Source organism: Scleropages formosus, chromosome 20, assembly GCF_900964775.1.
Source record: "Scleropages formosus chromosome 20, fSclFor1.1, whole genome shotgun sequence".
Taxonomy (NCBI): domain Eukaryota; kingdom Metazoa; phylum Chordata; class Actinopteri; order Osteoglossiformes; family Osteoglossidae; genus Scleropages; species Scleropages formosus.
In genome coordinates, this window is record NC_041825.1 from 19,559,486 (window position 1) to 19,828,451 (window position 268,966).

At 45.6% G+C, this 268,966-nt stretch overlaps 9 protein-coding genes across 17 annotated transcripts; all 9 read left to right on the top strand.

Moving 5' to 3' along the window:
• Positions 1-51,335: 51,335 nt before the first annotated feature.
• LOC108940058 (myeloid-associated differentiation marker-like) lies at positions 51,336-52,726 on the top strand. Its single transcript, XM_018761881.2, has one exon. It carries the CDS (start codon positions 51,826-51,828, stop codon positions 52,690-52,692), a length of 867 nt encoding a protein of 288 aa, XP_018617397.2. The 5' UTR covers positions 51,336-51,825; the 3' UTR covers positions 52,693-52,726.
• Positions 52,727-56,488: 3,762 nt separating this feature from the next.
• LOC108940057 (testis-expressed protein 2-like) lies at positions 56,489-100,581 on the top strand. 3 transcript variants are annotated; one of them, XM_018761878.2, is made up of 13 exons: positions 56,489-57,331; positions 58,511-58,596; positions 78,013-79,612; positions 84,845-85,045; positions 85,756-86,089; positions 87,760-87,974; positions 88,361-88,504; positions 89,047-89,146; positions 93,929-94,055; positions 95,653-95,775; positions 96,470-96,679; positions 97,373-97,493; positions 99,549-100,581. In XM_018761878.2, the coding sequence occupies exons 3-13, from the start codon at positions 78,038-78,040 to the stop codon at positions 99,711-99,713; spliced, it is 3,315 nt and encodes a 1,104-aa protein (XP_018617394.1). In that variant the 5' UTR covers positions 56,489-57,331; positions 58,511-58,596; positions 78,013-78,037; the 3' UTR covers positions 99,714-100,581. The 3 variants fall into 3 exon arrangements, with proteins under 3 accessions (XP_018617394.1, XP_018617395.1, XP_018617396.1); XM_018761879.2 differs by having other exon boundaries at positions 56,489-57,105; XM_018761880.2 differs by lacking the exons at positions 56,489-57,331; positions 58,511-58,596 and adding an exon at positions 76,625-76,776.
• A 7,255-nt stretch (positions 100,582-107,836) lies between these two features.
• ern1 (endoplasmic reticulum to nucleus signaling 1) lies at positions 107,837-130,076 on the top strand. Its single transcript, XM_018762156.2, has 22 exons — positions 107,837-108,082; positions 114,308-114,428; positions 117,789-117,822; positions 118,009-118,081; positions 118,432-118,504; positions 119,165-119,287; positions 119,694-119,795; positions 120,066-120,327; positions 120,664-120,742; positions 121,184-121,349; positions 121,551-121,666; positions 123,168-123,353; positions 123,764-124,025; positions 124,480-124,570; positions 124,898-125,087; positions 125,381-125,480; positions 125,781-125,980; positions 127,481-127,628; positions 127,915-128,042; positions 128,155-128,278; positions 128,524-128,591; positions 129,474-130,076. The coding sequence occupies exons 1-22, from the start codon at positions 108,014-108,016 to the stop codon at positions 129,720-129,722; spliced, it is 2,964 nt and encodes a 987-aa protein (XP_018617672.2). The 5' UTR covers positions 107,837-108,013; the 3' UTR covers positions 129,723-130,076.
• A 1,759-nt stretch (positions 130,077-131,835) lies between these two features.
• On the top strand, positions 131,836-140,725 carry LOC108940183 (sterile alpha motif domain-containing protein 9-like). Its single transcript, XM_018762163.1, has 3 exons — positions 131,836-132,265; positions 135,316-135,398; positions 135,516-140,725. The coding sequence occupies exons 2-3, from the start codon at positions 135,395-135,397 to the stop codon at positions 140,048-140,050; spliced, it is 4,539 nt and encodes a 1,512-aa protein (XP_018617679.1). The 5' UTR covers positions 131,836-132,265; positions 135,316-135,394; the 3' UTR covers positions 140,051-140,725.
• Positions 140,726-144,552: 3,827 nt separating this feature from the next.
• ccdc40 (coiled-coil domain 40 molecular ruler complex subunit) lies at positions 144,553-158,122 on the top strand. 4 transcript variants are annotated; one of them, XM_018761435.2, is made up of 19 exons: positions 144,553-144,829; positions 147,501-147,628; positions 147,959-148,079; positions 150,084-150,223; positions 150,341-150,424; positions 150,720-150,939; positions 151,192-151,349; positions 151,527-151,649; positions 151,788-151,909; positions 151,995-152,238; positions 152,492-152,674; positions 152,764-153,009; positions 153,758-153,971; positions 154,341-154,510; positions 154,588-154,679; positions 155,313-155,433; positions 156,056-156,244; positions 156,735-156,893; positions 157,250-158,122. In XM_018761435.2, the coding sequence occupies exons 2-19, from the start codon at positions 147,515-147,517 to the stop codon at positions 157,517-157,519; spliced, it is 2,970 nt and encodes a 989-aa protein (XP_018616951.1). In that variant the 5' UTR covers positions 144,553-144,829; positions 147,501-147,514; the 3' UTR covers positions 157,520-158,122. The 4 variants fall into 4 exon arrangements, with proteins under 4 accessions (XP_018616951.1, XP_018616952.1, XP_018616950.2 ...); XM_018761436.2 differs by lacking the exon at positions 144,553-144,829 and adding an exon at positions 144,840-144,972; XM_018761434.2 differs by lacking the exon at positions 144,553-144,829 and having other exon boundaries at positions 147,344-147,628.
• Positions 158,123-160,469: 2,347 nt separating this feature from the next.
• Positions 160,470-178,168, top strand: card14 (caspase recruitment domain family, member 14). Of its 3 annotated transcripts, none has more exons than XM_018761406.2 (21): positions 160,470-160,513; positions 162,699-162,999; positions 165,163-165,300; positions 165,404-165,729; positions 166,072-166,230; positions 166,435-166,554; positions 166,899-167,024; positions 167,684-167,833; positions 167,930-168,052; positions 168,298-168,392; positions 169,807-169,880; positions 170,051-170,114; positions 170,203-170,416; positions 170,591-170,717; positions 170,933-171,170; positions 172,363-172,423; positions 172,684-172,804; positions 173,803-173,967; positions 175,219-175,337; positions 175,887-176,002; positions 176,914-178,168. In XM_018761406.2, exons 2-21 carry the CDS (start codon positions 162,789-162,791, stop codon positions 177,119-177,121), a joined length of 2,955 nt encoding a protein of 984 aa, XP_018616922.2. In that variant the 5' UTR covers positions 160,470-160,513; positions 162,699-162,788; the 3' UTR covers positions 177,122-178,168. The 3 variants fall into 3 exon arrangements, with proteins under 3 accessions (XP_018616922.2, XP_018616921.2, XP_018616923.2); XM_018761405.2 differs by lacking the exon at positions 160,470-160,513 and adding an exon at positions 160,522-160,616; XM_018761407.2 differs by lacking the exon at positions 160,470-160,513 and adding an exon at positions 164,749-164,814 and having other exon boundaries at positions 162,976-162,999.
• Positions 178,169-180,252: 2,084 nt separating this feature from the next.
• Positions 180,253-204,661, top strand: tbc1d16 (TBC1 domain family, member 16). 2 transcript variants are annotated; one of them, XM_029247078.1, is made up of 12 exons: positions 180,253-180,409; positions 184,335-184,538; positions 186,004-186,433; positions 193,587-193,778; positions 196,049-196,196; positions 197,427-197,591; positions 197,746-197,894; positions 200,636-200,770; positions 201,180-201,366; positions 201,599-201,778; positions 202,209-202,355; positions 203,565-204,661. In XM_029247078.1, exons 2-12 carry the CDS (start codon positions 184,364-184,366, stop codon positions 203,835-203,837), a joined length of 2,181 nt encoding a protein of 726 aa, XP_029102911.1. In that variant the 5' UTR covers positions 180,253-180,409; positions 184,335-184,363; the 3' UTR covers positions 203,838-204,661. The 2 variants fall into 2 exon arrangements, with proteins under 2 accessions (XP_029102911.1, XP_029102912.1); XM_029247079.1 differs by lacking the exon at positions 200,636-200,770.
• Positions 204,662-238,651: 33,990 nt separating this feature from the next.
• Positions 238,652-245,783, top strand: cbx4 (chromobox homolog 4 (Pc class homolog, Drosophila)). The gene is made up of 5 exons (XM_018761481.2): positions 238,652-238,913; positions 239,134-239,177; positions 239,909-239,974; positions 242,199-242,265; positions 243,466-245,783. The coding sequence occupies exons 1-5, from the start codon at positions 238,845-238,847 to the stop codon at positions 244,837-244,839; spliced, it is 1,620 nt and encodes a 539-aa protein (XP_018616997.1). The 5' UTR covers positions 238,652-238,844; the 3' UTR covers positions 244,840-245,783.
• A 9,547-nt stretch (positions 245,784-255,330) lies between these two features.
• Positions 255,331-259,589, top strand: cbx8b (chromobox homolog 8b). The gene is made up of 5 exons (XM_018761585.1): positions 255,331-255,460; positions 255,603-255,646; positions 255,922-255,987; positions 256,167-256,233; positions 257,761-259,589. The coding sequence occupies exons 1-5, from the start codon at positions 255,392-255,394 to the stop codon at positions 258,610-258,612; spliced, it is 1,098 nt and encodes a 365-aa protein (XP_018617101.1). The 5' UTR covers positions 255,331-255,391; the 3' UTR covers positions 258,613-259,589.
• Positions 259,590-268,966: the final 9,377 nt, after the last annotated feature.

The following is a 268,966-nucleotide window of genomic DNA, read 5'->3' on the forward strand; positions in this document are numbered from 1 at the left end:
AGAACCTGTGCCTACATGGATCCAATTCCATGTGTTGCCCTGACTCAGGGTTTAATATTCCCTCGGTTTTCACAAGGGTTTATGTTGAAAAGATATTTTTTATGCTTTTAATATCCTGTAATCATGTGTTTCTTTTGCCATGGCATTTTTTTCTTCTATCTAAACTGTAAATTATGCATTATATTAAGAGTTTCATTTAAAGATTACTTGGTACTATAATTATTGTAATTATTGAGAGATGTAGCCTTTATTAAAATTTTATATTTTTCAAATGAAATCTTTGTTTCTGTGCATCTCTGTGGTGAGCACCTGGTGTGGCATGACTGGTGGGGCCGAGAAGTGCACTGTGGGGTGAGGGCACTATCTGGTGTAATAGTGGGGTGATAGTGGTGTTCTCCACTGCCTTTGAGAGATCACTGTGACACAGTGTGAAAGTTGGACTCAAATGAATTGCAATCCGTTCGTTTAAAACCTCGATCTCGAGATCCACTAAGATGATTGATCTGCCAGAAAACCACAAGGTCGTCATGCTGCAACAAGGGCATGGACACCTACCTCAGTTTACTGGGGAAAAGGATTGGCTCATCTTGGCTGCCCTGCTGCTGTCTGGATGTTTACCTCCAGTGGTTATGCGTATCGCCGCTCTTGAGGTTGTGCAATGCTCTGCATCTGTCTTGTTTTCCTCCTTTTAAAAGCAGCTGTTTTCTAAAAGCCGCTGTCTCTGCTACCCTGCTCTGAAACCACCCCCTTTGCGCACAGGCGTGGCACACACATCCTCATACCTGTCCTGGAGAAGGAGCAGAGGAAGTCATTAGTGCAGTGCGTACCTCAGTTAATTTTTCATCATAGACTTTTCCAGCCTGTCTTTAAGTACAGCTGCTCTGGTTGTTTTTCAACCACTAAGACTGCCTTGGCCATCTTTCACATGGTTCGCATGATCTTCAAACAATGGGGTTCAGTCTACAAAAATGTGCTTTTGGCAGCAGCTGAAACTTCCTTGCCACTCGCACTCGAGTTCTTCGGTTCACTTCTCCTTTGGTTCTTTGTTTCTAGATTTTCAGACTACTTGCTTCTTCCTTTCAAATTCCCATTCTCTTGCGTTCCTTGGGATTGTCATCCTTCCCTGCAGAGGTGCAAGCAACCATATAACAAAAAGTGCCATTTTTCTCTGCTTATTAAACATTTGCGATGCTTTTTGAACAGTATTGCTTCAGTGAAAATGCAGGATGTTGGATTAGGGCATGTGACGTGATCTCTTATAAGGACAACATCTTGGTGCACAGGAAAGACATCAATGTGTGAACTGCGTTTAGGGGAAAATTGAAACAAACCGTTCAGTCTCCCTGTATCATGTTCACTTCCTGCTCATCAAATTCAAGGATTATAAAATATTCCAAAGTATTTGCCTTCATCTCACCATTTCCGTTATTCTCCACACTGGGTGGGAATAGTTTGATGACCACCATGGAGAAATTCAAAACCCTGATGCTTGTGTGTTGTCTTCTTGGCGATTGGAATATGAGTTTATCGGGAGCTGGTCTTGTGTCAGACGGTGCTGTTTTGCTCTGTGGTTCTCCAATGACTTCCATACACAGATGTACCGCTGCCCGCATGCCTCAGTTAAGAGGAATTAGGGTGGAAACTGGGCCTCTGGGGCTCGCGCCTGCTTCATTCGGCTAATTGGTGGATTAGAACACGCTGGAAACTTGCCTTCCTCAGACAATACCCAGCAAGTAATGAAGCACCCCCAGACCCCGATGAGAAATCTCAGGCATATTTGTTTCAATTATCTGGCTTTAATTTGCCTTTCGCTGAAAATTAATAAATGCAGCATTAATTTAGTCACCAGAGCCCTGCTGCGTTCAAGAGCGAGCGCGGAAGTTGGTTGGCATAATGGGCGCCCGCCGTCGACTTCAGCTGCAGGTCTCCGCTGAACTTGAGTAATTGCTTACGTTGTGTCGGCCTGAGACGAGAAGCAGTGACTGAACACGGGCTCTGCTAAAAGAAAGCTGGCTCTTGATCGTGTGCCCATCACTCCTGTTCCCCCATCATCTGCTAATGTTTTTGTAGCAGCTTCATCTTTTCAAGGGAGTTTCTACTGGAATAAAAGCTAAGTTCTCCTTTATCTGCTTGTTGGGGGTAGTAGGTGACTTAGTTGTTAGAGTTGTATCCTTGTCCTTGTAGAGCCCTGGTAGGAACCTCCAGTCGCGCTGTAGTCCCTTAATCATCGCACTTACCCTGAATTGCTCCACTAAAATATACCCAGCTGTTTAAATAGGTAAGTCTTTGGAAGTTGCTTAGAAAACAAACATTACATTGGAAGCTGCTTTGGAGAGAAGTGTCAGCTGTCATGGCTGGTTCCGGAAGGAAGTGGCCGACCCAAGTCCGGAGTGGAATTCGTGGTTTTTCAGGGAAATTCGAGAGACGTGGTCACAGAACAGGCAATGGGTCTTCGAGGCGCAAACGTTGTAATAAGGACGATCCAAAAGGCAAGGTCGGTAAACAGGCAAGAGGTCGTGGATCGTAAGGAGGTACAAGGACAAAGGATCAGGGTTATGGGACAGGGAAAGGACTCAGAGATCAGGGAGGAGTAGAGCGCTAGTCAGGAGGTCGCACGCAACAAGGCTGAACAAGATTCCGCGTCAGCTCTTGGACTGACACTGCCTTTTATGCCTCAGTCTGCGTGTTCCGCGTTGGCTCGGCGGCATGGGTGACATGAACCAATGAGCGTGTATATATTATTCTGTAAATGTGTTTATATATAATCTTCTTCGGTCATTTGCCTCCGCAATATGGACATAGGCCTTGCTTCCACCCCCACAGTCCCTCTTCATCTCTTCACTAGATCAGTGATACGTTGATTGTCCAACAATGGTATCTCACCATGCAAGGCAACCAGGGGGTGATGGCATCGTACACAACAGTATAAAATAGCCCCATATAGTCAAGGTCTTTTTTTAAAAGAAAACAAAACCCTCCTTGAGGAGAAGAATCAAGTGGGAACCATAGCGTAATATTGATTTCTTTGATGGCTCTTGCATGGCTCCTTCTCTAAACGGAAGGCTAACCGTTCCATTCATGGCTCTGTGTGTTGTAGTAATTGGCGTTTAGCATGGCCCCGGCCCTTGTAAACACGCCTGCGAGACTCTGAAAGCTGGTGCACGTCCTTTTCCCGGGCTGCTTTAGCTCACAGGCTAGGCGCAGGCCATTGTGCCGGCTGCCTTTGTAGGGCTGCTGCTGGGGGATTTAAAGTGCCCTTTCATACCCAGGTTCCCCCGTAATGTATTTAATTGCCAGGTAAAAATCATTTCTCGACAATGGCCCTAATTATTTGATTGCACAGTGCCCAGAGAGCAAAGGAAGCAGGAGGGGGGATGGAGGGAAGGCAGGGAGAGCGAGAAGAGAAAGGGAGGCAAAAGAGGAGGGCCGTTGCCAGAATACACATCAAAGCTATGCCTTGATGTTGATGTTGAATGGGCATTAATGGTTTCTGAAGGCAAGAGATTGCATGAAAAAAGAAAGAAAGAAAGAAAAAAATTAAACCCTCTCTTAGAATCCCGCCAGCAATCTCAGCAAATGCATAAACACTGGAATCCTCTGCCAGAGAGGGGGGTTAGGAGGGAGTGGGGGGGCAGCCGTGGATGGGGGGGTCGAATGAGAATTAGTTCAAAGAGATCTTACAGTTTATATGTAAAGTTTAGAGTTTAACACAGGACCGAGCGCTGGCTGCGCGCCTCTCATCGTTTGAACTTTTGTTTACGAAGAAACAGTTGCCACTAGGGACGTCCGCACAGACGGAACCCGGACGCAAAAAAAAAAGGACGTTTGCTCCGGCCCCATCCTAGGAGGTTCCTGGATCAAACTCTCACTTTCACAAAAGGAGAAAGGCGCTTAGGACAACGTAATTAGTGAAAAATGCACGGCGTCTACAGGTTCTACTGTAAACCTGACTAATTAGGAGTGCGATTATGTCCTCTGGTCCTTCTCGCTGTGTGTTTACGAAAAAGGTATCATCAAGAGGCTAAGCTGACGATAAACACTATGTGGATGTTTAAATCTCCAGCCGGATCTGTGTCATGTTGAATTACGGCACAGTTTTTGATGTATTTTTTTTGTCTCCTTTCCACACCCCCCAGCCCAGCTGCACATCTCTACTTTTTTAGTTCAGTGTTTAAAAAAAAAAATCACGGATTGGTTCCTTTTAATAGCTGTAGCTAATGAAACAGACAAATAATTTTTCTTCTGAAGGGTGGTGTTCCTGAGTCTGTGATTTTCAGTTTTACACTTTTGGAAAAGCGAGAGGTAATGATAGGCAATGGAATTATTTTAAGTGATTTCTTACAAAGGAGCAAATAAATGATGAAAGCAGTGCACTGTGCACTGTGGCCCCCACCGCTGAAGATGCCCCAGTGTTTTGGAAATGTATTAAACATTTGCAAAGGGTCTGAAAACTCACAACTTCCAGACTCACTTCGCCCATGATCCCTTAAGCTCATGTAAGGTGTAAATGTTCATGCGCCATAACTTTAAGATCATGCCTGGATCAACCCTTTGTTCAGCTACTCCTTTAATGTAACGTAAATGTTTGTGTATCCCAAATAAAAGAATTAGTAGGAAAGTGATCAGGAATCGTCGATATTCTGATAAAGTTTTATGCAGCTATTCGTGTGATGAACATCGGTGCATGTGGTGGAAAGAAAGTCACTGCACTTAAGCGTCACACGTCTGCAACTATGTCTCTTTCTCCTAATGTAATGCACACAGTGTGTTTTCTATGAGATGTACGTCACTTTGGAGAAAAGCATCTGGTAGATGAATAAATGTAAATTAAACAGGCATGACATGAAGATGTTGCAATACAATTAACTATGTAGAAACAAATAAAAGCAATTCTAGATCCTCTGTCGCTGGGGTGCGGAAGCAGAATTGGTCATTAATCAATAGTTTTCCTCTTTTGTTAATTTATGGAGATGTTCCTCTGAAGTTATTTGTATGAGTAAGTGGAGAGAAAGTTAAAAGGGCAGTAATCAGGACTTTTGCTTGCAGAGACCACTCTGGAGCTTGTCATGTCTTCACTTGCAATCGTGCCTCCGGTTTGAGCCTCAATTTAGTTTTAAGTTTCATTTTCTTTGCAGTGGGAGCTTAGAGTTTGCGTGTGACTCTGTCAAACCGTAGGTTTTATAGGAAAAATAGTTCTGAAAGTCTTCCAAACCCGCTTTAATCCACCGTGGACTTGCCGAGAGACTTTGCTTCCTCCGTTTTGCCTGCAACGTGCGGCTTTGGCGGCACATTGGAGAAGCTCAGCGTTGTGTCGTGTCACCCAAGGGGTGCGGTAGCTCCTCAGCCGCACCACAGAGCAGTGCCGCTTCCATGGGTACAAGAAAAGGGGGAAGGATGCTCTTCATTGCCATCACTAACCTCATGTTTGTATCCCAAGTTGCATTTACATTTTGTTTGTTTAGTAGCTGCTTTTCACCAACGATCACAGAGTGGTGTTTAGCTGACACCTTCGTCCAGTGTCATCTCAGGGGCAGCTGGTTACATAGTGCTTAGACCTACTAGCTTTGGATCCAAAAGTTGCGTGCTCAGATCCCAGCTGTAGTACCCTTGAGCAAGGTACTTACCCTAAATTGCTCTCGTAAAATTACCCATCTGTATAAATAGGTGCGCAGTTGTTATTAACTTTTGCTTTGGAGAAAAGTGTCTGCGAAATGAGTAGCTGTAATGTGCTTCCAGTAATAGATACATACATCTCCAAGACCAGTACAAAAAGTGCATTACATCGACAGAAGGAGAAATTTGGATGCAGACACGTGATTCTTGAATAAAGTCAAGTTGTCACATAGCGCTGTATAAACTAGTATAGATTACACGAGTAGCTGTATGTATGTTTTTTTACTTCTTAAACAGAAAACACAGTACGTGGTTTTGGAGCACATAGGAGATCAGGGGAGATGTGAGGCTGAAGTAAGTGAGTTTTGAGACCCTTCTTGAATGTTGAGTGAGATCCAGCAGTTTTGAGTGAGAGAAGGAGGTCATTAAACCACATCAGAGCCAGAACCAAAAGTCTTCATTCAGTTTATAGTCAAAATGCACTTGAAACATATGCCTTTGTACTGTGGGAAGAAACCCACATGAACACGGGGAGAACATGGAAACTCCACACTGAGTGAGGATGGAATCCACCGCTCAGGAGCTGCGAAACAAGAGTTCTACCTACTGGGCTACGGCACTATTGTAGTCCTGTTCACTCCACTTGTGCACATTTTTAGAAGCTGGTACTTTCAGGAACGTTTCTGATTAAGTGCCTTGTTGAAGACATCAATAGCGGCTTAAACCTGCAGCTTTCAGGATACAAGTGGAGTGAACAGGACCGCTGTTCTGGCAGTTACCTCTTTTGTGGGACAGAGGAACAATATAAAGAATGTATACAAAGGAACATCTAAATACTATACGGTGTTTTTAATTTTAAGAAAAGTATAGCACGGACATGCTATGGAGAAGGTTCTAACTGATTGACAGCAGAGACACAAACTCCTCATCCTGAGTGAAAAGTTGAAATCACCCAATTCACATCAGCTGAGAAGGACTGTACAGTTTGTGCAGTGTGCAGCTGTGAGGACTCATATCACTGGTGTTCACCAAGCGCACAAGAAGTGTCTATAAACTTGCATCCAGTAGTGTTTGGCTTAGACAGGACTTTGACTTGTTCTCAAAGTCAGGAACACACACAGCCTGAAATCGTGGCGAACCAGAGCCTAACCCAGCAACACAGGGTGCAAGGCTGGGGGTGAGGATACACCCAGGACGGGACACCAGTCCATCGCAAGGCACCCCAAGCGGGGATCGAACCCCAAACCCGTAAGAGAGTAGAACCCGGCCAAGCCCGAGGCACACTCCCTCCACAAGGCAGGAAGATATTCTGTAAAACTTGTATTTTGATGAAGCAGCACCCAAATTTGAACTGAGCTGCTCCTCCTTTTTCGGTTCCTAGAGACACTGTAAACTTTAAATCTGTCCAAAGCATCATCACCCTCATGTTTCATTTAGAGTAAACACTCATTACATCCACATCATGGTTCTGATAAGACTTGAATTTTAAGAATATTTATAAGTCCCTTTTCCATCCTGTGTGCCCTCTGTACCCTCCCTCCTGAAACCATCACCACAGTTGCTGTTCTCACATGTGATCATTTAGCAAACGACTCTTTTCACCAAACCAGCACTAACATTTCGGACAATTTCTCGAGTTCCGTTTCTATTTATGAGAGACAAGGCATATATGTATGCATACCCAGTGTTTCATGCAGTAAACACCATAGGATGGAGGCTTCAGGAAACCTCTGCAGATACACAGATAGTGTGTGCACTGCACAGTTATACTGGTTTTTGTCTTCCCACCCTTGCTGAGTGTTTATAAGACAAAGCCCTGTTTTCTAACCCATCCAAAAGTGCACTCTCTCACTCTCAGTGCTCTCTGCTTGGTGTCCTTTCATTGTTTTGCCCCAGGTGACAGATACATGAAGAGGAATTTGACCAGTTCTAACAATTTACTTACCTTACATGTGCCATCAAACACCACCCCTCCACTGTTTGTCACCAGATCTTTTTTTACAGGTCTTTCGATATCAGAAAAGGTCATAACATTGTTCAGAAAATATAATTTTAAAACATTTATAACGAAAGGTCACCAAATGCATGTTTGCCACAGGCCCATTTAAAAACTCCTGGAAGGTAAGAAGTCGTGCTCTCTCCAAATCGATCGGTTTAAGGTTTACCTAAACTGTCCTTATGCAGTGCTGTTTGTATAGATTTTTGTCCTTTAGGTTCTTTCATAAGCTGTGCTTTGTGCTACTCTTTATTCACAGAGAACACCAGGCAACCCTCTTTTCAAAAGCTGAGTTATGCAGAAAATATAACATCGAGTGAGGATTTGCTGATGGAATCAATGGACAAGATCAAAACGAAAGGCTCTGTTGTAGTGTATTCTTGCACATGCTCTATAATCTGTATTCGCCCTGTTAAAGATGCTGCTGTTTCAATGGCTAAAGTAAGAGGAGAATGGCCACCACTAACCACTGGTTATGACAATCTCCCAGATTTTTCATTCACATCTGCACGTCACAGCTCACCTTCTAGATGTGAGACGTGAACAGCAGGAATGAGAATCAGCAATGGGGTTAATGAGGTTATCGTGTCAAGCCATGACCGGACTCACCTTCAGCATCGAGTAGGGCAGAGGGGTGGGGTGGCAAGCCTCGGCCTCCCGCTGTGACTCGGGAGAGTGCGGGGGCCCACATTTTGACAAGCACCACCACAAGAGCTCTCCCGAAAAAGGCTGATATAGCATCCTGCATTCCTGCGTTCCACAAAGTCGATTCCACACAAGGCTCTAGGGCTGCAGTCTAGCCACTCCTGGTTTGGAGCGTTTCCAGGTGCTGCAAGATTAAAGGGAGCCGATGCCACATGACCAGTCACATGACTTGACTTTCTTGAGCTTCCCTTCTGAAGCTGGGGACTTTTCCTTCCCCTTCACATGAAAGGGCTGAATCTTCTGGTAAGAACTTATTCTCTTCATCCACAGATATGATATGACATTCATGCTTGTCCAACTTCACTCTGCTGTCCTGTCTCTAATGTGGCTGTTTTGGTAAATGTGTATGTCCAAGTCTAAATTATGGGATTTGGAATCAACATTTTTCATTAATAGCTCTTGTCTGGGATGGAACATGGCTGATTCAGATATTTGTATCTTTCACGCAATCCACAGTGACAATAACTTTCACATTAGCTGGTGGGGGGATGTGGAAGCGACTTAACACTGTCTCCAAATTAACCGCCCATTTACTGGGAAGTCGTACAGTCCTGCAACTGATTAGTTTAGGGCCTGAAAGGATTGCTCCATTGTCTTACCCTAAATGCAAACTGGTTGTATTTTTTGAATTTTCTTTAAAACACCGAATTGCTGCTAATATCTCGCGATAAGAACTGATCAAAATTTAAAAGAAGTGCACCTAAAACATCTGTCTCAGTGACAAAGATGAATGACTCTCCAACTCATCCACTCCTGAGTAGGCCCACACAGACCACCTGGACTCTGGGTTCCCTGAGTTCTCCGAGCTTCTACATTTGATGAATTCCCCTTGCAGACCTCTTGCGATGAGAGAATAAGCAAAAAAACAGTGTTTATACTAAGCATCTAACACCTGTGAGAGATTGAGCCCTGCACAGTCCAGCTGCAAACATTTCCACTTAACACCCAAGAAGATAAGTGCCCCTCTAGACAATGAGGGCTTGAGATAAGTCACATGACCATGGCACGGCCTCCCTTGGGACAAACGATGGTGGGGGGGGCTGGGGCTGGGGCTGGGGCTGGGGCTGAGGCTGCAGACTGCTAGCCCCGTGACATGACATGGGGTATACAGGGACATGGAGGTCGACCTTGGTGGAGATTTCAGTGCAGGAGAGCCCACCACAGGCACGCAGAAGTCATCCCCTACAGACTGAAGGCCATTGTTTCTATGTTTGTCTTACCCGTCCTACGCACTGCTGGGTCCTGCAGTACCCCCATGGTGCCACACAGTCAGCCGTTGTGAAGGAACCCTTGTGGAATTGTAGCCTGTGCTCGGTCCTGCCTCCGCGTCGCCAGCTTTCCCCTATTGTTTTCACACAGATGCAATTAAGTTTGTTGCCCAATACTGTGATTTCCCAGGTCAACATTTTCTTTTGTGCCGTGTTTATGCCCCCTTGTTTTGCCCCTGTAGGCCTCTTTGGTGAAGAAGTGAAGGGTTATGGGCCAATGGAGGCTAGGGGAGGGGTGTGGATGGGTAAAGAACATTTGCAGCTTTTTACTAGCTACATGTGTTTCTGGATCTTCGTATTTACACGTTTCCCATGGAAGGGAAGGCGGAGCTCCAAAGAGGACAAACATTTGGTTCTTGTTTAGGGGAGGGTTGACGGTAGAGCTATTGTGTTTGTTCGATTCAACATGTGGAGGCAGGCGCATCCTCGAAGCACTCTGGAGGAGCTGCCCCGCTGTTCTTTGGCTCCGGATTTTTTTTCGAAGGCTGATTAAACACATGAACAGTGCAGAGGGCTCTTATTTTAAATACAACAGTTTCACGCAAATATGAGCTTAGCAACAGTGTAACAGAAAGAGGAATTTTATTAGTTATTGGAATTAAAATGTTTATCGTTTGGTCTACTTAACACCCCCACACCCTTTGTCAGAGATCAGCCAGCTGCTTCCCACTGCAACCATGCATGGTGAGCGATACCCTGTGAACCGTGATGCGGAGTGAAGCGCAGAGCTCGCAATTTCCAAAGCATAGGAAAATGAGCACCAGGTGGAGAGACAGGTGAATAGGGGTGCCAACAGGACAGTCTTCCTCTGAGGAACATTGCACACCTACTGCCTACAAGAAGCACTCAGTAAAGAATGAGCTTGAGTCCTTCCTTTCCAATGAATATTTCTCTGGAAGCACTTCTGCTTGATTTTGGTGAAGCTTCTAACTAAAACATATTTTTTTCGAAAGGTTACATGTGTTCAGAAGGTCAAAAAATGTCTTAAATTGTCTACGATGTAATAAAGATTATGAAACATTTTTAAATCATAAACTGATTCTTTTTGTTTTTATTTTCTTCTGTAAGTTAACCTGAAGCGTTGGTGGAAAAAACCTGCTGAAAGTGAAAACCTGAAGATGTTTCCTGATGCCATATATACTATGATACCCATATCTTGGCTGCAGGAAAGGTGTTTCACCATCAGTAAGAGATTTATACATTTTATGGACAACATTAGAGTAATGTTTACACATACTTGGTATACATTTTCTTTCAGTGATAAATAGATTTTTTGACCAGAAACATGAGTTGAGAAGAACATCATAGGTGTTGATTAAGCACAGAGAACAATTTATGACACATTGTAAATGCAGAGAGATGAAAACACAAAGATGTTCAAAGGTATTTATTCCACAAAAAGCCGCCAGACATTGAATCCTTGGAAGACAGAACACTTTTTGATGATGTTCAAGTATCTTCTCCTATGCCGAGTGCAGAAGTCATGGGCTTAAAGAGCAAACAGGCATTGATAGAGGCCAGGTTGTCCGTGATGGAGGGAGTGTTTCTGTGGATGGATGTGGGGGGTTAAATCCGAAAAAAGAGCAAAGGGAAAAATGAGCAACCCGGCTTTAGCTTGGGTGTAGGCTGGTGTAAACAAACCAAGAGCTTATGCGAGCTTTTGATCTTGTGAACCATGAAATCTTCCCAGTGAAAACAGGAAAATTAGGCCTCGCCGAGGGAACAGGGAGGGAGGATGGTGGGATCGGAGGGACGCAGTGACAAAAGCTGGTGGGAAAGCAATATTTAGCCCAAGATTTGTGTGCTATAATTTAAATTCTCTCCCTCTAATGTCTGTCAGTTGTTACCCTGGACCTCTTCGTGATTCTTTTGAGCTCCCATATAGGTAGGGTTTACCGTCAAACGTAACCGTGCACGCCATCAGAGGCGCATGATTTAAATTGTAGATGTGGGTTGTTTTCACTCACTGAAACCTCTTTCACCAGAAAAATCTCCAAAGCTAAAGGAGGTCAACTAGTTATTTCCATGTCACTTTTGGTGGAGGCTTTTTAAAAACTGTACAGTCATGCGTTTTTATGGAGTACTGCTAATTCGCTGTGTTTGACTGCACTTACTGAACCTTGAAGTAATTGCCATGTAAGTGGCTTTGGGTCAGAGAACCAGCTATTGCAAATACATTGCAAATACATTTGAGCATATAATTACTTTATGCTCATTGTGCGTACAGATAGTTATGACATCCACAACTCCTGCATTTACGTTACATTTATTTATTTATTTAGTCGGCACTCTTCTCCAAATGACTTCTAGTTCTAAACTACCGACAATGATTTATCCATTCATACATTTCTTTTACTAGAGCAGTTCAGGGAAAGTACTCAAGGGTTCTCCACCAGGTCGTATTCAAACTTGGGTCTTTCAAATCCAAAGGTGCCGGCTCATAACAATACTCCACCTGCTGCTCCATCCTGTTTGCCTCCTGTGCTGCTCTCTGCACGGTAAAACTCTGCTGATCTTGCCAGTTGCCATCAGTGCAGTAAATTCACATTTTCACTTTTGCCAGGTTCACATAAGGAAAGATTGTCTGCGTGTATGTGTTCCACCCAAGAGCTGTGCTCTTGCCTCACACTTCCCTGGCAGGACGTGGAAGCAAAGCGCCGTAGAGGTGAGCGGCTCTCGTACTTCTCTCCCCCACCCACCCCCTCACACCCCCTGCCCCCCCGTGAGGCTTCTGCCCAAGAGCGATCCATTTGAACTTCAATGCTAGCCTGACGTCTTGTGAGGACTTGAAACGGGTGCCTTTGCCAGGCTGTTAGAAGTGCCGGAGCATGTCTTCTGTATCTGATATGATGTGAGGCTCACTTTTGTTTGATGGTTCGATTCAATGATACAAGCTGGTAGCAGGGGCAAGAACCAGAGGGGTGGGGGGGGGGAATAGAGAAAGAGAGACAGAGAAAGAGAGAAGGAGACTGCAAGAAACAGACAGAGAAAGGGAAAGAGGGTGGGAGGGGAAAGAGAGGATGAAAACGGGGAGGAGAGAGCAGGAGGAAGGGGGGCTGACAATTGCTCCTCCAGACCTGCTCTAGACGTGCCCTTGACAGATGGGTGGTGTTTCTCTAGTTTCAAGTCTCACCGAATGGTAAAGGGAGGGGGCAGAAAATGTTTGCAGTGTTGTCATGGAATCAATCCACACTGCAGGACTGACAGGCCGAGGGAGCTTTGGATGGAACGAGCGGATGCTTTCTTTACATTTTTTACAAAATGCGGTGTGTGTTTCTTCCTCTGGACAAAAGTACAAGGGTGTCTCTACCACCTGCCCTTCATGTAGCGGATGCGCTCATAAGTACAGCCAGAAAAAGTTAATGATTTTTATGCAGAAGGCTCATTAAAGACATTTACAGTTATCAGTCATGCTGCAAAAAATCCTGTAACAGGTCAAACTCTAATTTCTATTGTATTTTCCTTTCCCTGATGTTTTGTCCAATACAGCTTTGAATCATTACCCTTTTGTAAGTGGGATTTCTAACTGAATTAACTCATGCAGTGTCACTTTCTTAAGGATGCAACAGCGCACCTTGCGAAACTCAGATCTGCAGGTTGTAAGGGTATGTCTTTTACCACAGCCCTAACCCACTGCTGTAAGGGGTTTTTGATGAATGAATGAATGAATGAATGCCAGTGGGAAATTCTTTTCACTTGCAGTAACATACAACATACAATGTACATCATACATACATTGAAGAAACAGATAAAGCAGATATGTTGAATCTAAGCTAAATAAATAAATAAGGAAGCATATTAACCTAAGAGAAGGCAGAGTGAGGTATGGTGGTGCAAGGTGTATTGAGATGGCACAGAGCTGCATTAAGAGGTCACCCCCTGGCAGTGTAAGGACTCACTGTGGAGTCTGATGGATGCTGATAGAAATAACATCTGGTAGATACTTGGTGCACCACAACTGGACCGACCTGTAGCTGAAAGGGCTCCTGTGTTTGACCAAAGTGACATGCGCAGGACGGGAATCATTGTCCGTGATGGAATTAAGTACATTTAGCATCCATTTCTATGAGATGTCTGACAAGGAGTCCTGCATCTCCAGGACTGAGTCACCCTTCCTGATGAACTGTTTGATGCTGCTGGCATCCCGTGTGGTACTGATACGGCCCCAGCGTTGTACCGCAGAAAAGACTACACCAGCGACAACAAACTGGTAGATCATCTCCAACAGAACCTTGCATTCTGCAAAGGACGTGAGTCTCCTTAGAACGTAGAGCTGTATTTCGGATCATTGCCTTCAGCATGGACATCATGGTTCAATGTTTTACAGGGCAGTCCTCAGCATTGTTTTTGCAATATAATATGTGTGTAATTTTAACTATACTTTTTGTTTACCTTCAAAAATACACAGAAATATTGCTTAGCCTGATCTGCAAGAGCTATGGTTGGTGAGTTAGTTTATTTCAGAGCAGATTCTGAAGCGTGTCAGTGAATCCCAGTTATCCCCTGGAACAGTGTACACATGAAGTAAAGTAAAGGAAAAAATGTTGTACAGTGTTGATCAAATGCAGTGGAGTTATCCTGAAGGAAATCTGACATACTGCCTTGTATCTTCTAGTTGTTGGTCAGCTGTCACTGCCACGCCCACACACTCAAGCCAACGCAGAACACCTGGGACGCAGTGCAGGCTGGGGTATAAAAGGCTGCGTCAAACCAGCAGTTGATGCGGAACCTTGTTCAGAGTTGTTGTCAGCGATCTCCTAGTCTCCTCCTTTACTCCTTCCTGTTCCCTCGATCCTGTACCTTTCTATGATCATCGACCTCTTGCCTGTGTACCGACTTTGCCTTTTGGATTCTCCTTGTAACGACGTTCGCGCCTCGAAGACCGATTGCCTGTCCCTTGACCTCCGCTCCTCTTGGATTTCCTGAAACAAACCACGAATTCCGCTCTGCACTTGGGTCCGCCGCTGCCTTCCGGAGCCGGCCATGACGGTCTCTTTCTGTATACATCTTAAACGTGTTTACGTTTAACCGCGAGGGCCAACCAGGGCAAAAGACAAAAGAATGACAGCAGTGTTAAAATTAGCTTTCGAAAGGGGAAAAAACATAAAGCCGAAGACGTAACATTTAAAAAATGAAAGAAGCCTCAAATGTCGACAGTGCAGCGTTAAAAAAAGGCAGATGGGAAGTACGAAACATTGACTTTGGTGTCTCTTCAAGGCGCCCTAGAAAGCAGGCTAGTACTGTGAATATGAAGATTGGTGCATGTGTATGTCGTGCACACCAGTACCCCGTCAGACCCCCATCGACCCCTCTACCTGCAGAGCCAAAGCCCTGGTCAGTCAGAAAGCCAGAGCAGAGGTCTCACTGGGGGGGGTCAAGAACTGGGGGTTGGGGGGAAGGGAGCAGGCTTGATTTGTGACCCAGGGGTCACCCGTGTCCTCACCCTCTGTGATGATGTCTTTCTTCTCTTGTTATGCCTGAAAAGACGGCCTCCTTTGAACTCTACAGTAGCTATAGAAACCGCTGGAGTTCCTCCACTTAATATAAAGCTGTCAAGAGTCTGAAAATAGTAGCCAACCTAACATGTTAGCAGACAAATGCTGACAGCAGCTATACGCACCGAGCCCTGGAGCACTTCTTTATCCAGCTCTGGCCTATTACCGTTTGTTTAGTTAGCAGCAACTTTGGGTTAGTTTGCAGTGTCCGGATTCTTACAATACATGGGTGCTTTCGAAGGCATGCGGTAGCAATCATGTTCTATACCGTATGTAACGATTTATACTGTACTGTGCCTGTGGTCATTATACCTCATGTTGTATAGCTGCAATGCTGGAGAAAGGTATAGGAGTGAAACTCACATCAGCTTTGCCATTAAATAAAAGTCCTTTTCCTCTTAAGCTGCTGTCTTTTGTGGTTTTTTTATTAGAAAGGTCATCGGCAAACTGATACAAGGCATTTTCATTCATTTGCTGGGTGACTGACTGACTAACATTGAGCTGATGCTTTTCTGCAAAGCAACTTAGAGTTATTTAGCCGTTGATACAGCTGGATAATTTTAATTAAGCAATTTAGGAAAAGTACCGTCTCAAGGAGGATCAAGGGTACTACAGCTGGAGGTGGGATTCAAACCTGCGACCTTTGGGTCTAAAGGCGGTTTTGTGACTGCTAACTTGAGCCTTTCTTAAAGGGTGGTGACAATGGAGATGTGTTTTTGTTAGTTCACACCTCCTCGATGCTTGGTGCATAGCCCACCGCAGCACACATCCAGCACTGACCACTGCCCACTGCATTTTAGTGCCGACCTCATCATTTGGTGCTCCACATTGTTTGGAACATTTTTTTCCGTTCTTCACGGTACGAGCTTGTAGCGCTGTTTGTCATTCCGTTGTAAATGACCTCACTTTAAGTTGGTTCAAGACATGTTCCGATTAAAAATTCTTCGTGTTGCATCTTGCCAGTGTTATGATAGCAGACAACTGGTTTTGCTCTTACCCAAGCCGCCTCGATCCTTAAATTTCAGGGAAGTGAAATTGCTCATACGGTTCAAGTGACTGAGCTTTGCCTTTATGTCTAAGTATTTTGTTAAGAGTTTAATTTTCCAGTGCGAAGCACTTCAAAGAAAGACGAATCAGGAGTCTACGCTCCTCTAAGCACTCTCCGAGATCTTATTCTCTAATTTCAACAGCCTTAAATAAATATGTGCCAGCTCCTTTTTCCAAGCCGATTCATTTCCCGTTTATTTGTATTAAATGAATATTATTAGCTGCCCTCGCAAGAAAGGTTCTTATGCTAATCCAGGAGAATCACAGGCATTTTTCATTTAATGCTTACTTACGGGGCCACGCTTTAACGACTGTTTGCCTCACAGTCTTAGTAAATGAGCTCCATAGCCCTACTCCATCTCCGCTATAATTTCACTGGAACAAGAGGCGCTGCCTTTGATCCCTGACAGCATCCCGAATCGGCCGGTTGCGCGCGCATGAACATCAATGGTTACCAGTGTGGTTGCAAGCTTACTCTTTCATTATTTTACAGGGATAAAATGAACAAGGGGGTGCGTGTGGTGGGGCTGAGGGTGCAGTAGGGGACGTGGGTGGGTGAGGGGTAGGGGGTCCCAAGCTTCCGAAAAATGAGCCACTGCTTTTATATATGTAATATATTTGCAGCTTTTCCCTTATCTGCTTCCATCGCGCTTATTGAAAATGCCGCGGTGATCCCCCACCCACCTCTATCACCATTCTTTTCCCCCTTTCTCTATAGGCCTCTTTCTTCTCTCTTTTGGCGCTTGGTCCCCTTATCTTGCAGTGCTCACTGGCCATAAAGAGAGCGCTGTCTTCCTCCCGCTCTTTAATGTCAGGCAGGGGGGAAGCTGGAGACTGCGTGCGTGTTTTTTTTACGGCGCTTTAATTGTGCCGCGCGGCGCTCCCCAGCCGACTCTGTGCCGCAGCCGACCAACGCCTCGTTCCTTGGCCGCGACGGAACCTTAACCAAGCTGACATGAGGAGGACATGGAGCACGCACGAGTGCGAGTCCCTCTGCCACTCAAAAACATACACGCACACTTCGCTCTTTGGTCAAGATGACAGAGGGAATATAAAGAGAATATATAGAGAGAATGCGTTACATGTGTTGATGCGGATCTCTCTCACTGTCTCCCACACGTAGTATCGCTCTGTGTATTGTCCTTCACCTCTGTCATCTTCTCTGCGAATCATCCAAGATAAAATAAAAATAAAATAAAAAGGAACCTTACACTGGACTGGCGTCTGTGGTTCTGTTTGTCTTGGTGTGCGTTTCTGCGTCTAACACAAAGAGTTTGCGACACATCCTTACAAATATTGCGTGTTTCTCAAGCCCATTAGACCACATCTATATTGACAGCGGTTGTCAGCTATTTAAGACCCCTTTTGGAAAAAACACGACCCGCTTATTTTTGTAAAAGCAAGTGACTGGCTGTTTTGACGCAAGCTGCGGTATTTAAAAAATGTGAAAAACGTAAAAACCCTGAACTATTGTGGAAGTGATATTGACAATGTAAGTTTAAGCAAAAGCTACAATAGGAGCCACGCATGACAAATGCTTTTAGTGAGATGACTGTGTAGCAGACTGCGTACGGCTTACGCTCGTTGACATGAGGACTACATTTTTCTGGGAAAAAAACACTAAGCAGTCAAATTGAAGTGTGAATATGCGTGAAAAAGCATAGGGGTGTGGCGGCACAGCCGGTTTGATGGGGTCCTGCTGTCCAGCGGGTCTGGGGTTCGAGTCCTGCTTGGGGTGCCTTGTGATTGCCTGGTCTCCCATCCTGGGTGCATCCCCTCCCCCTCTAGCCTTGCGCCCTGTATTGCCGGGTTAGGCTCCGGTTCACCGCGACCCTGCTTGGGGCAAGTAGTTTCAGACAATATGTGTAGTTGTGCAAGTCACAATGTGTTAATGGTCTACTACTCTTCTTCAGGATGATCTACAGTGTTTGCATATGCAGAATATTCCTGAATTTTTGAGGTAAGGGTGTCACATCTTAAAATGCAAGAAGAACCACGGGAAACCATAAAAACGTCCATGCGAGGTAAAATTCCTTTCGGAAGATGTCAGGTGGTTTTAATACAATTACCCGTGTTACTATCAAAAAGCAAGTTTTTTTTTGTCTTTTTTTTTCATATGGCATAGAATCACTATTGATGTTTAGGCTTCAATTGAAGTCAATAAAACTTCCCTGCAATGACAGGCAATTAACCCTCTGTGAATGCGTGTGTGCGTTATCCTATGGGCTCTATAAAGGGAAAACAGCTTCATTATTCATCTTGCACACCTCAGTTTCCATGGCAGTGGAGACTTTTCTCTGCATTTTGGAATAAAGACAGAGAGTGAGGAAAGGAAGACAAGGGAATAGAACATTTGGAATGTGTGCTCCAGAAATGCTGAGTGGCATTTAAAGCTGTCATTTGGAAACAATAAAACGCCAAATGATCTAGCAGACTGTATAAGGGAGGAATTACCAGGACCACACCATGTGGCAGTGCAAATGCACTGTGTACCACTTGAGCCGTAGTGGAGACCCATCTTAATACTGTAACGTAGAGGCCATAGAGACGCACAGGTGTGAAGTGGCCCTTCCTGAAAATAAATGGGCAAAGTCACATTTTACTGTGTGTGAAACCCAAGTGTGCTGCATCAGGTAATGATAATAAACATCATATATGTAGCATGTGAAGACACAGCCGCACCGTACTTGCTTTTTCTACTTTTCTCAGCGCTACGTTTTTCATTTACACAGTCCCGCCTTTTACGCCTCATGGATATAGAAGGATTTTTGCAACCGTTTAGAAAATGGAGGCAAATCACACAAAGCTTTCGTGATGCATGTTAATGTATTAATGTTTATGCTCAATTACTTTGCAATCGGGGGGGGGGGTGCAGTGGGGCGGTGGCTTTGGCCGGGTCCTGCTCTGCGGTGGGTCTGGGGTTCGAGTCCCGCTTGGGGTGCCGTGCGATGGACCGGCGTCCCGTCCCGGGTGTGTTCCCGCCCCCTCCGGCCTCGCGCCTCGTGTTGCCGGGTTAGGCTCCGGTTTGCCGCGACCCCGCCTGGTACAAGCGGTTGTAGACATTGTGTGTGTACTTTGCGATCAGAACTGTTGAATAACGGATATACTTTTATGGAGCTGCTCGCGATGTATATGCTTGCTACAATTTTGAGATTAGAAATCCTCAGTTACTGTACAAACCTTCATGCAGCCACTCGTGTGATGTACCTGCTCATATGGTGGAAAGTAACAAACCGACCGTGCTTAGGATCACGCGTCTGCATCTATGCCGCTCTTTCTCCTAATGTAACGCACACATTGTATTGTCTATGAGATGTACATCGCTTTGGAGAAAAGCATCTGCTAAATGAATAAATGTGAAAGGTAAATGTACCGTGCCTTTACATTAAATCTCACTAAATTTGAAATATCTATCGCAGTCGCGGCTTCAACAAGTCACTTAGGATATGCTTTCCAGATGTTGCCTTTAGGTAGCGTTTCTGTTGTTGTTAAAGCTTTTAACTGTCAAGAGCCACGATCCACCGTCACTTTGCAAAACATGACCTGCTGTAGAACCAAAGCAGACGAAGGGAAGAAGTCGGTTGCCGCAGCGGAGAGAGGACTAATGAGCCGGGAAGTACCGGCTTTCATTCACCCTTACCTTTAAACATCACTTGTGTCTGTAGCGATCAGCTGAATATCCTCATTCCCTTTGCGTTTGCTTGTCAGCGCTTTGAAATGTCAGCATACAAGAGTTTTCAGGTTCTTCCTGGGCCGCGCCAGGGCGTGCGCGTTTCACGCCGAATTACCCGGCGAATGAACCGGATCACCGGCTAGCCCCCCCAGAACGGAGAACTTCTTTGGGGATCCTGGCAAACAGCGGCGCTGGCCTACTTAACGCAAACTGGGCGCTTGTGCGTTCTCGTGGAGCCTTGCCTTCTCCTACGCCGAAGGAAGCGTGCCGCTAATAATCCGTGACTTTGTGTCTCCGGATCAAGGCCTTCGTCGAAGAAACAAAGGCTGTTTGTTGGATGGCAGAGACTGCGAGCAGTTTTGAGGGGCAAGTGTGCGAGATTTTAAGACAAAAACAACAACAACAACAGAAAAACATCAATTCTTCCCCCCCCCCCACGCCCCCCCAGCCCCAACCATCGTATTCTAATCTTCCATTGTTTCAGGCCCAAAGAGAAGACAAAGGACTGACAGATCAAAACAAATGACTATCATGCTATCAAACAGCTGCCACCCTCTTCAGATTCTCCACACTGAGTGCGGAAGGGGAGTAGGGAGAGAGGGAGAGGAAGAGAGGGAGCGCGAGTCGAAGTCAGCCGGTTGCACATTGTTTCCAAGCCCTTTGATGGGAAACTTAAAACGCCGCATTATCAAATGACTCTTAAGGAAGAAGGCAGGGGAAGAAGAAGAGGTGGAAAAATAACATGCTAGCACACACGCACACGCGCACACGCACACACACACACACACACACACACACACACACACACACACACACACACACACACACACTCTCTCGCACAAATACACACGCCTTTTTTTTATCAGCGTGTAGCAGATAACCTTTATTAAACCTGATCTGAAATTACACCCATGGACTGCAGTGGCTTTGATGCGGCGGCTGTTCCTCTTCCTGTTTATGCTGTGAATGCAGGTTGCGGTGCAGAGATAAAGTACTTCTGAAGGATATTAAGACTTGAAAGTCCCTTGGCTATTCACTGGCACATATTTGATGTTGTTCTTGCTCCTTTGGTAAATTAGCATATCTCTTTCAAAGGCATCCTCTGATGAACGTAATCCTTCGCCATCATGCATTTGCTAAAAGTCATAAATGATAGAAGCACATTGTATACAGAAGTGACACATGAAAGTGAGATAAACAGATTAGTGATAATGAATGGAGTTTGTTTTCTTCCACTTCCATCTCGTTTCTTCTTCTTCTCCTTCTCCTTGTTCCTCTTCTTCTTCTTCTTCTCCTTCTTCTACTTCTTGTCCTTGTTCCTCTTCATCATCATCTTCTTCTTCTTCTACTTCTTGTCCTTGTTCCTCTTCTTCTTCCTCTTTTCCTTCTTCTCCTTCTACTTCTTGTCCTTGTTCCTCTTCTACTTCTTCTTCTTCTCCTTCTTCTCCTTCTTGTCCTTGTTCTTCTTCTTTTTTCTTCTTCTTCCTGTTCTTCTTCTCCTTCTTGTCCTTGTTCCTCTTCCTCTTATTATTATTATTCTCCTTCTTCTTGCTCTCCTTCTTGTCACTGTTCCTCTTTCATTTCTTCTCATTTTTCCCTTCCATCTTTCTTTTTTGCAGTCATTAATAAACTGCATCCTTTGGAGATAGGTGGGGCGGAGCCGTGTTTGCTGGGAGGGGAGGTCGGCGGGGTGGGGGCTGGGGTTGGTTGTGGGTTGGGGGGGTGCCGTTTGCATTAACATCTGCTTCATCTTTCCTTTGAACACAGTAAGTGTGACCGTTTCATGTTTCTATCAGATGTTTTTGCCTTTGCGCATCTCTGTCCTGCCCCAGCAGTTGTGGCGGTAGCCTCTGGGTGGGGGGGGTATGGGGGACGGGGGGTGGAGCACACGCTCACGTCGGTTTCCGCTCCAGACAAATAGCAGACGGTATTAGGCTGCAAGGCACATCCCCCTCATGCGCATCACATCAAAACAATGTCAGCAACAGCAAGATACTAATCTATTATTTAGCTTTCCATATTTGATCATTTTTTTGTGCCTTGCTGATGATGATGCTGATTAGAGAAGCACATGAGAATCTGACTGACGCTGCAGCCGTGTCTTCTTTTGTTTTCCCTCGGTTATTTTTATTGGTTGCTGCTCCTCAAACAAGATTTTGCCCCAGAGGGATTCCAAAGACAAATGAAGATCGTAGTAAATGCTCAGCTGATGTCTGATGTAGCTTTGTAACCATTTCTAAATATCACCTATAATTATCTAGCTGATAGATCACATTCTCGCTCTCCGACTTTGGCAGGCATCACACTCTTCTCCATGAGCTTGCACAGCCGAAATGGTCCTCTTGGAGCACGAGTGAGGTAAAATGGTTTAGCCAGAACACTTAAGATATAAAGGACAATCAGCAGACAGGAGCCTGATATCCACCAGTTTGTGACCAGATACTGTTTTCTTGGCCTAATTCTCCCAGATGGTTATTATTATTATTATTATTATTATAAGCAACCTATCTTCTTCAGTTTTCCACAGCAAGATGTTTTGCCTGAACACTTCAGATGAGGATGGCCAATATCACTCATCTGAGTTTCTGACCCTCCACTTCACACACGCAGCTCATCCCTCCCCTGTTGCTCTCTCTCAGTGAGCCATCCGGCCCCAGGATGGACGGTGTTGCCCCAGGGACATAGAAGCTCTACCAAAGCTGCCCATCAAAGAGCCAGCTGGTTTTTGAATACGAGGCTTATCCACACTAAGGTGCTGGGAGAGACACGTTCGGCTCAGTTCGTCATTCTGGGTGCATTTCCGTAGAGCTGCCGGTGAAAAAGAGCCTGGGTCAGGCCTCCTGCATGTGTTGGTGTCTGGGCTGCATTCACTTGAGCTTCAGGGTGTCTTCCAGGAATCTCCCTGCCTGTGAGATGAGCTTCGGTAATCTGTGAGACGAGCTGCCGTCACAAACGTGGCATTAGATGTGTTCAGAGAGACAAGCCGAGCTCTCGCGCCGCATGCAGAGTCCCCGAAGCCGCTGGATCGCAGCTCTCATGATGCCTTGCATGTCTTGCCTAACGTCATTTTCCTCCAAGGACTTCTGATTTCCAATGTTAAACGTAGTCCTTTGAAAAGAGAGCTTGCTCACGAGAAGTGCAGAAATGAATGTCTGGCAAACAGGCAACAAGCCTGTACGTTTCGAGGGTTTTCTGAAAGGTCATCTATAATACATTTTTTGTATTGATACTTCGAGAAAGTTACAAAAACAAGCGTTGAAAAAGCCGACCTGTATTTTTCTGCCAACCTGCTGTGCATCTGATGTCAATTTTTGGGGTTGGGGAGGCGAAAAGATCTGTCTTGTCTCACATTCAGAGAGAAATCTGTTCGCCGCAATGTTTTAAAGAGAAGAATGCTCTAAGATATGTGCCCTGAGTAGTGATGGGCCGTGAGAACCCGATGTCGCCGCTCCTCGCAAACTCACGCATGTGGCCCTCGTTCGTCCGCACCGGGGCCAACAGATGGCTACGGGGACGGCCCCTCGACGCCCGGGGCCCAACTTCCTGCCTCTCGGGGATGAAAGAGGGCTGTCGGTGGGCTGGACGCCGCCACTCGGTTGGGCCTCGGAGGCCCGCTCCCCATACACGCGCTCGCGGAACCCCTTCGATGGGCCACAGGGTCCCGTATCAAAGGTGAAATGCACACTCTTCTGGCCAAGCTGTTTACCAAGATTCAGCCATTTTCAGAAATTCCGCAGAAGTGCTCGGTGCCTCGGCACACCGGCTCTGTTTTTCAGCTGTAACCAAAAGGGAAAGGAAAAAAAAAACCGACTTCTACGTGTATTTTTTCCCTCCGTCTTTGTCTTTGTGCTGTAACACTCTGTACTGCGTTCCGGCGTTCTACATCTAGCTATGTACGCGTCGTTTTAATCTCTGCCAGCACATCACTGACTATTAGAAGCTGATGCTGGTGACGAGCCTTTTTCTTGTACGCTTCTCAGGTTCGCATCCCAGCGCCTTCGTGGAGCTCCGGTTGGGTTCGGTGAGCGAGAGAGAGAGCACGGCATCGCACACACTGCAGCAAAGAGGGTCAAGGGCGCATAAGGGGGTCGTGCCGCATAAGGGTCCCTTTGGAACGGTTCACCCTCCTCCGTTAAGCCAAGGAAGTCGAAATGTGCAGCAAGAGCGAGACCTTCATTTCCGAAAGGAGCCAACATGTACGCTTGCCCCGTTCCGCATTCCCCAGAAGCACAGCGCCCGTTCAACTGTCGCCCAGAGGGCTCCGCGTTTCCCACGTGGCCAGCCTGCCGGGACCAAAAGAGAGCTCAGTTTTGAGAACGACACATTCTACAGTAGCAAAGAAAGTTTGCAGCTGCAGCCATGTTTTAAAACCTTATTTTATATTTGCTAACGAGGTTAATTTATACCGCTGGGTCATTTTGCCAAAGGGGTATGTAGTGTTTTTTTGTATATTTTGAGCACTGTGAGCCAAGGGGGGGGTCATGCGTCTGTCAGGGCCGGGGGGGTCAGGGCGGGTTGGGGTGCGGGGTGCTGGGTGCGTGCAGATGAAAGTGATCAGGCACCCCTGCCCCCGCACATACCCTATTCACTGATTAAAGATGCTAATATGCCCCATTGTGCTTTGATGCCTGGCAAACAATAGTGGGGAAGGTTACCGCGAGACGATGTAATCCTTTATTTGCCGCCGCTCGGTGACACCCAGCCGAGCGCCGTGACAGTCCGAATCAATCATGTCGGGGAGCACCGTGGGTCCCCGCAGCCCCCCGCGGCCCCCTGCCGGGCCTCTGCAGCTTTAATTAGCCTGTCTCCACGCCAGCCGTGTGCAAGATAGAGAGGGGCGGAAGATGCCGCAAACACACACGTAGGCACCGGCGCGCACACAGACACACTCTTATAGAGGCGCGCTCTTATAAAGACATACATATAGAGACACACACACACACACGTAGAGCCAAAAGGCGGACGTGCATGCAAACACACACAGATGCACACATGCCGACGTGACAGCGCGAACAGACAGCCTTTGTTTCGGATCATGATATACAAGATCTGAGAGGGAGTAGACATGTGTGTGTCTGTTTTACCGGCACCAGTGTTTGTACGCAGCGCGCCCGAAGACCCTTCCGTCGTAGTTACTTCGCTCGCCGGTCTGATGTTTGCGCTGATGATGTTGCTTTAGAACTTGTGAAAAAAGTGTTTTGAGGCAGTGAGGAGATGTTCCGAAGCGGCTGACACCCTACTAACCAAGGGCAGTTAGTCCCTCAGCCCAGGTTTCACACGCTTTATTAAGTTTGTTTGGCATGTTGGGGTTTCGTGCATGACGGGGACAGAACGATGCAAGAAGCGCAGCACAGCGCAACGGTGAAACGTAACACGCCAGTGAGTCCATTCTTTGTAAAATCCATAAACCGCTATTTTCAGTCGCGCCACAATTTAAAAAGAAAAAAAAAAAAAAAAAAAAAAACTTTTGTGGTATGGCAAAGCGCATTCTGGTACTTCGGCTTTATGAAGTTAATTAAGTGCACAGTGATTAAAAAGCAAATGCCAGGAACAATTAGTTTTGAATTCCTCTGGAAAATAAATTACATCTATGCTATTTTTCATCTTGTCACAGCAAGCGAAAACAATCCAGGGGTTCGTCGCTGGAACGGAGGTTAAAAAAATTATATTATATTGGTTTCTGAGAATATAATGAGCTGTTGTATTCCTTAACTCATGGGGCAACTTCATGGAGAGCAGCAAGCTGGCGTTCACATAGTGTCGACTGGGAAGGATCAGCTTTCAAGGACAGGGCTCCGATGGAGCGCCCACACTTATCTGGGTTATCCATGATCCTCTGATGATGATGATGATGATTATTGTTATTATTCTTATTATTATTATTATTATTGGTGTTGCTTGAATTTGTGGCGGCGATGCTGTATGCGTAGTAGAATTATGGGCTCGTATACTTCAATAAGGCAACGCAATATTTTGGATAAGGCATCTGGGCTATAGGAGTTAACCTACGTGCGGAAAGACCTCGTTTATGGTTGTGCAGACAGTTTTATGCAAAGCGTTTTACATACCTAAGCATTTCCATCAATCGGCTATTTGCTGAGACAATTGAGGTTAAGGATCTTGCTCTGGGGCACATGACAAAGGAAAGCGGTCTTACCTCTGCAGTTAGCGCACACTTTCTTTCTCAAGATCTGATGATATGAACATCGCGAAGTTTATTAAGCTCACTGCTCAACTGCACTGGCGCGGTTGTGTTTGACAGTGGAGCTCAAACCGGCAGCTCGGTTGCTTGGAGTTCGCACGCATCCGGCTGTGGTTTCACCATGCGTGCACTTACGGTTTGCCACAGATAGATGAGGGAAACTGGCACACTTTGCACTTGCCCTCGCTCACGCTCCAAAGTGACTGATTTATTGAGAGCGCACCGCGCTTGGCGTTTCAACCGCGTTCCGTCCTGATCGCATCCCGTCTGTCCCCAGTTTGCCTTGTGAGGACAGGACGGCGACTTTGATCCCGGCGGGTGCTCATCTTCAGGCCGTCAGCCACGTCACTCCTCCGCGTCTCTGTGCCGCGCTCTATACGGCGAGATTCTGCGAGAAAAAAAAAATAAATAAATAAATAAATAAATAGACAAATAAATAAATAAATAAATAAATAAACGCCTTTTTAAAAAACTCGACAGAGCAGAACAAAACAGTAGGACGGCTTTAAACAATCTCAGAGCTGGGAGGCTTTGAGTGACTCCTCCTCAGAAACACTGCTTTCCTGCATTGTTCTATTTCGAGCCGTCATTCCCGTCACACATGTGAAATTATAAAGGCTCCCCCTTACCGCCCACCATCTGCTGGTGGGGAACGTAACCCACTTAAATATATTTTGAAACAGAGTTCTGCATCTAACATTGGCAAGGCCTGCATTAAAAATATATTCATAATTAGTGTTGACTGCACCGAACACAAGGGGTGCGTGCCAGTCGGGCCACAGAGAAAAGTGTCTCTCGTCTGTCTCTGCCTCTGTCTCCGTGTCTCCCTTCCTTCCTCTAGTTCCCTCTTTCACCCTCCGTTCCTCTCTTGCGTTCTCTCCCGCAGTCTCTTTTTCTCCCTCTGTCCCCCGTTTCTCTCCCTTTCCCTCTAATTCTTGCTCTCTCTGTCCCCTTTTCCCCTTTATATCTCTCATTCTCTTAATCTGTCTCACTCATTCTCTCTCTCTCTCTCTCTCTCTCTCTCCCTCTTTCTACCAGCGCAGGAGATGGAAGCGAAGGTTGTCCACTGCCTTCAAACACCTCATTAACCACCTCATTCAGAGCAGTTTTCCCTTCGCCCATCAAGCCTCAGCTGCAATGCAAATGGGCACAAAACCAGGTACGCAAAATCATTGTCTCAGATTTGAAGGAGGTCCCCTGCAAATCTGGCTCCCCGCTGAACCCCCCCCCGCGGTGTGCGGGATCCGTTTGCTACCCCCTTGTCAGTCAATCCGATGTCACCAATGAGCGCAAGGCAAGCTTAACGCGGAAACAAAACGCGGTACTCAGGTTATCGTCAGCTGCAGGAGCTCATCAACTCCGGGAAGAACCAGCCTGAGCCTGTCACCACATCGCTCTGGTTTCGCACTCAACCTCTGACACCGTGATCAAAATTTCACGGGTTGGAACTGAGGTCCGTTTTGGCCGACCCCCAACGCGACACTCTCTTCCTTCACCTTCTTCGACCTAATGGGAGATTTGAAGGACAGAAACACCGTATTCTAGAAAGTTCCACCAACGAGTCGTTTATTAATGCGCGCGATGGGCACGCTGCACCCGGTGGCATACTGCTGGAGACAGCGCATCAAAAAAAGTAGACAGAACTCTCAAAAGTTCACCGCGAGAAGCAAGCCCCCTCGCGACGGCAGCGGAGCCTCGCGGAGCCCAGTTGGCCGCGCGGAGACGTGTCGTGTTTGTCGCAGCGTGGCAGGGAGAGTGTGCTGTAAACAGCGTGGTCGTCGTGCCAGGGAAAGCCACACTCCCTGACACCCAACACTGTAATTATACACCGCTGTCTGCAGGCCTGTTTATCCGGGTGACAGCGCTGTCAGGTCTGACGCTAGCCAACATCTCCCCTCAGGCGTAGGCCTTCCGACATTCAGCGGCCCACCCACCCTCGGCACAAACCAAACGCCAGCACGAGGCGGGCGTCTGCGAGGCCTCCTGTCGGACACGTCGCGCGGGTTACGTGGGTCAGTCGTCCGGAAGCGGATCGGGAGAGAAAGATGGAAAGGGGACTCCGGCTGGTCCGTTGCAGGATCAATGCTGACGACTTGGCCTGTGACAAACAAGACCTCCCAACAGGAGAGACTGCCATGCTCTCTGAGGCAGGCGCCCTCACACACACCCACACACACACACACACACACACACACACACAGAGAGAGCCGCATAAAGGCTGGAACTGGATGATGAAGAAAAAGCAGTGCCACCCCAGCTTACCGGGCCTCTGCCGCTGCGCAGTCACAGGGGCCGGATCTTAGCTTCCATTCCTTTATTCCCCTTCTTCTCGGTTTTTTTGCGCCTTCTTACCTCCAGCTTGTTTGGCGAAGCCTTGACTTGTGTAATCTCATCCCTAACGGCCCCTCTCACCTCCATGTGCTGACTCAGGTGTCTCCTCAGAGGAGTTCATTGTTCCCACATCCCGCTCTGAGGGCAACTGGCACAAGCAGGCACCTGCACAAAACAAAGGGGCCCTTATTCCTTCCCCGCTCCTCCGCGCTCCTCTAGCTGCTCGCACTAAATACGGAGGACTGCAGATCACCTCTTTATCTCCATTGACAAAAAAGAGAAGTGGGGGGGGGGGGGGTTAAAAGAAACACTCATGCAAATATCAAGGGTTGTTGTTTGCACAAGCCTTGCATCGTATTTGATTACTGATGGATGAGAGATGGGGTGCATTTCAGGAGGAGGGGCAGATGCCATGGCTCACAAAACACCTTTCACGAATGAGAATACGTCTGCTGCGCGCGCGAGTGTGTGCGTACACGCGTGCATGTGTGTGTGTGTGTGTGCGCTCAAGTCTGTATTTTTGTGTCATCTTTATTCCTCGCTTGTCTCACCCTACCCTTCTCAGTACACGAAGAAGACGGGGTGGCTCACGGCGAACGCGACATGTCGCAAGTTGCTCCGTCTCCAGCGTCACGCTCTGCATCAAAATCCCCGACGCCACATTAAGGATTGGCGACCTCGCGAAAATAGCGGCGGGAACAACGGTGTCCTGCTGGACGAAAACAAAACTCCCATCGTGGAGCGAATAACAGCGATGCTGAGGTCTGTGGAAATGATGTGTTTCGGTGGGATTTGTCCTGATTAGCATCATCAAACACGAGAAAATGAGAAATAATGTCCCGTGTAGGCGGAGCATCAAAGGAACCGCAGCATTCTGGGAACTGCTCAAAGACGAGGTCACATGACTGTGACATCACGAAGGGTAGTCATGATTGCCTTCATATGTCTTCAAAGCATCTCCAGAGCGTCGTTTTGCTTAAGGTGCTGACATCATATACCCTGGCTGTAAAAGGGGAGCCTGTTTCAGAAGAGGACCCTCTTCACAAACACTGCGGTCTGCATGATTAGCTTGCAGCTCTTTCAAAGGGGCAGTATCATCACGGGGGCTTCCGGTCCTTCCGAAAAGAGGGTAAGGAGACCGCTGGCGAAGCAGGCTTGGGTAGGAGGATGGATGCGCAGGGCAGGAGGAATTTACAGCTTTCCCATGAATCGCCCGTGCGTATGTTGTTAGCATACGTTGCCGTGTCCATGTGGGAGCTTTATGCAGGCAGCTTGTAAAAGGACTTTCACAAAAAAAAAGACAGCGGTAAACCAGAGACTTGTATTACAGGCACAGTATGGTTTGTCTCATACACCACGATATGAAGAACAAAGGACAGAATCTCCAAAACCTTTGAGTATGGCTCCAAGCCTCATGAGTTCTGGAGCATATGTGTATCCTAATACAATATGCCAATACGTAGATGGAAGTGTATAGAAAACGGAGGCTGGGGCACATGCACAATGGCAAGCGCTTTGTGGACGTTTTGGGGCCTTGAGATGCGAGCGGACAGGTTATTCTGCTCCACACAATGGCGGAAGCCACTAAATGCCAGCCTGTGTGTCCTAGACAGAGGGTCAGCACCTCCGACCACCCATGGCCAAGCGCTTGGCCATTCAGCCGTATCAATGGATGAAAAGGAGCTCGATCGCTCGTAGATGAGGCTGCAGTTGGCAGCATACTGAGCCGGAGAATGAGCTGAGGGGAGGTCATTTCAAAAATTCAGGTGAAAAAAGTCTGAGAAAAATTCCACAGCGGGGCAGGAACCGTCTCAACCGTCGCTGACCATTTCATTCCCTTTTTTTTTTTTTTTTTCAGCAAAGGTAAAAACAATCTGCAGACAGTCGCTGCACTCCCAAAAGCATGAAATCTGACAAAGATCATTATGAAATAATGTTTACGAAGTGATTGTCTCGAGAAACGTAATGAAAATAAATCTACCGCGGTCCTCCGTTGTTATTTTTGTTTCAAGTCGTGTCTTGCACTTTGGGAAAGGGATGAGAAGATGAGAGGCTATGGTGACAATATCGCATTTGGAAAATTGCATCAGGCAAGGCGAAACAAATACCAATCCCATCTCTCTTTTTTATTTTTAATCTTTCCTTTTTCTCTCCTTGATCTTTCTATGGTTCATGAAGCCAAATCAGTTCCCTTTCATATGCAAAAATTGCAGTTTCTGTCTTAACTCTTCGCACATAAAAGCTCTATGTAAATGGTGCCTTTCATTCGGAATGCAAGGTATTCTGAAAAAAAACTTTGTGCACACGGAACACCGTGCATGGATCTATTACAGGGAAGTAGCTACCTGCTGTGAGGATAATACAGTGAAATTGTTCCCGCTCAAGATGAAATCAAAGGGAGGATTTTTTACATACGATTCCCCTTTGGGTAATTTGTGTTTACCGAGCTTAAATGTTTGGTGCTAATGGACTGATAGGTGATAATAAGCATGGTCAAGTGTTACTACTTTACAGAGGAGCGTGAGAGAGGTGGGCACCGGAAACATGGAAGCATGTTTGTTGGGAAACCAGCCCAAAATCAAATAGAGGGGTACAAAAAAACTGCTGCACTGTTACCTAAAGAGATCAGCAAAAGGTCATATTTTCAGTCACATATATGAGATGAATAGGAGGGGCTTTAATAATATGTACGTGTACATTTACTGGAAGCTGGTGGGATAGCTCAGCACTAAGTGAGCTGATCCTCTTTACAGAACATTGTCTAATGTATTACCTTTTTTTTTGCATGTTATTTATTTCGTACAAAAAACAAATTTAAGTGAGACAGAGTTCATGGTCCATATTAGTCTATTATTCATTTAAACTGACAAGCAATCTGAAGTCACAGTGATGACCACCCTACAGGCAGTGCTGATACACATATGGACACGTATTTGGAATGTGGGAAGCACAGTAGTTTAGAAGGGGTGCAGTGGCACAGTGGGTTGGACCAGGTCCTGCTCTCTCATGGGTCTGGGGTTCAAGTCCCACTTGGAGTGCCTTGCAACAGACTGGTGTCCCATCCTGGGTATGTCCCCTCCCCCCTCCAGCCTTATGCCCTCTGTTGCTAGGTTAGGCTCCAGCTCCCCACAACCCTGTATGGGGTAAGCAGTTCAGACAATGTGTGATGTGACAGTAGTTAAGGAGCTCAAGTACTTTTGCACAAATGAGTACACTTCTAGTGTACAAGCATCATGCTCCTCTACATTTAGCTGATACTTCTCTCCAAAGCAACTTACAGTGTTGAGGTTACAGTTATTCACCCATTATACAGCTGGGTAATTTTACAGGAGCAATTCAGGGTAAGTACCTTCCTCAAGGGTACTACAGCTGGAGGTGGGATCTAACCTGCAACCTTTGGAGCCAAAGGCAGTGGCACTTACCACTACACTACCAGCTGTCCCTCTAGAACAGCTTCAGTAAAATACTGATTTGAACAAAAGCCTAGAACTACATTCATAAAACCAAGCGGACAACATGTCACGCGAGACTCATAGGGTCTAACTAATTCCTTTAACTGATAGATTTTTCCAACGCAAACATTATGTGACTTAGAATTACACTTCTACCCACTCATACTGCTGGGTTACTTGTACTGCAGCAATTCAAGGTAGGTATCTTTCTCAGGGAAACCAAAGCAGGAGCTCAAACTTTCTGGTCTGAGTACAAAGCAGCAGCTCTAGCCAGTACACCACATGCTGCCCCATCTAGAGGTGATCCAAGCAAATGGACCCAAAGCTATATCTGTTGCCACCAGCAACAACACCTAAATGAATACTTAAGGAGGACAATGCAAACACACCCTTACTTTGTCCTCATACTTAAGCTCGCTAAGGCCATAGACGGAAAGAGAACATTTCACTAAATCCTCATTATGTACACCTCCCAGACTGAAAATACAGTATGAAAATAGAAGAAATATTGGGAGTGCACTTTGGTTGTATTCTGAGCTGGTTCCGGAAGGTTCATTTTAATGCATCTCAGCAAAATTCAACTTCATTCAAATTCATTCGTAGACACACGACTTCAGCTCGTGATTCCGGGAGCAAAGTGACGAACCATCACGCTTGCTGTTCATACAGTCTAACACGGACAGACATCAACTGCCAGTAAACAGTTAACAGCGTTTTGGGGTCTGACCTGACAATTCCACATGTGTGAAACGCGGGGCACATACAGGCCTTGGGATCAAGCTGTTCGCAGCAGCAGGTGCAAGGCTGAGCAAGGTTGGGGGGAGGGAAGTGGTGTGAGGACGACACAAAGAAGCCTGGCATGGTAAAAGGACTGTTATAGGAACCTTGGGGAAATTATATATGTACATATATATACTGTATATATATATATATGTGTGAAGAGTAGAGCAGAGCAGCTAGTGGAACTTTGGACGGGGGCTCAGAATTTTCCAGGGATTTGTGTGGCAGACGGCTTTACCACAAAAAATAGCACAAGCGAACATGATGCGGGAACTCATCGACTGGTTACGTTATGTGTAAACTCATACGGAGGACAATGCGGTACCTTTTCGAGTGTCTGTTACGGAGAGATCCGCCCACTTCCTCTGGCACGAAGGGTTAAATGGAGCGCGCATCTTTGCCATTCTGTGAATTGTACCAAAAGATAAACAAGATATAAGACTTCTCAATGTAAATGTGTCTTTTCAACCACAGCAGCAGGCTTTATAGAAAAAAGTGGAAGTTTTTGTGTCAGCCGGACTGTTCTCTGTCTAATTCTGGATCCTCCGCTCCGTGAAAGGACATCTGGTGACAGAATCTCTGCAGTATTTGTCATGCGCAGGAACACCCCCACTCCTTCCTCGCTGCTCGGTAACGTTGATGAGCGGAAAGAAAGACAGGGCTGCCGAAGATCACAAAATTGCTAATAAGGGCCAACATGGGAACACAGGCAACTATCGTGACCGTGATGACAAGGAGAGTCACTGCAGAGTGGCGATGACACGATACCCTCTATCTAACTCAGTGTGTCATGTGTGGGAGCAAAGGATGGGCAACCGTGCCCTCCCAATCCTCCGCTCATCATGAGAACTCGGTACTCCGTATTCCATCTGTCGGAGCGAGCGGCTTGCCTTCCGGACCACGCAGCCCGCAATTAGAGCACAGCACACGCAGACCACGATCCCTCCCGAGGTAGTACGTGGGTAATTGTTGGAAGGGAATCCATCCACTCATATACTGGATCCTTAGATCAGCTAGGAATTCAGCAATTATTTTTTTTGAATAATTCTTGAGCAGGATCTCTCAGATTCTATACAAACTAAGTGGCTATAAAGCCTTTTTGCAGGACCTCGAACCTCAGGACGAGCCTGTGAGCCGATTTTAGGGATGCCGCTTCAGTACAGTGATTCAGATCCAGAGTTAAGGCCTGCATATATCTTCCGTACTGGTGTGGGGTTTGCTTTCCCAGGGTGGGTGGATGCCCAGTTAGAGAAAGGTTTTTGTTCATGTGAAGCAGCCTTAGGAGTTTTATTTGCTCTCCTCTGCTGCCTTTGGCTTTTTCTCCACACTTGTTTCCAGCTGTATTTTATTGTTTTATTACTTATGCACCTTGTTGCGCGTCTCCCTGTGTTTGCTTGTATTATTCTTTGTTAAGCACTTTGAGGCAAACTGTCGGGGAAGGTGTTATGCAAAAGTTAATTGAACTGAACTGCGCTGAAATGAATGGACCTGAAGCACGCTGATGAAACATTTGAGAGAGGCAGCTTTTACAAAAACAGACAATGGATCGAAAAGTGAGGAAGAGATCCCCGATGAAAGCTGTGTTATTCTGCAGAAATAAAGCCTTCTGCTTTCTATAATAACAGGTATGAGCAGAGAGCATAACAAAAGTAGAAAATAAACTATACCCGAGGAAATTTTCCGGATTATTTTTCTTTGAATTGGAAGGCGACGGTTCTAAGAGCTGCGCTACCTGCTGCCTCGTGTTTATTTTGTTAGCGCAATTGCTTTTTGTTATTCTTCGTGTTTCGCCGTACGTACATGTGTGACCATGTAAGCGTTTGCAAGCTGTGTGTGCGTAGGTGTGTAAAGCATTAAAAAATGTAAGTATATGTGAATTTCACATGAAATTTATTTAATACCTGCCCACCAAACGTTTTGGACCAAACACCTTGTGCATTTGGGAATTACTGACCAATGCCCACCTAAAGAATGTAAGCACACACACACACACACACTGTCTGAAGCTGCTTGTCCCAGCCAGGGTTGCAGCAAATCGGAGCCTAACCCAGCAACACAGGGCACAAGGCTGGAGGGGAAGGGGACGCACCCAGGATGGGACGCCAATCCATCACAAGGCACCCCAAGCAGGACTTGAACCCCAGATCCGCCAGAGAGCAGGACCCAGCCAAACCCACCGCACCACCATGCCCACCTAATGCGAGTACAAATAATCAGAATTCATCTACTGTGATACAAAGATAGTCACCCACCCTCTTGCTGGGTATGGAACCCATGTAACCTTCTTCCACTCAATGGCTATAGACAAACACACACACACACACGCAGACACATTTTCTGAACCGCTTGTTCCATACGGGGTTGCGGGGAACCGGAGCCTACCCGGCAACACAGGGCACAAGGCCGGAGGGGGAGGGGACACACCCAGGACGGGACGCCAGTCCGTCGCAAGGCACCCCAAGCGGGACTCGAGCCCCAGACCCACTGAAGAGCAGGACCCGCTCCAACCCACTGCACCACCGCGCCCCCATTATAGACAAACATTGCTTACATTTACTTGTTTAGCTGGAGCTTTCCCCCAAAGCAACCTACAATGTTAAGTTACTTACCATCAGTTACCTATTTAGACAGCTCATTCTACAGGGGTGACTTAGGCTAAGCAACTTGCTTGAGGTGGGAATTGAAGCTGTAACTTTTAGGTCCAAAGGCAACAGCTCTAACCCCTACACCACCGGTTACCACTGGCTGCTCCTCCTTATGACATTTGGGAAGCTGATGGCAAACAGTAGTATCCAGATGTGAACTCATCCTCTAGGTTCCACCATGCAGCAGCAGCAGGAAGCGTAGCAGTTGAGAAGAGGGTCTTGTACCCTGGTGGTTTTTCTTTCAGTTCCCAAGAAGGTGTCTGCTGTGGAACCCTTGAGTAAAGGCCCTAAGATGACAGAATCCAGTCAATATCCAGCTCTGCTGATGGGTTCAGTTGAAACTATATGAGCAGGGTATGCGAGGACATAATAATATCGTTCACTGACTGGTACAGTGGCCTTCTTCTTCTTTAGAGGAGCAAGACTAAAGTGCAGGTCCTGCCTTGGTGCGGCGACCGAAAATGCCGAGGATTCAGTGGAGACGCTGGGGGCGTTAACCGCGGTCCCCTCGGCCAGTCCCAGCGCCTCTGGTCAGAACCGGTTCATTAAAGGCCGCTCACGCTTCACCCGAGCAGCTACTACACCCCGGTTAGGGGCGAGGCGAGCTTCTCCTTCACCACAAAAAGTGCTTTGAAAGCCTTGGATAAAAGGAGCTACAGAAACGCGAGTCATTATCACCTTTTCCTCAACCTTATCTCAACAAAAAGAGAAGAAGCACAGAACACAGGGGTAAGCTTGAGGTTTGAAGTCAGAGTAAATTACTGGCAGCCTCCAAAAATATTCTCCCTCGGCAAAGAAGAAAATAACTGCGCGCCCACTTTTTTTTTTTTTTTTTTTTTTTTTTTCCCTTAAACTTTTTTTCTGCAAGGAAAAAACAGGTACCTCTCACAAAGAGGACAGAATTCAAAATTCAGGTTTTTTTTAAACAAATTACATAAATCGCAGAGAGACATTTCTCAAAGCCGCCGAGTTGACAGACACCCAGCGAACAGACAGGGGAGGATAGCTAAAGATCTTATTCTTTGATGAGACATAACAATATCCAAATCCCAAACCGCTTCTTATTTAAGTTACTGAGGGTCTAAAAAGGGAAGTTCTCCAAAGTCGCTCAGAAGCCTGCGCTTTAGGTGAAGAAAAATTGAAGATAATGTTTATGCATTAGATTTCAAAGCACTTTTTCTGCAAGGAAATTCGGATTCAAAGGTGTACTTCTTGCCGAGAGATCTGAGGGATTTTTCTCTGTTACTGCCTGAGTGACAAAGTCTCACTCAGTGGCTTATTTCTGCTAAAGCTTTATGCACACAGGATGTCTGGAGGAGTATTATACAGTATATGTGTGCGTTCATATGCACACACGGTAACGTGTGCGTGCACCTGCCTCTCCGCATCGGCTCTCTTCTTTAATTTCGGATCCATTCATCAATTACAGTTTCACAGATCGTCTTAAAGTAGCCTCTCCCCCCATGCCGATGTCGATATTCAACGATACCGCTTGGCAGACATGCAGCAGTAAATATCTTTATTTCTGACACGTGATGCTCTGAGAAATATCATTTTCGTTCCTTTTCGAAAGAACTTGCGCCTTAGTCCACTTACCTGATGCTTTTCTCCAAAGTGATTTACACTGTTGAGGTTACAATTATCTATCCATTTATACAGCTGGGTGGTTTTACTGGAGTAATTTAAGGTAAGTACCTTGCTCAAGGGTACAACAATCAGAGGTGAGGATCAAACCTGCAGCCTTTGGGTCCATAGGCAGCAGCTCTAACCACTATGCTCCCAGCTGTCCCCTTTATATAAAAGCAAAAAAAAAAATGAAATGGTTTATTGCTGCCTATCGTTTTGTTGACTCCCTAGGAAACGATGCGGAGATGCAGCCTTTTCTCGGGCGCAGCAGCAGAGCGGAGCAGAGCAGCGCGGTGGAAGTTGTGCTTTTAGTTGGACTTGGAGTTGGGAGTAGGAAAAAGGAAAGAGACGCGAGCGCTGCTGAGTGCAGCACCCATAAGTGTGATTAAAAATTTAGATGAATGCCTTTAAATCAATGAGTGTCTTTGAAGACCCTTTAATGAGCCGATATCAGAAGTTAAACATTTAGAACTTGTGGAAGTGGCACCGGGGAAGAATTCCCCCTTTGATGGCGGGCAATTTCCGCAGGGTAGGGCTGCGCTCGGGACGCGGGGGGGGGCACGGGCTGGCAGCGCGGCGGTGGGGGTGGCGGGCGGAGGGTACGGGGAAGGGAGGGCGGCCGCGGTTTTCAGCGCGAGCGCCACGGACCTGTTCCCTTAACCCCTGCCCCAAAAAGCAGAAAAAAACAAGCACCCCCTCCTCTCGCGTTTACCAACAATGCACCTGGGGTGGCGCTGCTCGAACAAGGAGCAGGGGAGGAAGGCGGGAGGCGGGAGGCCGGGCGAGGAGACGGCAGCGGTGGCAGCGCTCCTCCGTCTCCCCAAAGCAGTGGGAGTCTAGTGCCACTTTGAACTTGCCCACCATTAAAAGCCTGACACAGTTTTGAAGAGGTCTGTTGAAAGGAACCTGTGCATTTATGATGTAAATGCATTTTTTGTCTTTTTTCTTTTCTGGTTTTTTTTTTTTTTTTTGACAGCCTTTGAAATCTGTCGCAGTCACATCCAATTTAACGGCCAGGAAATGCGTTTTCCGCTGTTTTTTTTTTGTTACACCCCTCACATTCTCCAAAATTCCAGCGTCGGAGAGAACCGTTGGGGCAAACGATCGTTCGACGCCGTGCGAGAACGAGGGTTTGCGGTGCTTTTGCATCGCTCGTAAAAACCGTGAAATCTTAAACTGGGAAATATCGCGAAATATTTGTCATCATTTCCGCCCGGACGTTTTGATGGCATTTGATGGCATTTGTTTGTTTCAAGGCCATTTTCCTGCACGGAGTCACTTGGGGCTTTAGGAGAATACAGGTACGCAGGCTGCAGACCGTAACAGAGTTTAAATCAGCTCGGATGCTGCCATGGAGAAAGAGCACGTGTGTTGATGTGCTTTGTGCTCGTGCGCAGCCCAGAGCGCCGCAGCGGTGGTCTCTCACGGCCACGGACGGCAGCGACGGGATGTCTGATGGCCGCAGACGGCGAGCGATCTCTGTAGCCTGCGTGAAAGCCTTGACCGGGACCCTCCGGCTCTGTGATCCAGGCAGATGAAAGATCCTACATGGGGACGCGTGTTTGTTTATTTCAAGAATTTATGTATTTATGCGGATCGGCAGGACTCAAAGAGCACCGGCTGTAGGCTGGAGAGGCCGGGGGGTTGGGACTGAGGCCGACCGATGGGGGGCGGACGGAGGGTGGCGGGTTAGACCGGGGGAGGGAGGAAGGGGGGAAGTGACAGCTGGAGCTCGACCCTGGTTCACACACTGCAAGTCCTGTTGCCCACCTGTCAGCGCTGGCTCCCTGATGGCACATGGCCCCCTCCCCAGAACAGTCGAAGCCACAGGGGGGCCCATCATGGATGCCCACACTGCACATCCAGTTATTTCATTCACACACACACACACAGACGCACGCACATAGCTCGCACCCTAACAAAACCGCTCACAAAGAGGCAGCGTACCGACTGCTTTTCTGCACAAAATTCTTCATGCGCCGATCCATGCTGCAGACATCTGTTTCTCTGTTGAGCCTGCCAGCAAAACAGAGCTGTGTTTGTTCCAGATACAAAATAAAGAATTCCTTTTTAAAAACTTTTGCCTGACATCGTGGAGAGGTTGGGGACCTGTAGTCAAGAGCCGAAGTGTGGGATCGCGCGCAGAGATCGCTCTGATGTGCTCGGCGAAGCGAGAGGAAAAAGCGGATTTGGGTTAATATAAATGTTCTCTTAACAAGCGTCGAACTGCTGATTCATAAGTAGGGTGAGGTTAAATGTGAGCGGCAGACAAGGGGCCCCGACACTGAGAGCGCGTCCAGCTTCTACTTCTCCTGCACCCCCACGGATTTCTGGGAACTGAGAAGAGGTGAATCCGACGAATCAAAACCCTGAAGCTGGCGAGATGCAAGGCATCCAGCTGTGAGGTGCCCATACATAACAGCTATCTTGGACATCATGTCGGACTCGTGAATAAATCAAGATTATTTTCATACATTTCATTCACAGAAAAATTCTAGGGCTTCCAGATCTTGCTTCAGTCAGTAGATGTTCAACTTTTTCCCCATGACTGTAAGGACTCAAGAATCTGGGGTCACCGGCGCCGGTGCAGTTCTGCTCCGAGGCACCAGGGGGCAGGAGAGTCAATGTTTCGCAGACGAGCGCACGTTTACTTTGCTCTCCGTACCTGCGCAGAAAGCGGGATCAGTCCCCCAGCATCTTTCGCGCAAGATGCTGCTGTACCATTTGCCTGAGCTCGCAGGGCGAAGTGGAGAGCGCTGCTGACTGTTGCAGAGGGAATCGTTACAGATGCTAAGACACTTTAAGCTGAAGACACTACGAAAGCCTTTTATACGTCCTTATTATTATGAACCCCGGTGTTTTTTTGTCCAAGGAGGCTTCTATTAATGTTAGACAAGGAAAATATAATTATGTGCCCATGTAGACACCGGGCTTTCTTACTGCATCATTTCATAGTAAGCACCTTGATCATACAGCCAGCAGGTGGCGTAGTGGTTAGAGTCACCACATCGCACTCCTAGGCTCTGTGCTGTACCCCTGAGTAAGATACTTGTCCTCAGCTGGCCCAGGAAAGAAAAAATACCTAGTTGTATCAATGGGCACGTAATTGCTTAGTATGCAAAAAAAAAAAAAAAAAAAATTGTAAGTTTTCTTAAAGAGAAGTGGCAGCTAAATGAATAGTAACTGGATTAAAAGAATTGAACAATATAATATTTTGGAGGAGGCCTAACCATTATGTCACCCGCTTCCAGATGATACATACAATACCCTGTCTTTCGCACTTTTTTATTATATACGGTATTTTCTATGTATACAGAGATAGAGAGAGCAATAAATTCATAATTTGTACCTGTCAGTTTCAAATCGGGGGGGTGTGGGGGCACAGCGGATTTGGCCGGGTCCTGCTCTCCGGTGGGTCTGGGGTTCGAGTCCCGCTTGGGATGCCTTGCGACGGACTGGCGTCCCGTCCCGGGCGTGTCCCCTCCCCTTCCGGCCTTGCGCCCCGTGTTGCTGGGTTAGGCTCCGGCTCACCGTGACCCTGCTTGGGACAAGCGCTTTCAGACAGTGTGTGTGTGTGTGTGAGCTTCAAATCAACAGGGTCACTGGATTTCAAAAATAATGGCGTCAGGCAGCAGGTGCTGTGGCGTTTGATACCTGTGTTCCGCAGGTGCTTTTCGGCACGTGACGGACTCCGCTGCTGCGATCTCCTCTGCGGTAATTAACTTCAGCAGCTCCTCTTGGACGAAAGCATTCGAGCGGCGAAAAAAAGTAAAGGGGCGGAAAACCTGCTGTAAGTAAGTGAAGTGTGCGGAGGTCATTGAGCTTTTCCTTGGAAAGCGGCGATCTCCGCCCGGTGTGAAATCGAACACGTCGGCGAAGGCCTGCGACCAGCGCCGATTTCCGTCACCGACACCTGCGCCGTTCTTATGCATTTTTCATTTCGGGGGCTTTTCTCAGGGGAGGGTATTACTTTTAATCGGGGTGCGGCAGCAGCCGCGGCGATGAAGTTGCAAAAAACGCTGGAATGGAAGTGCGGCTTGACGGTCTAATAAGACAGCGGCACTCGGCAGTTTGGGTTTTTTCTTTCGATTTTTTTTTGTTTAGTTCCCCCCTTCAGCCCATCATCTATCTATCAGGACCGCGTCTCAGTAAATATTAATCCCCGCAGCGTGGCCTGCCTCTCTTCCCTGCCCCCGCTGTTTGAATGCCTCCAGCGAGCCTTAATTTGCCGTCAGAAAGTCCGGGCGACGCACGTGCCTCGGAAATGGGACAGGAGCTCCTTCCCAGCACCGCCGTCCTTCGGAACGGGCCTCCCGGATAATAAGAAGGGCCCCTTATCCTGAGACAAACGCAGGCGGCACTTCCTCCATCTTTCTGTTTTCTGTTTTGTGTGTGTGTGTGTGTGTGTGTGTGTGTGTGTGTCTTTTTTTTTAAGCCAGTCTCCGTTATTGTCGCCGATAAAGGCGGCGCAGCACCTGGCGTCCCGCCACCGCTCTTTGATCACCTGTCGAGTAAAATTCCGCCGCTGGATTAAAGCGACGAGCAGGAAGGAGGGAGGCGCGGTAAGTGGGAGGAATAGCGGCTGGCGGTGGGGGGTGGGGGTTGTGTTGAGAGGGAGCTACGAGTTTGCGCTTTCAAACGTTCGCCGCCCAGGCCATAATTAGAATCAACATGAATTATTTAATTTGTTTCGCCGTGTGACTCCGCTCTGAGATGTCCGTGCAAATGGCCCTGCGAGGCGCCCAGCGTTACCTTTGGTGTGCCGCGCCCAGAGGGCCGCCTCCCGGCGTGGCCGGACACGTGCGAACGGCACGGCGCCCTCTGCTGCTCCCTGCGGCACAGGCGGCACGGGACGGAGCTTGACGCCGGCTCCCTCTCTCACGCTCTCCCTCAATGGCCCCGACACGGGTCGTACGCCCCGGTAACATGCTTCTCTACACACGTGCCATTCCCTACCGACGCGGGGGGGCTGGAAGCATAGCGGTTAGAGTGAAACTCACTGTTCGCGTTCGGCATTGTACTTACCCAAAATTACACTTTCTTGCACACTGTCTGAAAGCGCTTGTCCCAAGCGGGGTCGCGGCGAGCCGGAGCCTAACCCGGCAACACAGGGCGTAAGGCCGGAGGGGGAGGGGACACGCCCAGGACGGGACACCAGTCTGCCGCAAGGCGCCCGAAGCGGGACTCGAACCCCAGACCCACCGGAGAGCAGGACCTGGCTAAGTCAGCTGTGCCCCGGCGCCCCCCTACCCAAAATTACCCCAGTCAAATTACTCAGCTGTATAGATGGGTGAATAGTTATAAGCAGCATAACATTGTAAGTCGCTCTGGAGAAACGTGTGAAACGAATGTAGACTTTTGCTCTGAAAGTTCGGTTTACGTTGAAATGCATGTCAAAAAAAATGTATTTTACAGGCACTGCATCACACATTTCCACTGGGTGGTACGCTTCAGCCTGGTGAACAAACCGCACTCAACTGTGACCCAGAGGAAGGATTCCACGCCCGATGGGACCGTGCCGGACGTCGCTCGCCCGGGTGCGTCCGGAGCGGCGCGAAGAGCGGCACCCAGACCGCGTTGCCGGAGCAGGTGCCTGCAGCACCGTGTGCCATGTGTAGGTGAGAGGAGAGCAGCTGGGGGATGCAGACTGCCAAAGATACAGAGAGAAGGAGGAAAGAAAAGAGAAGGTGCAGTTATTAAATGGGACAAAGAGATGGATATGAGGTTTGGGCAGCGGTCCGTATGCTGCGGGTGGGGGGCTAGGCTGGACTGGGCTGGGCTGGGGGCAGGCTTGGGGGCCCCGTTGCAGCGGCTCTAATCCTGACCAGGTGTTGGCGAGCGCGTGTCTGAAAGTGTGTAGAGGCGTGGGCCCGTGCCCCACTTACTTGATGTATGTGTGCGAGTTTGTGTTTGTGTGTAACAAGGCACATCTGTCTGTGAGGAAAACAGCTCAGGCAATATGAAACGGACCCATAATACATATTTATTTTCCTTTTTGTGCGGATGTGTTGAAGAAACACCGGTATTCCGCAAAGTGCACGACGCCTGTAGATTTTTCTCCTCATCCCCCCCGAGGGCATAGATAGAAATAACATCTTAGTCATCTCTCAAGCAGCTGATCAAAATGTCAGGAAGCGGTAACAACAGAAATGTCAGGAGTGAAGATTCCTGACATCTGTTTCTAGACGGCATCCATCTTGGCGCGATGTCGACAACCGCGGCGGCTCCGTGACGGATGACGTGGGGGCCGGACTGACGGGACGACGCCAGGCCTCTCTCAGGGCGCTACGGCACGGCTGCGTTCGCCGCACCGTGCCGACCCCGCGGGCGCAGCAAAATGATCCACCGGGTCAATCCGCGTGGTACGCCAGCCCTATTGTTCCATCAGGAGCTGTGGTGATGTAAAGGTAAGGGTCCGCTTCCAACACAAAGGGAGGAGGAAGGGTAACCAAACCTTGACTTCTGGGATTTCCCTGGTATTCTTATATTTTTTTTTTTTAAAGACAATCAATTATGTGCAGAAAGTCCCGGCCATTGGGTTTCAGGTCCTGTATACGAAACAAGAGTAGCGAGCGACTATGAAGCGCTTGAGCGTAGATCTGCGGAGATGCGGCCCAGCTCCTGACAGCTGTTTCTGCTACAGACGCAAGGTTAAACGCAGCTGTGGAGCATCAACATCCATGTCATTCAGCACCGGTTGAGCTTGGGAGAGGTTGTAAAATCGACTTTCCTCGGGGGGCTGGCGAGCGTTCCGGCTCGATCCGTCAAATTCAGTCCGACACATCCATCCGTGCGTCTTTGTCTTGGGAAACGCCACCTGGATGCCGGGACTTGGCACCGTCTACATCTGTAGGCTTGCAGGCCTGAAGTAACAGCGGATGCTGCTTGAATGCCAGATGATGGAAGGAACATGCACTGTATACATTCAACAGGTTCATTCCTTTGTCGCCAACGAAGGTTTTCAAACCCCGTTATGTTGCCGTCACAAGCTTGTAACCCCAAGGTTTTCTGGATGTGGCTCCTGGATGGGGACCGGTAACTGGACCCTTTGGGGTTACAGGTAGCGTAGCACTCGGAGCTGCTGCCTGACGCTCAAAGAACACAGGTTCGAATTCCACCTCCTGCTGTAGCACCCTCGAGCAAGGTATTTAACCTGAATTCTTCCAGGAAAAATTGCCCAGTTGTATAAATGGATCAACCGTTCTAAGTGCTTCGAGCAAAACCCACCTGCCAAAGAAGTAAAATTTCCAAATTCCACACTGTAAATTTGGTGGTGTAAACAGCAATATAAATATAAAATTAATAAAATAGGAGAACAGGGCTCCCTTCAGCGTTACCTATTGATTGCCAGAGCAAGATACTGAAAGACACCCTTGACTTGCAGCCAGAAGAGACCCCGCAGCATCACTAAGTCTCAATGAAGTCCTTTCAACGAGGCCATGGAAAAGGTACCCGACAGCTGAGAAACACAAGGACACGAGTCGGTGTCATCTTTCCTCTTTTTCCCAGTGAACCCTACGGTGACACTTGAAATATAGCGGTGTTTCACATTCGCAGGGAAAGATGGGAATAACGTGCAGGGGCAGCCAAGGGGCCGCGGGGGGCCCCGGTGGAAGAGCAGCAGCTGGGGGAATCCTCCCCGCAGCTGTTCCCACAGAGATCTCAAGTATGAGTCATGTCCAAAGTCCTGTCCTACTAGATTGGGCTTATTGTCACGTAAAATAAATAAGCAGTCAAACAGAGAGAGGGGCTTGCAGGAGCTCATCAGACACCTGAACTGTACTTTGAGTTGAGTTGCAAAGCGAGAAAGAGCCAGGTTTTAGCACGCCTGCAGACTCTAAGGACAATAACTGCGGTTTAAAATAGCACCAGTAAATATTTCACTTGATCCTTCGTCGTCACAAAAGCGCTGTAATTACGGTCACACATCAGATCGACTGGATGCCGGCAAAACAAGCAGCCTGCTTCTGCCAGCAGCATTCAGACATTTAAGTGGGATTAGAGGGCACAGGCGGACTGTGGAAGGCCCCCTCCTCTCAGACGCTCACTGCAGCGCTGGGGGGCAGAGCGGCTGTGTATACTTCTGTCCCTCTAACGCGCCGCAGCCGTGCTGTGAACAGCTCTTTCCGCCGATTGAACTTGCTGGAGAAAAGAACCCAAATAAAGTCCTCCTATCTCCGAGGCCATGGGGGGTGCTGGAATGGCAGGGTGTTGGGGGGGGGGGGGGGCGACCCAAAAGCCCCTCCGATGGGCGCATTTCATGGGAACTTGTGCAGTGTAATCCCGATTTGGCTGGAGACGCCTTCTCTAAACAAATCCGTTAGCTTTAAGACTCACTGTTTCTCAAGTGGCTCCTGGTGTGGCTCCGCTCAACAAGGTTGCCTCTTTTTTTTCCCCCCTCTGCTCTCTACCACGCTGAATGTCAAAAAGGAAACCTACCAGGATGCAAACCCCCCCCCCATCTCCATCAGTTTGATTTAGAAAAAGGAGGGAAAGGAGAAAGGAATAGCCAGTGAATAAGCCAAGGCAGCAGGGGATTGTCAAGCCCAAACTGGCCGACCTGTTATGTGAAGTAGCCGGGATAATGGGGTTGGCAGCCAAGGCCCTTGTTCAAACGAGCTCCGGTGAGTGCATTTGGGTGCGAGTCCTGCAACTCTGGCCAAGGGGTATCTAGTGGAGCAGAGGCTATACCTCCTGGGGTCCTCTGTTTAACCTGGGAAAGCGTTTGCTTCTCTCTGCTAGAACATCACAAAGTCACCATGGGAACAGAGGTGCCAAAGAGGATCAGCCTGGGAAGCTGGCAAGCAAGTTCAGAACCCAGCTCACCATTCGGGCAATGATACATACTTCACACGCTCCGAGGACTGTGTCCCCAGCAACTGAGGGTCCTAACTTTAATACTGATGAATTGAGCCTGGGATCAGATGCCAGTTTGTAAATTGCAGGGCTGCAGTCATGTTAATCTGAGGCTTTAAGCTGTGGCCAAAGTTTGGCTCCCATTTCTACTATGGTATGAGCATCTCAGCAGAGCTCTCAAGACGATAGACCCAGCTTTGATCAAAGTGCTCGCCAAATTTTTCGGTAGACCGGAAGCGTGAAGGACACCGACACTCTAAAGCAGATACACCTGGATGATGCAATTTGAAGATTGCGTGCATGGAGGGGTCAAGAGGTCCAGAGAGCAGAGTGTATAAATCTAGAGGCAGACCTCCTGCCAGGACAGAAAAACATGTCAGATGAACGCGGATAGTTATTGAGAAGCACTGATACACCTGCATGACCTTCCTAAGAAAAAGATTTTCCATAAATCGTACGAGGTGTCTGAGGTCATGTCACTCCACGCAGAGCTGGACCCACTAATGTCAGATGCAGTTTCCTTCAGCGCTTGATGGTTTATCGTACGGCTTCTTTGCCAGTCTGCTTCAATGCGATGAAGATACCAGCAGTACCGACTGAAAACAAATCAGTTTTGCGTCAAAGGTTGCCGTGAAGCGTTTTTTCGGTGTTGCACTTCAAATCGGGTGTAAGATGCTGTATATCTCCATTTGCGCTCCAAAATGATCACCTCCTTCTCTTTTCATTTAAACAGTTACACCCACAGGGTGTGGTGGCACGGTGGCACAGCGAGTTAGACCAGGTCCTGCTCTCTGGTGGGTCTGGGGTTTGAGTCCTGCTTGGGCTGCCTTGCGACAGACTCGTGTCCCTTCCCCTCCAGCCTTGCACCCTGTGTTGCCAGGTTAGGCTCCGGCTCCCCGCAACCCTGTATGGGACAAGCGGTTTCAGACAATGTGCGCGTGTGGTTTCCCCCCCTCCGGGTCACTGCAAAACTGCCCTTCAGCCCACACCCAATAGATCCCACAAAGACAGCAGAATAATTTTTTCATGCGGATATGCTTCCTCATAAGCCCCCCCACTCTTCATTGAGCTCCCGTTCTCTCTCTCTCCACACAGATTCCATACCTCTACCTACCGTACGTTGGAGAGTCACCCATCCACTTCACTCCTTTTACCCCATTCCGTTTGTCACGTTCCCACTGCTCTGATGTGCCCATCAGGCCCGTAAGGGCTACCTTTGATTTCCAGATATCTCCAAGTCTCACCTGGGCCGGCTGAGGCAAACCCCTCGACTCTATGGACCTCTGGCGAGGCTCTACTGAAGTTCCTACAGAAATGCACGACTGCATCAGTTCACCGTGTTATCGCTGTAGCGTAACCATGGTAACACGGAAGCATTTGACTGGATGCGGACACCTGCAGGTGCGAGGCACCTCGCGTCGGACTTCTTAGCATCTTCTTCTGCGCAGAAGTAAAAGGTGTCTTTTTAGGAACGCTTATATAATACGTTGCATAATGCGTCACATGGATATTCTTTATTTTAAAGGAAATTCCTTTCTGGAGGAACGCTTGCAGATTTTTACCTGGTTTATGTATGTTTATCCATTAATTATTGCGATGTTTCCCCTGGAAAGTAGCTTACCGTGTGGGCAAACCCATGTTATTTTTTCAGAAACGCATAGCTGGACGAATCTTACGTTGACACCCTACGCATTCATAGAAGCAGTTGCTTTCTTCACCGCTGATCAGACTCCCTTTCTAAGTCCCAAATGTGAGTGTTCATGTGTTGAAGCTGAAAATGTGAGAAGTGACACAGCTGGTGCTCAGTGAATGGCTCTGGCTGTGTAAATGTACCTGGGGCTGAGCTGTGTGACTCGCGTTCTCCTCCTGTGCCCGGGTCCGAGTCCGGGTCCGAGTCCGAGTCCGGGTCCCTCCCAGTATCATGCAAATCTCTTTTCCCCCACTAGGGGACAGTGGGACGGGCATTTTACAAACAAGTGCACTTGGGGTGCCTTGCGATGGACTGGCGTCCCGTCCTGGGTGTGTCCCCTCCCTCTCCAGCCTTGCGCCCTGAGTTGCCGGGTTAGCCTCCGGTTCCCCGTGACCCCGTATGGGACAAACGGTTCAGAAAGAGAGAGAGAGAGTGCAACTTGTCTGCGTTATCCTTGACCCACCGTGGTTCATGATCCCGTCGCAGACATTTCCTTTTCCTTTTCATATACTCAGACTGCTCCGGAACAAACTCAGAGAGACGGGCTTAGGATTGTGAGGATTCCGGAGCTTCGGCAAAACTGTCGCAAGGCCTCGCGCGCAGTGCACGTACGCCGGCTCGGTCGAGTTCCGCGGGGCAGCCGCCCGGCGTGTCATTCTTTAAATTTTATAGCGATCAAAATCAAAAGCACGGAATAATATCAGTCGCTGGCAGATCTCCTTCGGTCCTGTTGGAGCAGCAGTTATTCAGATTGCGAGAGCGGACAGCAAAGGAAAAACAGAGATTAGATCCCTAATGCCGTCTGGTATTATACCATGATGATACGTTTTAAACGAGATTGGTGCATTCTCCACCCGGCTCCAACTGTCCTGCCGGTGGTGGGATGATTAAAAAAACCGGCAGTCCACTGGCTGACAGCACACCGTGGGCAACGGGGTTCCAGCCGCAGCGGCTCGGCGGCATTTTCTAGGTCCGTCCTCTGCCCGTATTCCACAATCCCATCCCCTTCCTTTTTAATTGCAGGGGTGCGCATCAAAAGACCTTCTAAATAAATAAAGATCTTTGGCGGAGCACCTGTTCCGGACGCCAGGGGAGAGATTTGGGTTATGAAATGGAAATGGCAACGCTGGCGTCTCATTACAGAACCCCGAGGAGGCGAGGGGACATCACACGGAGGGGCAAATTAAAAGCGACGGCAGCCCACCCTCTTCCGTGCCTGGCTCCTTACACATGCACGCGCTCACACGTCCCGCCCCGCCGAGATGAAAAAGGACATAAGAGGACCGCGAGGCCTGCACTGACAGTTTAGTCCACTTGTGTTCGACTTAAAAGGACAAAAGCATTGATTGGGTTGACACCCGACGGCTGCGTTGAAGGGGACGGAACCAACACGCACTCGGTGTTGTCCCGTGGCCTCATGCGGCTTATACATCTAATGGCGTTTTTTTTTTTTCTTTTTTTTTCGCGGTAACTCACGCCTTACGATTTCCCCACATTGTAAGAAAGCTTTGAAGCCCCCCGCCCCAGCAGTCCACACCCCCTTTTGACTGAATGTTGTTCAGTTCAAAGCCAAGAACAGAGGCGATTCTCTGCTTTTAAATTATTAGTTCCCCAAGTCGTCCGTAATAATATAGTTTGACTGAAGTGTGCGGTTTATTAACTACATAAAGACGATATTATTAGAGCAGGGAAAGGCAATCGCCAGTTTCGCCTTTCAGCTGAGCAGCGGGACTTTCTGGCGCTTTGATCCGAATCACTGCTAAATGTCTTTGTGAGATAGTGGGAGCTGCGGAAACTAGCACTGGGACCAGAGCCACATCAATTATTAACTTTCCTCTCCTTTTCTTTCCTTCGCTCACTTTTACTTTCATAAATTAAAGCGTTATTCATCTTTCAGTTTGGGTTTTCTTCCTCCCCCGCGCAGCTGCTCCTCCTCGACCGACGACCTTGACCGCGGGTGGCGCCACGCCCTCGTCATCGCTCAGCCGCGGGCTGCCTGTCATTGAGGAGTCTCCTCGAGGTCAAACGTGGAGGTGACCCGACTGCGGACGGTCGCCTACCTTCTCTCTCTCTCTCGCTATCGCTTCTCGCTCTACGACGTCAACGGTGAGCCTTTTCATTCGTTGCTTGTCCACTGCAGGGTCGCGCTGGTCTTATCCTGAAAGTGTGCGGCGAGGCAGTTTACACCCTGGATGGGACAGCAGTCCATCACGGTGCAATCGCACGCTTGTCCGATTACACGTACCAAGTCATACCGTGTGACTAAGAACTAATCAGAGTGACCACCTCACCTGAAACACCTGGCTGGAAACTGGAGCACCCAAGAGGACACCGACATGAGAACGGGACCACCGAGCAAACTCTGCATAGACTAAGTCAACTCAAATCCACATCTCCGTGGCACCGGCGCTACCCGCTGTGCCACTGTGCCGCCTCTTAGACAGAAAGAAATGGCGTTTACTACAGCGTCATAACAAGAAGGAGCTCAGAGGAGCTTCTGATGAGTTTGTTGCCCAGGTACGGATAAGTTTGTCAGACAGCGCTTTGGTCCATGCCACGGTAAAGTTTGCTATTCACTTTCCCAGATTTGCCCACACGAATGGCATTCGGGTGCAAGGCTTGCTGTGTTTTCCGACACAGCGTGGCATTTCCCCCTTCCACCCCCCCCCCGGGCGATGCCAAAGCCGAGTCACGCAGGATTGAGATAACAGGCACAAAATCTCCCCTAAGACAATGATTATTCCTAGCAAGAGGCATGCGCGGCCATTGATAATGAAAGCCCCAGTGTTTTTCGGATCCGCAACCGGCAAATCCCCTGGCATCGATTGAACAGGTCTTTGCAAAGGAAACAAATCCTTGCGGCAGATCAATGGCACGCGCTTTGACGGCCGATCGCATGTTGAAAGACACTCTTGGCTGATCCATAAAAGGCGCAAACTCGACTCATCTCATTATTTATTCAGGAAATATCTCAACGTCTCAGTTGGCATGTGATCCAAAAAGTCTTTACTGCTCTGTTGAGTACGGCAGTAACTCTTCACACTGTGCTGTAGTCTTGATAGTCGTGCACATTTGCCTCTGCATCACCGTACTGCAGTCGCTCTGCGCCGGGATGCTACCGGAATGCCTGTGGGGCAGCAGGTGGCGTGTTAGTTAGCGCCGACGCTTTGCAGTCGGAGGAGTTGGGTTTGAATCCCCACTCCTGCTGCAGCACCCCCGATCAAGGTACGTACCCTGAACCGATGGAGTAAAATTTGCAGAGTTGTACAAATAGGTAAATCATTGTAAGTAGCTTAGCGTACAACCCTGGCAAGCTGCTTTGGAGAAGGGGGTCAGCCAAAGAAATAAATAGTTATTAGCTGTGTTGCACATGATTGAGTTATCCAGTTATCCACCGCACATATTTCGCCCTGACAATTTTGCGCTCGGCTGACGCAACCGTTTTGTCGCCATTCCCTCCATAAGGACGCGGCAATCTAGAGCATAAAAATACACATTTTTATCATATCAGTGATGTGGTAGTAGGTGTGCTCCACAAAGAGAAACACACACACACACACACAGACACACACCTAAATGCAACACATACTTTTGGCACTCAGTAACATCAATTATTTCCAAATCCACAGCAGTCTGACTTTTTTCTTCTCTATACAGGATGCCTCTGTCACACGGTGGCTGTTAAAGCAGCACCGCTGTCCAAATCTGGCCTTTTCCCTTGCCTTACCGCTGGCCCGCTTCTCCTGCGTGCGCCTCAAGGCCTTTGTTGATCCGGGGCCACCTTAATCCAAGGCGCACGAAATTTGGGGCTCGGCGTGTTAGTCTAAGGTTGCGAATGTTTGCGACATGAAAAAGTTGAAGTGAAAGTATTCTAGAAGTGTCACTGCCAAGTGAATGAGGAGATAGTCACACACAAATAAGCATCTGCACAGACCACAGGAGCCAAGGGGGGGACTTAAAATAGCAGCGCTGGGTGAGGAAAAGGTGGGCATGCTTTGTTGCTTCACTTCTTGCACTGCAGAGGGAAAATATGATGAGGTCTCATGTCAGACAAATGACAACAACACATTCGAATGTCTTTTGTTGTGGCTGCCAGCAGCTTCCCTCATGCTGATTCGAAGCCCGCTTCTGCAGCTCGACAGGAAATGGGAGGTGGCAGCAGAGGTGTCTCGTATTATAGCACACGAGCAGGGCGTCGGTACAGCAGGCTCCTTGCGCGAGAAGAAAGGAAGGAGGTCGTGTGTCGCCGGCCACAGCTGGACCGCGTCCGGGACGTCTCGCCCGCCGTCTCTCCAGAACGTGCCCGAGAGGGCGCGGGCGCCCTGGTGGAGCTGACGGGAACGCGCGGGCCGGGGGCATGTGAGTTCGCTCTACTGCGTCAGCTGGGACGACGCGGTGCCGGGTCGGCGGATTGGCTGGGTGGGTGCGCGCGCCGGGGGTCTCGCCATGCCTGTGATACTGGGGGAGATCAAGGTGCTGACCAGGCCCCTCTCCGTTGTGCGGATCTGCGAGCTCTTCTCAACCTGCTTGGCCTTCAGCCTGGAGGCCTCCCTGGAGTCGGAGTCCATCGACCGCTCGGCTTTTAAACACTTCTGCACGTTCACCTGGTGCTTCTTCTTTGTGCTCACCCTCCTCATCCTGCTGGTGGACTTCATCCAGTTCCAGAGCATCATCCCGCTGTCTTGGAAGAACTTGCCCATCACCGTGGCCACCCTGGCGGCACTCATGGGCCTCACCTCGTCCGTGGGGTTTGCGTGCTTCGTCGTGGTGCGCTGGGAGGACGCGAAGGCCGTAGCGGTCACCGTTTGCTCCTGCCTGGCCTTCCTGGCCTACGCCAGCGAGGTCCACCTCATCCGGCTCCAGAGCAGGGAGCAGAGAGGCTACATGGCCAGCGCCCCCGGGCTGCTCAAAGTCTTCCAGGTGTTTGGGGGCTGCGTCATGCTCCTCCTGCTCAGCGAACTGGAACCGCATAAACTCTCAAACTGGTACTCCTGGGTCTCGGTGGGGATGAAGCTGCTCTGCTTTTTCATGTCCCTGGGCACCGTACTGGTCATGCTGGGCGACTGCGCCGGCCGCTGCCCGCTACCCTTCGACCGCCTGCTGGCGGGATTCTGTCTGTTGGCTGTCCTGCTTTACATGGCCATCACAGTGTTGTGTGTCACTGAAATCCTGGAGATCTCGAAGACCAGAGTTACCTTCACGAAGCTCACCGACTCCATACCCTTTATTGAAACCATAGTTGCCTGCCTCATCCTGTTGACCTACACGGTAGACCTGGCTTTCTCAGTCAAACTCCTGTGTGATCGGGCATAAACACTCCTTTTGGGAAAGTATGTCAAATATCTTATACTGCAGATTATGGGATTATTGGGGGGGGGGGGGGGGGGGGGTGCTTTATGCTCATTTATTCAATCTAGTCACGTGGTGGTTAAATGTTCAATAGCTGAATGTTAAAATGTTACATGAACAGTCTTAAAATCTGGATACTTTTAGTGTATCTGTCTTATAGAAATTGTCATTTTTAAAAAAAGATAGAAATTATATTTTGCCATTAAGGCATGTATAATCTGAGATCATTGTGGACATTTAAAATATATTTGTTTTGCCTACATAAAGAAATAGACTTTTGTGCTGATAAAAACATTTATAGAAACGAATATCACATTTTTATTACTTGATTTTACATTTTTACATTTGCACACACGATGCCACCAAAACACTGCTCCCTGCTTAATTCTTGACTTTGTTTTCTCACTGGTATTTTCACTTATGTGACAGTTTCCGACACTGGAAAGAACCTCCAGGAAAGGAAAATAAAATTTAAAAATAACCCCTTTCTCAGTAGCTGCTTGTATTTTTCACCTAGAATAATACGATTAAAAGCAGGATAGCACAGGGATGTTTCGAAATGAATTGGCTGTAGTGACACATGACGGATGATTTATTGTTTTGCAGCAGGGCCTCACGGGGACACACGGCGAAAGTGTTTACACGGATGGGCTTTGGGGGCGTTGCGGGTTTTGTGGTGGACACAGTGGACACAGCGGACACTTCTGGTTACCGGGTAGCAAAATTTGCCCTGTATGTGTGTCGAAAAACAATCCTGTAAAAGCATGTGGGCTGCGAGCCGAATAGTTTTACCGAGCGTGCACTCATGCTGATCTCCCACCTATGTAGAAATGCTCCACATATCACTTCCTGTGAAGGGAGTGTGAGCAACATTTTCTCGCTGCATTTGCACACTGCAATAACAACGACACGGTTTGAGCAGAGGTGTGATTTGAGAAGCTTGAGAAGCACAGAGAGAAACCAGAGGAAAACCCCAGACTATTTATAAAAGCCGCCAACAAGGCATGAAGTGAATTTGTAATTCCCTTCTCTGTATGTAAAGTGTTTAAAAATACCAGATGTTTTGTTAAAAGAAAAAATCTGAAGTAATGAAAAATATGGCGGGGTGGGGATGTCCCTGTTATTCATAGATTCGCATTTATTTTTCTAGACATTGAAATCTACTTAAAGTGCTTTCTAAACAGCAGGTTGTGACAAGAATTAGGGTTTCTGGATGCTTTACCGTAACAGTACATTAAAGACTATCAACGATGCATAAACTGCGAGACACTCAGAGTACTAAGGGGTGCTTACAAATATATGTCAAGAAAAATGTAAAAATGCTGATTATTTCTACACTTGCATGGTACCTTATGCTTGCATGGGAAAGGCTCTGGACCACTGCATCTCTGTGCAAGACAAGTGTTTGGTGAACATGTTAAAAATCTGAGCTGCTGCCTTTGGACCCAAAGGTCACAGGTTCAAATGTCACTTCTGGCTGTAGTAGCCTTGAGCAAGATATTGAGCCTAAATTGCTCCAGTAAAATTACCCAGCTGTATAAAAGGGTAAATAATTGAAAAGTAGCTTAAAAATGTAAGTTGCTTTGGAGAAAATGTGTAAATGTAAAAAAAAAAAAAAAAAAAAAAAGGTGCACTTTTCCATCTACTGCAGTTGGGGGGGGGGTGAAAAAAAGCCTTTGTTAACAGACAAGTAGTACCATCAGGGGCCACTAGATGGCGCCCTTCTCATTCACACAGCTGCCCCTTCGAGGAAAGACTGAGCAGAAAACGGCAGAACAGCCCCCTTCTGTTAGATAACTAATCTCACTACTGTAACTGACCTCATTGTATCCACTTCATAACATTTCTTATTATATCAATTAACATCCACCCTCACCTATTCATATTCCACCCCGGAGGTAGTGCCCTTGCCTTGAACTGTTACAGCTGGATTACCCTGCATTTTAAAAGGGTAAAACATTGTGATTGTAAAAATTAGTATCTAATAGTGGTGTCAGTCAAAGAAAGGTCATCAGTAATAAAAATGTTTGGTAGTTTTCTTCCTAGCTTTGTATCACTTGTTAGTCCACAAGTCTCCCATGCCTACGTCTCTCTCCGAGGGCTTACCTTTCCACGGAGGCTGCTGATTTTCACTTATGAGTGTTGAATAAGAACACTTACAGAGTGAGTCAGCTGGAAGGATTATAATGTTATTTCTTAGGTTAGGAAGGCCTGGGTTGATCTGGACTATCACGGTGAGAGCATCGGTGGAATGTTCTTCTTTTAAATCTCATCTTCACGAGTGGAATTATTCTGTGTTCCAAGGTTCAAGTATGCAAGGTACATGCATGCAAGGAATTTGGAAAGGAGATGAAAAAGTTGTAGATTAAACCAATAAAAACAGGTCCCTTCTCCAGCACATCATATTTCCTTCTCGTTTTGACGAGCGGCGACAGAAAGGTAGCAGTGATTCGGCAGAAGTCTCAGTAAATGGTCACGTGTCCGGGAAAAACACCGCAACCTGTTTGAAACAGAACGTGTCCGTTTGCCGTCATCACGTTGGAAGCCCAACATAAGCACCGTTAGCCGAGCACATTGAACACGAACAGGAATAAAACAAACACGTTCCCTGGGTGAGCAATGATCGGAAGCAGCGGTACAAATACAGGAATGGTGCTTTTTACATACGTTGCTGCTTGACGTGAAGAACATGTTAGACGGAACGTCGCCTCTAGAGACCTATAGCGCTTGGACCGAGAGAAAACCACAAGAAATAGGTTTTTCGTTCGGTGAGAATTATTCACTTGTGTATCCACAGCATTATATTTCTAAAGGAGCCTGGAGAACAAAATGCTGATTTATGGCGACAGGCACATTACTCCATGTGCGGCCCTGTGGGGGTCCAGCCGCTGCAACCCTGTCATACAGCGTGAGAGAATGAGAGACCCCGGCAGACGGAGGGGCTTGAGCACCGACAGCTTTTCCACACTGTGCTGCGAGGAGGATGAGGATCAGTATGGTGATGATGATGATGATGATGATGATGATGGCATCAGGACTGCAAGGTGCCCAACACTGCACCACAGGCCCATGAAAAGAACGGAGTGGGGGCCCGAGCAACACTTGCAAATGCCAGTCAAACGAGTGATAGTGGAGAAATAGTGCTGGGCGGAAGGCGCGCGACGCGTCCCTTCCTCGCACGTGTTGCGCGAGCCGCGAAGGGTCCACGACGCGTGTCCGCTCTCAAACCCTCCTCACTTAGGGTGGGTTTTCTCCACGCTTTTCGTGGGAATTTTTCCTTTAGTGGGTGAACGGGGTTTTTTTTTTTGTTTGTTTTTTTAACTTATTGCCGAAGACAACAAAGCAGCGGTCGGCTCAAAATAAAATTCTATCCTTACGAAAGGCTAAAAGCGACGTCATAAAAGCTGTCATAAGCTAGTTGCTCAATTTAAATTTCAGTTCAGCGTGTTTTACCGGCAGGAAAAGCGTGTACTCTTGTATTTGTCGAAGCATTTTGAACAATTTCTTATAAAAAAAAATGCAATATAATAATATATAAACGTTAAAATGAATACAGCAGTCGGTAACAAACTGATATCCGAATTAGGACCAATAACAATAACACAGTGTAACCCTAATGGTGACACAGCTATGAGTGTGCGCGTGCAGTCACTCCTCCTCTCCCCCCCCGCTCGAGGCACCTGGGTCCGAACTGTCTGTGCTGCCGGTCTCGCGCAGCTTCCTGTGTCTCCCTGACATTTCTGGAAATCGGGCTGCTGCGTGTCTGTAAATATTATACAGGGAAGTATTTCGCTCTCATTTCTCTATATTACTTGTGGAGCTGGTTAACAACTTGTTAAACAACAAGAAGCGCACCCGTCTGCGTCTCCACCTGTCTGTGGCCGCTCGTGCCTGAGTAATCATGATCATGTGTACCTGTGTCTCCCTGTCTCTATGGCCACACTGTGCTCGCTGAGTCTCTACTCCGTCGAGATTCTCTCGAATGTGCCATGAGTCCCCAGCGTATAACACAGAACTGTCGAACCGACAGGCGTTCACGCGACTCTCCGTTCAGCGAGAGGGCGCAAGGGGGCGTGGCTCACTGCCGCGTTTATCCGTCTTTCTTGTATTTAATCAATCTCCGAGTCAACGAGCGGCTCGCTTTCACTATCTGCATCGATTGCTCTGGCCTTGCGTCTCCCTCATTGAGGAACTGCTGCCGTCTGTCAACAGGCAGAGTATCCGATACGCCGCGCGCACGCTCACGCATGGGCGGTGTGTGTTTATACCAGTCACTCGCACACAGATATACACACAGTGCCCACGCGTCGAGGGTCGTCTCAGTGGGTGACATTAATAGCGGAGACACGGTTCAGTGGACCAGCAAGGCGTCCGTGGGTGAGCGGGCTGACGGCAAATCGGTGCTGAATGAGACGGCTGCGGTGGCGGGGCGGCCGGTCGGACGCGTCCCGCTAGCTGCGCGCGGACACTCGGGTCCGGATCCTACGCGGATAGTGACCGGAGCGGCGGACGAGTATCGGCGGTCGGGAGCCAGTGAAAGGGTTCGGCGATTAACCCACCCAGTGGGCGAGTCTCCCTCCGCGGAGACAGCCGTGTGAAACGGGTTAGTGTCGGTCAGTCGTCCGTCCGGCGGCGCTGCTCAGCCCAGGCCGTCCGTGGACGCCGGCGTAGTTGCTGTTGCTGTTACTGTTAGTTAGTTATCATCATGGCAACAGGACCGTTTAACTGTGTTTTTCTCTCACTTCACTTGTCCTTCCGTCTGCTCTTCACTGTCTTGGCGCCTCTTTCCTGTCTAGACTGTGTCACACTAAGACGTGCTGAAGCGAATAATAATCGGTAACCTAATTAATAAGTATATTTCATCATGTAATTGCTTTTCTTTTACACACAGCCGTCTGTCCTAATCCTGCCATCTAAAGACAGCAGCCAAACAACCAGCATCTTAATTAATTAGTGACATGATCTGCCTTTAACCAACAACAGCACAGACAGAGTTGAGTTGTCAGGCTGAGAGAGAAACTTCTAGTCCACTGACGAGGTCATAAGCGGGTGGGTAGCTAAATAACAGTGAACAAACGAGCTCATAATCTCCTAATCTCCAGTATTGACTCCAGCCTAATTTTTTTTATTATTATTTATTTAATATCACCACAGTGGAGCCAAGAGCCATCCTTAATTAGATCAGATAATGACTTACAGTCATTACGGTCGTGTACCGTGGTGCAACATACTGAGGTTTCAAGGGACATGACGGTTTCATTTTAAATTAAACTTGTGTGAGCAAATACTCTTCAAGAAGGATCCAACCTGGCTACGTGGGCCGTTAGATCGAAGGCCACGTTTGTGGGTTTTGGACTGTGTGGCGGGGGCTGCGGCGACTGGGATTCCCAGAACTCGGATGACTCTGAGCACTGGTTTTGCGGTGGGACGTTTCCTCGCGTTTTGTGTGCCCGCTGGAGGGATGGTCCGCGGGCGCCGGTGTCTCGCTTTGCGAACTCGGTGGACGGATCACGTTTCCTTCAGAAAAATTGTGGAATCATATTTCTGTGTGTAGTGTCTTACAATATACTTCTGACATTCTTTTGCATCACTCCAAGTCAGCGTCTGCTGTGTCACTGCTCACGGTTGCTTTCCCTTTTGTTGGTATGAAGACTGTTTACGACATGATCTGTAACATTTTCCCTTCAGCTGTTCTGTGTGTGTGTGTGTGTGTGTGTGTGTGTGTGTGTGTGTGTTTGACTGCGTCCATTTTGACAGTGTTGTTCTCTGCCGCACGTGACAGGTGCTTAAGGACTATGACACCGGAGACGGCGTGACCCAGTGCGCGCGCTGAAGTGGGGGAAGGTTGAATGGCACTGAAGATTCAAGGTAAGCGGTTTGGGAGTGAATTTGACCTGTTATTGATCTTGTAAATGGCAACGCGACTGACCTCAGGTTGGAAGAAGGCGGTTGATCCGGACTCGCCCTGTCCTGCCAGCGCTCCAACTCCGTTCATCTGCAGATGGTGTAAAACAAAAGGCTTAATCTGAGCAGCAAGTTTTTATACATTGTTTTCAATAACAACGAGATTTCCTGATAGCATAGGGCTGTCAACATATGATCTGGTCGACCTGGGTTTGAATCCCTGCTCCTCCTGTGCTGCCCTCGATCAAGGTATTTACTCTGAAGTGATACAGTAAAATATTCAGCTCATAGAAATGGGTAAGTCAATGTAAAGTTGATTATGTAATGTAATTCAGTTTTGACAAGGACCTCGAATAAATGGTTAGTAGTAATGAAGAAAAGGGACGTTAAAGCAATTATCTCACTTGGGCAGACACAGGTATCTGTATTGGCTTTTGAGTCTGGTACGTTGCCATGACCCAATAGTCCAGCACATGTTCCGAAAAATGACTGTACGCCTAGCAACCCATCTTAGAAATTATAGTCAACTGCATGTAAGGTTGGAAGCCGTTGTTGTTGTCTGAGGGTTTTTCTTGTGAAAACAATGTAGCCAGTGTTGGGGACTCACTGTTGAAAGCTTAATGGTCTTAAAGAGGGTCATGTCAGCAAGGCAGGCTGCTGGGTCTTGGAAGACAGCTGCTTAAAGGCCTACAGCTCTGGCACTTTGCAAGAGCTCTTATTCTGTTTGACTGTGACACATTTCTCCAACGATCCATGTGAAAAGAGCAGAAGGTCCTTGAGAGGTTACGGGTGTAGAATCACGTAGTAAGTGTTTTCTGAATTTCACCATTGTGACCAACCCTATGCTGTCCCCGTGACAACAGCCCACACTTAAGACGGTTTATGATTACCAGTATAAAAAGCACACACTGGTTTACAGCATGTTTCAGTTCCCACTATTGCTTCAGTCAAGAAATTACAGAAGGTTTACAGCACTGGTCATATGACTTCTTCTGGTTCTTTTTTGCAGCACAGATTGTCACAGATGAGATGTTAAATCTGGCGTATTTGTTGATCTCGGCCAAAGCCCTACCAATGCTAGGTCAGTGCACGTCGCAGTGGGTTAAAGTTGCGTCTCCACCGCTGAGTGTGTGGCCAACTGCAGTCCTGTTGTTCTTTTATTGTCTGGTCCTTGCTGTGACTCTCCACGTAGGTGTTTTTTATCAGTCTTGTTCTATTTTTGTGATGTTGGTTTTTCCGTTGATCAAACTGTAAATCGATATCTGCCTTCTTGCTTCTGCTTCTTCTGTTTGTATCCGGTTAGGCAAGAATCATTTGTTCATATAGTCTTCCCGCTTAGGCTCTTGTTACTGTATCTCTGTTCATTGCCAGATTCTGTGAGGCTGTCCATTTCTAATTAGTCACCAGTCACTGATTGCGACCTTTGCGAACTGTATCGTTCTCATGTCTGTCGATAACTATGCTGCCAGAGATTATCTGTGTGTGTGTCTTGTATACACGTATACTGTGTATGTAAAAGTTAAAAGGCAACAGCGGTATACCTGGGCAACACTTGTGTGGGATGATTTGGACAGCAGAGTGAAATTAAAGCAACTCACAGGTGTCCTACATCACTAAGAAGACATCTAGGTAGCAGAGAGGTTAGAGCTGCTGCCTATAGATGGAGGTCACAGGTTTGAATTCCACCGGTATAAACGGGTAAATCTCTATCAGTAGGTTAACATCGTAAGTCACTTTGCAGAAATTCAATGCCTGTATGTAAATGTTGGTAGGATTCCAGATGAAATTTCGTAACCAAATTCCTTGGGAAGTGAACAAGTTTCTTGTAAGTGTACTCAAACTACTGATGGGTACTGAATTTACACTGATGGTTTCCCTTTAAGTTTAAGGCTGCGATCTCCATCCTCCTCATTCTTGTGAATCTCTTGCTGTCACTGTTATTTTGTACTTGCTTCAATTATTGTTGGTCACAATGAACTTCTGATGTAGAAGTTGTCATATTAGGGCTTTCTGGTCACAAAGCAGTGTGGTTGTGTGATTTTTAGTTTTTAAATATGAAACATTAGAGCTGGGTACCTGAGCTGTCATAAAGCCCTGCTAAGTTTTTTCTGTGTTAATGTGAGATTAAAGGAGAATTCCTCACTAGAGTGGTATTATGGTAATTTTGTTTCCCCACACAACTTCATACTTAAGGCAAAACCGATGCCTTAACAAGAGAGCTGTTATCCAGAAATGTGGTTTGAGTTTTTATCAGAACTGTGGAGTGCAGAATGTATCTGCAAATCAGAAAATTTTCTTCCTAAATTTTGACATTTACATTTAAAGAGAGGTTTTCAATACCACTTCTTGACTTTAGTGTGATTTTCCCGTTCATATTTGTTGTAATGAAAATTCTTAATTATATGTATTAATAATCATGTACGTGATTAGTAGTTTTATGATAAAATCAGCTTGCAGTCTGTGGTCCCCAATCCTTGTTTTAAAATGGCTCATAATTACACACAAAAACTAGTTTCGTAATGTTTGGTATCAGAACAAACATGAAAAACTACTTAAACTTTTTTTGTTTTTGTTTTGTTTTTCCCTGTGCTTTAGAGATATTTCTAATATAAATCGTGGTACGTATTGAAAGTCTTATTGAATTGAGGTAAAAAAATAAAGTGGCTTTGAGACAAGGGGACTGAGTGGCCTTCGTTTAATGTTTGTATTGTAAGAGCCCCTCTGCAACTGTGGTGAATTCTGGAGGCCCCTTTAATGCCAGCTGCTGTCCGCTCATTTGCTTTTCACTTCCCTGTCAAGGTTTTGTTTGCAAAGGCTCCTTTCCAGTGAAGCCGAGCTGGCGTGTTGTATAATGCACCTGTTCACCTGCATTGGGAAGGTGCCAGAACATGCAGTGTATCTGTATCTGGGCAAGCAGGTGCAGTCCACATATTGTGCCTTGTGAGTGTTTTGGTGCTGGCTGGGAGATTTTTCAAATACTGCTAGTTCCTTCTTGTAAATCTGAGGTCAGTACTACATGAGCTGAAAGTTCTAACTATAGGTAACTGTAAATGACTTCTGAAACAGTTTGATTTGCTTGCCCTGATATGTCCTTGCATCTCATCATAATGCTGTGTGTAGATGGCATAGCTAATACTGACTGAATGGGCTTAGACTTTATTTCAGGCAGCAGTGTGGCCATGTGGGACTGAAGCGACAAGATGATAACAGAAAGAATATATATTCCAAATTAGTCTTCCAGATGACTATGAATGGTGGCTGGATTTTAGTGGTACATGTCTTCTCTTCCCCCCGTATTGGTTTATTTGATAAGATGAGAAAAGTTAAGCAGTCTCTAAAACTCAGTTTTTATGTACCAAGTGCAACACATTGTGTATTCTTTTTCCTGTTCAATGGCTCTGTCAGAATTGGCCTGATATCAGTTGGGGGGTGTTTTGTTTCAGCAGGAAGGTGGCACACGGCTCAAGAATTCGGTTCAGGAAAAAATGTGAACATGAAGCAGATACAACCTGTAGGAGTACCAGTGCAACAGGTTCTGCAAGCACGGGAGTCTTCAGGGGGAGTCTCTTGGAACGGTTTGTTTTAGCCCACGTTACACGTCCGTCCAGGGTGACCTGAAAAACACGTCACTGCAGAGGTTGGAAGAGGCCAGTGGGAATGTTGCATGGGGTTGGGGGTAGGGCTGTGCATCTGTGTTCCAGTCTAACAGGTTGTCTGGAGTGAATATGAAGGCTGCGATGCAGATCTGGCCAACAGAAAAACATATCTTTTATCTTATCTTTTTGATCTTTCATGGGAGTTCAAGCCCACCTAATGAAAAGGTAATAAGCCTCTCCCCCAATCTCCACAATGTCATTTCTAAAGGGTAATTTGCCCAGGCCAGGATTGTGTCCCCCCTTTTGTGGTTAAATCATGGTTTCTTGCTCCATCCCTGTGTCCGACGTCCTGGTCTCCCCCACTCTGTTGTTCCTTCACTTCCAAACAGACAAATGAAATTTCAAGCCGAGCTCCTGCAATTGAAGCGGTGACGGACTGTTATACACAAGTGTCATCAATCTTCCCGTCTCAGAAACATTATTTCCAGGAAAAAAAAAAAAAAAAAGAGAAAAATCAAATGACCTCTTTAAATCCATCAAGGTGGCCCTGGTGTTTGTGAAGAATCAGTCAAGTGAATTGAACTGTCACAGTTCAGGTCTTTGTAGTAATCCGGAGTGTTAACCATTGTAGGAGTGTTAGAATCTACACAATGCAGACTGACAGTTTTATGTTGGATAGCATTTGGTTTCTAGTGTTTATCAAAGTTGGCCTCTAATCATCGTGTCTGGTTGTCAGCAGTATTTGTGTGGCTATGGATACCTCATCAATGTCAAAGCACAGCAGTGCCAAGTGCGAGTGAGGCCTAATTACTGCAGACAGCAGGATCCAGCCTGTGATCTAACACACACCACTGCACAAGCAAAATAGCCGGAAATGATGCGCAACTCCAGCAATTCTTTCATTAAAGGGCAGTAAGCGTAGCCGGATTTGCAGTGATTCAGTGATCAAGCTGCTGCTGCTGCTGCCCACATGGGCCTGGGTTCCAGCAGCCACACAGGCTACTTCAGTGTTTTTTGCAATTTTTTTTTCTTCTTCTAAAGTCCAGCAATTGAACTGCTCACAAACATGTGTTGTGCTTTTTATTATTTACAGGGGGTCTGCTGTCTTTCTGGAGATACAGTATGGCACGTCATCTGTCCGTGTTTTCTGTCCCTAAAAATAGCAGAATTAGCGGCAGTCTCACCATGAGTGTTTTAATTCGATCCACTCGCTGCAGGGAGCAGGAAGGAAGGGTCAGTTGCCGGCCTGAGCAGCTCACCTGGAGGACGGCACCACAGTGGAAACCCGAGACAAGCAGCCTGGCCGACTGCTGCAGTTTGTCAGGACCATGTTCAGGCCGTGTAGCTCATTCAATCGTAATAAGTCTGCTTTTGAGAAGCAGTCAGCCAGTGAGTCAGTTGTTGTTAAATGTGGAATAAATTAGCTGTGGGCGACAAACATGGTAACATGAGACAGAGGCCCTATCGTGTTCAGGAAAACGAGCTGTTGTGGAGGGTGCAGTTTCCTATGTTCTATAATAGGCTGAGGTGTGATCAGTTTTCTGCACCAAGTAGCCAGAGGTGTTTGAGAGGCAGAGAGAGGTTTGCCTTTTTTTGCGCTAAGCGGTCATTGTAAAGAGATCTACATTGATGTATTTTGAAATGTGAAGTTTGCTTTTTGCCTGTTTTTGAATCAGAGTGGTGAAGGGCAGCCATAGACCCTCTAAGGCAACCCATGATTTTCTTGTGAGATGTCATTCCTCTTCATATTTGCCACACAGACTGTACCTGCTATTTACTGAAAAACAATTGTTTGTGGGGGGTTAGTGTTCAATGGGGTGTTTTTTTTTTTTTTTTTTTAAACAAAAAAAAAAAAACCCTGAGCCTTCTGGAAATTCTTTCCCAGACAGCCCAAAGCTGATAGATGACTCTAGAAACGGGCCACCCCATCAGAATTGTCTGTCATTAAACTACAGAATAAAAGGTCTTTTCATGAGGAGTTGGTAAGGCCCTCTTCATCAGAGAAGCTGCCATTGTCTTCTCAGACCAGTGTGACTTTTCGCCTGTGCAGAACAGTAGCACACTGTTGCAGTATGCTCTCCTCTTATGTAAAACATTCTTGTTATTTTGAGAAGTATTCTGGGAAATTAACCACGAGGGTCTGTCTTTGTGTCACTCTGCAAAACATAGCAGTTGTTTGTTACATGTTGGATGCATTTGAAAATTAAATTTGTGGTGTTGGATGCGTGTTGCAGCCATAGAGAAAACACGGCCTCCGCTTGTAGAAGAACCATCCGGGGCCACTTCTCTCTTTCTTCCAAGACTATCCCTGTGCTCACCATTCCTATAGCAGCTGCCTGGGCACCTTGTGAGCTGATAACAGGCTTTTTAGTGACCCATTCTGCTGAACCACCCACTCTTGCCACCTACTCTTGCCACCCACTGACTGAGGAGGTAATGGCAGCTACCTACAGATCCCACTCTGTGAATCTGCATGGCACACCTGCCATCTGCTAACCACAAATTCACTGACTACACCTTCCTGCCACTTGCCAATGGTGAATCCACCCTGGCCCTTTTAATCCAGACTAATTCCTTCTCTCTTCAATTTAGATCTTCCCTGTGGACTTTTGTTTGAGCCTAAGATGTTGCAGGTTTTTTTTTATTATTATTTTTATTTTTAAAACAGCAAAAAAGTTATCCTATGCATCATAAAATAAGTTGTCTGTTTACTCCTTGTGTCTTTGACACTGACTGTAGTGACACTAGTGACACTGACTGTGATGGGTGACGATAGTTAAAGTTGCAGGACACTGTGCTGTATGACTCAATTTCCTGCGATTTTTATCTTTCTCTGTGAATCACGTCTGGAAGTTTCTTCATGCAGTAGGACTTTCTTACCATACATCTTAACATTAGATTCTGTACTGCAGATAAGGTTACATTCAAATTTTTTGTGCGTCCTCAGAGTAACCTTTCACCAGAGAACTCTGGCCACTATCTGGTCATAGGTCAAAGACTTAAAGCAGCTCTGGTGGGTATGGGTTCTTCTGTGTCTATAATGGTTTATCTGCTAAGTATTGTATATTAGCTGGGCATTTGGTCCATGAAGATTGCATGCTTTTGTTTTTTGAGAATTTGAGCCATTTCCCTCTGGTTTATGTGACTGAAGTCATCACCCAAATCTGTAATGTTGTTTGTAACACCCCTCCCCCCCCCCCCCCCAGAGACATGACTTCTGCTTAACCACTGTGATGGTGAACAGATTGATGGATAAGAGACTTCGGTGTTTGTGAGGTCTTTTTGAACACTTTGCATTGTTCTCAGGCCAATATGGTCACTGAGATCCTGTGAGGATGCAGCAAAGCACCACATCTGCACAGACTTAGTCTAAGCATAACGTGTAATATGACACTAGAGAATTCAACAATGGAGCGTTTATTGGTGAAGCAGTTTTAGTGTTTGGTCCATGTCCCCCACCCTTTTCATTGGGCCTCTTTGTAGGAAGTCTGTAAACAGTTGGTTTCTTATGAAAAGGCAGGTTGAAATTAATCTGTAAACATTTTATCTCAGAGAACCTCAGTGGCCTGCCAAAGATTTTAAATTAAAGCAGATATCGTAATTTATCTTGTAATATGTTTAGTTTTTTGGTTGTTAGATTGATGTGGACATGTCTTTGACCAAATATTGGCGTGAGTATGTGCACCCTTTCTGCCAGTCTGTGGAGAAGGCAAGCTGTTAAACACTTGTATAGTACCGTAAGAGGTCATTTTAATTTTTTGCTCAAACTTCAGAACAGCCTTTGTTACGTGAGACACAGAACTGGGGTTTGTTCAGCTTGCCTTCGCAAGAAGAAAGACTGACGCTGCTCTGAACTGGTTGTCTGTCAGTGGTCTTGCAGCAAGGTGTGATAATGGAGCGGGTCACAGTAGCAGTTGGAGCAAACATGGAAACCACTGAGCTTCTTCAAAGAGAAGGGCAAAGCCAATTAATGCAGCTCCATGCTTGTTCTGCTGCTGGGCCAACCCTCACATCATGAGTCCTATGATATTTTTGTACAGATTTTGGTTCACAGATACCATTGTTCCAGCTTCAGGTCTGCTTTGGTTTTTTTTTTTTTTTTTTTTGTCTTATCAAACACAGACACTGGAAAGAGAAATATTTGGTTACCAAGGGTCACAAGCAAATGGTTAACATGGCTAGAAAAGTTCCTCAGTGCCTGTCTATTGTGTTGCAATGAATGTTTGTTCAAACTGTTGTTCAGAAATTAATGTCAGTGTATGATTTGTCAAAGCAAAATGCACGCAGAGGGTTTCAGCCAGTTTAAGACCAGAACATTTCATGAAAACAACTTCATGTCAGCCTCATGACCCCAAAGACGAAGACTGAATGGGCAGAAGAAATATTCACTGTTCCTAATGATTCCTGTAGGGCTGTATGCGTTTCATTCTTTGTTACATGCTCTAAAGTGAATTCAAAAGTGGTTCTACAAATTTACTGTGAAGGTTGCAAAATGGCTTTGCTAGAAACTGAGCTGTGGTCTGTCTGTCTTCCCTTTGCCACTGTCTCTGCCTTCTCATCTCTAATTCTTCCTGAAAGAAGTGCTTTTAAGTAATACGGTCTGAACCCCCCCAGCCCAGTGCTTATATATGTACTCTTTCACCCACCAAATTGCTGAACCGTAATCCTCTTTCTTTTATTCTGTGGTTGTGTGTATGTATTAGTCACATAATGTTGTTATTCAATATTCACATAATTGGTTAGATTTTTGCTCCACATATTCCGGTTGACCCTGGTCTTCTTAGGATGACATTTTAATGTTGATTTGTGTTTCATTTAAAGTTTCTTTTCATATGTCTTAGGTCACCGTGTGTGAGAGTGAGTGAACTAGGAGTTCTTAACCTTGGGTGCATGGACCACATGAGCTTCCATAGATGGGCTTCAGGGGGTCTGTTGAGCACAGGCTTGCTTTCAAAATGATGTTCCAATTAATCAAAGAAAAATAAAAACTACCAACTATGTCATAGAAAGTTAGTGTAATCAAGTTTAGGTGAAATAAGTTCAGTTTTTTTTTTTTTTTTTTTTTTCCCCCCCAAATTTATTCATAAACATTTTTAGCTTTCATTACATTAGTCTGTGGCCATAGAAGAAGGTTAAGGATCTCTGGTGCAGTTTTTTTTTTTTTTTTTTCCTCCCCCTTTTTTAGACTCATGCTACTCCTAAGGCAATTCTGCTGGCTCCAGAATAAAAATATTCTAATAAAGCATTCCCTAATTGTGTCAAATCTGAGAGTGTATTCTTTAAAAAAAAAAAAAAAAAAAAAAAGACAGTATTTAGGAGATCCTTGCTGCTCTTTCACTGAAAAGGTGAAACTGTGGCCATAAGCAGGACTATAAGAAAATGTCAACAATCACAAAAGAAAGAAATGTGGTATCTTGCACTGTATGAATAAACTGTAGGCACAGTGTGGAATTATCTCTAATCTCGGCCTGCAATAAAGATGCCACGTGGAGCTGCCCAGAAAGTCCTGACCCCCTCCTAGTCAGATTAGTCGAGACCCAACCTGATCTTGGAGCAAGCGGCAGCACAGAATGTACGCTTGTTTGGGAATCAAGTGGCTTTTTTGTGGTCTCCCCTTTCAGTCGCAGTAGATCTGCTTTCTGAAATAGCCAGTAACAATTCTTACCCCCATTCCCTCACCTAGATTCACATAGTTGGCCATGTACATCAAGGGGGTTGTCTGCTCCCTGATGGTTTTAAGCATGTTTAAGTGTATTTTCAATTGAATTTGAGGTCCTCACTGAACATTTTAGAGGTCAGATAATTGCAGGAGACACGGGTGGGTTTGCTGAATTGTGCTCCTGTGAGTTCTTTGTGTCGTACAGAGAGCCATAAGCTGCTACTGATCTGTCTGCCTGTCAGACAGCAGACTTTCATGATGTGTAATCATCTTTTTGTTTTTCTTGTGAATATCCATTGTCCTTGTACAGGAAGTAGATGTCTGAATCTGCTGCTTGCCATTGACTGGTGTTAGATAGCACTGACTACTCCTGTGACTAAAGAAAGAGAAGGTGCTCTGCTTCTTTCTTCAATCCCCAAGAGGTCACCTCAGACGGGTCCACGTACCTTCTGACTTGATGAATTTAATTACGTTTGTTGGAAGCGTGATATTAGATTCCTATTCCTGCAAGCAAGGTATGTATCCGTGTATGAAATAGAGGAGTGAGCTAGCGGATGGAAATACATGGGGCACCTTTCCTGTTGGCATAGCAACTGAGTATCTGATTCTCAAGACAGACCCAGCCTGTTCTGGCTAGAAGAATAGAGTGATTTAAGCAGTTGCAACTTCAACTGGTGAGGGTAATGGATCTTTACCTCTAAGTTTATATGTATGGTCATTTGTGTGTCTCTTTCTATGTTTGAAGACCTTACAGTCCATTGGAATAGTTAGTTTGACCATATTCTTCTACAAAGTGATTTGTATCACGTCTCCATTAAATCGGACAAAGCTGTCCGTAGTATGTTACACTGAAATCATTTATCGCTATTGATTAACATAAATTTTAAAACTGCTTCCGGTTCACAATGGAATGCCCTTTTTGCCACTGCAGTCTACAATAGGAAGGAAGGTGGTCACAAATCCTCTGGTCACATGTCCATACTGGACTAGATTGGTTCCCAGTAGGGCATAAACGCAGGTCAGGTACCATGTAGATATCAGGTAGTGGAATAATTAAAGATTGGGCTTAAATACTAAAAATTTGCATGTCTGACATAAATTGCTCCAGCAAGATACTTCAGATAGGCCTGATTAGTTTAAATATAGGCTGTTTAAGTCTCATAGTGTAGAAATATTTCTGTAAATGCAGCACTGCTGTTTCGCAGCATCTGAATGGTGCAAGAGGGCGTGGGTTCGATCCCTGCTTACTCTGTGTGGAGTTTGCATGTTCTCCCTGTGTCTGCGTGAGTTTCCTCCGGGTGCTCTGGTTTTCTCCCACAGTCCAAGGACCTGCTGTTCAGGTTCACCCCCTAGTGTGTGAGTGACAGAGAGAGTGTGTTCCACTGATGCATGGATGAGTGACCCATTGTAAGTTAGTGTATCTAGCAGTTTAAGTCATCTTGGTGAATGAGGTGTGTGGGCTGGTAACACTACATAGAGTTCATTGGAAGTTGCTTTGAAGAAAAGCATCTGATAAATATAAATGAGCTTATAAACATCATTACATTAATCCTGTTGAGCTGAATCTGCCAATATTGTGTAAATCTATGGCGCTTCCTCTAGGAGTTGTTCACTGTGCAGTTCACTAAAGGCCCTGCAACAGGTTTGGCATTTCAAACTAGTTTCTTTTAGCATAGGCAGTTGTTATTGTCTGTTATATTTATGTAAGTGTAAGAAAACCAAGATTTGACTTGCATATTTTCTGCACAGAACCAGCACATGTGTGGTAAAGGCTTTGCATATTGTCTTCCTTGTGTTTTTTATTCAGTTCCCTCTTGTTTTCTGGTGATTTTCACTTTTATAAATGTTTAACTTTTTTCTTTCTTATAGGTACGGTACTGATATTAGGTGTTATTTTGGAGTATTTTTGCAAACCTGGTAATTTCTAGCATGGCAGTCTACTTAAAGTTGCTTAGATGTCATCAGGGATGTCTTACTCTTAACTTAAAAATGTATTCCTTAATATTCAACCTGAGTGAGTAAATAGCACTATACTAAAGTAATTCAGGAGCAAGTATTTTGCTGACCCAGGGGGTGCGGTGGCGCAGTGGGTTGAACCAGGGTCCTGCTCTCCGGTGGGTCTGGGGTTCGAGTCCCGCTTGGGGTGCCTTGCGACGGACTGGCGTCCCGTCCTGGGTGTGTCCCCTCCCCCTCCGGCCTTACGCCCTGTGTTGCCGGGTAAGCTCCGGTTCCCCGTGACCCCGTATGGGACAAGCGGTTCTGAAAGTGTGTGTGTGTGTGTGTGTGTGTGTGTGTGTGTGTGTGTGTGTGTGTGTGTGTATTTTGCTGAAGAGCATTACATCATGGCAACTTTTGAGCTTCAGATCCATACCTTTGCTTGAGACTCTCATGTCTGCAACTGTCTTTCTCTTAATGTAATGCATAAATTGTACTTTTGCTGAGATGTACATCGCTTTGGACAAAAGCGTCTGCTAAATGAATAAATATAAATGTGCCTGCCTTCACTACGCTCCCTACAGCCTAGAATCCTTTTTTTTTTTTTTTCCCCCCCCTCCTTCATAATTAAAAATCGGTCCATACTGCTTTTAATTTAATTTAATTTGTGTCTTAGCTGTTGCATCAGGAAATGTTTTATTAGAAGTTCTTGAGTATCTGGGGATATTGGTGAGGTTGGACTGGCAGTGAGTGGTCTTCGGGCCTCTTTTGACTGCAGGGCTGTGCAGTGTGACTCAGGCCCTAACGGGAGGCCATGTCACCAGGTGGCAACTTGTGTACTGATGAGCGGCCCCCTCGACTGCCTGGGCCTCCTTCCTTGGTGAACGGAGCCAGCAGTCACGCTTCTGATCTGAGCTTTTCTTTCTTCCCAGCATCTGTCTTGGTGGTTCTGAGAGGCCTAGGGGGTTTTTAGAAAGCCCTCTTGCAGTTAGAACTTTGATCAAACAGTCCTTGTGATTTTTTTTTTTTAAAGCCCTTCCCATCCAAATGGGTCACACGTTGGCCAGTCTGCTTCCGGTCTCTCAGGAGTTTGCCTTCTCTCTGTAAAGGACGTAAGGGATCAGTCCATTGGAGGAGATGCGTTTCATCCTCCTACTCTAAAGACTAGCAGGCAGCAGCATGTTCTGAGTGAGCGCAGCAGGTGTTTAGGGGCTGTTCGTGTTCTCTTCTCTGTGCTTGTTCTGAAGATGCTGGCACAGACGTTTTCCAGAATTGAGAAAGCAGGGCGGTCCTCTCATTCTTTACTTGCCTCCATCTGTGTATGAACAGAGAAATATATTCTGACCGGTATGAACAGCAGAAATCTGCCCCTCTGTGGTGAGAATTTTAATGGATAGATGCAGTTATGCTTATCCTTTAATAGAAGCTGATGGCATAGTGGTAGAGCTACTGCCTTTGGACCCAAAGGTAGCAGGGTTGAGTCTCACCTCTGGCTGTAATATCCTTGAGCAAGGTATTTACCCTGAATTGCTCCAGTAAAAACTACCCAGCTGTATAAATGGGTAAATAATTATAAGGACCTTAACATTGTAAGTTGCGTGGGGGGGGGGGAGCATCAGCCAAAAATACATGTAATAGGAACTTGTACCTGTTCCACTGCTCATCCACATCAACTTGCTCTCTAAGCTGCTGCTTGTGTTGCCATGGAAACCATTTCACATCATCAGGAGGAATCTATTGACACACCCCACCTGACATGTGCCCACGCTCCCTGGGCCTCCAGGACTAGTCACATGCACTATCGCACTTAATTTGGCAAAATGAGCAAGAGGAGTGCAACTCGCGCGATCGGCCCTACCGTCTGTGTGATGACTGTCTGCTCCATTAAACATTCTTTCAGAGTAGACGACCGTTGCATTCCAGTTTGGATTTTTTTTGTCATGTAGTCACGAACAGGTTGGTTTAACTCCTCGCCTTGGGCATCTATTGCCATGCAGTGCCACATGTAATCTCATCTTGGTGAATAGTTGCAACATGCAAACAGTCACACTAACAAGGATCTATTTTTAGAATATGGGACATTTGAATCCTGTAAGTCCCATCTTAGACCTGTCTTCCGCTCCATAAAATTCCGATTTCCAGTTATGTTTGTGGAACCTAGAGGGCCAAAGAGGGTAGTAATGAGTTACATTTACCTTGTTACATGTACTTGAACAGTTTCTGTGGAAATTTACTTTTTTCAGAGTACTTTTTGGCAACTTGCCAGGCCAGATTTGCTGGATTTCATTGGCCATTGTCAGCCATTGATCAGGTTTTTCCTTAAACCAATCAAGCTGGGTTTATTGTAACCATTAGTAACGCCCTGTTACTGTACTTGAATTATGTAGATTAACATGTTCAGTGAGACCAATGAGAATTTAATGTTGATGATCAGAATTTCGTTTTGACAAGAGTTTATTGCTGAGCCGTGTACTTCCTTATGACAACCTATTTCATTTACTGATCAGGGAAGAGGTGGTGGAACTTAAGAAGAAAAATTTAGTTTATTACTTTAAGTTTTTACCCCATATTGTGAATGTTTAATTTTATACTAGTTTGTCCAAATTGTTTTATGACAATTTTATAATTATTATTTATTTTATAACAGTTATTTGCTGGATCCCTTTCAAGTGATTAAGTTAAATGTGAGTATACTAAGTGAAATGCTGTTTTGTCTTATCGGTCGCTTAAATGTTTGAAAGGAAACGTTAAAAGATACGTAGGTAAAAACTGGTTAATTTTATTTGAAGGTGGTCAAGGTATTGAGGTATATTTTATTAACTGTCACTTAATATTCCAATTGCACATGTCTCAAAGGCATGTAGTGGTCAGCAAGGGCAGTACATAATTTATTTTTACCCCAGCATTTGTTTTGGTGAACTCTTTCTCTTTACAGAAAAAAAGTTGCTTCCAGGGGTGGTGTTTGACAAATGTAGTAAACTTCTGCATAGCTATTGGCACACAGCCACCTCCTGCTGGAGCCGACAGTTTGCTCTGGCTTGGTACAACCTAAATGGTAATAGCTCCATCTCCACAATATCCCTCATCATAAAGGATGTACTGGCTACACATGTACTGTCATTTTTGTTTGTCAAAGGATGTCGGTGTCGGTGCACATAAATTCAGCATCCAGAATTGAAGAAAACACGTTTCAGTAAGTTATTGTTCTTCCCCAGGTGAATAGCTGCCTCATTAACTAGGTTATGAGGTGGGCTTGGTTTCTGACTTGTGCTGCAAAGAACATGACTGGCTAGCTTATTAGCTATTTGACTCATTTTTTTTATTTGATTAATCTCATCGTTAATGTTCTTGCAAGAGTTGATTTAATTTCTTGAAAAGAGATCACTACATATAGTGCTACATAAGTGATAATTTTAACTGAACATTTGTATATTTAACATTAGTTGAGGTTCAGAACATTTAAAAGCAACTGAATAAAGTAACTTTTTTTGTCTTACTTTTTACTCAAGTAAAGATTTGGAGGGCTACTTTCACATGTGTTTTTTTTCTTCTAAAGGTATCCGCACACATCCCCTATAAATGGGACTGAGGCTTATATTCTATAAGGCACAATAAACAGAGAGCATTTGATAATTGCACCAAGCACTGGTGTGACACCATGAGGTGTATTACACATTAATTTTATTTTTTATTAACTTAAATGTGAAATAATAGCCTTCCCTATACAGATCACTTGGCTGGAAACTTTAAAATTAAGTAAAACATGTCTGGTGTTGGGTTGTAATGACCTGTAGCTCCAAAAGCCCTATAAAATGTAATCAGTGTTAATCCCACAGGCTGCATTTATACTATAAGAAAGCATGTTTACTAATATAATAGTATAAAAAGTTTATTTACACACACACAGTCTGAAACCACTTGTCCCAAGTGGGGTCGTGGCGAACCGGAGCCTAACCCAGCAATGCAGGGCTACAGGGGAGGGGACACACCCAGGACGGGATGCCAGTCCATCACAAGGCACCCCAATCAGGACTCAAACCCCAGACCTGCCAGAGAGCAGGACCCAGCCAAACCCGCTGTGCCACCATGCCCCCCCCTCGTTGTTTACACTGTTACAGAAATATGACAAAATGTGCAATCTGTAGACGGTATAGCCCTGACTTGAAAAATTCAAATGATTACTGAATGTTTGAATTCACTGAACTGTAGAACAGAAGGGATTTGTTTCTTTGACACCCAAAAATAAGATTTACTTTGAAAGACTGACAGTTAAAAGATTAAATTTGCAAAGCCTGTTCTGAATCTATTATACAGAAATAAATCTCCAATTCTGGCAATACATTAATATCTTCACTTTGTAAAGCTTGTGTTCTGAGGACCAACCAATGGCCACTAATACGTTGATTCATAAGAATATTTTACGAATACTTTACATGCGCGTCTGTCATTTATCATCATTTGAGTTTCATTTGTTTGCAGCTGTGGGTGCTTAGAGCTCATTAAGGGGAATTTCTTCTTCTCACCTGTGATGGAGACCCTCGAGAATCTGCAGTCCTCTCTTCATTGCCAGTAAACAGAATGTGTTGGTTCTTCAGTTTTAATTAATGTCCTAGAAAACATGTTAATTAAAACCCCCTTTGAACTTAAACGCACAGCATGCTTAGCCCATAAATTGCTGTGGATCTCCACCCTCATGAGTCACACACTGCTTTACAAAGCTTGTGAAGTCAAAAAGTGAAAATAATGTAGAGCTAATTCTTTATGAGCAAATCAGAGTGGATTGGACAGGACTTTCTGACTCATGGTCCTGTAGACCTGAGTCCTGCAGGTTTTGCCACCCTTTGTACTCTACTAGTAACTGAGAAAATGAGTTAAATAAGTGTGGGCATGAGTAAGTTAAATGAAGTGGTTTCCTCTCCGGCTGGAACAAAGATCTCCTTCAGCCCGATCTTCAAGACTGTAGAGGCATGGTCCTGACACAGAATGGAGATGCAGCTCTGTTAACATTTATTTTTGGTATTGTAAGGGTTTTTTTTTTTTTTTTCTTGAAACAACCTTTTAAAACATGGACTTTTAACCTTTGTTTCTGTTTCAGGTCCTTTTTTCTGCTGCTGTTGAAATTGATTTATTCTGACATCTTTTGGTAAACATGGCAAGCTACAAACTGGTCAAATAATTTTAGGTTTGGATAAAAGCAAAACGTAAGCAACAAACCGGTAAATATTTTCAATTTAGTTGTGCACCCTTTGACTTTGAAGGTTTGTACAAACACGTACAATACTCATTTATATCAGGTGATTAATCAACATGTTGCACTAGCCTACAGTTTGCCCACTGTCCGCCTGCAATGCAAATATTGAGATTACATCATTTCCACTGCAGTCCTCTGCCTTAACGGTTCTCCTATTTTCAGCCGCATGACAAACCAGTGATGGTACAAGGGATCATACATGGGTTTTCTTTTCTTTAACTTTCTACTTTTAGGTCCTGAAAGTTAGAAAGGACAAATGCCGTCTTTCAAGCACTGGACCTTAGCCCTCAACATTTAATTTCATTGTAAAGCGAGGAAATATCAGAAATCTGGGTATGTTAAGGCTCTGGTGCTGTACATTAATTTTGTTTGGTACATGAGGTTCACAGTTTATCATTGTAAGTCTGCCGAAATGTGTACATTGTTTAAGTGGCTCTTGTGCCACAGTGGAAAGTTTGTGGAGTAATTTTACACAGCTGTTGAATTTGACACACGTTAGGAAAATGTCATGTTGAAGTGAAAACATTTGTCTTGTCACTGCACAGTGCAGCTTTATCCTCAGTAAAGGGTCTGTTGTATAGCAAACATTTTAAATAAGCAGATTTATGCCTTTAAGTTTTAGTGATATGAGTAAACAAGTCGATGTGCACGTGCTCATGACGGCATCTCTGGACTTTGGGTATTGGTGGTGTGACTTCTGTGTTTGTCTCGACATCATGTGAGTGTGGAGTCCTGTCACTGATGTTGATGTACTTATAGTATGGTGCTGGTTTGGCTAGTGCTGTGGTCGTATCTTTGGTAGCAGCAGACAAAGTGGTTAAGAATCCTAAGATCACCTGTCTAAGTACATGGGGGGGAGGGTCTGCCTTTGTACCTTGTATTAGCCAGCTGGATAATGAAGGGTCAAGGATAAAATTGTAAGATGTGTAAGCCACTTCTGATAAAAGCAGTCTGAGAAAGCCCTTGTAAGGAAGGGAAGGGTGTTTGTCGACTGGCTCTGCCAAGTTGGACCCAGGGCGCTGTGGTTGCTAGGAGACGGCAAGGGCTTCCCAGCATAATCTGTTTCGTTGGTCTCTTGAGTAGGTAATATTTAGCTCTTCCACAGTGGCTACGCCCTTCTAAGATTGTGGGTAGCTGTCTTCCGCAACAGTGACCGTCACGCAAGCCACAGGACAATGCTGTTGCCAAGAACAGGTGTGAAAGCATATGGACAAGTGCTATACACAGAAACAGAGACAGAAGGCTAATAAGTTGAGAGTAGCTGTGCCAGACTTAATAGAGCAATCTCACACTTCCAGCGTATGACAGAATTTACCAGCTCCATTTAATAATTGACTAGGATGTATGACTCGATGTGTTACAGTAGTCATTGGTATGACGCTGCAGTTTCCTGTGTTACGGGCCAGTCCTGGTGCCAGAAATAAAGGCTTCCGTGTTTGGTTCAGTGTCGTTACAGGCTGTTCTTAGTAGTTAATTATTAATATTGGCTGAATGCAGCGGTTCTGACGTCCGCAGTTCAGCGAAAGGGCTGTGCCTCGTACCTCTGGGACCAGAAGGAGACCGCTCAGACCTGTGGAGACCATGTTCTTGTGTCGTCCCTTTGTTGCATGGCCCCTGGCATATCTAAGAGAAACAAGCCATCGGGCTGGCAAGGTTGTACCCTGAAACCACCACAACCCTATTGTCCAGAAGCAACGGCTGGTGTGAGTTTTCTGTATCCTGCTCTTACTCTGTGCTTTTAACCCCAGATACGTTCCTGTAGGGCTGCAGTGTCTTTTTAACTTCAGCATGTGCCAGAAATTTTTTTTTTTTATTATTATTATTATTATTTTTTTTTTATTTTTTAAATAAATCATCAGGGATATTTGGTTGTTGGATCACGTGAAATGTTTGGGGAGCCAGATCATTGGGAGTAGTCATTCAGCTGGGTATTCTGGAATATCAATTAACTGGGTTTGGTATAATGTCAGGACTGCTGCTTTTATGTTCTTTAGACAAGGATTGATGGGACGCAAGTGGAGTCATGTGGCTGTTGCAGCTGGAGTTCCGCGAGTCATGATTTTTGTATTCTTGGTGATTTTTTTTTAATGGGATTTGTCACACGTAGAAAGAGAGCTCAGGGTCTGGTGTGGCACAAGGATTCAGTGTATCTGAAATAGTTTTAGACAATATGAATTGTTGAATGTCTACTCCTGAAAGTCCTGTGTCAAATATTTCTCCCAGCCAATCCTAATAACGAATTTCATAAAAGAGTTTGTGGGAGGGGGTGTGTGTGATTCTCCAGCTAAACTGCCTGACTCACAGATGAGTGTGACATGTAGATAAACCTGTTACTTATCAGAAAGCAGCAGGTAAATAGTTTTGCTTTTTACAGTTTTTCCTTTTTTTTTCCAGATAACATTGGGTAATGTCAGGTGAATGGAATATACATCTGACTTTTTTAGAAATGCCATAAGGCTACTGGTATGCATCTATAGAAGGTGTTTACTGATCTGATTGAAATGGTTATTGTGAACCTCCCCAGTATCAAATTACATTTCACTTTGTGTGATCTTCTGTTAGCCTGCTCCGACTGATTGTTCTTCTGTTGTGTGCAGCCTTCTGAAGGGTGCATGTTTGCTCTTAAGGAATGTTTTTTAAAGCACTAATTTGAAGACCCTTGTGAAAAGCCTCCCTCTTCTGTTCTGACAAGAACATCAAAATTTTTTCCGAAGCCAGCGGGGAAGTAGTGAAGCACAAAACACTAATTATTTTTGCAATGAATGGTCTTTTTGAATGTTTTTCATAGCATCTCGTATGTCATTCTCGATGACTGCCACACTAAAGAAGTGAAATTGATCATTTTGCATGTCTCCTTATGAGCATTGGAGGCTGACCTTGGTATTGATGAATTAATCAGATTCTCATCTCTACTCTTCTGCTCTTCTGCTCCATTGCAGGTTTTGAAGTGTCTGGAGCACTGCAATGACCAGTCGGAGCAGTAGCCATGCGGAGAGATTGGGTCCCACCTCCTTGCGGCCAACTGCTACACCGAAGCTACAGGTCCAGCGCTCAGTGTCAAAGGAAACAATCACTATTCACTTCTCTGCACTTGGCAAGGAGGAAGAGGAGGAAGAAGAGGAGTTATATGGTCCTTCTGTGCTCGCCTCCTCTGCCCTGGGAATGGAACATGAGGACCAAAGTGTGGTAACAGCACTGGAGGCAAGTGAGGACCTTCAGTTTGAAGGAGGCCTTGAACCAGTAGCATCCTCTGAGATTGCTGTGCTGCCTGTGTCCTCCACCACCCTTCCCCCTGTCTCCATCCCCCAGGCATCAGTCCCCCATACCCAAAGCTCAGCCCTGTCCATCCTGCCTTCCTCCCTCCACACAGCCTCTAGCTCCAGCACAACCAGCTCTTCTTGGCCCTCAGGGCAAAAGATTCCAGGCTGCCCTCCTGCTCCCTCTTCTGCTTCCTCTAGCTCCTCTCCATACAAGTCAGTTGCTCTGCCTTCAATTGACAAGCCCTTCATGAGTTTAGTGAAGTCCCTGTCCACAGAGGCGGAACCACGGGAAGGCTTGGTGACACCTCCCTCGATCCGCCATCGTCATCTGATGAAGAACCTTGTAAAGTCCCTCTCCACAGACACCTCCAGACAAGATCAGGATTCTGGGTCTCACCGCCTGCCCGACTCCCGGCTCAACCTTCACCTGTTCAAGCAGTTCACCCAGCCTCGTGTCTCGGTGACTAGCGACTCCAAAACTGCCCCATCTTCCCCACTCACCTCTCCTGACAGCCGCTCTTTTTTCAAGGTGGCTGAGGTGGAGGCGCGAATTGAGGACACAAAACGGCGGCTCTCCGAAGTCATCTATGAACCCCTACAGCTGCTCAGTAAAATCATAGGGGATGAGAGCAGTGGGGGTGGAGGAGGCCACCGGCACAAAGCACTATCATCCAGCGCCTCAGAGCTCTCAAACCTGGCCAGCCTCAACGGCCACCTGGAGAGCAACAACAACTACAGCATCAAAGAGGAGGAATGTGACTCGGAGGGAGAGTGCCTTCCAGAGGCTGAGGTCGATGTTGCGGAGACCCGCAGCCCCAAGGCCTCCTCACTGGCACTGGACAAGTGCTCCATGTCAGCCTTGGCCCGGCAGGAGGACGAGGAGTTCTGTGAGCTCTATAGCGAGGACTTTGAGACCAACACAGACACAGAGGCAGAGGCCGACGTACCAGGTGAAGTAGCACGCAGAGCTCGTCCAGTCCAGGGGACAGAAGCGGACATCTTAAGTGATGATGAGGCTGATGTGGAGGAGCCGGCACCCACCGTGCCCTATGCCTTCCTGCTTGCCCTCACTGCCCTCATCTACAGCTACTTTGTCCTGCCTCTTCCTTCCTATCTGGGTGGGTTGCTGTTCGGGGCAGCAGTCGGGTTCATGCTGGCTATCGGTATAGTGTGGCTGTCGGCCCCTGGGAGAGTGAGCTATGGCTCTGAGCGCAGTCGGAGAAAGGCCGAGCGCTGGAAGGCAGCACGTTTGGACATCAAGGAGCCAGGTGTGTTTAAGGTAGGTGGTGTTATATTTCTCCATTATTTCTCCCTGCTACATAGCAAGGGATTTTACAGCTATAGAGGGTCCGACCTTGTTCAGCCAGTGGCAGCCTAGTATGCTGCAGAAAGTCAGTAATGTATGATGGATGAGCTGCTATCATATTACTTTTCCTTGCAAATCCGTTCCGGAAGTGTGGGGAAAGAAAGTCTCCCACTTCCCACATTTCCTATTCAGTATAATTACACAGCTCAAGGAAGCTTCATGCAATAAAGCAAATATTCCATTTTACTGAAGGACATGAAATGAAACACTTCTCAGTGTTTTCCATTCCTCTCCATAAGATGTCCACACATAAAAACATTATATATTCTGCACTGCAATGCTTATGTGTGTTATTAATGGTTCTAGAAGTAAACATCGATCTAAGTTCCCACTTTCAATAAAACGGCAGCGCTGTACTTTATATTTAGTACTGTTATACACTCGCACAATATGGGGCTAGGGGTATGATTTATTCCTTTCAATAACCGGTTATACTGTATTTTACCAGCAAATGTCTTTGTCCTGGCTTTCCAAACAGAACACACCGCACTGTCCCATTCTGTACTTTTGCAATAGGATACTATGACAAATTAATTTTGATCAGACTAATGTGAATACTTTTGTAGGAGCAAATTTCAGTTTGAACTTCATTGCAGCTTGTTTATATAGGTATTTGTATGAAAATGTTGCGTACCTGGGGGACTATCATTAAACTGTGTGTGGGGGTTTTCCTGCCCAGGCTTGTTAGAATAGATATTACGTCTGTCACCTCCGGATGCTGCCGTCATCCTCTTCCATTAGATACGGGAACTGTAGCCTTGCTTGGAAGTAATGCCCTTGAAACAGTGCCGGTCACGACATAGTGACATCATGTCTTCAAGATGAGCACAAATTTGCCCAGGGACTGAACCTAGAGGTCAACCAAAGATCTATGGTGATCACTGGCTACAAAAATACTTATGCCTCCTCTGGTCCGTTGTTCACAGCATAGAAAGTGACACATTCTTGCTGGGCTGGAAGCTATAATGAGAACAATAACCGCATGGCGAGAGGGTCTTTGGCCTTTGGCACCTGAGGTGTCATTTTGTTTAATTTTTTATGTCTGACGACTTGTTTACTCATGCTGGTCATTTTGCTGGTCCTTCTTGCTTTGTAAATGTAATATGTTGTAGATTGTCTTTGCAAAAACAGGAACCCTGATTGAGTGAGTACTTGGCTTACTGGTGAGTCAGATTATTGAAAGAGACGAGTGGAGAGGCAAACGTCACTGACGCAGTTTTTATCCGTGTAGATGTATTAATAGTTGTTTTACATAAGTGTTTCGAATCTGAAACGGATGGAAGCAACAGCTCAAGGAAAAATGAATTACCCAGCCCCTCAGTCCCGCCTCCACTGGATTTATGCAGATGGGTTTGCTTGTCAGCACAGAGCGAACCAGAGCAAAACAGAGCGACCCCTGAAAGGTTTTGATTCAGTACTGCCCTCACCCAGCCATACCACAAAGCCTCATTTCCACGTCTCTTCTCAGACTGCAGCGACAAATGAGAACCAAACCCAAGTTTTGCTGCCCTCAATAAGGACTGTTAGTCAGCTGGTCACAGTGGTAGTACAAATGGCTTTAATGATATTGGTTTTTATTTATTTAATAACCTTAAGAGGAGAAAAGTGTTTTTTTTTTTTTTTTTTTTTTTTTTTTTTTTTTTTTTTTTTTTGGGGGGGGGGCCTGTGACTGAGTGCTCGCTCTGTTACCTCTGCCCTTGAGAAGATCTGTGTTGTGGGTATGGCACACTTTGCGAATTTAAATCGGGGGGGGGTTTAATAATATGCTGTGGTAGAGACTGTATAACACAATCTGCCCATTACTGCTTCAGTTTCCACGGCTGTTGTAACCTTTCTTATAGGTTGAAGGTTGTGTAAATTTTTCTTAAAGTTCAACAGGAAAAACCTACTTGTTACTCCCAGGAGTGAAGGGTGAATGGGGTCAGACTGTTTTCACGTCTTTGTTGGTCTGTTGCGTCTAGAGATTGAGATTTACTGTGTGTGAACACCAGGGTGGGCACGCACACCAGGCGGTAGATTGAAAAAGAGCCAGGGTATTTTGTTTGCTACTGTGTTATTGTTTTGAGTAAACAAGTGCAGTTACTGAGAAGGATAATACCATGGGTGCAACATGGCAAGCTGATGCCTTACGTGGACTTCAATGGTGAAGTTGTACTTTAACCAGGGACCCTTCTTAGCTGATTCTGGCCAACGTTATCTGCTGTTTTAAACCCTGCTGTGTTTGCAGAAGGCATTCTGTGTATAACCCATTGAGAGCGACTTGTGTCATTTTGAAAAGTTGGGTAGCCTTATAGTTATACAGTTGCTCAACTTCTCAAAGTGTGGTTTTTATGCATGTTCCTCCTTCAAAGCCACAAAGCAGACATTTTACTTGTGTTCATTTTCTTTACAAAAGCCATGTTTCTAGATGCAAGTCAGTGGCATAAAATAGGTAATGGGACAGTCGTATGGACACCTTTACAGTGATGGTCATTTGCCATTTCACTTGCTGTGATCCTTCCTGGTAGTATGATGAAGACTGATACATAAGCTTATAACACCCACGGATGCTGGCTCATCCATCCCACCCACCTGCTTCTTTTCCATTAGAAACCAGCATGGTTTAATTTAGCGTAACTTAATACGCTTTGCCATATCAAATTGCAAAAAAATTAAGCCGTACCATTTGCTAATGGATCTTTTCACATTCCACAAGTACCCACTGTGCCTTTCATACAACTCTAAATGGTGATATATTGTCAGCGATGCATGGTCATTTTCTATGGCTTTTTCTCAAAGTCCACGAATTGATTTTGTGTGTGTGTGTGTGTGTGTGTGTGTGTGTGTGTGTGTGTGTGTGTGTGTGTGTGTGTGTGTGTGTGTGTGTCATTGCATCCATAGACGAGCCAGTGAACTGAGCAGTTTAACAGCTTTGTCCCTGAGAGCGTCAACCACGTCCTTGCTTCCTTGTCCTTTGTGAGCCTCAGCCTGTGTAACAATGCGTTGTGACAAGGCATAGCTAGTAAACCATCCTGAGCAACTTTGCTTAACAAATGAACGAGAAGCATGTTTTACAGTTCTACAGTATTGTTTGTTTAGACAGCAGGATAGCTGTCAAGGTGTTACAATTTACTACAATTCTCAGTGATGCTCCTGGAACTTGAACCTGCAGGTCTAGCCTCTTTACTATGCCACATGCTGCCCCATACGATGTGTCTGCAGGCCGTGGAGTAACCTGGAATTTGAAGCTGTTCTTTAAGGGTGAACCTTCTCTTTTCTCAGATTTTTAACACAGCATCACAGCTTGATTTAACTGTTATAGGTGTATTTCTTTAGAAACACTGCCGGAAATTTTAAGGGGAAGAAGTAAATTGATATATAAATGTCTTATCTGTTCGTCCATACAGGTAACAGAGTTGAAAAATCTTAATCTGTCTTTAATTGATCCTTTGAGTTTAATGTGGTGTGAATCTTGTGACGAGTTTAATAAATCCCTAATTTGTAGCAAATTAATTGAAAGGTTATCTGGTGGCTGACAGGGTTGCCTTAACACATGAGTTAAGTCTGCTCACGTGACCTGCACAATATGTGTGACTTTAATGCCACCCTGTTTGCATAGTAACAGAGAGCATGTTATGCTATATTTTCCTTTTCCATCATCTTCATGGTCACCATGTTGTCATTTGGAAGGCTTGTGTTTCCCTGTTTAGGTTGTCAAGCATTTTCATCACTCATTGATGAAACAAGAATTAGAAGCTCTCGCAGTTTGAAATTGCACATTTGGAATAAAATGGTTATCCACTTAAGGGCTATAGATTCCTTGAGGGCTAGAACAAGTAATTGGGAGAAATGTTGAATACCACAGAGCTTCATGGATAAAATGTATTTCTTTTTCAAATGTTTAGCTTCTTGAGGTGATTCATCTGATTTCTTTGCCAGCATACTGAAGGAATTTAAGGTAATCGAACTGTTTCCGCATGCAGTGGTTGTTGAACTGCAATGTAATGTAAGAAATGTTGTCCTATGTCAGTTGTGTCATTCGGGGAATTCTGACAAACTGGTCTTGTGTGGTCCTTGCGAGTCCACCACATGTGGTTTATAAAAGGAATGCGCTCGAGGAAGTTTGTTGAGGTTACACTTGACAGGGCAGAGTGATGGCTGTGTGAACCTGTGACTGCCCCAGGGCACCTGACCAGAGTGCATACGCAGCTTTAAACAATATAGTATGCTTGTAAGTGGCTGCTATTCGGAACCACTGTAGACTACTAATAATATTAATGCTTATCAATAGCATTTCAGTTACATACTGCTGTTTAATACAACAAAGTTGTGAGGTGTGAACTGATAATCCTTATTTTTCTTAAGTGCTGAAACAAATTGTGATTTAGATTTATCTGAAAGGCTTCTGAGTACTAAAGCTAGAATTATTTTAGGGTGGTGGTTGAAGAACCTCCGAATTACAGTGCCAAAAGGCCCATGCAGTGGTTCCTGCTGGGCTGAATCGCTGCAACGGTGTATGGATCTGCAGGGGTCCCAATATCCAGGCTCCTGGGGACAATGGTTGAGATGAAGGGAAGGGAGAGCCAGTCTCTGTTCCTGCAGAGATCTTCATGTTTGGTGCTTCTCCCCTGAGCTGCTGCTGAGCACAGATTTACCATGGAACAGATGCCTCTTTCTGTGAAACAGTTGTGAAAAATCGAAATTCGGAGTTCTGTTATGGAGAGCTTGCATGAGCAATAAAACAATGGGTCCAGAAGTCCCTGCAAGTTATGGACAGTGGTTTTGTTGACCATGACAAACACTTATATGGCTAGATAACTATCAACAATCGCCATCTCTCTTGGAAGTACTGTACGTTTTACAGCGATACCCCTCAGTACCTTGTCTTCAGCTCTGATATTACCCTGTAGCGTTACAGTTAGACCCTGCATCTGTGCTTCTGATTATACTAGCTCTTTAAGTTATGTTTTGTGTTTATGCACTGTCCTGTTATGAGTATGTTTCTTTTAATGTGTAAAAAAAAAAATTATTTTATTAAACTAATGTAACCATGCTACAGGTATCTACCGTACAGCTTAAGATGTTTGTGCTTCCCACTGGACCCTGCAGATTTACCTCATGCAGGGTTACATGTCTGACCAGTGATTGCTGTCTGGACTTCCCCAGGGCTGGATGAATGAGATCCACAGCTATGACCCAGAGACATACCATGCCACACTCACTCACTCAGTATTTGTGCGCCTGGATGGATCAACTCTGCGGCTGTCCAAGCCCAACCGCAACATCTCCCGCCGAGCCATGTTCAACGAGCCCAAGCCTGATGTCACTTATGTCAGCCAGAAGATCTATGACCTGACTGACAGCAAGGTGGGTGCAGCTCCTCTGACATGAATTGTGTTAAGAAAACTTGTGCTGTTCCTGTACCTAGGAATGTTTAGTGTTTTGTGACTGCTGTTACAGAACATTTTAAGCACAGTACATGTCAAACGGGATTTGTGGTCGCCACCGTTTTTACATTAGAAATGTATTATTGTGTATTTTATATATTCTGTTTTTGACAGGTTATATTCTGGTTCTTGCTAGCCCAACATTGTTGAAATTTTGGGAGACCAGCATTGGTGTATGCAACATTGCCTATGAAAAGTGGTGTTCATTATTAGCAGTGAGGGCCTTATAAGAATTCTTTTAAATGTACACCCCAACTATTTGCTTCTTCTAAGAGGCTAAGCACGGGAAGGGTATTTTCAAAATAACAGGCAGCCAAAGGGAAGTTTAGGCTTTGCATTTGGATATGCATTTCATTATGGAGCCACACTGTAAGAGGGTCCATTGAGCACTGAGCTGTTCTGCATCATTTCCTTCTTTGTTCTGGCATTTGAAACATAAGGCATAACTGTAAATGCTACTGCATTCTGTCAGCCTTTAACACCTAGTTCTGTGTGACATCTCAAAATGTTAATCAGCCACCTTCTTGGAAACAAGAGAAGTGTAAAGGTTTAAAAGTCTAGATAGAGGTTTTGTTTTGCACAAGCCTCCAGCAGTAAGAAGTGACTGTATTCTCGCTGTCTGTCTTTCAGATATACCTGGTGCCTCCAAGCCTAGCAAGAAAGAGAGTCTGGAACAAGAAGTACCCAATCTGCATTGAGCTGGGAAAGCAGGAGGACTTCATGTCCAAGGCTGAGGCAGACAAGGGGGTCACTGGAGATGAGGATGGCAGTGGAGGAGGCGAAGAGATAAAGAGGCCACCTGGAACACAGGAAAGCATGAGATTATCAGCCCACAAGGAGCAGACTCTCTTCCTGTTTGGGAGGACAGGCAGGGAGAAGGAGGAATGGTTCAGGAGAATCCTCTTGGCATCCAAACTGAAATCGGAGACCAAGAAGCCGACCAGCATTACAGGGAACAAGAGTGGTAAGTGTGCCTGCCATCCTTCTCCACAGTCTTCCCCACCTCACCTGGCAAAACAATAGAAATCGTGAAAGGATAGTCCTAAAATCCTCCATATGCCACATCTCCCATTAAACCTTGGATTTTTAAGAGGAATCAAACAAGTTAACTGAACCTAACTAGGTTTTTCAAGGAACTTTTTTGAGTTTGTTTTCTATCAGCTATGACCAAGGTACCAGGAAATACAAAAAACACCCATAAAGTTGCTACATTCCATGTTGGTCTGTCATGTGGCACATGCCAGCTGTTTGTGTTTCAAGAGGGGGATGAGGACTAGCGCTGGTAGTGGTGAGAAACACCCACATGATCAGTGTCCAGCCCTGCTTATGTGTAGTGGGTGTGAGGTGGACTTCAACAGTTGCCTTCTTTCCCTCAGAAACGGATCTTCCGTTTGTGCAAATTAAGGTTGTCCACTGAAAGAAAGAGCGTGAAAATTTCTCTTTCCTTTAGTTACAATTAAACAGAGCAAACTATATTTGGTATCTGAATGGAAAAAACATGTTTTTTGGATTGTTGTAAATGCCCAGTGTCTGTGGAGCTTCGTTTTTATTGAGCAGAAAGCTAACTGCAGGTGCTGTGTAACAAGTAGGAATTGTCGGCATCCGTTCTGCTGCGCAACAGTTTCGACCTACCCCTCACGCATTTGGACTGTGCCCTTTAGGCCATTGTTCCCCAGCGACAGTGATGCCTTCGGTACCGTCCCTCGTGACACGTTAGCAGATTTCATGCCCTTTTGTCACTGACAACTGCCAAATGCACAGCAACAATAAAACCTTGTTCAGGGTTACTGAATTGTCCTTGTGTTGAATGTTAATCATTTCAAATTGGTCCGCAGACACAGAGGACATAACCGCCCGTATTTCATAGCTCAGGACCTGGCCCTGTATTATGCATATATTCTGTACCTCCTTGATATTTTCATTTTTAGTGCTGTACGCAGTTGATCAGCAGTTTACTACATACGTAGGTGTGGTTTATCAGTCATTATTATTGTGTAGAAAGAGGGAGTGACATTTTATTTTTGTGAATAGGTTTCTGTTCCACACTGATGTAGATGGGCTTTCCATTGTTGAAAATAACATCCAGATGATCTCAACCGTTCAGTATTGCCCCCAATTTTTACCTGAGGAAATTGTTGAAGTTTTTTGTAGTTTTGCAAAAGAATACTATTTTATGCTAATTCTTTTGCGGCCTCTATGTAACCACATAGTTTGCGCCATCGTTCAGAGACGGGACGCTGCCCACTGCAGCCCTCATCTCCTACTTGTGGATATGTTGCAGACTGTGGAGCCTGGCTGTTCCTCCTATGCGTCTGCATTTGTTCTTTGTGTGCAAAGTAAACCATGCCAGTGAGCACAAGGCTATCATGGTGGATGTAGAGTGACTACGTGGTATCTACAGCGGAAATATGATGGGAACTTTAATCTCGGACACATGGGTCAAGCAGCAAGGCAGGTGGACCTGCATGTGTACTACAAAAACTAGACACTCCTATAGCACACTGGCTGAGTCGCATAAAGTGGATTGAACCCCAAAAGACACTGATAGCTCTCCGGTCACTGCTCTGTTTCTGTCCTGGGCCATGTGAGAAACAGGGCTGTTGACGTAGTATCCGCGTTCCTGTTCTCTCCCAGCCGTGTTGCCCACTCATAGCCGCAGCAGCAGCCGAGGCAGTTTGGACGAGCTATTGGCATCCCAGCCCCGGCAGAGGGAGCTCACCAGCGGAGTGCGTCACAAGGTGCTCTTGGACTACGCAGTCTACATGGCCCAGTATGTGCCCACCCAGGGAGGCAGCCCAGCTGGCAGCCCCGTGCACAGTACAGAGAGCAGCCCCGGAGCAGGCAAGAAGGTACTCTGGGGACATAGCAGTTCTTCTGGAGTGGTGGGGGTGGGTGGGGGGGGGGGGGTGTTGGTATTAGTCAGAGGATTCCCCCCCCCCTTGTGTATTACAGCTGATCTCCTGTCTGCTGCTATTTGACATGACATTACATTAAAGCTAATCTTAAAACCACTGCTTTCTGCGAACAAATCACACGTAAGAAATATTCATACCTTCCTTTTAGACATATTCCCCTTTGAGGGATGTTGCCTCAGCAGAGCAGCATGAATTCAGTCTCCTCAGTTTATTAGGGATTGTTTACTCTGGTAAGTAAGTATAGAGAAGCATTTTAGGAGAGGGAAAGCTTAAGCTCATTCATTAACAACTTCTCGCACTGTCACTGTTTGTTCTGTCAGCTGCCCAGTTGTCCAGGGCCAGAGCAGGAACCTGTGTCCTGGGTGAATGCTTTGGTGGGCCGCATCTTCTGGGACTTTCTGGGGGAGAAGTATTGGGCTGACATGGTGTCCAAGAAGATACAAATGAAGCTCAGCAAGATCAGGGCAAGTAGTGTTTTAATTTTGAAATACATATATATATTTAACTGATCTGACTTTTGTGGGGGTTGAGTCACACTTCTCTCGACGGAGAAGTAGAAAATAGCAAATCAACAGCATTACCTGTTCTGCTGAACTGTTCAAATCCATAGCCTTCTTTGTGGTTTGACAAAACAATGACAAGGGCCCCAGAGGTGAAGCTTTGCTCCACATCTCACTGCTCATTCCAGCAATAAGACTATTTCCTAAACGAAAGGTTCATTATGGAATTCTGTTAATCACACAACAGGCCAAAGTTGCCATGGATGCATAACTGGACAGTACTATGGACATGACTGGCAGCTACAGAAAACTGTGCTGTTGATTAGTGCATTTGGAGAAGAATTTTTAAATGTCACCACTACTACATAGTACAGTGTGAGTCCCCTGAAACATACTAATTAAAGCTGCATCATTTTATCAGTGCACAAATAATCCAGATATGTGATTATCCATTTTCTTGAAAAGATTGCATGTGACTAATGTGACCAATGTTGTTGGTGTTGTAGCTGCCATATTTCATGAACGAGCTGACCTTGACGGAGCTGGATATGGGAGTGGCCATTCCCAAGATCTTGCAGGCATCCAAGCCATCGGTGGACCATCAAGGTAACACCCAGAGCTCAAAAACAAGTTTGTTTTACATTTATTCATTTAGCAGATGCTTTTCTCCAAAGCGACATACATCTGTTTCAATGCTCTTAACTCTTGCTCAAAATTTTGATATTGTCATCACATTGGTAAGTTGCTGGAAGTCTTCACTGTGGAAGGGTCTGTTGGATCCTTCAGCTAGTATACACAAGAAGTTTCACCTGTGTGTGTGTGTGTGTTTTATATGCTGTCAGGGTCTTTCCATGGAATCCGTATTCTCTCTGGCCTAAGTGAATGAGCCTCTGTTTACAATTAGTCCAGACTATGATTTAACTACAGGCCATGAGACTGGAATAAGACTAGAGTGGGGGCAGTATAACGAACAAATGTATATGCCATCAAAGACATGATTTACTACCAATGTAGCAGAAAGCTGGGAGTGTAAACTGGACTGGAGACCCTAGCTGGATGTTGGACCGATCCACTGACCCACAGGGAGGTGTGTGTTGGCAGCCACATCGATTCATCCATCACCTGGGCCCCCGGAGGCCTTGAGAGCATTACTTTATTCCACAGCCCACATGAAATATTCTGAAAGAAGCAGGGCCAAAACGGTAGCACTCAGGCACCTGAATAGGCAGGGGGTGTATCGGTTAAGGACGTGCACTTGAAAACCACCGGTTGCCGATGAAGCAACTTAATGGGTCCTATCAACTTTAGTCGCATCATCTTAGCAGTTCTGTAATGGGAGATGCTGCTTCAGGTTCTGAAGGGTAATGTGCTGTGTTGAACATGAGTCATATAACGAAGCCCAGTTACTTCTGAGGTCCCACCTACCACATTAGTTCCGTACAGTTTTTTGTAGTTAGCAAGCACTCGGGAATTGTTAATCTTCTAAGAATATTTTGATGGATTCCTAGACTGAACAATAGTCTTTGCAAATCTTTCACTGTGTTACTGACCTTGTTCCAGCCCCTGTTACCACCAATCTGTGTGGGAAAATGTATTTAGTCAGCACTTTTGAGAATCTGTTTGTCATTTTCTTTAACCACCAAATACTGCCACCTGTGGGTATCTGTTTTTTGCTATTGTTGTGTTTGACAGTGTCAGTAGACTGTTAGCTCAGTTTAATGTCATCTCTGCTGTTACTGCTCTTCATAAAGCTCTTTTCCCCGTCAGAACTATTAAACAGGGCCTTAGTGTGTGTGTGCGTGTTTACGTAACACATGCTCGTAAGATTGTGACTCTTGCACTGAGAATCAAAATATCATTAGATGCAGTGCAATAGTGTGCAATGTGTGTTTGTGTACTATACTTTCTGCCCCTCGTTCCACTTTCGTCAGTCTGATGCTGACACATTTCATGCTCCAGATAAGATTAATGTCTCCTCCAGTTGAAGACTTAGCTAAGATATCAAGCACACAGAAATGAATTAAATCCATATGGAGAAATGGTCCATCTTCTTCTGACAAATAATCATTTGTTCTCAAGATGACCACAGGCTGCTATTGGTCTTGAGTCATTGCCAAAGGTCACAAAAACAGTTTTGCTGTTTACCTTGCCTGAGATACTAGATTTGCCTGAGATGCTGATTTCAGGCCTTCCCTAGGAAATGGAACAGAAACCAGGCCAGCATGTAGGACCCAGGTTCAGGTCTCACCTCCAGTTGTATTACTGTATTACCCTTGATTATATTACTTACACACACACATATATTTTCTGAACCGCTTGTCCCATTTGGGGTCACGGGGAGCCAGAGCCTAACCTGGCAACACAGGGCATAAGACTGGAGGGGGAGGGGACACACCTAGGACGGGACGCCAGTCTGTCACAAGGCACCCCAAGAGGGACTCGAACCCCAAACCCACCGGAGAGCAGGACCCGGTCCAATCCACTGCGCCACCGCACCCCCCTTGATTATATTACTGAGCCTGAATTTCTCCACTTAAAAACTACCCATCTGTTTAAATGGGCAGGTTGCTTGACATTGTTTGTTGCTTTGGAGAGAAGCACTAGCTAAATAAATACAAATGTATAAATGTGTCAGTATACAGCAAAAAGTCTAAATTTTTGTTTGTTTCATGGTGAGGCGGATGGTAAGCACAGGGTGCCAATGTCTGATTTTTACCGTGTTAAGCCTCATTTGGGGCATTTCTGAACCAGATGGTTATTTAGAGGCTGGAAGTACTGCTATATAAAATCCTTTATAATAAAATTCAGAGTTCCTCAGTTGCATTCCTGGCCCTTTTGTGAGGTGCCATTCTCAACATCCTGCATGGACTGTTCTTTCTGAGAAGAGAACCTGATTTTGGTGACCACAGTAGTATCATGGTTACTACCAGTGGGTGTGTGACAATAGTATGAAATCAGGGATTTTCAGCTTTAGTCCTGGAAAAACACTGGTTTCATTTAATTTCCATGTTTGCATAGTTCAGTAAGGAGCTGGACTGCACGGCTCCAATCCAGAATGCCTTGTACTCACTCACCACTCTGATGCTTGAGTGCTGCATGTTTGGAACAAGAGCACAGCAGTGTTAATGACCAAGGTTCTCCATTTAGTCTCGGTATAAGGGTTCACAAGCCCCCTCCTGTCTGGAAACTGCCTTGTGACCTTGTGGATCAATACACCCTCGAGCCGCGAGAGAGATTGGAGGCATTGGTTCTGCTGGGCCTGCTCCAAGCATCTGCCTCTGACTGTGCAGCTTCAAGCCTTCCAGCTGTGCCCTGCGATGCCCTCCGACTGCGTGGCGCCACACCCTCCGACTGCTCACCGGGCCTTTTCAATCCAATTAGGAGTGGAGTTCGCTGCCATCAAGGGCCAGCGCTGCAGTTCGCTCTGCATGGCTGTCGACTCACTGCTGAGCAAACTAATGGCAGGGGATCTGGTGATTCTGCGGTTTCCATGGAATCCATGTTCTCTCTCCTTTTGCATGCTTATCACAATTTCCTCCAAGTTCAGTCGTGGACTGCAGCCTGCACCCAGATCCTTGTTTGTTTGCGTGACCCTGGCATGGACATTGGCAGTTTGTCCTTTTGTGCCCTTCTGTTTGCTCAGCGTGGCCGTCCTGCTCCAGCTTCCAAGTCACCGGTGGTGATCTTTGCAACGTGTCTCACCAGCTGGTATTAGACTCTGTGCCTGTGAGTCAGGCACGGGCCCCTGAGATGAGAGCTGATGACTGACACCACACACCTGTTTGATGGTGCTGTTGTCCTGACAAGGGACACAGCTGTGCTGCTTCCTCCCAGGGAAGATGAGGGCTTTTTCGTAGCTCCTTGAGCTGATGGTAACGGTGGGCAATAGACTCAAGCACAAGAGCACGTCTCGAGTGCAGTGCTGAGAATGTCTCCACGGAACACGTTTGACAATTTGCACTCTTGCCAGACTTCCAAGGGTCCTTGACTTTACCACTGTATTATCTTTGTCACTGCGTCTAACCCTCTCTTCTGCAAAGTGCATATTTGGAAAGCAAACCAATTTTCCTCTTGATCAACTGTGAATTTCATAAAGAGCAGCGCACCCTGGTGGTGGATACTGGGTCTTACATTAAACAGTCTCCTGCTAAATACAGTACACAAGTTGGTGCCATTCCCCGATGGGTTACGCATTCAGGTTCAGCATGTACTGTGTTCAGGTTTCAGTTATGTGCTCCCTAGTAAGGATAAATGTACGATAGTTTTAATCTGTGCTTGGACTTCCGCCATATAGAAATTCTTCCTTTTAAGAACTGATTGTGTTTCTTGGAGTTATGGAGTAAAGAGCTTAAATTTGTTGTTAAAGTGGGTTTCATAATGTGTTACACATACACACACATTTTCAGAACCGCTTGTCCCATATGGGGTCGTGGGGAACCGGAGCCTACCCGGTAACACAGGGCGTAAGGCCAGAGGAGGAGGGGACACACCCAGGATGGGACGCCAGTCCGTCGCAAGGCACCCCAAGCAGGACTCGAAACCCATTCCTCACTAATTCCAAAAAAGCATGGTACAGTGCTGGTGTACAAGGTACAAGCCCTCTGATGTGGCTCTGTTGGCAAAGCACAGGAGTTCCCAGCAGCATGGTGTGTGCGTGTGCGTGTGTGCGTGTGCGAGAGAGGGAAGCAGTCCAGATTAGCCTGAGCAGTAGAATGTGGATGTTTATGCAGTGCGGGACCCTGCAGACTTTCAAAGGGGACCCCTCTCTTGTGTGAGGAATGGAGCAAGCTGTATCCAACTGTTCCTCCTTTTCAAAAGGCTCTATGCTCCCCCCATTTCTTTCCTTGCTCTCTGCCTCCCCGTCTTTGGAGCAGTGTGCTGTTGCAAGCCAACTCTGGCCCAGATGAGTTCCATCTTGACCAGTGGCTCAGAGGCCTGCTGGAATTGAGTGCAATGGAGAGGTGAAGAAGGAAAGATGGATTGAGGGAAGAATAGAGAGAGAGTGAGTTCTGAGCTTGGGAGTTTGTGGGGAGCAGCCTGGCACAGTACCTTCATGGAAAAAAATACATGTGTATTTTTGACTACTCTTATGACAATTTCTACCTTTCTGGTGTGTACCACATCCCCACCTTAAGATAAATTGAATTAATTGCAAACAAGCATCTCCACATTAGTCAACAGAGAAATCATGACTGTCTTGTTTAATATAAATTTCTTCCACCAGGTTGTGGGCATCGCTCCTCAGCTTTCGCAGAAGGAAAGCATGTGTCCTCGCCTCCATGCCCTGCCAAGGTGGCGACACTGGAGGGGGGAGAGTGGTTCTGGATGTGGACAGGACCTCCAATGACCATTTTCTTTGCATAACTCTCATGTGATTAAATGTCACAGGCCTGTGGTTTGACCTGGAGATCTCCTACAATGGCTCTTTCCTCATGACGCTGGAGACCAAGATGAACCTAGCACGGCTGGGGAAGGAGGGAGAGGGGTTGCGACCTGGCGAGCCAGGCAAGGAAGGGTAAGGTTCACACCCAAATATATGTTTAAAAATTGCATAAATTGTGCTATGGGTCAGGTCTCACCCACCTACCCACCCCCCCCTTTTTTAAACTTGTTTACCTTTAATTTTACTTTGTTGTCTCATCTAATGTTGACTGTCAAGTCATTTGGAGTGGTGACATTTTTCATGTACTTCTTCCATTTTATTTGACTTTTTTTTTTTTTTTTTTGCTTTTACTCAAAACAGAATGACCCAAATGTGGCTTAAATGTGAGGATCAGAGGGTTTTTTTTTCCCACCTAACATTTAGAGAATGTCAAAGAACAAAGTTTTCCTGCTGAGAGGATGCCAGTGAGCAGATTATCTGCCTTCATTGGGTTGAGGTCCACCAATGTGCTGTAATACATTAACTTGTCTTTATACGTTTCCTTCCTTCCTCTTTTGCGTTTACTCTTGTCTCTGGACGCATTCATGTGTGGACATTTTCTGCACCTGGTGAGTTGGGCCTAAGTGCAAAGTAGGAAGCCTTTTTTTTTTTTTTTTTCTTTTTTTTTGAATTAAAAGCTGTTTCTCTGTTTGCATTGGAATCATACCATAAGTTGTTGAACACTTCCTTTGTTCACTGATTTTCTTTGGAGGAATTTATTGTTTTGGATGCCTTGTCTTTTTGCACTCTTTCATACTGAAGTCAGTGATTTTGTTAACCTAAATTTGGGCCAAACACTGAGGCAAGCAGCCTGCTAAGAAATCAGTGTGTCCCTCTGCCAGTGACAGGAAACCTGAGGAGGGGAAGGTGTTTTGCTGGTGTTAAATTGCCATTCCTTCATGTTTGGAGAGTCAGGTCAGCTTATTGCTTGCTTGTGGAAGAGCGGCAGTGTCTGTGCGTGCATAGCTGTGTTGCATTGTACACAGAGGACTTCGGTTTTAAAAACCTGTCTATGGTGCTCTGTGAGATGCCTGATGTCTTTCATTTGGATTGTCCACAAAGGCAATGCAACATTTAAAAGGCATATCACCATCATGGTGGTAACAACCTTGCTGTACAAGGAGGGCCTTTGGAATGAATGTGTAAATCCAAGCATTGTATGAGCAAAAATGTCAAATGACTGGATCAGCATGCTGTCAGCTTACTACCATCCCACTCAGGATCCCAAACCCTCACAGAAGGCCGTACTCAAGTACTTTACCAAGTATTTTCTTTTTCTTTTTTTTTTTTTTTTTGGGGTGCGCAAAACAGTGACAGACACTTGTGCATTACATGATGCACCTTGTGATGTGGCTTCCTGTGCAGCATCACCCCTGAACATACAGCCCTACAAATGTTTGTGGCTTAAACTGAGATAGTGAGCAGTCACACAAGGGTTGCAGAGGTTCAAAAGTACAAAGTGACCCCAGTAAATGCTTCCTCTCATGAAGTAGAGCTTGTGTCGTCACTGAGTGCATAATACATATTTATAGTTACTTTTGAATCGTAAGATCAGTAACTTTTAACATTAACAGTGCTGGAAACATTTGGTGTAAACTTTTTTTTTTTTTTTTTTTTTTTTTTTAAAGTTATAACCAAAGTAGAGAGATCTTTCTTGATCTAATGTGTTTTCTTTCCCCTTCCCTCACAGACACAGACCCCGGATGTACTGTCTTGCTGATAGCGATGAAGAATCCTCCAGCGCCGGGTCGTCCGATGAAGAGGATCCACCGGAGATGAGCACAGATAAGAACCTGCCCCCTGGGGCTGAAGGGTAAGAGGTGGTAACTTTGATTCTATTGCTTGAATCTCTATAGCTTCTCAACTGATTGTATGAACACAAACAGATGCAAAGTTATCTTAACTAGCTACATTCCCGGGAGTTTTTTTTTTTTTTTTTTTTTTTTTTTTTTTTAAATATTCCGTTTGTTTCCATTATTTGTTATGAAAAGATGGGTTTGGTTGCTTTTGTGTCCATTTTACTACTAATGTAAATGAACCTGCCTCTTGTAGACATCGAGTATAATTGTATAATTATTATGTGCAATATCATTACTTCTTTCAACATTACTAGCAATATAACCATTTAATATCATGTGCAATTGTTTTAAATTGTTTTTAAATTTTAATATAATAATGTAACATAAGGTGTAATATGTGTTGTCACTTTCTACCTTTCACTTTGCTTTCTTTGTGTACTTTTTTTTTTTTTTTTTTTTTTACTTTTATATTTAATTATTGTGGTTAACCTGTTTGAGCAATCTCTGGCACAACAATTTCCTTTGGGATGAATAAAGTTTTATCTTATCTTATTGAAAAATGAGAATACAGTAGATTTCACCTCAAAGCAACCTTCAGGAAGAAACAAAAACAACCTCCCACACAATGAATTTTAAATTTACCCTATATAATAGTGAAGATGCGATGGAATCCAACCTGATTTTGAAAAGGTGCACTTTTTTTTAAAGGTTCGTGGGGGGACACAAACCCAGTAAGATCATGCGCTTTGTGGACAAGATCACCAAGTCCAAGTACTTCCAAAAGGCCACAGAGACAGAGTTCATCAAGAAGAAGATGGAGGAGGTGTCCAACACGCCACTTCTGCTGACTGTCGAGGTGCAGGAGTGCCGAGGGACACTGGCTGTTAACATCCCCCCGCCTCCCACCGACAGGATATGGTGCGTTCAACCTTTGGGACTGCTCTGTTACATCAACAAATGATGGAAACACCGTGGCAGAGGAGAGCTTGGTCACTTTGTGATTGGCTCTGTGTGTTCGGCTATACTGTGTCTTGTCTTCACAGGAGTAAACTTACACTAAACAAGCGTTAGATAGCTAATGACATCCCAAACTCTGAAGCTTTATCCATTCAAGACAACAAACGAATGGGTAATTGCGCTTAGAACCTTTTCATTAAATCATTCATAAACATGCATACATGCTGTTTGGAGCAGGAACTTTTTGTCACAGCAAAGGAAGGTTCTTTTTTTAATATAACCTGATCCAAATTTAGTGTAGTTTTGATATTTGTTGTGTGAGCTCAGCAAGACTGGTGATAGCTTCTGGAGAAATGTTGACTAAAGGGAGTCATTCTGGACTTTTTACAGCTTGAACTTGTTCAGTCAAGTTTAGATTCAATCTATTGGCCACAAATGGTAATATATGAGACCACAGGAAAGGAATGTTACATTTTAACATTGTGGTCTCATGTGTTACCATTTCTGATAATATAATTTTTAATGATAATGTTTTAAACATAGAGGTTTTCCCATGCAGTGAGTTTTTAAAGTCCACTGTGTACAATAACAGTGCAATATAGCATGAATATACAGTCTGCTGCTAATGCACTGCATTATCTATTGATATTGTAGGTATGGCTTCAGGAGCCCCCCTCGCCTGGAACTGAAAGCACGACCAAAACTGGGTGAAAGGGAGGTCACCCTGGCACATGTGACAGATTGGATTGAGAAGAAATTGGACCAGGAGTTCCAGGTACAGTGAGACAGGGATGTATGTCCTTTTTTGCCTTCTGCCCTTTGAAATGCCGCCACCTCCAGGACTTTTGGTTGGGAGTTTTTTTGTTCCTTTCCTCCATAGCCAGTAAGCATTCTTGCAGTTTTAATAACTGCATGACTACTGTAGTCATTTAATATATGGCCACCTGTCTGTCTTATGCCTTTGTTCGGCACTCTGTCACCATGAGAACACGCTATAAAATAAATTTAACTGAATGTAATTGAAGTCTATTGCCCAAGTGTCAGAATACCATGGAGTGGGGATAGCTTCAAAGGATATTTTACTTTCTAGAAGCTAGAAAGTACCTTAGTTTGAGGATTGTGGGATTTTAAATTTCTTGTTGTAGGGGAGGTTCACTGTGATACTACTGTACATCTCAATGGTAAAGAGGCACCGTATGAGTAGTTGGCTTATGCAAAGGAGCATTACAGGCACAGGACTATAGTGTCCATTGTAAGGATAGGACATATGTGTCTGGTTATCAAGTGAAGCACACTCGATGAACTGAGGTCTCAGCTCTGCCCCAAACTTTAAACTTTAAACCCTGTATGGTGGAGGATATGGTAAAGATGATCTGACCAGCCCTTCAAAGAGACCACTTGTGCCTGTGGCCTTTTTTCCTGTCCTTTATAATGACCAACTTGTACCTAGAGCAATGTCCTTTGGAACTCTGTTCTCCATGATAGCTTCCATTCAGTTCAGTTAGTTACAGTTCATTTTTTGTTTATAGCAGCTGTCCCAAAATGTTGCCTCAGAGCACTAAACTGAAAATATTGCAAAAGTACAGAATGACTTTCCACATGTTGCATTATTAATGACAGTGTAAAACAAATATGGTGGAAAACTTCCAAAGGTAATGAAACTAAAGCCACACATTGTGCTGGAGAAAACACCGTTTGAGGTACATGGCCCACTGGCTGCCTACTCATCCTGATCGTGATAACAAGTAATATGCTGGCTAGAGCCTTACGCCTTTAATGTCCTTGCATAGCAATTTTACACAGCATGGGATGCGTTTTGCTGGAATAATGGGGGCTACAGGTGGTTTAGTGGTTAAGGCTCCAGGTGCCTGTTAACAAAGCTCTTTTCTGTTGTTAATGCTATATGGCAGAGCCATCACCTGGCATTTCATAGATGTGATATGCCCAGGACATTTTGAAAGTTAAACAGACGTTTTGTTAACACAGGCTGAAAAGAGTTTTTGGAGTCATTACCATGAAGACACCTGTGACATGTACACACTTTTAACCTTGGCTTTTAAGCATAAGCAATGGAATTCAGTTTTCCTAACTGCTTAGCTGACCATTATGAGAAACTGAGTTTCTGAGTGAAGAAGAATGCACGAGGGGTATGACCCACATCAGAGCTACCACATAAGCCTCTTTCTAGTGCTTCCCCCTGTTGTTGGGGGGCAGCCGACAGCGCAGCGGTTAGAGCTTCTGCCTTTGGATCCGAAGATTGCCGCTTTGAATCTCACCTACTGCTATATTACCCTTGAGCTAGGTACTTACCCTAAATTGTATACCTCAAATTTACTGGCATCCAGTAAAATTACCCAGTGGCATAAATGGTTAAAAAGTTGTAGGTAGCTTAACATAAATCGCATCACCTAAATGCACAAATGTAACTAAAGCATTGTTAGCTTGTATGTATTTCAACAGATTGTTGCAAGGCATTTGAGGTATGTATATTCAACAACTGCCTAATGGACATAATTCACTCTGCAAAAATCTCCATTAAAGTAGATACCTTATTTCCATTAGTTTAAACAGAAAGCCACAGTGCTTTCTCAGATCCCCAGCAAGATGTGGGTTAAATTTTTTTCCTCTAAAGATCAACTGCTTCACCATTTTCCCCACGTTACTTGATTTGAGCAAATTAATGTTAAGATTATAAAATGTCAAGGGCATAAAATGTAACTCTTAGTTCATGAGAGTTCTACTGGAAATATTTTTGTTTGCCAAAATCCTAAAACTCCATGTATACTACACTTCTCCAAGTCATTTATGCTTATTTGTTTTACCTCCACAGAAAATATTTGTCATGCCAAACATGGATGATGTTTGGCTCCCGATCATGCATTCTGCCATGGATACCCGCTCAAATATCACCCCTGTTGCAGTGACAACAGAGGTCACAAAGGACCCAGACTCAGTGGAGGCGGAGGCAGATCCACACCCCACCAGTGACATGTGAAGTCTGCCTGTTTACAGTATTAGGCTGGGGTTGGGGAGAGTCTGTACTGGTTGATGTGACTGGTGATCTCCCACACCTGTCCTCAAACCACCCTTTCCCAAAAACACTGGTGCCACATTCCAGAAGGTGGGATCTTGCTGTGAGGACATGAGGACAGGAGGCCACATGCTTCTGACCTCCCAGCCACCTCTCAAGTTCCCTCTGAAGGATTGAGACCAAGCTGACTAAGCTGATCCAGCTTTGAAGTGGAGAACATGAAATTGCTTGCTGCTCAGTATGCTTTGATACAGGAAGAAAAGACTTAAAAATATTTATTGTTGTGTTTGCTTCCTGCAGATGAAAATGTCAAGAGAATGGGGGAATATACGAACAGTTCAATGACTGGTGGGGGGGTGGGGTGAAATGTAGAACGCCGTTCACCTAAAACACCTCATTAATGCATTCACCTGTCACCTTACGCCTTGAATGAAGCTGAGGGGCACACAGCTGTGTTTACCCTATAAGAAAAGAAGACAGAGAACGGTATGTGAAGTCAGCAAGAAAACATGAAGGTCTGCTCATGAACAGTCGAATGACCACCCAGCAAAACTGGGGAATTACAGGTACAGTCATCAGCCGCCTTGGACGGCACGTGAAATGGTATTAACAAAACAGGCAGGGAAGGGTCCCCTGTTGGATCTGCAGTTTTTGTGCCTGTGCTTTGAACACTTAATACATAGAATAAAAGAGCCACACACTAAACACCTGACAAGTGTGTGCATGGGATTTTCTGTGTGTGTGTGTGTGTGTGTGTGTGTGTGTGTGTGTGTGTGTGTGTGTGTGTTTATGCCTAGTCCTTTGCCATACATTCTAGCATCTTAAAGTACCCCTGCTCCATCAGGCTCTATGCCATCCTTCATGCTTTGGCTGACCTATAGTTGCAGCCTTTTGGCCATGCCAGTATGCAAAGAGATCAGTGCCACTGTGCCCATGAGCTGCACCAGCCCAACAACCCAGCCATCCGGCTACCCCCACTTTCTAAAATGCCCCGACAGGGGCCGCAAGCGAGCTTTCAGTACATAGGCATCGTGTGCCTTGCATTCCCGAATGTCTCTAGCAATCTCGTTGCCCGCAAAGCTGCACAGGGTGTGTAGAGAACACACGCATTCTGTGTTCCTCAAACTGCTGCGTGTCTGCAGAGATGGAAGTAGTGGCATAATGCTTAATGAATGTACCACAACTCCGGAGCAGTTTAATTCTGTTTGTCATCTCAATGCAGTTCCAAACAAACAGTATTCATTATTCAAACTGGCAACTGGGACATATGAGTAACACCCTGCTGAGAGTGACAGGAAGAGATTATTTTTGCCTTTTTTGTTTTTTCCTTCTCATAGGAACACTGTTGGGTATAAAAATGCACTACCACGCAGTAAACAGGAAGTTGGATCAGCTGTTGGTTCAGCATACTAAGGCCATTCCGCAGCCTTCGCAGCTCAGACACTAAACAGATTGTAATGGAGTCAGAAAGCAGCCTGTAACTCTAAAATAGCCATAATCAAGTGATCGTAGCCATGTTATTTAAACACCGTCATTTGAACCATCCAGGTATTTCTTTTTTGGGTTTTTAATTGTCACAAATGACTAGACAGGCATTTTTTCATAAAACTAAGCTGCAGCTTGTTCTTGCTGTGAATATACAAACTATTTGCAGAGTAGACAAATTCACCCAGCATTATCAACACTAATGGTGTATTTTTCCTTCAGAAATTTTCCATAAATATGCTTTAAAGTGGTATTTATTTTTATACTGTCATATCTTATTTGCAATTGTTTGTTTTGCCAAACTGAACGTATAATTTGCTCACGTTAACTTGTTTACAGTTTGGTGACGTGTATTGTAGTTCAAAATATATATATTGGTAAACATGCACTGTGTATGCAGCTGAGGGTGTGGGGGGACTATGGCAAAATGAATACTTGAAAAGTATATGCCCTTAAAAATATGTGTACTCATAATTTTAGCATCTTTGATTTCTGATCACGGTGCAAAAAACAGGCTAAATGCATTCCTATGTTTTTAAAGGGCAAGAAGGTTAAGCACCTTGGGAATTTGATTCACACACTTTTTGTATATTTTATATGTGAAATTATCTCTAATTTACAGTGATTTCAAAATAAAATCAATCTATTACTTATGAGTATGATGCCATAATACAGTTGTGGGTTAAATCAAGGTTTATTTCCAAAACTGAATGTGCCCCTCATTTTCTCTGAAGTGAAAGTTGTATGTTGGTGTGAGGGATTAGGTATAAGAATATTGTTGCACTTTCAAAGCAAGGCTTGAGAGAGAATGAGATTATAGTGGGGATCAAAATGGAGAAAAGTTGTGGATTGTGACATGCACAAGCATGTGTTCTTTCTTTGCTGCAAGGAAGCCTTTACTGGAAAATTTATTTTGCCTTGTTAAATTTGATTTCAGTTTGAGAAATCCATATTTTTTTTTTTTTTTTTTTTTTTTCCCTTAAATATTATTTTATTTTTCAGGCCTTAATATGTTGAATCATGTTTCATCTTTGTATGGACTTGCTGTTATTTCCCCACCTCTTGTAACTTAAGTATTGTGTTAAATTAAAATTTGTTTTCCAATATGACATTGTGATAATGTAAAAAGCATTCCTTTCTTGTATTTTTGTGAACCAATGTCATGTTTTATGAAGGTTGCATGTTTAAAAAGAAGTCTAAAGAAATCCCTTTATGTGTGCAATATTTTTTTTTTCCCTTTTTTTAAGTCAGGGTGAGATACACCTGTATATTGTCCAATGTACAGAGTGTCATATCACAGTCCACAGATATCAGTACAAAATTTTGGCTTGCTGTTTTAATAAAGTTTCTCCATTTTTTCCCATACTGATGTTTACTATATGTGTGATTCCCCCCCCCCCACTCTTTTCCTGTTAGTGGTTTAGCTCTAAAAGTTTTTCCCAAGGGCAGCTATTAAAATTGTTATACCCTAGCCTGACTAGGTAGGAAATATCCAAAAAATTCTTAAAGCATGGCTACATGCTACAATTGCTGTGGCATAATGGTTTGGTACTAAAAAAAAGTTACTCTTTCACCTTAAAACCAGAAGCTTTTGATGTACATCTTTGCATTCACCGAGTAGAAACCAGTCCTGGAATTGAAAGCTTTTGGTCCAAGTCCAATTCCTTAACAAATAGGCTATCAGTTTCATGTAATGTTTTGTTGTAGCAGAAAGATATAATTTTGATAAATTTGTTTGCTAACAAACTAAAACTGAAAAATAAAACTCAATGAAAACTTAACAGGAATGCTAAAGCCGTCATATTAAACTGCACGTCTGAGTATGACAAATGCCTTCTGCGAGGCAGTTGTTCCTAAAGATCCACCCAATTTCAATTAACACTTGTCCAAAACAGGGTTGCAATGACCCAGAGCCTATCGCAGAAGCACTAGCCATTAAGTTGAGAGCACCCTGCACAGGCCACCAGTCCATCACACTCCCCCATTCATGCACTAAGGGCAATTTAGCATCACCAATTCACCTGAACGGTACGCAGAAACCCACACAAACACGGGGAGAACATGTGAACTCCACACAGACTGAGTGGGGATCAAACCTATATTCATAGACACCACCCAGGTACTGTGAGGGAGCAGCTGGACTCACTGCAACACTATGCTGCTCTTTGAAAAAATATTTAGCTAAACAAGTGTCTCATAACCCTTCCTGGATCAGGGCCTTGGCGTGGCGGAAGGGCTTGCGTGATCTAGGGATCTCCAGAGCTATGTTGTCGGGAGCATCTTCCTCCTGGTAGGGTCTCCCAAGGCGAACAAGTCTGGAGTGAAGATCCAGACTAACACGATCCAAAAACCTCCATGAGAAAAGTAAAGAAGAGAACGTTTACCCTGCCTGGAATAGGGTCACCGGGACCTACCCCTGGAGCCAGGCCTGGGGGTAGTGTTCCTAGGCAAGCGCCTGGTGGCCGGGCAGCCCGGCCAAGCTCAGCCCAAAAAGGCATCGTGGGGGGGGCCATGTGGGCCCACCACCTGCAAGGTCCAGCATGGGGGTCGGATGCTATGTATACCTGGCAGCGGGAGGGAGTGGGATGGCGCATGGCGTCGCGGCCCCTCGCAGCGAAAATTGGCTCTTGGCGCGTGGAATGTCACCTCACTTGGGGGGAAGGAGCCGGAACTGGTGCGGAAGGTTGAGAAATACCAACTAGATATAGTTGGGCTCACCTCCACTCACACTGTTGGCTCTGGGACCAAACTCTTCGATAAGGGGTGGTCCCTCTCCTACTCAGGAGTTGCACGAGGCGAGAGGCACCGGGCGGGTGTGAGGATACTCACAAGCCCCTGGCCGGCTGCCATACAGTTGGAGTTTGCCCCGGTGGACAAGAGGGTCGCCTCAATGCGACTTAAGGTCGCAGAGAGGAAAACTTTGACTGTTGTGTGTGCTTATGCACCAAACAGCAGTTCAGAGTATTCGGCCTTCTTGGAGAAGGTGGGAGGGGTTCTGGACAGGGCCCCACCTACAGACTCCATAGTCCTGCTGGGGGACTTCAATGCTCACGTTGGCAATGACTGGGGAAATCTGGCGGGGGGTGATCGGGAAGAACGGCCTGCCCGATCTGAACCTGAATGGTGAAATGTTATTGGACTTCTGTGCTAGCCATGGTTTGTCCATAACAAACACCATGTTCGAACACAAGGATGCTCATAAGTGTACTTGGTATCAGAGCTCCTTGGGCCAAAGGTCAATGATCAACTTTGTAGTAATTTCTTCTGACTTGAGGCCACATGTTCTGGACACTCGGGTGAAGAGAAGTGCTGAGCTGTCAACCAATCACCATCTGGTGGTGAGTTGGATCAGATGGTGGGGAAAACTGATGGACAGACCCAGTAGGCCCAGGTGAGAGAGCATATGCTAACTATAGGGGCATCACACTTCTCAGCCTCCCTGGGAAAGTCTATGCCGGGGTGCTGGAGAGGAGGCTCCGGCCAATAGTTGAACCTCAGATTGAAGAGAAACAATGCAGATTCCGCCCTGGCCGTGGAACAGTGGACCAGCTTTTTAACCCTCTCACAGGTCATTGAAGGGGCATGGGAATTTGCTAATGCAGTCTACATGTGTTTTGTGGACTTGGAGAAGGCCTATGACCGTGTTCCCCGGGAAATTCTGTGGGAGGTGCTTCAGGAGTATGGGGTACCGGGGCCACTACTGCGGGCCATTCGGTCCTTGTACATACGGAGCGAAAGCTGTGTCCGCATACTCGGCATTAAGTCAAGCCTGTTCAGTGTGGGTGTTGGACTCCACCAAGGTTTGCCTTGTCTCCACTCCTGTTTGTGGTTTTCATGGACAGGATATCAAGGCACAGTCGAGGTCAGGAAGGCATTTTGTGTGGGAGTCGGAAGGTGACGTCTCTGCTTTTTGCGGATGATGTTGTGCTTTTGGCACTGTCACATGGCTGTCTCCAGCACACACTGGAACGGTTTGCAGCCGAGTGTGAAGCGGTGGGGATGAGGATCAGGACCTCAAAGTCTGAGCCCATGGTTCTCTCACAGAAAAGGATGGTATGCCCCCTCCAGGTAAGGGGAGAGTTTTTGCCCCAGGTGGAGGAGTTCAAGTATCTTGGGGTCCTGTTCACGAGTGAGGGAAGAAGGGAGCGTGAGATCGGCCACAGACTGGGAGCAGCGGAAGCAGTAATGCGGTCGCTATACCAGACTGTAGTGGTGAAGGGGAAGCTGAGCCATAAGGCGAAGCTCTCCATTTACTGGTCGACCTACATCCCTATCCTCACCTATGGTCATCAATTCTGGGTGATGACCGAAAGAATAAGATCGCGGATACAGGCGGCCGAAATGAGTTTTCTCTGCAGGGTGCTGGGACTCACTCTCCGTAACAGGGTGAGGAGTTTGGATATCTGGGAGGAACTCAGAGTAGAGCCGCTACTCCTTCACATTGAGAGGAGCCAGTTGAGGTGATTCAGGCATCTGATAAGGATGCCCCCTGGGCGCCTCCCTTTGGAGATATACCAGGCATGGCCAGCTGAGACAAGGCCCTGAGGTCGGCCCAGGACCCGCTGGAGGGATTATATCTCACAGTTGGCCTGGGAACAGCTGGGGATCCCCCAGGTTGAGCTGGAGGAAGTTGCAGGGGACAGGGGCGGCTGGGCCTCTTTGCTCTCCCTGCTGCCACCGCGACCCTTTTAGGACAAGCGGGACAGTAGATGGATGGATGGATGGAGTGTATCATAATGCAATGTCCCACCCTGAAATTATATTAAAATAGAATTCTGGTCCTATAATTAACGTATTTTATATTGTTGGATAAGCACATCCGAAGCTTTTGGGTTCATGGTCACTGATGTACTTTGCAATGTTTCTTTAACATCAGCCCAAGTGATATTAACATCAATTTGCTTTTCCATCTGTAACTATGATGAGTATTTCTCTAGGCTCCATCATCAATGTTGATGTTATTTACTCTTTTCAGATGGAAAGTCACTTGTTTTTTTCACCACCTCTCAGGAACTTTTTATCCATCAAGGGGTTACCTGGGGAGGTCATGATAAACTGATCTGCTGGCTCAGACATATAATTATCTTACTGTATTTGTGCACTCTTGTAAAGAATGTAAATAGTAAGGTGGGGGCAGTTGTTTAAGACAGCAAACATTTCTAGAAGGGTAGACTGCAAATTAAGAGGTTGCATTTGTTATAACAACACAAAATCTAATCAGTTTAATGGGGTTTTATAATTATTTGCTGCTTAAGAGGAAACAATATGATTGTTTTGCTTTGTGTACTTAAGAGGTGTTCAACACTTTTAATTTGTGTGTCCCAAGAATTTCCATGGATGTTTATTTCCTCAGTCAGTCATTGTTGAGTGCATCACTCCTGTTGTTTTATAACATAAAAGGTCCATAATAGACTTAGTAAAGTGGTAAGCCTCTTCTGTTTAGTATCTCTCTGATATACAAATTTCCAGCATAGTGATGCAATAAAAACCCACGTTGTTTTACTGCACCTAAATGGTATGAGAGGATATGAGTTTGATCCCTGCTCAGTCTAGATGGAGTTTACATGTTCTCCCTGTTTCTATGGGTTTCCTCCCACTGTCCAAAGACATGCTTTTGAAGGTAACTGGTGGCTTTAAAATGCCCCGAGTGTGTGAGCAAGTGTATCCCACTGGTGTGTAGATGAGTAACTCACTGTAAGTGGTGTAGTATATTTAGCATTGTGAAGTGTAGGTGACAGCTAAAAATACTGCACAATGTGTGTTGGAAGTTACTTTGGAGAAAGGTGTCTGCTAAATGAGAAAATGAGCGGTTTCTGGTTTCCAGCTGTAAAATGCTTCTATTTTTTCATTTTGCAGTTTTAAATGTGGGGCAGCTAATAATGTAGTAGTTAGCACTGCTGGCTTCAGAATTGAAGGTTGCTGGTTCAAATCTCACCTACTGCTGTAGTACCCTTGAGCAAGGTACTTACCCCAGATTGCTCCAGTAAAATTACCTCCTCTCCTGTATGGGTAAAGAATTATAAATAGCTTTGGGAAAAAACATCAACTAAATGAAATGCCCAACTGTTAATGTATTATCAGTGATGCATTTTGAGTCCTTTGTAACCTGAGGAGAAGGGAAACTAAAGAAATTTTTCTAGGGTCATTACCTGTGAAATGTGTACAACCTCCCTACTACTAGTCATAGTTCATACTAGTAGTATAAATTCTTGCCCTTTGCTTTCGATCTTCAATCATGATGAGGGAGTCCCTAACGTCACAGATATCAACACATTATACAGCTAAGAAAATGACTTATATCAGAAATTAATGATTAATCTAGTCAGATTACCGTCTGATATGTTAATAACTGTATTGTTGACACGAGTTTTGACTGGGACAAACACATGTAAAATTATATTTGTCTCCACATATAGCAATGGAGAAGCATAAACACTTAGCCTACCTTAGCAGTTAAATCATTGCAACAAAGTCGTATAATCAAAAACCCGGCGTAATGTTGTTTATTCGGGTACGTTAGGCTACCCCTGCTCTCGTTCTCTTCTTCAGACGCCTGTTGTTTTACGTCACGTCCGGCGTCGACGTCACGCCGTACACACGCAGGAAGCCGCTGCGGAGAGACGAATGGAGGAGCCCGTGGCACGCGCAGCGCGGCCCACGGGTGTCGTTATCGGCAGTGTTTGAGCTGTCGACAAACTTCTGAGTGTTTTTTAAATTTTTTATTTATTTCATTTACTTTTCTGTGTCTATGTGAAGCCGGCCGCTGTCGATCTGCGAAAATGTCTTGGCGGCCCTGTGTGCGGGTCCTGCTGTGCTGCCTTTTGACGCTGTCGACGCCGTTCCAGATGGTGAGGGTCACCGGTCCACTTTACACTCTGCTTGAGTTGCGGGTGTCAGTCCTCCTACTCCTCGGACATGTCCGAGTTCTACACAGATGAAGACATTTTATTCATACATGATTGGGAGTGAGCCGGCGCTTCGGTCAATATCGAATTCTTGTCGGTAAGAGCTGGAGGAGCGATGCCGAACGACGGGGAAGTTTGCTGTTTTTCGGACTGAAGCAGCAGCAGCGGCGGCTCTTGAGTCTTGTGCGGTTGTGTTTAAATATCGAAATGGAGTAGTAGTGTGTATCCAGCTTGACTTTCCAAACGGTTTCTTTCTAAGAGAGCGCCAGTCAGGGTGAGCCCTGCCTGGTTGAGACGGAGAGTGACGAGGGACGGTGAGGTTGCGTGCGTTCAGCGCTGTACTGCTGCTGGTGGCTCATGTCCACGCGCCTCTGGTCTCTCCATCCGATCCCTACATCCATCATGTGTGCTGACTGACCAAGGAGCCTTATGATTTGCTCATGAACACGGTAGCGCATGATTTAGACTCATCAGTTAGGCTAAGTACTTTTAATTTATGAAGGGCACAGGATTTACATTTATTCATTTAGCAGATACTTTTCTCCAAAGCAACTTCCAATGGATACTATGTAGTGTTATCAGCCCACACACTTTATTCACCCAGGTGACTTATCCTGCTAGATACGCTGCTTACAGTGGGTCACTCATCCGTACATGAGTGGAACACACTGATACTCTGTCATTCACACACTATGAGGGAACCAGAACACCATGTCTTTGGAGTGTGGGAGGAAACCAGAGCACCCGGATGCAATGCATGCGACATGCAAACTCCACACAAACTGAGCAGGGATCAAACCCCTGTCCTCTTGCACCACCCAGGTGCTGTGAGGCAGCAGCGCTACTCGCTGTGCCCCAGATTCAAAGCAGGAACCTCCAGGTTAAAAGCCCATGTTCATAGTAGCTGGCCCTACCTGCTATGCTGGTTTTCAAGGACAGCATGACTTGTTTTAGTAATTGTGGTGTAAAAGCAATGTAAACTGCTATGTAAAAAGCAGTTTCTTTGACTACAGGTGACAGTTGCCTTTGGTTGAAATGGGCATGGGAAGTCATAGAGATGCCAACCCCATCATCAGTTTAGGTCTGCGTTGACTGTAAATGTCTTAATTTTTCATTGTTAATGTGACTGAGTTGAGTTTACGTACATTAAAGTTATTCATTTAGCAGATGTTTTTCTCCAAAGTGACATACGTCTGAGAAAAATGCAATAAGTACATCACATTAACAGAAGGAGAGGTTTTGATGCAGACACGTGATAGTTTAAGGACTCCGTGTTAAATGTGTCTTGCATGTGGGTGATGTTGACCCAGAAAAGGGAAAGCATGGGTCAAAGTGCCATTGTTAGGATCGTCTGCACATGTGAGAGAGACAAAATGTCAAAACAAGTAGATTTTTCAGTTTAAGTTAAAAATCACATTTACATTTATTCATTTAGCAGATGCTTTTCTCCAAAGCGACGAAAACTCATAGAAAATGCAAAGTGTTCATTACAGTAGCAGCAAGAGAGACATAGATGCAGACGTGCGATTCCTAAGTGCAGTTAGTTTTTCTTTCCACCATATGAACCAGTGTTCATCTCGCAAGCAGCTGCATAAAATTTTATCAAAATATGATTCCTGATCACCTTCCTCATAATTTTTTGAGATGCATATGAACATTTACATTACATTACAGGAGTAGCTGCATAAAGATGTATCCAGGCATGATCTTAGTTACCCACACACACCCAGATTTTTCCCAGTAATGGCATAAATTCATGTACTTGTTACACTTAAAGGTATCTTGCTTCTTCCACTATTGTTGATGGTGAAACTGTTTGTAGTTACCAAATTTTTCACTGAAAGGTGTAATGAGAGATTATGAACTTACTGTCCATATGAAGGCATATGCTTTGCAGTGTGGTTATCAGTTTTGATTATCCCCCGATACTAATAAAAGGAGAAGTCTGGGCTATATGTTAAAAAAAGGTGTGGCAACAGATGGACAAAATGTAATGTAACTAACTTTAACCTAAGTGGAAAAAGAACATACAGTAGGCTCTTGGAGCTGAAATGTTGTAGAAAGCAATTGCTCTGGTTGGTTTTTCAAGGCCTTCCGAATAGATTGCAGAGCGGTGTGCTGTAAATGTGTGACTGAGCACCAGATGCTGTATCTTATCAGTGGAGCAGCTTCTGCACACGGGCACAATGCTATGGGAACACTGCAGCCCCCATCAGGTTATGGCAATGAGAGAAAAAGGAAGACGACCTCTGATCCCGCAGTAGTTGTGGGTCACAGACCCTAAAGTTCCTGGCCATCCTGCTGCCACCAGCCTTCATGTCCTCCCAGTGTCACATTCTGCATTAGTAACTCTGTACAGCAAAATTTCTACTCTGCACAGCAAAATTTACACAAACTGTTACTAACCACTTCAGCTAGAAGCAGAGTTAAGCATCTTTGTTTTACAGCCTAAAGAAAGCTGATGCATTTGTCCCACCCACTTGTATTTGTTGCATAAATTTTGTAGCTTCTTTTTTTTTTTTTTTTGTCAAGTAAGAAGAGTCAGGAAATTGAACCATAAGGAATGGATTGTGTTTCTTAGAATTACATCTACTCTTTATAAAGTGCAAACCTTGAAAAACACATCCTGTTTTATATCATTGCTATCTGAAGGAAGTTAGTGGTTGACCTGTTTTCATGCTATTATTTCCTTACTAAATCCTCTGCAACTCTTCAGTAGTCTGTTTATACCTTGAAGATTCGAATAGCGTTCAGTGAGGTGTATTAAATTTACAACCTGATAGTGACAGTGTCCACTGTTGGGTTTTTTAAAGAAATAAATTGGCTTTGTAATGTCTTTGACTGGTGTCCCATCTATTGTGTACTCCTTTTTTTTCCTGTGCTTGATGGCATCCATCCCTCCTTGTAGTCATTGAATAAGGAATTACAGGGAAACGGGTGGATGTATTTAAAATGGTAAAGCCATGAATATAAGCCCAGATGCTGCAGAAACTTGAAGCAGTTCTGCTTCTGTAGTGTGGCCGTTTTTCTCAGAGTTTCTGTCAGCACTGGTTTCGGCAGCTGTCTTTCAGCTTCTCACCAGCATTCAGTATCACTGTTCTCTTTACTTGGTGTGCTGTGTGTCCCTGTGGTTCTCTGGAAAGCCCACTGGCTGCTTTTTTTTTTTTTTTTTTGGTTTTGTCTCCATTTAGATGGTTTAGGCCTGTGTTTCAGCTTGTACTTGTTTACACAGGGACTTCAGTGGGGTCTTCTTTGAAAACAGATGGCAGTTTTTGGGAAAAAGTGGTTGCTGCATTCAGGTGTGTTGTGTTGTGTAGGCCTGCTAAAAGTCAGTTTGTATGTTTGTTTTTGCTCTGATTCTCTTCAGTATTTTTGCAGAACTGAAAGTGTGCTTTTGTTGAAGTGGGTGTTGCCTGGTAAAGCCTCGGCTCGTCGCAACCCCGCTTGGGACAAGCAGTTGTTGACAATGGATGGGTGGTCTTTGTGTTTTGTATCGGAAGAGTGCCCTCAAAAATTGCGGAGTTTGAAAATGTGGCACGTGTGGCTTCTGTTGACTGTCCTTAAAGTGGCTTAGTATAAAGGGGTCTTAATCACCTGTACTTTAGCATTAGATGCCAGACAAAACTTCACATGCAAGTGAAGCTGTTACATGAGAGGACTACAGACAGAGATGACAGCCAAATGGCTAGGTAGTACCTAAATACATTCAAAGACCTGAAGTGCATGGTGTTCCATTTTGTCGTGTTCAGCTGAATTATGCAGAGGGGGTTATGCAAGGCCTTTGACTGCAGCTCTAAAACCTGTTGCAACATCCACACATGATGAATGGCTCAGGAACTTTTCTCCTGCAAAGACATAAGTAGAATAAATGCAGTGTGTTGAGAGTTGGCTTGTATAGTCTTGTGTTAGTGGAAGGATGTTTCAGCAGGACATGTTTGTTCCCCATTCGGCTTCAGCTGTGAATGCTACCAGAGTAGTGAAGGAGAAGAAATCCTACTGCTTCTCTGTTAATAGGGCATTTAATCAATGAGCTAGCTGGGTCAGCCCTTCTGCATTTTTCCCATTCTGTGCTCTACGTGAGTTGGGACACCAGTGGGAATGGTTACAGGTGCACGAAGTTGACATAAGTGTCTTTGTGTGTATACTCACGGTTATTGTAACATGGATGAGCAAATAAGAGTGATACAATACACTAAGAGCAGGATTCTGACTTACTGTCTGATCCAGTGGTAGATCTGCATTCATACTTGGCTTCCCCGTTTACTTTGACGTTAGACAAGGTGTTGATCTCCTGTAATCCTGAGTGACTATCAAATTTGTAAGTTTTATGCTCCTCGAGGGTGTTCTGTTTGTAGTCTGCTGCTTAATGTTTCCTTTAAGTATTTAACTGCTGGAAAGGACTTGCTGTACATTGTTTTATGGTGTAGTGTTCAAACTTGAGCCCCGGGGGTCATTTTAAACATCAGAGCACATGCTTTGACTGGATGCGGTGTGGCTAAGTTCTAAGACTCCCAAAGCACTGAAGCAATTTATTGATTTAATTTTGTCTGTGATTGAGCTGATTTAACCATCTGTCTGAGTTATAAGACTTGAAACATTTTTAAAGACAGCAGAAAACCCAACAAACAGTCCTGATTGCCTAGACTAGGACTTAGAATCATGGCATTAAGCAGAAATTACTATCTCATGCTCTACTTGCAAGTGTTTCGTGGTGCTGCATTAAGCAGACATTTTTAAAATGGGTTGAGCTGCACTCAACAATTACGAATGTTAAGAATTCACCTTAAGTCTCAGTTTAAGTTTGCATTTTTTTCAGCAAATTGTTTTTTTTTTTTACCGAAGTGACTTGTATTGTTTGGGTTAATGAGCTGACTTTGTGATAAGAATTCAGTAGGATCCAGCCTTACTTTTTTCCATGAAAAAAGTGCTGTTGAATGCACCGTTGTTAACATGGAGCTGTTAAGTGTCTTCATCTTGAGCTCCCAAGTGTGCAAAGACTTGCAATAATACAAGTAGTGAGCTTGTCACACCCATTGACACTGTACATCACTCCATCTTAGTTGGGCATAGAAAGTCTGATTATCGGACATGCCCTTAATTTGGTTTTATCTGTATCCAAGCATGTTTTCCTGCCCAGAACAGCTCTGCGGAAATCAGTGCAATCATCCTACGTATCTGGGTGTGCCACCTCAGCTCCAGTTAATTCCCCCTCTCCATTTACAGCTCTGTGTAGTGCTAAAAGGCTGTACCATGGTAAGTCCCTTTTGGGTAATTCAGTGTGTCCCATTGGTAGCATTACAGACTGTAGTGGACTAAACTCCGGTGCAGTTTGACAGCCAATATTCGGTGGGTTGGTATCAGCATTTGTCTGATATATGCATTTCTACTTCTATCACTGAAGAGGGGTGGTTAAATTTAAAAATATTCAGTAATTATTTTGTAAAATACAAGTGCTCCCTGGCTTACGATGGGGTTATGTTCTGCGAAACCCATAAGTCAAAAATATCGTAAGTCGGAAATGCATTTAATACACCTAATAGACACCTCTGTGCGACACACTGGGAGACGTGGGTCGCTGCTGCTACCCAGCATTGCGAGAGAGTATCGTTCCACGTATCGCTGTCCCAGGAAAAAAATCAAAATTTGAAGTACGGTTTCTACTGAATGTCTATCACCAGCTCACCATTGTAAAGTCGAAAAAATTGTAAGTTGAACCGTCGTAAATTGGCGACCACCTGTACAACATATGTAGTTTCACTTTTGAAGTATTTCTCTACTATCTTTTTGTGTCAACAATACGAGGGAAGATTTGAATTTGTTTTTAAATAAGAAAGCTGTAACAGAGCATTTTAGACCATCCAACTGTGAGTTGAAAAAAACAGTATACCACAGTCTACCAATAACGGAAAACCAAGTTATTCTCTACTCCTTCAAAATGGCAATCACATGAGCTAGTCTTGGGTAAAACAGCAATTCAGTACTCATGTCTTAACTATAGGTGTTAATTTTAAGGTTGGGGAAATTTTTCTTAACTTCAAGAGAATTCCAGAGATCACATCTCTCTAGAAATGTTATTTCTGGCTATGTCTCCCTCCTGCAGGACTTTTACACAAGTTGAGAATGCTATGTTAAACATGGAATGACAATGAAGGTCTTTCTGTCTTACAGGGTCTGGGCAGGTCGAGTGCAAATTCTCTGTCTGACAACCTGCTCTTTGTGTCCACGCTGGAGGGGAACCTGCATGCTGTCAGCAGAAGGTCGGGCTCGATCAAATGGACCCTCAAGGAAGGTGTGTGTGAGGGGTGGTTCATGCATTGATCTGCTTGGATCTTGAAGGTCCCACCAACGGCTTCTTTGCATCAAACATAAAGCTCCTCGATAAGAAACGCCCCTCATTTTTTTCCGAGTCTGTCTTTATTGCTTATTCCAGTGGGTTCATGCTGAGGTTTTCATAAGATTCTATTCAAGTGGGGCCGGTTACATAAAATGCAGTACAGTTGAGGCAGCTGGTGGTGTAGCAGTTAGAGCTGTTGCCTTTGAATCCAAAGGTTGCAGGTTCAAATCCCACCTCCAGCTGTAGTACCCTTGATCAAGGTACTTCCCCTACATTTCTCCGGTAACATTACCTAGCTGTATAAATTTATTCATTTAGCAGACGTTTTTCTCCAAAGCTACGTACATCTTATAGAAAATACAGTTTGTGCATTACATTAGGAAAAAGAGACATAGCTGCAGGTGTGTGATTAAGTACGGTTAGTTTTCCTTCCTTATATCCTCCAGCATTCATCATACCAGTAGCTGTATAAAACTTTACCAGAATGTTTCCAATTCCTAATCATCTTCCTAGTAGTTATTTTTTTGAGATGCATATAAACATTTACGATAAATCTCAGGAGTGGCTCTGCAAAGGATTGATCCAAGCATGAGCATGTATACCTTACATGATCTTAAGAGATTACGGGCAAAGTGAGTCTGGAAGAGATGAGTTTTAAGACCCTTTTTAAATATGGACAATGATTCAGCAGTTCTGAGGGAGAGGTGGAGGTCGGTCCACCACAACGGAGCCAGAACCAAGAACCTCCGTGCTTTACCTTTCATGCGTGGGATCACCAAGCAGGCAGATGTGGAAGACTTTAGCGGTCTGGTTGGGGTGTATATGTTTATGATCAAGTCCTGTAGATGGCTTGGAGCAGTTCCATTGATGCATTTTTAGGCCATAACCAAGGTCTTAATTTTGATCCTAGCAGCTATGGGAAGCCAGTGCAGAATTTACATTTACATACATTTACATTTAAATGTAAATGTAGTTCCACTGTTACTTTTCACGTGACCTTCCACACTATCGCATACGAAACGAATGCTACCTATTGTGTGAAAGTTGTACAGCAGCTGGTTTTAATTTGTATTTTCATTCAGTATATAGTATATAAATTGTATATAAAATGCATTGCACGTTGTGTTTTATAACAGATATTGTCACCCAAAACCAGATATTTCATTTTTGTGTATAAATTGTTTTATTTCTCTTTGAAAAAGAACATATACCTGTGATCAGTCAAGGGGGCTGCAGTTACCCTGGTGTTCCCAAAATTAAGTGTTGCCCAAGTTATGTATTATATATAATATGTATTATACATATATGTAATAGCTATATGTAATGACTATTTTGTGGTGAGCAGTCACTCATCAGCTATAGTGGCGCTATGTTATTAGCAACCATATGATTAGCTGTTTTGACTAGGGAGGGATAGATGTTTGGAATCTGAGAGTGGAAAGAGATCCCGAATTTTCTCAATGGTTGTGAAATGAATATGGTAGTTTACATATCCTAGCAGCGTCATTTTGACTCGTCAAAAACATCCTTTCTGGAAAATTCAGACCAACTGGTAAATTGTTTAGCTGTTGCTTTTATCCAAAGCATCTAAGTTTTTTTTCTTTTTTTCTTTTTCTTGTCTTGTTTCTGATTTATACAGCTAGAGATTTTTAAATTGGAACATCCAAAGCTAATTTTCTTGTTCAAAGGTACCACAGTGGAGTACTGTCCCAACCTAGCACTTGATCTATCAGGTTACGAATTGTTCCTCCTAACTGCGAGGCTACCTGCTGTTCTGTTTATTATAATAGTAGTATTGATTATTGTATGGATCAGAAAAGCATTTACTTGGTATGAGGACAAAAACAGTTCCATTTCATTTTAATTGTCAAATGGTCAGTCTGAAGGTGTCATAAGACCATCTGACATTATCAAGCAAATCCTGAGAGTACACTCCAAAAAGTTTGTTCTATGTACAATCTTTTTAAACCTCGCTTTATTAAGTGTAACTAGTACCTGGAAAGGTATTCCAGGAAGTTTTTCAGTGGCTGGGTTTTGTAACTGTAATCTAAATTTAAGGTCAGCTGCAGTGTGGATATGGACATCGCTCACGCAGAAACTTTATTAGACCATCTGGCATGTTGAATGAAAACAGGATGGGGTCTCATGTTAGACATCATCTAGGAAAAGGATGTCAATGTTAATAGAAGCACTTCAGTCTTACCTTCAGCACATCTGCCTTGTACCCAACACACTGCTTTTGTGAAAAAGACAAAGGAGCCAGACTTGAAGCGCAAACTTGGCTGATTCCATAGGTAGATGTGTGCATGACATTGCCTTTTTTTCAGTTCCCCTGGCTCACATTAACATGCACTACCTGCCTCTGTCAAAAGCAAGGTGTCTTGCACTGTCATGACTTTTTCTGTACAGAACCTGGGCTTGTCCTTGTTCACACCATATCAGATTACATCCATCTATAACAAAGCCACATTACTTTCAGGAGCACGTTTTGTAGGATACCTTGTCACTGTTTTTAAGAGATTACAGGCTATGTTAACGTTCCTGTTTTTTGTCTCCATTGTCTATTGCATGTTTGTTGTAAAAAAAAAAAAAAACACCCCTCCCCCCAAATGTTCTTATTCAGATACCCTTTTGGTTTTAGATATATTCAAAAACAAGAGATGACAACTAAGTAGGTCTGTACAGAAAAAATTTTTGTCTTTGTGGACCTCTGTGAAGAGTCAGCAGTGCACTAAGGTGCAGCTTCTCAATATGTCGTGAAAAGAATGTTCTGCAGTTTGGGAAAAGAACAATGCGTGCAATACCTGCCCTGCCCAGAATTGATAAAAGAATGTGGTGGTGTAACTGTGCCCAAGGTTCAGACATGTTGAGCAAGGTTATTAAAGATGAGCAGAACTTTGTTTGGGCCAGAAAATTCTTGCTTGGCATAGCTCAAAGTGGAGTAACGTGGTAATTTTTTCAGTTAGTGTTTGGCAAGACCAAGATGAATTTAAACAGTAGCCGTTACGCCCAAGATCTTATATACTCATGAAAACATGAGTATATAACTTAATTGCTATTTTTGAGACTTACTTGGTGCTATATGATGCCTAAAAAGTTAAAATGACACTAAAACACAATATTGTACGTAAGTAGTTAGTGATGGATTCTTATGCAAGCTATCACATGAGTACAGTATATGTAGATAAGTGAGCAACTGATATAAGGGAAGAATTTGAAAAAATGTCCGTCTTGACAGATACACCTGTTGCGCTGCAATTCGCTCAGGTAAGTGTCAAAACATGTACTAATGGCCTTTCTCCCCTTCCTCTTTAGATCCTGTTCTCCAGGTTCCCACACATGTGTCCGAGTAAGTGACCTTCAAGTGTAATACATAGATCCAGGACTTACTTGGCAGACATGCAGCCCCTTTTGTTTTCCTTTGCTGTTCATACATCCAGCAAAGTTTGCTTTATTGTACAAAACTCCATGTGTCACGTGTCCATAAGTGGAGTGCTGCTACAAAACAAGTTTCTCCTCTCCCCCCCCCCCCCAGACCTGCATTTCTGCCAGACCCGAATGATGGAAGTCTGTACGCACTGGGAGGCAAAAATAGCAAAGGCTTGACAGTAAGAGGATGCTATCTGACACCCTGCTGTTCAGACTTTCCCATTACTACAGGATCTCAAACCTGCTAGATTTAAAGCTATTTGGTCCTGCACTAAATCACATCTTGTTTTAACCATGACAAATTGTATTTGTTTTGAGGCTCATTACAAAGCAAATTCATTCAGTCTATAATGAAGAAAATAATTCCTTTTTATTCAAATATTGTTGTGCCTATACACTGTGGTCACAAGAGGTTTTAGTTTTAATCTACATGGGCTGTTGCTTATTACTCAGATGTTCAAAGTCAATTGCCTATAATTTAAATGCACTGTACAGTTTTCTAGCTAACACCGAAGTTTACTTGTTCCAGAAACTGCCCTTCACAATTCCTGAACTTGTCCAGGCATCACCCTGTCGCAGCTCCGATGGGATTCTCTACATGGGTAAGGCTGAGAGACCTGGAGACAGTGCCATGGGTTGCCTTTTTACCTGGGTATGAAGTTTTGTTAAGTATTTCTAAACCAGACAGCCCTGATGAATTTGGCATCTTTAAGCTTGTATGTATACTCTGAATATTTACATTAGGGTCCTTTGATTTTGTGCAGATCAGTGTTTGCAGTTGTGTGGACTTGAGATTTTTAAAACACACTTGTCAAAAAAGTCTCTGTCAAATAGCAAAGTGCCACAGTAGATCCTAGTGTGATTGGATAATTGTAGGCGTCATTATGAAGGAGGGAACTGCTAATCTGTCCTTGAGATGTGTAATCTGAATTACTGTAGTAAAGTATTGAGCTATATAATGGGCAAAGGTACAAAATTAAGTTTTTTTTTTTTTTTGGGGGGGGGGGGGGGGATTTAAATGCAAAATGCCATTGACTATCTTCTTTGATGAAGATCATGATTTGAACTTAATTTTTTGCCCTTATGGATTCAAAGTGCATATTGATAATTGCCTGATAGAATACAAGTAATTTATACTTCCTTGAAATTTAGTACGAGACCATTTAAACAGCTGTTTCGTCTCTGAAAAGGTGACAAATTATGTTCTATGAAGTAAGGAAAAATTTGACAATCCGTTAATGTTTGTGTGTCTGGCTGTCCAGGTAAAAAACAGGACCTGTGGTATGTGGTGGACCCTCTGACGGGAGAGAAGCAGCAGACTCTGACGTCATCCTTTGCTGAGACTCTTTGCCCCTCCTCTTCGCTTCTGTACCTGGGCCGCACAGGTAGGGCCCTTGGGAGGCTTTGGAGGTGTGGCAGAAACTGGAGACTGCATTGTAACTTCTCTCTGCTGCCACTGACACACAGTTCCCATAGCTTGAGACACTGTAACTGATATACCGTTAAAAGCATCAAAGAAACATATTGTGCTGTTATCACATGTTCTTTGTTTGTTTCCTTTTACATTTCTCACATTCTGAAGGTTGCTATACAGAATGTAAAATGGGTAAGATCTTAAGTGAGGTGGCTTTGTTATTTACTGTATAAGACTTTCAGTATAGAATCATTGTTTTGTCTTTATGATCTGGAAAAGGTAACAAATTGTAAAAATTAAGGATTCTTAATGTTTGGCCTCAGTCAGATCACTTACAAATGTTAAAGTGAATAGGAATCACGATTATGTCCTCTCAGAATACACCATCACCATGTATGACACCAAAAACCGAGAGCTACGCTGGAATGCCACCTATTCTGACTATGCTTCTACAATGCCTGATGATGACAGCAAGTATGGTAAGAGGCAGGCACTCAGTAACTGTCTATTTCGAGTCTCTGATGTCCTTCAGTCATAAAAGAAGTTGTATGTGGTTTTACAAAGCATAGGAAATGTACAGTGAAATACTAGTATTCTGAGTGTCCTAGAAGGCATTTGGCCTGAGAAGTCCCATCCCCATCAACGGGCACATGTCTCTGAAGTCTTGGAGGGGTTTGCTTCCAAGTATTGTGAAAGGTTCTGCAATCACTGTTTACGCTTTCTCCTTTCCTCCCTCTCATGTTAAGCAGAGATGGCCCATTTTGTGTCCAATGGGGATGGTCTTGTGGTCACAGTGGACAGCAAGTCAGGAGATGTGCAGTGGGTGCAGAACTACAACTCGCCTGTGGTGGCCATGTACATCTGGCAACATGATGGTCTTCACAAGGTCCCACAGACCAACTTTGCTGTGGAAACGCTGCGCTACCTCACCTTCATGTCTGGGGAAGTTGGCCGCATCACTCAGTGGAAGTACCCTCTGCCCAAGGAGAAGAAGCCCAAGAACAAGTTGACGTACGCAGCGTGGCAGAATGCTTTAAAATCAATTGTTAAAGCTCCTTGTATACAGCTGTGGTCCACAGAACTGGAATTATTTTGTACTTTACCGAGTAATTCATTACAGAACAAATTTTAAGGATGCATTAATCTTGGATTTATTCCCGATTCAGTTTTTGGATTAAAGATTTTGTGTCTAGTTATAAGAAAGTGATAATGTTACTCACTTTATTTTTGTTTTGATTTTTGTTGTGCCACTAGTAGGTAAAGGGCTGTTGTCCCACAGCTGCTATCAAGCATTCCCATTTGTCATCCTCCCTTAATGTCTGAAGCAGCATGCTTGTGTTTTTCCAGGTCGACACTTTATGTTGGCAAGTATTCCACCAGTTTGTACGCCTCTCCATCCCTGGTTCATGATGGAGTCACAGTCGTGGTAAGTGTCCAAGTGGTTCGCAATCAAGAGCAGTCAGTACTGCTCAGGAATCTGCCAGGTTGTCAGTTCAAACTTCTGTTGAGCAATAATTCCAGTTTAGTTTGCTCCCATATAATATTTGCCACAATTCAAATAGTAGTTTTCAAGAAAACGTCTAGAAACAGATCTGTTTACATTTGTTTACAACTGTAAACAGATGTTTATACACATTTCTGTTTATCACATGCAGTGCGAGGACTGTTGCCTACCCCAAATACCATGAAGTTTGAGAATCATAATTCCAATATTGTATTTTTCTCTGGTTTTTATTGTTTATGGGTTCTCCTTTTTTCACTGATAAAGGAATAGAATCATCTCACACTGGCCCTTCTCTGGTTTTTGTGTCCAGCTTGATGAATATGGCAGTGGAATTCAGGTCTCATTAATTGTGCTGCATTTCAGCCTCGTGGTAGTACCTTCCCCTTGCTGGAGGGACCCAGCCAGTCGGAGTTCTCCATCCAGGATGACAAAGAGTGTGTTATCACCCCCAGTACTGATGTGAAGGTCACTGCTGGCCTGAAAGATCCCAGCCGTCTGAACTTCATGAGCAACTACCTTCTTCTTATCGGTAACTCGCACTACTGCTCCCTCTGCCGGAAATGAGGAATAGCAAAGCTAATCCCAACATGGCAAATGGTTTGGGGGAGAAATTTTGAATTCTTGTTCATCACAGAGAGGTTCTTTGTTGCTTATGTAAGAACGTATAAATGACAGCTGTGGTGCATGCAATCCCTCAAGTATTTTTTTGTGTTTGGTCCTTCCCGCAAAGGTCACCATGAAATACCCCCAAATGCCCAAAAGAATATTCTGGAAAGGTTTCCAGAGAGCTTTGCCCGTCAGCCAGGGAGTGTGATCCCTCCTACCACAGAGAAGACTATTGAAGAGGTGATTTCTTTGTCCTTGCCTTATCACAAAATTAGCATGTCCAAAAGACACAGGTTGCAAAGAAGTCCTGGGAAATAGAAATGTTGAACTAGAACATTTTATAACTCCCAAGTCTTAGAAATATCAAGGATATTGTGTAACAGCCTGCAGTTCCTTGTTTGAGTTGGCTCAGGTAGATAGGAGCAGGCAAGAAGGGAGCAGTCTCTGCCAGGCCTAAAAGCTCTTGGGCTCCTACCCTTGTCCTGGAGTGAAACATGGAGAGACCTGATCAGAGAAGAAATGAGTAAGAACTACATAAAAAGGTCTCTAACCTTAACAGGAAAACTATTGAGGAAGACCAGCAGTTGGGTATAGAACAAGGGAGACCATATTTTGAAGTTAAATGGTCCAAAATTGTACTTTAAGCCTTAGTCTGATACCTGAAATCGTCTTGCCTAACATGTTTGCCATTTTCTGGATGTTTCTCATAGTGATGTGATTAGGAGCTGGTTAGCCAGCAAAATGCAGTGGGAGAAATAGTCAGTGAATGAACAGGATTCTTTGAGCACTTAATTTACCTTGATTCAGAAGCAGGACATTTATAACCATGTAAGTTGAGAGTAGTACCAGCTTCATTGGGTATTTTATTTGCTAGCTGAGGGTTACACAAATTTGGTGTAATATAGCAATGTATTTTTTGAAGGACAATTAAATCTGAACAATGTGTAAGGGAATAAGTATTTGATATTTCTGTGATGGCCTAGCATCCCTTATGTCCATTGCTTCTAGGACAGGCTGCAGAGATTGGAAAAGTAGTTGCAGACAACAGATATTTAGAAGGCTTGGCTGCCAAGGGGGGGGAAAAAAAAAAAATCCTGTGCTGTGCTGAACTGTGGAATAAAAATAAATGGTAATAAGAGGATAGGTGAATAGCCTTTGTTTTGTTGACAGGAATTCGTTTCTGGGATTTAAGAATCCATCTGCTTCCATAAGGAAAGCCAAGGTTCTGCTAGTTCGTTAATACAGAGAAGCAGGAATGTGCCTTGATATCTGAGAAGTGTTGTACTTTAAGTTAGTAATTTATAATTGTCTGTCTGGGTGTAATTACATAACTTCAGGTTTCATGGGAATTTTGTTATGTAATTGTCTGCCTGTATGTGAATTTCCTCAGCGGTTTTAAAAGGTTAAGAAATGGTGCTCTGAATATTTTTGTGCTTTAAAATATAGATCAGAGTTGTCAGTCATTCCAGTCTTCAGTAACACTTTTTTTGATCAGCAGAGTAGGCATGAAAAAAAGTCTTTAGATTTTCTGGTAAACCCTGGTCAAAGAGAACATTTGTCCAATAAAGTGCTTTTATATTTTTGTGCACCAGCAAACGTTACTGTCGGCAGTAACAGAGAAATTACTCTGCACTGTTGAAGTGTGACTGCAAAGATAAATGATTATGGGAAAATTCATGTGCACATGCTTATGATTAGCAGGTTGCTCACTTGTCTCTCTTTGTGGTGACTTCAATGGCAGAAGGTGAATGACATTGACGTGGAGGAGAACACGCCTCAACCCCCTGAGACCTCTATTCAAGAGAAGACGTCCAAGCCGACACGCGTTGAGGCCCCAGTAGATACCATGTTGAAGGACATGGCCACCATTATCTTCAGCACATTTCTGTTGGCTGGTTGGCTTGCCTTTGCAATCACATATCCCAAGGCAAGGGCTTCACTCTTGTTTTCAGGACCATGTTCATGTGTGCTCTTGCAATAACAAGACTGCCAAATGGTGGTATTACCCTTTTGGGTTTAATGCTTTTGCTTACTCCCCCCCCCTTAACTTCAAAACAATGTACCATATTAGATTTATTTATACATCTCCATATATTTATTGGACCATTTGAGGGCTCAAGGGTAGTTCAACAGTAAATGGAAAATGGACAGTGAACTAGCAACCTTCAGGTTACATATCAAAGCTGTTAACTACCATGCCACCAGCTGTAGCACTTTTGTGTCATTTTAATGTTCTGAAGTGGTTTTTAGTGATGGTATTTTTATTGAATAACAGAGGGGTGTAAAAACTTTGTCCTTTCTGCCTGTCTTTCATGCCGTCCTCCTCTTCACCCACAGAGCGTGCACAAGCAGCAGCAGCTGCAGCACCAACAGTTCCAAAGGCAGATGGAGGAGAAGCTGGAGCTCCTGCAGAAGCAGCAGCTCGTCTTCCAGCCTCCTACCGACCTTGCCCTTGAGGCAGACTTCCTGGACGCAGCTCGTGCACAGGGCTCCAGTCACAGCAGCCCCAGCCTCACCCCCCGGGCCTCCAACCACTCCAACCTGTCAGCATCTGAGATCGGCAGCTCAGCCAATGAGAACGAAGAGGGAGTTTATGGAGGTCTGACATGTCAGGATATATCTGATCCCACAAGTGACTGCACACGACAGTAATAGCTGCATGTACCAGTTTTATGTGATTTACAGCCCATATTTACCAAAAACAATGAAATGTCAAGCAACACCCCAGAACTATGAAAAAGCTCATACTACAGGAAAAAAAACTGAAAAATTGTCAGCTTCTCATGTAACTGAAAAGTGGCACGCCACTGCCAACAAAACTCCAGACATTAGAATGGTCTTAGTAAACATTCTCCAACAGCATGGCCACTTTGTAAATCCTGGTCTCTTTAGAAAGAGCCTGCTCTAAGGTGTTAAATGACTGTACCAACCACTGGTGTAAATTGCTAGTTTATGGGCTGGTTGTTATGCTGGTGAATCTTACATGGTGCTTTCTAAATGTGTCCTGATTGTTTAATTTCTATTAAATAGCATCTGAATTCTCTGTCCATTAGATGAGGAGTCGAGCATCATACGTGTTGGAAACATTACCTTTAACCCCAAGAATGTTCTGGGCCATGGTGCTGAAGGGACCATTGTGTATAAGTAAGTCAGTGCATAATTAAGGAAAACATGACCAACCTTCGATCTTCCTTGTAATTTCAAAAATAGTGGTTCACTGAAACATTTCTTTTGAACCTGCTGCTCTTTTTCAAATTATTGAAATGAGTAATCTTTCTATTGGAGTGGAAGATATTTTTCTAAAACAAAGTAATGAACAGCACCCTGCTTGGATGAATTAAATTAAATGCATGTGTATGAGTGGTGATTGCATGTGCCAACCCAGGAAAGTTTTTATAAAGCTGGATACCGGCCAATGTGTAAATCATGAGTCTGTGTGGATAATCAGCTCTCCTTCCATTTGTATCACAGGGGCCAGTTTGACAGCCGGCCTGTGGCCGTGAAGCGGATTCTTCCCGAATGCTTTAGCTTTGCAGACCGGGAGGTGCAGCTGCTCCGTGAGTCTGATGAGCATCCCAACGTCATTCGCTACTTCTGCACTGAAAAGGAGCGCCAGTTCCAGTACATCGCCATCGAACTTTGTGCTGCCACACTGCAGGAGGTACAGGAAAGCAAAATATTTACCAATTTGAATATCAAGTGCTTTTCTTTAAGATACCAATACAGCACCTGTATTTGGTCCTCAGACTCCTGCAGTTGTTAGTGTCGCCACTGGCCCCTTATTTTGTAAATGTCTCAGGATGCCAATGAAGTCAATGGCTAGAACACTAATGCATGTCAATGCTCTGCATTTGATGTTTCTTTTTGAACCTTACAAGCAGTCAGCTAACTTGTTGGACTTTAATGACTGCTGATAGTGAGGTCGCGTTGAGGTTTGTTTTCCCTCCCCCTCAGTACGTAGAGCAAAAGGACTTTGACCGACATGGCCTGGAGCCAGTGATGCTGCTTCAACAGACTATGTCAGGGCTGGCACATCTCCACTCTCTTAGCATCGGTGAGGATATGGATTTGAATTTGCATGTACTGTAGTTGTATACAGTCCATGCTTAGCACACCTTAAAGTGAAGCTAATCCCAACCCTCAGAAGTTAAGATTATATCCATCTATACAATAAACTACTTTCTACCAAAATATTTCAGAATAAGCTTGTGTGTGCAAGTCCAGGACTACTTCAAACCTGCAGTGTTTTGGTCACAAAGCCAGTTTTCTTGCAGTTACTCTGCTGACAGCTCCTATGTTTTTAATTAATCTTGACTGTTTCCTGATGTAGTCTTGTGTTGTTTGCCTGTGTCAGTGCACAGAGACCTCAAACCCCACAACATCCTTGTGTCAATGCCCAATGCTCATGGACGGGTCCGGGCTATGATCTCAGACTTTGGCCTGTGCAAGAAGCTGGCAGCAGGCAGACACAGCTTCAGCAGGAGATCTGGGGTCCCTGGGACCGAGGGTTGGATCGCACCTGAAGTCTTAAGCGAGGACAGTAAGGCCAATCCTGTGAGTATCCTGCAGGTCACCTCTCTTAATTGACCTTCTTCAGCTTGTTGGCTTAATGTGAACTGGTGCATTACTTGATTGTTGTGAATGATGTTTAATAAGACACATCACATATGGCCAATGTGTAGGAACTTTTTATACCTGTGAATGCATTGTATTTTCTTAGTTTTGAGCATAGAGAGAGATTAACCTTTAAGAGAAAGGTAAACATTTATTAATGTCCTAATTGTTGTGCATTTTTGTTTCATATGATACTGTGCCATTATGGATCATATCCTCTAAGTAAAGCTGCAGTAACCCTTTTGGTTTTTTCATGTTTGTTTTTTTCCATCAGTGCATGCATTTCTACTTAAATTTAAATCTTCATGAGTAGTGTCTTTTTGTAATATATGTGAAATTAATTTTAACTGAGGTCCTCGGTCTGTGTACGTTGATTAGTTTTTTGATTTGAAATTGAAAAACAAAATGCGAATTACGATGCCTTCATTTGTTTTTTTTTTATTTAATATTGAAAGCAGAAAAACAGCTTGTTATTGTTTGAGTGTACACACAAAAAAGAGGATTTTTTTTTTATTAATTTCCTCTTTTTCGTTTTAATCATCCAAAGTGTATAAATCAAAATCTTGCAATACCAAATGGGATGAATGGCCTAAAGTGCACAATGTTTCCAATTTAAAAAGTAGCCTGAACTAGAACCTAGAACTTCCTGTTGCTTTTTACCCCTGCGCTTAATTAGTAATAAGATTCTTAAGTTGTAGCACCTGGAAAAATCCTGCCGATTTTCTCGGTGGACGTCATCCTCCCTTACTGTCCCTCTCTTGCTGCTTTTGAAAAGCACACAGTGATCCGTATTAACTTGTGATCAATAATTCAGAGCGAAGTCAGCATGTTCGATGAAACCACTGGATTATGCGCGGTTTCACATAGTTTACATCCGGGTTGTTGAAGAATACCACAAAACAAAATAACTCCGTCAAAAAATAAGACGGCAAGAAGCTATAAGTGAGGCGTATTTTAAATATTTCACATTTTGAGCAAGAAATGGTTTTTAAACATAGTTTATTTATAATTTATCATTTCTGAAACAAACGAATGAAGGCATTGTGATTCGCATTTCGGTTTTCAATTTCCAATCAAAAAACAAATGAAAGCAACGTACGCAGACCATCCTCCTGTGATTACTAGAAAAAACCTGCTGTAATCACTTGACCCAGTCCAAGTACAGCCAACAGTCAGCAACTGAATTCATTTTTTTAATGCAGGATTGCATAATCTGACAGTAGTTTCCATGTTACTGTGTGCTCTGTAATGAAAGGGCCGGTTAATATGAAAAGATTTTGGCTTCAGTATTAGTCTTATCCAAGAGCTTGAAAATTACTGTGCTGTTATCTTTGTTTTGACGGTAGTCTTTTCAACAGTATATGCCCATATACCCTTGACACACAGTCTTGTGTCCCAGTTCCAGGAGTGATCATAGTTTAACTAGTCTATCCCCTGTAGACATGCGCTGTTGACATCTTCTCTGCCGGCTGCGTATTTTACTACGTGGTGTCTGAAGGCTGCCACCCCTTCGGCAAGTCGTTGCAGAGGCAAGCCAACATCCTTCTGGGTGCATATAGCCTGGATCTGCTTCAACCAGACAAACATGGTGAGACCACAATAAAAATTTCCCATCTCTGAAACCGCTACAATTTTGCCTCAGTAAATGCAGTTTGACTAGTCCTTTGTTTTCCTGTTGCTCCTCTTTGAATAGGAAAGGTTAAAGTGTAAATATCCACCATTTTAATCAGGTTGTCTGATGGGTGTTATAACGTTCACGCTACCAGTCTGCTGCCTCTGCTTTGAATTTGACATGGTTTCAGTGTTCTTGACCTACCAAACTGAAGTTTAAAACCAGTAAAATTATCAAAGTACCATGAATTTCTCATCTGCAGAAGATATAGTCGCTGCAGATCTGATACTGCAGATGCTGAGCATGGAGCCCCAAAAGAGACCATCAGCGGAAAGTGTGCTGAAACACCCGTTCTTCTGGAGCCTGGAGAAGCAGCTGCAGTTCTTCCAGGTCTCTGTTCAGCCCCCCTCAAGCTCCTCAGCCTCTGCTGCTTGTCCATTGTCCTTAAGGTACTTTTTTGCTAATCTAAACTGATGACCTGACAGATTATTTTCCGTCGTAGGATGTCAGCGATAGGATAGAGAAGGAGCCTCTGGATGGGCCCATTGTCCGGCAGCTGGAAAGAGGTGGCAGGGCAGTGGTGAAGGGGGACTGGAGAGAGCACATCACTGTTCCCCTCCAGACAGGTAAGACCTCTGTCAGGTGTGCATTCACCTGTGTTATCAGTTGGATAGGAAATTAACTACATTGACTGCTCAGCTAGTCTCCAGGGAAAGTTCCAGGCTGTCATATCTGCTGCATTTTTTTTTTTTGAGTAGGAGTCACTGCCTTTCATGATGACCAGGCCATTTTTGCTAGTTTCACAAATCAGTGCATTTTTCGGGTTAACATGATGTCATCCGTCCGCACCCCGCCCCCCCTCGCCGTGCAGACCTTCGGAAATTCCGATCATATAAAGGAGGATCAGTCAGAGATCTTCTCCGTGCAATGAGGAACAAGGTGAGCTTATTTGGAACCTATGTCCATGACCTAATTGGTGGTCCATGACCATCTAAATGTTGCAAAAGTTCTTTAAAACCTAATGTTTAGCACTGCTAGTCATCACTTTTTGTCAAAAGTGATTTGTCTTAGAATATTTTAATAGAACTAAAGGACTTGGTGCCACTGAAAACTCCTAGTATCAGGTTTTGGGATATACGTAAATATACGGTGCTTCTTGAAAGTATTTGATTTGAACCCTGTAAGAATGGTGATTATTCTTGTTTAAAATACTAAACTTCAAATCTAAATGTAAAAATAAACTTTTAAAATGATTTATGCACCTAATTCTATGTACCTACTTGGAAGATGCTTTTCTCCAAAGCAACTTTCAATGAACTCTATGTAATATAAGCCTACACCTTATTCACCAAGGTGACTTACTGCTAGATACAGTACTTACAATCGGTCACTCATCCATACACCAGTGGAACACACACTATCACTAATACACTATGGGTGGACCCAGGATGGGATACCATTCTGTAAGCACTTTTATAGTTGATGGTAAATAATTTATAGCTCGCTGAGTAAATTTCTTACAAACGTAGAATTACTATTTTACCAGATTTATAGTGTGACCCAACTTTGTACGTGTCCAGTTTTTGTTCCTGTTTTATTTATTCTGTTTTTCCAAGTTGGCCAAAAAGAATTTAAAGCATCCTAGCTGAATAGGTATTTTTCAGTCATTGTTGCATTGGTCTACATTCATGATCTTTTCCATTTTTTATGGCTAAAAATATTCCATAGCCCCAAAAGTAGTAATTCATTGTTAAAATGTGTGAGCTGTCAAATATAAACTGTTAATCTAAATGTCTGTGCCCCCCCCAACCCCCGATGCAGAAGCACCACTACAGGGAGCTGCCAGAAGATGTGCAGCAGACACTGGGCTCCATTCCAGACGAATTTGTGTCTTACTTCACCTCCCGCTTCCCACACTTGCTGCAGCACACCTATCTAGCCATGCGTACCTGTGCACTGGAGCGCCCCTTCCTGCCCTACTACCACAGTGAAGGAACTGTAGCTCAAATGCAGGGCAGCTGCGAGCAGAACGAGGCACCCAAACCAGCCTACAGTCCTGACTCCATATGAAAGAGAAGGAGGGCTGCTGGCGGTGGGACTTTGCATTCGTTGCCTTAATACACATTCCAGGGCTCAGTGCCTCTTCCTGAAAGCCACACTGGTGAGATGCGAGCCTGCAGTGCTCGCAACTTGACGCCACGATGTGTGCTTCACTCTTCTAAGTGCCTGCCATGTGACGGACAGCCAGCAGGTGGAGCTGCGAAGCCAGCGCTCTTCCAGGAAGCCCTGGAGCAGAACTGTATCCAGCCGGTACCTCTCCTGGGCCGCAGAAAACAGGGATGATGTGCATCTCTTTCTTTTCGTATGTTCTTTTTTTTAATGTTGTAAATTATTGCAATGAATGAACTGCCACTTGGGAATCTACCAGAAAAGTTTTGGTCTGATCTGTTGTCAGCACCTGTGTTTAGGTGTACTGCATGCAGAGCAGGCTGTGACACATGATACTGTGCAATTCTGGAGTTTGCTGAATTAACTAATTTTCTGCAGAAGGCATATTTTTGTACAGATTCACATAAAGGATAATCTTACTTGGCCAGTGCACCTTACTGTAATTTTACTTTAGTCATATGTAAGTCCACTGCTACTCATCTTTGTGGCCAATAAGTCTACGCTGGTGGAGTTTCAAAGTGCAATGGCTATGTGGGTTATAAACCAAAGGGTATTGTGTTTCGATATTTTAAGGAAATCCTGGTAGTGTTGTAAATGATCTTTCCATTAGTATTTTTCAGGCGTTCATTATCACAAGGGATATTTTGATCAGCAGCAGTAGATCCTTAGATGAGGGTCATGGAGTTTCTTGATTTAAAAGGCCTGTTTCTAATTTTAGCCAAGAAATTTTAATGAATATAGAGTTTATGAAAGGAAGCTTTATGACTGTAAACTTGGCTATAGTATGAGGCTGTAATGGTCATACCCCTTGAGGAGCATTCAGAGAAATTGTCCTACATTCTGCTGCACAGGCTGAACTGAAAAGTTACACATGCACACAATATTTTTGTAATATCAACATACAACGTTCATTCATAGTTTAATGGCTGCCACAAGTTCCTTGGTTCTTTTTTCAGCCTCCGGGTTTTTTGTTTTTTTAATAGTAACCTATCTTGTAATCACTAATGCAGTTTTTATATACCTAATGTATTCATTGCTGTAAACCAAGCAGTTTTAAATCAAAGACTCTGCCATCTACAAAAAATTGCACTTGAGGTTTTTTTTTTTTTTTTTTTTTTTTTAATTACTGGTATGGAAAGAATATAGATGCCAGTATTGACTTTACTGTGATAAGGAAAAGGTGAATTGAAATGGCATTAAATTATTTCAGACAAAGCCTTTTTGTTACAGGTCATTGTCCAAATATTTTATTATGTAGAGGTTTTGATTTGACATTTTAATCTGAAGTTATTTAAGAAGCTCAGTTGTGTATTAGCTCTTGTCTTTATACAGTTTATGAAATTTATCCCCCCTAGATGTATATGCAATCTGCTGCTCAAGTAAGATGCCAAATAAAAAAAATGAACCTTATATTCAGATGTCTGAACTTTGAATGTTTACTAATGGGTGCTTTATTCATATGTCAGTAAATGGTTTTATCCCCTAATTTTATTATCCTCTGGCTTATACTCCAGCGTTTACACATCTTTAGATGCCAAGTGTCTTACAGTACCCAACATCAGGGATTTAAGTGGGCAGTCTCAGCCTTCACATCAAGGTCTAAAATTCTCATTATAGAATTATTGCTTTAAATATATATGCTAGTTACAAGCATAATAAACTTGCATCTGTGATCATGTGAGGGGTACCAGCTCCTTTTATTATTTTCTTGATACCCCTGTAGTAGCTCTAGAACCACAACAAACACAGCTTGCCCAAATGGTGAAGATGTTGGAATGCGAGATGAGGGAGGTTGACATATCTCTGGAGATGATGGAAGTTCCATTTTTCAAAGTAGACTTGCTGCAGCGTGTGGTCAATCATCTAAGCCGATGTGAATCATTGTGGTTCTTGGAAAAAATCACGAGTTCAATGTCCCTGTGGGTTTGAACTGTGACGTGTTTGTCACGTTGCAGGGCGGGGTGAAAAGTCTGTTGTTTTTCTGCACAATCGAAACTTTGAACACAATCGAAACTTAAGGCGGCCGCTGAGGAGCTGCTCTGCGACTGTTCTGTGGTTTCCGTTATACGGATCCTCCCAGATACGAACTAGGCGCCTTGAAGTATTTTGTCCGTCCTAGAGAAAGTGCTAAATACAAGTGTTTTTTCAGCTGTGTTCTAACATCGCTTTTTAAGATGGTTGCCTATTTAATGTACGATGCTGCGAAGATTTAAATGAAAAAAAAACGTGAAGACTATCATGATGAATTGTGGTTTTTGTTTTTAGTCGTAACCTGTACCGTACTTTTCAGATAGACCTCTAGCTGGGAGGTACGTTTGTATCGGAATCCTGGGAAGCATCGTGTACAGCATTTATTAGTAAGGAAAAATGACTGAGGCGTTTTTTCCCGCCCGTTGAACTTCGCGTGGAGCCAAGAGGAGCAGCACGAGCTGAGCTTCTCGCAGGTTGGTGCAGCTGCCGGATACACGGTACTCGAGTAAAGTAGTTACTTTGGAGAAATAATTACTCAAGTGACTTACATGAGCAAATCGTCCAGAAATGTACTCGAGTAAAAGTGCAACGGGGTGAAATTAGCCCCCGTTTCAGTCAGTTTCACCAGAAGTCCAAGTTTTACGCGTGAAACCGACCTGGGAGTTACCAGTTTGTATCATATTCTGTTATGATGTTTAATCTCCATGTTTATTAAGTGTGTCATCACGTCACATAGTTTTTTTTTTTCCCTCGTTTCAGTTGTTTTATTACACTTTATTTTTTTTCCTCTGAGATGTATTTCCGTCGTTTCTGTTAGGCTCCCTGCTTGCAGAGTACTTAGTGGATGGTGCGGAAGCCGTTTCTCTTTCTCCCCGAAGTAGTTTGTTAAGATGTAAATGAAAGCGTGTAAGGTTTGAACCCTAAATACTGTGTAAATTATATGTATAATACAGTTACAGTATGTTATGTACAGTACAATTATGGTAGCGGTATTGTGGAAGTGTTCGGCGCATGATGATGCAATCCGTGACACTCACTGTAGCTAGCAGAGATTTTATCATCGTTAGATTTGCGTGTTTTATATAATGGATTTTGGTAGAAATTGTGTGGTTATTTTAAAACATTGTTAAAAAAAAGTAGCAAACTATTCGATCAGTTCCGATTTAGGAGACAATAATTCTGGTGGTCGAGTGAGTGGGGTGCAAAAGGGCTATTATTATTATTATTTTCTTCACAGCCCTTGGTTCTTTTTTAGGGCGCAAGAACCGAGAAGAAACGTGCTGTGAAAGTATTGTAATACCTTGCCAAGCCTTGCGGCATTATTTCATTGTAAATCAGTTGTTACGGCTGTGCTTTACTTAGTTCTTTTTCCAAGGGTGTGGTTGAGACAATGCGTGTGACGCAAGGGGTGTGGGAGTGCGCATGTGTGGGAGCGAGGGGAGCGACTGAGAGGAGCTGAGTGAAAGTTGTACGTGCGCTCCCGCTCTGTTCTTACAAGTGCCATGTCTCTGGTTGCGGACGAGACAGCAGCCCGTCTTATTGATTAGCACCTTAACAAACCCCAGACCGTTGGGAATCGTCCACAGTGCGGTTCTGCGCTCATTCGGGTCATTACAGTATCATGATCATGTTAATAAACTCAAGTTCTGAAGTTACTTCGATTCAAATTAACTTTTTAATTTTCCGAACCACTAGCAATCCTAACACAAATACAACAATATACAGTTTTAATTAATCTTTTCAATAACTCAAATCTGCAACACAAGTAAAATTAGACATTGCTGACTAAACTAACCAACGATGAACCTCGATGCAGCAAGTGGTAGGTAACAAACTGGGTTTACTTGAGAGTCACATGTCTGCAGCTAGTATGTCTCTTTCTCTTAATGCATAAATTGTACTTTTCCTGAGTTGTACGTCGCTTTGGACAAAAGCATCTGCTAAATGAATAATGTAAATGTAAAACAAATACAGAACAAATAGAAGGGCACAGATTGCTAGATATGACTTAACTACTCTAAATTACCTGCAGTGTGTGAGTATGTACTTTGTGAATGTATGTAGGTGTGTTACATTACTCTGCTGTATAAATGGCTGAATGATTGTAGGGAGTTTATCGCAATGTTATGTTAAAGGTGTCACTTAAGAAATATCTGATAATTGTTGTATGCCATTTTAGAATAGAATAGAATATACTTTATTGTCCCTTTCCAGGGAAATTTGTCTTGGACACCATGACATGGCCAGTGCACAACATTGGACTCACATAAAACAATACATGCCCTAACATACAGTTTAAAAAATTAAAATGAATTAAAACAAAAAAAAAAATCTAAGAAATAACAGTCAAAGTTCAAAACCTCTATATACCAGTCTAAAACCTCAGTTTTGGAATTCCCAATTTAATAATTTAACTCCAGTTGGCACAAAAAAATTCTTATAACAATTTGATTTACACATCAAAATTCTAAATAGTCTCTCTGAGGGCAACGTGTTAAAGTTCTCATATAGAATATGTGTCATCAGCCACAATTTTTTTTTTAGCTTGTTTTAAAATAGATGCCTCGTACAGCTCCTGTATGTGTCTTTTCTCTTCCCATCCAATTTTTTTCTCCATTTTGGAGAAAAGGTCTGTTTAGTAAAAAGATGTGCATATAACTGTGATTTAACTGACTGTTTTGTCCAAGGCAATTTATGTTAGGTTTGTACACTAAGCTACTTATAAAACTTTACAGACTTACACAGCAGTGTAATCTTTACTATATCATTTAAGGGTAAGTACCTCGAGCAAGGCCACTACAGATGAAAGTGGGATTTGAACCTTGGTTCATCATTCCATAACTTGTACTGTATCCGTTTTGCTAGACCTTGTCCAGATTGGAGCAGATAAATACAAAACAGTGCAGAGTTGCAAACAGACTTCTGTAAGTTTTGGAGCCAGTGTAAAAACGCCAGGCTTTGAGAAATGTTTCTTAATTTCCATTCCAACCATTGTATTACTGCAGGGAAGAACAATACTGTTTAGCCTTCAAATCAGCTGCGGGATTTCAAGTGGCCTTACTGTCGTTGACTTACCAAATTTGGGTTAAAATGTCAAAATACCTAGATCAAATGGAATTACCTAATATGAAAAATAATTCTGAAATAACCACAATCAGTAGGTCTTTTGAACTATATGGAAGTACTCATACTGCTGTAAGATGTCACAGCCTGTTGGAAATGCCATTGCAACTCTTTCTAGAGCCTTTTTCACCTTTAAGAATGTACTATTTTCATTGTGCAGCAATTTTAAAACACTGAACACTGCAAAACAGCATACCACATTTCAAAATTGATATAGTTGCTTGAGTTTTAAAATGTAATTAACCACACATAGCAATCATCTTAAGTTTCTGAACCCAGGTTCATAAGCTACTGTGTTTATTTTTGTCACAGTCCTACAATGATTGTATAGTGATGATGTATTGTGATGTTTTATGCTTTTCTTCACAAAAAGTAATAAGAATTTTGTTTGATTTTATAGCTACATTGACTGCGGTAAGCTGTACACCGCCTTCCTTCTGCATGTACCTCGTCATGACAGTCAAAACATTGAATTAACCATGGGTAAGTGTTGATAGCTCATGCACAAAAATATTTCACATTCACAGTGTATATATTTATCAGCATGTGCAATATTTATCACTACATAAAGTTAATTATGTAAAATTTTCCCATTCAAAGATCACAGGAGTATACCAATTGAAGACTGGACAGAATCTCAAGTGAGCAGCTGGTTAAAGTCTATACAAATAAATGAGAAGTATATTGACAAAATTAAAGAGGAAGAAGTAAATGGACAAATCCTTTTGTCTATAAATGAAGAATATCTGGGGAAAAAAATTGGAATGAAATCAGGGCCGGCCCATTTGATAATTACAAAAAGAAATGAAATGATCAAGCCTTCCCAGATGACAAAGGGTCAAGAGGTAACAGTTAGTAAAACTAAAAGTTTGACGCACCATGCTGGAAAGGAGTCCAACGCTCACTCAAATGCAGAGAAAAAGGAACACACCAAATTTAAGAAGGACTGTAAACCAAGGCCTTTCTGCAAGGAGGGAACTGACTTCAAATATGTAAAATACAACGTATTACAACCTGAAACAGGTGTTGTTGACCTTATATTACCTTGTCATGAATACAAATCATTTGAAACAGCTTGTATGTTAGACCGCACGAGGTTGCAAGCTAAACTTGCCAAGGAAACTCTCAAATTTGCCTGTGGATGCATGAATATGCGATCAAATGGTACAATACACTTTGGTGTGATGGACAGTAGGGATGACACTGGTTATGTTCATGGTGAAATAACTGGTATCCCTGTTACAGAGAAAGATATGTATGTTGATGCCTTGGATTATATAGAAAAGTGCTTCAAATCTGACAGTCACCTTGTAAGACAATGTATTCACCCTCCTGAGTTTGTTGAAGTTGTGGACATGAACAGCAATGAAAAAAAATACGTGGTTGAAATTGACATTGTACCCAAACTTTGTGTTGTGAGTAGCAAAGTGTTTTCTGTCCAGCTCCCAAACTTTAAGGAAACTTCCAATAAGGTTGAGTTAGAAAAGAAAACAGTGTATCGTCGAGTAGGTTCCAAAACAGAACCTGTTAGCGTCGATGACCAAGGTGAATTTTTCTCCCAAGTTGCATACAGAGATAATTGTAGAAGGGAGGCTGAAAACACCTCAAACATTCCAGATGTGCATGAAGATCTGGGAAGGAAGTTGACAGAGCTGATTGCAGATAACAAGAAATTCATTGACAAAGAAAGGTGGCACATTCTTGTGACAAACAAATTCCATAAAGAGCACTTGGACTCGATTGACTTCTTACTGAACCTCAGGATTTTCAGTGTCTTTGACTTTGACCCTGATTCTAAAGTGTCAGGATTTTGCAGTAAATACGATAAATACCATGCTGCAAATTTGCATTTCTTACAAGACTATAAAATTCAAGATCAAAGTCTCAAAGAGTTTGAATGTTCCCTACATTTGTTTGAACAAGTCAGTTGGATTTTCTGCAATGGACGAACTGATTTTCGTAGAAAAGAAATGCCTTGTGATGAAATGAGTTGGATCCAAACCAAGAAGTCTCTTCTAACTGAGGCAGTGTCCTTGATTTGCAATCAAATTCTACCACGTGGCACATTTTTAGTAATTTTTCTTCTCACCTCACCACTAGAACTGCCAATTGTTCATACTTTCCATGCCTTTTTTGCTGAAATGCAAGGGCATGAAGACATAATTTGCATTTCTGAAACCCAGGAAAATTACAACAAGTGGGAAGGTTATGCCACATCTTCTTGCAGTGCAGAGACTGTGAGCTCCAGGAGTATTGTGGGGATGAAAATGAACCATGTCAATGCTACAATTCAGCAGCTTCAGCCATCATCATCAACACCTTCCAGGTGTTTGCCCCTTTCAAGTAAAGCAGTGTGCCTGCTTGAAACAGTTCAAGAAGAAAGAATGTCATCTTTAGAGATTTTGAGTGTCAATCAGTGTGATGATACTAATGTTGACTTTAAGGATGAAATTGAAAGAGTTGAACAGGATTTCTACCGTGGGGGTAAAGTGAGCTGGATCAGTTTCTGGTTATCAGAAAAAAAATATGTTGGAGAATTCATAGAAAGAGACGTTTACAAAGAAATTTCCAAACTCATCAGTGACACTCCCAAGTGGAGCATGGATCAAACACCTGTTAATGATATCAAGATATATCACCTACCTGGTAGTGGGGGAAGCACCATTGCACGGCATGTGCTATGGAACAACAGGAAAAACTTCAGATGTGCAGTTGTAAAGCCATCATTTTCTGCTTCAGCTGTTGCTGAGCATGCAGTCAAGCTAAGAGAGTATGAAGAGACTGATGTAAAGAACTGTCTTCCAGTGTTGCTGCTAGTTGAAGATTTTGAGAGAGAGTTCCTAGGAGACCTGAGAAAAGAACTGGAGGTAGCCATGAGAACCAAGAAAGTTGTGCAAGGAACACTGTGTTTTACTCTTTTGAGCTGTATACAGTCACGTGACCCAGAAAAAATGCGTAAAGAATCTCCATTTCAGAGCTTTGCTGTTACACACAAACTGTCAGCTGATGAGAAAAGACAGTTTGAGCGTAAAATGACAAAACTTGAAAAACAGTATGCACCAGAATACATCATAACAGCTGTAATGATGAGTAAGGAATTTAACAGACAATATGTTGAAAAATTTGTCAAAGATTTGCTTGAAGGCATTAATCGCTCACTTGTCGTCACTCGCCTCATTTTGTACGTCGCATTACTCAACACTTATGTTCAGAACTCTTACCTCTCCCAGTCCCACTGCGAAGCTCTGTTGTTACTAACCATGGAGCTTACCTCAGAAAACCAGGAGACAACTGCCAAAAATAAAAAACCCAGTTCTGAAAACAGGTTCAGGAGGCACTTCTTTGAATCTTCATTAAGTGTACAAGCTAAAGTTCTTTTCCTCCACCTAAGAGATGAAAAAACATATATCCAGTCTATACGCATAATTAATCCTGTGGTTGCTGAAGCAGTTCTCCGACAGCTTCTAGGTGGTCAGCAGCAGGGTGAGGTAGCACTGCACCTTCTTCGTGAGAAAGTACTCTTTCAAAATAATTTTGGGAAAGACCACTATCACAAATTTTTGCGAAATCTCTGTATTAGACGAAACAAGATAAGAGAAGGTGACAAATCTGACACTTTGTTTTCTCCGCTCATTGAACATGTTATGGAAAAAGAAACACCAGAAATGGCTGTTGAAATTCTGGAAGAAGCCTACAGATGTTTTGGTGAAGATGCCTTCTTTGCTCAGCAGCTTGCACGGTTGCATTATACAAATGAAAATTTTTGGGATGCCAAGACATGGGCTGAGGTAGCAGAGAAGAAGTTGCCAAATTCCTTCATCTTGGATACAAAGGGTCAAGTGTTTAAAAGATGGTTTAAAGCAAAACGAAAATTACTTGGAGATGGTAACCTAACCCCTGAAAGTACAGTGGATGCAATTGCAACAGCACTGGAAGCAATTGATTGCTTTAAAACTTGTCAGGAAGCAGCAAATTCAGAACAGGAAACTATGAACAACTCAGGATACTTTGCAGAAGTTGAAGTGGAATGTGATCTTATAAATCTCATTTTAAAAGTTTTCCCAACATGTTCCAAGGGCCATGCTATGTGTCTGCAGTACTTGGTTGAAGGTTACATTCCAGAACTAGTGATGAAGCCCTGGGAGAAGTTTCACAGTAAACTGAAATACCTTCACAAGAATTTGTTTGGAGCCCTGGAAAGAATTTCTGAAGATCTGAGCTACTTCCAGACTGATATTGATGGAGGACAGGATGGATTTCATAGCTCAGAATTTAAAATAAGGAATCCCATAAGGTGGTTAGCAGCAAAAACCACCTGGTACGGTAGACTTTTTAGTGATGTACCAGTACCTTCTTGTAGTGAAAGCCAATTCTCAAGTCGCATGAAAATTTGTGCTCTTGGTGGTGGTAATATTACAAACATTTTTTCTCTCTTGTCTGAAAAGAAAGAAGAGAAATTGGCTGAGATTGTTCAGGTTTATTGTGATCAGAAAGGGAATCTTGATCAAATACAAGTCACCAATTACATAGCATCTCAGATTGCCTTAGGTTGCCTTTCAGATACTCCAAATTTCAATCTACAGGATCTTCAGAAACTCAGTGAGAAATTCCCAAAAGACAGAAGTAAATGTCAGCCAAATGCTCTGTTCTTGCTCACATTGCTTTTCTGGCCAGAAGATAATGATAATGAGCATCAGAAAGATCTGAAGTACGAAATTATCACGTCAGCTGTTGACTATCTTAAGAAAAGCTATACAAGTAAAAGGAAAGAAGTCCCTCAGAAGGAGCAAAGAATTTTTACTCATTTTTTCCTTGGCAAAGGGAGGGGACTGAAGAAAATTGTTCACAAAAGTAAAATGGAAAACCTTGCTCAGCTCCCACTGTCACAAAAAAGAATGAAGTGGTTCAGTGGAGATGTTTGGAAAACACCAGAGATCACAGCACTACTGAGACATGTTCAAGGCTGGACAGAGAATGGAAACATCTACATTGAGGGCTCAAAAGGAAAGGCGTTAAAAATCCATGCCTTGAACTCAAATTCAGTTCCTGATGGTAACGAGAATGTTGAATTCTTCTTGGGTTTCACATTTAATGGCCCTGTTGCTTGCGGAGTCACGGTCTCCAAAACCAAATAGTTAATGAAAGTACAGTGTAAATGAGGTCTGTACCTTTTGCAACATTTAAGAAGCTCATCAGAAACTAACTAAAAATACTTATCAAACGTGATGGTTCTTGAAAATTCACCAGATATTCCAAATCTGGAGAAAGGCTTTATTGTCAGGTTGCGGTGAAAAGGACAGTGTCTTTGAGTGATGTTGTATTAGGGACACCAAATGCCTGCTTTGTCATGCCCTCATGCCAATCAACTGCACCTGCCCCGAATTAGAGCAGCCAGGTATAAAGAAAGCCGTGCCAGCTCGTCTGGTTGTGGGACCTCATTGAGTCTACCTGTTTCTCCTGTGACAGCAAAAGAACCCCATGTACCTCTTCATCCTTCGTCCTTTGCCCTTTGTTCCTTGTTTGCTGCCTTTCCGGTTTCAGATCTCTTCCTTTGCCCGATCAATTTAGATTCTTGTCACGTCCCAAGAACAACGTCTGCGCCTCAAACAACCCATGCCTGTTCCCAACTACGATCCTCGCTTACTCCTTCTTTTGGTTTCCATAATAATTGGTCCTGCAATTGGGTCCACACCAGCGCCTCAGTCTCCCGCCCTCGTCCCTAACATGTTTGTTATTCTTGTTCTTTTAGTTAGGGTGATGTGGTGGCACAGCAGGTTTGGCCTGTGTCTGTTTGCTGGTGGGTCTGGGGTTCGAGTGCTGTTTGGGGTGCCTTGTGATGGACTGGTGTCCTGGGTGTGTCCCCTCCCCTCCAGCCTTGTACCCCGTGTTGCCGGGTTAGGCTCCAGCTTGCCGCGACCCTGCTTGGGACAAGCGGCTTGTGTGTGTGCGTTCGTTCATGTTCTTTTAGTTCAACTGATAAGTTGGAGGTAGTAGAGTGAAGAAAGAAGGTATTTGGTCTTACTTTGGGACGAAATCATAGGTGTTTCACAGGTGTTTTACTGGTAGCGAATCAGTGGGTCATCAGTGTGGAAAAAAAACATTTACAAAGTGATTTTAGTTGAGTTGTTTTAGGAATCATTTCTTCTATAACGTTTTGCTATCTGTGATTTCTTAGTCATAACTTAATTTTGTAACACAGCATGGTAATGCTAGCTGTTTATGGTAACTTAAAAGCAGTAGCTGTACACACACTGTCCAGGCAGCTAGATAAATAAGGTACCAGCCAATCCACAGGTCTGTCCGAAGAAATAGTGTAGACGCAAGTTCAAGTGTTTTCCGTTTAAACATTTTTGAAATGCTAAGTTGAAGAAAAATGTGCTACATATTGCAGTTTATCTTGTTTCTTATATGTGTCTCTTTTTCAAGTAAATTCTACAACTCTGTATTTTTGATCCTCAATAAACTTGTGTATTAAATCTTGACAAATTCAAAATATGCTGCATTTTTTTCCCCACAACTACAGAAATAATCATCAAAACCTCCATTAAAATCAGTGAAATCTTGACATTTAGCTGTCAGAGACTTTTAGTGTAAAAAGTGACAAGAACAAGGTATTTTTTTAGTTTACATATTTTAAAAATAGGGAAAGCATACAAAAATACACAGTAGAAAAAATACGAAGCTAGGACTATACAAAGTAGACAGAGCTGAAATTTTACATGAAATGAATCCAAGAAACATCAGACCTGAGTACTTGCTAATGAGAGCTTTTATGATATTGATGCCATTCACCCCCACTGAACAAATTACTTTATTGAGAGAAAAGTTGAATATTATTAAAGCCCCATTGAACAGGGGTCCCCAACACCCTGTTAGGAACCGGGCCGCACAGGAGGTGAGCGGCGGGCGAGCGAGCGAAGCTTCATCCGTATTTACAGCCGCTCCCCATCACTCGCATTACCGCCTGAGCTCCGCCTCCTGTCAGATCAGCGGCGGCATTAGATTCTCATAGGAGCGCAAACCCTACTGTGAACTGCGCATGCGGGGGATCTAGGTTGCGCGCTCCTTATGAGAATCTAATGCTTGATGATCTGAGGTGGAGCTGAGGCAGTGATGCTAGCGCTGGAGGGCGGCTGCAAATACAGATTAACATTAGCAGAGAGGTTTGACTGCACAGAGACCATAATATATCAACTGCTTGCAGACTCTATCAGTGAGTGGAAAGTGACAATTAAGCTGCATCTGGTGGCAGGCTTTAAGTCAGAATCCGAGTTGTATAATTATTTCATTATATATTACAATGTAATAATAGAAATAAAGTGCACAATAAATGTAATATGCTTGAATCATCCCGAAACCATGCCCCCCCGGTCCATGGAAAAATTGTCTTCCGCAAAACCGGTCCCTGGTGCCAAAGAGGTTGGGGACCGCTGCCACAGAACATGCGTCCAATATCAATAACTGCTTGTCCTGAGCAGGGTCGTGGTGAACTGGAGCTTATCCCAGAAGCACTGGGTGCAAGGCTGGGGGGTACACCCTGGACAGGGTGCTAGTCTATCACACATCAATGACACATACACACCCATTCACTCATTACGGGCAATTTAGTGTGATTAGTCCACCCGAACCGCATATCTTTGGACTGTGCAAGGAAACCAGATCACCTAGAGGAAGCCCATATAAACTCCACACAGACTAAGCAAGAATCAAGCCCACGTTCTCTTGCACCACCCAGGTGCTGTGAGGCAGCAGTGCTACTCCCTGTGCCACCGTGCTGCCCTCCCCACCCAGAACAGCGTTCGATAGTTTCATAAGTCGCTAATGAAAAATAACTAGGAAAACTGGTCAATAAGGAAAAGCAACGCTTATATGCTGCTAAGAGTACTGCTTTGTGAAGATTGCAATGACCAGCACAGATCCCCACATAAATTTTTCAGAGCAGTGAACGTTAAACATATTGATTCATCCCAGTGAGAGTTATCATCCACATCCAGATACTATACCATGATCTAGGTATTTCTCAAGAAGCTGTGTAAAAATTAAAGTGCAAAGCCATTATATCACATAGCTGCTTCAAGATTAATTTTTTTCAGTTTTAAAAAGTAAAACTATCTGCTATCCATTCACACTCTTATGTATTCACTAGAACTAAATACACAAATTAACCAGATAAATGGAAAGCGCTTATAGCTGCACAGGTTCGATGAAAGGAGAGCCACGCTTCATACTGATGTCTTCTACCATTTATTTATCGCACTCTCTCTCCGACAGACACTGTGAAAACTACAAAAAACACACACACATTGTCTGAACCGCCTGTCCCATATGGAGCTGCGGGGAGCCGGAGCCTAACCCGGCAACTCAGGGCGTAAGGCCGGAGGGGGAGGGGACACACCCAGGACGGAACGCCAGTCCATCGCAAAGCATTCCAAGCAGGATTTGAACCCAGACCCACCGGAGAGCAGGACCCCGTCCAACCCACTGCACCACCACACCCCCCGAAGAAATGAACCAAAACTCTCAATATGAAACCTGTCTTTGAGACAGTTACAGCGCTAACAACAAATCATGCACAGGTAGTTAAACCAGTTGAGTCTACATGGAACTGACCTCAACAGAATTACCTTTGGCAAAAATCACATTTCAAAAATGTGTCTAAAGCAGTACATACTAATACTATACAGTACTACAGTATCCTATTTTATTTATATTTTCATGCTGCACTATATTTTCACTTTCATTTCTCAATTTCCTTTCTTTTGCATTTTTTTCTTCTCTGCACCACCAGAATACTCATGTTTTTTTCTTGCTAGCCATTTTAAAGAAAAAGTAGCTTGGATGAAATCCCAAGCAAAACAATCCTTAAATAATACATTTCTGTAAATGAATACAATTGCTGATAGAGAGACGGAGTCGATAAGAAACGACGGTGCCGTGGAGCCTGCATCCGTCTGCAGTATCAGTAACGTTCGTGATTTCACAATGAATACCCTTCTGTCTCTACCCCAAGCAGGACTCGAACCCCAGGCCCACTGGAGACCACACCCCCGCACCCCCCTGAGCAAAGCCAGCTATTTATAAACAGGCAGCTGGTAGTGTTGTGGTTCAAACTTCTGCCTTAAAATTCTCCAGTTTTTACATTTTAAGATTGTAAATGCAAGGCAGGTAATAGAGTAGTAGTTTGAGCTGCTGCCTTTGGACCTAAAGGTCACAGGTTTGAATCCCACCTCCAGCAAGGTACTTACCCTAAATTACCCAGTAGTATAAATGGGTACACAACTCTAAGTGGTTTAATATCATAGAGTAAACAACTTTGGAGAGAAGTGACAGCTAAATGGACTAGAGCAGATGTATTGAAAGGGGGAAAGTGGTTAAGGGCGCCCCCTTGAGGCCAAAGACAGTGCGCGTGTGTGAGCGGTAAAACACCTTGCACTTAAAATGCATCCATCATTCAGCAAAAGGCCCAAAGGTAAGGAGCTCAGCTGAGGAAAGAGAGGCCTGACCATCTTGCTCTCCCTGGTTGGCACCACATGAAACTATTTTTATAGGAACGAGGAGAAACGCCACCCTAAAAAAGCACATACTTGATATAAAATAAATGCTGCCGCATAGTTTTTAAACTGAAGAACATCGTTCATAGTTTTTGACAAATGATGATGGATGAAACTAAAAAGTCCACAGAAGAAACAAGCTTTGTTTTCCCCGTTTATCCCCTAAATTCGATTCATCCAAACTGCCCACATTCTCGGCACGGAAACGAAGCGAGCGCGCGACTTCCGCCTCAACACTTCGGCCGAGAAGCACCGCCCGCTTTGCACATTTTCCGGAAGTTTGTTCCGTTTCTTAGCAACACAAGAACGCTGTCCATTTACGTTTGCGTTTTTCCATTTGACAGACGTTTGCAAAACGAACCAGTAAGTAAGAGTCCATAATACTCTTCGCTTTTAATTTCAGTAGTAAGGAAATGTTTGATGTATATTTATTAGTATTGAGTCGCGTTGTTTAATTTTGTGAATCGCAGCTAAAAGAAGGAAACTAAAGCAAAGTACGTATCGTGGTGAGTTTTCAAGTTTGTCAAAGGGTCCCTACTAGCGCGAAATGTGTGTCCAACATTGCATCTTTATTGCCAGTTAACAAATACGGAAGTTGGGCCCTTTTCGTTTTGCCTGTGGAAGTGAATAGTGTGCGCTTTTTATTTCTCCCACGATGAATTTGAGTGGACGACCTCAAAAATATCGTTCTCTCTATTAAGGCTTTTACAAACTACTCATCTTTTGTAGAGTCACACCTGTTCTTTGGTTAACACACACATATTAGTACAGAAGAAAAGCTTTAGTTTCTTATTTCACTGCCTATATTAGTTTAGCCCAGAAGAGGCATTGGCAGCAGAAACAATTTTTTTTTTTTTTTTTTAAATACATTTAATATGTAAATTTATTGCATTCCCCCGTGCCTATGTTTTCTCACTTTTCCAAGTTAAAGAGGATGACAATTTGCAGGTCACGCCACAGATTTTTACTGTGATTCAAGTCTGGTCATTGACTTGCCAGGACCACCACACTGGCTGCTTTGCAGTTTTTGCTGTATTTTTTGGGGTCATTTCCCTTTTGGAACTTGTCAGGCAGGGTTTGATTCTTTTTAATCAATTGTGGATAACAAGCTTCTCAGCTTTTCCCATCAATCCCATCAAGTATGATGCAGCAGTCACATACCTGACAACAGGAACAGCATTACCTGGTTGAATCAGCATCTGCCAGACAACTTCAGGCAAATCTGTTCCTTTGAATGTTCAGAGCTGGGTTAAAAAAAAAAAAATCACCTCCTTAAAAGTTCATTTCATACATCAGTGAGGAGTTTCATAGTAACAAGTGTCAACTGCTGTTTTAGTTATCTGATCTCACAGAAAGTGCAGCAGTTAACATTGCTGTCGCAGAGCACTGGGCTATATGGGTGCATGTCTTGAGTCCTGGATAGGAGTACTCTGGCCTCCCCTAGTTGGGGGGTGTGGTGGTGCTGCAGTGGGTTTGGCCAGGTCCTGCTCTCTGGTGGGTTTGGGGTTCGAGTCCTGCTTGGGGTTGTTAATAATACTGTGGAACAGCAGCGTTCCCCCTGCTGCCTGCCCCACCAGTCAGCGTCTCACTGTTCGGCGCTGTCGCTTACGTGCATCCGCTCGGGAGTGCAGGTCCCGGACACTCAGTGCTGGTGGTCGGGGCGAGAACAATCGCAGCAGCGCGGGGGGTCGAGGCGGCCATCCTCGTCTCCTGTCCCCCCGGCCTCGGTCCCAGTACGGCTCCGTCGCTCGCACGTGTTACGTACCAAACATGGCGGCGCCCACGCGGTCTTCGCCGACCACCTTGCGCTCCCTGCAGCTGACCGGCTTCCGTGGGACCTTCGCGCCGGCTCTCCACAGCTCTGTGTGTTGTCGGGGGCGAACACCCCCTCTCTTTCGCCCCCAGCCATCTCACCGCGCCTCTCGCTGCTTGGCCATCTTTCGCGGAGGACCCAGGCAAGCCGCCGATTCGCCGCACGCCGAGCCTCAGCCTGCCGCGACGCTTGCAAACCCGAGGCGTTCGGTCCGCCGCACCGCTCTTTCAAAACGCTCGTCGCGCCTTCATGCAGGTCAGGCACTTAGTTTCTGCACGAAAGCGGCGGAATCTTGCTCCGTGGACAATTCGCGTCGGCGGGTTCGCTCACCTCCGTTACGGAGTCGTGCCTGTCCACGTCGTCCGACCTGCCAGGAAAGCGGCGCTCAGCGCGGGGCGACTTTCCTCAGCGCTTTACACTAAATTACAGCGGCTCGCTGCCTCTTCCTGCCGCTCCTACCGTGGGCGTAGGGAGACCCCACTCGACCTTCTCGCCTGTCTTCAGCAGCATCTCGTAGCTCTTCCCCGCCGTCCTCGCCACAGCGCGCGCTTCACCGGGGTACCCCTGGACACCCGTGCACCGCCCCCTCGTCCATCGCACGCGCTTCTTCCCCGGACGCCGTTTTTCCGTCCCGCTGGTTTCCGCCATCGCACCCCTTTTCCCTTCTTCGCGCCCGGTGTTCAGCTGCTCCCTGATCCAGCTTCTCGTCGTCTTGCCCCATCCCACTTCTCACACCATTATGGCGCATAGTGCCGTGGATTTGGATGGGGCGAAAAAGGACACAGAGACACTATTCATCACGAACGATTTATTAGAATATCAGCAACCGGAACACAATGTTCTTAGTCCAAGGACTCTGTCTCCTGCAGGACCTGCACCAACAACTAGATTTCTCAGCCTGTTTAGCATTCCCCCGCTCTCTCTCAACACACTCCTAGACACAGTCACCCCATCATTTTCCCCAGAATTGCCCCCAGTGGTTGCACACCCACATTTCGCATAATTCCCCATAATGCAACTATTTACGGTTAACACGTTTCCCGCCTAAAACAGTAACGCGGGTCGTTACAATACAAAAGTTTTTTTTTTTCTTCATGTATTTCTGAAAACATTTATAACCATCGACAGATACTGAATACTTGTAAAACAAGAAGTAATCACGTGGATTATAATTGTTTCAGTAAATGTCTTGTAAATGTCAATGTCCAATGCCAATGGTAGGGGAGAAAGGAACAATGGAGGACAGCAAAGAGACACCGCCACAGGACGAGAGCAGCACTTCTGAGTCCCTTAATGGTCCCGATTCAACGGCACAAGACTCTGCAGTGCCAGTTGCCGTTCTTCATGAGGTATGGAGGGGCTACTCAATGTATACTCAATAGATAAGATATGTACTCAATAGAAAAAAATTGTTGGAAGGTGATATTGAGTTTTATGCAGCTACTCGTGGTTCAAATGATGGAATGAAACTAACTGTACTTAAGAATCGCGTCTGCAACTTTCTCTTTCTCCTGATGTAATGCACAAATTGTATTTTCCATGAGATGTATGTCGGTTTGCAGAAAAGTATCTGCTAAATGAATAAATGTAAATGCAAATAGGGGCTAAGATGGAGATGATTCCCGATTAATTCATTATCAAGATCAGGACTCGTGCCATGATGTCTTTTCCCCCAACAGGGTGGAACAGAGGAACAGTCTGACGGAGGGCAGGAGGAGCAGGATAATGAAGATGCTTCTACACCCTCCCAGTCCGGAATTGGTGGCACTGGAGCCTCTTTGACTCCACCCAGTAATGCTGGTCAGTAGTTCTCCCCACGCATCTTTTTGACTGATTGATAAAATGAAATAATCCTTGTAGTCATCTAACATTCTATAGATTTACCTTTATTGTTAAGTGCTGTTCAGTTGCTGTCAGCTCTTGGCGATCACATAGATAGAGTGCCTCCAGAACGATCCGTCCTTCGCGTTTGTCGTTATCGTGTCGTCTCTGACTCAGTACATTCACCAATTTATTTGTTCTTTTGTTTGTCCTCCAACTTTGAGAAAATCCGGTCTTCACATGGCATGTCCAATGAATGATAACCTCACTCATCATTTGTACCCTCGGTGAGATTTCTGGTTTGATTTGATCCAAGATCCATCCATTGGTATTCCTGACTGTCCACAGTACCTTGAAGAAGAAGAATAAATCTATGTTTTCCACATCCTGCTTCTTCGATATCCAGCTTCCACATCCACTGAATTATAGAGAAAATACCATTGTTTGCATAATCCTGATCTTCATTCCTGTGGGTACATTGTTACATTTTCTTCGTTTCACAGGATCTTTTCTAGGTCTTGCATTGCAGCTTTACCAAGTGTTAGTGTTTGGTGTAGCTCCTGACTGCTACATCTCTTGCTTTTATTGATCCCAAGAGACAAATGCTGACCAAGACATATTAGAAGACATTAATTATGAATAAGAAATCTTCAGTATGTTGAAGATCACTTGATGTTCCTTTCACCAATTTTGAATCCACATTTATCTCTTCTAGTCCAGCTTCTCTCGTAGTGTCCTTGGCGTAGAAACGACACGGATATGGAGAAAGCAGGCAGCTTTATCTTATTGCTTTACCTTATTGCTTTACCATTCTGTTTCTCCATGGTTTGTTTCATTTGTGGCATGACTACACTTGGCTTCCCTTGGTATGTGCTTTTATAATCTTGTCTTTACAGCTTTGAATTTTTCTTTTCCTGTGTCCTGGAATAAAGGAAATTCTCACTATTTTATTTATATTTCTTTATTAGCAGCCAATAAGATAACAGGAAACGTGCATGGGTGGATCCGAGGATTGACGAGAGAACAAAGAACAGCACATCCTCATATACATTCCAGGGTGTTCCTATAGGAACCAACCAGTTTTGACACATATGCAGATAGCAACAGTTGTGAAGAAAGGAACTAAGTGTGCATGGTTGCTTAAACATAACTTGGTTACGCAAGAGAAAACGAGATGTGCTAGCTCAACTGTCAACATGCCTCCCAAGGAAGTAGAGGAACAATAGATGGTCCACAACGTAGACATATTAAGAAAGCAGTCACAGGACACCTAAGAATTAAAGGTAAAGACTATAAAATACAAAAATATAAAACAGATTAAACTTCCACTTTAGCTGCATCAGCAGTTGAACGTCCAAAGACTTTAATCCAGCCTCAGTTTAAACCATGAACTCTAGCAGCACTTGGTATACTACTGAGGAGGAGCCAAGGATTATTTCAAGTACCTCCTGACATAACGGTCCAATTTTCTGCTAATACATCTGTTCCTTCTCATTTGTCTGCTCATGTGCTTTTCTTAATAGGGTAGAGAAATGGTTTGCAATTGCCTTTTGAGCTGTGTCACAATGTTCTCATTGTTGTGACTGAAAGTGATCATATACCACCAATATCATCATGTCACTGCATACCAATATTAGGCCTTCAAGGTTGATAGGTTTTAGCCTGGCATCTCAACTCTGACCTTTCCATCGTGCATGGCTCTCACTGGAATTTTATCTTGTGACAGCAGAGCTTTAAGTTTCATTGATGCGTGCAAGTTTTTTTTTTTTTTTTGCCAACACAAAGGCATCATACTACAAAGAAGTTACTGGAACAGATCAAACACACTCGTAATAAAACAGCAGGGATGTGTTTTTATATAACATGAATGCTGAGTTTCAATGAGAATGTATAGAGAAGAGTTTATTAAATGCTATGAAAGCTATGTAACAATTTTATATTATGAAATTATGTATTATTGATTAACTTTCTGATTTTTTTCAGATGAGTACAGTGCAGATATGCCTGTGCTACCCATGCCTTCTTTGCAGCTCTCCACCCTGGTTGCTGGTAGTGAGAAGGAAGTGCCAGATATGGTTGGGAAAGAGCAAAATGAGGAGCTGGTCATTTTGGACCCTGAACATGTCAGTTAGTACATTTTCACATCTGATCTGTTTTGTCCTGGCACCTCATTCAGATTCTTGGTGGTGAGGTGACTTTGGTGAGCAGTTGTGCGATGATCCATGTCTGTGTTCGTGCAGCCCTTGATGAAGAGGTTCCAGTTGGCTTTGAAGAATCATCTGAGTAAGCAGCTGGAGGGACTCGACGTAGAGCTCCGTGAGATGGTACGCACATCATGAATACATTTCCGAGTCTAGTAATTCCTGGTAAAAATACTGGCATTCTGTTTTATCTTTGTGTCACACAGTCCTTCAGATGATATAATGTTGTAGCATTTTCAGTTTTAATAAATACTGAAGGCAGTAGTAATAATTTACTAGTGCAACGAGGAAAAACTCAAAAGGGATTGACCAACGCGTTGTGTCAAGTTTAACGAGTGGCCCTTTTGCAGGAAGGGCTGAACGACACTGCCGCCCCAGCTTTTTGCTTGTCATGGTACTCGGTACGGTGTCTTTCCAGCTGGCTGAGGAGCGAATGGAGAGCACCCGGCGCGAGGAGCTGGGCGTAGAGCTGTATGGGGTGCAGCAGCAGCTGGCCCGACTGCAAGCGAGTCTGGAGGGCCGGCAGGAGGAGAACAAGCAGGTGGCTCAGCAGCGGCAGCTCGCACAGGAGCGGCTGGAGGAGATGCGTACCCAGCATCGCACCACTGTCAACCAGACAGGCCAGCAGAGGGCACAGGGTGAGGAGGCTTCTCTACAGCACCTGGAGGATGATGATGCCGAACTCTACTAGAGGAGCGAAAGAATGGAAGGAGTGAATTCTTAATGTGTCGTTGCTCTGAACATAAACAAATCCAAAATACAGAAAGCAAGACAGCAAAAGGTCTGCCACATGATCTAGCAAGACTTGGTATTATCACATTACAGCATGTGCTTGGTTCAGATAGCACTCTCCAATCGAAGATAATTCCACTTTCCTGTCCCTGTCATAGTGTCGCAGCTGCAAGCTGATGTGGACAACCTCGCCCTACACCTCATCTACCTGCAGGAGGCAAACGAGGACCTGCGCTCTGACATTAGCGCCATGAAGAACGCGTCCCAGAAGGCCAAGGCCGAGAAACTGCATGCAGAGGAAGAGAAGCAGAAGCAGGTATAGATCACTGGGTCACAGCCTGGTGGCCACAATTTACGTACTCGTATTCCTTTGCAGCCATATAGTATTTAGATATGAGACCTGTGAGTAGATTTAATCCTAGCTTTTCTGACAGATGAAAGCTGGCTCAGTACTTTTTTTGCGTTCTGTTTCTCCCCTGAAACACTATGTCAGGACCTCTATGTGGAGCGGCTGACTAAGCACATGGAGAAACTGACTGAACAGATCGCCATGTACGAGGTCCAGATTGCTGCACAGGCTGAGGAGACCCAGGCGGCCAAGCAGGTTCTGGCTGAGGTAGGTCAGTACCTGTCTTCAAGAGGGCTGCAGCTTCCTTTGGAAAAACCCGTCTGTTCAAGAGAAGCATATATATCATGTTGTTATTACGCCACGTAAATATACATATGTAGCAGTCCTATGGCTGGTGTTCCCCAGGCTCAGATGGAGATGGACACCCTGGATGTGGAACGGAAGCAGCTGCTGCAGCAGTGGAACAGCAGTCTGCTGGGCATGAAGAGGCGCAATGAGGCCTATTCTGGTCTGCAAGAGGCCCTCCGGTAAGCCCTTTTGCTGCGGTACATTACCTTGCTCCTCTTCTGGACATCACAGACCTGCCTGACCATATGCTCTCCCTCCGTCCAGAGTGGCGCGTCATCGAGTGCGGTCTATGGATACAGAGATTGAGGGCCTGAGGAAGTCTGCCATGCAGGAGGCAGAGCGCAACGAACTACTGACGGCCCTGCTGAACCGCTCCCAAGCAGATCACGAGGCCTCCCGCAGGCTGACGGAGCAGAGCCGGGCCCAGCAGGAGGTGCTGCAGGCCCAGTACGGCACTTATGCACGTATGCTGCAAGAGACGGAGCAGGCGTTGGCCCATGTCTCAGAGGTAAGGAGTCCCTGCTCTTGTACTCGAACGCTGAAGGGAGTCACATGTCCCATTTGTTACATCTCCTACGGCCTGAGCATCTCCGTTCTTCTTTGGATTCATTCAATCGTTCAGTTACTCGCCACAGATAACCGCTTGTTGCTGTGCTGCTCAGGTCACGCGTAGGTCACGTTGCACAGTGATGGCGTGATCTTGGTTGAGGTGCATGCTGAAGTTGCCCTTGTTCTTACCTGTCACGTTGCCCTTTCCTCAGGAGTGCGCCGTGCGTGAAACTAAACTGGCCGCCCTCGGCAAACAGTTGGAAAAGGAGTCGTCCATTCGCCTCGAGCTGGAAGACAAGATCTTGGCCAAGATGCAGGAGCAGCTAACCCATGACAACGCTGCAAAGTACTCCAAGAGGCTCACGCTGAAGACAGCAACCCACAGAAGGGAAATGGTGAGCTTTCGACAAAAGTCAGACAATCTCTGAACTGTTTGAGCAGCTGCGAGATGTTTGATCAACCACGTGTGTGCATGCGTTTGAAGGAGATACAGGTGTCGCGGCTGGAAAACGACATTGCGCAGGTGTCACTGGAGGGCTTCGAGACGGCGCAGCGCCTCGAGTCTCTCACTCGGGTCCTCGCGGAGCTGGAACAGGATGCGGACAGCCGACAAGACCTACTGTCCCGTACCGAGGCTGAGGTCAACAAAGGGATCACTGTCATTGGGTGCAAGCAGACCACGATCAACGTCTACAATCAGAAGATTGAGCAAATTGTTGCCAGCACCGGGGTCAGTACGGTGGATCCTTTGTTCTGCTGTTCACCATGAAAGGATGTAGTGCTTGCAGCCGCTCGGTGTTGCGATCACACTTTTACATTTACGTGTATTCATTTAGCAGACGCTTTTCTCGAAAGCGACATACATCTCATAGAAAATACAGTTTGTGCATTACATTAGCTGGAAGAGAAACTTGCAGACACATTATTCTAAGTACAGTTAGTTTTGTTTCTTACCACCATATAAACCAATGTTCATCGCAGGAGTAGCTGCGAATAGCTTTATCCAAATATCGACGATTGTTGGTTTGTTTTTCAGTAGCTCTGTACTTGGCTACCGCACATAAACATCACATGCCAGTTTCAGCCTAAAGAATTTTCCAGGACCAAAATTTATTGTGTACACTAACATTGTAGTAATGCTAATAGGGTAAAGGTGGTGCTGAGCTGAAGGCGACTCAAGGCGACAACTTGGGTGGTTTTCAAGTTAAAAGAGGGTACGGAAGTGGTCTACCGTTGCCGTCTTCCACGCGTCTTCGGCCTGTGGGAGGAAACCCACTTGAACATGAAGAGAGAATGCAAACCGAGCGGGGATCTAACCCCAGATCTGAAACCACAGCCCAGGGGCTGCAAGTCACCAGCGTCCCCCGACATGCCACCAGTATTACTAGGTCTTTGCTGTCATTTCTGGAAAGTACTTCTCCGAATCTCTTTGCCTTAATTCAGTTTTATTCTGTGTTCTCGTCCCTCTTCGTGAGCAGCATGAGGACTTAGGGCCACTGGAGATCAGAGTGAGCAACCTGACCAAACAGTTGGAAGAAGTGGGGACCGAAATCAAGGAGCAGCAGCAGCTGTGGCTCTGGCAGCAGGGGGAGCTGGTGAGGCTGAACCAGGAGCGGCAGGCGCGGAGCTCGGCCCTGCTCACCCTGCAGATGCAGCTCACCATCCTGCAGCAGAAGAAAGTGCGCACGGAGAGTACGTGGATTTGTAGATTTATATCACATGGGAGAAAGCAAGCAACATGAGGCAGCTGGTAGCATAGTGGTTAGCGCTGCTACCTTTGGAATCAAAGTTCACAAGTTTAAGACTCACCTCTAGCTGTAGTTCCCTTGAGCAAGGTACTGACCATAAATTGCCCCAGTAAAGTTACCCAGCTGTATAAACATGTAACCTTAACATTGTAAATCACTCTGGAGAAAAATGTCAGCTAAATGTTCTTTAGTCCTCTTAAGTGTGCACATGTAATGAGGAAAAACACACTAAAGTTATTGACAGTATTTAACACGTTGTTAAATATGTAGGAATATCTCGTTAATTAAGTGACACGCAAACTGCCCCGTGCAGGTGAGATCCAGCAAGAGCAGCGGGAGCTGGTAGAACTGGACCGCCACACCAGGGGTCTGGAGGCTGACATGCTGAAGCTCAACACTCTGCTGAACAAGAACGTGCGGCTGCGTGAGGAACTGGAGCAGGGCAACGCCTTGATGAAGAACGACTTCCTGCAGAGGCTTAAGGTCTGTGCGGCGCTGCAGACCGCCCCTTGGCGGCCCGATGAGCCCCTGAGCCGTCTGACGTCTGCGTGTGTCTGTAGGAGGCTGAGAAGGAGTCCGTGGAGATGCAGATGAAGCTGGAGAAGATCCAGGAGGAGAAGGAGAGATTGCTCAACAGTCTGGTGGAGGCGGAGTAAGTCCCTGTCGTCCGGGCTGTTACACACAACTGAGCGGCCCTGGGGGGTTCAGTGCATGCGGTTGTAGGATGTCCAACTCCAACCTATCTGCTGCAAAGGCTCAGAGTGAGCCGGAAGCCTACGATTCTTTTTTCAGTCAGGAAAGCTACCTGCCTGGAGAGAAACATGAACGCTCAGTTACATGTAACCCTGCCCATAACCAGCCTCCCGGGAGCTTTCCTTCCCTCCGTGCTTCACTCTCATCACAGGAGTATCATGTGGGGACAGCTGGTAGTGTAGTGGATAGAACTGCAGCTTTTGGACCCACAGGTTCAAGTCCCACCTCCAGCTGTAGTACCATTGAGCAAGGTACTTCTCCTGAAGTGCTCCAGTAAAATTACCCTGTTGTATAAATGGGTAAAACTGTACGCATCCTAACGTTGTAAGTCACTTCGGAGGAACACGTCAGCTAAATGAATTGTAACATAATTGTAAATATAGATGCTTAAAATAAGTTGTGTCTTTACGATTAAGATGTAATATAAAACTGCTGTAAAAGAAAACACATTTTCTACTATACTATACAGATCCTGGGCTGTGTACTAGTCTTTGAGCGTGTGTGTATGTGTGTGTTCATGCGTCCACGTCAGGCAGCAGATGATGCTATGGGAGAAGAAGATCCAGTTGATGAAGGAGACGCGCTCTGTTGTGGACTCCGATGTCACCCAGGAGGAAATCCGCAGCATGAAGGCCGAGATCCACCGCATGGAGGTTTGTATCTCGCAAAGCGTCAATCATGGATAACCTGTTTCTATCTGGCACAGTGCGTAGTGCGGAGTTATTATCTACCTCAATACGTCAAAGCCTGTAGAAGGACAATACTTACATAGCTTATCAGGTATTGGAAATATGTGTTTTTACGTATGTGTGTGTGTGTGTTTAATTAATGACAGATTGAATAGTGTTGTTTGTAAATGGAATTTGTAACCGGACCTTCAGGATTTTTTTATAGCGCACGTGACAACAGGGTGTTGTGTGTGTGTGTGTGTGTGTGTGTGTGTGTGTGTGTGTGTGTGTGTGTGTGTGTGTGAACTATTTCTGAGGCTCACAACTGTTTAGAAGTTGGGGGGTGTAAAAGGGACCTGTTGCTGGGGCTGCAGGGAGTTAAGATTAATTATGTTTCCAATGAAGAACTTAGGAAACGCAGTGCAGCTCTGGGAACGTAGGAGTGTCTCACAGCGTGCCTACCCTGGGCTGTCCCTCACTTTATGCTGAGGCCTCGCTGAAAGGACTTCGCCGAAGTCTGACGTGTGCTTGCGTGCATGTGCTGCTGCCGCTCCTGCTGGTGATGATTGTGATGGTGCCATCTGCACGCGTACACACTGGACCGCAGGTTCGACACGCGCAGCTGACGAAGCAGCAGGAGCGGCTTTTGCGCGACATGGAGGCCGAGGTGGCGCGGCGGGAGACGATCGCGGTCCAGAGTGAGGTGCAGGCCAGGGCTGACCGGAAGCAGCCCACACAGACAGACTTGTACAATATCCTTCAAGGCCTGCGCAGAAAGATCCAGGACACTCAGAAGGTTCGAAGCGGTGGGGGCGCTGGCGACAGCACGGGGTCTTTACGCAGAATTGTTCGCTGTGGGGCGGTCCAAGACGTAATTCGGTTGTCCCGTAGCTTCAAGGTTACAGCTCTAGATTCAGCCCCAACTCTTATCGGTGCAGAGTGTGTCCTCTGGCTTCCCCCACCTTCATTCCAAACATGCAGTGTTCAGGTGAATTAATAACTGGGAAATGCCTCTCGGTGCTTCAAGGAAAACATACGTAAGCGCCCTCTGTCCAAGTGCGTACGTCACTTTTCTCCTCTAACTGAATAGACTCTTAATTAATACATAAATCTGAGTTCCTCAGATATGATTATTAAATTCTTAAATGCATGCTTTTAATTTTTCAATGACATTTTAGTGCAGTACTTGGATCTGTTAGAGCTTATTGTGGGACTTATGTGAGGGTATTTCCTTCACGCTTGCGTGTGTGAATGCCTGCTTGAGGACATGAGCGTGTTTCCTTCAGCAAGCGGAAGAGTGTGACCAGGTAATCAAGGACCTGGACAAGACCCAGCAGGAGGTTACGAACAGCCTGATGGAGAAGCAACGGCGGCTCGGTGAGCTGCAGGGCACCAGGGCAATGCTGACTGCAGAGCTGTGCCACTTACAGGACACCAAGGAACAGGTTGGTGAGGATACACTTGCTGCAGCACCTGGGCCACATGCCCGTATGACCATCCAGCATGTCACGAACAGCATGCCTTTATATAGCAATAAACAAATGATGCAAGGCATTCCGGATTCTTCTTGAAGAACAAAGACACACGTGTGTACCAGCACTGAATGCATATGCTTATACTCAGAATTGTACACCCATCCATGACGGCGCACACTCCAACATACCTTTTTCATAGGAGGAGCACAGTGCCGATGCAAGGCTGTTGTTTCTTCTTGAGCTGTTCATGCTGTAGCTGAGTCCAGTTTGGAGACCGTGGCCCTAGTGTTACGTTATTGCTGACTCTGCCCCTCCATGTGCTGCAGAATCTGGTGAAGCTGCTCGCGCTGCAGGGACGGGCCCGGCATCTGCGCGCCGTGCGGGAGGGCAGCTATGTCCCGACAGCAGCCAGCAAAGCAAATACGGTGGAACCTTCCATCCAGCAGCAGGAGGATCGTCTCAACGCTTTCAGTACCGTGCTGCACCGCGTCTGCCAGGAGCTCCCACAGCACCAAGGCACCCTGAGACGCCTCAGCCTGGCCTTGACTACGCGCCTGCAGGGGTCCCAGGCTTCTTCCAGGACAATGTCCTTGTGATATTATAGAGGCTGGGAAATCAACAGAGCTACACTTTAATAACAGGAATTGAATGTTAATCAACTAATATGAAACTGTCAGTTGTGGACGGGAACAATGAAAAGCAGCGAACAGTGTGTTGCTGTAATTGTGCGCAATTTTTATTTATTGTTTGATGTGTCACTTTAACATTAGCCAGTGATGTATGTCCACTCTGTTTGTGTACAGTTATACTTCAGGTATTAGCACAGTAAAAGGGAGCAATGGTTCTCATAACCAAATTACTCCTCCTGTAAAGTCCGGAAAAATAAGGTAATTCCAGTTGCTTTTATGTTTCATTTTGTGTGTGATGCAGGGGTGAGGGCACCCCACCTCGGGGTTATTGGCTACACCTGATGGATGGGGGTCAGGTGCAGCAATACTGTTTAAATGGACTGTCAAAGGACAGGACACCTCACATGGGGGGAGCTGAGAACTGGTGTGGATACAGAATGATGTTGTCCAGTGTTCCTCTCTTAAGTTATGTGTTTTTTTGGACTGTATTTTAAATTTTAGTAAAATTCCATCCCGTACTGCTTTGCACCTGCGCATTCCCTGAACCCAGCACACCCAGTGTGCCACACTCTGCCAATAAACTTTCAAACAACTAATGAATCGGTTTATGCATGTTTTATGTAAAATTCAATCAATGTCCTCTAAAACACAAGTTCTCATTTGTCACCGGGGTGCAGAAAAGACCAGGATACAATTCAATATTAACTGCATTTGTAAAACTGTATTAGGTTAGTTTTTTCGGGTAATCCAAACTCTTTAAGTGTTGATCACTTAACACTTTTATTACCATTCAGTATTTTTCCTCATTGGAATAATCTTAGATTTCATATGCTATTGCTTCTCTCTTGCATAACCTTATGATCACACAATACACTCACTTTATTTCTGGTTTAAGGAACTTAATCAGGTTACATCTGGCTGGCAGATCCCCAATACCACATTCATTGTTCAAATGAATTGTCATGCAATATGCGTTCATGCCTTACTGCAAATGCATCCTGAAAGTAACCCAAATAACGAGAGTGAGTGTTCAAGTCACTTCAAGGAAGTGTTTTTTAACAGAAAAGAATTGAATTATAGTTAGTTGTCATCAGCAAGGTGAAGTGTGATTGTCACACTGGCATTTATGACCTAAGCGTGTATTCATTCTTGAGAGTTTTATGGTGTGATGGCATGCAAATCTAAAAAACATTAACTTAGTAAGGGTTTCACTTCCTTGTCTTGATTTATTTTCCTGGAGGCAGTAAAGGTGAGTGAAGTGCCGGTTTTTCCATTGCACCATTTCTCCCGTGCCTGTTCTTATTTTAAAATAATTTGGATGACAGAAAACGCAATTGATTTCTCAGGTTACACCCTGAATTTAACTGTCAGCAACAGTTAATAACACAGCTCTTATTGCTCCAACTCATGCAATTTGGAGTTGGAACAATAACAAGACCTTAATGCCCTTAATGTCTTTGCTAGGTTACATCTACATTTATATGTATTTATTTCTCAGATGCTTTTTTCTAAAGTGGTGTACATTTCAGAGACCAATACAAAAAGTACATTACATCAACAGAAGGACAGATTTGGATACAGATTCTGAAGTACAGTTAATTTGTCACATTCCATACACACATTTTCAGAACCGCTTGTCCCTTACGGGGTCACGGGGAACCGGAGCCTACCCGGCAACACAGGGCGTAAGGCCAGAGGGGGAAGGGGACACACCCAGGACAGGACGCCAGTCCGCCGCAAGGCACCCCAAGTGGGACTCAAACCCCAGACCCACCGGACAGCAGGACTGCGGTCCAACCCACTGCGCCACCGCACCCCCTTCTGAACCGGTAGACTCAGACGAGTAGCTGCATAAAGGTTTATCCATTGTTAAACAATTTCTAATCACAAGATTATTAAACATGTCCACGTTTGTCATGCTAGAGAGAGATGAGTTTTGAGATCCTTAAATGCAGAGAGATTCAGCAGTTCTGAGTGAGAGGGGGAGGCCATCCATCCACCACAATCACTGCCAGAACCGAAAACCTTTGCGCTTTTGTTAGAACACGGAAATAGCCTTCTTAAATTACCTCCTGTGGAATATAAATTTGAAAGAACTTGTTTGGCAGGAGTGTAAAGTTCAGACCGCATGGCTAATGAAGTCACTTTTGCTTTTGAACAATGCCGAGTCCTACTTGCTTGCTCTCTGAAATTTGCCTCTAGGGTTCTATTCAAGGGGGACTTGGCCGGGTCCGGCTCTCTGGCGGGTCTGGGGTTCGAGTCTTGCTTGTGGTGCCTGTGTGTTTTTTGGGTTTTCTAGCCAGAACTTTGTGTGTGGTTATTCTAATAAACCGCTTATAAAATTATCCCTCCGTCCTTTGCCAGCGTTAACGCAGAGCCACCGCACCTGTCGAACCCTGTTACAATCTAGTACATCAAATCACTCTACAATAATTACTATAGCCTATAGTATAGGATGGGGGCGCGGTGGCGCAGTGGGTCCTGCTCTCCGGTGGGTCTGGGGTTCGAGTCCTGCTTGGGGTGCCTTGCGATGGACTGGTGTCCCGTCCTGGGTGTGTCCCCTTACGCCCTGTGTTACTGGGTAGGCTCTGGTTCCCTGCGACCCCGTATGGGACAAGTGGTTCTGAAAATGTGTGTGTGTGTGTGTATAGTATAGGATATAGACTATGAAATATATCAATATTTTCTGCAGTATGATGATCAATAGTAGCAATATTCATAGTTATTTATGAATAGGTAGTATAAACACCGCACACATACAGAACAACAGGTAGAGAGCTGGGAAGAGAGGGGAAAATCCGGGTCGAACACACACACAAACTGATGTGTGTGAAGATGAACCACTCTTCCTAGGGCGTCACACACAAACACACACGTACGTACGTCCGCCCACACACACACACACACACACAGACAGAGTGAACTGCAGAGAAGACATGATGATCTGACATCGATCCCTAAGTCTTACACCCGCAGACACATCCGAAGGACATGTCAAACTTTTTTTCTTTACTTTCGATATGTAATTAATTGTAATGCTATTTGACACTCGTGTGGAATAGAGGTAAGTCGTCTTTCGCGATACATCTTAGTTCTTCTGATTTTATTTCATGTCCTTTTTTTTATGTTGGAATTCCGCAATAATAAATAAATTTATCGCCGCGTGTTCGCTTACGGCAGCGTCCCAGCGCACGCTGGCCTGTCTAAATATTCGGGAACGTTCAAGGCAACATTTGAAATGTTTTTCAACATGAAGTTCATGTTTCACACAGTCCGTGTTCTTGTAGTTGTTCGCGCAGAGGTGTTTGAGAAACATTTTTATTTAATCATTAATGTCCACATGCGGCATGACGACTCATCATGAGAGTTGCTGACGATCGATGTCTGGAATATCAGCACTTACTGTGTTTTTTGTCATGTGCTTTATCACTGCAGTATATCCGTTTCATCTTGAAGTTTAAAGATGAAAATGTGCGTGAGGGAGAATCGGTTCAGATTAAGTGTACTAAATGTAATGTTCCTCGGAGCCGCGCGTGCGCGCGCACTCGCTCGCGCCCAGTTTTTTTTGGCGGTAACCGGCGTTTTTGTCCTGCCAGTTACCCAGTAACCGTATTATTATATTCGTTATCACTGAGCGATATGAGCACACGTGTGTTTTTGAATCAAATTCAATGTTATCTGCCAGTCATTTTGGTTAGTGTGCGGAAGAGAGAGGCTCGAGAGAGCTGCAGGTGTCGTGCCCGTTCACACAAGTCCAGTGTCACAGCGTGTCCCCCAGAGGTACAGCTCGGTACATATTTGTGCAAAACTCCACTCCACTGAAGACCTGAAGAATACATGATTTTGTTCCTCAGGTGCTGACAAGGTTTACACTCCCAGCTCATAGACACTTTGAGGCACTTGGGTGGGATTTCACTCTTCAATGTGTATTTATGAGACAAGCAGTGTGTGTGTGTGTGTGTGCATCACCTGACAGGCATCTGGGTGTTTATTACATTAAAACTGAAGCATGGTATCTCCAGGTAGATTTATGCCTCAAGAGATCCTTTAGAGCGCTCGTCCCAGAGCTGTGTACTTCAAGTCAGAGGTATGGTACGGTATGGTGTGGTATCGCTGTCCCTGAGAGCATTCCCTGGCACACAGAGAGGTACATTACACAAGGTACTGGTGTGACTACCATCATGTGTCCTTGAACAGGAGAACACCGAGTTATTGTTTACATGTCACCAAAACCTGTAGTAAGAACAAGAAATATTACCGTGTGGATATATGACTCTTAAGCTTTGTCCGTTGAGGTGCTTCTTCTTCAGCTACATTTTGGGTCTTGATATCGCTCCCATTTGTAATACACTTTTCACTCTCTGCTTGTTTTGGTTGCCTTTTAATTGGATACTTACTGCATGATGTTTACACAACACACATTAGCGCTCCAGCAGTTACACATTCACAATATGTGTCAACGGGCAGGATACTACTTAATTCTCCCCTCTTCTGGGCGTCAAATATCTGAGAACGTGCTTTGCGGCCTTCTGTTTATTACCTATTACTCACAGCGCTGTAAACATCAGACTTGGTGCTTCGGACGTGACTTCCTTAGTAACTGTCAAGACTGACCTATGTAATCCCTTCGCAAATTTCTTTCTGTTGAGAGGCGTTGGCCCCCCTGCCTTAAACGTGTGCGACGAGTGAATGTTTTGGCCTTCATCAGGTGCCACCTGTGACTTTTATGGCGCTTTGACCTGATGTGAGCTTCCTCCATAAACACAGCCCGTATTGCTCCTGTAATTAAGGGCAGATGACACAAGCATCGGCCCCTGGCTACTTAGAAGGGATATGAGGATGCCAGAGTAAATAAGCAAAACAATATAGGGCGGGTGAAAACAAGCCATGGACATCATGCTGGCAGCATGACAGGATGTTTGTCTTTCATTGTCTCTGGTCTTGAGGCAAGTGCACGCAAAGCATGAGGGATGGTCCCGGTCTGGGTGGGAGTGCCAGGAAACAGGCAGTCTAGTCTTTCAGGTTTTCTCAGATGCATCCTCAGTATAAGGCAGACACTGAGCAGCGTGCCGGTGTCTGCAGGGCTCGTCATCAGCCTAGGTGTCACGCTACACCTTTCTGATACTCATTTTGTACCTGTGTGCAGTTGACAGCGTCCTGGGTGGGTTGCGGCGTGCCGGAACCCCTCATAACTGTGCAGCTGAGGACCTACAAGTACAGTCTCAAGTCCACCAACATGTCAGAGTGTGTGTCAGAAGGGCTGGACCTGAAGGAGATGGAGGAGGATGAGCTGTGGGAGATGATCAATGACAACCGACACCGTATCTCGCTGGGAGTGAAGCCCTGCATGCTGATCCCCTACCTGCGGCAGGCGCGGGTCCTCAACGAACTGGACGAGGACGAGATCCTGAACTGCATGAAGTTCACCAACTGGAGCATGAAAACAAGTGAGAGGGGGCTGTTAAATGGGGCAGAGCTACTGAAACATTGTATGTGAGGCAAAAGCAGTATTTGCATATGTTCAGAAGCTTCATGATGGCAGGAGAATAAATAATGTGTTGCTGGTTGCTGAGATTTCTTTGACAAACAGATGAAACCAGGCGAGGAGTCATTTTTTCTCTGGTCTTTGCTTCTACTAGCCCCTGCAGTTGTCTTTTTATACTTTTATGTAATATTTCCTTCAATTACCGAACAGTTTTTGGTAAAAAGCAAATTCTCTTTCCTATGTGTTTAATGTATATATACAACTAATGACTAAAGTTCAGTGGGGAATGGTTGTTGGTTCGACCTGCAGAAGGGCTGTGCTGCAATACCCTTGAGCGGTGCTCAGAGTAGATACATAAAAAAAGGTAAAAAGAAGCCATGCTGGTAGGAGGGTTGCAAACATTGCAGATTGTTCAGTCAGAACAATGAGGTCTCCAAAAGTGTGTTCCTTTATTTAACAACAAACACAAGATACCCCAAAGTGTATTTGATTCAGATTATTGATTCTGCCAATGTAAATAATAATGGTATCACTAAAATGTTACAGAATTAATAATTATATACATATAATTTATTGCCACATATATAACACAGTACTATGTACTATACTATACAATGTATCCCAATCCTGGGCAGTTTATTTTGAGTTTTGCTCAAGCTGAGCTGGTAATTAAGTGATTTCAGACACTGTTTTTTATTTACAAAGACAAAGAAATGTATTATCTGTTTTACCATTTCAAGTATTTCTTTATTAAATGAAATTAGAGAAAATCACCAATTATTTTTGCTCTATTTAGCACACCCTAAGTTACTGTGCCTTAAATAAGAATATATAAATTTGTTAAAAGTACTAATTTATTACAACAAAGCATCCAACACTAGCAGTCACTGTTAACCAGTAAATGGTCATTATGATGTGAACACATTAATAATGATGAACCTCAGTGCAGCAAGTGGTAGGGAACAAACTAGGTTTGCTTGAGACTTTCATGTCTGCAGCTATGTCTCCTTCTCTTAACGTAATGCATAAATTGTACTTTTGCTGAGATGTATGTCGCTTTGGACAAAAGCATCTGCTAAATGAATAAATGTAATATAGGATGTATGTAATTTTCAGGTCAATAGTCCATTATACACACACCTGAAACCACTTTTCCCATACGGGGTTGCAGACTAACCCAGTAACACAGGACATTAGGCTGGAGGGGGAGGGGACACACCCAGGACAGGATGCTAGTCCATCACAAGGCACCGCAAGCAGGACTCAAACCCCAGACCCACCGCAGAGCAGGACCTGGTCCAACCCACTGTGCCACCACACCCCCCACTTCCATCATACACCCAAACAGCAAACAATAACTACCAGTACTTGCAGTTACCACTAGGTGGTGACAGTGAAAGTGGCACCATATATGCCAAATGACACAAATAATTGTTTTTTTATACAAATAAATGAGTGACACAATTATGTGAACACAGCTTACATACAGCAACCAAGAAGCACTTAGTATTATATCATATTGTTATGAAATACAGTGTATGAAAAGTACATTATCAGTCTTTACCAGTAAATCAAACTGTGCATGTGAAAGCTATGTAACAGAAGGACATGTACATTTAGCATCATGCAAATCATCAGGCAGACCACTATTCCGAATACAAGTTTCCAGTATTGTGTTGCACTGAAACAGAAACAATTTTATTCCGTGCAGGCCAAGACTGAAACACTGAATGAACTCCTCTGGAGACTAGTTCTCTTTCAATTCAGAATACAAGGAGTTGAGTATTTAAAGGGATTCCAACCATCAATGTCATATCAATGGGATACTTTGATTATAGAAAGTGGTGATTAATAGGGGGTAGGTCTTGGAGAAATTCTATTTAGCTGTACAAGTATGTACAGATGAGTACAAAAGTTGGGTTATCATGATCAGATGATCCTTGAAACTACCTCTGGGAAGTCCTTGAATATCTCCAAAACAAAATACTTTTTTTGTGAGAATTTTCACTTTATTTGAAGTACTTTAGTTTTATAAATGGATACATTTATTGATGCCTTTGGATAAAATCTCAATACCAGAAGAGTGGAATTAATAGCTGATGTCTGCCGTTTCTTCTTCTGCCAGGCCACATGCTCGATGTCCTGCGCATTCAAGGGAGAAATGGTGCCATGGCCCTCCTGGAGAGTTTGATGATCCACTATCCCAAACTGTATACCCAGATCACAGGTCGCAAGCCCAGTATAGAGTCCTCAGGGTTCAGTGGTGAGTAATTGATACCTTGTGCAGGATTCGCATGGCCTGAGGGTCATGGTGGCTGTAGTGGATAGCACAGCAGCATGAGCCCAGTGCCCTCTCCACCTTGCAGGCCTCATTAAGACTTCAGAGCTGACGGAGTACCTGGTGCGTGCAGTGACAGGTATGCAGCGGGAGCTGCAGGAGGCGCGGCAGCAGGCTTCTGTCCTGTCGGCACGCTGCACGGAGCTGCAGGCAGAGTTGAGCCAGGCACTGCAGCGAGCTGAGGAGCAACAGCGGCTGCAGACGGAGCATGGGCGGCTACGCAGCCATATGGCTGGCCTGCATCGGGATGTGCTCAAGCTCAAGGATGAAAAGTGTGACCTGTATATGCGTTACACTGCTGCCATCGAGGAGAACTCTGCCGTCAACATCCGCTACCGCGAACTCCAGCTGCAGGTCAGGATTCTTTGAGGTGTAGTGGGTTACGCTGTGGACAGTGGAATCTTTACATCCCAAAAAAAGTAGTTTTTTTGTTCTCAAAGGCAGAGTTTAACTGGAATTGTCCCATGTTAAATGTCTACCTGCATGAATTTTTTGTGTGTAAAATTGTATTCTAAAGTCATTTGAAAAATGTGGCTTAATAAACACCATAAGCAGCTGAGTAACCTAAAAGAAGGACTTGTGATTGTTCTGCCATAAACAGCAAACCCTGCAGTGGTAAATGCAGGTACCAAACAGCAGGTGCTGTAGCAAAGCAGCAGTGTGTAACGGGGGTGTTCCTATTCATTTGGCACTCAGTTGTACCAGCTCCAGTTTGAGCTCCGCAAGGCTCAGACTGAGACGGACTTCCAGAGGCAGCAGTCTCTCAAGTACAGCAAATCCGTGGAGATGCAGGAGTTGCGCGAGGAGGTCAGCGTGCTACGGAGGAAGCTGCTTGAGGCCGAGAAGTTCACACCGGTGAGGATGGCAGTTTTTAAGCCTCACTCAAATACATGCAATCAAACAGAATATTTAGGGTCCACACTCAAAGCTATGAACAGAGGAGGGACTGAAACCAGTTTCGTGGTGGTGCAGAACAATGTAGCTGTGGCCAAATCCACTTGTGGCTGTTGTGTGGAGGTAAAAGATGACAGATGGTTGACTCCACCACTGTGGTCCTAGGCACGAGAGGACATCCTGGTGAAGGACCTGGAGGAGGCACGGGACGGGCGCATGGAGCTGGTGGAGCAAATTCATCGTCTGCAGGAGGAGACTGAGCGGCTAGCCAGCGAGAGGGACCAGGTGACTTTGAGAGGACCCACCCACTCTCGTATATAACAACACCTTCTCACCTTCTCTTTCGTCTCACATGTTCATCTACAGAAACACATCAGACTCAGCATTTCCTCTACAAATTTTTGCAGTTTGATTGTCTCTCAGCAGTGTCTCTGTGTAGTTCTAGAAGTTTTGCATCAGTGTATTCAGAATCTCTTTAGTGGTCCCTCCTGGTGGCCTTGCAAAGGTGGCCCTTTTTAAATTAAAACACACTGAAGAGCCAGAAATTGTTTATTATCTTATCCATGCTTTAGATTTTAGTTTCAGTGAGGTTAGTAATGATTTGTTTATGTGATTGTGTATACCCACAGCTCCTAGAGGAGAAGGAGTGTTTGGCCCTGCAGGTGCAGAAGCTGTCCTTGGACTGTGAAATGTACCAGCAGAAGAGTGCACTGATACAGAGCCAGATGGAGGAGCTACAGCAGGAGAGAGACCAGGTATGTCAGGGTTGTGGGGCTGGAGAAGAGAGACCAAGTAAAGCAGTGGCTAAGGAGCTCCATATGGCCACTTTAGACATACACCTGTCCCTAAAATAATGAGGTTAATTTGTTCTGTGAAATCATTCCAGTAAGCCAATTCCTGCAATAATTGGTTCCTGGATGAAAAATAGATGCCTTAAAATTGATAATAATTCAAAATAAAAAGTATTATTATGCATGACAATGATAACACCAACATATTTTCTATATTTGTCTAATTTTTTTTTTAGAATGGTATATTTTTATAAGCCATTGTAGCCATTCTTTGTTGTAGAAGACCCTTTTGTGTGAGATCTGAGTATACTGTGTCTTCTCATTATAACACGATCCCTTCAGGCCAGTACATTCGGGAACCTTGACATGAGCCAGAGTCTTTTGCAGGGGTGGGGGTTGTAACACTTCTTTTAGAATTATAAGCTATTTAACCATAAAACTGATTAATGGATGATAATGTGCCTATCAATCAATTCAGAATTCACATGTGTAGCTTACATTGCAGTTTTCAGTTATAAACAATGTGTTTCAGCATGTTTATGAAAAGGGATTCTCAGCTTAAAAAATTGTAAGCCTGGGAATCTGTTTCATGAACCCTTCAAACCTCCCACTGCCCGTGGCAGGCATACTTGGCAAGGGATGAAGCTCAGGGCCAGATCGCCCGGAGCCTGGCAGAGAAAGACACCCTGCGGGGTCAGCTGGTGGAGTTGCAGGAGAAGCTGTTTGCTTTGAGGGTCCAAAGCAACCAGGGGGTGGCCCAGAGTGAGCAGAAGGTGAGCCGCAGCAGTGGCACTGCTTCTTCACTTGCCATCAGAGGATTCTCTGGATTGGTGTGTAAAGTACTTCTCTATGTGTATTCTTGTATGCAGGAGAGGAAGTTTAGCTGGGAGATGAGTCCTCAATCCAGCAGTGAGGACCCCCTGCCCTCCACACGTCCGCGCCTCAGACTGTGCAGAATGGACGCCATCTGCCCCGATTACATGAAAACCATGGTCTGTCTGTCACATGATACAGTGTTTACACTCTATTTTGGCTAATGTCGGCTACATAGGTTTTTCTACCTCCCTTACCCATGTCATACACATTATTAAACTACATTGTAATTCCATGTGTTGTTGTATCATCAAGTTGTGTTGTATCAGCTGAGAGTTACGGTCAAGTGATTCATGGTGTTGGAAGGTCTGCTGAGATACCCCAGAACACCCCTTTCTTTGACACTGTCCTTTCTTACGTTCAGGAGAGTATAGGATCCTTCAACAGCTTCCGGTCAGTATGTGCGGAGCCCCCTGGTGCTGAATCCCTGCGCAGACGACAGCTGGAGGAGAACAGCAGGTAGTGTAGTAGTTTGAGCTGTTGCCTTTAGACCTAAAGGTTACAGGTTTGAATCTCCTGACTGGCTGTAGTACCTGTGAACAAGGTACTTACCCTAAATTGCTCTAGTAAAATTAGCTGGGTGTATAAAAGGGTGAATAACTGTAAGTTGCTTTGGAGCAAAGTATCAGCTAAACAAGTAAACATAAAGTAAGCAGCTGCCTTTAGAGGTAAGATAGCAGCAGGTTTGACCTTCCAGTTATGCTGGAGCATAATCCCAAAATAATAATTAGCTAAAGAGGCTTTCTGCTTGCAGTTCCTTTTGTGTGAGAGGTTAAAGCCATCCCCTTGAAGCTGAAAGTCTCAGGTTCAGATCTTAATGATATAGAACCCTTGAAGAAGGTTCTCACCCTAACCTGGTCCAGTAAAAATTATCCAGTGGTATAAACTTGTAAATAATTTGAGTACCTTGGTGAATAAGCCAAACTTTACATTTACATTTGTTCATTTAGCAGATGCTTTTCTCCAAAGCAACGTACATCTCATAGAAAATACAATGTGTGCATTACATTAGCAGAAAGAGAGACATAACTGCAGACGTGATTCTTAAGTGCAGTTAGTTTTTTCCACCATATGCACCAATGTTCATCGGACGAGTAGCTTCATAAAACTCAGAATATCGACGATTCCTGATCACCTTCCTACTATTTTTTTGAGACACAAACATTTACGTACATTGCAGGAGTAGCTGTGTAAAGGCTTATCCAGGCATGATCATAAAGTTATGGTGCATGAACTTTGTGGACTGAACTTTGAAACTTGATTTTAAGAAAATTGTGACCTAAATTTTAATAAATGTTAATAATAATAATGATAATAATAATAATATTAGTAGTAGTAGTATTAATAGTAATAATAAGGTAGAACTATGGCATGAGGCAAGACTCAAGTTGAAATATCTAAAATGTCTTTTACAAAGCATAAAAGAATCAAAAGTAAACATAAACGGGCAATAATGAATCATTATCTCTGGCTGAAAGCTTGTCATAAGGGTACTGCAGGTGCCTAGGTGATTGCATCTCCAGGCTGCAGAATGTAAACCAACCTTTCAGCACTTTACAGTACTTAGAACCTGAAAAGGTCATCAGATTCCTTTTTCAGTGAACTTTGTTTTATCTATGCTTACAGTTCACTTCTGTAAGTTAGTTAGAGATTTGTAATCTCAGCTGTATTTAGAGACACACCAGCATTGGGTTTTTCTCGACCAGTGTTGTTTGCCAGTTCTACTGGTTATTCACACATTGCTCAATGGAGATTACGTGATTGTTCCAGGAAGGACAGAATTCATAATCTTGAGTGTGAAAATGAAAAGTGAGTAGAATCTTGGTACGTGTCAGTAACAACTATGTGTTTTCCCCATCATTATTTTCCATAGCCTTGACATTTCAAGATGGGACTCACAGCCATCTCTTTCAGACCTGGAAAGCGAATATGTCTTCATATCAGATGGTAACAAACTGAAATTAACCTCATGACTAAGGAACCCACTTTTTGAAGCTGTTACGTGGGTGGATGTGCTTGTAAATTGAGGCATGCAAACAGACACCTGTGTGCACAAACATAGGTATGCTTTTTAGCACTTTCTTTTCAAACCAGTTTTCCCATGATTTGTGTTACAGGCGATGAAGACGGGACTGCGCCCTTACCTTCTCCTCTCTCTAACAACATGAGCCCCAGTGATGGGTAAGTTATTCGGCTTCAGACCCAACATTCATTATAATCACTGAGAGCTACTTATTAATGTGCAGCTTTCTGTAAATTGTGTGTACAGGGAGGCGGTTCCACCATTTCTGATCCGGTCTCGGCCCAAGGCGCTGCGTCTTTGTGCCACCTCCCGTGTCCTGACCATCTCCTTCCAGGGGGAAGCACTCCTTAGTCAGTTGGAGGTGATTGGCGGAAACAAGACAGGAGTGTTCATACATCATGTGAAGGAGGGGTCAGCGGCACAGAACGTGGGCCTCAGCCCTGGAGCTCAGATCATGGAGGTCAGAACAACAGCATCCTGTAAATTCATTGTGTTGTAAGATGCTGTAATTCTTTTAAGTTGTGATGCACTGTTGCCTGTCAGAACATCAATGCTGATTTAGTGTTATAATTTTGCTTGATCTTGATTGTTCTTATTTTCTACTCACACTTAAGCAAAAGCGTTTTGGTCACAGGTTCAGTATGAGCAAGGCCAGCAGTCATTGCGTATGGTACTGGAGGACTCAACTATGGAGGAGGCACTCTGGGCACTGGGGCAGGTCCGTGGATTCTGCAGTGTCTCTGTACGGCCAAATCAGGATGGTGAGGCTTCAGCCCGTTCTGTTACTTTCAAGATATTTTCAGTAAGTCATGATGAGTTCATGGAAAGTGATGAGTAATGGTGTTATGGAATGAGGGGAATGACATGAATGCTACAGGAGAGAAAGTGGTGAATGATGCTCAGTTTGCCGTCATGTTATGAGATAAGGACCTGCGGTCAGGGTTCATATGTCTGCTTCCCTTTGCTGCTCTCCCAGCCTACGAAAAGCTGCTGCTCCAGCTCCAAGGTGGAGAGGTCACGACAGGGGACTCCTTCTACGTGCGAGTCAACCTGTCCCTGCCGGGTGGGGCCACGGGGGCTCTGGCGGTGAAGTGCAACGACATCCTGCAAGTGACAGACACACGTCAGGGTGCCAAAGGCTTCTGGCAGGCCAGTCACGTCCACCCTTGCAACCTGAAGAACCTGAAGTGCGGCACCGTCCCCAACTACTACAGGTATATCTTATGTAGAGGTTAATGTGTTATAACCTCCCTGGAGCTCTACATATATAATATGTGCCATATCTGTGCATATGAAATACAGATTTTAAAGAAACCCCAAACAATCATGAGTATGGAACACCTCAGAAAGACTAGATGTGGTATTGAAGATGCCACCAATGGGAGAATGTTTGCAATACTTTGCTCTGAACTTCACCCTGAACCTCATTCAAACTTCATTAGTTGTAGGGTGTTGTAGATGGTTTTCATAGAGCCAGAGATGGTTTCCAACCAGAGATGGTTTCCAACCCAACTGAGGTGTTTACACAAAGGGGAGATCCCTCCAGCTTGATAACCCACTGATCGGTACATACAAGTATTTGATAGGACTGCGTGTCTTTCTGTTCTGTTCTTATTCTGTTATTGTTATAGGTTTAGTTTCGTCTTTGTGTCTTTTAGGCAGAACATTTTATTGTTTGGGAGCTTACTCTTTACATTTTATGTATGTGTGTCTCTGGGGGAACATAAGCAGGGATGTTTAGTGAGAAGTTAAGGAGGTACACTCCCTGTCTGACACCTGTAAATAAAGTGGTGGTGAACATGTTCTCTGAGAGAGGGTGGGGGGGCTGATGGAATTTTTGATCTCAGTTTATATTTAAGTCTTCTCTCTTTCTCCTTTCGACTTCACTGGGTGACAGATGACAGACTTTTACCAGCGTCATATTTTTGTGTTTCTTTTGAAATGTTCAGATGTGCTTAGATTAAATGGTGGTGTTTTCTCAACAATGCACTTGAAACTTGAAACCCAATAGGGAGTTTATCATCTATATTTCCTTTAGCATTATTAACTGAGTAGTAATAGCTTCTTGACAATAATTTTGGACAATACTGGATAGGGGTTGGATACTGTGACTCGCCATGACCCTGCTTGGGACAAGCAGTTTCAGTGTGTGTGTGTGTGTGTGTGTGTGTGTGTGTGTGAGAACTATGGTACTGGATCATATATTGCCATGTTGCTGTGACCAAGTGATGTTGAAAATAATAAAAAACATTTTGTTCTCATCCCTTATCATTTGCTTTCATGTGAAGTTTTCACAACTGGAAATCTTACACAGCCAATTTAATTTAAAAGTCTTGCTCAAAGCAAGATCCCTGCTGGACTCCATCTGCTTTCCATCCGTATTTAATTAATTGCAATGTTTTTTAGAGCTCAACGACTGCTGATCAGAGCTATAGAGGACATGACCCAATTCAATCCACAAAAGAGGGTAAGAAACAGGAGGCATTATCCGGACAAAAATCAACATCCATTTGTGGACTCATTGTCCATTGTGGTCCATCATGAAGGTACAGGAACAAAAGAACTCAGGTTCAAAGTTCAGAACACACACCGAATTATTATTTAGGCCTCATGTCTTTTTTTCAACACTATCCTAGAAATATAGTTTCAGTGTGTACATTGTGGTACAAATGAAGATGTGTCTTCAGTGTGTCTGAGCATTCCTGAAGGTTTGCTGTCCTACCCCAGATGGACCGGTGCCAGAGTCGGGAGGAGCAGAAGGCTGTGCGAATCGTCAGCACAGGACGAGTGGGCCACAACCCTCTCTGGATGTGTGTGGTGGAAGACAGAGCTGGAGAAAATAAGGAAGGTGGGTCTAGTGCCTTTTGAGATCTTACACTCATTTTGACTGTTTGTATGATGATTCATACAAATCACTGTCAGTGGGTCAGTGCACTGTCTTTGAAAGTTAAATTAATAGCATGTGGGATTTTGTTAAATGTCATTCTGCAAAAGATTAACATAATTGCAAAGCATGTCATACAAAATCACCACCCACACACACACACACACACACACACACACACACACTTTCTGAACTGCTTGTCCCATACGGGGTCACGGAGCCTACCCGGCAACTCAGGGCGTAAGGCCAAAGGGGGAGGGGACACACCCAGGACGGGACGCCAGACCATCGCAAGGTACCCCAAGCGGGACTCAAACCCCAGACCCACCAGAGAGCAGCACCTGGTCCAACCCACTGCGCCACTGTGCCCCCCCCTGCACAAAATCACCATTTAGAAGAAATAAATATGTATTTTAATCCTTTATACCTAGACTTCCAGTATCTTTCCAGAAGACCTTAGACTCATGTAATAATGAATACAAAAATTGTTTATAACTTATGAAGTGTGTTGGCTAGCTTTTGGTCTTAATACTCTCTAGTTCATTGTAGAACAGTTTTTAAGATGGATGTATTGAACTCCACTTCTCCTTTAAAGCACTTCTAATCTCTACTGCTGTAGAAAACCATCTTGGCCTCATTCTGCACTCCATTTCATCCCATGATTTGCTTTGACTGGAGGTTCTGTTCCGGTCACTGCAAGGCCCCAGGGGTGTTACTTGAAAATCCTGGATTTACAAATGTTGATTTGTATCCCACTTCCCTGCAGTCAGAGGTGCCTTCCATGACTTTTGGTAGGACACTGTAGCAAATCTACAGGAAATGAGTGGGATGAGCTCTCCACTATACCTAGAAACAAAGCAGCAAGATGGTTGGCAGCAGGTCAGATTCATGGTGTGGTGGCCAATAGGACTTGAGCTGAGCTGGAAATGAGATGTGTTGTGGGATCTCCTGTCATCCTCTAGGGGAAAGCAGTGCACCTGGGGGCTGTATCACGCTAATGCCTTACACCCTGGTCACGCCCCACCATCCACCAGCCTCCCGCCCAGTCCTCCTACTTCCCACAATCCATGGCCTAATCATGAATAAACGACTGGGTGAGCAGCCAGGATTCCAACTGTGTGAACCAGGTGAGAACGACATGTCTGTAAAGCCTGGGTTTTTGTTTACGTACAGGTTTTTGGGGCGGATTAGCCTCTTCAACAGTACAATATAGGCAGTCCCCAGATTACAAACGAGTTCCGTTCCTTGGTCTGTGTTTAAGGCGGATTTGTACGTAAATCGGAACAGTTGGGTATGGTTCATGTCACGATAATAACAATAATAATAATAAATGTAACTACAGTATTTATAATAGAGAGGGACATAAAAAGAGATAATAATAAATGTTACTACTGTCATGATGAACAGAGGACACAGAGGAGGCTGGACCCAAGTGCAGGATCGTTATGCAGAATCAAAGGACGAGACTTGTTCTTGTGCTTGGGGACAGGCGAATGGTTGGTTGATCGGTGAACTGAACAGAGGCGAGGATCCGAAATTATGGTAACTTTAATGAAACTTTAAAACAAAAGAAAAAGAAACTAAGTTTTTAAAATAAGTTTTAAAAGAAACTTTAATGTTTGCTTTTCCAATCTTCATTGGCATTTCACCTTTTTCCGATCGCCGTATTTTTTCCACTTTAGTTTCAGTCGTGATCGTTTTTCCTTTATTTTAATGCATGACCATCACTTGCATCATATTTATGCTTTGGTGCCATGGTTAGGAGGGTAAAAACAAAAAAAATTACAGCCAAATACAGTAACGCATGAGACACTTAACGGGAAAAGAAGGAAGTCTTTGTCCTACCTCGGGCTCACGCACCCACGAGTAAAGTAGCAAAGTAATGCAAAGCAAAGCCCGAAACAAAACACAGCAGCAAAGTAGCACCCGTTTGTTATTACGAATAATTGTATGTAACTCAAATTCTTAATATAGCAGGTTTTATTGGGGGTGGTTCGTAACTGCAGGCTGTACGTAATTCGGACATTCGCAACCTGGGGACTGACTGTATAAGGTACAGTAATGCCAATGAGATATTTTTAAATTGCTCAAATGTGCATAATGAAACACAAGCTTTTCACACATATTGAAATTATATGTTGGCATTCTATAACATTTTGAGGGTAACATTGCTCTTGGGTACATAGAACACATTTGAAAGTGATTGGAATACATGAAGGTAACCATAGTCATACTAAAGAGCACCCCTAGTAACCCCCACAGAAGCAGGTGATGATTCCATAAGATGTGTACACCAAAGGACCATTGGCCTTTTTTCCACTCAGTGTCGACTTGTCTTCTCTCCATCTTTTGTCACCTCTGTCCTCGCTGGACCACAGAGGTTCTGAGTGCAAGCGAGTGTGCTGACCGGATGCAGAAGGCAGAGATCCTGGACAACTGCGGGCAGGTCGCCTGTCCCTGCTACACTGTGCAGAGTGTGGAGAAGGTGATAAAGCAGGTGGGGAACCTCAACCTGCTGATGCACAAGGAAATCACAGCTGCTGCTCCGGTTTCTATTTTTTCATTGCTCATGTGCCACATATATACAAAGCAATTTTTAGTAATGGTTGCTGCTGGATATGTTAAAATTCAGGTTTAGTTCTTTTGCAAGACAGCAGGACTCGTCCTAGGAACTTGAACTCAGATCCTTAAAGCTAAAGGTTTATGTCCTTGACCACTGTGCTCCTAGCTGCTCAGTTATGTTAGACACACCTAGTTACCCATGTGTACCCAACATTCTGTGGTGTTTATAATACCCGTAAGATTCTGTAAGAGGTGGTGGGAGAAGAGACATTATCTCCGTCTACAAACAGGCTTTTGTTGTCAGGTGAGTATCACAACATAGGTCACATGTGGAAGGATAGAAAGGACTGCTCTGCATACAGTTTTAGTGCCTCTGCTGTGAGCCCTAGCAAACAGTACAAATTTTGAATTCCAATATTCTTAATGCTAGTATTTGTGACTTTTCAGCATGAACCCTGGTGCCTGACACCCTGTGTCTTTACAGGGTCTTCACTGTGTCCTCCCCCTTGGACTAGACTGTGTCAGACGTCTGCACAGAGCTGAGATCTTTCCCATCGTGATTTTCATTACATCATCTGACCGCAGCGTTCGCAAACTCAGGTAGGCCTACTGCGACCCCAAGTTGGCTTTTGACATTTTATCGGCTATGGTTTGTTTGGGGGGTGTGTTGGCGCAGCGGGTTTGACGAGGGCCTGCATTGTAGTGGGTCTGGGATTAGAGTCCTGCTTAAGGTGCCTTGCAGTGGACTGATGTCCATTCTGTGGTGTGTTCCCTCCCCCTTCAGCCTTGCACCCTGTGTTGCTGGGTTAGGCTCCTGCTTGAGACAAGCGGTTGTAGACATTTGTGTGTGTTTTGTTTGTGGACTCCATTAAGTCAAAACATTTTCCACCTAAATAAAAGGCTTTTGAAGTGACTGGCTACCATATTTACAACAGTGGGGCAAAAAAATTTGTTTCTAGTTTTATATTACTTGGAACAAACTAAAAGACATTACTTCTTAATGCTCTTAATTACATAATGCACTTATATTTCAAGTCTCATTAATAAAATTTACTGCATAAATAGGGTTTTCACTTATGGCAGGTAAGCTGCAGCAATCTTTTAATCAATTTAAATAAAGTTAAATATTTGGTACGTTAACTTTTATTACATATGTTTAGGTGGTCTGCATAATTACTGACAAAAGTAGTTGCTTTGAAATAGACAATTTGTTAAAAGTTAAGTAGTATCAAATTTAGTAATACTGTACATCTCCAAAAGGGATTGTAGACAAATTTTTTAATGAACACAATTATTTTTCACTTAAGATTTCCATTCACAGCAAGAATTCCATGCAGTCCAACAGACAGCTTAATTTATCAAAATAGAAATAAGAGCAGTAAATATAGTGAATTGAGACCAGGCTATAGGCAGTTCCCATGTGAACAGCAGCATGAACAAAATTTCCATAGTCATACTGTCATGTGAAATCCTTGTTTATTCATGCGACGCATATGTATTTCTGTCTACAGGCACAAGCTCCATCGACAGGGACTGACTGAGGAGCAGCTTCTGGAGTGCTCCCGCAATGAGAAACCTCTCTTGGATAAACTGCCCTGCCTGTACCGCACCGTGCCCCCTGACAGCTGGAGCGACAGTGCCACCCTGCTGGCCATGCTGCGCACCATTGTCCTGGAGGAGCAGAGCAAGATTGTGTGGGTCGAACCTGACCTCTGGTAATGGGGCACAGAGAGCTCAGATGATAGATCTTTCAAAACTTATTCTTAATGTGTTATTCTTATGTGCCTTACTGTTCTTCTAATTTTTGAAATTTTGAGGTGCTGGTAAGGAATTTCTGAGACGTGGTGCAAGATTAGCTTTGTAACATGAAGTCTTGAGGCCCATAGCAAAAAAGAGGGATGACAGACTGTCTCTTGGGTACATGTCTGACACTTTGCTAAAGGTCTTTTAATTACACTGTCTAGTGAGTGTGGAAAGTCTACCTGCCAATGTTAATTTTTTTTACACTAATATGAATGAATTTCAGTGTTAAACTTTTCATGCATACATATATATACTTTCCTAATTACAATAGCTCAATTTGGAGACTGGGCACTTTAATATTTTCAGTTAGTTACGAAGAACTCACATACTAGGGTAACATGTATGAGATGTTAAGGTTTTCTTTAAGTATTAACTTATTTAACATTTGAAATGAACTTTTTTTCCCAGTACCCTAAAAGCCAACTTTTGATGGCTTTACAGTATATTTTGTAAAGGTAAAGTGTGTCTAGAACTGTTTCGTTACAACAAATCCATGCATAATGTTCTATTACAGCAAGAATGTGGATGCAGCAGTGTGAGGGAACTTCCCTCATTACACTTACGTTGGACACCATAAAAATTGTGCAATATTCCTCCTGTTGCCCAGACAGAACTTTAGTTTCATTCTATGAATGCAGCCTCAAGGAAACAGAAATATACTCATAATGAAATACACAAAGCACATTGTCAGAATCTTTGGAATGTTTCTGTGAGTGCAATGGTGTCATTGCTGTGTGTACTGTCAATGCGCCATAATTTCTTCAAAACCAAAGAGCCCGGCTGATTTTCCAGGTGGGTGTGAAAACAAAGGTGTGACAGTCTGAGACTTTGTGCATGTTTGAAATGCAAACTGTAAGGGCTCAAAGGTTGTTCCATATAATGAGTTTTGTTACACATTTGCTTTTGTTCTGTTACATTCTTTTAACCAATTAAAAATGTAATTGCTTGTCAATACAGGGTTAATCCTGTATATTCCTTAATTCCATAAATGAGTCCTTCTTTTGGACATGGTAAGGAAAAGACGTATGCTGCACTTAAGTTCTAATTTAAAAAATAAATCATATAGTTTTATGCAAATGACATTATTAACATGGGAATGTTCAAAACTCCTGATATTTGACATCTTACATTTTGTTGGTTTATTAACATATAATGGAATCAATTCTTACTGGTATCTCACCACTCTAAGCACGACTATCATTTGAAATATGTGACTGAATTATTTACTATTCAGAATCAGTGCACTGGTCCTTAGTCTACAAACACAATAATGATTGGAAATCATTGGTAACTCCGAAGTCACTTTTACCACTAAGAATAAACAGAAGCTGAATACAGTTGGTCTCTGGCTTATTGACTTAATTGGGACCAAGATCTGATTGGTTACTCAGAAAGTCTGTAAGTCAAAGGTGACATGGAAGTGCTTGGCATCTTTTCTACATGCAGCTAATTGCAAAATGTGCACCAGCAAAAGCAGTGGTATTGGACTAAGTGACTACTTTGAGAATCACAAATGCACTTTTTTTTAGTGTGAGATGTAAATCACTTCTGAGAAAAGCACCTGCCAAATGAATAAATGTAAATATCAGCAACCCAGACATTTATTCATTTAGTTGATGCTTTTCTCCAAAATAAATCACAACATTAAAGCACTTACAATTATTTTAACTATATGTACAGCTAAGTAATGTTACTGGAGCAATTTAGGATAAGTACCTTGCTTAAGAGTACTACATCCAGAGGTGGGGGATTAAACCTGCAACCTTTGGGTCCCAAGGCAGCAGCTCTAACCACTACCCTACCAGCTGTCCCCCAGAGTAAGATTCCAATGAAACTTGAACTTGAATCACTGGATTCGGAAGCCAGCATACTAAACATCACACCATGGAGTGTCCATTCATTTACCTTGAAGTCCAGACAATTGTGCAACAGCCCAGTGCCACTGGTGTTAATGATATGGAAGATGACAAACTGTAGGATGACCTGCAGCTGGTTGCTTCTTTTCAACCTTGTCCACTCTTTTGAAAAACTTTCAACCTGTTTGTGGATCTGGGGAAGCTCTTTCTCTCACACTCACTTAACCCAACCAGGGTTTATGGTGAGCCGGAGCCTAACCCAGCAACACAGGACGCAGGGCTGGAAGGGGAGAACACACACCCGGGACAGGACTCCAGTCCATCACAAGGCACCCCGAGCAGGACTCAAAACCCAGACCCACCCAAGAGCGGGACTGGGCCGAACCCACCGAACCACCACACCACCACGTCACTGCACCCCCCCCTTCTGGTGAAGCTTTGGTGTGCAATTTGAATTGGTATACTACATGTCTTCATGAAAAAAAGAAATTTGAGAAAAACCTGTTATTAGTGAAAAGTGAGGTACGCTAAAGTTCTTCTGTTGGGGATGATGAGCTGTTATAGACTTAACATTTATTTATTTAGCAGACACTTTTAAGTGTCTTCCAGTAAACTCTATGTTAGCGTATGAGCCCACACGCCTTATTCACCGTGGTGACTTACACTGCTAGATACACCACTTACACTCACTTCCAAACATCAGTGGAACACACACACTGACAGGAAGGCAGATGGAGGAAAGCTCGTAAAAAGTTGAATTTCTACTAAATAGAACAGTAAAAAATGCTATTTAAATAAATAAAAACGAAACATTTTTGTCGCAGCTTCTACAATTCCCAATTTGATTGAAAGTTCGCACGAAGAAGAGTACATCATCATCATGCATCTCCAAATTAAAATCGAAGTCGATAGCCTATAGCAGGGGGTGTTTTTGTGCATATATTCTTTGTTTTTAATGTCAACAAATGTATTTCCATTCTAAGACTCACTGCTATTAGAATAATTTTTAAAAAAAAAAATAATAATAATTCTAGCTGTAATAAACGTTTCATTGACTAGCAGCGACGTCCATACAACCAGACACACTCGCGCTCCCTTCCCTCAGTTCGTCATTTCCGGTGACTGAGGGGGGCGGGCCGAAGTCACGGAAGTACCGTTTTCTGTGGGCGGGGCCAAAGCGTGAGACGCCGCAACGTGTTGTAACGGGACGCACGGGGAAGCGCACGCACAGTCACGCTTATAGAAAATTAAACAGTCCTGCCGAGCGTGTCATCATAAGCAGCTTTATTCCCGCTTTCCGCAGGACATGGACGAGCGGCACTCACCGTAGGCACCAGCGGCACTGAGGGTGAGAGTGAGTCCGACGGATCTCCCAGCATTACTCGTGCACGCTTTATTATTGATTATTTGTTTTGGGGGAGGGGGGCGCCGCCGGGCGGGTGGGCTGCGTGTACGCGGGTTTGTTGTGTGAGAGTGGGCAAGTGGAGCGGCTTGCCGTTGGAAGCCCCCCCTGTGAAACAGCCAGAGACTTAGTTTGAGTGATCGCCACTCACTCACTGGACTGCTCAGCGCCACGCCACGCCACGCGGGACATGCCCTCCTCAGGTACATACTAGTAACTATAGTAGACGTCACTAGCATCAGATTCGGGGAGGGTCGGCTGTGTACAGGATACACGATGATGGGACATGGACACACAGTAGACACACACATGAGAGGTCCGCTGTAGAATAACCTCGGTGGTGTGGGGTAAGAGAAAACACGGGTTCGAGCCTCAGGTATGTATGGACCATCAAGTGTGTGATCACGTGGGCTGTGCAGCAGCATGAGGTTTACAGCATCAGGGCTGTGGCCTGAGGAAGGTAAGAGGATGTAACGTGAGGTGGGTACCATTTACAGTGTCCCCGGACCGTCGCGTGCCCGGCGCGCGCGCGCGCGACTCTCTCTGTCGCTGCTGACCCTGGCTGGTGTGAGTCGTTGCTCTCTCCCCCCGACCGACGCAGGAGCGCATCCAGGCTGAGGCTCTTGCCACGTCGGCGATCCCCGGGGAGGCGCGACAAACTTAATTGTGAATTATTAATCTGCAGCGTGGATCGAGTGACCGTTGCGTTGGCTCAGGGTCAGGTGCGCTTGTTCCTCCTCGGTGCGATGAACCGAACGGGCCTCCGCCGCTCCGGTGTGCGGGGATCCCGGGATGGTCACGTAAGGGTGAAGTATGGCTTTCCAGCAAGTGGCATCCGGCGCAGAGCCCACGAAACACATTTCATCTGTCACGATCATGTATTGATAAGCCAGAACATAATTGGCAAACTGTATCACCTGCTTGCTTTTTGAAATCAGGGCTCAGAAGAAGGTCGTTTCCAGCCGTGCTCGCAACACCGTGAGCCGGACCTGCGCCAGATAATATGACCGCTTCTCTCAGAGTGAACGTGTGGAGCAGTTGTTTGCGTCCCTTCATTGTCCCCTCAACGCACAGATTCCTGCACCGAGGATGCTTGACCTCGAGCGGCGAGGAGTAACGTGAGCCGTGCTTGGGAAACGTTTATTTTTTAATCATCGCGTGTGTTACCTGCAGCGTGAGTCTTGTTCGGCACATATTAATTATATTTTCCGCGTTTCGTACGCAAAAGCAACTTAGATGTACGTGTATACACAAAAAAAAAAAAAAAAAAATGCGCCAGGTCAGCAACACAGACAGGTCGAGTCAATGTAGATAATTCACATTTGTGTTATATATTATCCTGGGGGTTTTGCAAAAGACGTTAAAAAAGAATGAGAAAAGACAAGCCAGGTCCAGAGCGTAAGACGCCTTCGGCATCTCGGGTTTAAATAGGACCCGGGGCCTCGTGTTTGAAATGACGAGAACGCAGAGGTTTGATCAGAAACTTTGCGTATTTGATGTTGCGCGCGAATCTAAGCGAAAGCTGAGATTAATAAAATGTGCAGCGCGTCGGAACGTCTCTGTGATCCGCATTCCCCGCGGTACCGTCTGCTCAACACGTGGATGTTTTGAAACGTGAGAGTGGGACAGTATTTCTTGTTTCGACCCGCTGTCGCACACGTGTAGAAAAGTGTCGGCTAAATGAATGAGAAAAGTGCGGCATCCTGCCCTGTGTCTGGTGCCAAAGGAACCAGGCGTGAGGTGGCGCGGGGTCGGTGTAGGGAGAGTGCCATCATAAAAATGGTTTTATTAAAACGCATCAGGCAAAAAAAAGAAAACGCAAGTTGATCAGATAAAAAATTGTCTCCCAAGATAAATAAAATACGTATTTCTCAAACTTCGCTCCCGAGTTGCTACAGCATCCGGTCGGTTTTTTTCCCCCCCAAAGTCTCCTCGGCTCACAGCATCGTTGGCCGCGCCTGGTGCTCGGCTCTTTCGGCAGGTGAGGTTAGCTGTTGAGAAGGTGTGGTGTGGTCTGCGTCCCACATAATACACACACACACTTTCTGAACCACTTGTCCCATTTGGGTCGCGGGGAACCGAAGCCAAACCCGGCAACTCGGGGCGTAAGGCCGGAGGGGGAGGGGACACACCCAGGATGGGACGCCAGTCCATCGCAAGGCAGGCACCCCAAGCGGGACTCGAACCCCAGACCCACCGGAGAGCAGGACCCGGTCCAACCCGCTGCGTCCCACATAATAATGGTGATCCTCCTGATTGTATGGCAGGAGTAGCTGGAGGTCAGAACAACCCCTTGAGTACCCAACCCGAATGGCTACAAGATCATCCAATGTGTTATGGACTGTACTCCACTAACGTGGTGTGTATGATGGGCGGGGGGGTGGTGGTGGTGCAGCCTTATTGCTTGTGAGCTGCACAGGTAGGCAGGAGTACAGGAATCACTGCGGTGCATTCAGACTTCCCGAGCGACACCGGCACAAGCTCCCGCAATCTCATTGTTTCCTCTTGTACTGCGGTTCATTATAGCGCCCGAAAGTCCCCTGGGGGGGAGCTGCACTTTTTGTGTGGGACTTTGAAATGAGAACACCTTGAGGATTTCCCAGCATTGGATAATTTATGATTCTCTATCTGCGTGGTAGTGTGTCCCTCTGCCACGTTACAATTTGTGTCATCCTCACCGCTAAATGATGATGCAGGGGTTCGCCGCAATATTCCGGCCTGTTCTATTTTCTGATTATTTTTCATTTATCTACACGTCGATGCAAAGTGACTCTGTTTCATTTGTATAGTAGGCTATTTTCAGTGGTTTACCCATTTACACAGCTGGATATTTTTCACTCTGTGAATTCAGGGTAAGCACCTAGGTCAAGGGTACGACAGCAGGAAATGAGATTCAAACCTGAGTCCTGGACCAGGCCTTCTAACTCCTTCGCTCCTTGCTGTCCCGTACCCAGTAGGTGAGTTACTTAAAATCCCTCCCCCCCAAAATTTAGCTGGATGTGGCCAGAAATTTCTGTGCAACAGTTTGGGGTTCAGTGTCTCTCAGTACTTGAACCAACAACCTTCAGGTGGAGAGTTTCTGGTTTTACCCGCTATGGTGCCTAGCTTCCGTTTCTCTCGTTGAGTAAGGCTGGAGGACAGCGGTAGCCTCTTCTGAGTGTGTTCAAGTGGCTCATTTGCGATCAGATTCACCTCCATACAGGCAGGCAGTTGATATGCAAACCATGTGGCCTTTTCGGGTACACAACTCTGGGCTGCGTTTGTTGCGGTGTGGAGAGCTTCTCCAGGTGTTTCGGTGTGCCGAGGGGCTCCCGGGGTCTTCGGCATTGTCGGCACCGGAATGCCGGGCTTCCCGTTGAGTCCCTCCCTTAGAGGGGAAGTTTTTGGGCACTCGGTGTCACTGAGAGGGAGGGGAAGAGGAGACCGGCGTAGCGAGGACAGCGATCGGGAAGGATCTCTGCGGAGTGAGCAGGAGCTGTCGAGGGAGACTCCCACTGTATCTTTTACAGTGTTTACCGAAGGAGGAGCTCCACCTGTTTCTGGCTCATGGCAGCGGTGTCCAGGCTGCGCTGCATGGCGGATGTTGCACGACATGCCTTGAAACACGTTGGCAGATCCTGTTTTTTGTCCTTTCTTTTTTTTAAACGCACGCTTTTGCTCTTGCGCACGTGCACACGCCGGCCTCGCAGCTGGAAATGGCAGCGGCGGAATCACCGTACATCCCGCGCGGAAGTGAACGCCCCTGTTGGCTCTGAGCTGTCTGGATGAACACCTTAAAGCTTCTGCTGTGACGTCGCAAGGCGCGTGAAGTCGCGGGCGCAGCGGACGCAGCGATGGACCCGTCTGTGTGAACCGTGTCTGTCTCCCACAGAGAATGGGCACAGTGTCCGCGCGCTGGAGATGTCTCTGGGCCGGCTCCTACGACGCGCCTCCTCAAAGGCCTCTGACCTCCTGACCTTCAACTCCGGGTCGGCCGGCTCCAGGGGCCTGCTGGATGGCGAGATCATATTCTCCAAGAACAACGTGTGCGTGCACCCCGCCGAGCCGCTGCCCGGCTTGCCCGAGCACCACCCAGGTACGTCCGAGTTCGACCTCGCGGATCGTCTCCCTCCCGCTCCCCCCAGGGTCGCCCGCTTCACTCGGGCGTCCTCTCGGCGTGACCTCCTTCGCTTACGGCGCCTGTGCGATTGTGTGGGCGCGTCGGCCCCGAAGCCGAAGGAAATTCCCTTAACCGTCATCCCCGTGGGCGTGATTGAAGTCACCAGCCGTGAAAGTGAGGCCTCTCCCCTGCGGTGTAAAGCACGCGCTACTTTACGCTACATCTATTCATTCAGCTGATGCTTTTCTCCAAAGTGACTTACAATGTTAAGCTACTTTACAATTATTTACAGATTTGTGCAGCTGAGTAATTTTTACTGGAGCAATTTAGGGTAAGTACCTGTGCAGCTGGAGGTGGGATTCAGTCTGCGACCTTTCGGTCCAAAGGCAGCAGCTCCACCCACTGCACTACCAGCTGTCCTACAGAGGTGTTTTTTACTAGATGAGCACCACTTTTTACAGCATTATGAAAATTTTTTATTATTTTATTATTTTTTTATTAAAAAAAAAAAAAACACATAATTAAATATGTGAGGCCCCAAAATGATAGATGAAGGGTAGCTGGAGTTGCTCGTGGAAGCACAGCCCCTCTGTGCGGACCGGACCTCTCGCTCACGATCGCTGCTCGGACTGTGGCCTGTCGCTTGGTGCTCGTGGTCTGGCGTCCCAGCAGTGGAAAAGCCCGTCTTTGTTCTTTTCGCGGTTGGTAGCGAAGCAGGGATTCCCCTCTTGGCTGCTGGAGATGTCTTTTTTTCCATTGATTAATTTAGCAGACGCTTTCCTCCAAAGCAGCGTGCATATTTTCTGGCACCTTTGCCCAAGGTGACTCGCGGCGCTAGATACACTTCGCTGGACTCCTTGCAGTCATTCGCCCACCTATAGAGCGGAACGGCGTTTAACACACACGGCGCAATTTAGTCAGCAGTTCACCTGAAACACACCTTTGTACTGTGGGAGGACACCGGAGCACCTTGAAGAAACACACATGAACATGGGCAAAACATGCAGACTCCACTCAGACTGAGCGGGAATTGAACCCGCATCCAGTTGCACCTCCTAGGAGCTGCAATCACTGCTATCCACTCTGCTTCTCCTGTTGTTATGGAGACCGTCAAACACTCATCGTACACTGCTCGTCCGCACGAAAAGTGGACGGTTGAACTGCGTCACCAGCGATCCAAGGCCTTTAAGTGACAGCACCGCTCGACAGCTGGTAGGTAACAGTCCTAGTACCTAAGGAGGGAAAGTTAGAATGACGCTTTAAAAAAATTACACACTTGCTCTTTCCATTCTGTATCTTTCATCAATGCATTTTTATGTGGTCAAGGAACAGGACACATCAGAGAGCGCTTGGATTTTTTTCTTCTTTTTCTTTGAAAACCCTGCTGAGGCCACGAACCTGTCCTGACTGACCTCCCCCCTCCACCCATCCACCTGGCCAGGGTACCTATGTGTACACATGGAGAAGGACGAGGAGCTGGGGACCACGCTCATCCTTACCTGGGTGCCTAACTCCCGCATCCAGCGGCAAGATGAGGAGGCGATGCGCTACATCACCCCCGAGAGCTCCCCCGTACGCAGGAACCCCCGGCGGCGCCCACGCCGAGCCCAGTCGCGACCCCCGCCGACCTCGGGGGAGGAGGACGACGACGAGGCGGCGGAGGAGGCGCAGCCCTCGGAGGGGCAAGGCACGGAAGCGCAGCCGCTGGAGGAGGGGGACGAGGGCTCCTGCGACCTGTCTGCGGACGAGGTGAGCCGCGACAGCACCCTGGGGTCCGATTCGGACACCTTCTCCTCGCCCTTCTGCCTGTCGCCCATCAGCGAAGCCCTCGGGGAGAGCAGCAGCTCCGTCTTCCTGGACAACGAGAACAGGTAGGAGCCGCCGTGGTGCCGGAGATCCGGTACCAGGGGTACGGGCAGCGGGGAGAGGGTGAGCACGGGTCGGCTGGTCCCGTTGTGTTGACGGGAGGGTTCGTGTCACCTGCTGCTTCTGCTGGAAGCCACCAGAGGGAGCGTTAGCCGTGGTGCTGTAATATGGCCCAGCATTTGTGTAGCTCTTAAATACCGTCCACGTGACTCCGTACAGGCACGTTTGAAATGACTGCATTAATTTTCCGTCCTTTCTTTAATTTTCGTGCCTTTCATCATCGTTACTGCAGCGCGGCAAGGGTTACTGGCAGGCATTTTCATGCAAGGTTTTTCATTAAACTATTTTATCTGTTTTTCTTTTAAGTTCAAGACCACACTGTTGCGAAATGCTTATATTTCAGACGTACGGTGTTTAACGGCATTGATACCTTTTAAAAAGCCGCTTCCTTCCTTTTGCCTCCTGTAGATTTGCTTAGCGTGCAGGCTTTTTTTTTTTTTTTTTTTCTTTTTTTGCCACATTTGTACCACGCCTCTGTTTATGGAGACCGTTTGTTTAAGCCGCTGGGGTTGAGTCCCTGTTCAACAGCCTCGGAAGAAAGAGCTCCAGCTGAACGCACTGGCAGAAGAAACTTCGCTGACTGCTCTGTTGGCGGTCACGTGACATGCGGTCCGGCTAGAAAAAAAAAAAGCTTTTTCCATATGCGCTTTCAGTTAGTGATGGAAAAAATGAGGTTAATTAAACGCTGGTGAGTTATTTAATTCAGCTCTGTCCTAGGGAAGCAGTAATCGTCGTGACGGAAGAAGCTGCGTTTCCCTTTGTCGCATAGATTTGTTCTCCCGCCTTCTGAAGGAGGACACTCCAGAGGGGTCCTTTGGAGCAGTTGTGAACTGACCCACCAAAGGGTTTCAGTGAATGAAAGGAATGCATAATACATCCTTTTGCTTTCCTCTCTGCGTTGGCACAAAGGGGTGCGTGTAGCTCTCGCACGCTGGGGTTGCTTCTCGTGAACCGCGAGTCTTTGCTCACTCCGGGCTTTTAGCTGCGCTGTGGACGGTGTTAACTCCATATTACGCTGGTCACTTCGGCGGGCCTTTCCGGCGTCAACCGTGCACAGACTGAAATGATGTCTTCACAACGTGATCTTCTGAGCCTCTACATACAGAGGAGGGACATGGAATTATTGCTTAAGAAGAGTGGCGAGTTAAGGAATGCAGACCGAATCTATAGGTGAAAGTCCATCGGTTATCAGAAACTGCTCGTCCGGTGCAGGGTTGCTGTGGTCAGGAGCCTATCCTGGAGGCATAGGACGTGAGGCAGGGAACGCCATGGATGCGATGCCGGTCCATTGCAGTGCAATCGCACGCGTTCGGTCGCTCGTTGACACTCTAAGGGCGGTTTAGAGTCGCAGATTTACCTGAAACGCATGTCTTGAGGAAGGAAATATGAGCACCTGGAGAAAAACCACGGAAATGCAGGGTGAGCATCCAGAATTCACACAGATTGAGCCAGGTTCGAATCCGAAGCCAAGGAACTGCGAGGAACCTGCATAACCTGCTGTGCCGCCGTGTCGCCCATTATGTTCTGGGTATGGTCTTTAAATACATTTGACACTAAAGGCCTGTTGGTGTGAGGTTGGGTTTCGTTACTGAGTTATGTTCACCTAAACTTTATAAACCTGTACACCGAATGTGCTGTAGGGATCCTTTGCTTAGCGCACTGCAGGTATCCTGTGCTCAGTATACTGTAGGTATCCTTTGCCGTGTGCGCCGTAGGTATCCTTTGCTCATTGCGCCGTAGGTATCCTTTGCTCAGTATACTGTAGGTATCCTTTGCCGTGTGCGCCGTAGGTATCCTTTGCTCAGGTATCCTGTGCTCAGTATACTGTAGGTATCCTTTGCCGTGTGCGCCGTAGGTATCCTTTGCCGTGTGCGCCGTAGGTATCCTTTGCTCAGGTATCCTGTGCTCAGTATACTGTAGGTATCCTTTGCCGTGTGCGCCGTAGGTATCCTTTGCCGTGTGCGCCGTAGGTATCCTTTGCTCAGGTATCCTGTGCTCAGTATACTGTAGGTATCCTTTGCCGTGTGCGCCGTAGGTATCCTTTGCCGTGTGCGCCGTAGGTATCCCTTACTGAGTGTGAAACAGTGAAACACCCACTGATACGAACCCAGCTGTCACTTAGCCTTTAGTTGCACCTATAATTTTGGTGCCTGTGCTCTGAACCCGTCTCGCCTTCGACTGCCGCCACCTTTTCATGGGACACCGCCGTTCTTTATCGGAGAGGAATACGAGCGGCCCCTGTGAGTGTACAGCAAAGCCCGCGTGTCTTACAGAAACGAGCCGTGCGGCGTCACGCTCTGTCAATAGTATTGCATTTACCAGGTTTACAGGGAGAGCACGGTAATCTCATACCGTTTACCATCCGAAATGAACCGGCAGTCGGAAATGGTTTTGCGAGATGCGGATCCCTCTTTTGCAAACTGGCTTAGGGGACACGGAGCCCGCGCTGTAGTAATTTATACCGCTGCTTTATGTGTGCTGATGATGTATGGAAGAGGTTCCCCTGGCTGGTGCTCAGAGTGGCACGGAGAAGCTCGTTCAGCACACTGCCTAAATAATTCATTGTAGGAAGGCAAGTGCTGTGCCTTAGAGAACTGGGCAACATATTTGAGTTTGCCCTTTATTCCAGTACAGACGCATCCTAATGAAAAGATCAGTTTGATCTGGGGTTCTGCTTCTGCTTTGTGTCTGATTCACTTCATTTAGGGGGGAAAGGTCATATATAGTGTCAGGTCATAGCTGTAGAAAGGTACTGCGGGATTGGAAATGCTCTTTTTCTGTAAAAATTCCTTTTATTCGCAGCAAAAATATTTTTTTTAGTTACTGAAAACCGGAACTGGGTGAGAAGCAAAACAGCGTCCCGAAACATTGCAAATAAGTACGCGTACATAAACATCGTCAACCTTCGGCCCTTCCGTTATCGGGGGCGGTCGTGCGGCGTTGTCTGGGAAGGTCCGACAGAATGACGAGGTACTTCGGAAAGGTGCGTTCTGTTAATGAGCGCGAAATTTTGTTCCCGGATTGTGAGGGAGCAGCGGCTTTTGACTGATTTTGGCCTGACAGCCGGGTAAAGGCAGGAGCGACATGCAGCAGGAGCAGAAGCGGCATCCTTGTTAATTTGTTAATTATGAGAGATGATCGGAGTAATGCGGTGACTGAGATAAGCCCGTGGAAATGCTCTGTGTGTGTGTGTGTGTGTGTGTGGGGTCACTCCCCCCTGTGGGACACAGAGCACGTGGTTCCAAGGGGTGCAATGAGCCCCTGCGGCCACATGAGGGAGACAAAGAGAGCAGGATGAGCAGCACATGGGAGTGGTTCATAAACAACATGGTGGAGGACATGAGAAAGAGCAGCCTTGTAGTAGAGGAAGGGCAGGGTGAAAACATTTTTTTTTTTTTTTTTTTTTTTTTTTTTTTTTTTTCCCCCTTTCTTTTTTTTCCTTCCCTTTTCATGAGTTGTTTTGAATGCTGCGCATGGACGCCCCTGTGCGCGCGTGGGGTGTGTTCCGATCGGCTTTGGGCCTCTCGGCGCTCCTCGTCTAAGCAGAATAACAAGGCGCAATCGATATCCTCTCCTGTCCGTCTCGCTGCGCGCATCGACTCGCCTCTGTTTTTTTTCCTTTTTTTTTTTTGAACGCTGTCAGCGAATCAATTTTCAGCGAGACGCATTTTGGCTGAACCCGCGCGCCCAATCCCCACTAGTTGCTGGGAAACAAGTTTGGTGATTTGTGCTTTGTCAGAGTCTATTAAAAACTGTGTCACTCCTTCGCTTCAAGTGCAGCCAAGACCTGCCATGGAGGAGCAGGGGGGTTGGCAGGGAAAAAGGAGAAAAACGGGAGGGGAAGAGAAGAGAATGAGCGTTTGCCACGAGAGCCCATCTCCCCTCCTCCATCTCTGTCTACGAGTCTCTCTCTCTCTCTCTCTCTCTCTCTCTGCCCCCCACTCCGCTGGGCATGTTTATCGTGCTTTGATTTTATTTTTTTTTTTTTCCCCGGCTCTCCTCCGGGTTTTGCACGAGGCCAGATCTCATCTGACGGATGAAAAGAATATAATGCTTTTGATGAACGGACGCGAAGTCGACGGTTGCGTCCGCAGGCACATCGCTTGTAATCGTGCAGATCTGTCATGATGCTCGGTGTGCGTGGGAGCGTGCGTCTCCGTGTGCACGTGTGTGTGTGTGTGTGTGTGTGTGTGTGTGTGGGCCTACGTGTGCACATGTGTATTTGTGTCTGGCTTTGTTTGTGTGCCCGTTAATGTTTACCTGCTCATACTTCACGCGCAGCAGATTTCGGCACCAATGCGAGGGGCTCTGCTCCGCCCCGACACCCGTTTTTTTTTTTCTTACGGCGACACTTCTCCGATTAAAAATGACACGGCTTTCATTTCTGCAGTTGTGGACAATCGATGAGGCGTTTCCGATCCCGGGCCGCCGCATCGAGAGCCCCTGCGCGGAGCCCTCGGTCCTCCTTTTAAGAGTCTGTGGTCACGTCACGCCGGCGTGTGCGGTGCTGAGCCACGGGCGACTTGACGCCGTGCAAGTCACGGCCTCGAGCGGCGGTGGATCCCGGTGCTCATCCTGCGCTGAGGTGCGCGCGCCCGTGATCCACCCGTCTGCCTCAGCGAGCAGCATCCATCAGCGTGCTCGTTCAACACGATGCGCACACTCGAGGAGGGGACACACCCAGGACGGGACGCCAGTCCATCGCAAGGCGACCCAAGCGGGACTCGAACCCGAGACCCACCGGAGAGCAGGACCCGGTCAAACCCACTGCGCCACCGCGCCCCCCTCAATACAATGCCTGTGGAAAAAAAAAAAAAAATATATATATATATATAATAATAATATAAAACATAGGGTCTCTCAGCCAAATCTCCAGCAAACGAAAATAGCAGAAATGAAACCTGTGACCCAGTTATTTCTGCTTCAAGAGCTCGTGCTGTCTTCCGCACGCCTGCTCCCCCGACGGAAGCCGCCAACGTCCTCCGCCGACGGCCGGGTGAGTCACCCGGGCGGAAGATCGAGAAACGCCGGGCCTCGGGGCGGTAAGGTCAGCGCACGGGGCGACGCGTGTTTGGGATCCCGGCGTATCGCAGCAACTGGCAGAATGGCAACAACGGGATTAAAAAAAAAACAGAAATGGTTACTGCTGCGCCGCCACGAACGCAGGCGGGTCATCAGAGGAAGATGGCGATGATCGTTCGGGTCTGGAATGATCATCTGGCTGCGGGTGTCGAGTGCAGCCCCAGTCTGATAATAAAGCTCCGCTGTACCATCCATCCCTTCCCCCTCGCTTTTCTTCCATCTCGACCCGCCAAGGCCAGAGCCGCTGCATTTCTCACGTTTCGCACGTCCTGGGTTTTTGCCGTCGAGAGCTATGGAGAAGATGACACCGGGACGCCGACCGTACGTGGCCTCCCGTGTTTACCATCGCACCTGGAGCCAGAAGCTCGGCTCTCGCGGAGCACGCGGGCGCTCTGCGGCGCAGGTCCGAGCGGCTTCGCCGGGCGCGTCTGCGGCCGTTTTGCTGTAGATCGGCGACGTACGGCGACAGGTCAGTCTCCATCATAACCCTCAGTCAGGGGTCCAGGGTAAGTCGTGTTCGACGGACGCCTTCAGGGGCCCGTTATCGGAGCGCTGGAGCACCGGGCTGCACGCGGAGCGCCGATGGTGCCGAAAGGAGCCCGTTCCGGGCGCTCTCTTCGTCGGTACGTACCGCTCGGCCGGTTGCGATGGCGGCGGACGGATGGCGACACGTGCAATAGGAGCTGCGGGCTTCCTACGTGGCGAGCGCGGGTGGCGGCACGCTCCCCGCTCAAGTTACCCCCAGAACCGCGGCGCGGCGCCGGGAAGCGCGAGGGAAAGGCAGACGAGCAGAATCGGATGTCGAGGGGAATTAAACGTCAGACAATTGGATTTGCGTCTGCCGCATTTCCTCCTCCCGCTCACGTGCGGCGGCGTCAGCGGGAAAGAGAGGCCGCTTCGCGGACGGCGCCGAGCGCCCGAGAGCGTCTCCGTTTCGTCGGGAGAGCTGCTCGCGTCCCTGCGGAAAGAGACGAGTTCGGGTAGCGTGGCCGACGCCGGCGCCGCTGGCAAACGTCTCTCCGCGTAAGAAATGCGGATGAAAAATGTGCTTCTCGTTCAGTGACACGTCACGCACCTTCGCCCATTTCTGCAGGTGGATTAATAGTGAGGTGTGTGAATGGGTAAATAATTGTTGGTAGCTTCACGCCGCAAGGCACTTTGGACAAAAGTGTCGGATGGATGAGTGAGTGAGTGAGTGAATGAATGAATGAAGCTTTATTTACCGCTGATGGAAACTCTCTCTTTTGTTGCAGCAGCATGCAATTTACAATATTTATACTTGCATAAGTTTGATGTGTATTCAATGTATTTTTTGTAGAGCATTCTTCTCACACAGTGACACAGAGAGGATGTTGTATGTATATATAAATGGGTAAAGTAATGAAACAAATGTTTAGTGAGAAAAATAATAGGAAAAGAAACTCACGAATGACCAGGCAAACATATTTAAATATGTGAGAGAGACGTTGATTGACGTGGCTGGCACGGCGCTACAGTGAGTATCGCTGCTGTCTCACGGTGCCTGGGTGGTGCGAGAGGATGTGGGTTTGATCCCCGCTCAGTGCGGAGTTTGCATGTTCTCCCCGTGTCTGCGTGGGTTTCCTCTGGGTGCTCTGGTTTCCTCCCACACTCCAAAGACATGCTGTTCAGGTTCACCCATAGCTTGTGAGTAACACAGAGTGTGTGTGTGTGTTCCACTGATGTATGGATGAGTGAGCCAGTGTAAGTAGTGTATCTAGCAGTGTAAGTCACCACGGTAAATAAGGTGTGTGGGCTGATAACACTACATAGTTCATTGGAAGTTGCATTGGATAAAAGCGTCTGCCAAGTGAATAAATGTAAGTGAGAAGATGCGTGATTGAACTGGTCTGGTAGCTCAGGAAATTAGTGTGCATCACTAAAGTGGGTAAAGTTGGTAACACCATTAAAGGAGAAGGGAGTAACGCGAAGGACATCGTAGCCGAAGGCGTGACCGATTTCCTGATGTTACTTTTTCCCCCCCTTTCCTTCAATCAGGGAGATGTGCGATGACTCCATGACCCACTCCGCTAGCTCCGCCTCTAGCCTTGACAGCCACGCCCCCTCCGAGAACAGCCAATCGCAGGGAGCGCGGTGGGAGGAGCAACAGAAGGTCCTGGCTCTAGAGCAGCTGTGCGGAGTGTTCCGGGTGGACCTGGGCCATATGAGATCGCTACGTCTCTTTTTCAGGTGAGACGGAACGTCGGCGCGCCCGTTACACACCCCGCGCTCAGTGGGCCCGTTCTCTGCCCTCTCCCTTCACGCCTTCCCTCTGGTTTCACCTCACCTGCGCACTCCAGGCACTCAGGTGTGTGTCACGTGATGATCACCATCGCTTTAGGACTTGCGCACATATGCAATGATCTCATAAAGTACGCGGATCTCTTCCCGGCTCTCCTTTGCAGGCTGCCTTCAGACGTTAATTACGTGCGGCCCGGGTTCGATCGCGGCTCAATCGGCGGCGACTGTCCAATCGTGAAAAGCGCGCGGCTCGGATCCCGCGAGCGGACGATTCGTTCCTCCGTTGTCCGTCTTCGTTTATCGCATTCAATTTTCAAATTGGACATCCTCAGCGGTGCGCAGCTGAGGATAATTGCTCGAGCAAGATGCATCGCGGGTTCCGTCGTGGTTACAATGCGCTCGCAGGTATAAAAGGGAAAGTAGGCTTTTCTGTCTAAGTGAAGAAAAAGAAAATGATTGCAATTTCCCTACCGTTTCGTTCGGAGCTTTATGGTTCCGTACTCAACCTGCCCGACCCGAACGCTTTACGTAACGTGCACGGCGACGCTTGTTTTCGTCTTCTCGTTCCCGTTCCGTTCCGGTCCTGGATGAGAGAGCGCGGCGGTCCCTCGTCTCCCGGGATGCCGGGCGCCCCCTTTCCTCCCATCGCGCTCAATCTGGGAGTTCGCATGACTTTCGTAGCAGCGTACGGATACGGTCTTTCATCTGGCAGGTGCTTTTCTCTTGAGTGACGTTAACTCCAGGTAAAGGAAAGCGCATTCGGCAAAGGACAAAGAGCTTTAAACACGGACGCACTGTTGCCGTGTGAAACTTGCTTGTCTGATGCCATCATTTTGTGGTACGCTTTAGTCACGTAGAAGTTCCTGGCTCTTCTTCAGTCTGGGCTCTGCGGTGCAGGGTGTACAGAATACCGATGTGATCCTGGCTACATCTGGAGACTCAGCACACACCTCTGTCTCTTAATTTTTGGTTAATTATTATCTCTCCTGTATTCAGTTTATTTCAGTGGAGCAAAGTGGGTTGGACTAGGTCCCGCTCTCCTGTGGGTCTGGGGTTCGAGTCCCGCTTGGGGTGCCTTGCGACGGACTGGCGTCCCGTCCTGGGTGTGTCCCTTCCCTCTTGAGCCCTACGCCCTGTGTCGCCGGATTAGGCTCCGGTTCCCCGCGACCCCAAATGGGACAAGCGGTTCAGAAAATGTGTGTCTTTACAATGTATTCTTTATCAATGTTTATTATTATATGTGAACCAATTCCTCACGACAGCATTAATTGGTGAGGAGAAATCAGCCCTTTAAGCAATTTCTGTTGTGAGGGTCCAGCTGGTGCTGTTTCTTCCAGGAAAAAAATGAGTTGGTTCCCGGATGAGAAATTCGTTGCCGAAAACCAATTGAAAATGCCTTAATTTGGTATTTTATCCATGACAATAATAACACCAATGACTATTGGTAGCGTATCCTTGAGTGTAGTCTTTGTCTCCATTGTCAAAAATCACTTCTCCAGCGCCGGGTTGCGCGGGTCCAGCGTCTATCCAGGCGCCGTAGGGCGTTATGCATCATACGCTCGGGGAAGAGACCTGCTGGTATATTCTTGATATAAAGTGCACACGATGACTGCCTGTGTCTTTCTTTCACTCTGCGAAGTGTGCGCACCCTGTGACATTAAAGGCATCGTATATCGTTACAAACAAACGTTTGATGCCCACTCCTGCTATTGTACCTTTGGTTTTACCCCCCATTGCTTTCACTGAATTTCTCCAGGAAACATGACACAAGTGTAAAAATGCATAAATAACGGTAAATAGCTTAACTCTGTACGCTGCTCAGGAGAAGAGCATCGGCTAAATGAATTTATAGTAATGATGGTATTGAATTTCGGTTTCCGCTCGGGGTACCGGATTTACCTAAATTGGAGGTTGCGATCGTTGACGTTGTCAACGCGATAGAGAGCAGGAGTTGTATATTTGGTTTTGTAGGGCTAGTAGTGGTTTTGCTTCGTGCGGAACCTGGTCACATGAGGGCTGAGTGCACCGTTATTGTACGTTAGGTTGCCGTATCCAGTGCCGATGTTAATGTTCACGCAGCGCTTGAATCCCCCGGTGTCCTCGTGAGCCGCCGTCCGTCCCTTCCCCGCGGGTCCCTTCGCTCGGAGGGCGTGCCGGAGAGGCGACGTTCCAAGACCCGGTAAAGGTGACGATTGCGTCTCTGTGCCCTGCTCTCGTAGCGACGAGGCCTGCACCAGCGGTCAGCTGGTCATCGCCAGCCGCGAGAGCCAGTACAAGATCCTGCACTTCCACCACGCCGGCCTGGACAAGCTGGCAGAAGTCTTCCAGCAGTGGAAGTGCTGTCGCGAGACGCAGATCAAGGACCAGGTGAGGCCGGCGACCGCGTGCCCTCGCCCCGGTCGCTCGGAACGTGCGCGTCCCCTCTGCTCCGACCGAGTCGCCGGATACCCCGCGCGGAGCGTCCGCACGCCCGCGCGCTCTCTCGGCTTCCCGCGGTTTGCCGCGATCGCTCCGGATGTTCGCCGAGGGAACCTCGCCGGTCACGGCAGAGGGCGGGCCGGTTAGAGGGGGGCAGGCGGCGACGGTCGAGCCGCTCCGGTGGACCGTGCTTCCGAGGTGAGCTCTCCGCCCCGCCGAGCTCCTTGCGAGACCCCGGGTCCCGTTCCCGCGCGTTCCAGCGCGCCGAGGCTGCCGGATCCCGCAAGCCGCGCTCTACGCAGCGGTTTAATATCCCGCCGCGGCACTCTGTTGGCTCCGGGTGATATTGGCATTAAAAGCAGATGTTCCCCGGACGCCATCTGGGCCGGTCGTACGGGGCCGTGCCGCTCATCCGTTCTCTGCCCGCCTTCGGCTCGGCCGCGGTGTCCGCGAACTCGGAAACGGCGCCGTGCGCGTCTTTAACGTTTCTGGGTTTTTTCGCCGTTGCCCTCCTCCGTAATCGGTCGCTTCGGATTGACGTTTTTTGGGGCCGCGGCTGGGGAAAATAAAATTTGCATTCTATAAATGTTTTATATGTATTTATTAACCGCCTTGTTTGTTTTTGTTGCTGGTTGAGGGACAGGCTGGAGAGCGCTGATATTAAAGCCCGAAAACAAATAAATGCGGCGGAGGAAGAATTAGATTAAGGCACCGCTGCGGCGATCAGGCTCTGCGTGCGCCTGTCAGTCTGTCTCCGCGTGTGTGGGTGAGCTGTGATTCTCCAGCCCGCCTCTCCATGCTATCTCTTTACATTCCTCTTATATTCCTCCCACATCCCGGATTTAATAAGGGGGGGGGAAGTCTGTCTCAGGAAATTATACTTTTAATCAGCGCCATGCAAGGGGGGTTTTTATTAAAGTGCCGGTCTTCGAGCCGCTGTCTGGAGTGCTGATAATGGCCAATGCCACGCGCGCCCGCGCGCACACGCACACACACACGCGCACGTGCGCCACTGCTGCTGCTGGCGATATCATATTAAGCTTCGAACGCCGAGCTAAAGTTCCCGCTCCGCTTCCTGCCTCGGCTCCGCGCTCGGCCTCCTCCTCCGGGGCCGCCGCTCCGATCGGGCCCCCTTTCCCCGACCCCTCGCGCGGAACCGACCCCGTGCCGTCCCGCCAGGTGTCGGACGAGAAGTCGTGCATGCAGTTCTCCATCCGGCGGCCCACCCTGCCGTCCTCGGAGACCCACCCCGAGGAACGGCTGTATCGGCGGCTGGACGTGGCCACGTGGTTGAGGCACCTGAACCACTGCGGGCAGGTGGAGGAGGAGTACAAGCTGCGCAAGGTGAGCGCCGCCCGAGAGCTTCGAACGCTCTCGGTACACGATAGAAAGGAACGGAGAGGGAGAAGATGGGCGGATGAGAAGATCGGCCCGTTTAAAAGCGACGAGCTAAGCGACGTGGGTTCTTAATAGCTCGCGGTCGCCGCTGTCCCACCAGGCCATCTTCTTCGGAGGGATCGACCCAGCCATCCGGGGGGAGGCGTGGCCCTTCCTGCTCCACTACTACAGCTACGACTCCACGTCTGAGGAGCGCGAGGCCTGGAGGCTGCAGAAGCGCGCCGAGTACCAGGAGATCCAGCAGAGGAGGTGAGCCGAGGCGGAGCTGCTCTCACGCGTTGCCTCGACACGTTTCTCTTTCTGTCCCGTCCGCTCTCAAAATTCACTCAAGTCCCAGATGAACCGCTTTTAGACGAAGGGCACCCCGGACTCTCGCCGTGCCGCGGTACGGTTTGTACGTAGCGCAAAGTTACGGATAGAATAGATGTCAAACCGTGAAATTTGATGAATGTTTGCAGAAGACGTTTGTATATTATTATGTTATATGCGTATAATATATGGATGTATAAGTGCGTGTTTGTGCGCGATTGTTAAAATATCAGCGCAAGCAAACAAACTGAATTCCGTTGATTTCACTTCAGTAAAACACGAGATGTGCTAGAGGAATTAATGATGTACGTTATGATGACGAAGTCGTGAGGACATGTCAGCGGTGTGGATGAAGAGTCCTATAAAAAGCTGCCGATCCGTCATCTAAATGCCTCTCGGTTCGTGTAGGTTGCGTTCGTTCGTTTTTTTTGTTTCGAAATCGAAGCGCAAAATGTGAACTACAATGCCTTAATTCGTTTTTTGTTTTAAAAATTAAGGACAAATTATGGATGAACTATGTTTAAAAAAGAAAAAAGGGGGATGTGGTGGCACAGCGGGTTTGGCCGGGTCCTGCTCTCCGGTGGGTCTGGGGTTCGAGTCCCCCTGGGCGTGCCTTGTGATGGACTGGCGTCCCGTCCTGGGTGCGTCCCCTCCCCCTCCGGCCTTGCGTCCTGCGTTGCCGGATTAGGTTCCGGCTCCCCGCTCTCCACCGAGAAAATCGGCCGGATTTTTCAGGTGCAACTAATTAAGAATTTTATTACTAATTAAGCGCAGGGGTAAAAAGCACCAGGAAGTTCTAGGTTCTAGTTCAGGCTACTTGTTAGATTGGAAACATTGTGCACTTTAGGGCATTCATCCCATTTGGTATTGCAAGATTGTGATTTGTACACTTTGGATGATTAAACAAAAAAAGAGCATTAATAAACAAGTCCTTTTCTTTTTCGCTTGTGCGCTCAGAAACAATACAAAGCCGTTCTTCTCATTTTTCTGCTTTCAATTTCAAATCAAAAATCGAATGAACGCGACGTACACAAACCCCTCTCCTGTTGTTTTTCATCTCTAGTCGTGTTTTAGTCTCGGGTGCACTACCAGCCAAAGTCCAACTACGCTTGGTGGAATCTTTTTTCTTTTTTTTTTTTTTTGTCGTCATGATACGTTCAGTTCATGGCTTTGTGTAGGAAAGAGCCCCCTTGCCTTCCCAGCTCTCTGGCAGCTGGTCCCAGAGATGCAGGACACTTGTTTGTTGCTTTCGCTCCTCTCTCCAGTTTGTCCAGGTGTGCTCCCACTTTCAAATTTTATTTGTCACATACGCAGCCATACACGGTACGACGTGCGGCGAGATGCTTTTACGCAGCTGTCCGACATAACAATCCAGAAAGACGAATAACGGGTACTAAAATTTAAAGAAAAAAAAAAATACAATCTATTTATGCATATGTAAGACCAAAATATAGAAATATCTAATTATAAAAATGTGTGCGGCATAAGATGTAGCGCAATATGGTGTGCAGCAGTGCAATGTAATGTGCAAGATCTCGCAGGTAGTTCAATTTGAGTTTGTGTATATGAGATGGAATAGCAGAGGTGGAGTGGTTCCTGGAGGTGACTGGTATTTAGTCCTAGGTGTTGTATTGGTTGACGGCCCGAACGGCCCGAGGGAAGAAGCTCCTCTTCATCCTCTCCGTTTTGGCCTTCAGGGAGCGGAAACGGAGAGGAGAGTCCCTCGCTCGGATGGTTGAGGTCTTCCGCTATTTTCCCGGCCTCGTTCCACCATCGCTTGCTGTAGATGGACCGCGGGTCAGGGAGCTCCGTTCGGATGGTACGTTCGGCTGAGCGCACCGCCCTCTGTAGAGCCCGTCTGTCCTGCCGGGTGCTGTTCCCAAACCAGGCTGCGATGCTTCCTGTCAGGATACTCTCAGTGGCGCAGGTGTAAAAGCTCCTTAGCACCTTAGAGGACAGTCTGAAGTCTCTCGGGCGTCTAAGGCGGTAGAGACGCTGTCGGACCTTCTTCAGCAAGGCGTTAACGTGACGGGACCGTGACTGGTACCGTAATTCATCAGTTAGAGCCAAAGAAGTTCTAGGTCAACGTGTTCCTTTACCGCTTATCGGGGCTCCTGAGCGATTTCCGGAACGTTCTTCTCTTGGACCTTAACCGAAGCAGTCGCTTGAGCAGTCACTGGTGTTTTTAGGGTTTCTGCAGACCTGAATGGCTGGCTGGCTGGTGCTTCCCAGAGACCAGCGCCTAGGGGACAGAGGACACACACACACACACACACACACACACACACACACACACAGAGTCTCACATGCAGACACCCTCTTCCTCTTAGAGACCTGCTGGTTGCGTGAGGTTGCATCAGGTTGGCTGCTCTTTTTCCCCTACAGCGTTTTGGCTGCTGAGGTGGGAGGTAAAACGAATGGCGTGAATTGAATCATCCGGCTCCTCGCCGCCACTTTCGGGCCCTTTGACGGACCCCTTTGTGCAGTTCCGTCACGCCCGAGTCCGGGAGCCTCTTGGCTGCCTCCTTCCGCCGCGACCGAGCTTTCCTGCCGCATCGTTCCCTCTGCCCCCCCCCCCCCCGTGTAATCGCCAGTCCAAGTCCTCCGCGATCCTCTTTTCCAGTGTCTTTGTCTCCTTCCGCTTGTCCTCCCCCCTAACTGTCCCCGTTTCGACACCCCAGGCTTTCCATGAGCCCGGAGGAGCACAGCGAGTTCTGGAGGAAGGTCCAGTTCACGGTGGACAAGGACGTGGTGCGCACCGACCGCAGCAACCACTTCTTCAGGGGCGAGAACAACCCCAACGTGGAGAGCATGAGGTCCGCCCGGCTCCCTCGCGCGATCGGCGCTCGAAGCTCACGTGGTTCTGATGCGTACAACGGGAGGCGTTCGTGGCTTAGTGCCGCCCGTTAAAAAAAACATATTTAAAGGCAGTTTCTCAGGTTCTTGACACGTTTCACATTTTTTGCCTTATTCGTAGCCGAGTGTTTCGACGTCATGACGACGGCCGGCGTTTGCTGCTTTTACTCCGACTTCTGCTTATACTGTTGCTAGTAACAGTGCAGCTACTGCTTACCCAATTATTGTAATTTACCCCTACTCCTATTACTGCTATAATTATTATTATAATAATAATAATGATTATCATTATTGTTGTCATTATTATTACTGCTGTCACCAGAAGCTGGGCTCGTGTCCTTAATGCAATACCTTTATACCTTTTTGCAGGCGCATCCTGCTCAACTATGCAGTGTTCAATCCCGAGATGGGCTACTGTCAGGGCATGTCGGACCTGGTGGCTCCGCTGCTGACCGAGGTGCAGGACGAGAGCGATACCTTCTGGTGCTTCGTGGGCCTCATGGAGAACACGATCTTCATCAGCTCGCCCCGCGACGAGGACATGGAGCGGCAGCTGGTGAGGGGCGGCCAGGTTGCGCGTTCGAATCCCGAGACGCGCCGGCCGACGAAGGCGCGGAGGTGTTCTCGGCACCCGGGTTCCGTAGTACGACGGGTGCGCGCGACGGGTGTAGTTCGCGGGTACCGCGCAGAGTCTCGCTCCGCGATTCGATCGTCTTTACTGGGCGAGCTTGACCGGCGGTTGCGGGTTTGTGTCGCCTCCCCACCCCCCGTCCCGTCCCGTCCCCCAGATGTACCTGCGTGAGCTGCTGCGCCTCATGCTGCCGCGCTTTCACCAGCACCTGACCCATCTGGGTGAGGACGGCCTGCAGCTGCTGTTCTGCCACCGATGGATGCTGCTCTGCTTCAAGAGGGAGTTCCCCGATGCCGAGGCCCTGCGCATGTGGGAGGCCTGCTGGGCGCACTACCAGGTGTGGAGGGTACATCCCTGCCCCAGCGAGGGCAGCGCCCCACACACACACACACACACACACACACACACTCTTACTCAATGCCTGACTTCTTTGTGTGTTGCCATGTCTGTTGGACAGTGAAGCATCCTGTGGTTTGCGCTACAGTCCTGCGCATTCCAAATTGTTCAGCCGGTTTTATTTGTACCTCGCAGACAGCATTCACCCATGCTGGGTTTCACGGCTAAGTCGTGAACTAACCGGCGCCGCGTACGCAGAGAAAGTAACGGTATCGGTCGCGTGGCGGTGGTGGCGGCGACGGTCTGCTTTCCTCAGTACGGCCTTCTTCGAAGCTCGGTTCCGCCGAGCGCCGTCCGATGGGCTGGCAGCACCGGCGCCGACAAACGCTCACAAGCGTGGCTCACCGCGCGGACGCTTTCCCCCTTCCCAGACGGACTACTTCCACCTGTTCCTGTGCGTGGCCATCATCGTGCTCTACGGCGACGACGTCACCGAGCAGCAGCTGGCCACCGACCAGATGCTCCTGCACTTCAGCAACCTGTCGATGCATATGAACGGGGAGCTCGTGCTGCGCAAGGTGAGAGGTCGGGTTGCGGGGAGGGCGTGTGCTTTCCGGGAATCTGTTGCGCGGAATTGTGCTCATCTCAGAAAACCGACTTTGTCGTCTGACTTTAGATCGTGACTCTTAGTATTTGGTCAAGCGTGAAAAATGATGGTTTTTAATTCTGATTGTTTTAAGCAGACTTAAAAAAATAGGTTTATAGTCTTCTCCTTCCTTATGAAGCTAATTCTATCCTGAGAACCCGCTTTTAAGGAGAATCCTCATAAGTCGGAGATGCGATTACCATTCTTTGAACGGTAAACAAAACAACGTACGCTTTCTTGAGCTCGGAAATTCACATTCGCGTTCAGACTTTCAACGGTTTGACAGCGTTTGGATTGTCCGGACAGGGGCCGCGGAGACCGCTTAGTGGCGCCGCAATTACGGAATTATAAGAGGTGAAACTAGCAGATGAGGGAGTTGTTAACTGAAGAAGAACCCTTGGTGGCGCTGGTCTCGTGTCACTCGGCAGTTGGGAGGGAGGCGCACGAAATTCAACTTCGATTTTTGTAAACACAAAAAAAAAATGCTTTGTAAGTCAAAGCAAGGCCATTATTGCGAAAGTCAGATTCCCGTAACCCGCAATAGCATATCTCGAGGTATGGCTGTAGCGACCAGTAGTTAAATTTTCCAAGGGTAGGGTTCATGACTTCTACATTTGTACTCCGGTACAGGTGTAGAGCTCAACGTTAGCAGCTGGAGAAAACGCCAAACTGCCGATCCGTAGAATTTCCATTCGGCCGTCTGTCGCGGTAAAGGGTTTTTTTTTGGTTGATTTCCAGATGAGAACCGTATTGAAAAGCGCTGCTGGTGCCGTTCTCAAAGAAAACGCAACAGCGCACTATAATAAGATTTAACGAGACTGGCTATAAACACATTGTCTGTATTCTTTCTCAGACTTCCAGTTTAAAGGGCATTTTCTTTGTGCCTGTTGGTAATGGGATTTTTTTTTTTTTTTTTTTTGCCATTTTCCAGAAACTCCCGTACCGAGAGTAGGCCGACAGCTGGCACCGAACAGACCAGGCCAGATCGTTATTAGATGCAGTAAAATTTTACTGAGTTTCTTTTAGTAGTGCAGCTGGAGATACTTTTTAGATAGTAATAATCTCGTTTCCAGGCTTTCTTCCATTTTCGTTGCCATCCCTCTTCTGTCGCCACCTTCTCTGCTCTGTCCCTGCCTCCCAGGCCCGGAGTTTGCTGTACCAGTTCCGCCTCCTTCCCAGAATACCTTGCAGTCTGCACGACCTCTGCAAGCTGTGCGGCCCGGGCATGTGGGACAGCCGCTACATCCCGGCGGTGGAGTGCTCCGGCGAGCACCCGGACTCTCAGAGCTGCCCCTACGGAGGCACGGCGGTACCCCTGCCCCCTCCGCCGCCCTCGCCTCGACCGATCCCGACCCCCGAGGGCAAGAGAGGCTCCAAGACCAGGGACATATTCACGTTCCGCAAGCAGTCGTGAGCACCTGTCAGTGGATGGCATATGAGAAGGAACTAGAAAGAGCTACACCGTGGTGCTTCCCCGACACCTCTCCTTTTGTTCCACTTCCTCCTTCGCCGCCTACTCCTTGCTCATGTTACAGCCCACGTGATCGCAGGCATTTTGTTCTCTGTTGCGCTGACCTTGGTGGCGTTACCTTCCGCGCTGAAGCTCAGTTGTTTCGGGAACTCGCCGAACGCATCGGGCCCACGGCGTCGCTCTGGCTCAGAGCCCCCCGCGCCCCTGGAAAGGGCTGCGGGACACCGCTGCGTGTTGGCATGAGGAACACCAGACAATCTTCACTTTCTTTTTCTCGTTCTTGTTTTCGGTCTTTCTTTCAGCAGGGTTCTGTATGTCGCTGAGGGGCGACTTCCTCGGCGCCGCTGCCTTGGCAGCTGGGTATTTCCACAAATGGTCTTATGCAATTAGTCGAGACCCCATACGCACAGCCGCGCCGTTAACTTCCGAAGACCTTATCAATCGAAACATTTTCTTTCTTGTATTTTCCTAAGTGGAAGAACGATCTATTCTATCCTTCCAGTAGAGCAGAGCAGTGATTATTTTGCTTGTTACAGTAGAACCGCTCACATGACGCCAGGTAACTTGTTCGGCAACAAAAGCTTGGAACAGGATGGAAAGTGCCCCAAAACAAGGCTTGTTTTTCTTGTTAAGTTGCTCCTTATCAGATGTAAAATTCTCAAGCTGCGTGTCTTATCCGTCTGCTGAAGAGTCCACATCTTTCCTTATATTCTCTCTAGAAATGGGTGTTCTTGCTAAATCATGACCATGAACAGGAAATGCTTTTTTTTTTTTTTTTTTTTTTTTTTTTTTTTGCTGCAATAATGAGAAAGTGATCGTTCCGAAGAAGCTGCTGGAGTTCACTGGGGTTCCTACGGGTCACGTCAAATTTAATCGTTAAGGTTGAGGGGCAAGGAAAATGGTCAGTCATCTGCAGGCCTCTGGGCAGCTTTGGGTGAGGCACTCCCGGGGGGACTCACTTTACCCCCACCCTTATCCTGTCCAACCCATTGCCTCATTTTTACCTGGGTAGTGTACTTGTATTCATCTTCAGCATTCAGGACTAAATTCACAAAGGGGGCAGTCTTGGCGCCTCTGGGGAGAAAAAAAAAAGGCTGGAGGAAATGCGTACGGAATTTGTCCATTCGAATTCCGCTTTCGAACCCTTCGGATGAAGCGGAGACCGAGGAAGGCCTGGGGCGGAGCGGCGTTTGTGCGTTCTTAGCCGAGGTAAGGGGGTGCGGTGGCCGGCAGCAGGGGAAGAAGGAGCCGCTCCTTTCAGCGCACGGTCCCCGGGGGGCATTTGAGTACCACTCCAGGGGTACATATCTACAAATTGCTGTTAAAACGTAACATTAGTAACTCAAAGCCCCCACTCCCTTAATGCTCCATCTTTCCAAATGACACCTATTACGGAAAAAGCTCTTTTTACCCATTAGCAGCCCGGCTGCCTGGAGATTACCTGGAAAACATGGGAGACCTCCAGAAGGGGGTGGGGGAAGCGCGAAGCCCGCGGAGAATGGCGACACGGTGCTCGCGTTGGGCGGAATTGGGGTCGGCCACCTTGGGCCTAAAATAGGCCTTAATACCGCCTGCGATGCGCTGGCAGCGTGGGGACGGTTTCGTGTTTTTGTCAAGGAAGAGCCCGTGTCACGTGACCCCTCGCGTGGGCCAATTTCCCCGGTGCGTCGGGCGCAATGCAATAACCCGACGGGAGGCTTCCAGGAATGTACGGAAGAGGTACCTGCTGTCAGGGTTAAAGCGGGGGAGCCCTAGGGGCCGGGGGGGGGGATTCGTCTGTCCTGATTTCCATCTCAGAAGTGGGCGAAATGATTCCACAAATCCCTCTTGAGGAAGTGTGTGAGGGATTTGACAGTGCAGGATGAAAGCTTTATAATAACCTCATAGCCTGTTGAGCTTTTCAAGACATTTAGACGGAGCGCACGGTTAATGAAAAACGCAGCATAATCCAATTAGGGCGTCGTACGCGGCCTCTCGGTAAATAGGGCGAAGTCTGCTCTTCGGTCACCGAGTCGGCGATGGGACGCGTGACGCGCGACCGGGCCGCTGCGGGAGGATCCAAAGGCCGGGCTGCATAGCGAGCGTTGGGTTTTCCGCCGCGCTCTGGGGAGATGCCCGGAGCCTGTGTTTTGGAGCACGTGAAGGTGACTCCATCCCACGCGGGCGAGGTGGGCGCAGAGGGGCGGAAACACTTCGCTCGACTCGCTTGTTTCTATGCCCGGCTCCCCTGTGGAAAACACGCCGCGCGTTTGTGAAGGAAGCGCTTTGTCCTCTGTGTGTGCGTGCGTGCTTGTTTCAGACGGCAGGAGAGGATGTTCCGCTGAGGAAATATGGCTTGCTGTGATTGATGTAGGTTGTTAATGCTTTTTTTGTTGTTCATGATGGATTTACCGTAGTGTTTTTTTTTTTTTTTTTTTTTTAATTACATCAAGGGAAGTTATAACACGTATAACTGGGCTTCTGCGTTAACATACGTGACTGTTGGCAACTACGGGGAGACGAGAAGATGGAATCTGGGCCGACAGATGGACAGTGGTGCAAAACAAGGATGTGTCAGCGTATCAGATGCCAGTGCAAGGCATTCAGTAACCCAGCCTTTAAAAAGAAATGAATTAATAGCGTATGGATTTTCTTTAAGTGTGGGGGAGGAGCTTCCGCCGCTGCGCGTTCCGAGTCGGCCTCCAGTTACATCTCATTAAGGGCAGATTGATTCTTCATCTCAAGGCTAAATGCGTTCAGGGTGCAGTGGAGTAAATACAGGGATGTAAATCCAGCTGTTGGTCGGGTCTGACCTGGATGAGTCTCGACTGGCAGCGCAAATTCAATTCTCTTTGTGGAGAGAGGTCGTATCAGGACTAGGTGTAACGTGGTTAAGGTGCTTTTGGTTTTTAGATTTTTTTTTTTTATTATTTTTTTTTATGAGGATGAGGTGTGAACAGAATAGGCTTCTGAAGACTAGACAGGTGGTCAAAGACATCTGCTGTCCAGGTCAATGATGTGATTTTTTTTTTTTTTTTTTAAATTTTTTTTAAACAGATTTTATCAGTCCCATTTAATTCCTTTACAGTCGCACCCTTTCCATCCATCATGGCGCACACCTAAAGGATTATCAAGGTGAAATTTTTTTTGGTTCTTCATATGGTTTGGTTATAGCATTGTTTTCTCCAAAGCGTACGTGTGACGTGATTAATCTTACTTTTGCGTTCGCTCATATTGCTTTATTTGTAAGAGGATGTCTTCGTCGGGGATTTTATTTGTGTTGTCTCAAGCCCCCGCGCGTGCGCTCGGTAGCTGCGCCGGCTGAATTACGGCCCTTTTCCCTCCTATTTTGCCCATTGTGTGAGGCCCACAGGCTCTCCTGCAGTGAGATTACATTGACCGCTGTGTTATTGCTCTTTAATTATCAATTACCGGGCTGAGCTCCAGGAGCAGGAGCAGGCAGAGGTGATGATGAATATAGAGGAGGCATTAGGGTGGCGTTCAGCCCCTCGTCTGGGGGGATGGGGTGGGAGGGGGTGAAGAGGGAGCAGGAGAAAGATTGTGATGTGCCGAATCAGCCGCGGCCCACGCGCGGCGGCCGTGGAGGACGACGCAGGCCTTGTCTTCTCTGTGTGTGTGTGTGTGTGTGTGTGTGTGTGTGTGTGTGTGTGTGTGTGTGTCTTTTCCCAGCTTTCATTCACGGCGGTCAGTCGGGATCCATGCCGTCGCTCTCATTTCACAATAGTTTGTTCTAAAATTGTTGGAAGATAGTCACAAGCATCCGCAATTTCCGTCTTTTCATATGTCCCACACACAAAGTTTAGCTTTTTTTTTTTAATAATTTGTGCTCATTTTTGGGTGGAATGCAAGGAAGCATCGCCTTTCACGGGACCGTTTTTCCTTTTTTTAAAAAAAAAAAACCGTGCTGCACTTTATTCATCATCATAATGCCATGTCGCATTTTCACTGTGTATCTGCAGAGGCGCTGCAGCTCTCGCGAGGTTACCAATCAATATTGATCTGTGGGTTTCCCGTGCTCTGGTTCCTTCGTGCCGGCTCTACGTTCGCGGGCCTCGGCGCTCCGACTCGCGGCGAATTGCTCGATGCCTTGGAAGGAATGCCGAACCTGCCATTCGCGTCCTTTACAAAGCCGATCCGGGGGCCTCGGTAAATAAAGGGGAATTTTTCAAGAGCGCCGAGGCTCGCGTCTCAGCCGAAGAAAACCGGGATTGCTTTTCCGAGAAAGCCACTGCGTATTGTCAAAAGGGCGGGGAACGAAACGCTGACGGGAAACGGCGGCTGGCGGACGCCGCTCTGCGGGTGTAGTCGTCTTGCGGGGATGTTTTTTGTTTCTCTCATCGGTGCGTAAGAGCGTCGTGGATTCGGCCTTTCAAGCACAGGAAAGCACAGTGTGCACGCGGGCACCTTCGCGCACGTGCCCCGCGCACGTTTTCGACCTCTGCTCTCCCTCCCTCGCTCCCCAGCCCTCCCTCCAAGTTGTGCCACGCGAATTCCTTCGGACCACGTGGACCGATGCGCGACAGAGGAAACGTTCATTTGACGTACATATAATTACTCCATCCTCTCCGGCACCTTCGAAGCCTATTACGACACTTGTCTACGGTGTTGAAATCATTGATCTCAAGTGAAAATCAGCATTTTTTTATATTCTACGTTTCAGTTCTAACCTAGAATAATGTCACTGTAGTTTCTGAAAAATAAAATGATGGGTACAGAAAATGTGACTCGGCGGTTCTTTGTCTCGTGGGAGGGGAATTTTTTGGCGTCTCCGAATTGCACTTTCACGTGTAAATGTTGGGGCGTCGGGTGGCGTAGCGCTTGGAACTGCTCTCTTCGGACCTTGAGCTTCCACGTTTGAGCTGAATCCCACTTCTTGCTGCAGTAGCCTTTACCGCCAGGCTCTTCATCCCGAATCGCTGCAGTAAAAATGACCCCGCTCGGTAAACGGGGGAAATAGCTGTAGGTAGCGTTAAGTGGCACTTTGGAGGAAAGCATTAAAGCGGTAATTAAACAGGCAAAAGTAACTTCCTTCCCTCAGATGGGTTCACCGACGCGGAGAAGAGGTTCGCGGCCTTTTCCGAGCCACGGACCCCTTTAAAAACGCGCGGGGAGCCGAGGACCGCTCCTCCAAGCAAGCGTCGAAAAGTAACGTTGGACTAAATATTCCGCGGTTTATTTGCCGGAACTTGAATTACCTTCACGTGGAACTACGTCGTGGAAAATAGAATAATAATAATACGGTTAATTCGATTGTTTATAGAGCTGGTGTTGTTTTCAAAGCAAGCCAGCACTTCAAAGACCCCCCTGCAGCCCATCCACGGACCCCGGGTTGTGCACTGTTTCGCACCCCAGGCTTCTTGGATTGCTGGCCATCCCCAACGGACATGTGTTACTCATCATAGGTGGGGCGAACTTGGACGCGGATGGAGGCTTCCCGCCGAAACGCGTCCATCGCGACAGGCAAAACGCCTTTCGGTAAGCTCCGAGTGCGCTCTCCCATCATCGCCCCAAAACCTTGCGTACACGGGGTGGTTTCCAACACTCAAGCCCCACTCAACTCTTCATTTCGCTGTAAGCTGAGCGCGTCTTTTCTTTTTGATGTATTTAACATCCGTTTTCGGCGGTGGAGAAACGAGGAATGGATTTGTCCAAAAATTAAGCTAAGGGAGGGGAATATTGAAGGAGTAACCAAATGACTGGTGTTGCTCGCATTTCGCTGGCTGCGTGTTTAAAGCGCCAAGGCTGGGGTGCGCGTCGTCGTCCTCGTCGCGCCCCCGCCTGCGCGTTTCCGGACCGGCGCGGGTTCGCGGTCGCTAGGCCGAGTCCCTGCGTGCGAACCTGAGAAAAAAAAAACCCCCCGCGAATGTGAAACTGATCCGTTATTCACCGCTGTCCATGCGGACAGGCCTCCAGCAGCCTCCCCCGAGCGCTCTTAGTTACACGAGTCACGCGCTCCTGCCGAAATGGCAACATCGTCACGCGCGTTTTCGCCTTAACGCGTTCCGTTGTTTTGCCACAAACCCGGAGGAAAATTCCGGCTAAAAATCCAGGTAAGTCATCGTACGGTTTTTGGCGCGTCCTTTCTCCTTCACACGTACGATGTTATCTTACTGTCTGCGCTCGCGAAAACGAGGCCGCTATAAAATAAAAACGATGAGGTGCTGATCGCGAAAGGACCCGTCCACCGGGTTTCTACTGTTACGCTTTCCACCTCCATCGGGGTGTCCGGTAGCACAGGAGACTCAGGTGATACCCGGACACCTGCGGGGAGCTGGAGACGCACCTACTGTGGCCATTTACGCCCTGCGAAGAGCAGGGAAGCAGCAGTCAACTGTTTATTATTATTATAATAGCGACAGCAGACAGAATTATGGCGCAGGGAGGAATGCCGCTGCCTCACAGTGCCCGCCTGGTGCGTGAGGACACGGGTTCGATCCCCACTCTGCCTGTGTGGTGTGCCATGTTCTGTGTGTATCTGCATGGCTTTTCTTTGGGTCTCCAGTATCCGTCCACAGTCTGAAGACATGCAGTTCAGGTGGACTGGTGTCTCCCAATTGTCCAGAGAGACTACTAGCCTGTGATGGACTGGTGTCCTGTCCAGGATGTCCCTCGCTCAGCCTTATGCCTATTGCTCACGGCTCCGGATCACTTCGACCCTGCTCAGGACGAGTGGTACTGAAATTTTACCGATGGATGACAATATTATTATTCTTACTATTATTATTATTTTAAGATTAGAAATTAATTTAGACAGCCGAGTTAAAGCTCTGGAACCGGACCCGAAGCCGCGTCGGCGATGGAGCACGTGCCCGCAGGACGTCCCAGTGACGCAGAAGCGCGAGGCCTCGCGAGGTGGAGGCAGGTGAACAGAGCGCGCGGGCAGCGCGCGCGTCGACAGCTGCAGCGCGACGGAAAAGAGCCCGGGGCGCGCGCGCGCCCGCGCGGCTCAACAGGTGAGTCACAGGTGGCGGGGCAGCGGGCGCGAGCGCGAGCACGAAGACGAGCGCGCGACGAGGAAGAGTCCCGTTTCGCTCGAGTCACAGTAAACACGCGTGTATGAAACGTGTTTCCTGCGGGGAAGGACGGACGACGTGCTGCGACCGCTCATGGGTGAAGCAGTAAAACACAGTAAAATACTGTCACAGCCTAATGGCCCATTCTGCGCGGGGAAAGAAAAAGTTTAATTAAATACCACACACACACTTTCTGGGTCACGGGAAGTCGGAGCCTAACCCGGCAACACAGGGCATAAGGCCAGAGGGGGAGGGGGACACACCCAGGACGGGACGCCAGTCCATCGCAAGGTACCCCAAGCAGGACTCGAACCCCAGACCCACTGGACAGCAGAACTGTGATCCAACCCACTGCGCCACCGCACCCCACTGCGCCACCGCACCCCCCTAATTAAATACTATTTTACACAAAGAGTTTATTCTTATTATAATAAGCTAGAACCAAACATGTATTATTATTATTTAATAATTTATTGACATTTTATTAAATGGTAATATATTAAAAAATTTAAATATATTAAACAATATAATAATAATAATAATAATAATAATAAAGAATAATAACACAACAATAACAGTAGTAGCATACTGGAACCCAGTGAGTTATTATTATTATTATTATTATTATTATTACTACTACTACTACTACTGCAGTATTGTGGGGAAAGAAAGGGAGACTTATATAACCTGAAGGTTGCAAGTTATTGTGCCCCTTGTCTGCTATTATATTATGTACAGTATGAAAACAGAGTTGTGTAAAATACGTATTTAAAATTAATTTTAAATGAGTGCAATTTGGGGGGGCGCGGTGGTGGAATGGGTTGGACCGGGTCCTGCTCCCTGGTGGGTCTGGGGTTCGAGTCCTGCTTGGGGTGCCTTGCGACGGACTGGCGTCCCGTCCTGGGTGTGTCCCCTCCCCTTCTGGCCTTACGCCCTGTGTTACCGGGTAGGCTCCGGTTCCCCGTGACCCCGTATGGGACGAGCGGTTCAGAAAATGTGTGTGTGTGTGAGTGCGATTTGCTCAGTGTGCAGGAGAGCTGTGTGTCCTCTGAGTTTCAAAGTAAACCACCGGCAGAAGGTAATTTACTGTGTTTTTTGGAGGCTCAGCACTGTATTTTGACCTCCTTCCTGAAGTGTGCGTGGGCCGGCGAACCCGGAGGGGGCGAGCGAGCAGGGTGTGTGTGTGTGTGTGTGTGTGTGTGTGTGTGTGTGTGTGTGTGTGTGTGTGTGTGTGTGTGTGTGTCTGTCTCGCCGGAGCACAACAGCCGCCAATCTGCTTTCCGGGCAGCCGCTCGGCTCGGCCCCCAGTTCCAGGAGCCGATAAACCCTTTCATGGTGGATTATTTTACAGCCTCTGCTTCTGGATTAATGGCACAAGGGTGAGGAACAGCCCTGACTTTCAGGAACAGTGAGACACACACTGACACCGCACACTTTAGGAACAATCAGAGTGGCTAACCCTGCACACCTGAGGGACAGTCAGAAGCACTTTTTGTGTCCATCCAATACACTCCCCAAATAGTTCAGCATTAAGTAAAATATTTACAAAAATGACACAACACACTGTGTTTGATGCATATCCAATTAAATTACATATAAAAAAACTGAGTCATTTAGCTGAAATAAAAGAATTGGCGATCTGTTGTCAACTAACAGTTTACACTGAACTATTTACAGCTTTCCAGCACCTACTGACAGTGATCAGCAGCTCTTCTGTCCATCTCGTCTTCATCAACCTACTCACAATGTGTTGGTAAAACTACATTAATACGCATGTTAACGTGCCAAGCGTGACATTTCATTAATGTCTACTAATGTGGTTTAAAGATGTTAATCCATCTAAGCTGTATTCTTCCCCATGGAATGGGAAGAGACGTGGAGCTGAACAGATGTCACCCACAAGGAGCCCAAAAGTTTTTTTTGGTTTCCTTGTGGAATGACCTCCCTGTCCTTCAGAACTGCTGAATCCCTTCCAGCATTCAAGAAGGATCTCAAAGCTGGTCTTTTTTTTGGACCCGTTTTGCTCCCGATCTCCTGAAACCTTCGGAATTTGCTCCTTCCTCACCTGCCACTGTTTACATCTACCTATTTTCCTGTCCACGTGTCACTTCTATTAATATCCGCTGGAATGCGTGTGTTAGGAAACCGGTGCTACGAAGCAAGCTGTGCTTTCATTCTTGCGTGTCTGTATCTGAGCTCTCTGTCTGTTGTGGATACGTGTTTTCATACCCAAAATTGCATATTGCTTTGACCCGAAGCTTCTGCCAGGTGCGAAAAATGTAAATATCCGGGTTTGGTCGCATCCTCTCATTTCTTGCTTGTAACTTTTTTGAGAAAAACAGCAACCGTCATGCAGCGTGCGTTATATGTTATCTTTCCTTTTCAGGGCTAAATCACTCCCCTCCCCACCACTCTGGCCCGCCCTTATAAAAAAGGGCTCCGTCCTTCACCGCGGCAGCACATGGAACGATTATGTCATTCCTAACATGAGGTTGCTCCTGCGCAAATTTGCCTCTGGCGTTGACCGCAAGATCTGTCACACACATGTAGTATTTCAGGAAGGCGAGCAACCTTCTGGAAAAGAACCACGAACTTGACTCTGTTTGCCGAAAAGAAGCTTCTTTGGACTGGACTTTTTTTTACCCTACGCCATCACGGTAACGGCTGAAAGGTGTTCCGGTGATTAAGGAATCTGTCTCATCCCTAGGTTTTTAAAAAAATGCATTTCTTCTTGTTTGCAATAAACATAATTTTGAATTCCTGTAGTAAATATTTAGTTGTGAGAGATGTGGAAATGTAAGGTTTCCGACAACTAGTGCGGCGTTGTGGACATTGACTTGCAGCCAGAATTACTCGGGGCACGGACCTAACGTGAGAAATACCACTGTGTGCGTAGGTGAAGAACCGTCAGATCCGTAAGCTGCGCAAATACACACACACACTTTCTGAACCGCTTGTCCCATACGGGGTCGCGGGGAGCCGGAGCCTAACCCGGCAACACAGGGCGTAAGGCCGGAGGGGGAGGAGACACACCCAGGACGGGACGCCAGTCCGTCGCAAGGCACCTCAAGCAGGACTCGAACCCCAGACCCACTGGAGAGTGGGACCTGGTCCAACCCCCTGCGCCACCACACCCTCCACAAATACATTTTGATTTTTTTTTTTTTTTTTTTTTTTTAAAAAAAAGAACAACTTCTGCTAGGCAGCTAGATAAGATATATAAGATTCTTTGAATGTTAAAAAAAAAAAAAAATCCTGGAGTATAATTTTCAGATGAAAGGGAGACTGCTGTGGGTCACATGCTGTGGCCGTGCGGCGGGATCGACCCCACCCCGCATCCTTCGACAGGACCGGGTTTCTCCCAGCTGGTGGCAGCAGCAGGGACGCCCTTCAGGGACGTGGAGGACAGCGTGAGGTTTCCCTGTGCTGAGCGGTAAGTGAGCGGGTCCTCGCCACCGATGCCAGGCGTGGGCAGCGAGAGCTTGCTGGTGCAGAAGCAGGGCCCTCCGCCAGGCTCAGCCAGCTGTTGGGCTTTGCAGGAGCAGATCTCAGCCCTCCCCACCCCCAACACCACTACCGCCACCACCCTGCTGAAACCCATCCCAATCCCCCCCCCCCGCCCCCCCCCAAGGCTCTTTTGGTTCCCTCGTCTCCATCGCTCATCCTCCTCCTACTCCTCCTCCAGTATGCCAGACACAACATCTCCAAAAACATGTTCGCCAGGATGCTGGGTGCAGCTCGTGCCAGAAAGCCCGAGGAGCCTGGCCGTGGCTTTGACAAAGCGCTGCACGGTAATGCTGTGCCTCGGAAGATAATGAAAAACCAGCCCCCTCTTTTCTTTTCTTTTTTTTTTTTTTTTTAAAGAAACAGTGCTATAAAGGGTGCCGTGCATTTTTTCCTCTGCCGAATGGTTGCGCAGGAATGATTTTTCTTTGAGCATGCCATATTTCAGCTTAGTGGTCAATACTTCTCATTTTTAATAAAGCAGACTTTAAAACTAAATAAAGCCTTTTGGAGGCATCGATTTTGTCAGCTTGTTTTGCACGCAGTCTCGGTGCGCCGTGAGCCCTCTGCGTTTCGTCAAAATTATTGCAAAGTCCATCTCCTCAAGCATCCCGAACGGGCCTTTTTCCATCCTCTCTTTCCGATGGTTGTTTCTCTCCGGTTCGGAGTTGAAATGGCTGCAGCGGTGCGCATCGCCCGCCTGTATTTCCGAATACAGTAAGTGAGAAAGGAAAAATTAAAAACTGCGGAGGCAAAATAATAAAGCGATCCTCGAATAAACAAAGAATACGAATTGTGCGTGGTGCTTTTCAATAAGCAAGAGCAGAGAAAAGAGACAAAATAGAGGCTAGATAACGTAACTCATAACGGAGTGAGATTGACGCTAATAAAATAAGGAACTCATTCTCCTACAGGTTGTGACAGGTATTTAGTCATAATCCCCCACAATCCCCTTCTTCCCGAGTAGCCCAGGTAGTATGTCAATTTCAACGGGGTTACGGTGTGCGGGGCAGATGGCTTTTATTTTGGGGAAATGCTACATCCTTCTCTTCTGCTCACTAACACCCGCAATCCCCCTCGCTCTGTGTGTGTGCGCGTGCAACGCCATCGCATTCAAACGGCCAAAGCGATCCGAGCCCTTCCGACGAAACGGTATTAGCTGACAAACCGGGAGCAGACGACCGTTTTACTTCAGTTCCCGCAGTGTGTCACTTCGATTTGACATTTCGCTTTCCTCCCCTGGGCGTTCGTCCTGAGACGAGTCGATGATTGGAATTCGTTTGCGAGGCACGTCGGGCGAAGGTCGAAAAAGCCCTCGGCCTCGGCGGCCCCTCTCGATGCCGGAGAAGGCGCCGGAGGTACCCGCTCCCGACGGCGGCCGCGGGGCGCTCGCCTCGGACGGCCTCTTCCGCCTCGGCTTCGCTTGGCAGCGGCGGGGAAGGACCTGGAGCAAGAAAAAGGGATTAGGGCAAGCTGTAGTGGAAACGAATTGTAATGGAAACGAATCTCTGCCGAGCGACATTGTTTCGCGGCGCTTTTCTACGAGGGGAAATAAAGGCATAATTCCGCTAATGTGAGGCATTTGTAACGCCTGCTTTGTTGGCTCTGACAGCCTGGCAGGCGGGAGCCGACGCGCCTGTTCGTCAGACAGCCAGCGCGCTCGCGGCCCTCGCGGGCTGCCAGACACCCGCGCGCACGTGCAGTCTAGGCCCGGCTGCGTCTTCATCCAGCCAGATGACGCAGCCTCCTAATGCGTGTGCTCTGTGTGTGTGTTGAGCGCGGTGGGGGAGGGGGAATGAGACTCGCTCTCCTCCCGCTGCCGTCCTCTTCGCATCCGCCGAAGAGCGCCTTCTGCCTCCTCCCCGGGCTGCGGCGCGCCGAGGGCTGAGGGGGACGGCGGCTACCTGGGCGACGCTCCCTGCGCTCGGGTGATCCGGAAGGCCGTAGCTCTGCTCCCGAGGCAGAGACTCGGACGCCGCGCTGGGGGAGCGAGTCGGACCGGCGCGGTCACGCCACGCATGTGATTGTGATGACGCTCGGCCTGCCGGCATACGCTCGGGAACGCGCACGACCGTTTTGACCAGAGCTCCTCTGCCGGCGAACTCGTCTTCCCAAGTCGGCGAGCGGCTCCTTCCCTCCCTCCTGCCGGAGCGGCGCTCCGCATCGGGGGAGCTCCCCGGAAATTAGCCGTTTTCGCTCACGCCGAATGACAGCTGTTCCTCCCTGAGCATCTTCTCTTCTTCCCTTCTGCCGGCTCCCCCCTCCCCACGACGCCTCCTCCTCGCTTCGGCCCCCCGGAGAATCAATCTGCAATCAACTGGGCCTAAAAATAGCGCAGGCACGCTCCACGGCAGGCCGCCCTCCGCCCAGTCAGGCGCTGGAAGGCGCTGCGCCTCGGCCGTGCCTGCCCACCGCCGCTATCCCCCCCCCCCACCCGGTCCTCTGAGGGCTCTTTGTTTTACCGCGAAGCTGGTTTCAGCATCGCTGCTTCATCACCATTCATACCCCCCTGTCGTCACGATTAGCCATTAACGCAAAACGAGCTCGGTGTTTTCATTGCAACGCTCCGTTCAAAGCAATTTGTGTTTTGAAGTCACGTCGAGGGGGTCCAGGGCGGTGCGAAGCGGGACGTAGAGGCAGATCCAAGGGACGGCGAAGGCAGGCCCGGCACAATGTGACAGCGCGGGGTGCAGTGCGGGAAATGCAGCACGCGGAGCTCGCAAACAGCGACCGCGCTTTAATTAAGCAGCTCCGCATCCTCCTTTCCGGCGGTCAATTTCTGGGATTAAGAGGATTTACCTGCTTAAGAGTTTACTGCGAAACTGCATGCAGAGCCTCCAGATACTACGTTCCAGGCAAGCAGTGGGACACGATTCATTTGTGAAAGAAAACACGAGCGGTGATTCCCAAATCCAGGCTGGCTTCTCGTGGTGCCGCCGCATTTTTCGGTGCTCGTTTCGTGCGCGGAGAAATCCACCAGCAAGCCGGAAGAAGCGTCGCAGTCGTCGCGAGAAAGGGCACATCGATCTATTGATTCACCGTTCCATTACAAGGCCGACCGCCGAAGCCCATTGATTTCTTTTGGATTGATCAGCCGAGGGGATGCGCCGCGCGCTAACAGACATGATGAGCGTTTCGGCGTCTGGATGCTGCCAAGCCGTTGCGACCTGTCCGTGCGTGCGTGTGGCACTGCGACAGAGCTGCTACGGCCCCCCCCGGGCCTCCCGACCTTAACGTTTCCTGATGGGTTCTTCGGGGGCCCTGTTTCATTTGGCCCCTGCACGCCTGCACCGATGCTCCCTCTCTATTATCCAGCCACAGTGGTTTGCGGGCTGCGCGCCGCTCGCCCTCCGCACGCCCGGGCACCGAACCGTTCGCGCATGATGTAACGAAGGCGAAGGGAAGTCGGCCGTCGTTCGCTTCCCCAGCGTTGCTCGTATTATCCGTGGCGTTTCGGCGCCGCGGTCCCATTCTTACTTAGCTCTCGGCCGAGGCTATCAGAACACCCCGCGCGGTGCGGAAAACGCCGGATTTAGCAGCGAAATAATTAGCAGAGCCGCACCACGCAGCGATCCGCCGCAGCCTCCCAGACGCACGGTGCTTCCTCTGAATGCACCACCGTGTTGATGGCAGATTTAATTGTCTGGGGCAAAGGGCAAGGTAAACAGCACGCCTCGGAGACAATAAGTGCTAGTGTTACCAGGCAGCACAATGTGTTAATGGAGGCGGGCGGGAGCAGCGGAGGGGCTAACTCCGTCGCTTCTTCCCCACAAATCACATCGCCGGTCCCCCCCGCCATCACGCGCCTGCAATTCCCCCATCCATCACCATCTCCCCTCACTCTCCTCTCCCTCCATCTTCTGTCTCTGCCTCTCCCGGTGATGCCCTCCTCGTTTTCATCTCCCGTTGTCTGGGAATAGCCGCTATTTTTTGCCTTTCTTCTGACTCAGTACCTGCTCAGGAAATCAGTGAATATGGCTAAGTGCCTTATAATTAGATAATGGATTATATCTCTGTTAGACCGAGAAGAGGAAGGGGACTGGGGGGTATGGCGCACACTGGGGTAATTAAAACGGAAAGCAACAACAAACAAACACGACCATCTGTCTCCTGCACCCCCACCCCCCACGTCCTAACTGACGTAACGACCACAATCCCCCCTACAATCCCCCTTTTCAGCGGCGAATGTGGCGCAATGTTGGAGCCTCCCATTTAGGGACAAGGAAGCATAGGGCCGGGCCGCTGGTTTTATTCATGCCGCCGCTGCTGTACGTCATAGCCCCCTCACCACATTCCCCACGGGATCACTTCCCTCCGCATTGGCACTCATTAACCCTGTCACATTTAGCGGATAAATTAAGCATCTCCAGCAACGCGCAGGCCTGCATATGAGCTGGGGGGCCAAGGTGAAATCTTGCTGCTCGCTGTCCTCCCAGGATCTGCCCATGCTCTGACCAGAGGCTCAGGGTAAGTTTTTAACATGCTGGCCGCGCACAGCAGGTCCCTCCGCGCTACAGCGCCGGCCAAGCAAGTAACACGGCAAATGCGATCTGCGGCGGAGGTATGGTGGGAACTGTGACCTGAAGCGGAGCGCAGAGGCGGAGATGCACCAGGGCTCCAAGGAAGAGGCCGGTCGCTGGGTCGGCCTTCATCGCAGCACTTTTCAAGGAAAGCCAGATAACACTCCCACAGCCCAGCAGAGAGACCGACCTTGAACATTCCGGAAAGAAGGCGCGGGCTGTTCCGTCAAACCTGCGTCCGACACGTGGGAGAGCGCGCTGCTGGCTAGGGTGCGTGCCGGTGTCATGAGCAGCCTCACCAGTCGTGTAACCTGACTCTACCGGGATGTTGTCGGGGTAATGGTTTTAATATGGCCGTAAACTGAAATCAGGCCAGCAGCATTCTACTGTCACGCTGGAAGGAAAACAGAAGAACTTCACATGCAGTGATCCTGGCCACTCGCAGCAGCTGACATTTAACAAAATCAACCTTTTATGCCATCATTCCAGCGGCGATTCGGTTGTATCCTGCGATTCTGTGATTTTCCTGCCGCTTGATGAGCAGATGCTTGAGCACCTTCTTACTGGGTGTCCACCGTAAATGTGTCCATTTTCAGCAAGTGAAAAAATGCTTCTTTCCATTTAAAGTCGTGTCCTCCCAAAATGCTATTTCCCGTGTGGTGTACGAACGTGTTCAGTTTCGGTACACGGTACAATCATATTTATCGAGTCCTCGACTATTTGGCCTTCTGTGTTATCTGACCGCAAATATTTTTTGCCTTTTTACGCTGGAGATTTTGCAAAGAGCCTTTGATCAATACCTCACAGTTACTTCCACCTCCAAACATCTTACTCCACACCCGTTTTGCGAGTTTCGGTTTTATTCGTTTTATTTCTCCTTGGTTAGTCGTGTGCCGAATTGTGACAAAATAACTGGTTTAATTCTGTTTCGCTATAGGTTTTATTTTAAAATAATTACTTCGTTACTGCCTAAGGTTGAATAGGGTGCGATGAATTGTTTTTGGAGGGGGGTGCAGTGGTGGAGTGGGTTTGACCGGGTCCTGCTCTCCGGTGGGTCTGGGGTTTAAGTCCCGCTTGGGGTCCCTTGTGATGGACTGGTGTCCCATCCTGGGTGTGTCTCCTCCCCTCCTCCAGCCTTGTGCCATGTGTTGCTGGGTTGCTGGTTTGCCGTGACCCCACATGGGACAAGTGGTGTATGTGTGCGTGTTGTTTTTAATTTCTAGCCTGTCTAACAATCTCTTTCCAGATACAGCTCATATTACATATTGATCCTTATTATTTGGTTTTTGCAGGGGTGCAGGGGGTGCGGTGGCACAGCGGGACTTGGCTGGATCCTGCTCTCTGCTGGGTCTGGGGTTTGAGTGCTGCTTGGGGTGCCTTGGATGGACTGGTATCCCATCCTGGGTGTGTCCCCTCCCCCTCCCGCCTCGCACCCTGTGTTGCCAGGTTAGGCTCCGATTCGCCGTGACCCTGTTTGGGACGAGCGGTTTCATTTTTTGCCATCCAGCCCGCTGCCGTTCCCTTTAGGACGGGACACTGAGATTCTATTTTACTTACTTACATTTTTTGTGTTTGTGTCTGACTGAGACCGAGACAGACGGACAGCTCGGTGTGCCGTATGCTAATAAAATTGGCTGAATAAAGTTTAGGTGTGTTTCTGCATCTCTGTCTATCTGCATGCAATATCCTGTAAAAGTAAGAAGCGCTATGACGGAGCACAGGAAACTGGAGAAAACATGTGAAGCGGTGAGTCTGTGCAGGAGGGAGAAAGAGACGTGCAGACAGATGGGACTGCATGTTTGTACGGGAAGGAGAATCTGTGCGTTCTTACACGTGTTGTGTGAGCAAGCAAGAAAGGGAGGGAGAGGCTGAGACCGTTTGTGTGTGTGTGTGTGTGTGTGTGTGTGTGTGTGTGTGAGAGAGAGAGAGAGAGAGAGAAGGATGGAGACCGACCATCCTTTGAGATGCCGTGTGTGCGTACAGGTGCACGCACAAGGCCCGCGTTGACGGGGCCGATGGGAACACGGGGCGGCTGTTAACCTGCACCTCTGGCTCATTAGGGCCATCGCTGTGTTGCCATGGCTGTCTATTAGGCGAGTGAGATGAAAGTCTGATTTGCATGTGAAAGCGGGTAGCGGGGCACTCCCCTCTCGTGCATCGCTGGGAGGAGGAGGAGGAGGAGACGGGAGTTAATGGGACGGCGCAGGGCAGGGGTGCACACAGCTGGCCCAGCACCCCCCACCTTCCTCCACTGCCACCCCCATATCTGTGTGCTCAACTGCGTAATGACATCCTAACAGCGTTTAATGGACAGGGGTGGTGGCCGAAGCGCAGGGGAGGCGTGCGAACCCGTTTCGCTACATAGCTCTGGGAGGCTGAGCATTTCTCTGAAGGAAACACTAATGAGAAAGGACAATGGGTATGCGCGCTGCAGACGTAAAAAAGAACCGCTCGGCTAAATCCATTCTAATTACAGTTTCGGGCCACGGCTAAGCCCTCGGACAAGTGTGAAAGAGAAGCAATTACGTACATCTTCCTCTTTTCGGCTTCTCGGGGCGGTAGCTAAAAATACCGTCGTTGCCTGGCTGATGCCCCGAGTTCGGACATCTCGCATAAGCTGCGCTTCTCCGTTTTGCTGCCGGGAGAGCGGCATAGCCGCTCTTTCGGTGGGACTTGCCATCATTCTGGTCGCTAAACAAATCGCTCATGGATTCTGGCCTCGGCATGAGCTCGGTGCAGCCAGGCTGTGCAGCGCGGGGCCAGATCCACTGGGCTCCCCCAGCACGTATTGGCGGGTACCTTCGTACCCATCGTACCGCTCTTCGGGGGGTGAGCTAGGTGCAAAGAGGTGGCAAGTCTCAGAGCTGTGCGGCACACGACCAGCCTTGCAGCGCGTACGCGATGGCAGCTGGTCCTCGGGTTCCTCCGTTCCCCGAGTTTAATTAACAGCCTCGGTGACCCGGGAGAGCGTGGAAAGCAGAGCACATCCGCACAGGAGCAACAGAAAAATATTTTGCATTAAATAATTGAAAACAGCTTTCCGGAGGCGAGGGAAGGCCGTGGGGCTTAGGAGGGACAGGAGGACATGGTGGTCGGGTTCTCCGAATGGCACCGTGTGTGTGTGTGTGTGTGTGTGTGTGTGTCTCATCCCAGTCCAGTTCCAGCTGCTTTAATATCCCCATGTGTATCAGTGTCCCGGCACTGGGAGGTGGGATGAGTGACTCACCACTCACTCTGTGACTCACCACTGAGTGAAACGGAGACTTACGTCTGCCACCCCTGCACTGCGCATTTAGTGTCTGCGTGTTCTGCGCCCGTGCGGTGTGTCTGTGCGTTGAGCAGTATGGAAGATAAGTGGGATTATGCCTGCTTGTTGAAATGAGAGGAAAATTGCCAAGCATGACAAGAAATACAAGATGTCTAATCACAACTAGTCCGGTAGGTAGGTATGTATGGGCGGCAGGGTGACACAGCGAGCAGCGCTGCTGTCTCACAGCGCCTGGGTGGTGTGAGAGAACGTGGGTTCGATCCCCGCTCAGTCTGTGTGGAGTTTGCATGTTCTCCCCGTGTCTGCGTGGGTTTCCTCCGGGTGCTCTGGTTTCCTCCCACACTCCAAAGACATGCTGTTCCGGTTCCCCCATAGTGTGTGAGTGACAGAGAGAGTGTGTTCCACTGATGTATGGGTGAGTGACCCAGTGTAAGTAGTGTATCTAGCAGTGTAAGTCACTGTGGTGAATAAGGTGTGTGGGCTGATAACACTACATAGTATCCATTGTAAGTTGCTTTGGAGAAAAACATCTGCTAAGTGAATAAATGTAAGTATGTATGTATAAATAAATAACTCAGCTGTACAGATTGTATTGTTCACACCTGACACTGAATGCTTCTAGAAGAATGCAGGCTGTTTCAAAGACCATCCTAAATGTTTATAGCAGAATCCCTTCACGTATTATTAACAACACGTATTTGTTTGGTCACGGGGAACCGGAGCCTACCCGGTAACACAGGGCGTAAGGCCGGAGGGGGAGGGGACACACCCAGGACGGGACGCCAGTCCGTCGCAAGGCACCCCAAGCGGGACTCGAACCCCAGACCCACCAGAGAGGAGGACTGTGGTCCAACCCACCGTGTGTGTGTGTGTGTGTGTGTGTGTGTGTGTGTGTGTGTGTGTGTGTGTGTGTGTGTGTGTGTGTGTGTGTGTGTGTGTGTGTGTGTGTGTGTGGGGGTGTGTGTGTGTGTGTGTGTGTGTGTGTGTGTGTGTGTGTGTGGGGGTGTGTGGGTGTGTGGGGGGGGGGGGGGGTATGACAACGGATATTTACTGCTGAGAATTTCCCCTGAAACGATTATAAGTGAGGTTAGAAATAGGTACAGCAGGTTACATGTAAAACAGCTGTCTAGATTTTATAGAAGATTTGTGATAAATTCAAAATGCATCCAGTCACGGTGTGGGGTGTAAAACTTAATGAACTTTCGTAAAAGAGAGCCACTCAAAGGACACAAAGCACAAACGACACATTAAATCTTTTCACTGACACCTTTGTTCAGCTCCACTTACAATATTTAGTGCGTAATTCTAAGGCACATTCAATAATTTAGCCATTTATACGGATTTGTATTTTTAGCTCGAAGAATTTGGAGTAAATACTTGACATAGCAAAGTGACAGCTCTAACCACCACACCATCTGCTGCCCCCAAACCACACCGAAAGAAAATAGTATCATGCTAAATGTAGGTATTCCCGATAGTCGTGTCTCCGACAGCATGAACGTATCAGGACAAACGCAGTGAGAGTAGCTTTAAAAGGTACACGTGGACTCAAGATGGAAAGAGTAAACTTGAATGGATGCGTTTAAGGGTTTTCCCTTTTTGGATTCTAAGGCGCAAAGGTTTTTGAGGATTCTTTTATTACACTACAAAGTATCAGCTGGTTTTGTTTTTCTAGGAATTTCCATATCATCCTGTATTGTACACAACGCCGAGTGACTCCGCTGTTAAAAGATCAGAGCTGCTGTCTTTGGACAGGTTGCAGGTTCAGATCCCACCTCCAGCTGTAGTACCCCTGAGCAAGGTACTTACCCTAAATTGCTCCAGTAGAATTACTCAGCTGTATAAATGGGTAAATAATTGTAAGGAGCTTAACATTGTAAGTTGCATTGAAGAAGAGTGTCAGATAAATAAAATATACACACACACACACACACACACACACACACACACACACACACACACACACACACGCCACTTGTCCCAAGCAGGGTCAGGGCAAGCTGGAGCCTAACCCAGCAACACAGGGCACAAAGCTGGAGGGGACACAACCAGGACAGGACACCAGTCCATCACAAGGCACCCCAGGTGGGACTTGAACCCCAGACCTGCCAGAGAGCAGGACCTGGCAAAACCCACTGCACCAACACACCCCCCATAAGTAAAATAATAATGTAAAAGGATAATAAATGTAAAAGGATTTGAATGCTAGACTGTAGCCCTTAATCTTAACAGGAACTGTAGCAAGATGGTTTTGATGAAAACTACATTTACATTACATTTATTTATCTAGCAGATACTTTTGTCCAAAGCAACTTCCAGTGAACTCTATAGTGTTATCAGCCCACACCTTATTTACCAAGGTGACTTACACTGCTAGATACACTACTTACAATGGGTCACTCATCCATACATCAGTGGAACACACTCACTCTGTCACTCACACACTATAGGTGAACAGCATGTCTTTGGACTGCGGGAGGAAACCAGAGCACCCACAGACTTAAACTCCTAGACACACTACTTACAACGGGTCACTCATCCATCCATCAGTGGAACACACTCTCTTTGTCACTAACACACTATGGGGGAACCTGAACAGCATGTCTTCGGACTGTGGGAGGAAACCAGAGCACCCAGCAGAAACCCACAGAGACACAGCAAGAACATGCAAACTCCACACAGACTGAGCAGGGATTGAACCCATATTCTCTTGTACCGCCCAGGCACTGCGAGACAGCAGCGCTACTTGCTGTGCCATTGTGCCGCCCGAAACCAGTAAAATGGTAAGCGCTGGAATGTGTTACACAGCTGTATTTTCCGGCTTAGCGAACAGTTAGGAATCGCCCGGCCCGTGTGGTCACGCGTGTATTGGCTGGTGGCAGAGTCAACAGAACTTCACCTTTTCCAGCCATTTTGCCGTGTGTTAATCCTGCTCTGCGCTGTGCGTGAAGCAGAGAGAGAAAGACAGCGATAATGCTGGACTATGGCCAGTGTGCTTGTGTGTCGGGTTATCGGCCACCCCATCTCTTACTGTGGCTCGCCATAAGACATGCGGTAGAAGGAGGGTGCCAGCCATTCCCACACAACTGCAGTAACTACAGTAACTGCTTGCTGTACTGGGTACTTTAAGACTTTATATTTGTTTTCTCAAAACCACTTTACAATTATTTACACATTTATACAGCTGGGTAAATTTACCCTAGCAATTCAGGGTCAGTACCTTGATCAAGGGAGCTACAGCTGGAGGGGAGCATTGGAACCTGCAGCCCACACACGTCGTCTGAAACCGCTTGTCCCATACGAGGTCACGGGGAGTCGGAACATAACCTGGCAACACAGGGCCAAAGGCCGGAGGGGGAAGGAACGCACCCAGGACGGGACGCCAGTCTGTCACAAGGGACCCCAAACGGGACTCGAACCCCAGACCTACTGGAAAGCAGGATCTGCACCACCCCACCCCCTGTACCTTCAGCCTTTAGGTTCAAAAGTAGCAGTGCTCCACTATGCTACCGGCCGTGCTTTTTTTACACCGACAAGCTATATATAAAGAACAGATTATGTATGTTTTCAGTGTGCAGAATTTACATGATCCGAAAAATAAACAGCGTATCTGAATAGTGCCTTTTTAACCCCGACCTAACATATGTAGTACACGCATACAGAAACCTGCGTATGCACACACACGTCCCGTTTGTCCGCAATATGACGTTTCTTTACCTGATGTCACATGCCAAAAAACAAACAGTACTGTTATTTTTAATAACGCCGGTTACAGTTACGTTCAACTTGTATACTTTAGGATCTCCTGCTCCGTGCGCAAATAAAATTGTGCTCCACATATTCAGCCTGGTCCAGGCTGCGCGGTACAAAAGGCGGCACGTTCTAAGGTATAAGCGTCTTCAGGTGCGGATCTTTTTCACTCAGCTTGGAAAAGGGGAGTGCGGTTCTACGGCCTCAGACGGTGCCGTCGCGATCCCAGCCTTAGCGATTTTTCCTTTCCTCGGGGCGGCTCGCGCCGCAACGCCTCTTTACAGCCGAGACACGCGGTCAACGGGCCCTCTCCGCCTCCTTCGTTTATTTATTCGTTTAAAGCCGCCGAACACTTAAGCTCTGTTTACGTCGTTCTGCTCGAATGAGCCGAAATACTGGATTCCCTGTACGCGCCGCTCCGACTCGTCAGGGCTCCACGCCTCGTGCAACTTAACTACCGATCGCGGCGGTGAAAAAAAAAAGGCTCCGCTTTTCGAGCCAGGGGAGAGTCGCGCTCTCCCGGCCACCTCATTGTCATTCAAGTCGTCTCGCAGGGCAACTCTGACGTCAAGGCTAATAACTCCAGATCTGCCCTGTTGCTCTGGCCTTTAAGATGTATGGAGTCCTTGTCAAGATAAGTGGCCAGAAATAGGCTGTGGGGAAGGTTCCTGTGTGGGAAGCAGGGATGACGCGGGGTGCTGGGACGCTGGCGGCACACGGAGGGAGCGAGAGCGGGGGAGGGTGTTATTGAGAGGTGTGCTGCCGCTCTCGTATCGTTTCAGGACGAACTCGGTCTCGCGAGCGCCGTATACGACAGAAATATCGGAAGAGGCCTTCCGGCTGGGTCGCCGCACTCTGGTAATCGGCACCGAGAAGGACGGCAAGATCTTCGATGGCTCCTCGATTTCGGAAAGCACCAGCTGGTTCTGCCCGCATCCGTTCTCTCTAATCTCCGAAGAGCGTACAGGCGCAATCTCGACATATTTAACACGTGGTTAAAGCATTTCTTAGACACAAAGCAAGACCGCGAATCAGCGGACGTTAACCGGCTGAACGTCACGTGCCTGCACGGAGCATTAGTCCAGCGGCCGAGTTTGTACCTTTCTTTGCAGCGTTCCCGACCCGCTGTGTAAACTTTGCTCTCCGCGTCTGAGAATCGGCACTCCACCAGCGGTGGGAAATCCTTCAGAATCTATAATTCATGCTTGAGCGGTGCCGCTCCCTCCCCCCATTCCATCATGTGGAGTGGAAGCCTCGCTGCTGGAGCAAGGTTGTGTGTGTGTGTGTGCGCGCGCGCGCGTGTGTCCGTGCTTCTAGTGGGGTCGGGGGGCCGTCCACAGTCAGCAGCCCCGACTGGAGAAGCACACGTGTACCAGACACACACACACAGAAACTCATGGGAACAAGAAAATGCGCACGGTTACAAACTCGCGCACACAAAAATGTGCACACAATGGGCTGAGTCGGCGTGTCTCGGCCCTGTCTCTCAGTTTCCGGAGTCTTTAAAAGGGCCCAGATTTATGTGACAGATCTCAGCGTGTGAGGCAAACACACACTGTCTGTCCCCTGCCAAATCCAGCTACGGTTACAGCCATGGCCGTTGCAGCTCTGCGCAAGCCCTGGAGCCCTGGGCCCCCAGCTGGCCTCTCGCTTGCGCCGCTGCCAACTCTTGTACAGGCGCCGCATTAAAACGCAGCGTCAAAAGATGCATTCAAGGGTGCACATGTGCGCAAGTGGACAGCCGCCACGGAACTGTGATTCTAATTGTTTTAAATGTGGCTGCGCTTTCAGTGGTCACTGCCTCGACCGCTGGCAGCGACCACCTGTAGCAACTGCGTGCCTGGTGAACGCAAGCAGGTTGGCGTGATTAAGGCACAACAATGGGGGCGGAAAGGGTCAAAAACGGATCAAAGGAGGCAATTGGTTTAATGATGTTTAGGGTCTAAGTCCTTTTTAATGGTGCACTGAAATGGAACACCAATGGCAACTGTCTGTTTCTTTGTTTTAGAAAGGGGGGGGGGGGGGGGGGGGGGGGTTATTTATAGACTCTTTAGAGACCGGTGGGGAAACGTCCTGAGAATAGGACCCATGGAGAGGCAGCCTGGCAGAGCAGAGCTGTGCGTATGGAGTGTACAGTTCGTTTGGCCCTTCCTAACAAAGTCCCCTTTCTCTTCTGTGTATTCTAGGGTGAGTAATGTGTGGCTTGAACATGTCAAATATCTGGAGATCAGATTGCCAGGGCGCTGGGGGGGGGGGCGGCGGCGGGACAGGAGAGGACAGAGAGTTTGGAAGAGGCTTATCAGAAGTTGGTCTTTTTAGTGTAAGGGTCAGGATTTGGTGGTGGTGTTCCATAAAGTGTTTAAGTGCTGAAAATGAATGAGGAGGACATCCCTTAGGAGCATCACAAATACACAGCCAACATTCCAACAGCATCTGAGAGTGTCTCATGCTACAAAAGTCCACTCCTGATGTTCTGTAGGATGTATATTATTATCACTGTCTGATCTGGATAAAAGTTGAACGTAGGTACCAGAGCGTTCGTCTAATTCGGATATAGCCAAAGCGACACTATTTGTACGGGCAAATATATAGAAGAAAAATCAAGTGTATACCTTTATTACTTTTACAATTTACTTATAAACTCGAGATATACACTTATACGTATTTAAGCACGATCATCCATTCATTCTGTGCGAAATCGTGTTTTTTTTTTGCTGTGTCTCATGCTGTGAGATGCAGCTCGGTGATTTTGCAGTACACTGGGTAAAATTAAAGAACTAAGTGAAAACAGTTTTGATTAAGCAAAAGACAACGCGAACAATTTGATTAAAGGATTTCATATCCTCTTTAATTAATTATAATAAGCAGGGCTGTCGACAGCGCGCACGCAGACGGCCTTTCAGTGAGAGGTTTAAGCTTTTGTGACGAAGACAGCGTGATGTTTTTGCTGTCACTTTAAAACCTCAAGCTGCAGATGTGTTGTGCTGTGCGGTTTCCGAATCGGCACTTTAAAACAGGCAGCCTTTTTTTTATGTCACTCCACCCTGCCTGAATTAAAAACCCACACACGCATGCAAACACTCACATAATGCTTAGAATTCAGCCGAACAGTTTTGATAGAAAAAGCGGTACGTGGAGTCTTCCGTTGACCAGGATAATGGGTGTTTGGCGGAAGGTGCCCTTTCCATTGTTTCGGCATTACATCCTGCTATGGGCACTGCGTTCTGTACCGCGTTGCATGGAGTCATCTATAACAGTGTGACAGCTTAGTCACAGTGGCCCCAATCTATCTTTGGAGCCTCATATTAAATCAATTTCCTGAGAAGCCTTTTTTTTTCCACTCGAGAAACAGCCAAGTCTGGACAATATCTACCCTCCACTAGGGTCTAGCTTTTGATGCCGGGTTTGGTTTTTTTTTTTTGCTGTGGCTTTCAAAGCTGGCCAGCAGATCATCTCAATGGTCTCGAAAGCTGTAGCCGTGCTTGTGTGGCGTAAGAGGAAAACACAGCTCGTCCTTGTGCGCCCCCGTATAAATTAAAACGCAATTAAAAGGGGGCAAATCGGCTCTCCCTTGAGATGCTATTGAGAGCAGAGGCGACATGGCTAGGTACTCCAATCAAGGGCCTTGTTCCCCTCACGGGGAGAAGCACTCCTTATTTGCATCACATAGGAGATGAGGGCCAACATGGTGGCCATGTAAACTGTTGTCAACTTTAGGGGTAAAGTGCCTCCTCTGTCTGAGTATCTGGAAGATGTCCCTCCGTCTAGCTGCCCTGCCCTTTCTGCACTGAGACATACGTACATAGGACACCCCGTGTAACGCCAGACTGAGTATATCTAATTCAGTTTTTGTTAACATCCCTTGCGGTGCAGTCCATGCTACTCCACAGTATAGGATTTGAGAAAGGGACTTTACTGTTTTCATCATTTTTACATTGGTAGTCGATTGCTCAACACAGTATTGACAAGTTCACCTTGGCAACGTGCCGGTCGCCGCGAGGATGGCGGCCTCCCCGACGATCAGTTCTCTCTCCCCCCATCCCCCATAGCCAGCTCCAGGGAAGGGGTGACCGGGGACGTTGCAGCAGGGCCCAGCTCGCCAAGCGCTCCTCTCGGCGGATCCGAGCAGACAGTGACGCGGAGTAAGAGGAGTCGCGGGAACACAGAAGCCCCTATATTGGAGGAGTCAACCCGCTCCAGACAAATAACAATTCCAGCCTGTTTGCGTGATCATCCCTATATGGACTTAACAGTTAAGAGATGCTATAAACGTAGCAAATGTTCAGAATCGATTACAAGGCATATTTTGAGGATAAATACTGAGCTTTTTTGACATTATCGGTTTTTTGAGGTTAAATTAACACCTATCCGGGACCGGGAGCAACATGCCAGCTAATCATCTGTGTACGTCTCTGATGAAGCATCAGCCAGCCAGCTATATGGCACCATTTAATAACCACCCGCTGAGTACTGTCAGAATGGCTGTAGGCTCCTCTTAACATTTCTGCCAGACGCTTATCCTCCCGCTCCTCTCCTCCCTTCCCCCCAACGCTTCTTCCCTCCCGCTCGCTGTGTTGAACCGGATCAGTCCACTTGGCTGGGAAACGAAAGTTGCCTTTCAGGTGCGAATTCCCTCTCCTCTCCCTCGGCACCTCAGTGCCAGGCAACCGGCCCCGCGGCCCATAGCGGCGCCCGGCCAGGCAAGGGCCACGTGCGGCACCGACGAAGGTTACCGCTCACGCTCAGGTCACGTGACCACGAGTCTGCCGGCTCTGTCTGCCAGTCCAGTTATTTGTCATCCGCTCTCTAGGCCACGAGCACAGCCCCGACAGACCGTACAAATGGTGCGTCGCGAGCTCTCTGGCAGATGGATGATCGGATGTCATCGCCGCGACTGGCCGGCCACTGCTAGCCAGCCGTGCGTTAACCCTGTTCTTTTTTAGCGCGTGCGTTATGTTTTGCTGTTCCTTCCAGGATGGTAAAAGGAACATGAGCCAAGTTAGAAGCATTAAGCGTTAACATTTTACTTAATAAGTAGCTAGTTCGCCTTAGCAGCTTGGCTATATCCTGACGAAAAATGCTTCCATGTTCATAATCATCAAAACTGTATGCCAGCATATATGGCTCTCGCAGCCAGCTGTGTGACGTAATCCTCGCAGTTAATAGCAAGCAAGGTCTCAGACGTCAGGCTCGCGGGGGCATTAGGATTAACCTTTAATAGCTTCGTGGAGATGCGCATTGATGAGCCTTTGTGCGCTCCACACTCGTGCGTCAGCAACGCTTCACGGGGAAGATAAGCGACGACCTTCTTTTTCCCCCCTTTTTTTCCACAGCGAGTCCCCAGGTAGCGCCGCCGCTCTTGTTTAATAATCGTGCGCCATTACCTGCCGCTGACGTCACCGCTCGTCGGACACTCAGCCAATTAACGGGAGCCCCCATCGGGCGGGGGCGGGAAGGAGGGGGGGCGCGGTGAGTCACCGTGACGTGGGGTGCAGGAGCCCCTCACATCTACGCAGCACCATTAACTATTATTTCTCACACCGACTCATTCCGCACGTTACCCTCCCCTTGTCCGTATATTCACTTTCCCGCCCTTGTTTTTCCCCCACGCGTGGTTTCCCAAAACCCTTTCTTTGTGAGGTATTTAGTGGCGATTGGCATTCTTTTGAATGTAAAATGTTTTTTTTTAATCATTATTTCATATGCTTACCACTATTAAATATACATACATGATAATTGCATTTTGACATGACACTGTAAAGCGACTTACAGTGTTAAGCTATTTAGGACGATTTATCCATTTTTACAGCTGGGTAATTTTTGCTGTATAAATTCAGGGTCGGGTACTACACCAGGAGGTGGGATTCGAACCTGGGTCTTTCTAGTGGAAGGAAGCAGCTCTACCCATATGCATGACATATAGTGAGGACACTTGCAGATGAAATATTGAATATATGCTGTTTTTCCTCAGTGAAAGACAGGTCGCTATTAATATGCTGCTGTATATACTTATGATACATGTAATGCACAATGGTGCTTTCAGTCAGTGTCACAGCTGTTCTCTGAACCTACACAGATACATGGATGGAGAGCAATTCTCTTGGATGCTCTTATTCTATAGTAAACTCAGTAACCACTGAGATAACTGATAACTCTGAGATGTGCGTCGCTTTGGAGAAAAGCATAAAAAGAAAAGCATCTGCTAAATGAATAAATGTAAATGAACATCTAACCATTGGTCACCTGACAGCTTCTCCCTCCAAATAAATGTGAAGCATTTGCTCATATTTTTCCGCCATTTCTGTTAGGCTATATAATACATGAAGTCCTGTACAGGGATATCACACCAATACATACTTTGTAAAATGAAATAAAAATACATTGTGGTCAACATTCTTTTATTCTGAGCCACAAACTTCTAGAATTCATTAAATAGAGCTTAATAAATAGAATTTAAAAGGTCTATTAAATTACAACATCACCTGTACTTAAAATATATGCATATTTTCCAAGCAAAGTGGATTTTTGTACACATAGCAGGAACAATGAACCAAGGTCTTCAGTTTGCATTTTGCACTGTAATCATTGAATCCATGTTGGTACAAGTGCCTGAATTGGAGGTATTAAATGGATTATTTATTACTGAAGGGAAAATAAAACCATCTGATCTTAATAGCAGAGCTCTTGTCCAGATTTGTCATGTGTTACACAGGCATGATCAAGCACAAGAAATACGAGGCTTCTCTGTGAATGCTGTCATCTCCCATGAAGCTCCCTGATCCATCAGGCTGAAACATGTGTTGAGCATAAAGGTACATGCATATCTGAAAAGCTGTACTGTGGATGGCTCTAGTCATCTTTTGTTGAGAAAGAAGTAAAATGATGAATGTACATGACAGTTACATTAGGTATGACCCTGGAAAAGTACTCATTCTTATTTTGTCTTTGCTGTTATTTTACTGAAATTAACTTTCTTTGTTTTTTGGCATTCTCACCTATACTTATATTAGTAATCTTGTGTTATGGCTGGAATTTGTCAACCTCGCTTCTCCTTTTCTTCTAAGCATGTTTGACCTCCATTGAACAAGTATAATCAAATACTTTACATTTCTTTAAAAAATGGTTTTAGCAATCTTAATTAAATGCAACTTATATTCCTCATGCATGGATTGTGTAGGATCTGTAAATTCTTAATATAATGTTTTTCATTTTTAGCATAATGATGTATAGTATGTCTTTCTAAACTAACTACTCTTGTTTTTTTGTCAACCTTTCACCTGACTTATTTCCTTTATATACATGATTGGAAAAATAATTCACTAATATTAATTGCAATGGTAAGCAGCATAGACTATAAGAAATAGCTCTCTCTCAGGCCTCTCTGGACTCCTAAAAAAGAACTGCCTTCTCTAAAAAACTTGTGTTTTTTTCAAGCCTCATTTAATGTCAATATTCAACATAAGGAGTAATCAAACTGAAGTTGTCTTTTGTCTGAAAACAACTCTCTCAAAAAGGCATGAATTAGATATCTAGAAGGCCAGAATGTAGGCAACAATTATCTTAATATATTAAGTGAGCTTGGTCAATGCAATAGACTGAAGAATTACAATACAGATCCAAGCTGAAGAATAGTGGCCTTGTATTTGCATTCTACAGCAACAGCACTATTGACACAAGAAGTGTCACATGTCTTCGGTCTCATGTTCAAAATGATTACCTAGTTTTTATGACACAGCACGTGACATACTTGTTATGGAGCTGGACTTTTGGACCACAAGACTGTTTAAAGTATCCCTTTTGAATGACCCTTCTATGACAAATTAGTAAACCAAAATTACAGCAATAAATAAAAACATCAGAAGCCCTAGAATAAGACACATAAAACAACCACTTAACATTTTTAAAGTGGTTTCTTTTTTTTACATATACATTGTCATTGCAGCAATCAAGCACTGAAAAATAGACAATGTTTTGGCACAAAGAAATTGATTATAAAAAATTAATTTATTTTTGGGAGCTCCTCCGTTCCAGTGGTAAATCTTTAAAACAAAAGCAGTTTAATATTAAGGGATGACTTCAAATTATTCATCATCATTTCCCTTAGCAACAGTAGACACGCAATTTAAAAAAGAGGATATAAAGGGATATGAGCCATTGTGTTAGCCTACTAGGAAAAAACAAGATTAATGAAGCACAGATAAGCCAGGTGTTGATGTGGTATGGACCTAGGAACATGTAAGATTGGCATAGAACAAATCTTGAAGAGGTAGTTGTTACCAGCCAAGAACTTGTCATTGTTTGCATGATGTCTCAAAGGAACAGAATCTGGCTCCTGGGGCAAAGTCAAGCTCTTATTGCTTGTAGGCCACTGCTGGCAAGATTGTCACTCACAGCCACAGTAGTGACAGATGAAAATGACTGCTATATCTTAGCTTTTACATCACTAAGCTGTTTGATTCTCAGCTTGTCTGTTTAATATTTTAAGAATGAATGTGTGGTGAAGCCAAATGTTACAAAGCATAAGCTTATTGACTAACCATAGTTAAATGTAGAATTTACTTTGGTTTTACTCCTTTATTACATACATTGAATTTTGTATCATATGTATATTTTCTTAGATTTCTGCCAAATAGCTTCCAATGCATGACTTTATCGGGCTAAATTTTTGTAAAATGATATTTTAATTGTTGCTTAATTTAACAAGTTAAACATGGATTTTCTTCCCCCGCTATACTAAAATGTATAATAGGCTACATCAGTGTTCTGCGTATGAGTTGCTTTTAATCAGTTTCTGGACACACAAAATGCAGTGGACTACATCATTGATTTTGGAAAAATGGTGAAATCATATATATGTTTCATAATTGTTTCATAGTGCCTGTAACAGACAATGTGGACCCCAATATTCTTCTGACCATCCTAATTATGTGTGCTTGCTGTGGCCATACCCATAGGCTGAACATGGTCCCAACAGATACCCATCTAGGAAATGGTTAGAACAGTGGAGAGACACAGCAGAATAGACTACAGACCAAAATCAATCAGTCAGCCTGACATTTCCTAATAAGAAAACAGAGCTATGGATATCTACAAAATGTTTAAATGTAACCCGATATAATATAAATCACTTGACTTGTGGTATAAGTGGATGTGTTGTCAGCACATACAGGCATAGACTGACTGATGAAATTATGTGGGAAACTGGTACTGGAAGCATGTATACCAGAGATAGAATTTTGACCTTTGTAAAACTGTGAATTATTTACACATTATCAGACTTGAATGTATTTGAAGATATTTAAACAAATTCAGCATTTATTTAGAGTGCAGTCTAGGCTTGCAGTGCAGTCTATCAAGGCACACATACGCTGTGTACGCAGTATGTTAAATTTCAAGAATTATGTTGCTGCATGCAAAGAAATTATCATCATGGAGACAGTAATTCTTCCTGTCAATCTGTTTATACACACACACACACACACACACACACATTGTCTGAAACCGCTTTAAAAGGCTGCTTTAAAGCCTTGGAGGTTCTGTCGATGAAGGTTACTCACTGAAATTAATTTTGTGTACTAGGGGCCTTTGCTGACAGAGACCCCTGTCAATCTGTCACGTGATCCAGTGGGATCACAGGTGGAGTAACATCTCTACCTGTTTGTAGTGGTACCGATAGTCTTCATGGGGCTAATTTGCTGGGGTTCATTGCTGTGCATGAATGATTCCCTGAGTGGTCCTGTATCCAGTCATGGCAGATGATCATTTTGCTTTACCGTGCTTCGCCATCTCCTTGAATTATGCCTCACACGACGACGACGACGCGCGGGAACCGCATTCGACAGAAACGCGTAGCAGCGCGTGCAAATGCCTCCGCTCGTGGACACCAGTGCTTTCGTTCTAATAGCGTTCAGGTGTCAGTATGGAAAACACGTCAGTGGTAAATACTTCACAAGGAACACGAAACCAAAGCAATACCTAACACTGATTAGTGTGTGGGCTTTCTGTCGCAGTAGTTTTTGATTTTTAGGCTGAAATTAGGGACACGACACGTCGTGACCATTTTGATCATGACACAATGCGCACGTACGCGAAACCCTTACGCGTCACCACAGAAAAAACAGCTCTTTTTTCAGAGTCTTTGTGCGATTCGTGCAACGTCTACTATTGAAAAATGGAGGAAATTAGCTTTAATGTTGTTGCATTGCGACAGTTGGGCGGATTTTCTTCCTGACTGCGGTGAAAAAAATGGAAGACGCGGTTGAGTGCATGAGCTCTCGCGCCCCAACCTCCATTTTCCTGCGTCTCTGTTTAAAGCGCACGACGACAGTTATTAACTGATCGTGCATCTTATGTGTGTTCGGCAGAATAAAGGCGTTAATTAACGTCTCGTTTGATATTTCATAGCTGTTTTGTGCCTATTACCATATAAGGGAAGGCAGTCGTGCTCGCTTGTGATAGGCTCGAGATTGGCGCGTGCACGGTCCTTTTTAACCCCTTTGATGCTAAATTTTAGTGAGAGACCTAGTTTACAGAGGAAAGAACCGAAAGCGATTTTTGTAACATCACGAGTCTTCTCTGTACCAATCCCTTTAAACCAGTTTCTGCAAAGAGCACCAGTTAAATTGTCGTATTTTGCCTTTGTACAAAACATTATTTCTCAAAACAACCACAGCAATTCAATGAAGCAGTTAAATTTCTTAAAATATGCCATTTTAGTAGAGTTCAAGTGCACCGTCTATGTGAATCATCATGTAAGTGTTAGTTAGTGTGCGTGTCTGTACTTTGAACTGTTTTAAAAAGGAACATCAATTTTCCTTTGATCGGAATTCCAACAAGTCCTATGAGATTGTGTTCATTTAATGCTCTTAAGGTGCGCTTTTAAGAAGAGAATAACGTAAGAATAGCCCCGGTAGTCACACATCGAGTGTGCTGTTATGTGCACAGTGTGTTGCAATTGCCAATTGTGTGCCAGAGCTACACGTCTTTTGCCAACGCCATAAAGCAGCCGGCTGGTGCCCGTTAGCTTTCACATGGCATTGACAGGCACTGGAGGAAATGCAGTGGCACCGGGATTCAGCACCGACTGATGTGACCTACATATCCAGTCTTCAATAACCGAGAAGCGCTTAGATACCCCCGCAGGTTGCACACGTGACTGGTTAAATTCTGCGGGAAAATCGTCTTGTTTCGTGACCTTGCCAATTAAAAGTGGATGAATGGGTGAGGGCACGCGCTGCTGTCTCTGCAGTCCAGTGCGCAGCCCCCCCCCCCCCCCGCCCATTTCCCTTCACACACCGACACCCAGGTACCCGGGTCACTTTCATAAACGTTAAATTCCCCTTAGCTCACATTGGCTTTCTTCAAATGTAAATTCAGTCTCGCGGGTCAACGGAATAATGCATGTCTCCTAAAATATAATTTAACTTCCGTCATAATTCATCTGCATTGGAATTTAATTAATCCCTGAGTGATAAAAATGTAAAGGGATCTGTATTTTACGATTTTTCACTGAATATGACCAAATGTCCCATTTAACCACCTTGTAGAATATGCGATGCTTTGATGTCGGCAAATTTTCTGAATTTGCTCATCGGTGTTGATGAAATCTTCAACAGAGAGTTCTGCCAGAATTACTTTTAATAATTACGTGAAAGTATCCTCCGGTGTGGTTATAACTGATAGATGTTAGCCTTTCATAAGAAAAAAATATCAGTGAAGTGATTACTGTGCTCTCCAAGTGTACCCAGTAGCCTATATACGCTTAATTGCCTAATGTTGTGTAAGCGGGAATCATTCTTGAGCAGTATTTTTTCAGCTGGACAAAGAAATGACAATGGCTTTATATCTTCGATTAAAAAATCTAGAACATCATTTCAAAATATTTCATTACATAAATATGTGTGTGCTCTTTTGGAGATCATAATTGTTGATTGTTCAGTTTTTTTTTTAGTTTTTCCTTTGCTTCCTACATCAATTTCATAGATGACAAAAAATTGTCCTAATATTGTAATTATAAAACATTATAGTAAAATTTCACATTTTTAGATATAAACTCCGCTAACACTGGACAAATCAAAGTCGCACCCTTCATTCGCGTTCTACCTTGCGGCACCGAAAACGTGTGTTTGGTTTTTGTTCAGATATAGGCCTGTTTTTTCACAAAGAAATTTTCATAATTATGTTTAACTACAGCATCAGCGTGTATTTCAAACTGTTTTTCATCTGACGTGTTTATTGACTGAGCGTTTTAAAGAAATGCGCAGGGGCGGATCTGAAATAGGAAATGATTTGTGGAATAACATCTTGTACAAAGAGACTCATTTTAAATTGTTTATTTAAGAAGAAAAAAAAAAAACGTGTTTTTCACACGACTTCAACTTCTCCCTCTACGAATAGTTCACAAAGACGCCTTGTACCTCGCTTATTTTTTTTCAGGGCAATAACGCAATTTCCACAGCCCAGCCCCCCCCCCCCGCCTCGCAGATCGAGCTCGCGCCCGCATCCCGGGGCTCTAGAATAAAACCTTCCCTGCCCTCCCTCCCCTCCCTCCCCTCCCTCCCCCATTCACTGCCCCTCCCCCTCCCCCTCGTCTGTCTGACGTCACCGCACTGGCTATTTGCATGCACTGTTTTCCACCGCTTCTAGTCGAGTGCTTATCTTGCTGGCCGTGCCAAGGGACCCGAAGAGTGAGTGAGTGAGTGAGTGAGTGAGTAAGAGAGCGAGAGAGAGAGAGAGAGAGAGCGAGAGTGCATGCATGCGAGAGGGGGCTACCAGAGGACAGGGAACCCACATTTTTCGCCTCGACTCAGAGGAAAATTACCAGACGAGCGCGCACACACAGTGACAGCGTCCGCGGTCAGTTCTTGCAATAGCGTATCTGAACACTGCAGCGAGAATGGAGCTGCCCTCCGCGGGAGAGCACGTCTTTGCGGTGGAGAGCATCGAGAAGAAGCGGATCAGAAAGGTATCTCTCGCCGAAGCCCCGGATGGATCAGCGCGGCGACCGCAGAGCGCTTCTCTTTGGCGCTCGTGCTTCTACAAAGCGCGGGTCCGCGCTCTGTCCTCGCGCGCAGCTCGCGCGGCTGCGGCGTCTTTACGTTCGCCGAGAGGCGCCCAAAACTGTTACCCTCCCTCCTCCGGCTGGCAGCGCGCTAACCTTGACTGTCGCCTCTTTCTCCCCTCAGGGCAGAATCGAATACCTGGTCAAGTGGAGGGGCTGGTCTCCCAAGTAAGTATCTTTGCATATGGCCAACTTTACGTGCGTGTCAGTCACGGCGACTGCACTCGCGGCAACGCAGTTTTGTGACCTGACCGCTGCGGACATTTTGTGGCTTCTTACAGCTGCGAATTATGTATAACCAAGACTGTTTATCTCCTAGCTCCTCTGCTCTGCGCGCGCGGGCGCGCGCGTGTGCGTGTGTGTCCGCGCTCGCGCGCGCGCGGACTCGATGTGTGGATGCCATCACTAATTTATGCGCGGGGATGGAGAATGTGTGAAGACCGCCTGTTATGTTTTTATTTACTCGTTCTGGTTGCCTGCTTAGTGCATGGTGGCACATCAGTAGTAACGTGGTGTCAGCAATAATGATGTCACCGGGCCCTTAAGCCTTTACATATGTTATGGGCATGGATTTCTCCTTCTTGCTATATATACCCATATATATATAGTTTGTGGCGTAGTCATGTCTTACACATGTTCTTAAGTCTATTTTCTGAATATTACACGTGTAAACACATTTGCGCATGCACATTCCAATAGATTTGTACATTTAAAATAACTTATAGCATTGCTAGGTTTTACATCATGGTTTCTATTAGTAGGCCATTCGTTTTCTCTTCTAACACCATTAAATTGGACTGTAGTCGGGCGCCTGACGCGCAGAATAAACGGAATTGTGGGGGTGAGAGGGACCCGGTGCCTTTTTAATGAGAACGTGGGCTGTGTGTGTCTTCTCGTAGATACAACACGTGGGAGCCCGAAGAAAACATCCTGGACCCGCGGCTCCTCGTCGCTTTCCAGAACAGGTGAGGGAGACGACAGCGCTGACCATATATGGTCAGGATGGGGTGGGAGGGCTGACCATATATGGACACTGGTGGTGGTCGGGGGGGGGGGGCACTGCTGTACACTGGGGGTAGATCTACGTATGAAGGAACAGCCTGGCTACAGCTAACAGTTATTTATGCAGCGTGTGGATCGGCACACGTCGCACGAGGTTTGCAAGGCTCGTGTAGCTCGTGCACGTTTATGCACGTAAACCCCTGTACAGTTTATTTCTGGACTTTTATTCATTCACAATACAAGTAGTACCATATCCTGGAGCCAGCAGTGAGTGATGTGCAGACTATCAGAGTTCAGGTTTTTTGCTGAGGCATGCAGTGTTTACCCTACAGTGCATTATTGTCTTTCCTCCTAGAAAATAATTTCTACAAGCGGGAGAAAAAGATGCTTCCTGCACGTGTGCATATTTATTTAACAGCAAGTTGCGCTGAAGTTATAAGCGCAGCGTTAGACATTTTAGACCGGCATAGATTAATCTTTTCCCCCTCAACTACTTATCCCAATTTCTTTTCTCAGTGACAGCGGTTATTATTCTATTTCCGGGATCTTACAGAAATTGCTGCTGCGGGAGAAAATGGAGAGAAGAGCGGAGACAGGGGGGAGGAATTGGCTTCATAATCAACATATAAATTGAGTGCGAATGCGCGTAGGCCCCACGCAGAACGCGGCATCCGAGCGGAATCGTCCTGGGAGTTTATTAAGCCCCATGGCTGCGGAGGCCTGGGCTCGAGTGGAGCCTGTAGCTGATTGTCAGATCATCTGTCGTGGGGGTGGGTGTGGGGGGGGGGGGGGGGGTCGGCTCGCTTGTCCTCTTGTGATGTGAAGTCATACATGCTATTGCTTTATGGAGCAGAAGGTTTGCTGTGACTCCCAGTGTCATTAGGGCTTCGCCCCCGGATCTCGCCGCCCAGACGCTGACAGGTTACTCATTAGCAATAAACCGCTGACCGGCGCATCATCCAGTGCCACCATCGCCTCCTGTTTCTGAACGAACGAGCTTTTTATTTTAGCTAATGGGCTGTCTCTTCAGGGACTCCCGCAGCCGTTTAAATACAGTGTTTAAATACAGTGCCGCGAAGATGTGCTCGGTCGCCGGCGCACTAATTAGAAGGAGTGTTGGGCCGGGGTGCGTGGAGGGGGGTGGGGCCGGGGACAGGGTGCTGACTGCGACATTTCGCCCCGACTTTAATTGAATTCCTTGCGCGTGATCAGGGTGTAGAATCGCTTTGTTACTCCTAGAGTAATGTTCGCCTTTGGTGTAGACACATGCATCCTGTAAACCTGTATTATGTTATAGAGCTCATGGTGCTTCTCATCACTGCTAGTACTTAAATATAAAAAAGGCAAATATTAGAGAGCGATATGGATGTCAGATTAGTAGTACTGTGCCAAGTGTGTGTGTATACAGGTGCGTAACAGTTAAAAAAAATAACAAGTTCCAGTGTTACTGAATACACTCTCTGTGTACCTTGACAATTTCAAGTTCAGATGAGTTCCTTTATGAACTCATTATAGGAACTACATGATTGTGTATGCTTGTAGCAGTTCAGGCCTTAATATACTTCTTGTGCAATAAATCACAATGTAAAATGTCTGAGATTTTTACAGGCATATCTAATTGCTGTGCATGTTCAGGGAGATGGGCATTGTTGAACCAAAAAAAAACCCATTGGAGAAATAACTTCTGCATTGTGCTAAAAAATGAGTCTTGGAGGTTTCAGGCACCAAGTGAATTATTGCCACGAGCAGTACATCTTGCATTGTCAGTTCACTGAAAAACCCCCCAGAACTTGCATTGCCAATATGATCCTCGGTTCTGTATTGTATACTGTAATTAGTCTAGTTATTCTGCCATAGATTTGGATAGATACAGTAGGAGACTGTCTAGAATTTTAGGAATTTTAAGACTGTGGAAGACTCAATGATGAGGGAAACCCAAAACTTTGAAGCTAAAAACAGTTAATTCTGCAGTTCTCACGACCCTGTGATGTCTCAGAATGTATCCAAGTCAGTCCTGTTAATGCTTCTTCATATCCACCAATACAGGCCTTTACTCTACGGCTTGATAAAGCATTATGTTGTGCACAGTCCTAGGAGTATCTTCTCTGAACAGAATGCCTTTCCAGACAAAGTACAATGTTGGGTGTCAGTGCTAGACTGTTAACGGTTTTGTTTCCACTTTTACAGAGAGAAACAGGAGCAGCTGATGGGATATCGCAAACGAGGGCCCAAGCCTAAGCACCTCCTAGTTCAGGTATCTGTCATCATGTTCTGTCATTTCTGATGGCATGTATCTAATTACAGTGCTTTACAGGAATCTTTTTTCCCCTAGTAAATTCCTTTTTTTCCTCCTTAGAAGGTATCACAGTTAATCCACTGACCAGTTTCAACAACAGGACTCAGCTTATTTTTGCTTTAATTGTTTTGGGTATATTTGCATGGACCAGATAGAGTACAGCATTCCTTTGCATTCCTTGCACTCTAGGCTTTGGTTAGACCTGGAGTGGTGTTGCATTTTCATAGACTAGTACTATTCCAATTAGGAAATAATGAACTGTTTGTCTGGCCTTTGTAATTTAGCAGTAATTATCATGCAGTATCTGACAATTTGCTTAAATTATTTGTTTTTGTTCATAACTAAAACTGCACGGTCAAAACAAGAATGATAACTAATGACAAATTTCCTGAGGTTTTGGTCTGAACTTATTTTCATATAGTGCACTTCTAGCATGTTAGATCAGATCTCATAATACAGGACAGTGCAGAAATACATAATGAGATTCAATAATTACCATCTGAAATAAGTGATACAATGTTTAACAGTTGTGGTGAAAAACCCACAAGGTAACAGAGGAGAGGAAGCAACTCCTGCGGCTGGTGTAAGAGAAAAAATACTCTGATCCGAGACCAGCCGGGTCTCCTCATATCCCGAGCAAGTTCTGAGAGGGAATTTGGTATCAGTCTAAGAATTTATTTCTGAATAGACTGCATCTGAGTGCCTTTTGTCGGAATGCGCTAGAGTTTATTCAGAATGAGAAATGAGTCTCATTTTCATGTGTACACAGCGCGTAGAATCAGAGAAGGGGCACAACACAGCCGCTGGACTTCCCTTGAGCTAAGGTCATGGGAACACAAATGTACACAACTCTATGGAGTGGAGCTGTGGGAGGATAAGGATAGGATCTGGAGGCTGGAGAATGTGTCACTCCTGTAGCTCCTGCTGATTGGGGGTTTTTATTGACAAACTGTAAATAACCCCTCTGCCTTCCCCCACATGGTTAGCCAAGTTCTCACATGGCAGGAGGCAGAGGCAACAAGTAAAAATGTCAACAGAAAAACAAACTTGGTGTGCTTTTCACTTGCCTCATTTTGGCCTTGGACAAGTAATTTTTTAGGTGAAGGTGTTTTTTGGCCTATACATTACTGACTGGAGCATTTCTTTTGGTGATTTTAGCTTCCTTCATTTGCACGGAGATCCAGTGTCCTCTCTGGACTGCAAGAGACATCCCTCGATGAAGAGAATCGGCCCAAGTCCGACGCCATCCCAGCACACAGATCCCAAACACAGCAGTACCAGCTGAACAGCAAGAAACACCACCAGTATCAGCCAAACTGCAAGGAGACCCAGGTGGACCAGCAAGTTAATGGAAAGAAGAAATTTTACTATCAGCTGAACAGCAAAAAGCATCATCATTATCAACCAGATCCTAAGATGTATGACTTACAGTTCCAGAAGCCCAGAGAAAGCAAAGGTCAAGAGCACATCAGTCAAGGATGGAACCTGCCTCCTGCTCTCCAGCAGAAAGGGTTCTGTGACAAAGACCTGGGTTTAAGCAAAGCCAGCAATTTTTCAGTGGAAAAGAAGCTGCCAGATCCCCTGAACTGTGCTGAGGCACCCCTTACCACAGACACCAAGGAGACAATTCTCCCCAGTGGCATGAGCAGTAAGATGAAAATTGTGAAGAACAAAAACAAAAATGGCCGGATAGTGATTGTTATGAGCAAGTATATGGAAAATGGCATGCAGTCGGCTAGGATTAAGAATGGCGACTCCGATGTCGGGGAGAAACTGCATGAGGGAAAGCTGTCAGAAGATGACAGTGCAGAGAACCTGTCAGACAAGATGAAGTTTGTCAAACCACGTCTCCCAGATAATGGGATCACAAAAGACAGTGAAAATGGCACGCATACTCCTGCAGCCGCAGTTTCTATCAGACAATCTTCTGTGCAACAGATAAATTCTTCCAAGGAAGAACCTGCTGTACCAGAGGGGGGGAAAACGGATGAGGCAGTGACTCAGGCAGACCTCCCCCAGGATCAGCCCTTGCAGCTGACCACAAAGCCCAACCTGACCCCTTGGCCTTTTGAGATGGGGGTCCTGTCCCGGGTGGACCACAGGAGGAAGCAGCAGGGCCCGAGTGCTGCTTCTTCCCTGAAGCGCCAGCTCTCCGAGCCGCTAGAGGACAAGGGCAGGTGTAAGAAGTTCCTAACCTCCAGGAGCATCAGTGCCCCAAGCTCTGTGCCTTCCGTGCCACGGAATAAAGCCACGGACCCAAATCCCAGCAACTACAGTGTCAGCGCAAGCCAAACTTGTGATTTTACGGACCCCATTCCAGAGGAGCCAATCGACCTCAGTTGCGTTAAGTGTAGAGCTGAGTCGAGCTCTCGGCCAAAAACCCCGCCTCCAGTGGAGAACAATTCAGCGGCGGTGCCGGAACGCGCAGAGGACCCCCTACCAAGTTTTAAGCCTTTTCTCGGGAACTTAATTATTACTGACGTTACAGCAAACTGTCTCACTGTAACATTCAAGGAATATGTCAAAGTTTAACAAGCTAACTGCAGATGAACTGGAATCTACTGACTTCAATGTGAAAATGTACAGCAATGCTGTCGACCATGAGCGATAGGGCGGTAGATGGTATCATTGTGGCAGTTGTTGTCCACTTGGGTTATCTGATGTTACAGTACCATTAAAGAGTGCACTTGTAATTTTGAATGTATGCACTCACTATCTATAAAAAATTATGAAATTAATTTAACACAACATAATATAATTCATTTTTGGCTATTGCTGAGAATAAGAATATGGCCAACTAAAACTTGGATGTTCTAGTACTTTTTCATTATTAGCCTTTATTTCTAATTGGCTAAGCTAAAGATGCTAACTTACTTTGGGCATCTGGGTTCAGATAAAAAGCACTTACCTTTGTATATACTTTTTCAGTCCTAGCAGTTTTGTATATGGTACCATTTGAACTTCGTTATTGCTTTACATGTAATATCTGAGAAGGCAGTCAGATAAAAGTGACTTTAGCTCCTGCATACCTTGCAAAATAATTTTGTCAAAAACAGGTATGTATGATTGTATGTATGATGGACCATTAGTTGTGTGACAGGCAGATGCACCGCTGCTCAAATTTGTGTGTCTGGGGCATACCGCCTCTTGCCATTTAAATTTTTTTAACATTATTACGGACACTAGTCTCTTGTTAAATGAAGGACTAAAACAGCGTCTTTGCTATTGATGCGGGGCAACGTAAAGGGTGAATTAATGATTTGTGTAACACAAGCTAGAGCCGTCTGTTTTTTTTTTTTTTCTATTATTTAGACCAAGCGATTCACTCAGACAATCTTCCCATTCTTATAATGAAGTAACAGTTTACCCCATGAAATATCATACCCTTTGTTAGCTTTGGTTTAAACTAAAGGAAGAACATATGAATCATTCTGATGTGTACTAAGCTAGAAAATAAAAACGGCTATTTATTTTTTTTTCCCTACATAGCTTTTTGTGTGCAGAGTAAGTTGCTTGAGTTTTGAAGCTATTGCAAACTTTAACATAATCAAGAGATCATGCTATTATAGAGATTCCTGTTAAATGTATATATAAATGTACCCTGAGATCTTGATTAAAAGTGCTTGAATGTAGCTTCTGCTTATTCAAAGTTTTTAAATGGTTTGGTGACTTCTAAAATTAAAACAGCACAGTTCTTATAAATGACATAATATTTAGGTTTTTTTTTAATCTTGGTTGATTTGGGCTTGATTGTGGCCTTTGTTAAAGACATGACCTTTAAAACAAAGTCCCTTTTCAATGCAACAAATTCAATGGAAAAAATGGGTTGTTAAACTGAGAAGTGAATCATTGCTTGAATTCCCATAAATGTTTTGTCTTGTGGAGGTGAATTTTGATGAGGACTAAGTTTACAACAATTTTTGAAACAGTCTTAAATACTTAACGTCGAAGCCAAACTGCTTTGCACTGTAACTAAATCGTACAAATAGACAGCAGCATCAGTTCTGTATGAAGTTCAGTGAGAAGTTCAACCTCTCAGTTCCGGAATCCAAGAATTTTGAATTATGTTCCTGGCTTTTAACCTGAATTGTGTGTGACGACCGAGCTACTTCTTTTTTTTGCCTTTCAGTTGCTTCTTCATGCCAGTTTGGTGTGTTGTTTGCCTCTGTAAAGTATGCAGTCGAAGGACTGTTTTCCAATAACTTTAAATTGCCCATTTCATGACTGTACTTTTTTTTTCCTTTCTTTTTACCCTCTTTTGTACACCAGCCTTTACAGTGTAACTACTTAAAGAAGGGATTGCAATTAGCACTTTGATGTTTTGTTAAGACTGAACTCGATGGCTTCCTCTATGCTATTTTTTGCAATAAAAAAGCAAGCAAGCAAGCAAGCAAGCGCGCAGCCACTGGGACGTGTCATTGTTGCAGTGACTCCGGAGAGGAGGGAGCCGTTGCGCTGCGCTGCGACGCGCCGCGCCGCGCCGCACGAGCTCGAGCGCGCGAGCTGCTGCGGTCTTGTTCCACTCAATCTTGAAGAAACCGCAGCACTTAATTTGCATGTGCATTCAACACAAGGACTAGATTAAAATAGCTGCGGAACTAATCTCACTTCCTGTCCTACAGGGCTGGAGAAGTGAGCACATAGACTTACTCTGAGGCAGCAGCGAAAGAGCTCTCGTCTCGTTTCCAACGCACCAAAGTTCTGGTTAAACGCAGACTTAAGACATAGCGCGGCCACTGAACTGTCTAATCGCTTGGGTTTTCTGGAAGAGCTAAATAGGAAGTAGCCATGCAAATAAGTGTTTTTAAACACGTGACTCGACGTGTTGCGGAAATAATTCAGTTTGTCAGTCCGTCGCCTCCTCCCTTGGCTGCAGTGGAAATGGAAATGGAAAAGCTGTAGAAGAGCCGACATCCATCCCATCGCAGAGTCCGAAGCCCTGCTCTGTCGCTCAGGGATACAAAGCACTGCTAAAAAAATAATTACCTGTCTATTGCCAGTTTCATGATCGCTGGAAATTACGAGCGGCCGGAAAGTTCCCAACACCTATTTCTTACCCAACGTTTTCTGCCTATTAGTTGATATTTATGGTAAATAAGATCAGATACTTTACTGTCATTGTATGCAAACAATAACATAACATAAAATTCCAATGACTGACTGACAAACTCTGGAAAGCCAAGTCCATGTTTGTAATTTATGGTAACTTTAGTGCAGGCTATATATACAGGCTATAGCCTACATACTTGGCTGTATGAGCAATGAGACTAGTACAGCCAAAATTTTAAAATGATCTCGTTTTTAATTTTTTCTACACCCTCTGGGTAGACTGAACTGCCCAGGCAATTAATCTGATTGAGACTGTTTAGACGATTTGCTATGTATCTCTCATCATAAAAACAGGTAAGTATGATTGTGGTGTGTTCAGTCAATTTCAGGGTACAGTTTGCCGAGGGAACCTAAAATATACTTTGCATGTAGAACATGGCCAGTAACCAAGCAGATCAACCACAGGCTGAACATTTCAGACCACATTCCGCATTCATGAAGCCTTTTTTTTTTTTCTTTACTGAATCATGAAGAGCAGTGTCAAAAGACTGGTCATATCTTGAAGCCTATTTCTTACATTTATTGCTTTGTTTTCCATACATCCATGCTTTTAATGGCTGATGTTGCTGTTTCTATGTTTTCTATATTACCGGGCTGTTTTATGGCCAATAAATGATGCCCTTACGCATCTCAAGTCTCATTACAAAACAAGGTTTCAAGCAGCTTTCGCTGAAGATCACTCCAGTCTTTCATAAATTAACTATTAACATATTAATCTAGATTGCTATTTCTATTTATGAAGGTGATGATTATATAGACCACTACCTAAATACTAAAATTTAAAAAGTATGGTGCCTTAGCCCATCTGCTGAGAAGGAAAGCCATTTGGCGGACAACTCTTTCCACTTTCGCTTTTCTTCTTCTGTCATCGTTCACCTTTAACTCGTTGTTTTTATCCAATATTTTCCAAAGAATATTTGAAATTTTTACAGGATTAAGAGTAAGACCCGCTTATGGTCGCGATTGTGTCGTTTGCGCAACATTAAAGCACAGGAGAGAGAACAAAGCAAGTAATTGGTTAATTAGATTTAATAATCACGTGGGTGATAGAACTCCTCAATTGGTTTCGGGATTTCTCAACACGTGGATGAGTGGCACGCGACGTCTTGTGATAGATTGCGTCTTTTTCAACTGTGCTCATCAAAAAAAAAAAAAAAAAAAAAAAAAAAAACGAGTCATCCACTCGGGTATTTGCGGCTGGGAGCGACGACCCTTAACTACACCGCCTCGCCCACGATACCCACCCACCCAGGTGTGGAAGAGGCTACGTGGGCTGACAGGTGTGCCATGTGCACGTTCCAAAACAGTCTCCGGGAAAAGGGCCACGAAAGGAGCTCTCGCTTGAGACTTTTGTGGCCGAAAGGCGCTTCGGCTGAGCTGCCGTCCTCTTCGGGAGTTGGGTCTGCGCGCGAAAAGCGCCACACTTGTGTCGCACCTCGTCGCATCGACCATTTCCTAATTCACTGAGCCCGCGAAAGCAGCGGCTTTCGGCACGTTTTCCACGAGCGGACGAGAGGAGAGAAAATGGCTGTCAGCGAAGCCTCCCTCCCTCTTGGAGACGCCGGTGCGCTTCGAAAAGCCCGCATTACATTTGAAACGGAGCAGACGGCGGGCTTCCGAGCTTCTCGATAACATTCGTCGCTGTCGTGTTGTTGCGTGTCACCAACCGCAGCAAGAGCAAAGACGGAAAGAAAGAAACTAAAGAGGCGGGAAACCGCGTTACAACTTGCCAGAGACTGAAAGTGAAGCAAATGGGAGATTAACTATTAATTTGACCTTGTTAGGTATTAATGTGAGGTAACCGGAGACGACACACTACTGCGAAGAGTACACTTTAAACCTTACCCAGGTGTGTGTTCACGCGAACATATCAGGAGAATAAATAACTTCATACATAATAATTATCTAGAATGTTTTTAAAAAAAAAAAAAAAGTTAGTTAAAAATAAGTACTGGTTGGTTTTTGTTTGCTGAGCGCTTCGTAAGTTTGAGTGGTTCGACCTACTCAATTTGTCCACGCGCCGTTGCTTCACTAATAAATTCATTGAACCGTTAAAATCCCACACGAAAAGGCGAACTTGTGTATTTTCCACCACCATTTTGAAACGTTTCATTTCGCTCGCGATTCTCTGAAATGAAAAGTCGGTTTGCCTTCGCGGTGAAATTGAACGTGTACCTCGTGTGCGTGTTTGAGGCACCTGAGGAGCAGTTGCTCCACAGTTCTGCTGTTTCACGGAGACACCGGATAACAAGTTATTGGCCGTACACTACATATCAGAAGAAAAAAAATGTAATTCTTTACATCGCAGGGTTGCTCAGTCAAATGAGTTTTATTAATTAAAAGCTGCTTAGTGGTCAGTGCCCCTCCCGCCCTGCAATTGACGGACCTGGGTTCAAGTCCCACCTAACTGCTGCTGTTGTACCCTTTGAGCAGGGAGCTCGACCTGAATTGATGCATTAAAAATTGCCCACCTGTATAAATGGGTAAATCATTGCAAAAAGGGTCAGCTAAATAATTGTAAACTTTATAAGGGGGGGAGCTCTTATGACGGGGAAATCCGACTTTGCACAGCAGCACTGCATTCTTTATGCAATATGATCAAATGTACAATTAGCAGTAATGTATTTAAAAAACTACAGGTCAACGTAAATCGCCATGCACTGCTAAAATCGATTAGTACAGTAAACTGAAGTGGTTCTGATCAGCTTAAGATGACGAGCAACCTCCATAGACCCTCAACTAAACGTGAAGTTATTTTGGCTTTCAGGCAGTAACATCTGTAATGCTTAAGCATCGCACATACCTATGAAGGTTTATTTTAATTCTCTACCAGGTGTACTGTGTCACACATTGATTCCGACTCTTTCGGGAAAACCAAGATTACACCCCGTTTTACACTAAGGCGTGTGTAACTGCTCTTAATTTAAATCGTTTCAGTCATAGTTTCCACTGTAGGATGTGCCCAAGCTTATCTTCGTTAATTTCATAGACGCTCCGACGCATTTAGTGTCAATAATTCAGGCCTACGCTATTCATTATGTAAAATTGTAATGAGTCACTACACATCCAATCACATTTCATTATGCTGTCAATTTATCACGCACGCGGGCTTCCAACAAAGCCGCTCTGATTTTATTGCCGGTGCCACACAATGGCTCTACGGTGGCTGTGAGCTAGATAGCGCGCGTGCTTTCGCCGGGATACGTAGATAACGCTCCGTTTCGAGGTGCCAATCAACCTGTACCTGCAGCGGAGCCTCCTATCATTGCGCCTTCTCGGAAATGTGGAGGCGCTTAAGTGGCCCCAACCGCGAATAAAACTTCCTCGTGAGGCAGACGCGCAAATTAATGCGCTATTAGGCGGCGCGCGGAGTAAGTGCAGGTCTGTCACTTGAGAACGTAATTGAGCGCGCTCCGCCCGGCGCGCGCCGTTTCGCTCGCGGTCGGGTGATTCGGCTTCGCCTGTCGCTCGGCTCGTCGCGAGCCTCGTCGCCCGCGGACGCCGGGTGCAGACGGTTGCCCAGATACTAGCGAACCAATAATCTTTTAACAGGTCGGCTGCGCTCCATATACGGCTCTAACGTTGCTGCAGTGCAGACGCGACGAGACCAATCGTTCGCACCGCCATAAAAGGAGTCCCGCATCCTCCTCGTCCGCTCTGCTGCGGTGCACAATGCGCACTGCAGAGCTTGTGCACGAACGCTGAGCTGCGTTCAGTTTATAAAAGAAGCCCTTTGCATTTAAATTGACGTTCGCGCCCACAAAATTAAATCCCACGGGGGCTGCGTTCGAACGTATTGTTGCGTTTGCGTTTTGTCTTTGCACATCTCCTCCGGTTTCTTTATCTATCAATGCACGTGCTTTCTATATCACCCATTGCTGCATGGGTTTGAATGCAAAAAAGGCGGAAATGTAGTGCAACGTGAAACAAATGGTTAATTTTCAATTCCGAATTGCCGACTCCGGCAATGGCGCGCTGAGCGATTCTTTTGTCTTCTTCCACATACACCCGGGCTCCCTTTATCTCCGCACTACGTGTTCATTTTGTGCTTCTTAAAATTCAGTACGCGGAACATTCATTGTTGCACACATTTTCGGCACAATATATCCAGATGGTTTTTTTTTTTTTTCAAATTAAATGCATATTAGCCCAGGCTGCTTGGCATGTATAAATGAAAAAGTAGTCCATTTTAAACATTTTATTGATGTACCCAGAGGCAGAACTTCAAATCGCACGAAGCACAATAAAATGTGATGAAATTCTGCAAGCTTGCATGCTTTTGTTTAGGCGGGGGACGGTCTATAAAAAGGAAGAGCGGCGCACGCATGCAAGGCACGTTCTGGCTCAACCTTCCGTTTTCGCCTCCAAAATTCCACGTCCACACGCGACGCTATCCAGTACATTTGAGCAGATCAGTAATTCTGTAAACTATTATAAACCGTGTGCATTTGGTCATGACCAGGGGATATTATCTGAATAAACCACATGTCCGCCTCTCTCCGTCCCACCCAACCGCTAGGTGATCGAGACCCTTCACATCATCATGGGGATGGATTCATTCGACAGCTGTAAAAATTCTAAATAATAGAGAGGCTAAATTTTAAGCCCCGAAGCAAAAATATACCCGTGCCTTTTCTCGAACATTCTATGAAACACCGTGGTAATTTGGGCTGTTGGACGGCGACGTGGTCCATGCATGTAGTCCACTTCACTGCAATGGCGGCTTTAAAATTACGGCAGGTACTACCACGAAGTCCTGCTCTCTTTTTTGTTCATACTTAGTAAACTCCCAGGTTCCACGCATAACAAATAGGTATTTTATGACTGATATTATCCTTTCGCTTATAAATCCCCAGTCTACGTGATCAGTTTTGCTCTCAGCCTCACTCTTACTGCAATGTAATGTATAAAACGAAAAATAAATTCCATTCGTCATCAATGTCGTTGTTTTGCGGCAGGCAAAGACGGGACTTTTATAAAGATCAATCCAGTTATATTATAGACGTCTTCAAATGTAGCTGAACTAAGAACTTATTAGTAAACCAAAACTGTAAATATTCATAAAAACGACCTGAGCTAACATCTTCATTTGACATGTTCCTGGTGTCATCTTACTAAAGTTTAACAAATTTTACAAAAAACAGTAATTTTATTTTCAATTTAAGCTGAATAAATGAAAGATGAAACAGGAAGCATCAGTGTTCTGTCCTTGTCACTGCACAATAATTTTCTAAAGCGACAAGAAGTTCCTTAATTATACAGTTGTTTCATAACGCTAATTATAATATTAATAATATTAAGTCTTCCTAAAGAATGAAATCTCGAAATTCCAGTCAAAATCATGCTTTTTGAAGCCCACAGCTAGTGGTGTGAAATATAACCCTAAAAGAATGTTACAGATACTTTAAATTTCGCATTCACTAGTATGTGATGCTAAATATTACGGATTAAACAGATTTTTGGTCGTTGGATTAATATCATACAACTAACTGCCTCTGTATAATCAAGATCATATAGAATAATACTGAAATGATTTTGCACTTTAATGACTTTGTGATTTTGATATTGTGACATATAACGTGAGCTGAGAACGCAGATAAAAATGGAATTGAACGATTTTAAATGTGCTGCTAATTTCTTTAACAATCCCCTGATTCGTTCCACTCGCCAATAATTTTACGTATGCTTTAGGCTGCTTACAAATGTAAGGTTGTTTAAAGAACATATACATTTGTTATTTATGTAACGTTTTTATTCACTTCCAAATCTAAGCAACAAAAGAACACTGCAGAAATGACCAATCCAGAAAACCCAGCCAATGACAAAGAATTAAAAAGAAAAATAATAAATTAATATTAATTAATTCAAGTGAGTTTTTTTTCAATCACATCCTGAAATATGCTTAGAGTCCGAAACCTGAATATAGTAATGTATGGAACCCAGACAAATATGTTTCTCTGAATCGATTAAAAGGCGGTAATAACTGGTAATAATTATAGATCTTGTCGTACAACCCCCCCAGATATTTTATTATAATGCTATTTACGTTTGCCAATAATATAGTATCGTTATTAGTATTGTTAGTATAATTAGCATTAGTGCATTTAGTACGATTCTTCTTATTATTATTATTATTCTTCTTATTATTATTATTAACCCAGTACTCACAATTTCCACAATAAAATTGTTACAATTGATTTTAAAACACTCGTAATGGGTATTATAATTATTTGTTATATATCTCTTGATATATTTCTATCTATATTATTATTATTATTGTTGTCATTATCATTACCTTATGCTGAAATAATAATTTGAGTAATTTGAATAATCTGTGTTAACACTGTAAATGCTGTGTCCAATAATAGTAATGGGCATATTTTAGTTTTATTTTTGTACAATTGCATAAAGCTGTTCTTTAACATGAACAACGTTCGGTATGTACTGGTCTCGCTTGTACCCTTACAAAAAACTAAAACAGTGAGCAAATCCACTCGGAAAAAGCTAAAAACTTTGAACCAGTGGACAAGCTTTGAAACTTTGACTCAGTCAATGGCTAATTGAATGGATACAGAAGTTTTAATTTTGTTTTCTGTTTTGGAAGTTAAACGATAACAAATTTTAGGAAATCAGTCTTATACATTGTAATCGTTTTTTTTTTCCGGAAAAGAACGTAAAAAATTCATATTCCACGAAAGCCGGCAAATACTTGAAATACTTATAGATGTTTTTAATTTAAATTTTGTAACTTGATACTGAGAGGAAGGGTACGTTTATAAATAACCTGATGAAGAAATAGCGCATCATTTCGATGTTATTCCATAGAGGACCGCTGTGTCTCGTTTTTGCTTCAACCCTTTTAATTCTTAGATTACAGGAATAACTCGAAGATTTTTCCATTTTTTCTAGTGATGATAAATGACCAGAATCACAAGAAAATCAATTACAGGAATACTTAAAGACACGTGTACCGTTAAATGTACCGCTAGTTGAATTAATATTGGCTTCAGTGAAAACCAGCGCCAAACCCACTAAATTTCACACCTATTGGATTTATAATACAAGTAAACATGTGGAAAAGGTTCCTATACTGTGTCTTCTTTGTTGTGGAAGGATGTGGAAACAAATTATCTGGATAAAAATAAATATAACGAAATATATGGGTAGACCTTAGATGTTGAGAAAGAGATCATCAAGTGTAAGAGGAGAAGGTGGCCCATAGAGGGGTCAAATTTGACAGATTATATTTATAAAGACGCTTTAAATTTGAATTTCTTTTTTATGATTCAAGCAACCTCCGTAATACAATCTGCATTTTAAGAAACATATGAGTATACACACACGATTTTGCATAGGCACGACGTGGCTTTGTTGATTGATAATTATTTTTCAGTAGTTGATTTCAGATCGCTGATGTAAGTTCTCCCAGCACAATGAAGAGTTAACTGATATGAAATTACTGCGCACAAACAAAGCGCCACTCAAACGGGTGCAGCTAACCGGTAGGCACGGCCACTGACAGGATTTCTCCAGGAAGACAGATTCAAAACGCGGACCTACAGAGCGGAAGATGGACTGTGTAAAATCAGATAATTAACAGTAAGGCGTTCACTTTTCAGCTGAGAGCTTCGAGCAATACTGCGAGCTTTCTAACTAAAACGGCGGGGCTCCTACGCAGAGGAACGCGGCTGAATGCCACAGCAGCTCACTGAGTGGCTATTTTCCGACTATAATGTATTTGCAGCCCAGGCTTCACTTCCCCTTAATGGCGAGCTCCTCCCCCTTTACTTAGCAACCCGAACACGTAGCAACAGACGGACCAATGAGCTTCCTCGAAACGGTTCCACCGACAGCGGTGCCTAGGCAACATATTAAAAACGTAATGACGTCTTTGCTGGAGATGAGTATTATGGGTTGTCTGGAATTCAGCATCGAGTGTCGAGAGAAAAATATCTAACGGTAGATATAAGTAAACATGGAGTTGTCGGCGGTCGGGGAGAGGGTATTCGCGGCGGAATCTATCATCAAACGCCGAATAAGACGAGTATGTACATCTTTAAATTATCTCATGTTTCGCGAATGTGCACAATGTTCAACGTTAACCGAGCCCGCTTCGGTCGGTTCGGTAATAATACGTGTCTCGCTGACGAGCTGTGTGTGTTTTTCTCCCCTCTGCCTCTCCGCAGGGTCGAATGGAGTACCTAGTGAAATGGAAGGGATGGTCTCCCAAGTGAGTAGTGCGCCGTGTCCGCACACTCTGGCGGCTAGGGTAGGGTAGTAGGAAAGCGGCGCTAAGCCCTAGGCTAGTAGCCGCCGCCGCCTGCCGCCTGCAGCCTTTCCACTCGCCGCCTGTCTGCGCCGCCTCGCTCGGTTTTGTGGCGTTTATATTATTCGCGAGCCGCTCGTTTCCTGACGCTCCGTCGCGCCGCGAATTTTGCGAAATGATTGAAATAATAATAATAATATCGTGTGAGCATCACGGCATTGATTGTTATTGCTGCACAGGTACAGCACATGGGAGCCGGAGGAGAACATCCTGGATTCCCGTCTGTTCGCCGCCTTCGAAGAAAGGTAATGTGAGTCGCCGCTGTCGCCGCCGCCGCCGCCGCCGCCTCAGCAGCAGCTGCAGCTGCAGCTGCAGGCCCTTTTTCGGATGGGCACGCGGGCGTGCTTCCGTTTCACCGCGCGCTCACAGTCACACGCGGGCGTCTGGCACGCGCTTGCGGAACACTTGTGCTGCTGTGTTCCAGGGAGCGTGAGAGGGAGCTCTTTGGACCGAAAAAGAGAGGACCGAAACCGAAGACCTTTCTCCTGAGAGTGAGTATCGCGCGCTTTTTATGAGTGACTTTGCCATGTGGGTCAACGTGCCAGGCATGTGACATGTAAACAAACCTCTGGAAGCTCCGCCCCCTCACATTTCGCATTTGATCGTTCGACTTTACCGAGTGGCTCAAGCTGTCAAGCGCGTGACCTGTCAGCGAGCCTCTGGAGCCAAACTTTTGACGTGCAGCATTTTCACTTTGTCACGTTGCTCAACAGTTGGCCAACTGGCCTGATGTGACGTACAAACAACCTCCTGGAGCCTGACCCCCCCCCCCCCCCCCCCCACCTTTGACATGCAGCAGTCTTTTCGGCTCAATATTTCGGGCGTGTGACATGTAAACAAGGTTCTGGAGTTTCGCTTTAACATTTTGCAGAATATGCCAGGCATATGCATTTAAGGGAATGTTTGCGGACTCCGCTCCTTTTCATTTGACGTACGTAGGATGGTTTACTTTACCGTCTCAGTCAAGGTGGCAGGCGTCTACATAAATGTCAACAAGACACCCCCTTCTTACGTGGAATAACAATGTCGCAACCCTATGAGATGTGCGTCACTTTGGAGAAAAGCATCTGCTAAATGAATAAATGTAATGTAAATGTAACCCTGACAGTATTTCACGGGAGTCCAATGTGCTCAGCTTGTGCTTTTAGGTAGCCTGCAAGAACATTGGTAAAATTATACTATATCTGCCAGAAATACTATATATTGCACCAAATCTCACAATAATACAGTAATAGGCACTCGCTGCACCTAAATGAAACACAGTAAAATAATTTTTCTGCATGGACATTTAAGATTTAGTAAATCACTTGGTGTAATATTTACATGGTTTGAGGGCAACGAGCCAGTGTACAATAAGGGCTGTGCCCTTTGGCAAAGAAAGGTTGGACACCCTGCACTAATTGCTTTAAGTTGAGGCTTTTATGAAACGATGCACAGTTTCTCCAGTCTTAAAACATCATCTTGAGATTTTTTCTAGTAATTTTATTATTAGTCATATTAGTTTAAAGTTGCCATTTTCTTGCATTTTTATGTAAATTGGTGGCAATAATGTCACCTATAATGTGAACAATAAAACGATGTGAATTTTATAAATATGTTATATGTTAAGGTTGACTTACCTTCATAAATTGACTGCTGTTTCTTATAGAAGAAAGTTTAGACTTGGGGAAAAATAGAAAAAGAAATTACCTATAATTTACATCTTTTGAAATGAGCTCTTGTGTGTCAAGGGAAGGCTAGTGGGGTAGATACGTATTGTAGACGGTAAGAGTATAAATCACTTACGGAAAGATGGTGATGAAAGTGAATTACAGCAAATTTATTCAAATGCAGTGGAAAATGAAAGATGCCCTGATACAGCAATTTGTACTGTTGTGAAGAGTTTTATGTTCTTATCAGTGTCGAAGAAATAAAAATTAATTTTTTCAGTAGGTATTGTGGAATTATTTTGATTAATCAATTTACCAATGAGTCATAACTTACCATGTAACAGTTTGCTTTTGTGACCCTTTCCACAGGCTCAGGCCAAAGCCAAAGCCAAGACATATGAATTTCGGAGTGAAGCAGAAAGGGGGATTCGCGTTTCATTTCCAAATCCTGAGCCTGTCATCACCCCAAGGGCTCGGGAGGGCTTGCGAACGATAGTACCCATGATTTTCCCTCCCAGCACTGTTAACAGGGGGGACAGTGTCCGGGTGCGGCCTGTGGAATCACTGCGGGAGCACCGGCCCCCTATGTTACACAAACCATCCCCAGATGAATTTGTGTCAGTGCCCAAGAAGAGGGGGCCTAAACCCAAGCTGCGTTTCAAAGACAGCCTAAGTAGCGGTCCATCCCCTGAGCATGCAAAAAGGAGGCTGGAGGAACAAATGGCTTATGTCCCAGTAAAAATGAGAAAAGCTGAGCGTTCAGAGGGTGAGAAGATGGACCTGCCTCTGAGGATGCTCAAACTGGCACGGAGGCATCCGGAAGATCCCGGGTACACACAGAAGCAGGTGTTCGCCATGCCCGGCGGAAGCTCACAACACTTCAGTGCCTACAGGAGCTCTTACAGACACAGGGAGAGCTCAGATCTTCAGAGCTGCCGGACTAAAGACTGCTCAGGTGGCGTGTCCTCTCTGCACTCAAAACTGAACCGCATGTCAAAGAGCAGTATGTGCCAGCCTGATGTCCCGTCATCCCCAGGGCAGCCTTCTCTCATTGCCAAGATCCCCATGTCAAGGATCCTGGGAGAGCCCGAGGAAGATTCCTGGAGCCCCTGCCTGAACAACATCGAGAAAGTTGTGGTAACGGACATTACTACAAACTGTGTGACGGTGACCATTAAGGAGAGCAGCACAGATAAAGGATTCTTCAAAGATAAAAGATAATTCAGTAATATCTTTCTTTTGTAAAACGTTTTCATCAGATTATTTTCTTTGAGAGTAATTGCGAATTAATGGTATCATGTAACATTTATGTTTTTTATATGACTGTACAGAGGCAAAGATTATAAATGAATATATGTGTGTACACAGATGTTGAATGTATGATTAGGTTAAATTCTCAAACAGTGTGTAGGTGATGTATGATTTTGCTTGGCATAAACTCTACTTAAAGGATTGCATGTACCGAACATGCTGAGCTGCAAGGTGTTTGTGTAGAAAACGCAAATGCCACAGTAATTTTTTTTCCCCCCATTGCCTGATGTCCAAACGAGTTGCCTAATCGTTTTTGTAGCATAGGGTTTGCCGCCTTGTAGCTATGTATACTACAAGGAAGCCTCGGTTCGGTAGGCTGAATGCTGGGTTGTGTAAGCAGAACGAGTCTAAGTATTTTGATGGAGTTAAATGGAAGCTGTATGTATATATTTAGCCTTTTCACTGAGTGCACAATGTGCCATTGGTTTTCGTTGTGGAAGGTCTCTGAATGTGTGAAAAAGGAGTGGAGGGATTCCTGTTTGCTGTACGTTTTCACAGCACCTTCATTGTCTTTCCAAGTGGACATTGACCCCTTTTCATTAACCATCCTTCTGGACTCAGTGTGAGCTACAGATTGGAAAGGAGCAGAACAGTGATTTAAAATGTTGTTTCCTCAGAAGCGCAGTATTAAATTCATGCGATGCCATAACAGCTGTCAGTTATGTATTTGCGGTACATTTTTAAAGGTCCTGGTCACATGACGTGAAGCTCTTGTAAAAAAGCTGCGTGAAGTGTGACTCGAACGGGTTCAGGAACTTTGGAAACGGATCTTTTTGCGGCTTCATGAACCCGGTCAGTCAACGTGCGCAGGTTTTGAAACGATCAGCGGAACCCTGGTGTAATAATACTGTACATGTAAACGGTCCTCGATGCCCATAGTAAACTGCTACAGCAAATCTTGTATCCCGTGGTTGGTGCTTTCATTCCCTTACGGCCTTGTTGCATTCTACTGTAAAAAGACACGTGTCTCCGCAAAGGGCGCATTCAGCGGTCGAGACGGTTGAGCTGGAGTTACAGCCGTTAATTCAGCAAAGCGGTATTTCGATGCGGTTCAACACGTGTCTTCAGGTTCTTGAGGATACATGGTAAGTACGTAATGGGGTATACATCTGTCACAGCCCTACTGGAAAATGAAAAACGCAGCGGATGAGTCATTTTCAATCCCTCCCGGTTCGCGGGAATCCTCATGTAGAAAGCAGAGGCCCACGAGTGGAAGTGTTCCTATAATAAATCCAATTTATACTGGTAACTCGGATTGCGCAGAAACGAAGGTTGACTTCTCATCCTATATGTTGTTCATATTTTTAACATGTAGCCCGTTGGATGATTAATCCAACAAGACAAGACATCGATTGAACTGTCAAAACTCCTAACCCTGGGCTCTTTGATCACACGTAGCCAGGGTCTGAAACATTAATTCATATCAATATCTCGTTGCGCGTGGGACCTTTGTTACCAAAAAAAAAAAATTACGAAATATTAATAAACTTAAGTTGTTGTGTTCATAACTGTCAGTGAAACGCACGTTTTACACATATTCATATTGTAGGTATTTATTGAGGAGACAGGAATGACTCACTTTTCGTTAGGGAAACTGAAACATTTGGTATTTTGTTTTTCTCGAAAAAGAAGTTCTCATTATTTTATCATTATTTGCGTAAATTGATCAGCGTTCACACATAAAAAAGCGCATATTATGAAAGACTTAATAAAGTCTAGGTAAAAAACGTGCCAGGTGCACAACTGAAAAACAGGAAGGGACTTACAAAATGTATAAAAACTCAGGCAAACCGGAACCAAGATTTTGGTTTTGTTTTTTTAACCTGCGTACACTATAGCTCCGTGTTCAGCTGTAAAGCCACTTTAGGCGCCCGTAGGTTTACAAACGAATGAGTCCTGAGCGACTGTCTATCGGGGACTCCCGTTTCCGCACATTCCGCCCAAGCGCTTATTGCTGTTGTCCTTATCAATGACCTTTACTCCAATAGCTGACATGAAGGCATCTAGCAGAAAGAACCCGTTTAATCATCTACACATTTATACAGCAGGTTGTTTATATTCCCAGTGCAGCAATCCAAGACGAGTATCTTGATCAGGGTACTGGGTGGGGTAAGACCTCTAGATCGCGAGGAAACATCTCTAGACACTATTCCACCTGCTGGCTCTGCTTGGTATCGCACATGAAATGCTGCTCTAAGCTTTGGTGGTATGAAGACGGAGCTCAGAATGCAGTATCGTTCATATTTCACATCATACATATGTGAAACGCTTGTCTGTGAAGCCAGATAGACCGTCTTCGAAATTCTCTTTCAAATGGTTAAGGTTTCCACGGTTTTCCGGGTTATGAAAATGTCCCGGCTTTCTCACAAGCTCTTTACACACGGGCCGAATCGACAGTTTATTGACAGTAGCGCAAATTACAGTTATCTCTGTTAAGTTTAAAACTTCAGGTATTACAGTATAATGAAGGGTTTTCGAGCTGTTTTCAGGATGGGATCTGGCGAGGTGTTGGAGGCAACGTTTTCAAAGACACGCTGTTCAGGTTCCCCATAGTGTGTGAGTGACAGAGAGTGTGTGTTCCACTGATGTATGGAGGAGTGACCCAGTGTAAGCAGTGTATCTAGCAGTGTAAGTCTTCGGGTGCTCTGGTTTCCTCCCACAGTCCAAAGACATGCCGTTCAGGTTCACCCATAGTGTGTGAGTGACAGAGCGAGAGAGTGTGTTCCACTGATGTCTGGATGACTGACCCAGTGTAAGTAGCGTATCTAGCAGTGTAAGTCACCTTGGTGAATAACGTGTGTGGGCTGATAACACTACATAGAGTTCACTGGAAGTTGCTTTGGAGAAAAACGTCTGCTACGTGAATAAATAAATGTAAATGTTTGGAATGTCCCACCTGATCCACCAACTCTATATCCAGTTTTATATATCTATCGGTAGCATTATTACTGTATTAATACTATTTAAAAAAATTTAACACTAAAACAGGAGATACTGATCGAAATGTGGCAACTAAAATGTACGGAAAATATCGCATGTTTGAAGACGAACTGAACAAGCGGTTGTAGACTCTGTGTGTGTGTGTGTGTGAACTGTATTCTTCCAAAGGCAGAATTGTTGAGCTAAGAAAACAAAATATATATTGCAGTCCATGTTTCACAGATGTGATGTGCCCTTTTCAACAGAAGCTACATTTTCAGATCGGCAAAAATGCGGAATAACAGCGAGTTCTGGGAAAAGCTCATGCCCGGCAGTTCTCCCAAAGTGACGTGTCGGACCTAAAGGTTACGGGTTCGAATCCTACTTCTAGCTGTAGTACCCTTGAGCAAGGTACTAAGTTATCCCGAATTGCTCCACTAACGTTACCCAGTTAGATGAATGGGTGAATAATTGTAGATAAATTAACGTTGCCAGGCGTTTAGGAAGAAATAAGCTGCGCTAGATGAGTAAATGTACACAACACCTCATGTATGCGCAGTTCTAGCCTGGACCGCAGTCCGTACCGCTCACTCTCAGCATCATGAACGTGACACTAAAAGGTACATTTTCAATACACACCTTCCACTATGTGTCACTGGAGGCGATGTCCACTAATTGGCTACATAAAGATTAATAGTCATGACTCACAGTAAGCTTAACGATGACTGTTGAGCGTAGTGGTTTGAGCTGCTGCCTTTAGACCCAAAGGTTAGAGGTTCGAGTCTCCCCTCCAGCTATAGTACCTTTGAGTAAGGTACTTACCCTAAAAACTGCTCCAGTAAAATTCCCCAGGTAAATAATTGTAAGTCGCTTTGGATAGAACTAGAAGCGTGAATGAATTGAATAGATGAATAAACGTGTGTCACAATAATTAATATGTCACATCATACTATATAACAGGATGCTAATTGCTCCCTTTCTAAATTGAATTCCATTTGTGTGCCGTATTTGATTTGTTTTTAATTTTTCTTCCTGTTAATTCGTGTACAGTAACCGTGGGCTTTGTGTGTGATTCGGCACGCGCTGAATTATTCAGCACGCGCTTCTTTTATTACCCCCCCCCCGTTTCCTGTGGGACCTGCAGGACACGCACTTATTGCCTGATTAATTACCCCCCTCTCCGAACACAAAACCCCACACTGGCCGCAGCCTTGCGATCAGATGGTTTATTGATTCAAAGTAAAAGTTTGTGTATGTTCCAGCCCGCAACACACATTCCCAAGGGGAACTCGCCTTTCCGAGCAAAAGTTAAACTGATGGCCATTATTATAATTCATGATACTGATGATGAGGAAAAAAAAATGTTATGCATTTCAAAATACATTCTGCCTGTTGCTGCAGATTTCGGATCATTTGTGGCGTGGCATTCTTCGTAAAGATCGCAAAAAAATCGTTCAAATAGCATAAATCTTTATTCCAACAGCTACTATTATAATCGTAGGCTATAATAATAACGAGCGTAAATAGCGACGCCTTCGCTTTAAGTGCGGAAAAATCTGAGAAGTTGCCGTGAAGCGCGTTTTCCATGATGGGAAACACATCTGTAGAATGTTGTCCCTTTGGCAGCTAAAGAACTTAAGGCACGAAGAATAAAGCGAGATTTGGACATTTGAGCTGTTACCGCCGCCTTCCCAGCACACACTTTACTTGCTCAGTAAAATATGACATCATTTATTCATTGCTGTGTTGATTTCTTGCATCTCGTGCCAGTGAGAAGTCTCAAACTTTATATATATATATATGTACATATATAATAAATATATATATATACATATATAGGGAGCAATATATATATATTCTGTATGTATATCTACATAAATACACATACAAATTTGTATTACTTTTCACATTCCTTGGGCCCTTGAAAATTGGAGCAAACCTTAATTTTTACTTCCTTTTACTTCCCATATTTTTTTATCCAATTATGCACTTTACAGGCAAACCTTAACATGGTTCATAGAGCATGTTATAGCTTCATCAGCTTTACGGGGCCAACAACTGTATTTTATACACTAGATGATAATATTTATGGGGGTGCGGTGGCGCAGTGGGTTGGGCCGCAGTCCTACTCTCCGGTGGGTCTGGGGTTCGAGTCCCGCTTGGGGTGCCTTGCGACGGACTGGCGTCCCGTCCTGGGTGTGTCCCCTTCCCCCTCCGGCCTTACACCCTGTGTTGCCGGGTAGGCTCCGGTTTCCCGTGACCCCGTGAGGGACAAGCGGTTCTGAAAATGTGTGTGTGTGTGTGTGATAATATTTATATATAATCTTTTAATATTTATACATAGTCTTGTTTGCTAAGTCGCCTTGGTGTTATTGATGCCTTTTGAGGGGCAGCAGGCCGACGTGGGAGAAATGCAGAGCTCCAGCGGAATGAGGGCATATAGCGGTTCCGCTCTCCTATTCAAAGGGCTCTGAATGAGCGCAGTGACCCTGGGTCCCGTCTGGGATGACCTCGGTGTTGACCACTCAATCATGTCAGCTGAGAAAGCCTACAGCCCCCAACTCCAGCTTCCTATCTGTCCTATGAACTTATTTTTCAGGTAATATGTTCTGTGAGCTCCAGTGACATGCCCCAGCCCCGGCATTCCTATTTGAAATCATGTATTTTTCAAAATTAACTGAAAAACCAAATTAAGTAAATATTTGTTTCATACAATACTGTTATTTGTTTCTATTCTGTTTATGGAATGTGGTTTCTCTAATAATAATAAAACACCATGTTCCTTTAGTTTCTAGCAGAGTCTCCACTGTGCTCAAAACCTTCCTTAATACAAGATAAATGCAAACAGGTTTTTTAAATTGGCTCCATTCTGTTTCTAGGCATAAGGTGATAAAGAATTCCATTTAAATACATTTCAAAGGGCTGGCAGTGTCCCTTGTGAGGTCTTAAAATAGACATCGCAGAGTTAACACTTATATGCGGATTTCCGCATAAGAGCAGAAATACCATGCAGAAAGGTTTTATTTGTGTTCCGATCGGGTGTCTCATCCATCAACTTCAATACGTGCTTTCATCCTGCAGACAAAGAGAATTCATCAAGCGCATTCCCTATCAGAAAGACAAATGTTCAATCATCATGAAGTGACATTTGTTTTGCCAAAACCACGGGAAGCCTGCCACAAACATACAACATACAGTTCTTAATAAATATTAATGTTGGTGTTCGTAATACAGGTGCACAGCTGCAGTCCTCCAGACATGGAGTCCCGCAGACTTTACAGAACATAATTTAATTATTGCCAAACAGGTGAGGCGATATGCTGTTTAATGTAACCTTTTCAGCAAATTAAGGGTTAAGGCTGAGAGAAAGAGCACACCCTGTGGTCCTTGAGGAGCAGATGAGCGATGTCGAAACATAGCTCTAAAGGACTAATAGCCTCACTATCTTTAGATAGGATGACAGACATGCTAAAGCTTATGGATTCTGATAGTCTATGCAGACTATCACATGTTACCCATCAAAGAGCGAATACGCACCTCCAGAAACAGGTAATTCAAGGTGATATATAATAGCTCTCGAGCACTGGGGCTAGGCACCGAGACATGGGCCATCTGTGTTTGTGTGTAATGACAATACTCTCTGAACCAGACCTTCCTCTGGGCCAGGAAGAAGAGGAAAGCCTGCCGAAGACAAATGCAATGGGTGCATACATTTGCACGCATTTGCACCTATTTGCACGCACCTGTGATTGTATGGGGAGGGGGAGACCTGGGCTCGAAGCCTGGCTACACGGGGTAGCCATAGCGGGGGTAGCAGTGGGGGTTGAGCCAGTAGCAGTGGGGGTTGAGCCAGTGCTCCAGGTTGGTCTCATGGGCCTGCTACCCCAAGCGTTGCATATATAGCGTGTACTCCTGGGTCGAGAATGAACAAAAGGACAGAATCTACTCGGACACGTGGATAAAGGGCTTTAACTTACTGCGCAACAAATTTACTCTGTTTTCTCGATGGGTGAAGAAAGCCGCAGTTTGAAATAACTATGAGAAGACATGAAAGAAAAGACAGAATAAGGAAAACATTTGGAAGATATTAGGGAATGTGGATATATGTTGTTTCAATATTTCCTCTCTAAAACTATACAACAGTGGATTTTGTACAAGTTTAGAAGTTTGCATTGATTTTAGCAGCCAGCTCAAAGAGAGGGCTCACTCTCATCGGCTCGTCCAGAAAGCCTACCTTCCCGGGCCGCTCTTCCCTCTTGCATTGAAGGAGCTGCTTGGCAAACTTTTCTGTAACTACTGGAGAAGCATCTTCCAAACAGGAAAAAAATGACCGGACTTGTGTTTTTAAGTGCAGTTTTCCTTTTTCTCACCACTGAGGTCAAATAGGGCCTTGAGAGCCTCTGTACTCAAAACTACACTATTTAAAAGATGTCTGAAAACTTGGTTTCTGGTAGCAACTGCATTGCAGATCACGGTTATTATAGGACAGCCACTTGAAAATTCCATAAAATATAAAAGTATACATGGGAAGGTATTTCTAAGTATGAAAAAAATCCATACTTATCTATCCACCCAACACTGGGGGCTGCAAACAAAGAAACACAGTTAACAAGTAAGATAAACATCTTTGTTTGAGCAGCAGAATGACGTTACGACACAAGACCTCAGAATAAACAGGCGCAGCACAGCATTTAGCACTTCAAGTTTATTCTAATTATTCCAGCATATTTTTGAAAAATAAATGAAAAATTACATTTTTGTAATACAATTCTGTAAGCATAACAACGTTTTCACCATAGAGAGAAACAATAATGGGAAAGAACAGCTGTACAGAAGAAATCAATATTTTCAGCTTTTATTGAAGTGTTTGCTTTAAAAACATGAGACGCATTGATTTGGCATATGAAGTAGACAACTGGATCCGTCCTGTTTTTTAGCCCATTTAAATTTTTTAAATTGTTTTCAATTCTGAGACACGCTTGCTGGTGGCACACAGCATGGTGGTCCAACACACTCGCGTGCCCCTTCGCAAGCGGCTTACCTTCGAATGCTATAGGTCACACAGAGTTACAGAGGATGTCTTTTGCTGAATGAAGCCCCGGTGCCTGTGTGTGTGTGTTGGAAACTGGCAAGCTGCAAGTCCCTGACAGCTCTGTGGGAGGGGTTTATATAACACTTTTGCTTGGCGAGTTACTGGGGAGCACAATTAAGTTTGTATTGTGTTTGCATTTACATGCATTTATGGTTATTTATGTTACTGCATTTGTTTTATAGAGCCTTTCTGATGTAATAACTTTGATGTTTAGTATAATCAGATAAGTCTTAAACAGTCCTGATTTAATGTTTAAATCCATACTCAGAAGAACTGCTTTGAAAGATCTGTCCTATAGCATGGCACAAATGTTCAAATTTTGCTGAACTCCTGAGTCCATCTGCTGTCTTAAGAGTATGTGAAATTAATTCCCTCTTTCAGTTGCTCCCATCTTTGAATCCAGGGTTCCCTTTTAAAAAAATGGAGCTTTAACTTTGCTATTATCCACGGAAAGAGAATCACTGTGAAATACCCCCATGCACACAGAAAATGTTATTGAACCACACAAGCAGATAATTTGTGTTTAAAGACTGTATTTCTTGTGGATTTAAAAGCAAAAAAAAATTGTTCTATTTATTTTGTAGAAGGTTTTTTTTTTGGTTTTTTAAATAAAAGCGGGGGTGGGCCGGCCCCCCTCTCGGAGGAATTCATTCTGACTCAGAGCAGAATGCCATTAGAGGTTGTTTTTGGTGGAGCAACAAAGTGCCCATTCATTTCCCCCTCTCTGCAGGGATCTGGGCTCAGGAAGCATGTGACCCAAAAGGCCAACCTGAGAGCAGCTCGAAAATGGACCTGGCTCAGTGCACACAGCCAAACACTCAGCACACACACACACAGCAAGGCGGCAAAACATCACATCAGGCTTCACACTCACACTACATCTTTGCATATACACATCACAGGATCTTGCACATGGTCTGGCACACGTGCCAGCATAAAATAGTTAAATGTTACACATTTAAATGCCATTACAGAGAAGGAAAATGAACATCCAAGTAAGCTCATTTCTATAAAAAAAATGAAATAACCAGCTCGGAACATTTCAGTACAATAGAGAATCTACATTGATCGCAGAATATGGAAGGTATGTCGAAGGCGATTCATATTTTAAGGTGATTTGTTCTTTTCTGCGCTGGGAAATATAATTCCCTTAAGGTTTAGGGTTAATTTTACATCAGTGTGGAAGAAGAAATGACAATGTAGCATCATGGCATGTAAAGTGCAAGTGACGCACAACTAACTGAGCCCCCCAGGCCTACCTGTGAGGAGGATCGGGACATTTGTGAAGAAATGTCCTCATGAAAGCGAGAAATCATGTCCTCATGACGTCTTGCCCGCGTCTCCCCTCCGCCCGCCGCTGTCACAGCGCAGCCGCGTCGCGCGCTCGGCTCTTACGTCACTCCACATTCCAGCTGGACGGAGACGAGCGAACGCATCTGGACCATCATTTCCATCATGCCGAAGTTCTCGCAGGGTGTTTTCGGAGCTGCCGACTACCGCCCACCACATGCAGTGCTGTGATTCCAGATGTGCCGAATATTTCGTGAAGTGAATGACAAATAGAAACGTCTGGATCCAGCTGTACTGCATCCGTTTCCGAGAGCCGCCAGATGATGGTGCGCCAAACTCACAAAAGCGTCTTCTCTTTCCGAAAACGCAGCTGGTGTTCCGGGAAACGCAGTCTGTCTCGCTTTTATAAAGCATTGCCTTTATGTTATACTTTCTTAATCTTAAAACACTGAAAATCCCTACTGCACTTAAATAGCTGATCGAAATTATGCACTTGATCAAAACCTGAAAACAAAGATGCACCTATTTTTGGGATCACTGATCTATTTCATCATGTTTATATTCTACGAGACTCCGCTCACTGAAAGTGAGGGATAAATCAATCTTATTTTTAAATGTGATACTTAAATCACTCTGAATTTCATTTTGCCATAACAATGTGAAAGCGTACTGTTTTTATACTATATTTCACAGATCATTCTTTTACCAGACATGACGACCACCATAAGGATGCTGCACTGTTCTTAATCTGTTCAATCCAGCTCCATTTGAACTGGCTGTCAGGGCTCAACAAATTATACGCAGCTCTCAATCCACCTTTTTTTGTTTAGCATTATTTTATAATCTACTCATCCAATGAACAGCTCAGTGACAACTAATTAAGTGCAAGTGCAATGTGTTGTTCACTGTCCTTGCATTTAATCTTAAACAAAATGTATTAAAGACACGGGCTCTCCAAGACCA

Excerpts from the sequence above, each read along its gene's own strand:
- LOC108940057 (XM_018761878.2), top strand. The coding sequence starts at position 78,038 with ATGACCAGTCGGAGCAGTAGCCATGCGGAGAGATTGGGTCCCACCTCC. Across the intron at positions 79,613-84,844 it reads AGGAGCCAGGTGTGTTTAAG|GGCTGGATGAATGAGATCCA; the intron begins GTAGGTGGTGTT and ends GGACTTCCCCAG. Across the intron at positions 87,975-88,360 it reads GCCCCGGAGCAGGCAAGAAG|CTGCCCAGTTGTCCAGGGCC; the intron begins GTACTCTGGGGA and ends TTGTTCTGTCAG.
- card14 (XM_018761406.2), top strand. The coding sequence starts at position 162,789 with ATGTCAGAGTGTGTGTCAGAAGGGCTGGACCTGAAGGAGATGGAGGAG. Across the intron at positions 170,417-170,590 it reads CTGGAGCTCAGATCATGGAG|GTTCAGTATGAGCAAGGCCA; the intron begins GTCAGAACAACA and ends TTTTGGTCACAG. Across the intron at positions 172,424-172,683 it reads AATTCAATCCACAAAAGAGG|ATGGACCGGTGCCAGAGTCG; the intron begins GTAAGAAACAGG and ends GTCCTACCCCAG.
- LOC108940058 (XM_018761881.2), top strand. The coding sequence starts at position 51,826 with ATGCCTGTGATACTGGGGGAGATCAAGGTGCTGACCAGGCCCCTCTCC.
- cbx8b (XM_018761585.1), top strand. The coding sequence starts at position 255,392 with ATGGAGTTGTCGGCGGTCGGGGAGAGGGTATTCGCGGCGGAATCTATC. Across the intron at positions 255,461-255,602 it reads TCAAACGCCGAATAAGACGA|GGTCGAATGGAGTACCTAGT; the intron begins GTATGTACATCT and ends GCCTCTCCGCAG. Across the intron at positions 255,988-256,166 it reads TTCGCCGCCTTCGAAGAAAG|GGAGCGTGAGAGGGAGCTCT; the intron begins GTAATGTGAGTC and ends GCTGTGTTCCAG.
- ern1 (XM_018762156.2), top strand. The coding sequence starts at position 108,014 with ATGTCTTGGCGGCCCTGTGTGCGGGTCCTGCTGTGCTGCCTTTTGACG. Across the intron at positions 117,823-118,008 it reads GTTCCCACACATGTGTCCGA|ACCTGCATTTCTGCCAGACC; the intron begins GTAAGTGACCTT and ends CCCCCCCCCCAG. Across the intron at positions 124,571-124,897 it reads GAAGGGACCATTGTGTATAA|GGGCCAGTTTGACAGCCGGC; the intron begins GTAAGTCAGTGC and ends TTTGTATCACAG.
- cbx4 (XM_018761481.2), top strand. The coding sequence starts at position 238,845 with ATGGAGCTGCCCTCCGCGGGAGAGCACGTCTTTGCGGTGGAGAGCATC. Across the intron at positions 239,178-239,908 it reads TGGAGGGGCTGGTCTCCCAA|ATACAACACGTGGGAGCCCG; the intron begins GTAAGTATCTTT and ends GTCTTCTCGTAG. Across the intron at positions 242,266-243,465 it reads CTAAGCACCTCCTAGTTCAG|CTTCCTTCATTTGCACGGAG; the intron begins GTATCTGTCATC and ends TGGTGATTTTAG.
- ccdc40 (XM_018761434.2), top strand. The coding sequence starts at position 147,464 with ATGTCTTGTAAATGTCAATGTCCAATGCCAATGGTAGGGGAGAAAGGA. Across the intron at positions 150,224-150,340 it reads TCATTTTGGACCCTGAACAT|CCCTTGATGAAGAGGTTCCA; the intron begins GTCAGTTAGTAC and ends GTGTTCGTGCAG. Across the intron at positions 156,894-157,249 it reads TACAGGACACCAAGGAACAG|AATCTGGTGAAGCTGCTCGC; the intron begins GTTGGTGAGGAT and ends CATGTGCTGCAG.
- tbc1d16 (XM_029247078.1), top strand. The coding sequence starts at position 184,364 with ATGTCTCTGGGCCGGCTCCTACGACGCGCCTCCTCAAAGGCCTCTGAC. Across the intron at positions 186,434-193,586 it reads TTCCTGGACAACGAGAACAG|GGAGATGTGCGATGACTCCA; the intron begins GTAGGAGCCGCC and ends TCCTTCAATCAG. Across the intron at positions 197,895-200,635 it reads CAGGAGATCCAGCAGAGGAG|GCTTTCCATGAGCCCGGAGG; the intron begins GTGAGCCGAGGC and ends TCGACACCCCAG.